Source organism: Nothobranchius furzeri, chromosome 5 (assembly GCF_043380555.1).
Source record: "Nothobranchius furzeri strain GRZ-AD chromosome 5, NfurGRZ-RIMD1, whole genome shotgun sequence".
NCBI classification, from domain to species: domain Eukaryota; kingdom Metazoa; phylum Chordata; class Actinopteri; order Cyprinodontiformes; family Nothobranchiidae; genus Nothobranchius; species Nothobranchius furzeri.
In genome coordinates this window covers 7925345-8213702 of record NC_091745.1, presented here as the reverse complement: position 1 = coordinate 8213702, position 288358 = coordinate 7925345, and the positions used below count along the sequence as shown (strand labels likewise).

The 288358-nt window shown below is 43.5% G+C and overlaps 7 protein-coding genes, 2 long non-coding RNA genes and 3 other non-coding genes across 20 annotated transcripts; 4 read left to right on the top strand and 8 right to left on the bottom strand.

Annotated features, from left to right (window-relative positions):
- The first annotated feature begins 8170 nt into the window (after positions 1-8170).
- lrrc4ba (leucine rich repeat containing 4Ba) lies at positions 8171-22083 on the top strand. Its single transcript, XM_070551379.1, has 2 exons — positions 8171-8566; positions 20004-22083. Exons 1-2 carry the CDS (start codon positions 8321-8323, stop codon positions 21945-21947), a joined length of 2190 nt encoding a protein of 729 aa, XP_070407480.1. The 5' UTR covers positions 8171-8320; the 3' UTR covers positions 21948-22083.
- Positions 22084-58638: 36555 nt separating this feature from the next.
- On the bottom strand, positions 58639-211289 carry mybpc2a (myosin binding protein Ca). The gene is made up of 28 exons (XM_070551377.1): positions 211189-211289; positions 124938-124973; positions 112164-112232; positions 111910-112058; positions 106665-106782; positions 106381-106429; positions 88634-88690; positions 88382-88551; positions 88000-88132; positions 84749-84873; positions 82093-82198; positions 80757-80926; positions 79686-79851; positions 78486-78592; positions 78371-78400; positions 74175-74314; positions 73811-73970; positions 73480-73584; positions 73142-73330; positions 72867-73001; positions 71405-71572; positions 69878-69966; positions 68653-68848; positions 66989-67128; positions 63612-63771; positions 59954-60090; positions 59092-59278; positions 58639-58957 (listed from the first exon to the last, which is right to left on the bottom strand). Exons 1-28 carry the CDS (start codon positions 211208-211210, stop codon positions 58923-58925), a joined length of 3348 nt encoding a protein of 1115 aa, XP_070407478.1. The 5' UTR covers positions 211211-211289; the 3' UTR covers positions 58639-58922.
- LOC139069951 (uncharacterized) lies at positions 166174-167636 on the top strand. The gene is made up of 3 exons (XR_011520618.1): positions 166174-166393; positions 167303-167363; positions 167451-167636. It is a non-coding gene; the product is annotated as an uncharacterized lncRNA (long non-coding RNA).
- Positions 168166-175894, bottom strand: LOC139069948 (spectrin alpha chain, non-erythrocytic 1-like). 8 transcript variants are annotated; one of them, XM_070551395.1, is made up of 9 exons: positions 175748-175894; positions 170968-171090; positions 170680-170897; positions 170491-170567; positions 170302-170406; positions 170194-170226; positions 169214-169261; positions 169033-169101; positions 168720-168952 (listed from the first exon to the last, which is right to left on the bottom strand). In XM_070551395.1, exons 2-5 carry the CDS (start codon positions 170975-170977, stop codon positions 170400-170402), a joined length of 312 nt encoding a protein of 103 aa, XP_070407496.1. In that variant the 5' UTR covers positions 170978-171090; positions 175748-175894; the 3' UTR covers positions 168720-168952; positions 169033-169101; positions 169214-169261; positions 170194-170226; positions 170302-170399. The 8 variants fall into 8 exon arrangements, with proteins under 8 accessions (XP_070407493.1, XP_070407492.1, XP_070407497.1 ...); XM_070551393.1 differs by having other exon boundaries at positions 170302-170567; XM_070551392.1 differs by lacking the exons at positions 170194-170226; positions 170302-170406; positions 170491-170567; ... (1 more) ...; positions 170968-171090; positions 175748-175894 and adding exons at positions 168166-168251; positions 168334-168546; positions 169470-169538 and having other exon boundaries at positions 168641-168952.
- Positions 211290-226845: 15556 nt separating the features above from the next.
- Positions 226846-235189, top strand: emc10 (ER membrane protein complex subunit 10). Of its 2 annotated transcripts, XM_015948721.3 has the most exons (8): positions 226846-226993; positions 227126-227192; positions 232075-232187; positions 232567-232680; positions 232867-233051; positions 233663-233756; positions 234399-234496; positions 234905-235189. In XM_015948721.3, exons 1-7 carry the CDS (start codon positions 226901-226903, stop codon positions 234483-234485), a joined length of 753 nt encoding a protein of 250 aa, XP_015804207.3. In that variant the 5' UTR covers positions 226846-226900; the 3' UTR covers positions 234486-234496; positions 234905-235189. The 2 variants fall into 2 exon arrangements, with proteins under 2 accessions (XP_015804207.3, XP_015804206.3); XM_015948720.3 differs by lacking the exon at positions 234399-234496.
- A 3237-nt stretch (positions 235190-238426) lies between these two features.
- On the top strand, positions 238427-252062 carry zgc:195001 (tripartite motif-containing protein 16). The gene is made up of 6 exons (XM_070551390.1): positions 238427-238495; positions 238594-238805; positions 242918-242944; positions 243037-243099; positions 249770-249909; positions 251326-252062. The coding sequence occupies exons 2-6, from the start codon at positions 238751-238753 to the stop codon at positions 251725-251727; spliced, it is 687 nt and encodes a 228-aa protein (XP_070407491.1). The 5' UTR covers positions 238427-238495; positions 238594-238750; the 3' UTR covers positions 251728-252062.
- Positions 252063-254142: 2080 nt separating this feature from the next.
- akt1s1 (AKT1 substrate 1 (proline-rich)) lies at positions 254143-257414 on the bottom strand. The gene is made up of 5 exons (XM_015948718.3): positions 256789-257414; positions 256427-256700; positions 256183-256266; positions 255921-256096; positions 254143-254431 (listed from the first exon to the last, which is right to left on the bottom strand). Exons 1-5 carry the CDS (start codon positions 257179-257181, stop codon positions 254294-254296), a joined length of 1065 nt encoding a protein of 354 aa, XP_015804204.3. The 5' UTR covers positions 257182-257414; the 3' UTR covers positions 254143-254293.
- A 6021-nt stretch (positions 257415-263435) lies between these two features.
- On the bottom strand, positions 263436-265408 carry rps11 (ribosomal protein S11). Its single transcript, XM_015948717.3, has 5 exons — positions 265305-265408; positions 264730-264870; positions 264451-264526; positions 263974-264103; positions 263436-263629 (listed from the first exon to the last, which is right to left on the bottom strand). Exons 1-5 carry the CDS (start codon positions 265317-265319, stop codon positions 263506-263508), a joined length of 486 nt encoding a protein of 161 aa, XP_015804203.1. The 5' UTR covers positions 265320-265408; the 3' UTR covers positions 263436-263505.
- Positions 263726-263808, bottom strand: LOC129163527 (small nucleolar RNA SNORD35). Its single transcript, XR_008563389.1, has one exon. It is a non-coding gene; the product is annotated as a small nucleolar RNA SNORD35 (small nucleolar RNA).
- LOC129163526 (small nucleolar RNA SNORD35) lies at positions 264187-264270 on the bottom strand. Its single transcript, XR_008563388.1, has one exon. It is a non-coding gene; the product is annotated as a small nucleolar RNA SNORD35 (small nucleolar RNA).
- Positions 264600-264684, bottom strand: LOC129163539 (small nucleolar RNA SNORD35). Its single transcript, XR_008563400.1, has one exon. It is a non-coding gene; the product is annotated as a small nucleolar RNA SNORD35 (small nucleolar RNA).
- An 18789-nt stretch (positions 265409-284197) lies between the features above and the next one.
- LOC139069954 (uncharacterized) lies at positions 284198-284708 on the bottom strand. Its single transcript, XR_011520621.1, has 3 exons — positions 284678-284708; positions 284375-284399; positions 284198-284263 (listed from the first exon to the last, which is right to left on the bottom strand). It is a non-coding gene; the product is annotated as an uncharacterized lncRNA (long non-coding RNA).
- Positions 284709-288358: the final 3650 nt, after the last annotated feature.

Genomic DNA, 288358 nt, shown 5'->3' with positions numbered 1-288358 from the left:
TTTATGTTTTCTGTCTTTTATTTGTGCGGCATCAGGCACAAATTATGCCTGATGCTTTTCGCTGCTGTGGAGCGGAGCGCATCACCTGTTTTGTCCTCCAGTGACGCACCTCACTGATGCAGCCCTCCGCTGTTTTTGCGGTCGGTAGATCTTTTAGAACTGCAGTTCAAAGGTAATTCATAAGGTGAATATATATGAACCCAGGTAGCAGTTTTTCCTTTAGAATTGAGAGGAGATGCAGGAAGATAATAAACAGAGACAGGACAGAAAAATAGTCAAACAAAAACAAGTTTGTTTTTGTACCTGGTGGTTGCAACAACCAGACACCATTGAAGGTAATCAGAAGTGAAGAACGGAAAATGAAATAATTATTTTAATGTTTAGAGCAGCAGGAACTCTGAGAGGCTGCAGGCGCATCAGTGAGTTTGCGGCCACTGCGCAGGGGGAGAGGGCTGAAGCAGGGGAACAGTAAAGATGCAGAAACTACCGTTGTTAAGAGAGATGTGATTAACTTGGAAAATGTGGCCGCAATTTTAATTGTCAAAAACTCCAGCGAACCAACCAATCCGGGTTCCAGATGTAGTCTTTACACTTTAGGCTTTCTTGACATTTTTTGCCCATGTGTATTTTCCCTGGCGATAGCGTCAGTAAATAGCTAAATCACTGCAAACAAGCTGCATTTTTGTGACCTTACCAACGGATGGTCATTAGGGTCAAAAACCTCCAGCAAAATAACGACCACATCAGACTCCCTTTCATCACTGGCAACAAGCAAAGAGGTAAATGTGTAAAACATTTATGAATGGAGAAGGTTTTGTAACCGTCTGCTACAAATCAGTAAATGATGTTTGTCCTCATGGGCTCCCGTAGAAGGAAACATGGCGATCAATATGGCGTCGCCCAGAGCCTAGAGGGTGCTTCTCAATGTCAAGGGCCTGGCCTTGCGAGGCAATATCTTGCAAGGCCAGGCGCCTTGCTTATGAGGACACGGTCCTTCCTTGGTCAAAGAAAACAGTTAAATGGAACAAACTTGCATCACATGACCACCGCGGTCATGTGACGTCACACGACACGGGAGATAACATTATATTTTATACGTATAAGTTTTAATATAAATATACAACGAGACTTTTACTTTTTAAACTGTGTATATATTTGTTAAATTAAAAATATAAGTGAGCTACTACCCGCTAGCCACCGAAGCTGCAACTACTAAGCAACTAACCAACCTTAGATAACTTCTTTGGATCTAAAAAAACATTTTAAATCAGCTGACTTCCTTTTAAACTGGAAAATTGTTCCCGAAGCTGCTGGCTTCTGAACCGCCGTTTTTTTTTTTAAAAAAATACAGCAGTGTATTGTGGGTAATTTTTGACCAAGGCTAGGTTACAAGACACCTCCCGTGTGTCCTTGCTCAGCTAGCTAAACGGCTAACAAACGGAGAACACAGGCCTCAGTAGAACATGAACATTGGAACCGACTGGAACACGTCTTGGCGGCTCCCGATGACATATCTCCTAGGCAACCGGGGCGGGGTCAAGACCTCAAGGCAAGGTTCCTTGGCATTGAGAAACACCCCGTGTTTCCTTGCTCAGCTAGCTAAACGGCTAACAAACGGAGAACACACGCCTCGGTAGAACATGAACATTGGAACACGTCTTGGCGGTTGCTGATAACGTAACTCCTAGGCAACTGGGGCGGGGCCAAGACATCAAGGTGAGGTTCCTTGGCATTGAGAAACACCCAACTCGCTCCCATGTATTTTAGACTTGATTTTCATGATTATATGTTACGAAACCAGTATTTTTCAACACCTGGGCAACATTTAATTTATTTTCAACATTTTCATGGATATTTCCAGAGATCAGTGGTAAAAACTACACATTGTCTCTGTTAGTGGCACACAAATTAGCAAAACATGTCTGTTTTGTTTTTGCAGGAGACAGTGTTGTGCATATCCGTCCTCAAGTTTAGTTTGAAGTGATACCATGAGCTTTTCACGACACATTTCATTCTGAACAGTGTTTAAAACCAGAACTGTGAAAGAAAACTGAGTGGGAACTAAATCAAGAACCAAACCTAGCTCAGATTCAGTTTCTGATCATGCAATCTGAACTAAGCATTGTTTAATTCATTAAACTATTGCATAATCAGGTGCAACGTTTCATCTTTGCCTCATTTACTTCACAAAAATGTATGACACACAAATAAATGTGGACTTTACCCATGTTAATATTCTGGTCTTGTTGGTTTGACAAGCAGCTAATAATGTTTTCATCATATGGAATAAATCCCGTTTCCCTCCCAATAACATTTATTTTATGTTGTTTTACATTTCATGTTTGAATTTGTTGTTTCTGAGACTGAAATTAGGACTTGCCAGCTTATTAACTCGTTTCTCAGGTTCTCACTTTACTCCAGGAACAACAGAGCATGCTAAAACACAAAATAACAATCAAAACAGATCATTGAAGGGATTTTTAAAGCATTTTTCTAAACTCTGCTGTGACTAAAACAGCAAAGTTAAAATTAGAAAAATCAGATTTTAGCCAATCTGTTTTTTTGTTTTTGTTTTTTTGTACTGCGTGTGCACATCAGATTTGATTGCTTGGACAGAAAAATAATCAAACAAGCCAAAAATCTTTGGTCTGGCTGACAGAGAAAAACACATTTGAAGCCCATGAGTAGGAAGCAGATAAAGAAAGCTGCCTGAAAAACTTAGACACACTCATGCATCGTGTGTAACTTTATAGGTTTCTCTTCGCCCCACATAGACGGTGTTTTGCACACATTTACTGCATCATCTTACAGAAAAACACAACATATTCTTTTGACCTTTGCACACGTAAGCTGTAGCTGCTTGACATTTGTGCGGACCGACTAAAGTGTGCAGCGTGTAAACGTTAACGTGGCCCGCTGTCACGCTGCCTCGTGGCGTTTGGAGCGTTGATGTCATTCACGTAGGTGCAGGCCGCTTGCACGAGCGTGTGTATAGGGTGCTAATGAGGGAGGACAGAGGAGAGGAGGGCTGGATGCGGAGTTGGTGGGATACAGCTGGACAGAGTGGGAGACTGTGGTGAATAGGTAACCATGGTAACTCCATTGGCTAAGATTTGAATGCAGAGAGAGGAATGAGAGAGCAAAAGAGGGGTGGGGGGGGAGAGGAAGGAAGCTGCAGTGTGATTGTGTTCATAAGAGAACGAGTGGGGGTGAGGGGTTAATGTGCATCACGGCTGCAGGTTAATCTTTCATCACGCTACAAAGTGCAGCATTTACCCCCCCCCCCCCCCCCCGCTACTGGACACTGCCCCACTCCATACATGTAGGGGGGGTTGGAGGTCAAGGAAATACAGAGGCAAGGAAGGATTGCTGAGAAATGACGGGAAGGGCGGATGCAGGCGGGTTTTCAGAGAGGATGCGGAGTATGAGTATTCGGCGTGGTAACGTGACTCTAACGTGCTGTCAGCACCAGCTAGTCTCATTCTCGCTGATGGACTATTCACTCTCTGAGCTCTCATCTTAACCTCTGCCACCACCAGCTCTCTCTCTCTCTCTCTCTCTCTCTCTCTTTTTTTTTTGCACCTCCCTGCTCTGCTCAGATGATGTGTACCTGAAATAGCTCCGGCACTTAGACCTCGTTGGTGAGAGCAAGGAAGAGAAAAAAAAAGATGGCTGGAAATTAAAATACGTGAAAATTGTGAGAGCTGCTCCAAAAATAACACAGATTAGCTGTTTCTCTGTCGGCGTCGGCAGGCATGGCTGCACGTCGAGCTCTCGCAGGTCTGCAGTGACTGTTGCATTGGCGGCGTTGCACCGCTGCCGTCCTCTTCCTCCTCGGCAGAGATGCTGTCGTCAGTATGATTTATCGGTGTCCTTGTGTGTGTTTTAATGTCATTGAACTTCAGCGTTATTGATCAGTTTCGCCCTTCCAAGCCCACCACTTCTCCCACTCCCCCTCCTGGCATTCCCCCTCCCCCCTTACACACACACCTGTATCATTCCTCTGTTTTGTCTTTCACATCCATCCCTTCTTTTCACAAGTATCTCTGTGTTGTCCCACCCTCCCTCCATCTCTGTCTGCTTTATATTCATCTCTCCATTGAGTCCCCCCCCCCTCTTCTTTCTCTCCTTCAGAGTGAAGAATTATTAATATTAATGCCTCTTCTTTTCTCTCTTTTTACACCTTTTAATCTTTTTTCTTTCTACAACTGATCTCCTTTCTGCGTTTCCCACTATTTATACCTCTCTGGGTCTTTATCCTTTTCACTCAGCCTTCTGTCCATCTGTCTCCATCTCCATCCCTCTCTTCCAGCTCATGCCTCTTTCTCTGGCCCTCTCTCTGCAGCTGTTCAGCATTCATCTATTACTGTAGTGCTGATAATTCCCTTCTCTGCCTTCAGCCATACAGTCATCTATCAGATTAATAATCCTTCTCTTCTTCTCTTTCTCTGCACCCCATCCTATCCCACCTCACATCTCCTTTCTCCCAGTGCCAGTAGAGGACTCTTGGCATGTCAAAGTCCCATCATTACACCCGCCATCAATAATATCTTTATCCAGATTACTGGATTCCCTCTTTTCTAAGGTTATTCAGGTCCTAAATAACCTGCAGAAGGAAACGCAGGCTCCTGCAGTCTGCCTTGACCAGCCATCTAATAGTGCTAATGTAGACCGCACTATTCACCGCCATCCTCCAGCCCCCTCCGGAGCCCACAGCACTACACTCACACCAGAATGAAATTAGCATTTCAGTCCCACCTCTGTGTCCGCTGCAGAAAATGCCACAGGATCTGGTTGCTTATTGTTTTCAGGGTTCGGACCTTTCATAAGTGTGAGCGTAATTACAGCCGATAAGTGTAGCATGTCCAGACATCAATCCATCATTGTCGCATTAATTGTTATACCTTGGTATAATTAGTGTTAACAAATGAGTGTGCAGCAGAGAAGACTGGTAGCCTTTACCTCACACTAGTCTGTTATTAACGGCTCTCAGAATTAAGACCAAATGTCCCAGAAACCCCGACGCTCCCTGTCACAGAGCAGCCCCTGCTTTTGCTTTTCGTTTTTACAGAGAGGATATTGATGGAGGTTTTTCATTTTGTTCACTCCATCAATTTTTATTGCTTCTCTCTCTGTGTAAGAACAGCAGATTTCCTGTAAAATCCAACGTTGGGAAAAAATACTTTTGATTGATTTGGGGGATTGTGTTTGGCCGGTACATCATCACTTCTCTTCCACTTTTGTTATTAAATTACAGTTAATAGCAAATCTTTACCTTCAAATGTTTATTGACTGTTTTTATATTGATTGCAGAGATAAATTATTATACCGCAGCCGTTGTGGTAGTTTTCAGCTCCATGCTTTACTTTGACCACAGTTTTGCGTCAGTGTGGTTTGTTTTAGTAGCAAAGATACTTTTCGAGGTTCAGAAAAGGCTGGAGATTTGTCTCAAAATGCCTTTTTATTTAGATGCTGTGGTCACATTCAGAATTAAAAGGAAACACATGCAAGAGGTGGGAAGAATCAATGTGTTATTTGTAAGGGAAAGTTTAAAGTCTAAATAATACAATTAAAGTTTTTTTTTTCTGTGTTTTAGGGAGAACTATTTAATTGTTTGATCAATAATGATAAAAAATAACCATAAATATAAAGAAGGGGTAAAAATCATGTAATTAACATTATTATTATTATTATTGACATGGTTGCTGTTGTTATAATAATAATAATATTATAAATTATTATACCGCAGCCGTTGTGGTAGTTTTCAGCTCCATGCTTTACTTTGACCACAGTTTTGCGTCAGTGTGGTTTGTTTTAGTAGCAAAGATACTTTTCGAGGTTCAGAAAAGGCTGGAGATTTGTCTCAAAATGCCTTTTTATTTAGATGCTGTGGTCACATTCAGAATTAAAAGGAAACACATGCAAGAGGTGGGAAGAATCAATGTGTTATTTGTAAGGGAAAGTTTAAAGTCTAAATAATACAATTAAAGTTTTTTTTTTCTGTGTTTTAGGGAGAACTATTTAATTGTTTGATCAATAATGATAAAAAATAACCATAAATATAAAGAAGGGGTAAAAATCATGTAATTAACATTATTATTATTATTATTGACATGGTTGCTGTTGTTATAATAATAATAATATTATAAATTATTATACCGCAGCCGTTGTGGTAGTTTTCAGCTCCATGCTTTACTTTGACCACAGTTTTGCGTCAGTGTGGTTTGTTTTAGTAGCAAAGATACTTTTCGAGGTTCAGAAAAGGCTGGAGATTTGTCTCAAAATGCCTTTTTATTTAGATGCTGTGGTCACATTCAGAATTAAAAGGAAACACATGCAAGAGGTGGGAAGAATCAATGTGTTATTTGTAAGGGAAAGTTTAAAGTCTAAATAATACAATTAAAGTTTTTTTTTCTGTGTTTTAGGGAGAACTATTTAATTGTTTGATCAATAATGATAAAAAATAACCATAAATATAAAGAAGGGGTAAAAATCATGTAATTAACATTATTATTATTATTATTGACATGATTGCTGTTGTTATAATAATAATAATATTAATAATATTGATGATGATGATGATGATGATGATGATTTTTTTATGCATCAAAAGAATACGATAATATTGATGGTCATTTAAAAACATTTCTTGGGATTTGGTTTTATTGTTCTATCCTATAAACCCAAAGGCAGACGTGACTCTGAAAGCATTGTGCAAAGACCTAGTTTGGACGTCCTACAGACGTGGTTTGGACCGATGGACTCAATATAGACATGATCTGCACGTCCATGCGGCATTGACTGTTTGCAGGGTTCCAACTTCCTGGTGGAATGCCAAATGTCTCTCATGAATGTAGCAAACAACTTATTTTGTGCGCAGCAGTAGCTCAGGAGGTAGAGCAGGTTGTCCAGCACTTTGAGGGTTGTAGGTTTGATTCCGGCTCCCACCAGAGAATACTGCTGTTGTGTCCTTGGGCAAGACACCTAACCCACCTTGCACAATGATCATGGTCAGAGGTACTGATGGCGCCTGTGCTTGGCAGAGTCGCCTCTGTCAGTGCGCTCCAGGGCCGCTGTAGCTACAAAGTAGCTCATCACCATCAGCGTGTGAATGTGTGTGTTAATGGGTGAATGATTCACTAGCGTAAAGCTCTCGGGAGTCCTCTGACTCTAAAAAACGCAGCACAAGCGCGGGTGATTTACCATTAACATTCATTTGTAGTCACGGCAGACGTGGCTGGGCTTTACCACAGAGTTCTGGTTTGGATTAGTACTGGGTCTGGTCAAAAGGACTGGGTTACTCACACTCGTGTTTAGTTTGTCAGAAAACAGAAAACAATGTGTATCTGTAAGCGAGTCACAATCAGACCTGTATATTTATCTATTTATTGGACGATCAGTTCCACTGCACACAAACAATGACGCATCATTTCCTTCTAGACCACGTTTGGCAGCTAAAAAAGCAAAACTGGGATTTGCTCACTAAAACTTTAACAGCATGAGAAAAACAAAACATTGATTTATTGATTGAATTCCTGTAAAGATGCAATGAAACCGTGATGGAAGAGGAGAGAAGGCTCATGGATGCATGTTTTCTGACCACAGATTTGGTTCAGCCCTGCTCAGTTTAAGGACTGCTTGTCTGCTTTTATCTTGCTCTGCCCCTCTGTTTGGAGCCTTGCCATAATTCTTTGCCACTAAAGTCAAAAAGCTACAAGTCTTCGTTTTGTCTTTGCACATTTCAGCACTTAAACCTTTTACGAATTATCTGGAAGAATTAGCTTCCACCTTCCCCGAGCGTGTGGATTTGATTAGTGACAAAATATCTGCTCAGGGATTACGTGGGATTTGATACAAACAGTGGGACTGAACTTGTGATGCTAGTGACAGATTTCTTCTGACAGTCTCTCCCATGATAAGCTGCACTGTAGATGTCTACCCATTGTTTGTTTTATTCGCTGTGTGTTGGTGCAGACACAAAGTGTTCTGTTTCTAATATCTGTTCTCTCTCTCTCTTTCTTTTGTTCGTCACAGTAACTCCTGGGTTCTTCTCCCTTCACAAAACGCCGAACTCAAATCTCCTGACAACCCGGGAATAAAAGAGGAATAACATCTGTTTATCTGCATCTTTCTATGTTCAAAAAGCAAGAGGAGGAAACGCGGGGATCAACGGAGGACAAAGACATCTCTGAGGATGTGGAATTAGGAGGAACAACCCGCCACCAGAGGACCAGCAGGAACCCATCCCTCACAAATCCACCGTGTGGAGCCAGCTCACCTGTACCTTCGGATTACAGAGCAGGGTCATGTCCCAGTTGCCATGCGCATCGCCACGCTGACCTGCCTTCCCGGCCCTTCCCCCCTCCTCATTTTATTGGCCCATTTGCTGCTGCGGCTCCTCCTCGCTGGGCCGGAGTTAGTGGGAGCCGCCTCGCCCTGCCCGTCGCTCTGCACGTGCTCCAACCAGGCCAGCCGAGTCATCTGCACCAGGCAAAGCCTGGACGAGGTGCCCGAAAGCATTTCGGTCAACACGCGATACCTCAACCTGCAGGAGAACTCCATACAGGTAAATCCGGTCCCCTCAACATCCAACGGGTTCAGACATATCTCACAAACGTGCATATGATGAGTAAAAGTGTCTAGACTCAATAAAATCCATCTTTTATGAGTTTTTTTAAATCCACATTTTTATTTTAGTATGTAAAGAAATGATGATAGCCATCCTTCTTGAGCTCTGTAGATAAAGATAAAACATATCTGTGATTGGTGAGGAGCCAGTTTGAATTATTTATTTATTTTGAGAAGTCTGTGAACGCACCGTTGCCAAGTGGCAATAAAAATAGCCAACATTTTCTTTTGTTTGTGAACTCACCGTGGCTCGTCCGTCGCCTGTTCTGCCTAGCAATAACAGATTGTCCATTAGGACACTTTTCCTCCAGAATCATTATTTTGTGTTTTACCACAGCAACAAATATTCCACCGCTGCTTTTTGCAACTTAAATAAATATTATGAGGACAAATTCCAATCCGTATCAGAAGACGGAGATCTAGAAGATATTCATGCAGACGTGCGCCATGTTTGTCTCTTAGTGTACAAGAAAAGCACCAAGTTTTTATTTAAAATGTCAAAGCAGCAATAACTCAAACCTCAGCTGAACTGAGGGAATATGTTATTAAATAGCACGTTTCTACAACTCAGTGCTGCCTTTTTTGGGATGCATAACCTATTTATTTAGTGCTAGAACAGCATTTGTGGTTTTAAAACTGCAAGAGAAGATTGTTTAATCTCAGACCAAAGACAAAGACAGGGAATGTTTACATTTTTCATCTGAGTGGGTTGATTTTAACATAACTGGATCTATCCTCATGCTGCTGACGCATCCTTCTTCTATGGTTTTAAAATCGTTCCCGCATTATTTTGACTCTTTTAATGAAAAGCAGCTCATATCCTGTTGAAAATGTTCCAATGCATTCTGTTTAATGTGCTCTGCAGGACGGACGCTGCAGCAGCCTAAACTCCGTGGCGGGGACGTCTTATTACACATCATGTGATGTTAATAGAGCATAGATAGAAAATCATGCCTCATGGTTTAGTGTGTGAATTTGACAGAGATGTTGTTAACGTGGGGGGAAACAGAAAATATAGAACTAATAATGATATTTGCTGCAATTCAGCCTAAAAGATGAGATTTGGTTTGTTGTTTCCTGCAGCTCCACTTAAAATGATTAAAAATCTAAAAATGTTTTAACACCTGAAGGCATCCTAGATTCTGTGGCTTATTTTTTCCTCCACTGAGTACCCTGAGAGTAAAGCCTTGACAGCTTCCACCCCCTCTTAACATCCTCCCCCCTCCCCTGCTCTACATAAAGCGAATGCAGTGGCCTGACTCCAGGAGTTCCTGAGTGGCTTACAGACCAAACGTCTCTCAGTCAGAGGTTTTAGGGACTTTTAGCCGCGCCAACTTACAGTGTCTTTGACCTCTCGTCAAAAAAGATCCAATTGGACCCTGCAAATGCTGAAAAGAGCTGTCAGAATCATGTCAGAACTGGTGCTACGGTCGCACCAGTCCACTAGACAGGATTTTAGCCGTGCTTTAGCCTTCATTTAGCCCTAAATGCATCCAGCAAAAGTTAGACCACATTTTGTGTGGGTAGATTTGCCCTTTTTACTTCATTTATAAAATGCAATCAACTGAACAATGTAGTCTGTAAGGCATGCTATGATGTCAGACATAAATACCAGGGTTTTGATTTAAAACACTGAACTATCTGAATGTAGAAAGGATAATATTGGTATTTAAATTTCACTTCCATCACTGTAAAACAATCACTTTGTTCAGCTCAAAGTTGTGGACAATATGATGAAATTACATCATAACAAGCTTTGTGTGCAAATTTACAAGGTGTTCAAGTTTTAACAGCAGATATATCAGCTGATATGTTTACGCTCTCGGTTGCTCTGATGCTAAATGACATCAAACCACTTCTGCCTTACAGGCACACTAAGCAACCTTTTAATTCTTTAACCAGTATGTGCTACAATGACCCTCTACAAGGTGAATGAAAAGTCTGTCAGCCTCCTCCGCCTCTTGTTTGGCAGGATACCCGGTTTGCAGCTTCAGCCTCTCCGGACTGCTGCCCTGAAGTGCCACAATCCATGTTTACACCTGAGAACAGACTAGCTATTCTTGGTTAGCATTTATTGTAACGTGTTCATCGTGGTGGAGCCTCAGAAAAAAACTAAGAAAACTTTTTTCTGATGAAGCCAAAAAACTACAAAGAACGTCCGAACACAATATGAGCCAAGCAAGAGTCAACATCGGGGCTCTTCTGAATTGTGAGAGCTGAGAGAAATGATTCCTGCATGTGTTAGATCAGAACACAGCTGATTTGTTTGATTTAGTGATGAACCGCTCCTGTAGAAACTAATGAAGGCTGAGGAGACATTTAAAGCTGCTTTCCGGAGTTTTCCCCTTTCAGAAATGATGTATGATTTTTCAGAAATCCGTAAAAGTGATGATCTCATCATGTACTGTGATTAAATGCAAGCAATACGTCTTTGTTGTTATTTATTTTTTTTGCTAAGCACACCCCCTGCCCCGCAGAGCTCCATTCAATAGGGAACTGAGCGCCGACCAGAACTAACCAATAGCGTTAGACTACCGCTTATTTGCTTCAAATTTAAGGAATACCTCGGTCGATGCAGAGTTGATGAACTTTTCACGGGCAAGTGAGTCTCTAAAATATAAATATATGAAAACACAAAATGACATGAGAATAATACTCATAAAACAGCGTGTTTTAGCTCCGTTTGCCGGCTAAGAAGCACATTTATGAACAGAAATGTGAAGTCGCCATCTTGAACAAACAGAGGAATAGACTTTTGTGTGATATGCTTGTCAGCCACTATGGTGCCATCAGATAAGACAACTACTCCGGAAAGAAACTTTAGTTAGATTAAGGTGTTAAAAACACAACAAACAGGAGTTTTTCAGTTTTGTTTTTCAAAAGTGAATTAAGACAGTAGGGGGTGCTAAAAGCGAGCCAAAACGTGAAAGTTTCTATTTAAAACAGACAAAAGGGGTGTCAGTATGCAGTAGCGGTTTTAGGCACGGGCAGACAGGGCAGTTGCCCGGGGCGGCATTTTTTCATGACACAAAAGGGGCGCACAAGCGCTGAGTAAAAAAAAAAAAAAAAGGAAATCTGCGCCGCACCGAGGTTTTCTATTATCTGTCATATGACAGTGTCTGGATTGGAAACTGCAAGTTGGCGCCCCCTGCAGCTGCAGGCGCTCCTGCTGACTGAGAACGTTCACGTGCACCGTGTGTCTATGAAGAACAGGAAGGGGAGGGGTGCGGCGGGGGAATTCACCTCTGCGTCTTTCCCAAATGAAATGAGCGTGCAGGGGCTGAATCAACTGTATTAACATGGCTAAAGTCAATCACATCTTAACGTTCTTCCATATTTCATTCATAATATCATAAACACAGGCCTATCATTCTTTCAGGTTTCTCTGAATTGTGTGAAATGGCCGAATAAAAAAAGGAAAAACAAAACAATTTTGTGGTCACCCCCCCATCAAGGTCAAATAGTTTAGTCCTGACTAAAGGAAACTTATTGAGTTAAGAGCCAAACAGAAGAGATGAAAATAAAAAGGCTAAAACCACCAGGTGCCCCATTCAGGGGGAAAAAGGAAAAAAGAGGAGAAAGATAAAGGTATGTAGCTCTCATGATGCATGTTTTCAATTTTTTGAACCAGTTAACTGGGATTTTAACGGTTAAATGCGGTCAACTAATTGCTAACAGAGCTAATAGGGCTGAAATATTGAAACGAATATTGAAATGGTTCGAAAAAAGTCCTTGAATCGTTTTTTACTGATTCAAGATTTGTTAAATGCTCACTGCAGCCTGTGGCCTGCCTGAACAACAACAAACACATGTTGATCATGTTCACATAGTAATAAATAAAACAACTGTACAAGCAGAAGAAAACTCCCCAGTCACCACTAACTATCCTGTTTATTTATTGCAGATGGCTGCACTGATTATTTTTACATGATTTGTTCTGTAAAAGTTGGCATTTTTGGTAGTCTACAGTTTTTTATGTCAGTTTAAATTACAATTTCAGAGGCAATTCTAAAATATTATGGATCATGAGATCTATTGGAGATCTACCCCAACTTTTGGACTGCTCTGCCAGTCACTGTGGCTCAAGCTGAGAGGAGCTTTTCAAAACTTGATCAAGTCATACCTGAGGTCACCTATGTTTCAGGGGCGGCTCACTAACCTGGCTCTGATTAGTATCAATATACACTCAGTAGGGGAGCAGATTTCATATGATGACATTATTGATGACGTTGCATCAAGTTTAGGTTTTAATTTTAGTTTGTGTTTTCTATTCTAAGTGCAATGCTGTAGTGATTATCTTTAGTTTGTTATGTGTGAAATATTTTTGCTATTTAGAATATTTATTATCTATTATTATCTATTATGTTCATATATTCTTAATATTTAGTTATTGTTTGTTTTTGTATATTTGATTCTATATATTTTGATACAGTATATAATGTATAGTGCTTTACATTCTGACAACTTCATAGTAATTAATGTAAATATGTGCAACTTAGAAAAATGAATTTTCAATAGTCGTTCCAATAAAACATGCCTGTTTGTAGAAAACATGTGTGTGTTCGTGCAGGTGGTGTGGTGTGGTGGTGGGGGGGCGGTTGGGGGGGGGGCACTCAAAGGGGGCCTCGCCCGGGGAGTAATTCGATGTAGAACCGCCACTGTCAGTATGAGTATTTTCATCAAAAACCTGCTGACCCAGCACTATTAATGTCTACTGCCCTCTGGTGGAGGATCAACAGGTGGAAACTTCCAGTTATATTCATTTATAGCTGCTATTGCTGTTGTTATTTATTACATAACACCATGAAACAGATTATCTTATTGGCATTATAAATAGTTTTTAAAACAATTTCTTTCTTTATGTTGTTATCATTTCATATGAGAGGCTTTAAAGGGTTAACGTGATTTGTACGTTTATCAAAAACCTGCTTTACAGAGTCTTACACAGATACTCTCTCCTCTAGTGGAATATCTAAGTACTACTGCTGAAAAGTGCCATTTTTATTTCCATTTATGGTATTGTGATATTAAACATAAAGTATAAATAATAATGTAGTTGTTGTATTAAAATTTGCAAATAAAGTAACTGTCAAATTTTCTGACCTCTGGCTTTATGAGCCTCAAATCTATTAAGTAAAATGAAGTATGAATAATTTTATCCCATTTAAACCAAAATTTAAAAAGATTTGTGTCTTTTAAAGTGATAATTAAATTATAACAAAATACATTTTCTAAAATAAATGCAACAATATAAACCAAAGGATTTCACATTTATTTGTTTTAGTCATAAATGGGAATAAAGTACCTTTACTCTCCTTCCATAGAACTTTTTTTTAATCTGTGAATCTCGTCGGTTTCACAGGTTTGCCTAAGTATGCTGATGGTGATTGTTCCTCAGGCGAAGCCTTGTGAGCTTTATCCATGATGGCGTAGTTGCTGTGTGAGCACTGAGCAATGCGTGGCCTTTTGCACATGCACTACACAAAGGTCAAGTGTGTGTGTGGTGGGGACTGCCTGACGAATGCATCGCCCGGCTGGGCATGGCTTCGCAGCAGTCAGGATAAAAACGGTCAGCAGGGGTTCAATTACAGTGGAGAGGCACTTATGAAAGAGGAGGAAAATAAAATTATTCCTCTTCCTTTAGAGCACAAAGCTTTATTGTGGTTTATGAGAACAAAAAATAAAGTATCAAAAATGCAAGTTTTGAGTTAAATTTAGTTTACAGCCTAAAACACTTAATCAGTGATTCATGTGTGTGTTTTCTGGAAATCTGAGCGATGGTGTCACATCATTATTTTCTTTACTGGCTTTTTCTTCTCTGCATTTAAGAAGAAAAGACATTAATTATAATTGCTCTTCAGTTTGAAGCTTTTTGTTCACTGTGGTGGTTCAAAAATCAAACTCAACTTACTGTAATCAAAAGACTTAATTTATTTTTTTCTTAAATGAACTTTCATTTTACAGAACATTTCATAGCAACATCTGAAAGGGTTTTAATTAGATTTTTTTGGTTTTACAGAGTTTGTGTTAGCTGGACGACGGCCTACCTGAGGTTTCTAGATAAGGGAAGCTGCAGCACAGCTCACATTCTGCACAACTAACCCAAAACATCAGTAGTGATAATAAAAGATTACATGGTAAAATCAACTTGCTAGGCTTGGGCAGAACATAGAGTAGAACAAGGTCCGGTTCGGCTCAGAATTGGTTCTGGGACTCTACAAGGTGTTATATCAAATACAGGCCATTTACCAATTTTAAACGACGGGTTCCTTATCCCGGAGATTGTAGGTGAGAGAGGGACAGAGAGAGTGGTTCTCCGGCCTACTGCGGGACTGTATTTATCATTATAATACTATGTAGACTTAAAAACGCTACTTTCATAAACGGTTTGAGTTTTTCTGATGGAACAAATCGTTCAGGAATTACAGTAATTCCAACAAGCATGTAAGACGTGAGTTGGTGTTGGGGCGTTGTTTTAGTGAGTCACAAACTATCAACACCCCAGCACCCTGGACACAGTCTCTTTGACCCACTCCCATCTGGCAGGAGGCTCCGACCCATTCGGACCAGAACCTCTCTCACTATAAAACAGTCTCTTCCCCTCTGCAGTCAGACTCACGAATGTCTCCCGTTGCTTTGTTCCAGTCACATGACTCTAGTGTTGTGTTTGCACCTGAACTGACCCGCTCTGACCAGTACACTGACTTGTACATAGTAGCAAGTCATTTCAGTGTGGTTATTTTTTAATTCTAATTTTTGTTTAGCATGTATCTTTTCTTGCACCAAGCACCGCAGCAATTTCCTAATGTTGTGATTCTCGCACATATGGCAATAAACCCTTCTGATTGTGATCAGGCGGCCCACAAGACCTCCAGGTAAGGAGGTGAAATGATGCAAGGAAAACATTGTATGCTGATTGTTTGGTTATTAAAGGGATTCTTTACTTTTTTCATATTTTAAATCATTTTCTTTAGCCAGTATGTGCTAAACAAACCTTTACAGGGTTAACGAAAGGCCACCCAGCCCCTATGGGGCCAGAATATCGCACTTGCAACATCACAGTTGCTGGTGTCGGTACAGGATCTGCTCGGGGTCCTTCAACTGCTGATGACATCACATTACTGCAAATCTACTCGGCTTTCACACATACGTTTTGGAAGGACATCAGTAGTTTTGTTAATAAATTCTTGTTTGTTAACACCTAAATGTTTTCTTTATAATTGTATTTTGTTAATAAAACACCATATTATCTTTGTTTTGTAAAGAATGTGAAACTGCATAAAACCAACATCGGTCTGACAACAAACAGAACAGTTCTTATATGTGAAGCCATTTCCGTTTGTATGAATGTGGAGTTCGTCTGTATATTTCCTTACTTGTTATCTAAATACATTCCATGACTCAAAATACCATAAATCCTCTAATACAGGCCTGGGCCTGTATTTAACTCAAGCTCATCAAGCTCCAGGCCTTTATTGGAAGGAGGACCAGAATTAGAGGCAGGCCTCAATTTCTATTTGAGCAAAATGAACTAATGGTTCGCTGGAGTTTTTGACAATTAAAATTGCGCCCACATTTTCAAAGTTAAACACATTTCTTTTAACAACGGTAGTTTCTGCTTCAGCCCTCTCCCCCCTCCCCCTGCTTCAGCCCCCTCCCCCTGCGTAGCGGCCGCAAACTCACTGATGCACCTGCAGCCTCTCAGAGTTCCTGCTGCTCTAAACATTAAAATAATCATTTCATTTTCTGTTCCTCACTTCCGATTACCTTCAATGGTGTCTGTTTGTTGCAACCACCAGGTACAAAAACTAACTTGTTTTTATTTGACTATTTTTCTGTCCTGCCTCTGTTTATTATCTTCCTGCATCTCCTCTCAGTCCTATAGAAAAACTGCTGCCTGGGTTCATATATATTCACCTCATGAGTTACCTTTGAACTGCAGTTCTAAAAGATCTACCGACCGCAAAAACAGTGGAGTGCGAGCTGCTCGCCGGCCGCATCAGTTAGGTGCGTCACCGGAGGACAAGGTGATGCGCCCCGATCCACAGCAGCGAAACGCATCAGGCACAAATAAAAGACAGAAAACATAAAAGTAAATGAGCCGACATGAACGATCGCGTGTTAAATTAGTTTTTGAGGTGGCGACACCTGATTTGATAATGTTACTGTGGCCGTGCTCAGGACGCAGTTGACCCTAACCCGCGTCAACAATCAGAGCTTTGCATGCACAAACTGGTTAAGGTTAGGATGGGGGTGAGGGGAAGGTTAAATTGCAAGAGGGTAAACGTCACAATTTGGTTAAATGTCCGTTTTACGGTGGGTGTCAGTACCGACGCTCTGGCACAGCGCGTTGCCTCCCGACGCGCAGGAGCTTGTCACCTGCTGACAGCAGGCTGCTGTCTTTTCCGTGGACTGCATCTTGCCGGTCATTATCACGTGACAGCGACTAGTCGATGACAGGCATAAAAAGTCACTATAGAGCGGTGAAGTCGACTAGTGACTAGTTCATACAACCCCTACTGCTCCCCAGAGTGTTCTGCAGCATAATCAGCACGTTTTCTTTGAACTTGATATCAAATTTTCGCCTCCTCTTCGTCTCCGCACGGTTAAAGTTACCCTTGCGGTCTATCACTGGCAAATCAAAAGTGAGACGGATGACACAACTGCCCCCCGTACTTGCTTGTTACCACATTCCACCCGGCCACAATAAAATACCGGCCATTATTCACCTCCGCCGACTCCGACCAAAATATGATACCCGGCAGTTAATTAAATACAGGCTAATATTAGAGGATTTACAGTATTGCTTGTTGTCTTTCAATAAAGTTCTTATATTTTATTTTGGCCCATTTCATCAACATCAAGAGCTTTTGAGGGTCACCGTTTATCATTTGCTTACATTTTACATTTCCTTTAGAAATGCAAACATATTTTCTCCAAAAAGTGTTGATTTATGGACTACAGGACTACAACCACTAAGACTACGACCGCAAATTTGTTCTGACCAATCAAAATCATAACGTGATAAGGTAACTTCCGTAAACTTCATGTTTAGCCAATCGACTACTTTGACGTCATCGGCAGTCGAAGGACCCCGAGCTGATCCTGCACCCGATCAGATCCTGTACCGACACCGGTCCGGTCTGTTGGGACTTAGAAAAAATTGAGCTGTCCTACCTGGCCCTGCAGTCTGCTTCCAGCACATCTCCTGCATGTTTTAGATCAGGAACACAGCTGGTTTATTTAAGTTAGTGATGAATCACTCCTGTAGACACTTAGGAACACTGGGAGATGTTTCAGCTGTTAGATGTAGGTGTTAAAAAGAAAAACGCACAAGAACATAGGTTTTGGTTTTGCTTCTATAAACGGAAACTAGGGGGTGATAAAAGCAAGCAAAACTGCCCAGTATACCTTTAAATAAATACATGTGAAAGCAATTCACACTTTCAGTGTTCCTTTTGCCTTATTAGAGAACGAGAAGAACACGTTTTTAGATAGCGCCTCTCTACATAAAAATCACCAGGCACTTCGCAGGCATATGATAAATAAAAAAAAGGGTCAAGAAAGGTAATAAAAGCTTTAATAAATTAAATAATAGCTGTCAAAGTTTTGATGGTATGATGTAATTTCCTGTCAGGTTTGTAACTTTTTCTATACATTGTGAATAATTTGAAGAAAGTTGTAGAATAATCGCATATCAATATTTTGATAACATTGTTCAGCACTAGTCAGGGGACAGTTTGATGGATGGATCATTAAGTACGAAACATTCACATTTGTTGGATGAGGTATTTTCGGGACTAAACGTTCGAGAAGCGATTACAATTATTGCTAATTTTTTAAATATTTTACTGATTGCATTGGTATATGAACAGCGTCTAACACAATTAGACAAACAAAGCTCCAGAAAACCATCTCCTAAGCTGCTCTGCAGAGTTTGCAGAGGGTGCTGTATTGAGTGCACCATGTGGCCATTAGAGGAACTGCAGTCAGTAAAATGTACACTTGTGTAACATTTAAACCTATTTATAATTATTTACAAAACTATTTACCTATTTATTATTATTATTTACTATATCCTCAAAACTCAAACAACAATAAAAGCTGTATCGGGGGAAGCGTTGGAAGGAGAAACCAATGAGTCGGCAGGATAGGGGAGACCATTGGAGAACCACGGAAATTTGGCGGACAATCTCAACAAGGTATCCCAAAGTCAAAATCAGATCGTTATAATGGTAAATGGCCTGTATTTATATAGCACCTTCTAGGGTTCTACAACCCCCCAAGGTGCTTTACAATTAACCAGTCATTTACTTTTTCACACACCTATTCACATGCTGGTGACAATACCAGCTACAACGTAGCCACAGCTGCCCGTTCTGGCTGTTGTACACTGGTGCCACCGGTCCCTCCGACCACCACCAGTAGGCATGCAGGGCAAGAAGTGCCAAGAATACAACAACTACGGTAGATGGCACCCAAACCTGCAACTCTCTGGTTACAGGGTGGGCACTTAACTCCTTTGCTACCTTCGCCCTGGAAGGTTTTCCTGCTCCCCGCTCTGGTTGTCAAATGTTTTCAAAATCCTGGAGCTTTGTACCAGGCATGGTATGCAGCAATGTAGGCCATCTGTGATGCACAACTCTGGGTAGAACCAGGGGAACATGGCACCTCACAATTAGAGATCCAGTCTGGAATTATCAATCTGTAGGGTGGCCTCTGAACCTCCAAACTTAGCCAGAACGTTGAGGAGGAGTGGCCTGAGACAAATGTGGAGATGCAAGGATGAACTACTGGCACGATTCAACTTCAAATGTATCATTTCCAGCTGCTACCTTAGCTTATTCTGTGGCTCACTGAAGGAGAACACGACCTCCTCGTGAACGTGCATACATCACGGCACGCTCTCTCACAAGCGCTGCCTAAAGTAGTAGAGGCCCGAACCCCTTCAAAATAAATAGAGCTGCTACCCCTGCCTGCAGACATGGCAGTAATAGGGTCAGATTTTAAAACATGGTTTTATTTTAACTAAAATATCAGGTGATGCAGCTTTAACATCTTATATCAAAAAAGCACTGTACTGAAGACAGAAGCTGTTTGATAGGTTAGGTTCCAATTTGATTGTTTTACTACCAAGATAATCCATGGTGTAACAACTCCTTTGATCTTCTAACAAACGTTATTCCTGGACTAAAAAGAGACTAGCTTAATCACTAAATATAACTTCAGATAAAAGTTAAAAAAAAGAAAGAAAACAATATAAAATTACATGGTTAACTTGTTTGGTAATTCACTTCATTGATTGTATCCATGTAAAGTACTTAAATCACACACAGACCTTGTCCAGTAACAGTGTTGTTTTTGTTTTTCTGCAGGTCATCAAGTCAGACACTTTCAAGCAATTGAGGCACCTTGAAATCCTCCAGCTTTCCAAGAATCAGATACGGCAGATTGAGGTTGGAGCATTCAATGGCCTCCCCAACCTTAACACGCTGGAGCTCTTTGATAACCGCCTCACACTGGTGCCATCACATGCCTTTGAGTACCTCAGCAAGCTGCGAGAGCTGTGGCTGCGCAACAACCCCATTGAGACACTTCCAGGCTATGCCTTCATCCGCGTGTCCTCGTTACGGCGCTTGGACCTGGGGGAGCTCAAGAAGTTGCATTTCATCTCCGATGCAGCCTTCGCGGGCCTCATCAATCTGCGGTACCTGAACCTGGGCATGTGTGGGCTGAAAGACATTCCCAAACTTACGCCTCTTGAGCGTTTGGAGGAGCTAGAGTTATCTGGAAATCGTTTGGAGATTATTCGCCCCGGATCCTTCCAAGGATTGGTAGCTCTACGGAAGCTATGGCTGATGCACTCACAGGTGTCTGTCATAGAACGGAATGCTTTTGACGACTTAAAAAGCCTGGAGGAGCTCAATTTGTCCCATAATTCCCTGCACTCCCTGCCCCATGATCTTTTCACACCTCTCCACCAGCTGGAGAGGGTACACCTTAACCACAATCCCTGGGTTTGCAACTGTGATGTGCTTTGGCTTAGTTGGTGGTTGAAGGAGACCGTTCCCAGCAACACCACCTGCTGCGCCCGCTGTCATGCTCCTCCTGTATTGAAGGGCAAGTACATTGGAGAACTTGACCAAAGCCACTTTACCTGCTTTGCGCCTGTCATTGTGGAGCCACCTACAGATTTGAATGTCACAGAAGGTATGGCTGCTGAGCTGAAATGTCGCACCAGCACATCAACAACTTCTGTCAACTGGATCACCCCAAATGGCACATTAATGACCCACGGGTCTTACCGTGTGCGGATATCCGTCCTGCACGATGGCACGCTAAACTTCACAAATGTCACCCTGCGAGATACGGGTCAGTACACCTGCATGGTTACTAATGCTGCTGGAAATACCACTGCTACAGCTGTTCTCAATGTCACTGCTGCTGATCCCAGCAGTATCAGTTTCTTTACAACAGTTACCGTGGAAACAGAGGGGGGTGGAGGTCATGATTATGCACAGTTTCCCATTAACGAGACCTTCATTCATGTTCAGCCTGGCTCCACCCCTTCTGTCCAGTGGCGTGCAGGCCTTTCGACCACAGACTCTTCTCTGTCCACCGGCTGGTCCTCCTCCTCTTCCCATACAACTCGACCCACTTTCACTGTGCCAATCACTGTGCCATCATCACCAGGCTTCTCAGGCCTGGATGATGTGATGAAGACCACCAAGATTATCATTGGTTGCTTTGTAGCCATTACGTTTATGGCAGCGGTGATGCTGGTGGTGTTCTACAAGCTGAGGAAGCAGCACCAGCTGCACAAACATCACGGTCCTGCTCGTGCTATTGAGATCATCAATGTGGAGGATGAGCTGGGTGCTGGGGCCAGTGGTCGGGGCAGTGGGATCTCTGGAGGCTCCACTGTGACGCAAAGTGGAGGCAGTGGAATAGGTGGAGGTCAGAGCCTCAGGCTGCACCACCCAGAGATAGTCAACTTACCCAACCTGGCTCGATCGGAGCACCTTAACCACTACTACAAATCACATCACTTCAACAACAACATGATGGGCCTGGGAATGGGCACGGGCCTCAACAACAACAACAACCCCTCACCGTGCTCTCAATCACAGAACATGTCTTGCTCCCAGGTTTCAACCACCGGTGGGGTGACGCCGATATGTGGCACCCTGCCCTCCCCCATCCCCCTGCCCCAGTTGGGCCTTCACAGTTCTCTGAAAGGCCTAATGGGGAAAGGCCAGAATGAGCCGCTACTTTTTAAGAACGGCTCAAAGGAAAATGTGCAAGAGACTCAGATCTAAGTCAGTTTTGATGGTTACAGGTATGAGGTAAAAAGAAGCTTTTGATGGGAAAACCTTGTGAAGCTGAGACTGACTGTAGCCCACCATCCTTTTGGATAGATTTCACTAAAGTTGAGGCTTCACATGACCCTTGTTCTGTGGCTGATAGATAGGAAGACAAAAGAGACAGTACACTAGTACTGTGCATTTGCACATAGCTGTTGTTCAAACCACAAACATTAAAATCCCTCATTGTGCTCAACCTGCTTTGGTCTTTGCCAAAGCTGAGAATCAAGCCAAGCCTTTTCCCTTCAGAGGACAATGCACATGTTCAATGAGCCCCATGAGGTTGTATACAGATTGCTTCATATATTTCCAGATGCATTCAGTGTATATATTTGGAGGGAGACATAATATTGGCCACTGAACGTGTTGTCAGATCAGTGTTATTGGCAGAGGCAGTGAATAACAAACAGTGATTTGTGAGAGCAGTCTGTTCCTGGGGTTTCCAGGACGCACTAAAACACAGAGGAAACACATTTAGAGCAGGGCAACAGAATATTCGAGCAGCAAAACGTGTTTTTGGGGAGGGGTCTGACTCTCACCAGAGCACCCCCTCCTACCCCCGCTTCAACCTTTACCACTTTACTGGGTACTGTCTTTTTTTGAAAGAAGAAGAACGCATTATCATGGGAAAATAAGTACTGAGAGTGAACGGACGAACGAGATATAAAATGAACTGAATATACATATTATATATACGTAAATATATTTTCATCAAAGAAATAAATTATAAAAAATCTTTATCAAGCTTCGGACTGAAAATCACAACGTCTGAAGAATATATATATATTAAAAAAATAAAAACCACGTGCAGCTGTATTGCAGGCCTGCCCTCTTACAACGTTTCTGAACTGGGAACAGAACGGCCACCCTGACTGCTCTTCCTGAGGACGTGCGTGGAAGAGTGGCAGCTGTGGCGCTGAAACACAAACATGGCAACGTGTTGGGTCCGTTTATTTTGGTCTTGACTTTTTTGTAGCCACAAACAGCCGTATTCCCTCTCATTCACAGAAACAGGGTCCCTTGAGAGCTCCGCTGCGAAAACATGGAATTTGACAAAAGCTTTTCTTCTTTAGGTACACAGAGGCACCACGGCATCAATAATAATAATCACAATGGTAATAATGATAACAAGCTTAGCTGTATTTGTTGTGATTGACACTTAATGATCAGCACATGAAATGACCAGCATTCTTTCATGATAATTTACATTTTTATTGGCGTTGCTAATTCAGCATGCTCCCTAAAAGTGAACTCCCAGGTTCGGTAAATGATTTAAGAACCTTAAGATGAGATGAAAAAATAACACTCCCGTGCTATTGTTGTTGTTATTATTATTATTATTCATGTGACTATTATTATTGATACTAGTGCCTACAGATAAGTGGGAAGTATTTTTTTCATTTGTAATTGAGCCCGAGGTTGTGATCAATCCCGTTGAACTAACTAATGGCAGCGGGATGGACTCGATGTGCCACCGAACGGACTTCACAAGCATCAGCAGGAAATGACCCGGCCCTGAAAATGGCTTCCTCGCGTCCAGCCCTCATCGACTCCTCTGATGTCTGAAGTAGTCAGGGACCCTCGTGTTATCAGGCGTTAAAGGCAGGGCATGAACCTTTGATGAAGACTGCACCTTTGCAGAGGATTATTTCACAACTGTATCTCAGTGCTATCGCGCGTGAGTGGCAGGGAGCTAATGGACAACAGGCACCGCTGAGCATTTTTTAAAGGTAAGAGATGCTTGTTCTGTGAAGGAGAAGGTGGCATCCGGTTCGGTAAACCGTTGAAGGATGGATTTTTCTATAGAAAAGAGACAATTAAATGAAAAAATATAGAATCTTATAGATCTCTTTTGAAAAAAAAAACTATTAAGATGAGTGTTTTTCATTTTTGTTTTTATCTAGTTTGATTATTTTTTTTAAATCACGTGCTATCTTTATTGTAATACTGTTATTGTTATTATTATTAGCTGATTACACCTGTTATAATTATGATGAGAGATGTTCTGTTAGCAGAGGTCACTTTGAAAATTAAAAAAAACTGGCACATAAAAAGGCAGTCTGTGAAATCTGGTGGCTATTTTTATTTCCGTTTATGTTTTGATCAACTTTAATTGTAGTATCACTTCTTGTAACCCTCTGGCTCCTCCTGAGATGAGTCACAGTGAATGTGAAACCATCGGTTCTGGGTTCCTTTTATTTTTATTACTTTTTTCCTGCACAGAGGGACAGGAAAGGCCGCGCTCTGGTTTACAAGCTGGCTCACACTCGCTGTGTACTTTTGTGAATGTCATCGCCAACACAGTGCTCAGAGTGCGAATGTGCTATGTCAACGCCTCGTTGCCAAGGCAACGCGCTCAGACTAATGCGCCAAGCGGCATCACCATCAGCGCCTCACGAGGCACCCCTCTGCCCCCTGTCAGTTGCGTTCCTCTGAGGTGCCGCATCTCGAGGAGTCAGTTGCTTCAGTGGTAGCAAATCAACCTGAGCATTATAACCATGTCCTCACAGACACCCCCCCCCCCCCAACACACACACACCTCCCTTCTGCCTCCTCTACACCCCCAGCATCCTGCCATCAGGTTACCCTGGCAACTGTTGCTGCTGCGACAGCTCTTATCACAGCGTCTTGATTTGAGGTTTGAATGCTAAACAGACGAGAGCAGACAGGGTAGAACTTCAGCTGATTTGGCCCCATGATGTTCCCCATTGCATCTGTCTTTATTTTACACCAGAAACTACATTTTTCACACAGCATTTCTGCAAGCGAGTCATGCCGTTTATGTCATTTTTGTGTTTGATTTGCCTCGATCCTGAACCAAGGCTAAACCAATTAATGCGACTTAAGCCTCATTCATGCTTCTCCGTCAGCTCCGCAAGGGACGGACACGCACGGATTGACGGAAGCATTTTGCTCTCATACTTCTCCGTCTCCTGGGGAGTTTTGCAAAGCACATCCCCGGCAGGACAACAGAGGGCGTAGCGCTGTTCTGTGGTATCCTGTCATGTATCCAGTCCAAAATAGTGTGTTTATATTGTGTTTTTTGTATATGAGACACTTTTTAACATGGACAAATTTGTCTCTCATCCTCCTCCACCTCTTCATGCACTCGCCACCTCTAAACCCGTGTTTCCTGTCATTTCCGTCCACAAATAAAACGCTTGCTGCGTATAGCTAGTTATCCTCGGCTCTCTTTATGCTTTTGAGGGCGCAATGGCAGCGGTGTAGACAACAGCGGCATCCTGACCAATCACAAGCTTGCGTTCTCCGTCTCGACGGACGGATGTTTAAAAAAGTGGGCTCGACTCCGTATGTACTTGCATGCCTGCCGGTGTCGGTACAAGATCTGCTCGGGTGCAAGATCGGCTCGGGGTCCGTCGACTGCCGATGACGTCAAAGTAGTTGATTGGCTGAACATGAACCTTACGGAATTACGTAATCACGTTACGTTGTTATCACGTTACGTTGGTCCAGGCAAATCTTTCTGTTGGAAAGATGGACAACTTTTACAAAGAAATCCATCATTTCCTCTTTGAAAATACACTTTTAGCATAGAGCTGCATGTATATTAGGGCTGAACGATTAACTGCATGTGCAATTAAATTGCGATGTGACAAAAGGAGATTTTCTAATCGCAAAGGCTGCAATTTGGCAGCGAGTGGTTAGTGCAATGCTAATATACGTGGAAAAACCCATAGGAATGCTAATGCATTACACATTATGAATTAGAAACGTGCCAAATGATTACATTTGGAGTCTAATAGAAAGTAAAACTACCATCAATCAAATAAGTACAGACAGGTATTTTAGTAAAGCCAGAAAACTTTTTAACTCCAGAGTTTTGGCTAGCAGCTATGAGCGTAACTGAACTACGCATGGACAAGACGTCAAAAACTCTAAACACAAAATATTTCAATAAACGGGACACACTTCTTTCCTGCAAATACAATTTCACAGGTGTTGCTAATACCTATGATTCTTCAAGGGATGTGCTCAAAGAGGAGTTCAACATTATGAATAAAATAGTGTTTTATTTTACAAATACCATTATAAACACAAACTTACGTCTTAAGAAACATTATTTTAATAACGAAACTGCTAAATTCTTTCCAACAGTACAGATGTGTAGTGTATTTTGTCCGAGTGGGTTTGCCGTACTTTGACGTCATCGGCAGTCGAAGGACCCCGAGCCGATCTTGCACCCGAGCAGATCTTGTACCGACACCGGGGCCCTACGCAAGGACGGATAATGGCGTTGCGTGTCTCTGCACTGACGCAGACGGAGAAGCATGACTCAGGCTTTAGACTTGTGATTAACACTCATTCCCTGCATCAGCCATTAACATATCCCCCCCCCAGCACAAGGGATCCACATTCCCCCTCAAAGTTATTTCCATATTCATCTGCCTCTGTGTGTGCAAATACCAGAAATTATCATGCAGGCATGCTGGTGGGTAAGAGTACAACGTGTGTGTAGTGCCATGTTACTTATGTGTACACGACCAGCTAAAAGCATGGACCGTTGCAAAGGCTATTTACCCCTAATTCCTCAGATACCACGCAGCCTGCCTTTCACCCGTAGTTGCTCATCACTTCTGAAAGCGCCGGGTAGCCCCATAGGCACCTTTGAAGTGGCACAAACCAGAGGCCATATTGAGGCTCGGTGTTAGCGAGACTCGCAGCCACGCTGCTGCAGTGTCTGAGTCACAGAGCGGTGAACACGCTCCCCACAATCTAATGGAAATGCGGTGTTTACCGTGCAGGAAGGAGCCCACTCATTCACTCATTCAGGAAATAGGTGAAGAATCACCAGATTATGGATGTGAGAGGGAGGGAGAGAGAGAGAGAACGTGCATGTGTGTATGTTGTAGCTCTTGGGTGAAACAGCAAATGTGCCGTCGCTCAGCTGTAGGAGATGAAGGAATAGGCGTGTTTGAAGCTGCTTGGATGTTTTACTGATGTTGAGGTATTCCGGCTTACTGTTGGTGAGTTCTCAGGTGGATTTCTGCTTGTCTGGTTGTGTAAGGAGAGGAAGGAGGGGCGGTCAGACCTCCATTTTAAGTCCCCGGTTTAAACCAGCTCTGTTGGTCTCCTGCTTCAGGCTACTTTTATGATCCTCTCACTGACACTTTTAAGTAAAAATAGGATTTTTTTTCCCCTCTTAAGCGGCTCGCTTCTTTCTACTCTCTTCATTGCATATTTTGAGGAGTAAGTGGTCTTCTCAATCCAGCCAAACCCTGAACAAGCCAAAGGGACATAGGTGAAGTTGCGTATAAACTTCTTATTACTCCACTCGCAATTTATTAGCATCATTTTAAACCATAGAAGATTGACGTTTAAGTCGTTTTAATGCAATTTAAAGCTTGTCACCGTGACTGAGGTGTGACTTTTTACTCTAAATCGCACAAAATAAATCTGTGTAAGCTCTGATGTGAGAGCTCTCTCGGTTCATTCTGCAACATGCTGTGGCCAGTCCCACTTGTGCCAGTCCCAGAGGGCTGCGCTGCACACACGTTAACCTCGGCTCTACAAGCCCCGTGTGAGCTCTCCACAACTTAATTTCCTTTCCGTCACCCCCATCCTTAAAAATAGCAGCGAAGCGATCGCACGGCGTAATGCATTATTGATACATATGGTGTCAATGATGCATGTGCTGAGGCACCAGTGCTAATTTTCTCCACATTGCAGGGGCCAAGAGCATCAAACCGGTGGTGATTTATAGGCCTCGTTATTGCTATTATTTTTTACCCGGCCGTCAGGACGCTCTATGGGAGCCAAATGTTGCAGCTTGTCTTCTCACATGACGGCTGCTGTGATTTGTGCAGCAGTGTTTTCTGTGCCACTGTGTCACCGCCTCCCCCTCCCAGCAGCCCTGCGTCGCTGTGCTTCGTTGAAGCCTCGGATGTGCGACGTTTGGCAGGCAGAGGCCGCTTTTGTCACCATCACGCTGCTTTAACGCTGACTTGTTCTTTTTGCGTGCCCTGGTCATCCTGCTCAAGCACATTAGGAGAAGCTGTTTGTTTGTCCGAGTGTTTGCGTGTCATTGCTGTGAATGTGACGACTCTGAGGCTGGCTCAGACATGTAGCAGCTACACACACACACACACACACACACACACACACACGCTCTGTGACAGCGAGTGATGGTGGGATTTATTGATTGAGGAGTAACTTTCTTTACCAATTTGCAGCAGTGCAGCGGAGGTTAATGCAAACATCTCAGCTGCTACCATTGTGCTTCAGTTCACGCGTGTGTGCTTTATACCCTGTGAAGGTGTCCTTAATTTGCGAATAGCCAGGACATTAGAGCATGGCTTATTCCCCTGTTGCCTTGGAAACCAGGTCTCTGGCTACAAGATGTCCATTTTGGTCTCTTTATGAGCTTTGAGCGTCGTGGAGTCAGGGAGGGGGTCGTGATGAGTGGTGCTTCGTCCCTCTGCTGTGGGTCTGAGGGCCTCGGAGCTGCAGTCCAGACAGAAATGAGGAAGAATCCACAGTTACTGCAAGAGTGGACCTTACTGCTTATTAAAAACTTTCACGAATGCTTATGTTGGCATGTAAGAAACTTAGAAATCCACTTTTTTCCAGCTTTTACGGCATCTCTGCAGCTCCTTCCCGCTGAAAACACTTTCAGAATTCCATAGGGTGAAAAAAAAATCTTAACATGTCAACTTCTAAAGAAGTCGGGTTTCATAGATCCTGAATGTTGACATTTGGAGCTGTGCAGCACTTTTTTTATCCAAAAAACTCGAACCGTGTCACGTTTTAAAATGCAGATTTGTGTTTGGAAAACAGTCTGGCATCTTGCAGCTCCGGTTGGGATGCAGAAACATGAGCATCTGCTTGGTTTTGGGATTTTTCAGATGTCCCGAGCCAGCCTTAACTCTTAACGATGCTCTGATCTGATGGTTATGATCCTCACGCTGGTTGGATTAAAGGTTTCTGAGTTTTGCCTCATAATGATTATGGTTAATGCTGATTAGCAGCTTGGCTTGAGTTACATGGTTTGTAGTTTTTTATGTGGAAACTCAGGTCTAACTGCAGGACTTTAACCCTCCCACTGTCCTAAAGCGTTACCCCGTGAGGAAAGTTGACCATTGAGCAGGGTTGATGGTTCATCCCTTGAGGTCCACGTGGCAGGGGTGAGGAGTGAGCACCACCTCACCCCTGCCACATGGACCTCAAGGAATAAACCATCAATGGTCAACTTTCCTCGCAGGGTAACCCATTAGGACAGTGGGAGGGTTAAAGACAAAGTTGAGGAAATATTGATTCACCCACTGGGTGCTTCATTAGATACATCAGCTCAAATGCCTTGACGCAGGTAGAGAAGATGTCCAGCTGCCAATTTAAAAACTCTTATACTAAAAGGCCCAACGCACGGCAGCAGCTCAGTGCTGTAGGTCTCTACAGGTGCCGAGGAAGACTTGCTGAAGGTCTAACCCTTCATCAGAGAGAAGAAGAAAGAAGATTCAAGTGACTTTCGATGTGACATGGTTGTTTAAACCAGATAAGCTTATCTGGGTATTTAGGAACCTGCTGAGGGATTTTCACCCACAACCCTCTCTAGTTTCTACGCTACTGTCCCCCTTTGGGATGTGCTGCTTAGAATGGGCAAGGGCATAGAAAGCCTAAGTCACACCCATCTACTTCCGGACCACGGGTCCCCGGAAGAACGACAAAATGAAAGCAAGTCAACGGGGCTAAAAACGCTATTTTCTAATTCTGCTTGTTATGTGCCATGAATTTCACATATGATGTCAGTAGATTTTAAAAAACCCATTTTGATACCAATAAAGTGCTTATTTTTGAATGGAGGGAAGCACTATTTTAGGCTTTGTGTGAAAATGAGTCCAGGACTACAAATGCGGTGATGTCATCGAACCAGACACGGAGAAAAGCAGAGGGAAAAGGGTTGTGAGTTCAGCAAACTTCAAACCCTTCCTTCAGGAGAAAAGAACCACTATAACTCTGGCCATGTGGTAAGGAGCAGCTGTAGAGAAGAGGAGATTCTGTGGTGACGTCACGTGTGCGACGTACCAAGTAGTCATGCTAACAGCTAACTTTTACAAGCTGATTAATCTCAGTGCGTGGCTGACGTGGTCAAAACACCCATCATTACTTTTCATTTAACTATAAGTTCAACATATGTGTGATCCAGCGCTTAAGGCAAAGCGGATTAGAAAATAACTCTTTTAGCCCCGTTGACTTGCATTCATTTTTTCGTTCTTCCGGGGACCCGCGAGCCGACCGGAAAGAGAGGAGCCTTAGGCTCCCCATTGAATTTAAGATTCAGTCCAGTTGTTACGCCCCCTCTCTGCAGGTCTAGGATGATGAGGGGACTAACACAAGAAAATAGGTGTAAAGGTGTGTGTGAGGATAAAGGACGAGGAGGTTAGAGTAAAAACAAAAGGATTTATTAACATAAGGTGTCCGTGGGTAAACGGCATAAAATCCGGCTTAGTAATAATAAACTAAAACATAAGCAGTCTCACTGCTTATGAAAAAGGCTTTCTGCCAAAACGCAAAATATCCCCGGCTCAAAAGTCCTATGGGGATAAAAAGAAAAACACCACGAAGGTTTAACCCTTAACAAGGCATGTGAAAACACACTCAGAAGGTACCCAGGCTAATCCTGGATCCTTAGTAGAAAACCTAAACACAAATGAGCGAGGGAGAATCTCAGGCTACTCCTGGATCTCTATCAACAACCTTAAACCCAGCAGGAACGGTGTAAACAGCCTTAAACCCGACTGGTAACGGTCGCTAAAGTGTCCGTGAGCTAAAGGAGAATCTCCGGCTAATCCAGGATCTCCTCGATGTCTGCTGCGTTCCTCCTTTTAAAGAGCTGGGAGCTGCTTGATCGCTGATGAAGATCAGCTGCTGTCTCTGCTGGCGTGCCCTCTCCGAGGTCCTGAAAGGGCGCTGGAGCACTGGAGAGTGTGAGCTGGCCGCTCCTGGCGCTGTCCCTGGGGCTGGATCCCGTGCAGCGGGGACAAAAGGCTCAGGCTAGGATGAGAGGACGGACCGAGGGGACGAGGGTCGTCACACCAGTTATCCGGCAGCTTTATGTGCAGTTTAACTAGTTGGTATTTTTTAAACCAGTGAATTTCATTTCATTTGAACTAAATTTAATGTAGTGCATGAACTGGTTTAAATCTGGACCTGAAGGGAATCAGACATGCTGCTGCTTGCTGTGAACTTGTGTTTAATACATAAACACAGCTGAAATGAAGTTGAAATAACCACTGGTTCCCACCAAGGCCTGCAGCTCTGAACCACGACTCGTTGAACCCTGAAGCAGATGGACTCCAGCAGCAGAAGACCGCACCAGGGGTCTCTCCTGTCAGCTAAGAACAGGAAACTGATGCTCTAATTCACACAGGGTCACCAGAACTGGACCACAAGAGACTGGATAACATTTCCCAGTCTGATGAGTCTGGATTTCAGCTGCAACATTCAGATGGTTGGCTCAGAATCTGGCGTCACCAACATGAAAGCATGGATCCATCCTGCCTTGTATCAATACTTCAGGCTGCTGCCGGTGTCATGATGTGGTGGTAGTGATGTTCTTGTCCCACTATGGACCCAATAGTTCCACCTGAGCCTGGTTTAAACACCACAGCCTGCCTGAGTATTGTTGCTGACCATGTCCATCCCATCTTCTGGTGGCCACTTCCAGCAGGATAATGCACCATGACACAAAGGTCAGATCATCTCTTGCTCTGAAGGCAAAAGTAGAGTGAACTTAGTAAAGAGGTGGTTAAAAGCTGGTGGACTGGTGATGATCTTAGGAGGCAGAGGCCTCAGAGGACTCGAGGTCAAACCTCCCCTCGCTCACTCTGCTTTATGGATCAGAAGCTGTTCAGTCTCTAAAAGGTGAAACTGGAGCAGAAGTCCTCCCTGCCCCAGAAAACCCTCCCCAGCTGAGCTCCGGAGCAGAGCTGCAGTGAAACAAGTTTTAGAAGAAGCAGAAACAAAGAGTTGTAAACAGTCATCCATGTGAAATAAACTTTTACTGGCAGTATTGATTTTCCTTTACCCTTTTTTGTCTCCACCCCCACATTCCAACCAGTGAGGCCAGTGAGCTTTCTTCATTGGTGCTGATTTATTTATCCCGTCTGGGCCTCAATATCCTCCTCTCACACTTATTCTCTCTTCAGTCTACATGACACAGACCTCGCTGGATGTGTTCTTGCTCTGTGCGCTCGTGAATTAAAGCAGCGGCCGCTACTGAGCCGAGCTGCTGTGTTTACATGAAGGCCCCCCCCCCCCCCCCCCCAAACACACACACACACACTCTGAGCCCAGAGGAAGAAGAGTGCAAGAGAAGACTGGTCAGGCAGAAATAGAGAAGGAGGAAAGATAGACTGAGACGAGACAGGGATGACAGGAGGAATGAAGGATGACACTGAGAGACATCCTGTCACTGCATATCTTCATAAATTGTAGTCTCTCTGTGTGTGTGTGTGTGTGTGTGTGTGTGCGTGTGTGTGCGTGTGTGCGTGCGTGCGTGCGTGCGTGTGTGTGTGTGTGTGTGTGTTTGTGTGTGTGTGTGTGTGTGTGTGTGTGATATGAAGACACAGAGGAGGAAGAAGGGCTACCGTGGTGCTTATATGTCACCCAGCGCCAGAAGGGAAATTACTCCTCTCCGTCCCCAACCCAGGGGAGACAGAGAAGGAGCACGGCTGACTACTCGTGCTTCTCTGCTCCCCTCAAAAATGTAGCTGAAGTTTCCGTCACAGCCTCTCTGTCTCGGTTTTAGTTTCAGACACACACCCGTGCTCTCAGGAGTTTCACATTATCGGTCTTTTCTTCTGCGCACCTGTTTTCGTCCTCTACTCTTCTCTATCTACCTCATACTTCATGGTTAACCCCTCCTACCTCCTTCTTCTGCCACCCCCGCAGCTAGATGTCAAGTTATGATTTCCATCCACAATCCACATGAACACACACCCTCTTGTGCTCCTGCTGGCCCGCTGCACCACTGCGATCCTCTCTCAGGAAAATAGCAAACAAATCCACAACAAACCAAGGCCTCTGATATTTCCTTCCCTCTGTTCAATTAAACATGGCTTCCATCTGCTTCTTTGTTTCGCTTTGGCTTTTCTTCTGCAATACTGACTGTTGTTGTTTTTGTGATTGTTTCTTTAAGGCTGTGTTTTAACCTGTTATTACCACAGATGTGCATATTAACACAGGAGGAGCGTGTTACAGGGCTGTATATCTGTGTGTGTGTGTGTGTGTGTGTGTGTGTGTGTGTGTGTGTGTGTGTGTGTGTGTGTGTGTGTGTGTGTGTGTGTGTGTGTGTGTGTGTGTGTGTGTGTGTGTGTGTGTTTGGAGGTAAGGATTGGGGGGTGGGGTTGTTCTGCTTTAAGGTTCTGTGCCAAAACTTTTTTCAGAACATTCAATCTCTGTTCATGTGCCATAATGAGAAATTTATTAAATAAAATAATGTTTTTCATAAATTGTCAAGTGGGATTGTCTTATTGGTCTCTTAAATTTTACTTCAGGTTGTTTGTGTTTAATTGTGGTGTTTGTGTTTGTGCATGTGTGTGTGTGTGTGTGTGTGTGTGTGTGTGTGTGTGTGTGTGTGTGTGTGTGTGTGTGTGTGTGTGTGTGTGTGTGTGTGTGTGTGTGTGTGTGCACTTATGTATGTGTGTGCATGTGTGCATGCGCACATGTTTGTGTGTGTGTGTGTGTGTGTGTGTGTGCATGTGCATGCATGTGTATGTTGTATGTGGGTGTGTGAGTGTGTGTGTGTGTGTGTGCGCGCACACACATGCATGTGTGTGTGCACTTATGTATGTGTGTGCGTGCGCACATGTGTGTGTGCATGCATGCATACGTGTGTGTGTGTGTGTGTGTGTGTGTGTGCTGTAGGAACTGTGTCAGTGTGTTACACTCTGCTTTGACACTGAGGGTGGAGACCGGCTTGCAGCCATTTATGTCGATGCTTGCAGCAGGATTTGATTGTGACCCGAGCTGCTGACCTCCGCCTGCACCCTGCGTCTGCCTGTGTGAGTCTGTGTGTTCACGTGGGTGTGCATCTCTGTGTGTGTTGTTTTGTAAGATGTTGCTTAGCCTGCGGTGAACACTTAGCTTGTGCAGGCTGGGGCTTTGCCAAGAGGTCAGCTTGTGCGTGCTTCTGACTCAGGGTTACAATTGTTCACTTGCATTATGTGTGTTGTGTCGATGAAGGATAATCAAACCTGCTGAAGTTGTTGTCATTTGAACACTAATCTGAGACCTAGGTACTAAATAATACACAAAAGAAGTGTAAGCAGACCAAGCAGACTGAGGATCACAGAGACAAGATTTTCTAGATCAGATACCGAAAGTAGAGAAAGCTCCTTCTGGTTTTTTGTTTTGTTTTTTTATGTTTGTTTTCTGTCCAACTGCAAGGTTTGGCTGAGGAAGGAGGATTTTTAGAGTCTTCTCAGAACAAAGCAGAGTTCACTTGAAGGAGAACACCTCTGGCTGGTGAGGTTAAAGGTGTGGATCACTGAAAAAAAACATATTTTAAATGTTTTTCATGCAGACTGAACATAAAAATAGTCTCCTACACCTATCTCCTTTATTAGCTTCTGACAGAAAATAAACAGTGAAACTCTACGTAGACAAATCTACATCAACCTGTCACTGAACATTCATGGACCCACTGATCCTGTCTCACAATGAGGAAGCTGTTGCTGGTTTAATGTTTGGTAATCAGCAGAGAACGTCTCAGCTAGTTTAAGCTACCTGTTAGCATTAGCAACTTCACCACATGGCAGAACTCCTCCACGCTTGTGTTATTTGTGGAGATGAAACATCCACGTTGCAAGTCAGTGGTAGAGTTGCATAGCTGTAATCTAAGGCGAAATGTCCAAGTATCAGGAAACAAGACTCCAGAACCTGAAGCTCAGCTGTGATGCGGGCAACTTTTAGGTCAGAGAAATGGTGCACAGGTATATCTTTTCCCCTCCAGAACAACTTACCAGGCATGAATTATAGAGACCACTGCACATGTATTGATTAAAGGATTCAACCACTCTTTAGTGCCACTGCAATATTTAATTTAGGACAAAGACTCATTCTCAAACTATGGCCTCAGATTGGGAGGAACTCAAATCTGAGCTGTGAACCTCCTCACTGCACATTTAAGGTCTTAAGCTTGGTTTATGCTTGACGCATTCACTTTCCGCGCGGTGATGTGGCTCACGGATGGAACACGCTTCACAACTCGCAGTGTTTATGGTTCGTGCGGCTCGTCTCTGCGGTGAGCCAATATTCTCCCAAACTGTAGGGGGCAGCATGGAGCTCTACAGCATGCATCCAACACTACACCATAGTAGAAGTAGAAATTACTGTTTACAACATGGCATTCCAGCATTTTTTAACAGCGTCCTCGTCTTTTCCGACAGTGCGAGCTATTTCTCTCCAAGAATTATTAACAACATGTTGATCACGGTGATCTCTGAGAGCTGAATCATACAAATGTCTGTATTTACGAACCTCTGCCATACTAGTTCTTGCCGATCCGCCATGTTTTTCCGCATCCGACCGTCTGCGTGGTTAAAATTTCCTAGGTGTGCGTTACGGAAATTTTTGGGCCGTGCGGAGACGCGGTGGAGGGGCGTGGTTGTTAAAATGACACAATTTCGCCGCACGGAGCCGTGCGAACCTCGCGGACGCGTCAAGCATAAACCAACCTTCAGACTGAAGGAACCAACAGAATTACACGTCTGCAAAAAGCAGAGATAAAATAATTTAATTAAAGTTTTTTATTACAGACATTGCTTAGATAAATTAATTATGTGGTTTGTTCATAAAAATGTCATTTTGTTTTGATCACGCATTGGCCTTAAATCTATCCAACACACATATTACCTCATTGGTAAAGCTATTTAAAATCTCCCAAAATGTTGAGTTTTACGGCCCTGACCACCCTGTTCTCCTCAAACTGCTTTAATGTAAACTATAAGGATTCCCAAAGCTGGTAATCTCACATTTTAGCTTTTTCTGCTCTTTTCTTTTTTCAAAAAATGTGCAAATTCCATAATCAGATTATTGTAATCCAGTTACAAATTATGTTTTACTCCTCAAGGCTTTGTGTGGGTGTGTGCAAAAGCAACAGCAAAAAAGTGAAAATGCAAACAAGCCCTGTCCCATTTTGCATAATGTCTGTGCAGAGTCCACGGCGACGCACACAGATTTAAACTGCACATAAACATCATGCGGCACTAGAGTTTTAGTAGAAGGTTATCTGTAAATGCAAGTGCACTTTTTACAGAAGTGATCTGTTGGAAATGCTGATGCGACACCACCCCCGTTGCATACGTGAAACCAAGAGTGCAGTCCACAGTCTCGCTGAATAGATTATGCAAAACCTCCTTACAATTCTCATTTTCACCTCACCGACACCAGTTTCTGCATGACTCGAGGCTAGAGAGGCACGCGCATATAAGATAAGAACTGACTTCATGAAATCCAGGGCAATTTAAAAGTGGCAAAACAGTGAGGCTAAAGCAAGCAACTCAGTCAGCGGGTTCTGGGTCTCTCACAGCTCTTGTTGAGTTGAAATAGTTGTGATGGGAGGGAGAGGGAACTGGGGGGAGGGGTTAAATCTAATGGAATGACAGAGATGGAGATTTGATCAAAAACGGGGGGAAGTAAGGAGGGGAGCCCTAACGAGAAGGGCCGGGGAACTTTTCTGCCTCACTTTTTATGAGAAAACTTCTCATCAAAAGGCCGTTTCTGGCAGTAAGCTGAGATGTAAGCAACACCCCCCTCCCCCAACACACACACACACTCCCCTCGGGGTATTTTTCACGTCACTCTCGTCCTCACTGCCATTCATCTCTGGTTTTCTGCTCTGGTGTGCATGCTGCATTGGCGTCTGATGGCATGGCTACTTTATGTCTGGAGGTCAAGGCAGCCGTTAGTCCTGGATGTGAAGGTCAGAGGCAGGAATGGGTGTTTCTGTCTTCTATATTTCAGTCTCAGGTGATGAAGCGTTCATGTCGTCCTCCCTCTACCACCACTGCTGTCCCGCTCTGCACTGATACAGCTGTAAAGTGTGACCTTGGAGACAGGGGTTAATCATCCCTCCCACTGCTACCATTCTAATCCGTCTACCTCCACCTCTCTGATGCCTTGCTTCGACTCCTTGCATTTCACCTTAGCCCAACTCTACACTGTAACAGGCTCTTTATGCATTTTTTACAGTATTTCTTGTCTTTCTTTTTCCTTCGCACTGTCCTCCATCCTTTTTGTTTGTCCCGTGGAAGGACATTTGTTTTCCTGTGGGGGTAGAGGGGGATCGACATCGAGAGATGAGTTATTGATTGGGAAGCAGATTGCAGGAGTGAGCTAATGCAACTCAGAGAGAGTATGAAGACGAGATGACACGCACAACCTATGACATGTCCCGCATACGGGCAAAGCTGCTACACCAGCCACACAGGAAGAGGTATCTACGCATATATGCATAATTAACAGCTTGTGCTTTTTGTGTAAAAATATGACTGTTTACCAAATTAAGGGATGTGCAGGCGTTTGTGAGGGAACTTGTCTACTCTGTGAGGTCCTAAAATGACAATTATTGAGTTGAAATTGAACTGATTTACAGCATCTACTCTGGGAATATTCAGGCACATGTTTATCTAAGTTTTGTAAAGCTGTGCTGGCTAGGGGACGATGTAACTCAGGTCAGAGTAAAGATTTACATATGTCCCCTAATGGCCACACATGTGCAGCAAAGGCAGATACCACCATTTACATATGTTCCCTAGACAGTTGTGTGTGTGTGTGTGTGTGTGTGTGTGTGTGTGTGTGTGTGTGTGTGTGTGTGTGTGTGTGTTGTGTGTGTGTGTGTGTGTGTGTGTGTGTGTGTGTGTGTGTGTGTGTGTGTGTGTGTGTGTGTGTGTGTGTGTGTGTGTGTGTGTGCGTAAAAGACACAAGTGCACGGATAGTTGTAGCATCTAATCTGATTTTCCGTAATTTGCTGATGTTTTTCATTAAATGAAACTACAAAGGATGACCAGAGGAGTGAGTCACTGCATTAAAAAACAAAACATCTGATGTGTGCAAGAGGAGCGTCGCTAATGCTAACTCAAGTGGGTGCTTGAGAGCGAAACAGAAACTCTCGCTTTAAATGTTTGCCTTTTTAAAAATAATCTCTCCGAGCTGAGGTGTAATAACGCAGCTAGAGTTGGTCAGACGATGACTGTAAAAAATGACGACTATAAATTCTAAAACATTTTAATTTGTCACCCAAAACTCTAGAATGTAGAATTTATGGCCAACGATTGTGTCAAAACAAAATACTCCCACATATCTTTTATTTGTTATTTTTTTGCCAGTTTACTTGGTTTATGTAAAATTTCAAATGCAACAAAACACCTTTATTAGTAGGTTCAATTGGAATGTTTGCTTTGTAAAGTGTTTTGAAACTACTCTCGCTGTGATTTGACGCTACATAAATAAGCTGAGTTGAGTTGTGGTTTTATGCAAACATTATGTAAAAAATAAAACCAGACATTCCTCTCCAGATCCTTCTGGGAATCTCACGGTGTTTCCAAGTCAAAGAGGATATAAAATCCCTTCAGTGCAGAGGTCCCAGTAGGGTGTGCTCAAAAAACCACCAAAAGGATGGTAAGCAGGTGATATCTTAGTCCAATGCCCAAACCTTCTAATCTGACTTTTTGATGTAGAGGAGCTCTACTCCGAGCTCCTAGAGCTCTCCACCTCATCTTTAAATGCCCCAATGAAGAAAAAAATAAAACATTTGATTCTTTTGGGCTCTGAAATAGTCATGTTGGCCAAGCTCAACACCGGGCAAATTGTGTTTTGTGTTGTTGAGCACAAACCGCAGAAAACATCCTCGTCACACTTGTATGCATCCTAAATTCCATGTGAAACCCTCTACCACAAGTACAATCATTGACAGTTTGGTCCATGTCACTCATATGGCAGAGCAGGTATGACGGCAAACTGCAGTTTGTGTTTAGACAGAGCAGAGAATATGTTATCCCAGGAGCAGGTCAAAAAAATCAGCGACGAACACAAGATGTAATTTATATCAAGGATTCACCGAGGGACCGTATTTCATGCACAGCTATCCATGAAGAGATGTTTTTCTCCCCCGGAGAGCAAGCATATGTTCTGTCAGACACCGGCGGAAGCATCAAGTCTGCCAGCCGCCGTGTGTGACTGCGTGTGCATAAAAACGGCTCTGTGAAGAGGTGGTAAACCCGCCTCTGTGGCGAGCCGCGTCTGTAGCACGTTGACATGTGATACAGGCTCCCGTTTGGGCTCATGACCACACTTTAAGTGCAAACACAACAGGAAGAAGACAGAGTTCCAGAGTTGCATCAATGTTTTCGTCAGATTCAGAATTCCCGAATGAAGCGGAAAATGTGTGAGACCATCTAAACATGATGTAATTAAGAATGCATTACTATCCAGCAGATATGCCTTGTGGCTCAATTCTAGAAAGTTAGAAGCCTTCTTGGGATATTTGCTCATTGGAGATGATTGACAGGCGTGCAGCAGAGATAAGCATGCATCGCTACAGCTACAAGTTCTTTGTGATTAGGATAGTTACATAACAGTGCTGCATTTGGTTTTTTCTGTAGACCTAGTGTCTTCATGGGGCACCCTGATGTGCACTTGCTTTAAAAATTGCATGATCCACTTTGCTTCACATCAGCAGCAGTGATTTTAAGCAAGGAGGCTACATTTGAGTTGAATTTGTTTATTTTTTTATACGTCTCATCAGCAATCCTGAATCAGAAAGAGTCCTGACAGGCAGCAGCCACTGCAGTCCTGCAGGATCACCTGACGAAAGTGCAAACGGACATCGGACTTGATGGCGGAGCCTGCAGATGTGACACCTATGCGAAGGAGTGCACCAGCTTTATTTACTCTCTGCTTTATGAAGTCAGCCCCCTCCGTCAGGCTCTGGTGCACCTGTCTGCCCCATTGGTTCATCTGTCTCAAAGTCACCAGGCTTTTCTTTTGTTTTTTACCCCAAAGGTAAAACACTTGTGCTGATTTAAAGACTATTGGCCAAGCAAGGGCGCACCATTTCTGTTCTTTCACTGCACTCACCGGACCTGTTTACGCATGGAACGGCAGCCGTGCTGCCTAATGAGACAGCATTATTTATAGTCTGGTGTGACAGCAACGGCCTCACCATTAGACTGATAATGAGTCACTAGGATATTGATGGATGCTTGTCTATATTGGTATTCACCAAGGAACCAGCCCTGCCTGTTAAATGACCCAATAATAATAACGACAACAATGACGGCACTATGTGGAGATTGAGTTTTAAAACTGCGAGGGAAAGGACGCAGCGTAATGAGGAAGGAACAGGAGTGTTACGGCTGAGAACAAGGGAATAAATGTGAGAGGGAATGTGTGTGTGTGTGTGTGTTAGAGGTTTGGATCGGGGGGGGTTCAATGATCAGTGCTAGTAGCATTAGCATTGTTCACACATCCCCAGCCTAACCCCCTTCACCCACACACCTCTTCACCACCACTTTCCTCTTGCGCCTTCTCTGTCTGTCTTGCTGCAGCGTTGCCATGGTGACTGAGAATTGTGGGAATACCTCTGTCCTTCAAAGGGAGACAGACAGAGTCAAAGAAAAAAGCTAAAGATGGAATGAAACAAAGGGTAAGAGGAAGGATGGGGGACAGAAGATGCGGGGGCGTGAGGGGGAAGAGGAGCAGACGCCGCTCACAGGCCGAGTGAGCATCAAAACTCATTGTTCAGACCTTGGAGGAGCAGCTGAAGTCTGAAACATGGTGGTCTTCCTCACACATGAACAAATGCGTGTCATAGACCATTAAAGCATTGTCGACTCCGGTTCCCTGAAAGAGCGTTAGGGGAAAGTGTATTCAGTGAGTTAGCGGGCACTTTCTCAAACGCATGCTCTCCACGTGATTGTGAGCACACACACATTAATCAGTGGCAAGTCAGGCTCGCATGTTTTTACCTGCTCGCTGTTTTCCGATGCCATGGTTACTATGACAACACTTCCAGACTGAAATTGTGTTCGTAGTGCCTTTTGCATGTTTCCTCCACCTTGTTTACCTGAAATTCTCACCATAACCCTCTTACCTGAGCTCCTGCTGCAGCAGGATTACACAGAGAAGGGTCCTCTCCGTTTCCATTCCTCTCCCTTTCCTCCTCCCCCACTGCCGTCACCCCCTTCTCCCACATCGCTTACCTTCCTGCCAACCTGCCGCTCAGATCCTCCTCGAATTTGTTTTATTGGCAGCTAGCATTTCCATGGAAACATCTCGAAACCATGGCAACTATTTCAACCGAGCCAAACGCTTTCAGAGCGGCTGCAACTCGTCCGCTCTCTCTGCTTCTTCTCTCCGTCATGCTATTTTACCCCATCCCTTTTCTCCACTTCCATATACCTGCTCTCTTAAGTTCGAGTACAGTTTAAAGGTGTGTTTACATGTATGTGTGTGTGTGTGTGTGTGTGTGTGTGTGTGTGTGTGTTATGTCCAGCTCCGGTGCAGCTCAACATGCTGTAGCTCACCTGCCTGGGCATTGATGGGCTTGAGATGTGTGACTGCTATAGCTGACTGCCGTGTGTGTGTGTGTGTGTGTGTGTGTGTGTGTGTGTGTGTGTGTGTGTGTGTGTGTGTGTGTGTGTGTGTGTGTGTGTGTGTGTGTGTGTGTGTGTGTGTGTGTGTGTGTGTGTGTGTGTGTGTGTGTGTGTGTGTGTGTGTGTGTGTGTGTGTGTGTGTGTGTGTGTGTGTGTGTGTGTGTGTGTGTGTGTGTGTGTGTGTCCTTGTTTAAAACAACCTAACATGATTATAGACCTGGTGCCTGGACCTCCTCTTGTCCTCCTTCTCTTACCTTGAGCTCGTCCTCTGAACAGCATGTCTGCCTGTCAAACTTCTGACTCCTCCTCTGGGATGCAGCCTGATGATGTGAACTGTTGTAAGGCTGAACTGACAGGTGTCCAGTCACAGCGGTCCTCACAGGACAAACGTGACAGACACCACAGAAAACCTGACTAAAATAATCTGTTTATGTTTTGAAGCGGCTGAGATGGAATTTAACAACAAGCTGGTCCTAAAAGAAGTTAAATCAAGTGCATTCGTGAAAACAGATTGATTTTTGGTGTTACCAAGAAATAAAGGCATGTCAAAAATGAACCAACACAGCAGTTGTTTAGTTGATTTGGGTCAAATTAGAAGAAATGAGAGTTGTGGATGGGGGGTTAGGGTTGTGTGCTGTTGTGTTATTTTTTTTGGAGACAAAGTCAAATAACTGATTACAGCTAAAATTATTCAAAATAACATTTGAAGAGGTTGCGTGGTGGCACAGTTGGTGGCACAACTGCCTCACAGTGAGAAGGTCGCAGGTCACAGCTGCCACCTTTCAGTGTGCAGCATGTTTCCTGACGCTCGTGTGGGTTCTCCCCAAGAACAAAAACAGTAAGTTAAAGCTACAATAGCAAATCTGCAAAATTAAATTAAAAGCTTGCATTAAATACTTTTGTCATGCCTCTTTATGTTCCAACATAGTTCACCTACAACAACAGAACAGAACAGTGCTCAATAATACCAGAGAAGGAGAAACAGCCACGAACAATAGAAGACTTTTTACCTAGAAAACTGTGACTCTGTTTGGCACTATTTTGTTTACTATGGCAACACGCGTTTCCATGTCAGGAGGGCATTGCCAAGGGATAATAGTTGTGATTGTGTTTGAGTTTAAAGCCACCTTGTTTCTTAGATTTGCCATTGCGGATTTAATGAGCGACTCTAAATTGCCCATAGGTGTGAGTGAGTGAGTGAGTGAGTGAGTGAGTGAGTGGGTGGTTGTCTCTGTGCAGTGACTGACCGATGACCAGAGGCGGAGCTGGCCTAAATGGCGCCCTGTGCGAGATCCCCCTGTTGGTTGATGCTAAAAATAAAAAAATGTTTTAGAAAAAAAATCAAATAAAAGGAAATTAAATGCCGCCCCCTGCAGACTGCCGCCCTGCTCGGCCGCACATGTTGCACATATCAAGCTCCGCCACTGCCGATGACCTGTCCAGAGTGTCCTCCTTCACTTACCCAATGACAGCTGGACCCTATGGTCACAAGGTCTGGAGACACCAACTCCCTGGGTGTTACTCAATGTCAAGGCACCTGGAGGCCAGGCACCTTGCTTACGAGGACACTGTCCTTCCTTGGTTAAAGAAAACCGCTAAATGGAACAGACTTACATCACGTGACCGCGGTTTCCACGGCGGTCATGTAACGTCACGTGACACGGGAGATAATGTTATATTTTATACGTATAAGCAGTGGCGGCTGGTGAAAAATATTTTTGGTGGGGCTGTGCTATTTTTTATTTTCAAACAAACTTGTGCTTTCTGAGCTTTGTGCACAACTTCACTATTTCCTGAATTAAGCACAGCTCTTTTATTTCCTGTCTTACATCATTGGACAAACTGATTAATCCAGGTGTGTCTGACTATTTCCACGCTGTCTTGCAGACCAAGGTTGAAAAATACTGCATTAAATTGCACATTAAATAACACGACCATAAATGGTAAATATGCAATGCAAGAGGCAAGTAACAAAAACATTTTTGTTTAATTTCAACATTTGGGTGAACACAAAAAATTATGAGCAGGTCACTGTTACAGTAATGGTAGTAAACACTACTTAGACAAAATGCCAGAAATTTACACTGCTAAATATTTCTGGAGTGTTGTGCCAAGGTCAACTTTATACAAAGATCAAGTGGATGCATTTGTGTGTGTGTGTGTGTGTGTGTGTGTGTGTGTGTGTGTGTGTGTGTGTGTGTGTGTGTGTGTGTGTGTGCGTGTGTGTTACCTCATTTGTACAGAAATTTTGCCCTTCTGTCCTTCTGAGTGGCAAAGCTCTCGATGAGCTTTTTATTGAAGTCAGGAATGTTTGTGACAAGCTTTTTTTCCATGGAAAGCATGGCAAGAGCATTCAGCCCATCCTGTGTCATGGTGTTCCTCAAGGAAAGTCTTAATCCTCTTTAAAGTAGATCAATAAAAAAACAACAGATAAGTACATAGGAAACACTTTCATAGGAAATAATGTCATCAGTATCCTCTTACAAATGTCATATTTCCCAGTTTTTGGGACAATAAAACATTTCTGATTCTCAATTAGATGTTTTTACATTTGAGGTAAAAACATCTAATTGAGAATCAGAAATTTTTTATTGTCCCAAAAGCTGGGAAATTTGTTTGCTGTAGCAGAAGTGTAACAAGTAAAATAGAATCAGATTGATGTATGTACAAATTTACATGAAATACACATTTACGTGATTAAATATGTATAATAAGTATGCATGTTGAAATGAGTTTTTACAGTTATTGCACATTAAACATGTTATTAAACAAATGTCCCGGTTTGTGGGACAACCAAGGATTTCTGATTCTGATTGTCTTGTTCACAGAAATGTAATGTACAGCTGACCTCTGCACCCAGCTGCTGTTGTTCTCCCTGTCCAAACGTCCTCTGTTTCTTCCGTTTCCCTCGTCAAGCTGCATGGCAATGTTAGCTCTGCCTAGCATGGCTAGCTTCACCGTGTTGTTGTCCATGTGTGTTTCCAAACACAAATGTTTCATGTCCTTAACTCCTGACTCAATCCATGCCTTATCTGTCCCAGCCGTTTTGAATAACAAACACGGAAAGCAAAATAACGCATTAGCGTGATTGCATCCAGCTAGCCAAGCCTTCCTGGTGTACCAATGTCGGGAGAAGCCTCGTGTGTACAGTTTACCTCTCTCCTTGTCCTGCTGGCTTATCTTTACGTCTGGCTGATCTGGTCCAAGCTCTTTGACATTAAGTTTTTCCACCATAGTTCTCCTCTCGAACGGATACTGGAGAAGAGACCGAACTGAATTCAGTGGCTGCTGAGATCCGGTATCTCACTGGCGGCGTCCATGTTACATCTGCGTCACGACCAAAAATGACTCTGCCGAGTTCTACCGAACCAACAAAAGCCTTTGGCGGTAGCTCTATCGCCCATCATGCTTCTGAAACAACGTCGACGCTGATTGGATACATTCCCATTCCTACCGTTTGATTTTCTTGTCAGCAATTGGTCGGCGGGTTCCATGCAGTTTGGGCGATTCAAAAACAGCCTACAGCCTTTCTGTTACCTCCACCGCTCGGCAGAGAGCTTCTCATCAATATAGATATATAAATATATGATGTTTCAAAACACACAATTAACTTAGAATATGTGATTATTGTTAATTTTATTTATTTATTTTTTAAAATAAAAATTAAAAACACTGGGGAAAACTGGGAGGGTGGCGCCCTATCGCCCTCTACTGGCCGTCCGCCACTGCGTATAAGTTTCAATATAACTATATAATGAGCCTTTTACTTTTTAAGTTGTGTACATGTTTATTAAATTAAATATATAAGTATGTTACTACCAGCTAGCCACCGAAGCTGCAACTAATAAACAACTAGCCAACCATAGATAACTTCTTTGGATCTTAAAAAAAACATTTTAAATTAGCTGACTTACTTTTAAACTTGAAATTTGTCCCCGAAGTAGCTGCTGGCTTCTGATCTACCATCCTTCTGAAAATACAGCAGTGTATTCTGGGTAATTTTTGACCAAGGCTAGGCTACAAGACACCTCCCATGTATCCTTGCTCAGCTAGCTAAAAGGCTAACAAATGGAGAACGCACGCCTCGGTAGAACATGAACATTGGAACACGTCTTGGTGGTTCCTGATTACGTATCTCCTAGACAACCTGGGCGGGGCCAAGATATCAAGGCAGGTTCCTTGGCATTGAGAAACACCCACTATTATATAAAGAGAGACTTTCAACTTATATTGCAGGCAACCACCAGGGGGTGTTTTGTTTTGGTCTCAACTTAAACTTTGTTGCAAACCTTTGTTTGGCCCAACCCATCACACTAGCTTACAGATTACTCTTTTACTACTTCACGTTTGCAGACTTTTTACAGACATTGTTCATTAGTGTCATGAAATTGGAGGTTGTAGTAGGACCCAAAATGAAGGTAAATCCAGGAAGCAGACAGGTAGGATTAAAATCTAAAAGTTTATTATGAAGTAGGGCTGGGACTTGATTAAACATTTTAATCTAATTAATTACAGGCTTTGTAATTAATTAATCTAAATTAATCGCATTTTAATCGTTCAGGAAAATGTGCTCTCAAAGTAAAACTTTTAATTAAAATTATGAGAGAGAGAATCAAACATTAGACATGGTTATTACTGTAAACTAAAGCTTTTAATTAAAAAATGCATTTTAATTATTCAAATGTCACTGTGTGATATGAAACAAAACCCAAATCAACTAAAATTTATAATTACAAATAGAAAACACCTGCAAAGGATTCCTGAGCCTTTAAATAGTGTCTCTGTCTAGTTGAATGACTGAAATAAATTTAACTTTGCACCACATTCTAATTTTTCCAGTTTCACTTGTTTGTATAATTGGGAGATTTTATTAGCATTTCTGCTCATAATGTAGTAAAAACACATAAATAATAATCCTTCAAAATGACAGTAGAACAGGCACAAATATGGTCTAGGACTTAAATGTACTAACTTTTAACACCAGAGCAGGCATAGCATATTCTGAGAATGATCAGGAACACTAACTGGTTCCAGTTGGATGACTGGAGGATGATGGGATGATAAAAGATCATGGCGAAGAAATAATCATCTGACGAACAGGTGAGCGGACCTTCCTTACATGGGAAGTCCTGATGTCATGTTAAGAAGGGGATGCTGCAGACCCGCAGATTCACGCCTGCAGCAGCGGATCTGGTGTGATCTCCAGCCTGATCACAACTTCCTCGTTCCTCACTGCCCCTGATGCACTTAAGCATCCGCCCCTTAGCTGATGACAGCTTCAACACACCTCGTTGCTTAATGATAGTAATGCATGTGATGTTTAGACAGTGACTCGTCTCAAAAACACATAATTCCCCGAAAGAATTGTTTAGAAAATCATCAGAAAAGTTTCAGAGTGTTTCTGTTTTAACTTAAACTTCTGTTTTCAACTTTGACACGTTGTCTGTGATTGTTTACAGAGTATTGAGTACATGGAGCGTTCTCCCAGTGGCAGCCAGGTGCCTGTTTGTCTGACTACTTTCATAAACTACTGTTTGGGCACAGAATTATTCTGTCTGGTGCTTTCAGCGCTGCACAGATGTTACGTAAATGTTAAAAAAATATAGCTTACCGCAACTTTTGTAAAGTTTCCGGTGCCACCGGGCAGCCACAGCAGAGACGATCTCTGAAAAATGTCCGTGACACGGACTCCGCTGTTGTCTGGAAGTTTTTTTTTCCAAGTTAAAAAAGAGGCGGACGTGTTTCCTAAATCCTCCACCAGTCCAAGCAAGGCAACTTCTTTCTGTTTTTATTCCGTTTTAGTAGCCATTAGCGCTGTGCATTGTTGTGTGCGTCAGTGATATTCAGTCTACGAGAAAATCGTGCAATGACAAAGGTTTCGCCGTGCTTGAAATGCAAGCTGCGATTAAATGCGTTAATATTTTTTTACGCGTTATTTTTTTCTAATTAATTAATCGTAATTAACGCGTTAAAGTCCCGGCCCTATTATGAAGTTTTAGTGTGATGCAGAAGAAGGACTAAGCAGACAAAAACATGAGGAGCATACAGACACAAGGAACCAACAAAAAGCAATGAGCAGAGCTGGGGTTAAATAGTCTGAGGAGGTGAGTGGCGACAGGGTGTGGTGATTACTGATTACAATGATGACCAGGTGTGACTAGTTAACTGAGTAGAGAGGATAAAACACAGACTAGCTCTAACAGGATAAAATAGAACACAGTAAACTAAGAGGCAGCTAGAACTAAAAGGCTGAATGAAGTAAATGATAAGAATAATCTAAACAGAACATAACAACACAAAGAGCCACAGAGTGAGGGCGGGGCAAGCAAAAAGCTAAATTACTGGGTAATAAAACCAAACTGGGGAACACAGGGAGAACATGGATGCAGCGGGAAAAAAATGGAAAAGAACAAGGGGCTAAATGTAAACAGAAGGTAATTGGGGAATAACCATAGAAAAATAAAAAACTATAAGAAAAAAACTGCTAAGAAGCACGGGCCAAAGGTGAAGGATGCACGAGGAGCAGAAATTACAGCAGAGACATGGGAGAGGGGTATGAAAGGGAAAGGGAGGACATGGACAGGACAGGACAACTAGTTTTAGAACCATAAAAACACTATTTTATGCTGTAATTTTCCACCAAATATTCTGGATCATGAATTTCTCTTTAAATGATCATTTTTGAGTCAAATAAGTGTTTTCTTTGCCAGATAGTTGAGTTTTCTCTACTTCTGAATATGTAAACATCATTTGCCATAAGGATAAATACACAAGCAAATACATAAATCCTAAACTAGCTTTCTCACAATATAACTCAGTGTGTGTCCTCTGCAGCCTGACTGACAGCAATGGTGGCAGAGGAGTTAAGTGCCTGCCCCATAACTGGAGGGTTGCAGGTTAGAGCGCTGCTCAGTCTGTTGTGGTTGTTGTGTCTTTGAGCAAGACATGTTACACTTCTTACCTGCTGGTGGTGGTCGGAGGGACCGGGGGTGCATGTATACGGCAGCCTCACCTCTGTCCGTGTGTCCCAGGACAGCTGTGGGTACACTGAAGCTCTTCATCACTAGTGTGTGAATGTGTGTGTGAATGGATGACTGACTGGCTATGTTTAAAAGCACCTTTTGGGGGTTGTAGAACCTTTATCATGTCCCATTTATTTTACTGCAATTAAAATGTTTTTGTTTCCAATCTTATTGCAAAATCCACATTCTCAACACCATAACATGTGTGTCCTGTTTGTATTTGCCAGCTATAAAAGAAGTTTTACACACCTGAATTATCTCATTTTAAGGCGTTTGTAGAAAAACGTCTCATGATTCCTGTAAACTAGAGCTGTCTGGACAGTTTTCATTTAGATGAACAATTAAACATCAAACATGTGTTTATTTCTCTCACTTTGTCCTGTGGTTACTACAGCAACTACGAGTGCTTTCATTTTATTTTTCTTAATATAGAATGGTAACATAAAAAATTTCATAAAATCCCTCCAGGAACTTTTGTTTCTACACCTTTTGTTTAAAGAAGTGTCCTGGTTCTTATGACTACTGCTGAATTCAGTTGAGATGGGGGAAAAAATAAGAAATACAACAACAGCAGAAATATGACAAATACAAAAAGCAATATCCTAAAAGAATGATAATAATACTAAACGCAATGAAGATCAAAGCACAGTTGTAAGCACACGTCTTTTCCCCGAAGACCTCAGAATTTGCTCAATGAACAAAAAAAAAAAAAGATCAAAACATTTACAAAGCCATGAAATGAGTAAAACGTATATTCAGTTATCTGAGTCCTTTGAAAACGGCTGAGGACGAGTAAGCAAATCTAACTCAACAACGAGTTTATTCTGTAGCACAGGAGAGGAAAAAACTCCAGAAGTCTAGAGATTAGCAGCATCTCTGCCAGCTTCTTCTTCTTCTGGAGAGCGCTGTGTGTGTGTGTGTGTGTGTGTGTGTGTGTGTGTGTGTGTGTGTGTGTGTGTGTGTGTGTGTGTGTGTGTGTGTGTGTGTGTGTGTGTGTGTGTCAGACTGCAGCAAACCAGTCTGCACTGTGACAATTAGCGGAGAAGGGCCGCCGTGTTTGCAGGACTTCCAAGGAGCTGACGAAGTAAGCAAGTACGTACGGAGTTGAGCCCACTTTTTTAAACATCCTGGTCAGGACGCTGCTGTCGTCTACACCGCCGCCATTGCGCCCTCAAAAACATGAAGAGAGCCGAGGTTAACTAGCGGCAGACACAGAGAAGCTTGAAGAATACCTCGTGAAAAAACTCTAAAATATGAACGTTTAACGTGACTGGAGGTGTGAAAAGATGCGCAGCAAGCGTTTTATTTGTGGACGGAAATGACAGGAAATGTGGGTTTAGAGGTGGCGAGCGCATGAAGAGGTGGAGGAGGATGAGAGACAAATTTGTCAGTGTTAAAAAGTCTCTTATATACAAAAAACACAATATAAACACACTATCTTGGACCGGATACATACAGGATACCACAGAACAGCACAACGCCCTCTGTTGTCCTGCCGGGGAATTGCTTTGCAACACTCCCCAGGAGACGGAGAAGTATGAGAGCAAAATGCTTCCGTCAATCCGTGCGTGTCTGTCCCTTGCGGAGCTGACGGAGAAGCATGAATCAGGCTTTAGTCGAGAAGCCCAGACTTCCTTCTCCCCAGCCACTGGGGCTAGCTCCAAGTGACTGGGGAGCTGCCCCAGGGTGTCCCCTGGCTAGGCGAGAGACATAGTCCCTCCATCGTGTCCTGGGTCTCCTTTTAGGTCTAATCCTGGATGGATGCACCTAGAAAACCTCACCAGGGAGGTCTCAAGGAGGCATCCTAATCAGATGCCCAAGCCACCTTAACTGGCTCCTCTCGATTTGGAGGAGCAGCAGATCTACTCTGAGCCTCTCCCAGATGACCGAGCTTCTCACCCTATCTCTAAGGGAGAGCACAGCCACCCCAAAAATTAATTTTCTCTTTTCACCAGGACAGACCGGGCCGCCAAGCAATCTTGTGCTCCATCTTTCCCTCACTCGTGAACAAGACCCCTAGATATTTAAACTCCTCCACTTGGGGCAGGACCTCATCCCTCACCCAGAGAAGGAATTCTGCCCTTTTCAAACTCAGTAGAGGATCACCTCTCTAATGAGATTAGTGGAGCATAAAAAACCTGTTACTGGAGCATTCTCTTGCCTGGAAGTGCAACTGACAGCAAACAAGTTACTATGGGTGGTAAGGCACTTTCAAAAGATCTGAGAAACAGTCTGTGGGCAGAAAAGTATTTTTTACTTTTTAATGGTTAAAAAAAGGCTTTTTATCAATCCCAAGGAGAAATGTAATGTCTATAATAAAGAAGTGGCATACATTTGGTACTAGGACAATAGCTGGGTGACCTTTCATTAACCTGTAAAAGGTTATTTTATACTGGCTCAAGAAAATCCATCCATCCATTTTCATCCGCTTATCCCTAGTCGGGTCGCGGGGGCAGTAGCCTAAGTTGAGAAGTCCAGACTTCCCTCTCCCCAGCCACTTGGGCCAGCTCCTCCGGGGTAATCCCAAGGCATTCCCTGGCCAGGTGAGAGACATAGTCCCTCCACCGTGTCCTGGATCTACCTTTAGGTCTCCTCCCGGTTGGACGTGCCCAGAAAACCTCACCAGGGAGAAGTCCAGGAGGCATCCTGACCAGATGCCCGAGACACCTCAACTGGCTCTTTTCTGGTCGCAGTCTCCCTGGAGTTCCTGTGCTCTGGGGCAGCTCCTGGATCTCTGCGACTTGTGGCTCCCTCAGTCTCCTGCACATCTTTAAGGGGCAGAGCTGTGGCCCCTCACACTCTCTATTGGACACTCCTTTAGAGAAACCTTAAATAAACAAGTGTGTGTACACGCACAGGTGCTCACATGGTGCTCTCATAGGTATGAACTTGGGCACGTTCAACACAGGTCTTAGGCTATAGTGGGCACTTAATGCACTGTGATTGATGATCGTGTGATTGTTCAGTTAAACAATGTTGATTTTATATTTCTTCATCAAGTTGATGCAGTGATAGCTTGATCTTGTTGTATTATAATAGTATCTTATTGTTTATTTTTGTAGAACCCCCCCCCCCCCCCCCCCCACCCACCACCCACCACCTATTTTCCTTTCTCTTTCACCTCTGTCTCCGTGTCTGGTCGGAATTAAAAAGCATTCAAAAACAATAACAATAAAGTTTTAAGTATCAGGCGTGATATTAAAAGCAGACGCTTTGATGCTCCACCTGAGAGTAAATCTGTAAAGCTTGTCACCAGCATTCAGACATCAATTATGTTTGCTTCACAGCCAGGCAGGACACGGGGGGGGGGGGGGGGGGGGGGGGGGGGTGGAATCCTAATCCTTCAGCTCCCATATTCGTCCTCAGTTTTAATTTATTTTTTTCATTGTGTCTCTGAAATCTGAACAAAACATCTAAAACAGCAGTGAGGTTCAGTAAAGCGACAGCAATCCATCTGTGCGGGAAGGTTTTGATAGCAGGCTGCAAACCGATGAACTGGAACGGCGAGTCAGCTGGTGAGGAGCAGTCACCAGCATGTCAGTTTATTTTAACGTCTTTCAGTAGAATTATTTGTCTTCTTCTGGTGGATTTGGGTTGGTTTGTCCTCGTGTTAAACACGAAGCACTTCTGCAGTGGCAGCTTGGGTTTGGAACAAAATTTGAAAAAGTGAAACCAAATGAACCAGAAGCGTCTGGGGGAGGCAATCTCTCCTGGAAAATAAATGCATTTAAGAATTAGAGAAAACAGATTGTTGGAACAGAATATTTGATCAATAATTTTCAGAGTCAAACGATCAGGCTTAAAATTTCTGTTTAATTATGGTTGCACTCTTCATTTTTATATTTATCTGGCAGCTTTACTCATGGGGTGATTCGACAAATGACATAAGGGAATGTGTGTATGTGTTATTTTCTTTTTTTTACACATAAAAGTGGGTGTACAGGTGCAAATTGGTGACTCGTGGACCCAGGACACAAGACATTATGGATTGGTTGTCTTAACAGGGAGAAGACGCTGCTGCAGACGACCTGTCATTCATCCTCTGCTTTGCTCATCCCAACCAGACACACCTGTTAACATCTTTGTGATCAAAGCTGAATAAAGGAGTCTGTAGGGGTGGGTTGCTTTTATCTGGATATCAGTTTTCTGTTTAGTTAGGGTCAGTTATTGCTGTTTATTTTAAGTTTGGTTAATATTCAGATCGCTCATGTTTGTTTGCTCCCAGAAATTACCCTCAGCTTCCCTTCTAGTACTAAAATATTAATAAAAGGAAACATTTTGTAAATCAATCATTATAAATAATGGGTCATAGTCATGTTATGGTCTGGATGCCCCTAGAAAAGTCTGAACATGATTGAGATGCTTTCAGTGCTTAATGTGATGCAGAAACACCTTCAACTTTAGCTTGGTGCACATGTCTACTTTCTTCCAGATATTTGGGAATGTTTTTGTTTGCTAAACTTATAAAAAAACATTTTTAAACAATTAATAGCTGAATAAAAACTAGCGTTTCACTCATCTTTAATATAAAAGCAAAGTCTCCCTGAGCAGTAATGGCTGGTTTTAAGCAATATTTCGATCCCAGAGATTAACGTTAATCTCTGGAATCGAAATATTGTTTAAAATGGATTAAATGATACCCAGTGTTTGAAAAACATTGGCGGCTTCGTATGTCCATAAAAATCTGGTCTAAAATTCTTGGGAGCAGGTCTAAGTCTCTGGGCAATGCCCTGTTAGACCCCATGCTTCCTTCTACGGGAGACCGGGAGGACAAAACACATTTGCTGATTTGTAACAGTCACAAAACTTTGGCCATTCATAAACATTGTTTGACACATTAACTTCTTTACTTGCCAGTGATGAAAGGAAATCTCATGTGCTTGTTGTTTTGTTGGTGGTTGCTCTCCCAGGGATTTTTGACTGTAATGGCCATCCGTTGGTAAGACCTTACTCGAACACAAAAATATTGCTTGCTTGCAATATTTTAATATATATAATATATTTTAATATACCGCGAGGGAAAATACACACCCTCACTTTAAGGTCAAGGTCAAATTTAGTTCTATAGCACATGTACAGCAAATTCTGCCCAAAGTGCTGCAGACTTTAAGGCACAATGATAAAAACATGCACTAAGGTTACATCAAAGATAAAAGATTAAAGTGGCATGGAACTAAAATACCGTAAATCCTCTAATACAGGCCCGGGCCTGTATTTGACTCAAGCTCATCAAGCTCCAGGCCTTTATTGGAAGGAGGACCAGAATTAGAGGCAGGCCTCTATTTCTATTTGAGCAAAATGAACTAATGGTTCGCTGGAGTTTTTGACATTTAAAATTGCGCCCACATTTTCAAAGTTAAACACATTTCTTTTAACAACGGTAGTTTCTGCTTCAGCCCTCTCCCCCCTCCCCTTGCGCAGCGGCCGCAAACTCACTGATGCGCCTGCAGCCTCTCAGAGTTCCTGCTGCTCTAAACATTAAAATAATTATTTCATTTTCTGTTCCTCACTTCTGATGACCTTCAATGGTGTCTGTTTGTTGCAACCACCAGGTACAAAAACTAACTTGTTTTTATTTGACTATTTTTCTGTCCTGTCTGTTAATTATCTTCCTGCATCTCCTCTCAATCCTAAAGAAAAGCTGTTACCTGGGTTCATATATATTCACCTCATGAGTTACCTTTGAACTGCAGTTCTGAAAGATCCACCGACCGCAAAAACAGCGGAGTGTGCGCTGCTTGCCGGCCACGGGAGGCAACGCGCTGTGCCAGAGCGTCAGTACTGACACCCGCCGTAAAACGGACATTTAACCAAATTGTGACGTTTACCCTCTTGCAGTTTAACATTCCCCTCACCCCCATCCTAACCTTAACCAGCTTGTGCATGCAAAGCTCTGATTGTTGACGCGCTCCAGACATCTGCGTCCTGAGCACGGCCACAGTAACATTATCAAATCAGGTGTCACCACTCAAAAACTAATTTAACACATGATCGTTCATGTCGGCTCATTTCCTTTTATGTTTTTTGTTTTTTTATTCTTTTATATGCGTCTGATGCGTTTCGCTGCTGTGGATCGGGGCGCATCACCTGTCACCTGCTGACAGCAGGCTGCTGTCTTTTCCGAGGACTGCATCTTGCCGGTCATTATCAGGTGACAGCGACTAGTCGATGACAGGCATAACAAGTCACTACAGAGCGGTGAAGTCGACTAGTGACTAGTTCATACAACCCCTACTGCTCCCTAGTGTTCTGCAGCATAATCAGCATGTTCTCTTTGAACTTGATATCAAATTTTCGCCTCCTCTTCGTCTCCGCACGGTTAAAGTCACCCTCGCGGTCTATCACTGGCAAATCAAAAGAGAGACGGATGACACAACCGCCCCCCGTACTTGCTTGTTACCACATTCCACCCGACCACAATAAAAAAACGGCCATTATTCACCTCCGCCGACTCCGACACCGGCCAAAATATGAAACCCGGCAGTTAATTAAATACAGGCTAATATTAGAGGATTTACGGTATACTAAAAGTGACAAACAAGAATAAAAAGTGTTTATAAAAGCCAGTTCTCATTAGAAAGTCTTCAGCAGTGTTTTAAATGTTGCTGAACAGACCTAACATTTAACAGCAGACTGCTCAGATAAAGCTGTGTCCCCTCGGGTTTGAAGCCTTGTCCTAGGAGCCGCAGCAAGCTACAGCTCTGGCTGCATTATGAAGCACCACCAGCTCAGACAGGTAAAAAGGGGCAAGGCCGAAACAAACAATAAAAGTCAAAATTAGATCCTGTGTAAAGCAGGGAGCCAGTGCAGCGACTTTAACACAGGAGTTAAAAGCTCATTCCACTTTGTACCTGTCAGCAGACGAGACACAGCATTTTAGGCCAGTTGGAGGCGAGAGACAGACGACCACGATCCAAGTGAAAACACAAGGAGTCTCGGTTAAAGCCATCTGTGTAATGTAATACCGTATAATTGAAAATCAAGGCTATTTTCACTTTAGAGTCCTGAATAACATCTTCATGGGTTTGGTCGGCTGGGCCACAGCACAGAACAGTGCTAATGGATGTGATGAACACACAACCTCAGAGTGGATGGTTTCTGTATGAGCCGTAGTTGCCTTTTATATTAGGGCACAAATGTTGTGTAAGTTTTTAGCTCTGTTCTACGATGGAAGGACCAACACACAGTAGAGTTTATAAATGCACAGCCCCTCAGGAACACAAGGACCTGAGGATGAGGAGAGAGACGTCTTGGTTTGTCTGCTTCTCCGGTGACCTGGTCCAAGCCTGAGTGCTGGAAAATGGATGATGGCACTAAAATAAAGGAGCTCCCAAAGTGATAAAGGCATTCATGAAATAGCAGAGGCTGTGCTGTGGTTCTGGTACCACGTCGAACCACAGACTTAGTATTGTTTTTGCTGTGATTGTATGTCATCTTTGGCTAAAATCTACACAACTTCTCAGGTCTGGTTTTTTATTTCTAGCCAGCAAAACTATGACAGATTAACCTGCACCTGACCCTCGGGTATGAAGTTCCCATTCTTCACTTCCACTGGAAATGAGCCACATCTAAAAAAAAAAGCATTTGTTCTGCAGTGTACACTTTAAAAACACTGTCAGTGAAAATGTGGACATTGTGTTAATTCGAGGAGCGTAAGTGCAGTTGGGTCTCCGCGCAGAGGGACGATGCGTCGCCTGAGCGCAGGTCGTTTCTAGAAACAAATTTCCTTTTACCGAGAAACACCAATTTTCCAGTTAGCGCAGACAAAGCAGTCGTGAAGCTGTCATTGTGAAATGTGAGGGCAGCTCTCTTCTTTAAGACCTCCACCAGCCCTCTGATACATTGAGCTCATTATGTGGGTCATGAGCCCTGGGAGGGTTTAAGCCCTTTAAACAATGAGGATGATAAAACAGGGTATAACTCTCACTGGCTTTCAGCGGAGAAACCGGGAGAAACCCAAAAAAAGGGATTAAAATTAAATTATTCATGTGTGTGTGTGTGTGTGTGTGTGTGTGTGTGTGTGTGTGTGTGTGTGTGTGTGTGTGTGTGTGTAACCGTACAGTGCGTACAGTGGTCTGGATTAAAAGCAACTGCAGGTTTATTTGATGAAAACAGGTGAATTCTCCTCCTTGATGCTTGCTCATCTGTCTGGTTTGGTTTCTATACTGTAATTACCCAGATGAGACCGACTGTGAGGCTCTTTCCCTCCAGTGCTCTCTTTTTCACTCCAAGTCTGTGATTTCATGTATAATTACTTGCATAATTATAGTTCCCTCAATCCCACTGTTTCAGGAGGTCTGTTTCTGGTTTCTCTTGTCTCTGTATTTTCCCACTCTGCTGAGAAACGGACCCCTCCTTTTTGCTTTTCTCCTCGCCTGCTGGTGGGACTTGCCACTTTTGTTCGTCTGAGATAGGCCCGTTCTAATATTGGGAAAACAGCACAGCAGATACAGTGGCAGTTTACTCCTGAGCTGCCATGTTTCCTTTTTAATTATTCAGGTAAACATCAAAAACGTTAAGCGCCTTGAAGTGTGTCAAGTGTGGAATAAGAGGAACACCAAATGCTCCGTTCATTTGTTTTCTGGCGTATATTTTAGGGACTTTAAGCTGTGTGAGGGGGGAAAAGTGCACCGAATGTTGTAACCCTACACCGTCTCATGTTATAGTTTGTGAAGGCTTGTGGATGATGCCCGTAGATACGCTTATTGTGATTGCTTAGCAACTGAGCATCACTTCTGAGAGTCGAGGTGGAATATCGAGGTTACTTGCCACCTTTCTGGAGGATCCGTTTTTCCCAAAACTTCCTTGCAAAGCAGCGCATGATGCATCCTCACTGCTGCTTTCATGTGTCAGTCAGCAGAGGAGCATGCCACGCGGTGTCTCGGTTTAACTGACAAAAATATTATATCAACATCCTCACTCACTAAACACGCTTGCAGAGTCACTTATTGCTCAAACGGGTTCACATTTTTGGGCTTTGTTCTGCACTGCAGGTTCACTGTGTAGCCACTCGTGGCCTACTTTCAGGTATCTGGAGGATTTCCCTGCTGTAGCTGGCCATGCATGCCCTCAGCCTTTTCTTAACTCGTCCTTAAAAAGCTGCAGCAAAAAGGGAAAAGAGTGTGGGAGAGCTGGTGCGTTTTGGAGAGCTTCAAGTCCAAAGTTCTAGTGAGTAATGTGGATGAGCTGCCACTCAGTGCTGGTCAGCTGTGGTCTTGCCACTGTGCTGGCACCCCCTCTGCTGGAGAGACCTGATGCAGAGGTGGGACGCGTCATGCAGGTCACCTCACGGGTTTAGTCGCAACTTCTCAGTTTGTTTTATTGTCTTTATCAGTCAGGATGCCACTTGCTGCAGCTCACCGGTGAGGCTTTAATTTGGTGTGCGAGCCACGGTGGACTCTCCCAGCAGAGACGGTGCTGTGTTTGTTTTGCGGGTGTGTAAATGAGTGGTAATTCGTTTGCTCAGTAATGACGTGGGAAAGCTAATTAGGGCAGTGTTGATGGGTGCATTAATTAGTCTCTAGTGTGTGATGCTAATGAGACCCTGATTTGGAGTGTGTGTTTGTGTTCGCATGAGTGTGAGCCATGTTTCTGTAAAGGCCCACCACTATGGGTCATGCCATGAGGAACGTAACATTAGAGCATGGGGGGGCTGTAACATGAGGAGAGATTCAGTGTGTGAGAGAGAGCGTGTGTAGATGACGGATGCAGCAGGGCCATATCTGTGTGTAAGAACCTCTTTAATCCCTGTTATTCCACGATGTCTTCCATGCCTGGCTGAATATTGATCCCTCCACTGAACCATCGCAGACGGGCTCCCCGGCTCACACATCACACTTGTAACACCACGTTGAGGAAGCGGAGGTGTGTACAGCGGGTCAGTCACACTGCGGTGGTTTCAGCGCTACAGCTGCACCACAATCATAAATTCACACCGAGCCATAAAACCGCCCTGGACACACACACTCACACAGACACGCACACACATACACAAAAACAGACAACACGGGGTGTCGTAATGGATGAGAGGCTGCTTTATAAGTGTGTTCGGTGACAGGTCCACTTCACAGGTAAGACGGATCCATCTCTGTGTGGTCGCAGCAGGGGAGTCTTACTACATGCAGTAAGGATGTGACAGGGTGGCAGCTTGCTCTAAAAATTTATGGCACATTACTGATTCGTCAAGCATATGTGGAGCCTCAGCAGTGATCTATTCTGATCATATTTATTCATGACTGTCCCGTTATCCATAATCCATTACTATTCCTGTTCAACTGTGTCCTCTGCTGCTTCACTCATTTCTTCGCCTCTTCTCCTTTCTCTTGTAGGACTGTGGAGGAAAAAATAAATAAAATTATCAGGAGGGGTCAGCAAAGCATTCAAGTTAAAGCTTTACCTGACACGTTATGGGATTTAGATTTAGTGCGAGCTGCATTTTCAAGACTTTCATGAAGACCTGCGTACCTCGAACCTCCAGCTTGCACTCCACCTGATCTTCCCCGAGGTCGTTGACAGCCCTGCAGGAGTATCTGCCTCCATCGAACAGGCCTGGCTTACGGATGTTCAGAGTCAACACGCCCTGGTTGTTCTGCATCAGGAACTTGGGGTCACCTTCGATTGTTATATTGTTCTTCATCCAAATGATCTTCGGCTGAGGTGGAGTGTGATGGAGGTAAAATTGGCGGGATGGGAGGAACAGAGGCAAGAGGGGAGGAGTACGGAGGAGGCGGGAGTATAAAAACAGAGCAAGGCATGAGGGAGGGGAGTGGAGGAGGGAGGAGAGAGAGGTGAAATTGGGTCAACATTTGGGTTTAGACAAATCTTTGCTGATTTGATGAGAAATACACAAGTGCACACATCTTCCTAGGTTCAGGCAGAGAGGAAACGCCATCATCTCACGGTTCTACGCTCACACTTGATTCTCAAATCTGGTGCGCTCACTTGAAAAACACAACAGCGTGAAATCGGATGTGTAACACTGCAGTACGGCGATCAGTGGCCAGGGCGGCTAAAGGCATGCAGGTTGTTTTACTGCGGCAGCCAAAGCAACCTCCTTTAGGACAGGATTTATGCATTTGTTCCTGTCAGTTCAACAGGTTTCAAGATAAATGTGGATTGTGCAATTAGTTAGAACGTTAAATTTACCTTCATTTTTTTTAGTTCAAAACTGAAATCTGAATCAAACGTTTACATTTTTGTCAACACATCTGATTGAATGTAGAAAAGTAAGGATGCAGCTGGTCATTTGTAAAAATGTAAGACTAGAACATTATTAAATGTGAAACATAAACATCTTTAATTACACAAAAACAAATAAGTTGTTCACCTTTGGGTAGCCACGAACAGCACAGCTGATAGCTGTGTTGTATCCTGCAATCACGCTCCTGTCCAGCAGAGGAGCTATGAATTTGGGTGAATGGTTCATGCCCACCTCTTTGAAAAGTTTTGGGTTGTACATCAAACCTAAAACAAAAAAAATAATTTAACATATGAGAAACGTGTGCAGATGCATTGGAATCCAACATTTTGCACAACTTTTAAGCCAGACAATAGCTTATTTCCTCTTCTTCAATCTGTCTGTAGCATCCCGGAGGTTTCCCAGTCTCTTACGTCCGATCTCTCAAAAAGGACGAAGACGAGAGAATGTTTCAAGAGAAACACGAGTTTATTCTCCTTGACATGCTTCTCTTTCTGCATCCTCACATCTGTTCTCACATCTTTGCTCCTCACATCCTCAGTGGGCAGGCCAAAGATGTGAAGAAGTAAATACGGTGAAGAAAGCACCAAGATACAACAGCATAATGAGATGTGATGAACGTAAGAGGGGAAGAATACAGAGTGTGTTTATCTGATTCACTCATTCGTGGCTCAGGGGAAAATCTATGTATTTGCAGGAAAATATTCTGAATAAAACAGTAAATAATAAATGAATTATTGTATAGAAAGAATGAATGTTGTTCCTGTTTAAGTTTAGGAGAAGATGAGGATTTTTATTCTAATCTTCAATAGAGCCAGAGATGTTTTAAAGCCTGCTCACAGAGGCTGCAGGTGGTTTAAACTTTCTAATTTCATCCAAGTGTTTTTCTGAGTGAGGTTTTTTACACGTTCGCTGTCTGACCCGCTGCAGATGACTTCATGGAGTGGCTCTGTTCTGACTGGGTCTGCCACCTGCAGCTCTGAAGCCACACGGGGCTTCTCAGTCCTTCTGAAAGGAGACGTTGTGACTTTGACCAAGAATGACATGACTTCAGCCGTGTTTCTATTTAGCAGCACATTAAGACTTTCAGCACCAGAGTGAGTTAAAAACAGACAAAGGTTATTTATTTATTTATTTATTTATTTATTTATTTTAAATGCATTCAAGAATTCTACCGTAATGGTGGGATGCTATTTTTGGCATTGAATCGGCACAGCTTTGCAAAGCTTTTGACTAAAATTTACAACTTCCTTCAATAAACTGCTGTTCAACAATCATGCAACACCAGCATTTCAATAAAAAACCATCCCACCCATCCTCTTCCGGTTCTCCAGGGTCAGGTCACAGAGGCAGCAGCCTAAAGGTTGGTTTACGCTTGACGCGTCCGCGAGGTCCGCACGGCGAAATTGCATCATTTTAACAACCACACCCCTCCACCGCGCCTCCGCACGACCAAAACTTTCCGCACCGCGCATCTAGGAAATTTTCTAACCACGCGGACGGTCGGACACGGAAAAACATGGCGGACCGGCAAGAACTAGTATGGCAGAGGTTCGTAAATACAGACATTTGTATGATTCAGCTCTCAGAGATCATCGTGATCAACATGTTGTGAATAATTCTTGGAGAGAAATAGCTCGCACTGTCGGAAAAGGTGAGGACGCCGTTAAAAAATGCTGGAATGCCATGTTGTAAACAACAGTAATTTTTACTTCTACTATGGTGTAGTGATGGATGCATGCCGTAGAGCTCCATGCTGCCCCCTACAGTTTGGGAGAATATTGGCTCACCGCAGAGACGAGCTGCACGAACCATAAACGCTGCGAGTTGTGAAGCGCATTCCATCCACGAGCCGCATCACCAAGCGGACAGTGAATGCATCAAGCATAAACCAAGCTTAAGCTCCTCCAGGGGAATCCCAAAGCATTCCCTGGCCAGACAAGAAACATAGTCCCTCTAGCGTGTCCTGTGTCTTCCTGTAGGTTGTCTCTCAGTTGGACGTGCCTGGAAAACCTCACCAGGGAGGCGTACAGGAGGCATCCTACCTAGATGCCCAAGCCACCTCAACTGGCTCCTCTTGACGTGGAGGAGCAGCAGATCTACCCCAAGCCCCTCCCGGATCACTGAGCTTCTCACCCTATCTCTAAGCGAGTGCCCAGACACTTTGCGGAGAAACCCGTTTGGCCGCTTGTACCCACTATCTCATTCTTTGGTCACTACCCAAAGCTCGTGGTCATAGGTGAGGGTAGGAGCACAGACCGACCAGTAAATGGAGAGAATTGCAGCCAAAATAATGTCAAAATACCATTTAAATATTTTATGAATACAATAACAACACTGTGTGGAATTTTTTTCTTAATTTTAAGAGTTGAGTATTTTGTTGCTGTCCACTGGTCATCTATGAGAGACCTCTTAGGGAGAATTCTAGCCTATGTCCAGCCAAGACCAAAGTGTTCTGCTATCATCATAATATAAAAGCAAACTTAACCTCCAGGCCCCAAAAATGTCACATGAACCATCTTTAGTTGTAAACCAAATAATATGTTTACAAAGGTATCATTTTTAGATACTTATCAGAACTTTTAATATCCAATTAGTAGTTGCATTTGTTTTTCTAATTGACCTAGTGGTAATAATCTGCTGCCTAAAGTCTTCCTGAGATCTTACAGATGATTAAAGAACTGATCCACGAGTGAAACGGGTATCTACATGAACATGTTATGTTAATCCTGGTCCTATTAAATCACTAACATGTATCAAACTTTAACGTTAGGCAATTGTTTGGTGTAAAATAACTTGTCAGTAGATACATGTTGTTACGCCCCCTCTGAGGGTCTAGGAGGATGAGGGGACTAACACAAGAAAACAGGTGTAGGTGTGTAAAGGACGAGGAGGTTTGAGTAAAAACAAAAGGATTTATTAACAAAAGGTGTCCGCTGTCTGAACGGCAAAGAAGGCTTAATAATAATGGTGCAAAATAAGGTGGAAACTGAAAACATAAGCAGCAAATGGCTTATGAAAAGGCTTTCTGCCAAACTAAGATGACAACCACCTAAACGATAAATATCCCCGGCTCAGAAGTCCAACAGGGATAAAAACCACCAAAACCAGAAAACTGACCCTAGGTCAGTTAAATCCTACTAAAAAGGATAATTAAGCCCAACCCCTATGGAAAACAACCCGTAGCCAGCAACACAAACGGTTTATCCTTAGCAAGGCATGTGAAACACACTCAGAAGGAACCCAGGCTAATCCTGGATCCTTAGTAGAAAACTTTAACCAAATAAGGAGCAAAGAGCGTCGAAGAGCGAGGGAGAATCGCAGGCTAGTCCTGGATCTCCCGCAGCAACCTTAAACCCAAACAGTAACTGTGTAAACCTTGAACCCGATTGGTAACGGTAGCCAAAGTGTCCGTGAGCTAAGGAGAATCACCGGCTAATCCAGGATCTCCCCGACTGTCTGTAGTGCTCCTCTTTGAAGGAGCTGGGAGCTGCTTGATCACTGATTCAGGTCAGCTGTGATCTTCGCTGGTGTGCCTCTCTCCGAGGTCCTGAACTGGCACTGTGCGCTGGAGAGTGAGCAGGCCGCTCCTGGCGCTGTCCCTGGTGCTGGACCCTTGCAGCGGGGACAAAAGGCTCAGGGGAAGATGGGATGACGGACCGAAGGGACGAGATGCGTCACACATGTTGATCGCTGCTGTGCTTTTCTGCTGAGAAGCTCTCATCTATTGGGTGGTTTAAATTTAGACACTGTGCTATGTTACAGTGTTCTGCAGGGATTTCCTCACCTGTTTTTGTAATGACAGCAGAGTTCTTGCTGATGCCGGGATCGTTGCTGAGGCCACAGATGTTTTCGCTGAACACTCGAAAGGAATACTCGTTCCCCATGATCAGGTCGGACACGGTGCAGCTGGGCCTGCGGTTGTGCTCGTAGACCGTGAACCACTCCTGATGTCAGAGAGACAAAGAGCAGAATGACAGGTTCACAACTCAAAATGAGACCTAACACTATAATCACTACTGTTGATTTATCCAGTCCTCAGTGACTTCACTGACGTGTCATCAGATATTCGGAAGCTAATGTCATTACTGGAGAAAAATACCCCTTCTTTAATTTCTTTACACGTTATTCCCAACGATTCAGTAATCCCATAAAAACTGAGTTACTCAACTGATGATTACCGAAAAATCATTTAAAGCTCTCCAAAAATCCACAGATAAAGACCACTTCATAAGATTACTAGAAGGTTCTGCTGCTTGAAAGGAAAATTTAATGAAATGAAAGGTGGTTTAAATGCTTCTGAAGCCAGCGTGGTGATGACACGAACCCTCAGAGTGAAACCAAACAGCCAAAGACAGAAAAGTTAAATCAGCAAAATGAAAATGAATGTGGTCATTAGTTAGCAGTGCTTTGTTAGGTAACAGTTTGTGTAACCGTTTCAGTCTTTTCATCAAAACTAAAGGACAGCACTTTGCAGTAAAAACAGCTACGCCATCCATCCATTTTCGGTCGCCTATCCGGGGTTGGGTTGCGTGGGTAGTAGTCTGCGTCAAGAGGCCCAGACTTCCTTCCCCCCAGCCACTTGGGCCAGTTCCTTTGAGGGAATTCCAAGGAGCTCCCTGACCATTCGTGAGACATAGGCCTAGTCCACACGTAGCCGGGGTTTTTTGAAAACGAATATCCGCCCCTCCAAAAACTTGCATCCACACCACCGCGTTTTAAAAACAAACTCTGTCCACACGTACCCGGATAAATACGTTGTTAAGGACATGCCAGACCTGTAGGCGGCAGTACTTCCCCCGTTCTTAACCTCGTCCTTCGTCCGTGGTCTTCCGCAAGGAGCAGTAATTCCGCTTACAAAAACAAACAAGCAGAAAGCGCTTGGACAATTGATGGATCGGGTAGTGACAGAGCGCAGCTCTGAAGGCTTCCATGATGCCGGCTAGTGTAAACACAGGTCGCACACATGATGTCAGCTTTTTTTGTCGCGGAAAGTGACGTTGCGGACCTAAAAACTCCGGTTTTGTCTGTCCGCACGCAGACACCAAAAACGGAGAAAACGCAGATCTTCACTGTGGTCGGAGTTTTTAAAAAGATCCGTTTTCGTGTGAAAAAACTCCGTTTTCGTGTGGATGACAGGCCAAAACGTAGAAAAATATCTACATTTTGGCAGATCCCCGGCTAAGTGTGGACAGGGCCATAGTCTCTCCAGCATGTCCTGGGTCTTCCTTTAGGCTTTCTCCTGGTTGGACGTGCCTGGAAAACCTCAGCGGAGAGGCATCCTTACCAGATGCCCGAGCCACCTCAACTGGCTCCTCTCGATGTGGAAGAGCAGCGGGTCTACTCTGAGCCCCTCCCAGATGACTGAGCCTCTCACCCTATCTCTAAGGGAGAGCCCAGCCACTCTGCGGAGAAAACTCATTTCGGCCACTTGTATCCGTGATCTCGTTCTTTCGGTCACTACCCAAAGCCTGTGACCATAGGTGAGGGTAGGAACGAAGATCGATGGGTAAATCGAGAACTTTGCCTTCTGGCTCAGCTCTCTCTTCACCACGACAGACCGGTACAACGCCTGGATCACTGCAGCAGCACCAATCTGCCTATTGATCTCACGCTCCAGTTTTCCCTCACTCGTGAACAAGACCCAGAGATACTTAAACTCCTCCACTTGGGGCAGTACCTCATCCCTGACCCGGAGATTCTCATCCCAGCTGCTTCACACTCGGCTGCAAACTGCTCCAATGAGAGTCAGAGATCACGTTCTGATGAAGCCAAAAAGACCACATCATCTGCAAAAAAGCAGAGACTCAATCCTCAGGCCACCAGGACAGATCACCTCAACACCTTGGCTGCACCCAGAAATCCTGTCCATAAAAGTTACTTTAAAGTACTACTGATCTTAAAATATTCTAATACATAGAGCACTTACTCATTTTTTATGGATTAGAGTCTCACAAAACACAACAGCAGGTCTGATCACGTATAAACAAAAGAGTCACTTTCCACTTCCTGTTCTCAAGTCCCGTGTGATGTTGTGACTATCGCACGACGTTCCAAGAAGTGAGTCGGCGGCGCAGCGATTCCTGTGTGACCCCATATTGAAACCCCTCTACAGAGCTGTGATTGGCCAGCCAGAATACTGCTAGGGGTTGCGGAGGTTCCAATGGAGCGTTCCTAGACCAAACTTTGCAAAGCAAGAATTTGGTCTAGTTCACTAGGCTAACATAAATATAAAGGACAAAAATAGAAAAAGGCAGGAAGCCAGGACAACGTGAGATCCATCAAACTAAAGCCATTACATACAAAAAAAATGAAAACTGTTAAAATGATTTCCTTGGAAGTTCTAGTGTTATGAACACAAGCTGTAGCTGGCCACGCCCACCCACCCCCCACTCAGGACGCTATAAGCTGAGAAGCTCCAATATCCTCCAGCAGCACCTCTCCCGCATGGGAGAGGGGGCTCCATGCTAATATCCCTTTTTGAAATGACTTGTTTTAGGCACATAATTCTTAAAACCAAGCACCAAGACAGAAAATAGATGGATGGGTAATTTTCAAGTTTGAAGTGCTTATATAAGCAGTCGAGACCCACATGGCAGCACAAAAGGAAGCAAAAGGTCAGTTTTGTATAATATTTCCCCTTGAAGTAAAAAAGGTAAGTAAAGCACGTTGTACGTAAGTGAATAGGTTGACCGAGACTGAGTGTTTCTGTATTTTCAAGATGAAGCTCTGGAATGGTAAATTATCTGCATTTGTTTAGCATCCTTTTAGGGTTCTGCAACCTTCCAAGGTGCTTCACAACACAATCAGACATCCACTAATGCACGCACACATTCACACGCTGGTGATGAGGAGTTACATCATAGCCACAGCTACCCTGGGGTGCGCTGACGGAAGCAAGACTGCCGAACACAGGTGCCACCGGTCCCTCCAACCACCACCAGCAGGCAAGGTGAGTTGTCTCTTGCCCAAGGACACAACAGCAGCATCCTCTGGTGGGAGCTGGGATTGAACCTACAAACGTCTGATTACTGGGCAACCCGCTCTACCTCCAGAGCTACTACTGTCCCAACTAAATAACATTTGAAAAGAAGTTGCATAAACCTACGCCCCTGAGTGCACCTGTTGATTTACCTGACCTTTCAAACCCCGCCCACCACATACCGTTGACTTCTTGTCACATTTCTGGATGGTGTAGCCTATAATTTCACAGTTGCCATCGTCTTTGGGAGGCTTCCACTCCAGCGAAGCATTGAAACCCCAGACGTCTGTGACGTGCACGTTGATGGGCGGACCTGGTCTTTCTGCAAGTGTCATGAAAGGAGATGGAGTTGGGATGGAGCTGGTGGATTCTGGGTAAACTTACATAAGTCGGTGGAAATGCTCTGCTCATGCAGAGCTGCGATAACTATTTCTTTCCAGGTTAACATTCAAGGAAAGAGGAAGCTAGTGGAAAACAGCTCTGTTGTAGGGAAATCCCTTCTAAAGAAGGAGATAAAAATTTGCATCAGAAGACATTTGACAGAATAGACAGATTAGAGAGATTGACAGATTAGCAGAGCAAAAGACAAAGGATCCAGGGAATACAGCAATGGCTGAATACATCACTAGGAAGTGGCGCCGCGCTGACAAAGCAACAGCATGTTTAGCATCATAAAGAAGAAGAACACAGTCTGTTTATCATTCATAGTTGTGTGGTCTGCAGGAAAACTGCACACCACGAATGAGAGTTTGTCATCTCTTACAGGGAGCAGCACAACTGCTGTTTTATTCCCGGTGCTCAAACAGCATGGTGACGGATCAGCGGAGGGAGGGGGCGCCATCAGAGCCTCTCATTAGCTCAACCTTCTCAGCAGGGTAAGTGACAGAGTAGCCCTTAAAATCCAAAAGTAATCCAAGTCTACATGCAAATAATCTCAGTGAAGCCCCGCCAAATAATCCACCCAGAACCCCGGCCCGTGGAGACAAGCCCTGAGACAAGGAAGGCGCTGGAGGCAGCGTGGAAGCCGGGATTAAACGAAGGAGAGGAATGAGCTCTTTGATGATTTGCTACTTTGAGTCACAGATTTCCTGGGATCATGAAATGAGGAATTATCGTCAAATTTCAAAAAGAAATCTTGGCACGTCTCAAAGATTTGGGCTCAAATCATCATCCCTTCAAAACAGGTCATTAATCATGCACCTTGTGAAGTTTGCACATGTGGGATATTTTAATGAGACAACATGCGACTTTCAGAGGGGCTGAGAGGCCAGTTTGTGCCGCCGAAGCTGAAATGGATGAAGTCATATTTTTCTGGTGGTGTTTAGGAAAGAAAACCAACAACTTAACAAAAACGTGTTCTCCCTAGTGGAAATGGAGACAACAAAAGTGAAAATAAAATAAAAATAGAACCTTTTGCTACATTCAGTGAGGAAGACAAAGATTATCGGTTGTGTTTAGTTCAAACTTTTCTTTACATAAGACTTTATTTTACTAATATTAAACCATTTAGCCCCCAAAATAGATTAATACTTAATTATTTCATGCTTTTTAAACAAATAAATAACTGAAAATATATGTTTGGAGTTTCCTAAAACTTAGTTTCCTTAATTGTTTGTCATCATTAATCTGATTTCATCACAACTTTATGAAATCAGTCCCTTAGTTTCATTAAAAGCTCTAAAACAGACGATAAAATGTTCTAAATAATTTTTAAGATTTCTTAACAAGAACTCTGAGACATCTTTTGAGTTCCAGTCCCACAGGCACAAAAATTATTTGTTGTTTCACTTTTTACTTTAGCTGGATATTTATTGAGTTTTTTTCTGCCAGGAAATGAGAAACGTACCAACGACCTGGATGTGAATGTCTGCACATTCAGACATGTCCTCAACCTGAACAGACAGGGTGAACTTCCCAGAGTGTCTTCTCTCTGCAGAGCGGATGAAGAGGATGGTGTCCACCTCACTGGTGCGGGTCCCCACACTTTTGTCCTCCATGAGAACGTTGTCTTTAAACCAGGTGACAACAGGCCGAGGCTTGCCCTGCATGTACCGCGACGGAAGGAAGAGACAAAACACACGGGACAGAGAAAATGTGCTGATTTATTACCCCTTTCAAAGTACTCTTGATCACCACTTCTGCGGTTCTGAAGGTCTTTGGGCATTTGTTAAATTTTTTTAACTGCAACAGTCAAAGAAAATGAGTTTTATAAAGATGCAAAATAATGCAAATACATCAGGTGTGAAATATTCAACAGTGGAATAGTCGGGTTGAATGTATCTTCATGTTAAACGTAACAGATATCTCACTGGAGTGCAAACAGCTGCAGGACTGAAATGTCCAGCTCTTATATAAGACGACAGCAGTGTTGACGCTCTTTTTAAAAAATGAACTCATCGTGCAGCTCGCTCTCTCTCTCTCTCTCTCTCTCTCTCTCTCTCTCTCTCTCTCTCTCTCTCTCTCTCTCAGAGAAAGGTTTTAATCCTGCTCTTCATAATCAAGCAGGGCTATGGCCTTACTTTATTTTTGCCTATTTTAATTCACAACAAGGGGGTTCCCTTCACTACTCATGCCTCTGTTTTCTTTTTTTAACCAGTGTCATCATTTACAAGTTGTCAGATGCTGTAGTTCTCCCGGCAGCCTTTAAGCATCCACTCTCTCTGTTGTGAGCAATATTTATTTGCATTCCAGCAAAAGAAGAAAAAAAAGATCTGTCAGAATGTTTCCACTGGGGGATTTTTAGTTTGTGGCTGTCTCGGTATTCAAAGCACACAGAGAAAATTAATCTGGATGTGCTGCGCCAACATGAGCAGAAAAGGAAAACATTTTTTAAATGGGATCTCTCTTTTGTTTTCTGGTCACTTGAACTTTAAATGCATTGCTTGAAACCCTCTGCAGTAATTTGTTTTCTGTAGTACTCTACATGCTCCTGTGGATTTTTGATAACTGGCATAATTAACCACTACAAGGTCGGAGTGAGCAGCTCTACAGAAGAACTGAGTTCTCTCTGTAATCTGTACGTGAATAAACAATAATCACACATTTCATCATAAATAAAAGGCCAAACTAACCTGGAAGGGGATGACCAAGTTCACCTTCTCTCCCACTAGTTTGATGAGCTTGGATCTCAGGTTGCGAGGCAGACGGATCTTTGGGTTCTCTGGATGGTGGACGAATAAAGATGCATCACATGTGTGAAGGTGTGGGTTGATGTGGCAGAGTATAAATAAAAATACATACACTCCTGGGACACTTTATTAGGTATACTTGGTTAATTGCTCTGTGACACAAATACTTAATCAGCCAGTCACATGGGAACAGCTCAATGCATCATGATTTGCTGAAGTTCAAAATGAACATTAGAATGAAGAATAAAAGAAGATTTAGGTGATTTTGAATGTGGTATGGTTGGTCAGAGTTTTTTCAGAATACACCAATTTACAGGGATTTGCACCCACAGCCATCTCAGAGAATGGTGCGAAAAAGAGAAAATATCCAGTGAGCAGCTGTGTGAAGGAAAATGCTTTGTAGATTGAGAGGGAACGGACAGACTGGTTTTAATAATCAGTGGTTATTAGACTGGTTCATCTACATCATCTCTAACTGGTTTCTAGAACAAGACCACGAGTTCACTGAACTCCAACAACCCCCACAGTCACCAGATCTGGGTCCAGTCTAGAACCTTTGTGATGTGGTGGAACAGGAGATTGTCATCATGGATGTGACTGTATGATGGTGGTCGATATGAACCAGAAACTCTGACAAACGTTTCCAACACCTTGTTTTTTGGGGGAGTTTTTTCCGTGTCCTGTCTGGCTGTGAAGCAAACAGAATTAATGTCTGAATGCTGGTGACAAGCCTTAAGGCTTTCCAACACCTTGTTGAGTGTATGACACGAAGGAATGAAGGCAGTACAATGGAGTATCCCTAGTGAAGTGGCCCTTGAGTGTGTACACAGTAAAAGGTTGTTTGGTAATGGTAAATGGCCTCTATTAATATAGCGCCTTTTAAAGTCCTAGAACCCCCAAGGCACTTTTACAGCACAACAGCCATGCACCCATTCACACACACACATTCACACACTGGTGGTGATGAGCTACATGTAACCACAGCTGCCCTGGGACGCACTGACGAAAGCAAAGCTGTCAAACTGGCGTCATCTGTCTCTCCAACAGCAGGCAAGGTGGGTTAAGTGTCTTGCCTAAGGGCACAACAACTGCAATAGACTGAGTGGGGTGCACACCTGAAACACTCCAGTTACCGGGTGGGCAATTAACTCCTCTGCCGCCATCGCCCCAATAAATGAGCGGTCTGTTCTGTTTGCAACAACTCGAATCAATATCATGATGGGTTGAGACAGTTTTGAAGGCAAAAAGGCGCTATCAAGGCATGCCTAATAAAGTGGCCCGTAAGAGTTAAAAAAAATAACTGCAGTTATTGACTGTGTGTGTGCTCTCTCTTAATAAAAACTTATACTAAAATTCATTTAGACCCAAATAAGTTCCTTAACTGAGCATTATTTCTTCCACTAAAGTTTAGCCAAAAGTAAGATTTAAACATTTGACTTCAAGCCTTTGTGGGTAAAGTTCGTCTCTGACCCACGATATCCCTGATGGTGATGGCCTGAGACAGAGTGGCGGGAGGGCTGCGTCCTGCAATGTTGATGGCAGTCACTCTGAAGAGCATCTTCTCCCCCACTGGGAGACCTTTGACCCTGTAATCATTCTCCTCCACCAATTCCTTGTTAGCCTGCACCCACTGGTCATCTAGGATAGGAGAACAGACAATGATCTCTGGATTTAATCACTAACTGCAACAATCATTGTCCTTGCACAAACCTACCATCATGTCTTTTTGTATAGAGCTCCGGGAGTTGATCTCACATCTCCCAGCATGCAACAGTTCAAATCGAAACGGCGCCATATTGGCAGGTAGAAGCCGGCAGCTGGACTATTTGTTATTGTCAGAAAACTCAATCAAACGGGAAATATGGTAGATTCCTGTTGTGCCCCAGGATGCAGAACAGACGTGGACGACATAAGGAATGAGCCATCTACAGGATTCCCCAAGATCCGGAGCGCCGCAAACGTTGGATCATTGTAATAAAACGCACTAGTGACCGGGCTAAAATGAAGCTGTGGGATCCCGAGAGTAAAGGTTTTCACTTATGCAGCGACCGCTTCATATCAGGTACTTAAACCAACGTTTCCTCAACTGTATATGGTGTTTATTTTAAATGCTTTTATTACGATTCTTAGTGGGCTTCCTAAACTTATTTTGGCGTGGCTTTTTCTGTCTTATTACTCACAACAACAAGTAAACATCACGTAAAACGTTGCCTCGTGAGTTCTGCGTGCTGCTGTTTACGTGTCTTATGATCACAGCAATTAACCGGCTAAGCTGTATTTAATTTTTAAGCAACGGTTGATCAATTGTGAGATCACACATAAAAAGCACTTTGGATTGCTATTATCTGTCTCACCGAGACAGATCTCAGACAGATCCTGAGACGCTCCTGCCTGACATATTTATTTTATTCACGGAAAAAAATCAAACTAGTGATTTCTCTTGGTGTTCAGTTTATACATTCAAGCAGCACAGCACTCTATTTAAATTACTTACGTGTAAATCTGTTATTTGTCCATCCATCCATCCATTTTCAGCCGCGTATCCGGAGTCAGGTTGCGGGGGAAGTAGCGTCAAGAGGCCCAGACTCCCCTCTCCCCAGCCGCCTGAGCCAGCTCCTCCGGGTAAATCCCAAGGCGTTCCCCGGCCAGGTCCGGTAAGAAGTCCGCTCCGACAACTTCTGGCATTTTTAAAAAGTATCCCAGGGGCACGGTAAGGGTCGGAGATGTTTAGTCTATTTAATTTCTGACTATATAAAACGATTTCTTCGGTTTTAAAGTGTGAAGTAAACTCCGACGAATTAAAATCCAAGCCGATCCCGTTCATGTTCATGTTTACGATCTGTGTTTGTTTAGCTTCTTTTACCTGCCAATATGGCGTCTACTAACTGAGAGTCACGTGGGGTCCCGAGCTCTATAGTAGGTTTTTCTTTACCTCCTTCTTTGCAATACTCAATGATGTAACCATCAATGCCGCCCGCCCCGATTCTTTCTGGTGGTCGCCACTTGAGTGCACAGGTAGTGTCTGTCACATCTTCCACCACGAGACGAGTGGGCTCGCTTGTGGGGGCTGAGAGAGACAAGAGCTAATTAATACCTTAATACCCAGCGTAAATGGGATGGGAAGGCAGGTGAAGCTGCATCAAAATGACTATAGTGTGAAAAGCCTCTGTTAATTAACCCTTCTGCTAATGACATGTGGCAACGCACCAATGGGCATGAAGGGCTTTGAGTCGCTGCTGGGCTGAGAGACGCCGATGCTGTTGACTGCAAACACTCTCATCTCATAAAGCACACCTTCAATCATCTTCTTAGCCTCGTATGTGTTGGACTCGTAAACATCAAAGTTCAGTTTTGTCCACCTAGCTGTACCAACCTTCTTCCTCTCCATCAGATACCCTGCAGGAAGCAGTAAATTCATCTCACTCTTCTTTGGAATAAAACAAAACACAAACAGCATAGTAAACAGAGTAGACTCTGAACTGCTGTTTCCCCCCGGGAGGAAAACATCAGACGTGAACATTAGTTGATGCCTGTTTCGGCGGTACCTTTAATGGGAACGCCGCCGTCAAACGAGGGAGGATCCCATGTGATCGTGGCAGAGTCCTCGCCGACTGATGTGCATTTGACATTCTCTGGAGAGTTGGGCACATCTGGAGAGTCGGGTTACAGTCGGAAATGAAAAGCGAGGAAAGATGAAACGGAGAGAGGAATAGGAGGAGGTGTGAGGGAGCCAGCAGATTGGATCCAAAGAGTCAGCACAACGTAACTGAGTTCTGTTTGAATACACAACTTGTGGTGGTTGCAAACATTCAATTACACCTCAGATTAGGCAGTTTAATCTATGTCTGAATAGAGAAGAAAGAAAAGACCACAGACCTACGACCTTGATATAGATTTCAGCCTTGTCCTCGCCTACAGGGTTAGTCACAGTGATGGTATAGAAACCCTCGTCTTCCATCTCCGCCCCCTCTATCACAAAGCTGCTCAGGGTCTGCTCCTTCTCCACACGAACCCGTCCCTCAGCCTCAGATATAACCTGACGTAAAGGAGAAGAGATAGCAGAAGTGGATTTCAAAAGAATCCACAATAACAGGTGATTCAGCTCTCCCACTCTGCAGTTTCGTTTTTCCTTTGTGCTGATCAGTGACTAACGTCTGGATTCTCTCACTGACGCACAAATATGGACAGTATCTGACGCGTGTTTGCGAGTGTGAGAGGTGACAGATGACAAGCTCCTCACCTGGTCTCCCTTGGTCCAGCATGTGACGGGAGCCGGCTCTCCTGTGATCTCAACGTCAACGCGAAGCTTGTTTCCAGCCACCACCGTGATGGTGTTCTGGTTGCCACAACCGCTGGTGTCAATGTGGATCTTAGGAGGCTCTTTCATGTGATCAAAGAGGAAAAGTGGAGAAGGAAGAGATCGTTTAGGTTTGAACTTTCGTTTTTGATTCGCAGCATCTGAATGGTGTTTACTTTCTTTTGTTGTGTTTGTGTAAGTGTTTGGAGTTTGAAACATCAAATACTGAGTGTGTTTGAACATTGGTACTTTTTTTATAGAAGCCTAACAAAAAGCATGTTAGTTGTCTATATCCATCCATCCATTGTCTGAACCCGCTTGTCCATGTAGGGTCACGGGGGGGGGGGGGGGGGGGGGGGGGGTGTATCTTCAGCGGCCAATGGGCAATCAGGAGGGGTACACACTGGCCAGAGTGCCAGTCCATCACAGGGCAACACAGAGGCACACAGAACAAACAATCATGCACACACACACACACACACACACACACACACACACACACACACACACACACACACACCTAAGGACAACTTAGACAGACCAATTAACCTAACAGTCAAGTTTTTGGACTGTGGGAGGAAGCTGGAGTACCCGGAGAGAACCCAAGCATGCACAGGGAGAACATGCAGAAAGATCCCAGGCTGGCAAGCGAAGCCAGGACCTTCTTGCTGCAAGGCAACAGCTCTAACCACTGCGCAGCCTAAGTTGTCTACATGAATGTTTTACTAGTAGAGCTATGGGAGGCATGTTTGTGTTGTTGAAAAGAATGAAAATATTGTAAATAAAAAGTATTTCATTATAGAAATACATTTTGTAGGTTAATAAACACTATTAAAACTGTAAGAAAAATAGAATTGGAACTTATGTACTGCAGTATTTAAATCTCCCACAGGAGCAGAAGGTTGAGGAATGTACTAATCATGTTGAAGTGACAGAGGTCTGAGAAACGCTGGGTATAGAAAGTATTCAGACCCGTAATTTTTTTCACTCTGTTATATTGCAGCTATTTACAAAAATCAATCAAATTAATATTTTCCTCATTGTTTAACACAGTACCCCATATTTATATATCCAGAGATTCTCAATTGGGTTTTAGTCAATGTCACGTTGAGAGAGCAGGAGGATTGGACCCAAAATGCAGAACACCAGAACTACTCAGGCAGGAGCGGTTGCATAAATAAAATTCCTTTTATTTAGGATGATGAGCAAAATCCAAAAGTGCAGGACTCTAAGCCTAAAATCTAAAACACTGAATGACCAAAAACAAAAGCTCACTTATGAGCAAGAACCTGGAGTTTCTGGAGGGGAACAAAACAACGCTGACAAAGACAATGGACCAACCAACACTGGGAGACAAGACGGGGTTATATACACACATGGACTGGGTGATTAGGGAATTGTGCACAAGACAGACTAATAAACTGAGAGGAGGAGCAGAACGGGGCAGGGGAGGAAACCAGACCTAAATGGGGAAGGAAACAAAATGAACTAAAGGGCGATACAACCTAGATAATCTAAACATACAGAAAACTAAAGAAAGGTGAAAGGTTAAACCTGAAACTAGAAACAATCTGGGTTAGAAATAGGAACTTAAAGAGATCAGAACCAAAAGAAGAGGAGATATAATACAGGGGATCTTAATACTGAAAATGGGTGAACTAAATAAGTAGTGAGTGCCTAGGGGGAACACGAGGGAAACCTGGAGGGGGCTGGGGACCACAGGGACACAGAACATGACAGCCAAGGCCATTCAAGAACAGTCACAGAGGTCATTGTCATGTTGGAAAGTAAACCGTCGGCCCAGTCTGAGGTCCTATGACCCGCACTTGTATAGCGCCTCTCAGAGTAAGGACTCCAAAGCGCTTTACACTACAGTGTATCATTCACCCATGCACACACATTCACACACTGGTGGTGATGAGCTACAATGTAGCCACAGCTGCCCTGGGGCGCACTGACAGAGGCGAGGCTGCCGAGCACAGGCGCCACCGGTCCCTCCGACCACCATCAGCAGGCAAGGGGGTTCAGTATCTTGCCCAAGGACACAACAACAGTGACAAACTGAGTGGGGCTCGAACCTGTAACCTTCTGATTACAGGGCAAGCACTTAACTCCTGTGCCACCGTCACCCTGCGCATGATTCAGGATGACAACAGGATAACTTGCAATAATTGCACAGTGGACATTTCATCAAGGGAGGAAGCATTATGAATATACAAAAGCCTTTGGGCACAAAATAAGCGATAACGTAGAGTTAATGACGTGTTTTGACTCGCTCCAGACTAGCAAATTTCAACGCATCAGCAGCGGTGACGTTCGCAGGTCCTCTCCTGTTAATACTGCAGGTAACTAATCAACTAACACTGCCTATCATGTTAGCGTCATTAGCCTTATATACACACCTTTACACTAGCAGACTCCAGGGACAAAGGTCTGACCTGTAGTGAGATTTTTGCCACTCTACTAGCAACACTGCACAAAAAGATGACTTTGTCTTCACAGGGAGCATAATTGAGAACATTTGGAGAGATATTTCCAACCAATGCAGGTACAACTGATTATTTATCATACAGAAACTGACGGTTATTGCAGGAGCCATGCACAGTTAGTTTTTGCCACCTGTTTAACTACTGTGGAATTGATAAGGAACTGGATCGATAGACAGAATTGACAATGCCATTGTTATTGATAATAACGTATCAGTTCTCGCCCCTAATTGTGAGCTGTAAGGTCTTAGACAGGTGTGTGGCTTTCCTAATCAAGTCCAGTCAGTATAATCAAACACAGCTGGACTCTAATGAAGGTGTAGGACCATCTCAAGGATCATCAGACAAACGAGTGTCACAGCAAGGGGTCTGAATACTTAAGACCATGTGACGTTTCAGTTTGTCTTTTTTTAATAAATCTGTGGAAATTTTTTCAAAGTTTGTGTTTTCCTGTCATTATGGGCTGTTGTGTGCATATTAATTAGGAAACAAATGTCATGTACCTGGGCAGAGGTGAGTCACATCACCTCCTCTCATCAGAATTGAGTTTATTCTCCACAGGTGAGGAGCAGAGGGAGCGGCAGCTGCAGGAGATTTCCCAATCAGGGACGCGGGTTCAAAAGGAGGATGGAGACGCCTCACTGTGCCGGATGATTGCACCAGCTTGGGTAGCACCAGCCACTTGTTCTTGTTCAAGTTTGTTCATGTTAAGACTCGTTTTTGCCTCTTGGATTTATGACCTCGGACGGTGTTTTGGATTACGGTTTTGGATTACCCCTTACGTCTGGTATTTGTTTTCCCTTCCCCTCAGGATTCTCTCACCACCTGCTCCACCCTTGCTGCCTACGAACTCTGGATCTCATACACCACGTCCCATCCTCCTCCGGTGTTCCTATTTGGATTCCCTCTGCTACCTCACCCCTCCCGGAGCGCTCACCCTCTGCCCAGCGCTCACCCCGGCTTCCCCTCCTCTCTCGTTCGTCCCGAACGCTACATGGACAAGAGCTACACCGCTCACTCTCACAGGACTTCCCTGTGCTGTTTCTCTTGCCGTTTATGTAATAAAGAACTTTACTTTACCCATTCTGCCCCACGAGTAATGACTCTGCATGTCTTGGGTTAGGCACTTACCTCGAGTCATGACAGCAAATCAATGTAACTTATTTTAGCAATTGGCTGCAATTTAACAAAGAGTGAATCCTAGGCCTGCCCACTCCAGGCGCTTGGTTTCAGTCACATGACCCTGTGTTATGTTTGAACCAGAACTGGTCCGCTTTTATATAGCAATCGGTGTATGTGTGTGTGTATGTATATATGCACTGTCTTGTGTATATAGTAGCTGTTTCTCTGATTATTGCTACTTTATGGTATTATTCTATCATGATTATATTAATACTTCCTATATTAGCTTTTCTCTTATTTTTATTTTTCTTTCTTGCATTAAGTACCGCAGCAATTTCCTAACTTTTGTGATTTCTCACACATATGGCAATAACACCCTTCTGATTCTGAAACATCGATGGGGGAACTGAATACTTTTCGTACCCACTGTAGAAGCGTCATCGTGTGCGCTGAGCCTTGTTTTGGAACACTAAACCTGTTAATCACATGTCAGTGATGCTAAATAATCAGAAATGTAAATTAAACAGTTACCTTCAATGGGAACATATTCAATCTTTATCTCTGAGGAGAAAAACAAACAAATCAGTCTAATTCAATGTCGTGATGTTCTGAGTGCACAGTGCTTTGTGTGTCTGAGTGTTCTTACCAAGGAAGTTGAGTTTTGCAGAGAGGGTGAGTGCATAGCCATCTGGGACAAAAGTATAATCTCCAGCATCTGAAGCGACAACCTCATCAATCGTCAGTTTATGGTTCCTGCAGACATGAACTCAGATGTCACTGATGAAACCACACTTGCTATGACAATTCTGAAAGTAACAGTAGCCCTGGTAACAAGAGACAATATTGCAAGGTAAGAAACAACTGTCGCCTTGTTTGACCACAGTCATCTTGTATAATCTCCTCTGACGGTGAGATTATCAAGAGAAACCCTGAACCCTGGAGATGTGTGTGTTGTTATTGAGTATGTTGTGTGTTTAGAGGTTAGAGGCTTGCAGATTGCAGCCCATCTGAAAAATAGGTCAAATGACTAAGAAAACCCTCTGGTAATAGTTTGCCAAGCCTTTTGGCTGAGAGAGCTTCTGCAAATCTGTGTGTGTGTGTGTGTGTACGCGCGCGTGTGCGTGTGTGTGCACATGTGTGTGTGTGTGTGTGTGTGTGTGTGTGTGTGTGTGTGTGCATGCATGTGTGCGTTTGTGTGTGTGCGTGCATGCATGCATGCATGCAAGTGTGCATTTGTGTGTGTGTGTGTGTGTGTGTGTGTGTGTGTGTGTGCGTGCGTGCGTGCGTGTGTGTCTGTGTTTAAGTGTGCGTGCGTGCGTGTGTGTCTGTGTTTAAGTGTATAAAACTGCTAGCGAAGCATGGATGAGTTCAAACAACCACTTTTCTAAACCCAAATCATCACCAACATCAGTCTGCATGCATGTGTGCATTTGTGTGTGCGTGCGTGCATGCATGCATGTGTGCGTGTGTGCGTGCGTGCATGCATGCATGCATGCATGTGTGCGTTTGTGTGTGTGCGTGCATGCATGAAAGCATGTGTACGTGTGTGTGTGTGTGTGTGTGTGTGTGCATGCATGAATGCATGTGTACATTTGTGTGTGTGCATTTGTGTGTGTGTGTGTGTGTGTGTGTGTGTGTGTGTGTGTGTGTGTGTGTGTGTGTGTGTGTGTGTGTGTGTGTGTGTGTGTGTGTGTGTGTGTGTGTGCGCGCGTTTGTATGTGTGCGTGCGTGCGTGTCTGTGTTTAAGTGTATAAAACTGCTAGCGAAGCATGGATGAGTTCAAACAACCACTTTTCTAAACCCAAATCATCACCAACATCAGTCTGGTCTGGTGTTCTGTTGATACCTTCCGATGTGTGATATTCTGATCCGTTCGCTGGCCTGGACTTCAACTCCATCCTTGAACCATTTCCCAGTCACATTCTCATCAGACACCTCACACTTAAACACAGCCTGCTCAGATGCTTTCACTGTCAGGTCTGCAATGCTCTGCAGAATCTCAAGTTCCTTATCTAGAGTGCAAGAAACAATAATAATTAAGGTTCACAAAATAAATGTTGTAACATTTACTAATAAAGCTAACCAACTGTTGGGTTTACCATAAAGGCAAAATATGTTGTGTTTTTTGTTTCTTCTTGCAACTTCCACCCCAATTTGGCCCATGTTTAGTTATAATGAATTGTGTCCTTTTAATAAAAACTGAATATATTAGTTTTATAAAATATATCAAATGTAGTCATTGATTGAGACTCATTTCCAATGTTGCATAAAAGTTTGGGAATCATTACCAGTATTTTTTATAACAAAAGAGACAAAGTGGCACTAAAACCTTCTTACAGTTTCAGACCTGCATTTATCTCGGCTAAAGTGATCGCAGATTCAACCGTCTGGTTCGTTCTCTGTAATCTTATCAGTTAACCAAGAGGACAGACAGACGTTCCCTCGCGCTATAATCAATTACAAGCAGCAACTCAGAAGGCTGGATGGCTGAAGTCAGTTATCAGTGTTGAAGGTGTAACAGAAAATCAGCATGACGAATAGTGTGAACCACTGATACAAGGGATTAATGTAGGGATCTTAATTATGACATAAGTAATGAGGAATTTGCTGCTTTTCATGCTTGTCAGAACGCAAAACATTAACACGTTCTGACTGGATTTTTTCTTTAACTGGAGGGAATCTGAATTCTGCAACAATAAACTTTAAATAGCAGCCTCTCCGGCTGTTGGATTTCACTGTGGCAGCTTGATTTCTATTTTATTCTTCAGATCACTTTCCAGTACTCTTAGGGTGCATTTAAAGTATAACATTGACATAATCTCCACATGCTTTTGATTCTTGCTTTGTTTACTCCCCAGCATATTTTTATGATAAAGCTGGTCCTGATGAAAGTGGGTCATTCCTAAGGGCAAAGTACCTTCAACCTCTAGCTCTGCCTGCGACTCTCCTCCGTTAGTGAAAGCGTAGTACGTTCCAATGTCCTCTTTAGTTGCTTCATTTATGATCAAAATGTGTCTCCTCCCATCCTTTTTGAACCTGTACCTCGATCCTGCCGTGTCTCTATTCAGCTCGACTCCGTCTTTCATCCTGCGGAGATAAACACACTCGTCAGAGCCCTAAGTCAAACCTGTAATTCACCGGGAAGTGGCTCTCTTTTAAACTTAACCAAATCAACATGCTGCACACATGACCCAGTCTAAAAGGTGTCATGTTCTGACTTTACACTGTTCATGCTTTCAGAAATTCTTCCCTAAAGGCACATGAGCAGTACAGTTGATGCGCATTGATCAGCAGCCAGGTTATGTTTAAAGATTATTGATGAGACCAGTAATTATCACAGATCAGTTAGGGGGAATGTAAATAACTTTATTCCCACACAGCCTCCGTTACAGTGCAGAGCCGGACTTTATGACCGTGTCATTCTAAAAGTTCAAGAGCTCTAATGTGCTGATTATAAATAAATTACAAATAAAAGGCAGAATGTCAGACAACAAATAAACAGACTTACCGTTTTGTCTAATTAATCTTCTATTGTTTTTATGCTTTTTGTGCAGCTATGAAATCGAGTTTTGAATCTGTAACATTTTTTATTTTCCTTTCTCTAGAACTGGATCAATGTAGTTTGTGCAAAAGTAAATGTAAGAAGCAGTGTGTGTAAATAAACAAAATGTTTATTCTTGTTTTCTTTTTTATATTTACCCGAACAGTTGATGTAAAAATCAGAGCGTATGCAGTGATTTTAACACTTGATTCAGTACTGTGGACGGATTTTTCCTCATTTGTATTCTACATAAAACATATTGTTGTAAACAAGATCTCTGACAGAGATTTTAGTTCTTGTAAGACAAACAAGTACTGGTTAATCATCCCTGAGGAATCTGAGAGAAGTTTTACGGACAATAAGTGTAAGAGGATTTCTGCATTCACAATAAGCACAAACATCAATCAGTCCAGATAAACTAAAGGAAAAGAACCAGAGTTTAAAATTGCATGAGTGTTGTCCACGTCCAAGCAGGTCAAATTAAGTGTTTAAATAAAGTAACATGAAACATAATCTTTGCACATTTGTTGAATAAAGGAATGTTTCCGGCCACCCAAAGTTCAGACAGGGATTCGTTTCTTGCAGGTTTTCATTTTTCATTTTTAAAGAAATTCAAAAACTGTTTTTTTTTAAGAGTTGCGTTTGAAACAGGCGTGACCTCAGAAATGTGGAAGACCAGTATTTTTATATTCAGATCTTTGGGTTTGCTCACCATTTAACGTTTGCTCCTTCCTCTGACACTTCCACTTCAAACTCCACCTTCTCACCCACAACAGTGTGAACGTCCTCCAGCTGCTTGGTGATGGTGACTGGGGGCTCTGAGGACAAATCGACAGCCCCCAGTTATTTATGCAAGATGTGAAGAGGCTGAAGCCGGATCCATCACTTAACCATAATCTTTGCATCTGTCCTGTTAAGACTCAACACTTACATATTTGTGTTTGTTTTTGTTTTATGTAAAAGTACAAATCTGGGAAGAAAAAAAAACTGAAAATGACATTTAAACTTGAATAACATCACAATATGCTCCTGGCCCCAAACACATCTGTCTTGTAGAGGTGGGAAGGTATCTGGGGTCTCCTGAGGAGGTGGAAGTCGCATTGTGTAACCACATGGCGTGATGCTTGATGCTCTGCCAGCCTCGGCTATTTGTCATCGTCAGCATCCAGTCCCCCTCCAGACATTTCTATTCTCTCAGCTGGTGAGGCCACAGACTGTCTGAGCCACAGTTAGTGTGCAACCAAAACATGAACAATTTTTACTGCAGGCATCACAAAAGTTTCACTAAATGTGTCTTCAGCTCAAGTTCTCATTTGCCCTCAAAAAAACTGAACCAAAGTATATTTCCCTCTAGGATACAGACAGAGACAGCCAGGAAGGACGGGAACATTTTAGTGGTACAGTGATGTGGTCAGAACTCTGTTCAGGCTTTGTGTTCATTAGGTTTGCTGTTTTAGTCCACAGCTTTTTCAGTCCATCCCTAAAACAATGTATTCATGACAAAGAAATGGACTTGATAGAATGGTAAACATGCATCAACGTCTTAATATAATACCCTGCAAACCAGTCTCAGGGAACAGGTTATTAGCTAGCTCATTGTCTTTGAGCTCCTCGATTTGTTGGATGGAAACTAGATACTAGTTAACATCAGAGGTTATCACAGAAACAATGTGCATTTTTACCACGAATCTCTGGGAATATCCATCAAAATGAATAAAACAATGCCCCGTTGTAAAATATTGGTGGCTTCATGACATGCAACCATAAAAATTGGGACTAAAGTACATAGGGTGCTGGTCACAGCGATATGGTGTAAAACTACCATGAAATGTGTGTACTGCCCCCTAAAGCCAAGAAACTACACACTAACTTTAGTATTTTATGTGTAAGTCCAAGTCAAATATCAGACCTTCATGGAGTTAGTCCACTTCAGATTTAGTGGGGGCAGAAACATACTAATGTGGGAGGGGGTGGGAAAAAGGGGTGAAATAGAGACGTTTTCCAGCCGAATCAGGTGACTTGACAAGTATGCTGTGGTGTGCAGCAACACAGCATAAAATACACGCAAGGGCACGCCCTGCTCAAATGGGAAATCTCCCAAGATTGAGCATGACTTCGGAGTAAACAAACATGGCGGTGGAGGAGTGTGCTGCACGTAGGGTTGCAGGGATTAACCAGTGTGACTATTAACCCTGCTAACCCCCGTAAAGACATCTCTGATATCACCCATAAAAAATAATGTTTCGATATATTAGATGTATTCCCACACAAGACACTTCAGCCGCTTTCTAGGTGGACATGCAACAGTCCTGGTTCTGCTGGACGTGCGCGTTCTTTTGTCAGTGCAGGTCACGCTATTTTCTTTTTGTTTTTCATAGGTGGTGTTGGAGACATCTTTACAGAGAATTAACTGGGGTTAATAGTCAAACTGTTTAATCCCTGCAACCCCTACTTGCTTTAGCTCACTTTCTGACTGGCTATTCAACAGCCAGCTCGTTCATTTGGCCCCAAAAATCAGACGATCCAACATGTTTCAAGTGAGAAATAGGGATTCATGATTGGAGCAGTCCTGATGGCACTTCCAAGCTAATCGGGGCAGTTATAACATACACCACACACAGTAGGATTATCTGATAGGATTATCTTTAGAACAGTTACAATAACTGTGCACAACTTTAAAAATGTTGGAAGGAGTGGGGCTGGTCACAAATCAGCACGACTATCCTGCTGTGTGACGTGGGTTTAAGATGCAAGTCCAAGTCTCAGGTCATTAAGAACTTGAGCTGGTCTTTATTGTGCAAGTCTGAATCAAGTCTCAAGTTTCTGAGGTGCTGTCCCAAGACAAAAGTTTATTTTTGCAACCTTAGTGCAAACAGAGAACGACTAGAGTCCACGTCGTGTCAAACTCGACTTTTCATGTCTGACTGCCAAACTAATAAAATAAAACATGTTTACATTGTTTGTGACCAATGAATTGTTTCCAAGAAATTTCACAAACAGAAGAACCAGTTCTATTTCTATGAAAGCCTTTGAGTTGAGTAGGTAAACAAACATGTAAGCAAACATTAAATATAGATCCTTTCCTAAAGAAAACATACCAGACTCTGATGAACACATTAATACACGCACTACAGTAAACAAAGCATGAAACTGCCACTCACCAGGCAGCCGTTTAAAATGAGTGAGCAGACAACAAAAGGCTGCATGTGTGACATAAAGCACTGAGGTAAACAAATGACAACACAGACACATAAAGCAAGCACAGCTGACAAGCCTCTCCACACACAAGCGACTGCATTAGCTCAACAGAGCAGAAAAACTTCTCCCGTCTCAGAGACGAGTCCCTCCACAAACAGTGACTCATCTACCTTTGACAAAAACCTCCGTGAAGCACTTCTCCTCCTCGACCTGACACTCGTAGGCTGCGTCATCCGACAGGCTGCACTTGTTGATAGTGAGTGACCGCTTGTTGCCCACGCTCTCAAACACATACCTGCAATGATGATGGGGGAGATCACACAAAGAGGATAAAGGAAGACAGAGTACTGAATGACTGCCTTCAACAAATCAGGGACAATTAGATGCTGCAGAGTTTGATGACAACAGAATGACTCAGTTCTCAACAATAAACACATTCTTCTACAGACCTTCACAGCTTTGTACACACACACACACACACACACACACACATGCGCGCGCATTCAGATTACTGTAAAACTGTTGTGTCAAACATCAGAGGGCTACAGGATCTTCTCCTGTAATAAGGGAGAGAAAAAATATCACCATGGTTACAAGCTGCCTGCTCGCATCATCAGATAACTCTGAGTCAGTTTCTGCTGTAGTAAATATAACTTTAATAAATAGTTAACAAGTTGTGTCTTGAAGGTCAAAAAATATATATAAGTTTTGCTTATTTAAATGTTTCAAATAATAAATGGTCTGTACTTATAAGGCAACTTTTAGGGTTCTCTAATGTGCTTTAAAACACAACAACTCACACACCCACGCACACACCCACCCACCCACCCACACACACACACACACACAAACACACACACACAGAAAGAGAGAGAGAATCAGTCAAACATGCCAACATATAAAACATGTGCTTCAGTATCCCAGTAGGATTCAAATCATTGACATATAAATATTGGACAATGGGTTTCTACAGGCTCCAATAACACATTTTTGAAGAAAAATGGGAGGTGGCCACCACCGCCATTTTGATTTTGTCACAGGTTCCGTCAAGCCCAGACAATTCCACAAAAGGGAAGAGAGGTGGAGCTGTAAGGTAGGATCAACTGACGACACCCGGTTGAACTAGCTACAAGCTAACCTGAAGCTAACCCAAAGCTAACGCGGAGGTGGGAGCTAAGCTAACGGAGGTAGCGACCTAGTTAACCGGAGTTAACTGTGCACAACACCAGAGCTTCTGAGTCAGAGGTACGCCGGGCTGACCGCTGGGTAAAACTGGGTGGAACACAGAGGTCTCCCGAGAGCTCCACAAGCCGGCAGCCGCACAGCAGACAGAAGCCGTGATCAGACAGAGATGGGTCCAAAAAAGAATACACAAACGGCACAACTAATGGTCTATGTTGAGAGACTGAAACTGACCGAACAGTTTCCAAGCCAGACCGAGGCTCAGACTGAGGCCTTTCCACGGAGCTAGCTCTGTGGTCACGTGGGTCTGATGCTCATTAATTATTCAGACTTTTAGGCTTTTAATACACTTAAACAAAAGAGTGAGAAAAAATTCACCCCCCTCAGAGTTGTCATGAGTGTAAACTAGATCATTTAAACAAAAAACATGTTTTGGTACCAGGCTGTAAACATGTTTATTTCTGCTGTGAAATTGGTATTTTTAACATGGGAGTCAATGAGGATTTGCTCGCTTCTGACACCAGCCCCCAGCGGACGAGGGTGGAACTGCAATTTATTTCACTTTCGCATTGGACTCAATTTCTGTCCCGCATTGTGGGAGCTTGATTCAAACACACACACACACACACACACACACACACACACACACACACACACACACACACACACACACTTTTTTTTTGTTTGTTTTGTGAAGCGCCTCGTGATTTTTATCTTGAGAGGTGCTATAAAGATATTTTCTTCTTCTTCTTCTTCTTCTTCTTCTTCTTCTTCTTCTTCTTCTTCTTCTTCTTCTTCTTCTTCTTCACACAAACACATTGGTGGTGATGAGCTACACGTTGCCAACGCTGCCTTGGGCTGCACTGAAAGAGGCGAGGCTGCCAAGCACAGGCACCACTGGAGAGATAGTTGAGGTGTCTTGCCCAAGGACAAAACAACTGCAACAGATGAGGCTCAGACTTTTGATCTCTTGTTTAACATGATGTAAAGAGGACCAGGTTGGATCAAGGGATCTTGTAATCCCAGTCTTTCTGGAGCTTCATGGCTGCAGCACACAGCCTGTAAAAGCCTCAAGGGAGGCTCAGTTAAAGCCAAAATAACTCCTGTTCCCTACTCATGCTCTTGATCACGACAGGAAAAGGGGCTTCCTCACTTTCCACGAACAGTGTGAAGATCTCAAAATAGCAGATGGTGGTACGACATTGAAGAAATACCACTTGCAACAGCTGCACCCTCTTCAATAAAACACCAAAAGACGCCTTTGAAGGAGGAAGGGAAAAGAACACAGCAGAAGGTGACACAGATGCTGAATAAGGCCCAGTGGACAAAACGGGCGGAAAACTAACATGCATACTGAGTGTTTACTGTAAACCATGTCCCAAAGTCCGATAAAATCAACATTTTACAAAGATATCGTTGAACAAATGCACAAAAAAAGTGTTGCTCTCTGGGTTGGGGATGAGTTTCTGTCTCAGGTGGAGGAGTTCAAGTGTCTTGTCTACAAGTGATGGTGGAATGAAGCAGGACATGGACCAAAATCCTGAATCCAAAGTCAGAAAAGATCTTCCTCCAGAGGGGCTGGGCTCAGCTTGAAACAGGAGCCCAGAACAGAAGCACCGCTCTGCATCAAAAAAGGGTCAGCTGAGGTGGCCCAGGCATCCAACTAAAATGATGCTTCTTTCTGATTATTTCATAAAATACAATGATGTGAATTTCTTCTCAGTAACACATTTCATTTGTACCAAATGAAAAACACAGAAATAAATATTTGTGAATTTTTTTGCCAAAAATTGAAATACCTCAACATTTAATGCTTTAGATTTGGGAAGTAACCATCTGGTTTTCATTGGTGTCAACAAGGAGGAAGAAGGTAGACATGGGTAGTTTGTCTGGGATTTGCCATCATGCTCAGGGCCACCCGACAACTCTCTTCACAGGAAGGATTCAATTTTATAATGTGACAGGGTGAGTGCCACTGTATCCCGATTGATCATGCTACTTGGCCAAGGGGATTGGCTGACTGGTTAGTGTGCATGACTCTCACCCGGGAGTCTGGGGATCGAATCTGGCCCGGGCCCTTTTTTCTCCACCTTGCCACAGTAATATAAAAACAGACTCCCTCAACAAACATCAACACTATTTATGCACACACACACACACACACACACACACACACACACACACACACACACACACACACACACACACACACACACACACAGATAACCCAACAGCTCACTTGGCCGATGGTTTGATTTCTTGTCCGTTTTTGAGCCACTTGACTGTAGCCGTGGGATCCGCCAGCTCCACGCTGAGGTGGATCGTCTTGCCCTTGTCTGCAGAGTAGGCTGCGTCCAGCTTCTTCAGGAAAGCTGACAAGAAAGTATAATGTTATTATAGTTCTACGACCATTTTAACAGCCATTTAATCCACCTGACGCAGGCGTATGCTAACACACATTCCACCTGTCGGCCAAACTTTACTCGTCTCCTGAGGCCTTTAAATGTTAACCAGTTTTTACAGCCTTGTGCATTAAAGAGGTCTCGTTTCCTCCCTGCTGCCTCACTCCTTGTTCTCAGTCTGCTTTTGCCTTGTAAAATCTCCCCTGACTCTGCTCCTACCGTCACTCTTTTTGGACTCCGCCTTCATCTTCTTCAGCCTCGTCAGCATGCCCCTCAGGTCCGTGATGCCATACTGAAAAGCAATCTTCTCGTAGTCGCAGGGTTTGGCTGCCTTTAGGATTTCCCACACATCCACTTCTTCCTTTGGTCCCTCCAATTTCTTCTTATTCCTAAATAGAAGAGTCAGAGCTCACAGAAAACCCAGCCTGACACAGATGAAATGACGAGATGCACCTCTGGAAGTGATCTTACCTTTTTTTGAGAAGCACACTGAAGTCTAACTCACCAGCATCCTCATCTGCATCACCGCTGGAGGAGACAGAGACATGTCTGGTTCACTGAGATGCATTCAGTCTGCTTTACTGTATTTATCATTAAAATAAAAGATGAAGAAAGCAGCATGAAATAATTCTACATTAAACGTCACAAGCTACATATAAACACATATAATGAATTATTGACTTAAAGCTTACCCTTATTCCATCTTGTGCTCAAAATAAAAAAAATAGGACAATAGCAAACATACTATAGAGCAGAACCATTAAAAAGAGTACAAGATATCATCAGTTTACCTGGCAGAGAGAAATAATGATGATCAAATAACAAATAGTCATCACACGTGACAGAAATCAGCAAAAGGCTCGAGGAGTGAAGACGACATAGAAACAAGAGGAAGGCAACAAATAAACATGGGCAAATAAACAAATATTATTTTATTATTTTATGTAACTTTCCACTGCCAGGAGAGTCTTTTTAATTATTTCATGTTCAGGAGAGGATTTTAGAAATGTAAAACTGTTTAAAACTCTGTAGTATAACCGAGAAACCATTTACCATATTTTCTGGACTATAAGCTGCTACTTTTTTCCCACGCTTTGAACCGTGCGGCTTATAATGAGGTGCGGCTTTATTGAAGATTTTCCTTCACCTGCCAGGGGGTGCTTTAGCAGAAAGTGAAACAGGTAGAAGTGTCACGATGGTCGACTGGGTACGGGAGTTGATCTTGGTAAGGATGTTTGATGTCTGGATTATTTGGTAGAGAACTCAGATCATGGGTTTCAATGAAACGATGACTGAGTGAAGAGCCGGTGCGGCGTCTTCCATATATAGGCTTGGCTGTGACTGGGAGAATGCCGGGAGTTCCCGCAAGGAGTATGCTGGGAAATGTGGTCCAAGATGGAGGCCGGTTAGCTGGGAGAGCCCGGTCCGGGGGCTTGGGTTCTGACAGGACCCCCCCGGTCCAGGGACGGCTCCAGAAGTCCCAGGGCGACCACGGCGATCCCAGAAGTCAGAGATAAGGGCAGGGTCCAAGATGGAGCGGGCCGGCTCCCAGGAGCGTTCCTCGGGGCCGTAGTCCGCCCAATCGACCAGATACTGCCAGCCCCGCCCCCTGCGGCGAGCGTCCAGGATGCGCCGGACGGTGTAGATGGGCTCACCGTCGAGGAAGCGGGCAAACGGAGGTGCGGGAGCCAGAGGCGGAAGGAGGGAGGATTCCACGTAGGGCTTGAGCCAGGAGATATGGAAGGTGAGATGGATGCGGAGACTCGCAGGCAGCTGCAGCCGATACGTGACCGGGTTGATTACCCTTTGCACGGGGTAAGGCCCAAGGAACCGGGGAGTGAGCTTCCTGGACCCGGCACGGACACGGAGGTCTGCCGTGGACACCCAGACCTTATCCCCTGGAGCATAGGAGGGACCAGGACGGTGTCGGCGGAGGTGTTGGTGAGAGTAACGGGCGTTAGCTTGGGTTATGGGGGCCCGCGCCTTGATCCAGGCGTTCCTGCAGCGCCTCACCAGGGATTGAGCGGCCGGCACCGCAACTTCGGGTTCCTGGTGGGCAAAGACTGGGGGCTGGTAGCCATAGCAGACTTCGAACGGGGGCATCAGAGTGGCCGAGGAGGTGTGGAGATTGTGGGATAACTCAGCCCAGAGGAGGTACTTAGGCCACTTCGAGGGTTGGGCCGAGACAAAGCAGCGGAGGTACTGACCCAGTTGTTGGTTTGCCCACTCCATTTGGCCGTTGGTCTGCGGGTGATAGCCCGAAGATAGGCTGACTGACGCTCACAACAGATGACAAAAAGCCCTCCAGAACCGGGCCGTGAACTGGGGACCACGGTCTGAGACCACGTCGACAGGAAACCCATGGAGACGCACCACATTCTCCAGGAACAACTCAGCTGTGCATCGGGCCGAGGGGAGGCCCGGAGGGACGATGAAGTGAACAGCCTTAGAAAACTGGTCAGTAACCGTCATGATGGTATTAAGGTCGTTGACTGGTGGGAGTCCTGTGACGAAGTCCAAACCCACATGGGACCAGGGGCAGCTGGGTACCGGAAGAGGTCTGAGGGTACCAACCGAGGCCTGGTTGGATGTCTTGGAGCGGGCGCAGACGTCACAGGCGCTCGTATAGTCCTTTACATCCCTCTCCATACGTGGCCACCAGAGAGCTCGTTTGAGGAACCTAAGAGATCGTGAGAAGCCCGCGTGGCCAGACAGCCGTGATGAGTGGGCCCAGGACAATGCCTCGCTGCGACAGGCCGTGGGGACGTAGAGCCGACCCGCGGGGGGTCTCTGGAGGTGCGGGATCGTCTCGGAGGGCGTTTTGGATAGACTCCTCCAGTGGCCACCTCAGGTGGGCCAAGAAACGGTGCTTGGGGAGGATAGGTGTCGGTTCGGGCGTGGGCGTTGGATGTGTGAACTGGCGGGAAAGGGCGTCCACCTTCTGGTTCTTTGTCCCTGGGCGGTAGGCGAGATGGAACTCATAGGGCTCGAAGAAGAGGGCCCAGCGGGCCTGGCGAGGATTGAGCTGCTTGGCTGATCTGATGTGAGTCAGGTTCTGGTGGTCCGTCCAGATGGTGAATGGCTGAGTGGTGCCCAGAAGCCACTATCTCCATTCCTCCAATGCCCATTTTATGGCCAGCAGCTCGCGATCCCCTACGCCGTACTTCTGCTGGGTGGTGGAAAACTTCCTGGAGAAGTAGGCGCAGGGATGAAGCCTGTCGTCGGGCCCGGCTTGGGACAAGATGGCACCGGCGCCGACATCTGAGGCGTCGACCTCGACCACAAAGGGGACTGCATGATCCGGATGGCGGAGGATAGGAGCCGACGTGACATGGGCGACTAGGTATTGGAAGGCCCGAACGGTATCTGGAGTCAGCCGGAACGGTTGGCCGGGAGGGCTTGGTCGGGTGAGAGAAGTGAGAGGTGCCACAATGGTGCTTAAGTCCTTAATAAAACGGCAGTAAAAGTTGTAGAAACCCAGAAAACTCTGCAGTTGTTTCAGGCTTGTTGGGAGGGGCCAGTCTCTCACCGCCTGGACTTTCCGAGGGTCCATGGTTAGTCCTTTATCCGAAATCATGTAGCCCAGGAAAGATGCGCACCGCTGGTGGAAGGAGCACTTCTCGGGCTTACAGAACAGGTTATTGTGCAGGAGCCGGGTTAGAACCGCACGAACATGGTGGAGGTGTTCGGCCTTGGACTTGGAGTAGATCAGGATGTTGTCCAGGTAGGCAAACACCCACCGTCCCAACATGTCGCGGAGGACATAGTTTATGAGGCGTTGAAAAACGGCGGGGCTATTGCACAGCCCGAAGGGCATGACCTGATACTCCCAATGACCGGTGGGTGTGATGAACGCGGTCTTCCACTCATCTCCAGCTTTAATACGGACCAGATTGTAGGCGCTCCGGAGGTCCAGTTTGGTGAAGATCCGTGCCTGGGAGATGGCGTCCAGGGCAGACGTGAGGAGCGGCAGAGGATGACGGTCTTTGACTGTGATCTTGTTCAGACCTCGGTAATTGATACAGGGGCGGAGATCACCCTCCTTTTTCCTGACAAAGAAGAAGCCTGCGGCACCCGGGGAGGAGGAAGGTCGGATGAAACCCTGCTGGAGGGCCTGGTCGATATAATCCTCCATGGCTCTGGACTCGGTGGGAGAGAGAGAAAAAAGGCGCCCCCGGGGTGGACTGGTTTCTGGTTGCAGCTTGATTTCCATGTCGTACGAGCAGTGAGGAGGCAGTGTGGTGGCGCACCGCTTGTCGAACACCACAGCCAGGTCCCGGTAGGGCAGTGGCAGATTGGGCGGTGTTGGGCCAGGGTCACTGTCCGGGCGGTCTGGCATGGATGGAGGAGGAGAGAGGTGGGCCTGGCACTGGGTACCCCATTCCAAAAGGCGGCCCTGGGACCAGGAAATCCGGGGGTCGTGGAGACGGAGCCAGGGAAATCCCTGGATTAGAGGAGAGGAGGGAGCACATATGATCAGGAACTGGAGGGTCTCTCGGTGGCCTTGGACGATCATCTGGAGTGGCTGGGTTCGGATTTGGACTGGATAGGGTTGGAGGGGCCTACCGTCCACCGAGGTCACTGGCACAACTCTCTCCAAGGGGGTCATGGGGATCCGTAGGCGCTTAGCCAGATCCATGTCCATAAAATTGTCAGCGGCCCCCGAGTCCACCAGCACGTGAATCTGGAGTGAGGTCTCACCATGAAGGAGGGTGACATGAAGAAGGAGTCGATTTAAAGAGGCAGGGGCTGAAGGTGACCCAGGCTGAGCGACCCCGGTACTCAGTGGGTTCCTTCGTTTCCCAAACGTAATGGACAGTTCAGGCGTCTGTGGTGGGAGGAGCCACAATAGGCACAGAGACCCTCGCGCCACCGTCGCTGTCTCTCCTCTGGAGGAAGGTGGCCTAATTGCATGGGCTCATCAGTAGAAGCGGGTCCGGGAGCAGGCGTGGGGGAACGAGGAAGAGGTCCAAGCGCCCTGAATGGGCGAGTGAAGGGCTTGGGCCGAACCAGAACCTGCTGATCGATGTGCAGCACCAGATCGACCACTTCATCCAGGGTCTGGGGCAGTTCCTTTCCCGCCATCTCGTCACGGATGTAGGCCGCCAGTCCCTCCATAAAGACGGCTCGGAGGGCAGAGTCATCCCACCGCAGCTTGGCGGGGATGGTGCGGAACTCCGACGCATCAGCGCACACCGCGAGACAGAGGTGAAAGAGAAAGGAAGAGACCGGGGGGGGGGTCCACAAAGATAAACTATCAATGATGAACCAGAGTCTTCTTCTAGACCTGCAGAAAAGGGACACAGAACAATACAATCTTCTTCCGGCTCTTGGAGAGTACAGACGCTTTTTTTTTCACCTCTCCTCCCTCCTCATCCCAAGGCTCTTTGTCTGTCTTGAGATGGAGGGAGCTCCAAGTGTCAGAGATCCAGAAGCTGCCCCAGAGCACAGGGACCCCAAGGAGGCCACGACCAGAAATGCCCCTGCCCCCCTCAAGAGGCGCAAAGGATCGCCCCGGGGGGGAGGGGGGAGGGGGGGGGGCTGGGGGGGGCACAACCAGCAGCCGGCAGAGTCCCGGGAGATATCAGCTGCAAGCCCACAGGCCCGCCCGCAGCCTCCCATTCCCCAGCCGGCCAAGCCCAGGACCCAGGAAGTCCCAGGAAAAGGGAGGAGTCAAAGGCCCCACCTGGCATATGCAGTCATACACGGACACAGTCACACACTCCCTCCCTCATGCTCACACATACACATACAACCAAAGACTTACAAAAATGCACACCGGACACCCACTCATGCTCCCCTTACACACCCTATTCACTCTGGTCCCGGTACTGCTGCACATGGGGTACAACCATTACCAGTTCCCAGAGTTTGATCATTTCTGCTGGGGTGCTGATGAGCAGGCTCCCCCACCCAACGCTGAGCAAAGCAACCCACCACTCCAGACCCCAACCAGATGGCCAGATCTCCCTCCTAGCCTCCAGCCCCAGGAAGCCAAGTGACAACAGAGGTGTGCTAAGACCCCTAGTCTCCCTCCGCCTGCTTCAAAGTAGTGTTAGTGCGTGTTGATGAGGTGTTTTCTATGGCTCTGGTGAGCGGGCAGTGTGGGCATCGTCTGGCCTATGCCAGCTGATGCCACCACACTACCCCACTTCCCCCCACAGCCCTCAGTGTCTAAGTGCAGTTTAAAAGTGGAAGTTGGCACCGGCACTCAGGATGAGGCTGAAAAATCCCCCTGCCAAATGCCGTTGAATGTGCTCACTCCCAAGGCCCTAAGTGTGTGCTTGAGTGGAATGTTGTTGGCGGAAGTGTTTGAAGTTCAAATAAAATTGGGGGGCAGGTTGCCACAGGAATGCGTAAATAGGATCCATGCCCGCACCCTCTGTCTTGTCCACCCCCCAAGGCCCTATGTGCATGATTGTGTGATGATGTGAGGAAGCAGGAGGAGAAAAATGTGTGGGGATGGGGAGGAATGGCTGGTTGGACTTAAGCCCTCCAGGGAACCAACTTCCCCACTGGCCCCAATAGGCATCTCTGTTGACAAAATGCCACCCAGGGCATGGAGACTCCAGCCCATCTTGCCAGGTCCCAAAGCAGCAGCATCACAGATACTCACGGATTCCGAGGGCACTAACCCAGCCCCACCCCAGCAGAATATCTACTCCCATCCCTGCATTTGCACAACTTCCAGAATATATGAAATAGGACATCCAGGTAAGGTTGGGTCCTCCTCCTCCTGGACATCCCCCTCCCCTGTGATGGAACAGCAGAGGAGCCAAGATCTACCCGAGGACCCTGACCCCCAAGGCCCCGCCCAGATCCCCACATGGGGCCGGCCACCCCCACACCCCTAGCCCCCACCCAGACCCAGTCTGGGGCAATGCAGCTGCCAGGCAGCGACCCATGGCCACTGCCAAAACCCCCAAGGGGCCCCACTCACAACCGCCAGTAGTCCACCCCCGAGGCAACCCAAGCACCTCCAGAGGACGCAGCAAAGCCCCCCCCCCCCCCCCCCCCCTCCATCCAGTCCCAGACACCCCCCAGTGAACCTACCTCCAGGGAATGTCTGGATAATCCAAACTCAGACCCTCCACCCCATCACCCACATCATCCCACAGGACAATATCAATGATCTCCCATCCTCGCTATGTGATGGAACCGATCAAAGGTGTCCAGAGAGATTGATTTGAAGTGGAAGCAGAGGCTGTATCAAGTGTAATATGATCTAACAAATGATATATATACTGGTTGATGGATGGCTCATCATTTTGTTATTTTGCAAAATATCAGGATTATTCCAGATAGGTGTGCGTCTGCATGGTATTATTGAAGACTAGTGAAGTCACTTTTAGATACTCCCACCATGCTGTCAGAGAAGTAATGATACTAATACTTTTGAAGCCTTCATGTTTTCTTATGCTTGAGATGATAAATGGTAAGCCTGACAGCTCTATCGCATTGCAAAGTGTCTGTTCTATATCTAACCAGGACTCATCTAGTGGGTTATTTTGCAACCATCTTGGTATATTGCAGCCCGTTGGCTAAGAAATAATAATAAAAGTTGGGTAGATCCAGTCCTCCTCTGTCTTTGGTCTTCTGAAGCGTTTTTAAGCTAATTCGTGGAGGTTTATCCTGCCAAAGGAATTTAATGATTGAGGAGTCCAGAGATCTAAACCAGTCAGCTGGTGGCTTGTTTGGGATCATTGAAAATAAGTAATTTATTCTTGGTAAGACCATCATTTTAATTGTAGCAACCCTCCACATGAGTGATATCGGTAAGGATTTTCATCTTGCAAGATCATCTTCCACTTTCTTTAAAAGTGGGATGTAGTTTAGTTTGGTTAGATCTGCCAACTTGGGAGAGACATTAATTCCCAAGTATGTGATATTCCCTGACTCTAATTGTGTATTAAGCAATTTGATAAAAGAGAAATTAATTGGTAGAACTGTGGATTTTAACCAATTTATAGAGTAATCTGAAACTCTTGAAAAATAGTTTATTGGATCTATTGAATGGGAGAGAGAGGATTGAGAATTTCGGAGAAAGAGTAAAACATCATCTGCATAAAGACTGATCTTATGTTCTATTTTCTTACATTTAATGCCTTTAATACCTGTTGTTTGCCTAATTGCAGCTGCTAGTGGTTTGATAAAGATAGCAAACAGTGAGGGGGAGAGTGGGCATCCCTACCTGGTCCCCCTCTGAAGACAGAAGCTTGCTGATATTTGGTCATTTGTCCTGAAACGTGCTGTTGGTGAACTGTATAATGTTTGTAGCCAGTTTATGAAAAAGTTCCCAAAACCAAATTTATGTAAAGTTGCAAATAAGAACTTCCAGTTAACTCTATCAAAAGCCTTTTCTGCATCTAGAGATAATATACTAGTTTCCATAAGAGAAATCTATCAAATTAAGTAATCTACGTGAGTTTGTGGATGACTGTCTACCCTTAATGAAACCAGTTTGGTCAGGGTGTATTATGAAGGGGTTACCTTCTCTAATCTTTTTGCCAGGGCTTTGCAAATTATTTTGAGATCAACATTAATAAGAGAAATTGGGCTATAGCTGGTAGAAAATGCAGGGTCTTTGCCTGGTTTTAATAAAAGACTAATATTGGCTGAATTCATGTTTGGCTGTAATCTGCCACTTTCTTAGATTTCCCTCGCCGTTCTGAAGAATGTTGGAGCCAGAATGATCCAGAATTCTTTGTAGAACTCTGCTGGAAACCCGTCTGGACCTGGAGCTTTCCTATTAGGCATGGATTTAAGGGCTTCCTGGAGCTCAGCTGATGTTAGTGGTGAGTCCAGGATTGTAGCTTAGCTGTCTGATAATTTAGAAAGTGTTATCCTGACCAAGAACTCATTGATCTTGTTATCTGATGAGTTTATCTGTGGTGAGTACAAAGTTTGGTAAAAGTCTCTGAAAGTGTTGTTTATTCTTTCAGGATCATAAACTATATTCCCGGTTGAGTCTTCAACAGCAGATATGGTAGTTTTCTCTTTATTTATTTTTAACTGGTTAAGTAAAAATTTACCTAATTTATTACTATGTTCAAAGTTTTCTATTCATAGTCTTTGTGCTAAAAATTGTGTCTTTTTGACAATAATTCCATGAAGTTGTAATTTAGCTTTACATAATTTGTTCAGTAACTCTTCTTCTGTGGATGCCTCTAAAGACTTCATGATTTCTTCTAACTCCTGAATACATTTGTTTTCTGTTTTTTTTTTTTTCTTATGTGATGGGAAAGAGATTATTTTACCTCTAATCACTGCCTTTCCTGCCTCCCAGAGAACAGATGCTGATGTTCCAGGCAGGTCATTATGTTCTATAAAGCCCACTTCTTTTTGAAAAATTCTATTAAACCTTCATCTTTACCTTCTATCTCTGAACTATTTCTGTTGAGAGTTTTAATGTTTAAAATCTGTTAGATTGTTACTGACAGCAGCTACATTTAAGTTTCACTTTCTGTTCTGACTGAATGCTGCTGCAGCTTGGAGGTGTAGTTCTCAGTCATCCTGGACATGATCATCCTGAGAGTTTTAGCTGAAAACAGCTGGACGTTTCTGGATATGTTGGTGACATTTAGCCTCTCATCCCAGAGGCTTCTTCCAGACTTTGTTTGTAGTCAGAAACCAACACACTGGTTGTGCTGCAAGTCTTTTTCTTTTTTTCCACAAAACATGTTTTTATCAAAATGAAGGTGATGCTGTTGTTCCTAGAATTAAAATTCATGTTGAAGTTAAGATTATTTCATCACGTAGGACCTGTGGCTAGCTAGCTCATTTAAAACGTAATGTCTTGAAAGAATCGGAATCAGGAATCGATAGGAACCGGAATCGAAACGAGGAATGTTTATTATGCAAAGTGCCTTGGGATGACGCTTGTCGTGATTTGGCGCTATATAAATAAACTTGAATTGATTTGAAATTGAACTGAATCGGAATCGTTCAAAATCAAACAATGCCCAACCCTATCTCTTGCTGAGCTATAATGACTCATTTCATGTCCGCAGCAACAGAAGTGAATGATGACTGACCAGCAAGTTGGTCGCCAGATGGAAATTAGAAAAAAATAAAAGAATTGTGCAAAAATGAAGTAAAGCTATCCAAAGAGTTCTGAAAAGCAAAAGAAGCAAGATGAGAGTGAAGAGTCTGTAGCAACACATCTAAAGCTACAGATTGTTTACGGTGCTGCAGAGCAATAGTTTGGCAACGCTCCATTGGTGGTTCTTGGTCATGGGGCGGGTTCTACCGTTCACTTTCAAATGATCTCCGCATGCAACTGGACAATGAACAACAGGACTTACTCATCGCATAAGGCGTTGGTCAACAAGGCAGTCCGCTGTTGAAGAAGACATCTTTCTGCTCCTGATTCTAATAAAGCCCAAGTCCAAAGAATCCAAAACGCATGTAAAAGCCATTTCAAACGAGCTATCGCCATCTTGTTCCACTCCGTTGCATCATCCTGCCCACCAAACCAATTGAGCGAATTTGGATAAAGGAGAAATTGTGGAAGCATGAAAAATGGAATAAAGAGGCAGGAGGGGAAACATGGAGTGGACTGGGAGCACAGGATGCGACATATTTATGTCTATATATAAAAAATACTGTTAGTTTCAGTTTTATTCGGTTTTGTTTTATTTTCTGATGACCTGAAATGACTACCCCTTAAAATAAAACAAATTTACACTTAATGTTTTGTGGTGATAATGTGACGCAATCGTGTCCTTTTAAAAAAAAAAGTTTGGGCGATGGGGGCATAAAGGATGTATGGGGGAGGTTTCTGTGATGCCGCAGACTTTCGTTTATCCTGGACTTAACTTGATTTTATTACGAATGAAGCTGCAATCCTTTTTTGCATTACTTTTTATAAGTCATTTTTAATAAGTCGCTCCTAAAGGTGTCTGTCCCCATCAATCCCTTTGCAGTCTCTGATGATCTGAGCTTCAGCTCCAAGAGACACTCGTGGAGCGCTGTAGCGCTCCAGTTTGCCTTCTCAGCTGAGTTTGTTCAAAAAGCTAAACTTACAGCCTGTGTTTACTTTCAATTTTTCTATATATTTGCTAGCCGCAGCTCAGCATTAACGCCCCACATCATCATGACGCCTCCCTCTGTTGTGCCATGGCACAATAGCCATTTATAAGACACACCATTACGGCAATAATAATACCAAGGGCAGAATGAATGCCGCAAAATTTGCACAACGTCATGCCAGCATGGTGCATTTATAAGACACACCGTTGCAGCAATATTACGCTGATTTGCCAGCATGGTGTGTCTTGTAAAAAGGGCTTATGTGAGGATTGAAAAATGTTCAGAACAAGAGGGACCCCTGCCTTTCCCTTGAGCCCCCCAAACTGCTGAATCAACCACAGTTGCTCCTGTTTTACAATCAAAAAAGCATCTCACAGAGCAAGTCGGGGAGCTACTGCTCCATGTCAAAGTCCAGTATTACCCTTCACATACGCAGGTATGAAAGGATGGGAAAATGTCACATACTGTTGACTCATCAGTCACTCAACTGGACTGGACTGGACAAGTACTATCCGTAACACGCATCGATAAGCATCTACACAGTTCAGTGCTCGTTGTTTTCCACTGTGAGTGATTTTGGCAGATCTTTTACAGCAGAGTGTGTTTTCCTTGAATGGTCGAGGTTCATTTAACTCATCTGAGGCCAAGATAAATGCCCATAAATTCAGCCATATCCTGGGCGATCATGCTCATTCTATGGATGAGGAGTTCATCCAAGGATAGCATTCATCCTCTTTTTCCTTGCTGTCCTGATGGGAGTAAATTCTCTCAGGGCAATATTGCCCTCATTCACATGGTACACACAACAAATGGCTGGATGAGCATTAATGCTGTTAGCTGCTTCAGCCTAGTTTAGCACTTTTAAGACATTCTGGAGCCCTTTGACAGGCAACTACCATCATTAGACATGGGATGATGGAAGTAGGGCAAATATTTGAATAGAGATATTATCCAGAATAAAATCAAAAGTTCATTCACATGAGGACATCTCCCCAATAGTTCCCTCTTAAAACGAGAGTAAGGTCATCACTGAGAAGGATTTGTACAATAAAGCACAAAGTCCAGTGGAAAACTTGAAAATCCAGTCTTGTGAGAATGCGTTGTGACAGATGAATAAATAAATGATAGAGATGTATTTTAACTTTGAAGGCTAAACTCTTTGAAGCATTTCTCTTTGAAAAAGCTATTCTGAGGATGTTTGTAATTTATGTTTCTTCCCTGATTTAGTTCACATGTCATTATCAATCCTAATATTTGGAGAGTTATATATATATATTTCAACAAACACATTGAAAAATACTCTGAAACAAGATTCAACAAACTGTCTGCTAATGATGTCAAAGGCTGTAATCTTTGGTGTGAAGTTTTTAGCTCAGCATGAGCCGACTAGCACACTCTGCTGACGGTGTGGCTTCACTCTGCGCATTGTCTTTGCTCTTTCCTAATGAACTCACAGTGTGTGTGTGTGTGTGTGTGTGTGTGTGTGTGTGTGTGTGTGTGTGTGTGTGTGTGTGTGTGTGTGTGTGTGTGTGTGTGTGTGTGTGTGTGTGTGTGTGTGTGTGTGCTTTCCCCTGTAACACATGCAGAACTGCGACCTGGGAACTTTGGCTGTCGACACACAACTCAAAGTGTCACAGCACCAGTGGCCACTGGCGTGTCCAGATCTTTTTCAATTCAATTCAATTTATTTATATAGCGCCAAATCACGACAAGAGTCATCTCAAGGCACTTCACATAATAAACATTCCAATTCAGGTCAGTTCATTAAGCCAATCAGAAAAAATGTTTCCTATACAAGGAACCCAGCTAATTGCATCAAGTCACTGACTAGTGTCAGTGACTTTACAGCAATCCTCATACTAAGCAAGCATGTAGCGACAGTGGAGAGGAAAACTCCCTTTTAACAGGAAGAAACCTCCAGAGGATCCTGGCTCAGTATAAGCAGCCATCCACCACGACTCACTGGGGATCGAGAAGACAGAGCACACACACACACACACACACACACACACACACACACACACACACACACACACACACACACACCAAGCAATGTGTCCATGGTTACACCGTGATTGCTTAGTAAATATTCTATTTGGCGAGAGATAAACTTTATTGTATTCAGAATACAAATCCAGGCTCTGTCACGCTTGATTGTTGTAATTAAAATTTGTAGGTGGGGAAGGTCAGAAAAGGATCCGATCAATTTGTTTTTCCCTCATTTACAGTGACGGAGATAAAGGCACAGTGCGCCTGGCTCCGGTGTTAATCGAATTAAATTATATCTCTTTGCAACAATTTTCACAAGAAAACAGAACAGTTAAAAGCAGGGCTTGTGTTGACCGGACGGATCATGTATTTGACCGTTTATTTTGACGGAGAAAGAATAGAAAGAATTACCCCGACGCATGCAGACGAACTGACATTTTATTCATTATGCACATTGAAGATGTAGCTAAATCACTCAAGAAAAGATTCCCATCTGAACATCTGAGCTGGACACTGCTCAGCGCAGCTCACTGTCAGCGCGTACATAAGGTGCACAGCGAGCTGAAGATGTGGAGAGGGGCTTGGAGCGCGTCGCAGAACCAGAGCGCATGCGGGAAGATTCCTCCCACTGATACGAGCGTTTTCCAAACCCTGTCTCTCAGAGAGACTTGTCACTTAGAAAATGTTCCCTGATTATGAAACTTTGGCTGAATAGTGATTGTTCCTGTCTCCAATGTGGCGTCGCATCCAGGAGCCGTCTGAGGAGAATCCCAGAATCTCACATCCTCTTCAGCTCAGAATGCGCCTACGATAATGCACAAGCGTGACTCATCAACCCGGTCTCATAGTAAGACTAGGATAGAACTGTTCAGGTTTACGCAGACAATCTTTACATTTAGAATTGGCCTACAGATGTAAAATTAATGCAGTAAAATATAAAGCATTTTATTTAAATATCCATTCATTATTTTACAAGCACAGAGAGCCACATCAGATGGATGGAAGAGCCGCATGCGGCTCCAGAGCCGCGGGTTGTCGACCCCTGGCATAGGTGGAACCTATGGTTATGCTTTTTTTTTTTTTTCCCAAGCCTTTTGTGTACAATGAAAAGCCTACCGTATGACCTTCTGGTCGTGGTGGGGGTTTGCTTACTTTATCCAAGTCCTTTCTCCCTCTGAAACCACTCTCTGGTTTTGAGACTCTCTCCAGTTTTGAGCTGTCAGTGTTTGAATTAGACTGCTGCCCACCTGTACTCTGTGCTCTCTGTTATCATCCACCTACATATAACTCAGTCTTTCTAAATGAATTTTCAGACTTTTTAGCTGAAATCCTCCCAAAATATGAAAGAGGGATTGTCCTTGGTGATTTTAAAATTCATATCTGCTGTCCCACAAAGCCCTTGGTAAAGGAGTTTTTGGACATTTTAGATTCGTTTGATCTACAGCAACTGGTCAAAGATCCTACCCATGAACGCTCCCATACGCTGGACTTAGTTTTATCTTTTGGACTCTGTGTTTCTGATTTATTTGTAGATCATGTGTGTATCTCTGATCATTTTCCAATCATTTTTAATATCTCAAACCTAGCATCTCTCCCTACAAGACATCAGGCTAAACGTTATGCTCGGTATATTGCTCCCTCGTCCTCTGTTATGCTGTCATCTAGCCTGGAGGCTGGCCTATTAACATCTTTCTCCTCATCTACATCTGTGGGAGTAGATGGTTTGGTGGACTCCTTCAATATGGCTTGTTCTGTTACCCTTGACACTGTTGCACCGCTTAAACTCAGGCAAAAAAAAGACCATCTCTGATCCCTGGTTAAACGACAACACTCGTGCTCTCAGACGCCAGTGTAGGACACTTGAATGTAGATGGAAAAAGGACAAGTTACAAATTTCCCTCCAAATGCTGAAAGACCCCCTGGCAGCTTACCAAAAAGCTGTCAGATCAGATAAAAATAATTATTTTGCCAACATCATTGAGAGGCATTGTGGTGATCAACGCAAGCTTTTCAGTACAATTAACTCTGTTCTTTCACTAAAGGAATCCACCGCCCCCTCCACACCAACTATAGCACTATGCACTGATTTTCAGAATTTTTTTCTGGAAAAAATCTGTACTATTAGACATAATCTGTTGGGACCTGTTACCCAGAAAGAGTCACTCTGTTCTCCTCCGTTCTCTGATTTTGATCATGTCTCCCTTCAAGATCTTGATAAATTAATTAGGTCTATGAAACCCTCAGGTTCCCCACTGGATGTTTTCCCCCAATGTTGCTACTTGGGGTTCTACCAGTAGTGGGTCCTTTTATTCTGAATATTTTAAATTACAGTTTGTCATCTGGAGTGTTTCCAGAATCCTTTAAGAAGGCGGTCGTCCAACCGCTATTGAAAAAACCTGGCCTGGATCAAAATGATTATGCAAGTTTCCGTCCAATCTCCAAGCTTCCTTTTTTATCTAAGGCTATTGAAAAAGTGGTACATGCTCAACTCTCACACCAATTACTGGAACATTCACTACTTGACCATTTTCAGTCTGCTTTTAGGCAAAATCATAGAACTGAGTCTGCACATATTCGTGTGTTAAATGACATTCTGACAGAAACTGATGCTGGTTCCTTTGTTCTGTTACTACATCTAGACCTATCAGCGGCATTCGATACAGTTGACCATAACATTCTGCTAACCAGGCTGGAATCTTTTGTTGGAGTCACAGGGACCGCGCTAAACTGGTTTCACTCTTTATCTGTCTGATAGAAGTTTCAGCATTCACATAGGCGATTGCTCTTCTCCTTTTGTCCTGCTCCCCTGGGGAGTTCCCCAGGGCTCTATTCTAGATCCACTCCTCTTTTATATATATATTCTTCCACTGGAAACATCATTGCTAAACGGGGCTTACATTATCACATTTAAGCTGATGACTGTCAAATTTATATGCTTTAAATCAGTCAAGTTCCATTACTCAGCTCTCAGAATGTCTCTCAGAAATTCAAACATGGCTAGCTTCCAATTTCCTGAAGTTCAATGAAAATAAGACCGAGGCCATTCTTTTCAAACCAAAACATAATCTGCATACTTCTGCTGCCTTTGATCTCTCCCCCCTCAACCTTAATTCCTGTGTGACCAGCCTTGGGGTTAAACTGGATGTGGACTTGTCAATGAGTGCACGTGTTAATGCCACTGTTCGATCCTGCTACTTCCAACTTCGTCGCCTTACCCGACTAAAGCCCATTCTTATGAGGCCGCACTTAGAATCTGTTATTCATGCATTTATCACTTCCAGACTTGACTTTTCCAACTCAGTTCTTATCGGTGCAAATGTAGCTGTCCTAAATCGTCTGCAGAAAGTCCAGAATGCCACAGCAAGATTTCTTTCCAGTACAAATAGACGCTGTCATATCACTCCCATTCTGGCTGATCTATACTGGATTCCTGTGCACTTTCGAATACAATACAAAGTTCTAACTTTTGCCTACAAAGCCCTGAATGGTCTAGCCCCCTTATACTTGTCAGAGCTGCTCACCCCCTACACACACACACACACACACACACACACACACATATATATATATATATATATATATATATATATATATATATATATATATATATATACATGTAGGGTGTGAGCAGCTATATATATATATATATATATATATACTGTATATATACATATATATGTGTGTGTGTGTGTGTGTGTGTGTGTGTGTGTGTGTGTGTGTGTGTGTGTGTGTGTGTGTGTGTGTGTGTGTGTGTGTGTGTGTGTGTGTGTGTCGGCCTTAATAATCGGCTTTAGATATCGGCCATCTGCAACGAAGTTCTTTAAAAATCGGTATCTGCCTTAAAAAAACGTATTGGTCGGCCTCTAGTTCCAACCCTCACCTATGGTCACAAGCTTTGGGTAGTGACCGAAAGAACGAGATCACGGATACAAGTTGCCGAAATGAGTTTTCTCTGCAGGGTGGCTGGGCTCTCCTTTAGGGATAGGGTGAGAAGTTCGGTCATCCGGGAGGGGCTCAGAGAAGATCCGGTGCTCCTCCACGTTGAGAGGAGCCAGTTGAGGTGGCTAGAGCATTTGATTAGGATGCCTCCTGGACGTCTCCCTGGTGAGGTTTTCGGTGCACGTCCAACCAGGAGGAGGCCTAAAGAGAGACCCAGGACACGCTGGAGGGACTAGGTCTCTCAGCTGGCCAGAGAACTTCTTAGGATTCCCCTGGAGGAGCTGGCCCATGTGGCTGAGGAGAAGAACGTCTGGGCCTCTTGACTTTGGCTGCTGCCCCCACAACCTGACCCCGGATATGTGGAAGAAAATGAATGGATGGAATAACAAAACATTGAAACATTTAAAGTGTTTGAAAACATTTTTGATACAGTCAGAGAGATAGATATAGAGAACTAATGCATCTTCTGTCTCATGAGAAATAAGATCCTCCATACTTACCCTCTGGGGGCAAGCCTGCATGACCTCCAGACAACCATACATTATCTCTCCAACAACCCAGTCAGCTCTTAATGAACATCTCACATTTTATTTATCACACCAGCCTCCCTCCTGCTCTCTATCGCACCCTCAGATCACCACACTGCAAATGAGCATGCTGACATCCCATCTAAAGCACAATACCAAGGTGTTGTTTTGCATGTTGACTTTCTCATCTTACCTGTACCTTTCTGCTCGAGCTCTAACGAAGGAAGGGAATTATATCTTCAAACACAGAATACAAATATGGTGCTCCACGTGTCAGCGCCGAGGAAGGTGTCGGCTGACTTACAACCACACAGCACACACGCTTAAAAGGTGTAGCTATGGGATGAGCTAAATGCAAAATCAGACTTCACACAGGCAGAAGCTGAGACAGAAATAGACAGCAAGAGAAACCGTTACATTTTTAAAAAGTCTCCTCACAGGCTGTTGCTGAAACGTGTGACGGACTGCATGAGATGCTAACCATGAGGGACTGCAGGTGATGCAAAACAGCCAAGCAGAAGAGAAGCGCTGAGACGTGACAGAAAGAGAGAGAAGGTGAACAGACTGACTGGAACAGAGTCTGTTGCCAGCGAAAGGGATTGACACACACACGGGCAGAGACACTCGTGGAGACTGACAGATGCCCAGAGGCAGCGTTCCACTGAGGAACACAGAGGGAGACACGCTGACAGGTGACATGTTGAGTCGACACTCGCCGACACTGACACTCACGATCTCTTAAAAGCCTCCAAGATGTTGTCCTGCTGGTCCTCTTGTGCAGCTGAAACCAGATAGAAGATGGGAGGCTGGTGAGTGCCCAGCTAGGTTAATTCATTAAACAGTGGGCTGAAACGCCAGTGGAATAATGGACTGATGACCTCTCTGGGCCACTAAATGATGGGACCTAATGTGTATCACACAGAGTTATTGGCTGTCGCAGTCGCTTATATAGTAGTGGGGGACATGCTGAATGGAAGATGACAATAATGTGATTAAGTGTCTGCGTCCAGACCTACCCTGCACGGAGACTTCAAACGTGCAGCTGTAGCTCTTGTCTTTGGAGGTGACCTCGCAGCGGTAGCCACCTGCGTCTGCATCCACCACTTTGATGAGGCTCATCTCATAGGTGTAGATCTGATGGAGAGACAAGATGATATGCTAAGAACACACGAAATTAAACCAATGTCCACACACGTACAGGCATGCCGTATGTGCTCACAAGCACACACTCAGTGTGCCATGGGTTAGAGCGCTGGTTTCATACAGAGTTACTCAGTTGTGGTTTGGGGGAGCTTTTGACTATTTAAACTGTGGGCTGAATTTCAATGTGAGCAAGTTCATAAACACTTTTTCAGCTTCATATTCTGGCCCATCTTTGCATACGTTTACACCTGAGTCTGGGCTTAGTTCTGCAGGATTTCATTTGATTGAGAGGTCACTTGGTTTACATTTTCATGGACTTCTCCCTGACATTCGCCATTCTAACAATTGCTTCCTATTCCAGTAAGATAGCCCGTCTTGTACAAGCTGCAAAACGCAACAATACGACAGGCAATGGTGTCTCAGGGGTTAGGAGTTTGCCCTGTAACTGGTGGGTTGCAGACAGAAGTGGACTGGCATATCTGGCATTCTGAGACACCAGGAGTAGGAGGTGGCGGGTGAAACTCACGGGCAACTCTCCGTGATGCCGGCTGTCGGAGCAGGGGGTGACCAGAGCGGCCCAACTTGGGCAAGGGCCCACCGGGAAGTGCAACATGGCCAATCACGGCACTTGGTCGGTTTGGTGGGCCAATCACAGTGCTCTGTTTGTTGGTGGGCCAATGACAGCCCTCTGTCAGATTGATGAGTGGGATGTTACGGTGACTGAGTAAAAAAACTAAGATGGCGACAGCTTGTTTGAAACAGCTTTGGCATCAACTTTGGACTATTTAGACTTGTGTTTTTCCTTGAGTCAAGAGCAGCTATAGGTACTTAATTTAGAAAACGCATCATTTGTGTCTTCTTCAACAATACATTCATTCATTCATTCAAACTTTATTTCAGACAAGGGATACTGTATGTCCATAACAAGAATAAAATAAAAGTAAAAACACATTCTAATTACAAACCATATAGGCTGTTGTTCCAATGTTTAAAAAGGACTGAGGAGTACCTCGTGTCACTGTAACTTAAAGATGACAGTGCTCTAACAACAGCGTTAGCTGACAAACTCAGTCGGCAGATGGATTTATACATGAAGAGCCTCAGAAGCGCATGAAAAGTAGGGATGTTCCTCACAACAAACATATGACTTGCAGAGGTCCATCTAGGGAGCTTCGTGAGGATTCTAAAAGCATCCTGATAAGCCACTTGAAGCTTCTTCATTACTACCTCACTATAGTTGCACCACAAGTGGGCTGTATAGAGAGGAGTACAAAAGGAACGAAAGAGGGACACTTTAACAGGATCTGAGCACATACCAAAGTTACGTGCCAGCATGTACAGCTTACCGCATTGCCTCTTAATGTCCTCGTCATCACAGAGGTCACTTCTGAAAATGTGCCCCAAATATTTTACTTTGCTTACCACTTCGAGGACCTGATTTGTTAAGTTAAAAGATGGAAAATTAAGCTTCAGGTCCCCTTTAGTAGCAGCAATCATAACCACACTCTTTTTAGGGTTAAACAGGATGTCAAATTGCTCACCATACTTAGCACATGCCCTGAGCAGCTGCTGCAGGCCTGCGCTATAGGGAGACATGAGGACTAGGTCATCTGCATATATTAAATGATTTACCAGTCGGTCACCCACCAAGCATCCGGTCTTACTATCATTCAGAGTAACAGAGAACTCGTCAAGGTACAGGTTAAATAGGACAGGAGACAGAATCCCGCCTTGTCCGACTCCATTCGATACGGAGAAAGGATCCGACACTTCTGTCCCCCACTTTACCTGCATCAGTTGATGAGAGTACCAGAAGTGCAAAATCCTAACTAGGTGTGAAGGGACCCCTCTGTTTTGTAGCTTGATGAATAATTTCTGATGATTGACTCTGTCAAAGGCCTTAGAGGCGTCTAAAAAACACATAAAAACAGAAGTATTATGCCTCATGTATTTGCTTACAGTTTCTTTTAAAGCATAAATACACAAGTCAGTACTAAGTTTACCTTTAAAACCAAACTGATTCTCTGTCGTAGTTATAAAATTCTGCAGTCTTTCCAGCAAAATATGCTCAAACACCTTGGACAACACACTTGCCATAGCAATAGGCTTGTAGTTATCAATACAGGAGATTTTTCCAGTTTTCTCTTTGACTATAGGGACTAAGAGAACAGATAACATATGGTCAGGCAAGATTCCATGCTTCAAAAAGCCGGTAAAGCACAATGGAAGTAACACCTGAGCTCTACAGCTAGCGTACTTCATGTGCTCTGCTGATAGTTGATCCGGGCCGCAAGCTTTGTTTAAAGACATTTTCTCTATAGCGAGACTGACTTCATCAGCTCTGACAATCATACCATGATTGTAGTCAATGTTGCCAAGATTGAACCTTTCACTATTTACACAGTTAAAAATTCTGCTAAAGTGATTCCTCCAGGCTTCTACAATATTCTTATCTCCTGATACCCCATTTATAGATGCGGGTAGCAGCTGCTTACTGATACAGGAGCGTTTTAACTCCTTCCAGAACTCCGAAACATCATTATTCTTTAGTTTGTTCGCTAAGGAGTTTGCCCGCATTGTTTGCTCATTTCTTTTAATATAGCGAACAGTATTCTTGAACTTAACGTTCGCGGCTTTCTTAGACTCCAATATTGAACCAGATTTTGGTTTACCAGCAGCTGCCCAGGCTTTATAGGCTGCTCTGGACTCCGCATGTAACGCATAAGCGTGCTCACTCCATCCTGGAAGCGGTTTAAATTTTGTTGCTCCTTTTTGGCAGAGGAACTCGCTGGCAATAATCAAGCTGTCCACAATATTTTGATACAAATTGCATAAGTGCAGCCTGTGCTTCATATGTTCACAGTTAACATCTTTACACTGTAACGTTTCTTTGTGGACACTAACAGATCTCAGACTACAATCTGATAGTAGGTAATATTTCCTAATATCCTCGACTGACACTTTAGTCCAAGTAAGCTTCTGTGTGTGTGTGTGTGTGTGTGTGTGGGTGTGGGGGGGGGGACTCTGGTGTTGGAGCAGCACAGGCAAAGATTCACAGTTTACCACTATGGAAACAGGGAAGTGATCAGTTGTTGCCAGGGAGTATAAGATTTCCACCCTGGATATGCATTCATGTGCATCCTCAGTGCATATACAGTGATCAAGCCAGGAAGTTGAGTGCCACGCCTCACTGACATACGTGTGGCAGTATATCTTTGCTAGTTAAAACCAAGTTATTATTTACACAAAACTGAATCAGATGTTGCCCAAAGGTGGAGCGAGTGTCTGAAATATCAGCATTCGTATCACCAATGATAAAAACACAATTAAACTCACACTGACTGATAAATGAGCTTAAAAAACCAAGTTTTGCCAGATATTCATCTTCATTCTGCTGACTCTCATATGGCATATAAATATTTAAGATCATGAATACCTTGTCATCCATAACAATCTTTACTGCTATGCACCAGTCCACATTTAGCCTGACAACAGAAATAAAAGGATCATAATCCTTGTGCCATAGGATGGCCACGCCTCCAGGTATCCTTCCTTGAATAATTCCAGATGACAGATCAGTAGTGGACTCCCCAGCACCAAAAAAATTGCAGTGAAAAGAGTAACCGATCCAGGTTCTGTTTGGGCAGCATTGTCTCTTGCAGACATAAAATGTCAACATCTTCCAAAAGTTTATCGACAACAATACGACGTGCCCTATCCCCAGCCCCGTTACCAAGGCGCAGGCCACGGGACTTATATCACACAATTCTCATGCTTTACTGGATGCTTCCTGAGTAAGTGGCTCCCCACTGGGCCCACCCGCAGCCCCATCTGCAGCCACAGCTCTGCGCTTCTCATAGAAACGCCTCACGAAGGTTCCTTCAGGCCACAGTTGAGGATCATACAGTTCAGATACCTCCTCACATTCGGCCGAAACTTTAAAGGAACTACATCGGACTGTTGACTGACATCCATAGTGTTGAGTATGTCATGTTGTTTGTTGTCCAATAGCATGCAGAAACTGTTTAAAAGACAACTGTAGATACCGCCCCACAACTGAGCTCTGTCTATGGATCGTGGCCATCCTATATTTGCCTGCAAGGCTATCAGAAAGGCGGTATACAAGCGCAGGTCATTTATCATTCGTCATCATTTGCTTATTCCCTGCAGTCATAAAAAAGGATGAGTAGCTTACACAAAGTCCAGACCGAGAGCATGTGAACTGTTGTGAGTGGAATTCCCCAAGTGAGATCATGTTTGAAAGTCAAACAAGAAAAAAGATAACCGAGTAGGAACTGGAAGCAAAAACCAAAGAGAGATGACTGAAATCCATCCTCACAGAGATACAAACCTCAACTGGGTGATGGAAAAAAGGTCTCAGAGATAATTACTAGCGAAATTGGGCCCAGCTGACCACTTATTCCAGTGAAGTCAGACAGTACAAAATCCAGGCAGCTTCTCACAGCTGTGGGAAGTGAACATTTTGACTTAATGATGGTCTTTAAGGTAAGTTCAGAGGATTTTCAGACTCATTAAATATCATCCTCTTAGAGATATTTTATCAGCACTTCATCCACCTGTTAACACTTTTTATGTTAACACTCAAAAGTCCAACCCACTTCCTCTCTCAAAAGTCAAACAGACTGTTCCTTGGGCCTCATCATCTGGAACAGCTTGCTCTTACTCTGACAGCTTCAAAAACTGCTGTTTTGTTTGCAAATTTCTCAGAAAACGCAACATATTTAGCGAGATATTCAGTACCATATTTCTCTAAGTCCTGAATTTCCTTCATCTCACTTCATGTTATCTAACTCAACCGTCCAGAATAATGTTTGCTGCTTTCGATCTTGCCATCTAATTATGCAGGAGTCGCAGTGCACCGATGCCAAAGGACGCCTCTCGGGTGTCTCAGAAAAGCCACGAACTTTGATAAAATGGCAGTATGATGTGATGTGAATGACAACTGGTTGTTGGGCTCTATCAGTGCCACAAATTATCAGCAAACTACATTCAGAGCACACCTTTGCAAGTTTAAATCTGGATTCAAAGATACGGGATTATCCCCAGGGCCTCGCTAACTTCATAAAAGTTCAAATAAACAGAAAAGTAGACATGTACCTTGGTGTTTCTGTCATAAGACTCTTTAAACTGGATGTGTTTCCCAGCTTTGCTTGCCAGATCGAGCCACTTCCCCTTCAGCCACTTCAAAGCCGGCTTCCTGCTCAGCTGAGAAGAATCAACTTTGGCCACAAATGTAACATCCTTCCCTGCAAAAAACAAAGAGAGAATAAGTAGTTAATGAACAGTACTTCTGCCCAAACTGGCCAGATTTTTCACAACATTTGTAACTCAGAGCTTTAATGACGGATCACCTTTTGTAGCTGTAACGCTCTCTGGCTTCTGCACAAACAGACTGGACATCTCAGAATCTCCGCCTGGTTCTGTGAGTCACATAGGACAAATTAAAAACAAAGGAACATCATCCTACAGTCACAACGGCGAAGGAACAGATGACAGCAACAGGTGACAAAGGGACCAAGCAAACCACCAAAGTGTCTTCTTCAAAGCAGTTCTCTCATTTGGGAAAAATCTGTAAGGCTAATTTAGGAGAGAAGAAATGTCAGACCGTTAAATAGCCCACGCTGAGCTCATGGTTTCTTTTCCCATTAAATGTTATCATTCCCTACTGGGATTACAGGAACATTTCATAACACCTGTAAAGAAATTAGACTTCATATCTGCAAACATCTGCCACCTGACCCTATATCAGCTGCTTCTCTGTTAGCTACCTGTTTCTGTTTAAAGCTAAGTGATGTAACATTCATAAAGCGTTCACCCGCCCACCATGGTGTGTCACGGGCAAGCAAACATACTCATTTATCTTACAATGGACAGGCAACTCTGCACCACAGGAGGGGAAAGAAAGAGGGCACACATCTGGGTTTACAGAAATGTGTAGAACTCTGGTGTTTAGCATTAAATAAATAAATAACTATGAAATATGTATCTGAATAAATAAATATTAGATCATTGTTAATCTGACAATGAAAGAATAAAATAACATGTAAATGTGAAAATCTAAGCTCAATATTATGAAATTATATTATGTTTAATATTATGATATGAAACATTATTTTAGAGGAAATTTTCCCCAACAATGCAAATTATATATATATATATATATATATATATATATATATATATGTGTGTGTGTGTGTGTGTGTGTGTGTGTGTGTGTGTGTGTGTGTGTGTGTGTGTGTGTGTGTGTGTGTGTGTGTATATATATATATATATACATACACATATATAATATTATAATTAAGCACAGGAAGTTGGCTCCCTGGTTTCATTCTCATTTACGAACTTTAAAACAAAACTCTAGAAAATTGGAGAGAACATGGTGCTCTACACACCAGGAGGAGTCCTACTTATCCTGGAAAAATTGTCTTGCTCTTTATAAAACTAAGCTTCGACAAGCTAGAACTGCTTATTTTTCGTTGCTAATTGAGGAGAATAAGAATGATCCTAAATTTATTTTCAGTACAGTTGCCAAACTTACACAGAATCATAGCTCTGAACCATCTATTCCAATGGTTCCCAAACTTGTTTAGCCGCGCACCCCCTTCTCCGTCCATGTCGACACACCCCCCAGCCCCACATCAGGGCATGGCTATATGATAATTTAGTTTTTCATCTGATAACATGTCAGTGATGTCTGAGGGGCTTTTACAAACACTGTATAACTAATACTCCTGGAGAGGGTATGAATTACACAGAGGCTTCTGGGGAGCCCAGTTATGAGGGGGTGGGTGGGGTCATTTTGCCTTGGCCCCCAAAATGCCTTGAAAAAGTCCTGGGTGTGTGACTGAGTTTTGAAGGTGATCTGAATTGTATCAGATGTATAAATATGACATGTGAGTAACTTATTGTTTTATGCAGGTAAAACGTGTAGTGGAGATAAATCTACCTACATTTTACTTTTCAACACTTTGTTTTGTTTTCTTGTTTTTATTTAACTATTTTCCTGTCCTGTCTGTCTCTGATCTTCCTGCATCTCCTCTAAACTCTCCAGAAAAACAGATGCCTGGATTCTTACTTTTTCACCTCATCAGTTACTTTTGAGCAGATCAAAGGGATCTCCTGACCACAAAGCAGAGAGGCGTGTCGATGCTGCATCAGTGAGGTGAAATCACTGCAGCACAGGTGATGAGCTCCGCAGTGGCAGAGCGCTTCAGGTACAAATAAGACAGAAAATAGAGAACATGCGCGGACATGAACGATAGTGTGCTAATTATAGATTTTTGGTTGCGCCACTTTGAGAATGGACCGTGAGCTGGAAGCAGTTTCCTGGATCGCTGCGCAACAATGCAGCTCTGTGCCGCTCGCTGTGCTCTCTGCTCAGAAGAGTCCATAAATGATGTAATATAGGTAGAAAACTTTTTTCCAGCTCCCCTGGATGTGTAGGATATCCAGCTCCCCCATAATTCGATCCCTGCTCCTGGATGAAAAGCCGGACATTTTCATCAATACAAGAACCCCCAGTCCGGACGCCCCGGACAGAGAAACCCGGACGTGCGGTCACCCTAGTTTAATATAAAGCGGGAGATTACAGATAGGCCTACAGTATTTTGCTCATGCCCTTGCTGCCCTGGGCCCTTTAGAGTTGCAATTGCCCAGTTGCCCATATGGTTAATCCGGTCATGGAGACAGGGTGTTTTTTACAATCTGCCAGAATGACTCACCACTTTCAGATTTCTCCAACATGTTAAAAATGATCAAATACGGAACATATCTTGCTATTGACAGCGTCCGCAGGTCAGAGTGCTGAAGCTCGGAGCGCATCATTATTATGAAGCTAGGGCACATGGAGGGGACACACACACAAGCAAAATATACTCGTTTTCAATTGCCTTTATTGGGCCCACTTATTTTTCTTAGGCCCACCTACAAATGAGTTTTTGGCTACGCTAATGGTGACTTTTGACAGACTTCTCTGAGCTCCGCAGCCATTACACTTTTCACCTCGCGCACCCCCTAGCGGCAGCTCCCGCACCCCTGGGGGGGGCACCACACTTAGGGAATCCCTGATCTATTCCCTTAGCCCTCAGCAGCAACGACTTTATGGGATTTTTCATGAGTAAAATTAATTCTATTAGAAACAACATTATTAGCATCCTCCCTAATAAGATATCTTCTTCCTCAGTAAGTGAGGCAGCATCAGAGGTAACTGTAGAACCTCATCTGTGTTTGAACGGTTTTGACCCACTTGGGCTTTCAGACTCGCTCTTTAAGAAACCTTCTCTGGATCCAGATGACCTAAATGAATTATAGACCAATATCTAACCTTCCATTTTTATCCAAAGTCCTGGAGAAAATAGTGGCCATCCAAGTATGTGAGCATTTAAACATGAATGATCTGTTTGAGGAATTTCAGTCTGGTTTTAGAGAGTATCACAGCACTGAAACTGCATTAGTGAAAGTTACAAATCATATTCTCATGACCTCAGATAAGAATCTGAGGCCATGGTTCTAGGCTTGTTAGATCTCAGTGCTGCTTTTGACACAGTAGATCACAATGTTCTTTTAGAAAGGCTTGAACATGTTGTAGGGATCAAAGGAACAGTGCTAGGCTGGTTTAAATCCTACCTGTCAGATAGATATCATTTTGTAAAAGTACATGACAAATCTTCTTCATACTCCAGGGTTACTTGTGGTGTACCACAGGGTTCAGTGCTTGGACCAATTCTTTTTACTATATATATGCTTCCAATTCGTAATGTCATTAGACAGCATGGGATAAACTTCCACTGTTATGCTGACGATACTCAGTTATGTATATATCCATTAACCCTGATGAACCTAATTGGTTAGTGTTGAGGGTCTGCCCTCATGAGAAAATTACTATGCAGTAATTTCTCCAAAAGACTGTGCCAAAAACGCCCTGGAGCATGAATAAATAAGGCATATTGAGATCAGCGCCAAACAGAGACTTCATTTCCCATGATTCTCTGCAGCCGGAAGCAACGTGATGACGTCACCAAAGTGACGCCGAACCCCGGAACCTACACAGCTTCCTCCCGACCGCTGGAAATCTATAAGAGCCGGAGCGCGGAGGAAAACTTTCTCTTTTGTCCCAGTTTCATCTGGTGTTGAAAAGACTTCTGCTACGGCTCCGGACGCACAAGCGGAGGCCTGATGGCTGAAAGGCTACGGAAAACGTCATTTGACGATCGAGCAACGAGGGACGCTTGGAGTTCGTTCAGCCAAGAGTTTTCTTTTTTCTCTTTCACTTTTTCTCCCGCTTCTCTTAATAGTCCGAATAAGCGATCAACCGCGCGACCGCTTCAAAATTAACAGACGGTTTTTCTCTATCTTCCGTACCAAAACACGCCATCGGACCATCTTAAAAGTAAGCCGTTTTGTTTTTGTCATTGGTTAATATCTAGGTTTTATGCTGTGGCCAGGCTGACAAACTATTAGATATTTTCATTTGCCTTCGATTGATCTTTTATTGTGTTTATTGATCTTTGTGAAGTGGTTTGAAGTGTTTTTGATTGAGTTACTGTGAAAAGCTAAGCCCACTGTGTGTCTGTACTTGAGAAGACAAGCTAAGCTCACACACACACACCCACACACAAACACCCACGAGATCCTCTGTGGTCAGCCAGACAAAGGGTCACCATTTTGGTTTTCAAACTACATCCATTTTGATACCCCACCTATCAGATTGTCACGTCACATTATTATTTCATAATTACTTGTTATTTGTTTGATAAAATAAGTTTGTTGATGTTGATTGCCTAAACACTTTGGGAGAAGCTGAAGTGGGTATATTAGTTAATAAATGTTATTGCCAATTAAGCATTTGTCTCAAGTGAGTTTGTTTGTGTTGATATAAAATACAATTGCGGCTCGTTAAGGATTTTACGGACCTTAGACAGATTGATAGAGGTGTGGATTCATTTTTCCCCTGTAAATAGGGGATGGTGCCCCGAGGATATTCCCGGATGTCCTAATTACGTAATAAATCGGTAAATATTTCCATATTTATGAATTTATTGATGAATCCAAAAAAGTAAGTAAAGCTTACAAATTATTTGTTGGCTAATAATCACAACATTAGTTAGATTACAGGCTTGTCTTGAAGTCATAAAAAATAGGATGACTCAAAACTTTCTGCCTTTAAATCAAGACAAGACTGAAGTTCTCATCTTCTGTTAATTGGCTCAAATAAAACCCACACTTGAGTCCACTCCCAATCCCAATAAGCACTTTTCCATTTCTGAAATAATGAATGCAAATTTTAAGGCATTTCTGCTGAGTTGAATACTTCGGGGTTAACTACATTTTCTTCACAGACTGGTCTGTTTTTACCACAATCTGACCCAAACTGTGAAGAAAAACTAGAAAAACACTAGCACATGGGACCGCCCGTTAAAGAGAGTCGGTAAGGCCCTGTGTGAGCATCCATTGGACAAAACCAGCTGCTGACAGAATGGATCAGGGTCATATAAGGTCATGCATCTCCATAAATTCAGAGAGCCACACTGTCGGCGCCTCTTTGCCCCCCTGCTTTTATGGGCTCAGTTAATTTGATCTTTTAATCAAAAGTACCCCTGAGGACAGATCCAAGTTCAGATGTTCGGGATGATTTAAAGGGTTTCACTTAGAATGCTAAGTAGGAAAAGCTGATCTCGGAATGGAACCCAGGGGACACTTTTGAATGTTTACACTCAGACTCTTACACTGGATACTTACTGCACTGGATGGCGTTTCTCTGTGAAATTAACTCCAGATACTGTCGCTGGCATCAAAAACTGGGGATTTAAATTTGGACAAAAGCCTGCAGGGACTTTATAGACTATATATAGTCAAGAGCAGTTCATGAGACACCTAAACATCCTGGAATTATGCTTTACACTTTCCAAATAAATTCTTGTAGATGCAGTTTCATTCTAAGTTAAAAACTATTAATAATTGTTTCAAAATGCATTGATTTCGCATAAACAAATCAGTTTTCAACATTAAATCCCCAAAAGTTTGCAGAAACAGAGAACGTCTGGTTTGGGGTTGCAGAGATCTGAAGATGGAGCCTAAACACGCAACATCTGAATTTACTTTTTACACTTTTTATCACTCGTGAATGTGTGTTGATAGTGAAATATCTCATGAAATTTAAGCGACCCAAAAGGAACCATAAGATGTACGGCAAAGGCATCCACCGTGAATCTAACCCATGAAGGGTCACCACAGTCAGGTAATCCTGGAAAACCAACAGAAATGGGTCATTTTTACAGATTTTAAGATGAGATTTGGTGTTAGCTGAAGGTATTGACATGTACTGTAAATGCACCTTAAAACTTAAATGTTGGGGTGTTTCTTTGTTAGCTTTTTTAACAAAACATATATGTAAAACTGGATGACTGGATGTACAATAACGGATTCACATTTAATTAACTTGATTCAAGATAGCTGCAAATCAAAGAAAATGGCTAAATCTTTGTGAATAAGCAGATATTGAGCTGCTTCACACAGTAATCTACTTGCTTGCATTAATGAAGCTCACTACTCTATAGGTTTCATCAGTTTCCTCATTTTAACAAAAATGTCATTTATATGATATATAGACCTCATTTTAACTACTTTCTGTTTTATGACTTGACTCAAACATCAATCCTCAAAAAAAGATGAAAAGAGTTTAACTTTACTTCAGTAGGATTTTGTTTTTCTGGTTGCTTTGTCTTTGGTTTCTATTTGCATTGGCTTAAATATGTTAGCATTCATGTAAAATTTGACTACTTTGTGTTTATGTGTCAGTTCTACGTTCTACGTAATGCTGCTTCCTGATTTGTGTCATAAAGATCTGCTACCTTTGCATATTTCATTGGGTTTGGTTCATTCCGTTCATCATCATCATTCCTGCCAGAAGGCAGGTTCCTGTGCTTTCTTTACTGTCGGATCATTCTGTGCACAATTAATTATTGTTCTTGTTTGTTAGTTTACCAAACCGGCACAAAATCGGAAGCAAAAATAAAAAGTAGAGTGTATTGTTTAAATCGTTTTATGTCCTTTCTTTACCATGAGCTTAGCTAACACGACACATTTCATCAGAGGTCATTAGTGATGATGGAGAAGAAAATAGTTAAAATCATTCCTACAATACATCCCTGCTCTCCTCACTGGAGAGAGAGAGAGAGAGAGAGAGAGAGAGAGAGAGAGAGAGAGAGAGAGAGTGTGTGTGTGTGTGTGTGTGTGTGTGTGTGTGTGTGTGTGTGTGTGTGTGTGTGTGTGTGTGTGTGTGTGTGTGTGTGTGTGTGTGTGTGTGTGTGTGTGTGTGTGTGTGTGTGTGTGAATGAAGGTGCTGTGAAGCACAGATGAGATCAAAGACAATGTACTGTTTAATCCCATTTACTGAGACAACCAGAATACCTTCAGTCAGGCTGCAGCATTCACACACACACACACACACACACACACACACACACACACACACATTCATAATGAGCAAATCAAAACAAGTTGGACGCTTGTTAATGAAGACTGAGCGCAGGTAGAGCACATGAACAGGACCGAATGAGGCAGAAATAACGAGTTGTAAGCGTTTTTCTCTGAACACACACAGAAACTAACGAGTAAGTTGTAAGCCCTACAAGCCCACCTCTGTGGATTATCAGTATTATCCAGCTTCATTCTAGTACCAAGTAAATAAAATTTTAGACTTTTACATCATTACATCATTTCTAAATATTCCAAGATCACTGGACTCGAAGGAGGAACACCATTTAAATGTTGCTTCTGCTTCACCAGAGCTAATGACGTTTACCAAAAAAATGCATACCACCTAAAGAACGGTGGTCTTAGATTGGTTTTAATTTCTTATCTTACAGAGCCTCATATTGTTTCAGATCCGCCTTTTAAACCCCCCAGTCATCACAATTTATCAATATCCTCTCCTGACTGGGGGCTACTTGAGCTGAACATCTTCAGATAAAACATGGCAACGCTGCCAGCTGCAGCCACAACCCATCACCTGTAGCATGACCCAAGCTCACCGACCCAGTGGCTCTTATCATCCGAAGCCAACGCTGATATTACATCATAAGTGTTGAAGTCACGTTCTTTGATCTACGCTGCGCTGGCAGCAGAACCTATATCGGTCCAGATATGAGGGGGAGCAATTCTGAAAACATGATGGACACGATTGAGGTTATGGAAGAGCACACTATCTGTGCAACTATTTTATGAATGTCATTTAGAAAAACATCTTTCCAGCTTTGATTTGGCCAGACGTCCCCTCCGAAGACTGAGACTAAGCAGAAATGAGCTGTGGGGTTTGTTTGAATTGATGTTCTATTTTATCATTGTTTAATCACTCTGCATGAGCTGCAGTAATTGTATAGAGATAATTCATCTTGAAATGGCTGCGCACGCACACACACACACACACACACACACACACACACACATACAGATGCAGAGAAACATCTTTCTTCCTCTTGCTCCAAACGTTGCACCATTAAATCCACCAAAGTGAACAAACTGTGCAAATTCAACACTCATGAGTCTACATGTTCAATAAAGACTCACAAGAGACTTATTATTTATTAACCATGATGTGCTTCTGGCAGAGGAAATCGCTTTAAACACAAAATGTTACAGCTCATTACATGTTTTCCATCTGATGCATGCACTTGTGCAAACATTAACTGCAGCTTTCATGTGTATAGTAGCTGTTCTGCTGTGGGCCGATCCACCTACACGGCACCATTTCACACTTTTGGCTAAACACATTATCCACAGCCATGAATTACATTTGAAAGGTTGCTATATTTTTAGGAAACCGTGGAGCTAAATTGAGAGTAATAATCATCTGTTCTCAATCTGTCTCCTGTTTCTTAAAACGGCATCATTTTGAAATCTGCAGCATGTTGAGAAGCATGCTGACACTCAGAGACAACTGATCTCAGCAGGTAGGAAATCAGACACAACATCCAGGCTCACAAAATGTAAGTTTGGTGGTTTAATCCTGACAATAAGGGATGCAGGATCATCAAAGCTGCTTTGTGTTTTCCTGCCGCTCCGGGGAATTCTACACAGAGGGAGAGCTGTTCTATTGAATTAAACTACTAGAAAATGAAATTGGGCTGATCTTCATTTAGATTAAATATTGATTTATGGATCATAAATTATTGAAGACTTTATGCAGCTGTACAGTAATGTCATATTTTTATCTGCATACACATCTCAGACTCTTGCCTGATATCTAAAGACTCTTATAGCTGCATTAAAATTAACTGAATAATTTAATGAGTGCCAATTAAATGTTGAGTTTGGTAAGTTCACAGTGGTATTGATTTGTAAAAGATTCAATTTATCATGTATTTTATTTGATAATACTAGGGACTCGGTTTATGTGAGGTCCAGGGGCCTTATTTATCAAGCTTGCTTACGCACAAAACGGGGTCGGAAAACTGCGTAAGCAACTTTCCACACAAACTTTGGGATTTATGAAAGAAAACTCAGCAGAAAAATGTGCGCAACTTTAAGTTGGATAAGGACCTGGCTTACACACATGTTGGACATGGAGAGCACCTGCAGTGCTGCTGCTGAGAAGATAAAATTATGAAATCCTGCAGCATTATCACTTGTACTGCTTCGTTTTCACACAGAACAAGACCCCCCACACTCACACACATGCGCGCACACACACACATCCGCGCACACTCACACACACACACGCACACACACGCACGCGCGCGCACACACACACACATCCGCGCACACTCACACACATGCACACTCACACACACGCACACACACATGCGCAGACACACACCCACACGCACGCACACTCACACACACACACACACACGCAGACACACACACACGCACACTCACACACACCCACACACATGCGCACACACTCACACACATGCACACTGACACACACGCACACACACACACGCGCAGACACACACCCACACGCACGCACACTCACACACACACACACACACACACACACACACACACACACACACGCAGACACACACACACGCACACTTACACACACCCACACACATGCGCACACACTCACACACACACACTCACGCACACTCACACACACACACACGCATGCACGCACACACACACATACACACACACATACACACACACACACACACACAGCCTGAAGCGCAGAATATGGAATGCAGAATATCAGCAAGGGGACAGATTGAGACAGAATGTCATGCGTCTGTGACAGTGTGTGTGTGTCCTGTCACTGTGACCCGATTGATGATGCGCCCTGGCTACTTGGACAAAGGAGATCTCTGTTTGGCTGACTGGTTAGCGTGCGTAAATGTCACCTGGGAGTCTGGGGATCGAATCCCGATTCGACCATTTTTTATATCTGCCACAGATCTCTATGAAGAACTCACAACATTGACGGCTTCAGCAACGCTGTGCCACTCCGTGGATTTTCCCTTATTTGTTTTGCAAAAGCGCTTCCTTTCATTTCTCCACCTCGCCCACAGGTACCTCAATTTCTGCTTCTGTGAAATTGCGCTTCCTTGATCTGCCTTGATCTACAGTCGCCATCGTAATTGGCGGAGCGCTGCAACAGCCAGCTTATGTATATGCATGAGATCCACAAGGCACTTTGCATTACTTCACGTTTACATTACTTATTCTCTTGAATTTATAAATATGAACCAAAAGAAGATGGGTGGGATTGGTTGCCATTTGAGGCTCAACATAAAGTACCATTGTTCCAGAAATTCCAGGAATTTCATCCAACTAAGAAGATGGGGCAACCTTTTTGCCTTTTAGGTCTTCCATAGAAACATACTTAACCCTCTTAGGCTCAAAATAAGTTTTGATAAAAGGACGAACAACTAAGTCCTTCAGGGGTACTTCTGAGTTAAAAAATGCTCATGAAATACGTATGTGGAGTAACCAGGTAGGCCTGCCTCCAGAGGGTCCAGAGGAAGCTCTTACTACCCTTAGCCACATAGTTTGCATTATTTCTGGTTTCTACTTCCACCGCAATAAATGACATAACAATGTCCAAAACAGCTAAATGTCAAATTCCAAGTCACTGGTGATTATTATGTTAAAGAGGAAACACTCTGACTCCTGTAATAATGGTTCCTAAAACATAATACCTAAAAATACCAAACATGTTCATGATGTGCTATGAACTAAGTCCCTAAAGGGATTTCAGCAGTTTAATTCTCGGCATTTTCAACACCCTCCAGAATGAGCCATTTCAGGTTTCAGGAAAACAAGCTGGAGCTGAGAAGCTCTGATATCTGGGAGGGGCTGAGCAGCAGCTCGCTCTTGCACGTGAAAGGTGTTTTTATTCTACTTTCCTTGTTTCTGTTATCACAAATGGGAACTTTTTGATTAGGCTGACAGAAAACAGATGGGCAGGATTTGTTTTTTGTTTTTTTCACATTTGGAGTGTTTAGAGATGCAGTACAGATCCACATGGCAGCACAAGAATGCTGCAAAAAGGTGATATTTCCTCTTTAAATTACAAAATTAAGGCAAAAATGTAATGAAATTTCAATTTTTGGTTTATAATTAACTCTGGTATGAAATCTAGTTGGAAAGATTGGTCAGCTTAAATAAATATGTGATTAAATCACTTCCCTGAACTTGATTCTACCTACTTGTTTACAAGATAAACACATTTTGGTTTCTGCCTTTTATTAGGTCTCCAGCTGTTTTCTGCACGATTAAACATCCTTATGAGAAACTTTTACAATGACAGTTGAAGGACAAAAGTGATAGATTAATTTACATTCACCCTGTGCATTATCAGAATAAAGCACGGCATGACTAAAATAGTTCTCTAAGTTCATATATGCACACGTACAAGCAGAGGCTTACCCATAAATTAAATACATTGTGCTTTGCTCCTGGTTTTTAACAGCTGGTTTAAATTAGGATGCTGCAAATGAATATTTAGTGAGGATAAAAGACTAAGGAAGAACAAACGGCAACAGTCTAACTCAAAGACACGTTGGAGATCATGCAGGTCCACACTCAGCCCCATCACCATAGAAGTTGCTTCTGTGTTGGACTTGCTCGGTCAGTCTTACCCTCATCCTCGGCTGGTTCCTCTGGAGGGTTAGGGGGAAGCGGAAATAAGAATGATGAAAAGAATAATGAGGGTGTCTGGTGTGGGGCTTTTTTCCTTTCTTTTGTTAAAATGATACAAATTAGAAAATGCATCAGAAACTAAGCTGTTTGTCTCATAGATGTTAATATGGTCATAATTTGGCTTTGGTTGGCTGCCTTTAAAAGCTAGGCGACAATTTCATTGGTTGATGTTTTTGTTTAAGTGCATTTATTTTGATTTTCCACTTTGTCTGAAAACCCTTTTGGTTCCCATTGATTCCTTGTATTCTACCCGTTTAGCTACTTTTCCATCATTTGTTATTCCTCGTTTTAAAAAGGAGGTGGGTAGACTCGCCTTTTGTGTTGAAGCTCCTCAGGACTGGAATAAATCACCCACTGATTTAAAATCTATCTCATCAATTCGCCAATTTTCCCGCCCTGTTTATGCTTATGTAAAGCCGAGCTGTAGTTGCATTGTTTAATCTTCGTTATTATGATTTTGTGCATTCACTGGCTAACACGCTGTATTTTGTTGCCAATCTTTGTATTCAATTGGGATATTACTTCACTTTAGGTTTAAATACGATGTAATTTTTTGCCCTTATTTCTCTTCGAGTGCCTCACAGCAGTTTTATTTAATTTAATTGTGTATATAGGTATGTATGTACGTATGTACATGTGTGGGAATCTATGTATCCATGCGTATGTGTATATATTTGTGTGTGCATACTCATATATTTACGTGTGTACATATATATTTATACATATCGTTATTTTTACTACTGTTATTTATTTACTTTCCTTCTTTTCTCTTTTTTAAGTCTGTTATAACTTTCTAACTCTGCCACCGTATTTGTTATCGGTTGTGTTGTAGGAGGACCTGCTCGAAAACGAGATGTTACATCTCAAGCAGTTTATCCTCCTGAAAAACATAAGTTAAATAAATAAATAAATAATGTTGATGAATATCATCAGAAACCACACGAACCAGAGCTGAAATGAGGTGTTATAAAGACACTTACCAGCAGGGGCTGCTGCAACCTTATCGCCTTTGGCTTCTGCAATTAAACAACAATTATGCAAATTAATTTGCACATCCTCATTATTTCATATCGCATAGCTCCAGCAGCACAGTGCTTGCACAGTTACAGATTTAAAAAGCTGGGACTCAGTAAACTACCAACAACCCCGCATCTTGTGATCGGTTCCTCAAGAGACACAAACAATTATTAACATTAATAACCATGAATGCACATATCTCAGGGCAGCTGTTTGTCAGAGCAGGGTAACTTGGGTCAAAAATCTTCATGAATTAAAATGACTGAGCTGTACAAATAAATTATTGTTTGAAATGATTAGTTTAATTTGTGTGAGATAAATACACATTTATGAGACTGCACACAGAAGACTCCCGTCAGGCACGCTGCCTGGTGCACCTCTTCCTGGTTTCTGCAGGGACCGCCTCTGGCTAAAGGGAACACTGCAGTTTTAACAAGGGAAATAGTGCAAATGGGTCAAGTTTACACAGACAGTCAGGCTGTGATGCATATGAGTGAGTTTTTCAGCGATCGTGAGCTTTAAATTGTCTGAACGAAGCAGCCCGAAGACAAATGTGCATTTAATAGGTTAAGAACATCAAAGATCCAGGATTCCAAATCTAGGTCACTTTGGGAGCTGGAGGCTGTCTGAGGAGATACCAGATTAGGCAGAAATATGTCTGCCAGACCAGCGAAAGCATGCAGATGCACGCTAATAATTTTATTTTGGCTGGGTATTTTCACAGGTCTGTGCTCTCACTGGGATACGTTTAACTTCTTTCTGAAGCTAAAGCGGCTCAGAGGGACAGAAATGGACGTGGACAGTCGACTTGCCTGCTCTCCACTCCAACAAACTCAAGCCACAACTGGAACTGTGGCGCCCCAGGGGTCTACTCAACGGTGAGTCTAAGATATCAGAGCTGGGCCCTCTTCTCACGGACCACGCCGGTGCGCTGGTGTCTGGCATGCTGGTGAGGAGGCAGTGCTTCTATTTTGGAAAGTTTGTTTTTTCAAGCCTCAATCTCTTAATGCCCCTGTCAGCAGTTCGATCCTGCAGCAGATCTGTGACTCGTGGAGCAGTAAAACCTTTTTTAAGGTTCCTGCTGAGCCATCGTTTCCATCTCTTACTGTACATGAGAAGAAGATCGGCTCTGCATTTCTGATACAGTTTTTTAGGGATGTTGACTGCTGGCGGGATTTGATCTCCTCAACATGACTGAGCAGACGACAGACAGGATTTGTTTTTGAGCAAACAGTCTTCACCCCACGAGACAACGGGGATGTTAAATACATGTCATGAAATCACCATGGAAACGAACTACCATTGCTTTTAGATGTTTTATTAATACCATTCCACAAAAGACATCTAAAACACAAAAGTGCCTGCTACCCAGTTGTCCCGCTGGTGTCTCTCAGCACCAAAGTTAACTGTCTGACTGGAAGATGACACATTAAAGCTCCTGCATTAATAAAACTCTTAGTTATACTACAAAATTTCTGCTCAAACATTAGTTTTATGTGCTTGATTGAACTTTCTCACATTTTCATTTTATTCATGTTTTAAACCATTGTGGAAAGGTGTGAGGACAATTTGATCTCACTAAGCAGATCCTCTCTTTCCCTGTCACAAATGCTTTAATGACACTAATGAAACCAGGAGAAGAAGGAGAAATGATGTTTCCGTTGTCGTAAAACTTTTCAGAGCCGTTATGTGCAGCGGGCCACACTTTAAATAAGATTTCTGATTTTAATTTCAGTCCACGTGGAGTCACGTTAGGAAAGAAGATACTGGTGTTTAGAAACTAAACTAAATCAAATCTAATTTTATTTTCAAAGCACTTCTACAAATCTTAGCAGCAGCCCAAAGAGCTGAACATCACATCAGAAAATGTCACAATAAAAACATTTAAAAAGTTAAAAACATTCTCAGATAAAAGTCCTAAAGGATAAAAAAGTATAAACAAAATGCATCAGGTAATATCATGATCCAGCGAAGATGATTGAGTCTTCAGGTGATTCTTCAACAGCTGAGGCATCGGGGCCCATTCATCGGCTAAGCCCAAAATACTGGTATATTGACCACAGTCGATTTAAAGTCAGGCACATCTGTGGGCAGCCTGGTACTGAGATGAAATTTCATTTAAATGTTCATTGTTAACATTAGCTTAAAGCTGCAACTGTAAATCAGCTAAACAAGCTAGCGCCATGTATGTCAGCTTCATCAGACCAGACTGGCACTCTGAAGTTGCAAATGTGGTTTTCCGGCCACAGAGGGTGGTGTGAGTCTGAGTGACATTTTATTAACTCTGTAAAGGGTTGTTTTAGCACATACTGGCTCAAAAAATGATTTAAAGATGTGAAAAAGTTGCATAGTATCCCTTTAAAGCTCTATGTTAGAAAACAAGTTAAAGTCCCATTAGTTGTCACACACAATGATGTGTGCGCGAAATTTGTTCTCCGCATTTGACCCAGCCCCTGGGGGAGCGGTGAGCTGCAGACACAGCCGCACTCGGGAACTATTTAGTGGTTTTACCCCCCAATCCAACCCCCTAATGCTGAGTGTCAAGCAGGGCGGCATGACCCGACCAGGAATCGAACCCTGAGTCTTAAAGCAAGTGTTGCTTGTTTTGCAGATTTATTATTGTAGCTTTAATAAATGCTCTGAAACATTATTGTCATATAGGGATTTCTTTTAATTTACCTGTTTTGTATTCAATACTTGGTCATTTTATTGATATGTTTGATTAACTTTGGTTACATGTTTAATTTTAATTCTGAGCAGAGCACAAAGTACAATTCAACAGTTGGTTAAATTCAGAATCCAAAAACTGATTAGGGTCAGAAATGCTGTGCATCTGCTGTTGTTATCAGTGACATTTTTTCATGCAGATAAGATCAAACACATCTAAAAATAGATCTAATCTGCGGCACATTTTATTGGCCATTGGCTGACCATGACCTCCGCGTACGGGCATTGGTATCGGCAATAGAAAAACCCATATTGGTCTATCTCTACTGGTGAGTTCTTCCTGAGTCAAACAAATTCAGAGGTTAGAACAAAAACTGTAAATAACGAGGAGCCAAAAACATCGAGTTGAAAGACTGGCAACAAAATGACTGAACTGTTACTAAAATCCTACACACGTTTTTAGACGTTGTCTGATAAGAGTTGCCCAAAGTCTGTTCGACGGCAGGCTTTCTTTAGTCCTCCGGATGATTCAACAATGGTAGAACATTGGCCCTTTGAAGCAGATAGTCTAAAACATATAGATCAATTAAAAACGCTTCAAAATAGAAGATTTTAAATATTTGCCACTTATTAGCCATTATTTTTGTTTTTACTTTCTTTCATGATAAACAGAACCACCAAACCCTCAAGGACGTTTACTAAAATCTGACTTGTGAGCATCAATCATGAAACTTGGCTGAATAAAGAAAATCCAGGGAATGTGATGCTTTTCTTTTACTGACGATGGGTATTTTCCCTGGCGACAGGGGGCAGTACATACCTAAATCATTGCAAGCAAGTAGTATTTTTGTGTTTGAGTAGGACCTTACCAACGGAAGGCCATTAGGGTCAAAAATCCCTGAGAGCACAACCTCCAGCAAGATGACAAACACATCAGACTCCCTTTCATCAGTGGTAATGAGTGAAGAGGTAAACGTGTAAAACAACGTTTATGAATGCCAAATTCTTGTAACTGCTTGTCACAAATCACAAATCAGTAAATGTGTTTTGTCCTCACGGGCTCCCGTAGGAGGAAATATGGCATCTAAAATAGCGTCGCCCATAGACTTAGACCTGCTCCCGAGTATTTTAGACCAGATTTTTATGATTTTGTTACAAAGCCACCAACATTTTTCAACAATTCAGCATCATTTTATTAATTTTCAACAACATTTTGATGGAAATTTCTAGAGAATAAACAGTAAAAACTACACATTGTCTCTTTAAGGAAACATAGCCCCTTTTTATAACTCTGATCTAGAAAGATCTACAGATCATGGCCAATGCACTGTTCAGAAAGTAGGGGTAGAATCACTATTACATCTTTACTTTTTGTTTGTTTTCATCTTTGTCTCTGCAAATTTGCCTGTGTTAACTGACCACTGGAGGGTCAACATCATGGTAAAACGTTGTATTAAAACCCCAGATCCTCCCACCAAACGGCTGAGTGCCGTCTAACAGCACACAGGTTCTGTTGGGGGACTCAGACCAATCAGTATGTGTTTTCCTTCGTTACTTCCTGCAGCATTCTTTGTGCAGGAAATTGAGTTTCTGCCAAATAAATTTTAGACTGTCAAGGTCACAGCTACCTTCTCCATGCATGATTACACAGAGATTTTATACATGTTATCAGGATCACCCTTCATATCTAATTTATAAGGTGTTCTCTGCTCGCCATCGCCTGTTTGCTCCCATTTAGGTAGCCTACTGTGAGGATGAGTAAAATGAACTCTGCCTATTTCTGCTTTTAATAAAGTGCATTTCGTTGTATTTACTTAATAAACTTGGTTTTGGTAAGATTGGTAATGTGCTTGAGCAATTGTAATGTAATACAGTTAATTTCTGTTTCTACACAGAACCATTGAGCTATGTCAACACAACATTGTTGAATAAATTCAAAGAGTTTTGTCCCTCTGCTGATAATGCAATGCCCAACGTGATGAGCTGCCTGCCCGAACAAAGGCCAATGTGCATGTTCACTATCCATGGGCGAGGTGCATTGTGGGTAGCCGGTTTTCAGTTGATTATTTCTGTTTTGGTGAGTTTTCATGTGTTTAGTTGGGGGGTTTACTACTAGGGTTGGGTTTTGTTGGATGTTAGTTGTTAGGTGTTATTGTCTGGGATAAAATTAAAGACCTGAGGGGGAAAACTAATGTTAAAATCTCACATCTGAATGTTAATGGGAGTCTTATTAATGACCCGGCTGAAATTGCTGAAGCATTCAGTAAGCACTTTGCTTCCTCCCCTCTCCCTGCCTCTGCAGAACATCAAGGGTCTTACACCTTGCCTCACTGTTGCTCCAGTGGATTTTCTTTTTCTGAAATTCGTTCTGAGGAAGTGCGTAAAGTTATACTGTCTCTCTCTAGTGGGAATGCTGCAGGTCCAGATGGCATTGAGAGTCGCTTTGTTAGGATAGCTGCTGATGTTCTAGCCTTACCATTATCTATTCTTTTTAATCATTCAATTAACTCATGTTCTGTTCCAAAAGCTTGGAAATGTACTAAAATAATACCACTGCATAAAGGAAATGATACATCTGAACCTAATAACTATAGACCCATTGCTATAATTAATACAGTTGTTAAAGTATTTGAAAAACTGGTTTTTATCCAACTATCTAAATACTTAGAGGATAACAACCTACTATCACAGTACCAATCGGGGTTCAGAAAAAACTTCTCGACAACTACTGCACTGCTCAAATTTTCTAATGACATCTATTCTGGTTTTGACAATAATTTATTTGGTGGTGCGATTTTTCTTGATTTAACAAAAGCCTTTGACCTCGTCAATCACTATCTACTTTTAGATAAATTATATGCTTTTGGTCTGTCAAGGCCGTCTCTACTGTGGTTTAGTTCTTTTCTTCATCATCGTTCTCAATTTGTTTCCTTTAATGGTTCTGAATCAAACATGCGTGGTGTCATCAGAGGTGTTCCCCAAGGCTCCTCACTTGGGCCATTATTATTTTCAATTTTTATTAATGATTTACCACAGTGCTGCAGATCCTGTTCTGTTCAGTTATATGCAGATGACACAGTCTTATACTGTTCTAAGTCGAGTAAATCCGAATTACAAGAAGCTATTCAGCCTAATTTTGACAAGGTGCAGCTCTGGCTAACGCAGAACAAACTTCTTTTAAATAAATCTAAGACTTACTCCATGCTGTTTCACAGAAGTAGAACTCTATCTGACAGTGACAGGACTCTTAATCTTTATTTTTTGGATTCCTCCCCGGTTCAACCGTCTGTTAAAATGAAATATTTAGGAGTTTGGCTAGAGCCAGAGCTGTCTTTTAAATTTCACATTCACACAACATGTCTTAAGGTCACACGGTGTTTACGTATCCTTTATAACTCAATAAATTGCTTTGAACCTATTGTTCGAAAGTGCATCGTCACTCAGCTTCTGTTACCGATCATTGATTATTCTGATATTTTATACCAAAACTCAACAGTTTCTAGCCTGCGGTCTCTTGATGTCGTCTATAACAGTTTGTGTCGTTTTATTTTGCGGTGTTCATTTAACACTCATCATTGTTATATGTATGATCTTCTTGGTTGGCTTCCTTTAAAAGCTAGACGACAATTTCATTGGTTGATATTTATGTTTAAGTGCATTTATTTTGATTTTCCACTTTATCTAAAAACACTTTTGGTTCCCATTGATTCCTTGTATTCAACCCGCTTAACTACTCTTCCATCATTTGTTGTTCCTCGTTTTAAAAAGGAGGTGGGTAGACTCGCCTTTTGTGTTAAAGCTCCTCAGGACTGGAATAAATTACCCGCTGAATTAAGATCCATCTCAACAATTCGTAAATTTTCCCGCACTGTTTATGCTTATGTAAAGCCAAGCTGTAGTTGCTTTGTTTAATCTTTACTATGATGATTTTGTGCATTCAATGGCTAACATGCTGTATTTCGTTGCCAAACTTTGTATTCAATTGGGATACTACTTCACTTTAGGTTTATTTACAATGTAATTTCTTGCCCTTATTTCTCTTTGAGTGCCTCACAGCAGTTTTATTTAATTTAATTTGGTATATAGGTATGTATGTACGTATGTACACTTGTTGGTATCTATGTATCCTTGCTTATGTGTTTATATTTACGTGTGTATATATATACATTTATACATATCGTTGATTTTACTATTATTTACTTTCCCCTTTTTTTTTTTTATTTCTGTTACAACTTTCTAACTCTGCCACCTTATTTGTTATTGGTTGTGTTGTAGGAGGACCTGCTCGAAAACGAGATGTTACATCTCAAGCAGTTTATCCTCCTGAAAAAAACATAAGTTAAATAAATAAATAAATAAATAAATTTTTGGTTGGTGTTAATTTAGCACCGTGAGTAAGGGTTCCATTCCGAGTAATGGGACCATAGTGCCATTCAGCTGTTTCATAGAGTAGTCAGTGACTTCCTCAGGTGTGCTGCACTACGGCTGAAATTTCAGCACCACACGTACAAAAAGGACGTAACCCTGTGGTGATTTACTGCTCTGGGTTTTGATTGAAGAGACGACAACAAATAAGACCCTTTTTCTCCAAATTACGATGTGTTACACAAAGCATTTGTATCTATTTTCTTCCCATTTTTTGGCCCACAGCTCTACCTCAGCATCCTGACAAGTGAGGGGCTTTTAACGGACCTACAAGTTAAGCCAATTGGACGGTTTGGAGACGGTATAATTTAAATTAATTCATGTTTTTCACAAACTGAGAATCTTACTGTATTGTTGAGAGGGTTAAGGACCTTAAAGAGTTAAACTGGAGATTTGTGCTTTAAAATGTGACACCAGGTTGTTGCTGTGAGAGCAGCTTTGGTGATTAATGTAGCATGTTAGCTAGTTGCAGTGCAGTTTAATGAGAGGAAAGCAGCAGGTGTGACCACAGTGTGCAAGTGGAAGAGCTTGACATGCCACGCGTGATTATATAAAGTTTCTGGGATTCACTAATGGCCTCTAAACACCTCATGTTTCATGACTGTAGCACACTTAGATTTATTTCCTGAGCAAATTAATCTTGGAGCAGATTTGAAGACGTGAAAATGAGCTGTTTGTGTCTGCTTTTCAATTGATTCTGAGTCTGGCATTCATTTCTGCAGCCGTGTTTGAGGAAAATCCCAGGAAGCAGCAAAGCCAGTATTCCTGCTGAGTTCCTGTCAGAATTCCAGTCTCACTGTTCCTGCCAGGAGTTTATCCCATCGCTCTCCACTTTGCTCATGCCCTACATCCCTAACATCTTCTCTTCAGCTCATTGGGGATTTGAGGACTTATTTTGGGCTTTGAAAAGCTCAGTCAGACTCTCCATTGTGTAAACAGTTCTCTCAGTTACTCTGTAAAACAGAAGTTAGAAATACCAGCAGAAATGAGTCAGGCAGCACACCATCCTACAACAGAATTTGGACATACTTAAAAAAATATTCTGCATTTCTTTAAAATATATTTAAAGAGAACGTCACCCCAAATCAACTTTTTTTCTGATAAACTACATAAATGTGAGACAGAGGGGACATGTTTCAGAGAAAACTAAGTGGCTAATGGGTTTTAAATTAACACTCATCTATGACTTTTATTTGCTTGTTTAGATGTTGTTTTTTATTATTGTTACAGCACTTTTCTCTAAAGAGACCAAGCGGAAATAACTAAATAAAGCACAATAAAAGTCCAGGCTTTATTATGTTGTACACTCAAGTGTGTACCTAATAAACTAAATAAACCCCCTAAATCATTCAGCATGGTGAATTTTTACTGTTTCCTAATGCACATAAATAAAAGTGAATCACAATTCAGTCATTGAAGGTTCAGTGTGTAAGAATTGAGTAATAGTGACATCCTGTGGTCAACTTTGGTTACTGCAATCACTTTCTCTTTCGTGTTGCCAGTTAAGCCGGGCGTACACTGTGCGACTTTTTCACTTTTTTGAGCCGATTTTCCACTCGTGTGAGAATCCTCAAGATCGGTGCGAGTTTTGCGCTGAGAGTCGTGTAGTAGACAGGGGCTTACGAGAGGCAATTAACATCACGTGACCAACTACTGATCAGCAATCGTGAGTTTGCACGGACTTCTGGAGTGTTTGATATTTTGCTCATTCCTCATGAGGGGTGAAGCGGTGCTGCGAGCGGCTGCGACCCAAAAAGTACCAGAACCGCTGACGGCGCACGCGCAATCATGCATCAACACCGCTCACCTGCAATTTCCCCAATAACACACGTTGTTCGTTTTTATTTCTAAACATTTTTTTTACGCAGTGACAAGGATTGTCAAGAAAGCGTGTTTGTCGTGTTCATGTCAAATTAAACTGATCACAAAACACAGATTTACTTTCTTTATTTCGTTTTCCTCATCCAACCCCCATAAATCCCTGTGTGTCCTCCTGCTGCACTCTCGAAGGACAACAGGCAAGACGAGACAAAAAAGTCTGACATGTTGAGTAAAAACTGCTATTTTTAGCATATTTTTAGGGCCGACGTGTTGCTACCAGACGTACAGTGTGAGCAGTCAGGTCGCATCCGAGAACTGGGTCGTACAGTGTGAGCACATGGCTCGTGAGATCTGCCCTGCGAGGAAGTCGTACAGTTTGAGCTAAAGCTGAACGCTGCGAGTGAAAAAGTCGCACAGTGTACGCCCGGCTTTAGGGATGGGAAAATAAAGTTTGTATATGTTTCAACAAACAGGAAATAGTGTTTTTACAATTATGAGCTACTTTTAAAAACGATTGTGGAGAAAAATTAGGGCAACATTAGAATCACAAATATATATATTATAATATATAATATAATTTCCAGTATTACATTGTAATGCCAATATCATCTGATAAGATCAGACATGTAGATTTTATGAGCACAACATTAGAAACTTTCTTTGATAATTTATGTTTAATGTTTAATCTCGAGTATAGAAGTTTAAAGACAATAATGCCACAGACTTAGAATAAAAACACCTACAAACTTCCTGAATTAAACATGTATTTCACTTGCAAATTGTAAACTTTAAATTCCTCTTAATCCCATTAAAACTGCATCTCCCCTATGGGCTTAAATGCTTTTAATTGGCTGATGCTTCCCTTTTCAATATGGCTGCGCTCTTTGATGCGTCACAGCACCGAGTCGAGACGATTGATGCAGAGTTTAAAGATTTATGTTTGTTTTAAATCTGCACTGCTGCTAAAGTATCCTTGTCTGGTTGGCAAGTCAATTCTTAAAAGATCTTGTGAAAATTCTGATTTAGTGACTCAGGATGGAGACACACGTTCTGTACAAGAATCTGTTAAATAACCCGAAGGTTGAGGTAACTGGTGTAGCGGGTGGTTTTCCTCCCAGCGGCCCCAGCAGCCACCAGTAGAGCCAGACTCTAGCTCTGATGTAAACCGTAAATAAAACAGGATCTGCTTTTATCCAACATTCATGCTCAGGTTGGACAGAGTGAGCAAATCTGCAGCATCTAAATTAGTGAGTTCTCTTTCTTAATATTCGTTTCGATGTCTCACTATGGGATACGCCCCTCCGCGGATTCCTCAGAAGCACTTATCTCAATACGCCAATCCTGATTGGCCAGTGACCGTGACGTACGCGTCCCCCTGCTACTATAAGTAGCAAGCGTCCCAACGCACGCACTATTCAATCACCTCTTCTCGCTTCGGTGGTCGCTTATCTCTGAGGTAAGTTAGCTCAACTGTTCACAGACGGAGCCAGCTAATATTTTCTCCGTCGCCGAACGTTAACTTACCGTCCTTCTGTCCTGACCTTCACCATAGGTTCGGGGCATAACGAGCAGCTTCACACTCCAGTGCACCTGTTCGTTCTCTGCTAACACACCAGTTAGCCCACATGGAAGCCGCTCCTCCCACCAGAGGAGTCGATGGCGCAGGAGCTCGCCTCTGTACCTGTGGGAACAAAATCTCGAGCAAAGACCCGCACAAGGTCTGCTCGAGCTGCCTCGGGCTGGAACACGCCCAGCTGGCATTGGAAGTCCCCGGGTCATGTGAGAACTGTGCCTGCTTCACTCTGAAGAGCCTTCGCCGGCGGCTAGCGCGCCAAGCTAGCCTGTCGGGGAAGGACCCTTGCCTGCCGGCCCCTGGGCCACCGCCTGGGGACGCCAGCGAACATGCCCTCCCGGAGCCGGAACCGCGTGCTGGACTCAGCTGGGGCTCACAGCTCGAACTGGCCGGTCCGAGCCACCCCGTCGAGGACGTGTTGGAGTTGGACTACGGAGACGACGAAGACACCTCGGAACTCCTCATTTCAGAGGAGGACTAGGATGGCGACGTTTTTCTCCCCATCGCTCAGGCCTCCATGCCTAGCTTTCCGTCCTCTCCCAGGGATGGAGCGGCTTCTCCGGCCGCCCACCTGGACATGCAGTCAGTCTGCCAACGCGCTGCGACCAGGCTCAACATCCCTTGGCCCACCGTGGTCACTGAGGCTGTCAGGTCCCGCTACGAGGGTAAGAAGCTGCCTCAGGCCACAAGGGCGGCAAAGCCCCTCCTTCCCGCCTTCCCGGAGCTTCTCCAAGAAGTGAGGTCCTCCTGGGACAAACACCCTTTCAGCTCAAGGTCTCCTGTCCAAGGAGCCTCCTCGCTGGACTTCGAGGGGATGGAGAGGGCTGGCATGCTTCGCATGCCGCCGATGGAACCGCTGGTTGCAGCCCACCTGCACCCACGACTCTCGGCAACTTCCTCCAGGCCTCCCGCTCTCCCTGCAAAGGCGGACCGCTTCCAGTCGGCGCTGAACGAGAGGGCGTACAAGGCTGCCGCCATCTCGGTCCGAGCTTTGAATGTCTCCTCCATGCTCTCAGCGTACCAAGCCGAGCTCTGTGAGGACATGAATACGAAGCCGGACCCGGAGGTGTGGGAGGAAATCACCGTACTGACCGACATCTGCCTGCGGGTGCAGCGCTGCGCGGTCCAGGCTACGGCGAAAGCTATGGGCATGATGGTGCTTCAGGAACGTGCACGATGGCTGAACCTCACCAACCTCTCTGACAGAGAGAAGGAGGACATTTTGGACATGCCAATCGTGCCTGAAGGCATTTTCGGCTCTGCCCTGGCATCGATGCAACAACGGTGTGAGGCCAAAAAGAAAGAGTATGAAGCCCTTCATCTCTGCCTTCCCCGTAAGCCTTCACCGGCACTGCCGGCTCGGCCGAACCTTCCTCAGGCAATACCCCGAGCCCAGCCTCAGTTCCGGATCCCAAAGCGCCCGAAGCTTCAAGCTGTCCAACCAGCTCCCTCGGGCTCAGCTCCTCGACCAGTGTGGCCTCAGCGATCCGGCAACCAAGCTGCTCCGCCACCGGGACAACCCACCCGACCCGGCGGTCAGCAGGTGAGGAAGAAGAAGAGGGCAACCTGACGGAGTTCTTTCCCTCCCGACGCTGCAGCTGGCAGTTCCCCGTTCGCCAGCTCCTCCTGTTCGACGTTGCCATGGTGCTTTCCTGGTGTCCCAAGCGGGAGGCTCGATCTTCCACCCTCATCCAGAACGGCTGGCCCTGTGGGCCTGGCCCCTGAGGGGTGCGGGCTAGTGTCAGCAGAGCTGCCCCAGGCGGTCATTCGAACCATTCAGAATGCTAGGGCCCCCTCCACTAGGTCCCTATATGACTGTAAATGGAGGGTGTTTGAAGCCTGGTGTCAGGGTAGGGAGGTCTCACCCCTCCAATGCCCGGTGAACGTCATTCTGTCTTTCCTGCAAGACTTGTTGGATGGGAAGAAGGCTTTCTCCACCATTAAAGTGTACCTAGCAGCCATTTCCGCCCGACACTTGGGTTTTGGGAAGAAATTGGCAGGTCAACACCCCCTGGTGTGTAGCTTCATGAAGGGCGCGCGCAGGCTTCTCCCTGTGTCTCGACCCCTGGTGCCCTCATGGGATCTGTCCTTGGTGCTGTCGGCCCTCTCCGGGCCTCCATTTGAGCCTATGGACGGCCTGGACCTTACGATCCTGTCTCTTAAGGTGGTGCTACTCCTGGCTTTGGTATCTGCAAAGCGAGTTAGTGACTTACAGGCTCTCTCTGTGCACCCATCCTGCACCCAGTTTGCACCGGGTGACATGAAGGTGTCCTTGAAGCCCAACCCTGCCTTTGTGCCTAAGGTGGTGGGCTCCTTTTCCCCTATTATCCTCACAGCTTTCTACCCACCACCCTTCTCCTCTCCTGAGGAGGAGCGGTGGCACAAGCTGTGTCCGATTCGCGCGCTCAAGGAGTATGTGAATCGGACGAAGAACCTTCGCAGGGGGGACCAGCTTTTTGTGTCATGGGGTGGGCCTCGTAAGGGGAAACCCGTCACAAAGCAGCGGCTTTCCCACTGGATTGTGGAGGCTATTTCTATGGCTTACTCCTGTCAGGGCATTCAGGCACCTGTTGGGCTCAGGGCCCATTCTACTAGGAGCCTGTCTGCTTCTTGGGCCCTTTTTCGGGGGCTGTCAATCCAGGAGATTTGTGCTGCAGCAAGTTGGGCTTCTCCACTTGCATTTGCACGCTTCTATAAGCTTGATGTTTCGGTCCCTGCAATGACTCACACAATTCTGAGTGTGGGGTCTTTGGCGGGCCAAGGCGTATCCCTGTAGGTTGGTGATTGCTGGATAAGCTGTCTGGCAATACAGGAGTCTCCATATCCCATAGTGAGACATCGAAACGAATGTTAAGAAAGAGAACTTTAGGTTACTGTCGTAACCCCGGTTCTCTGAGTAACATGAGTGAGATGTCTCACCAGACAACCCTTCTTGCTGGGCGAAGCGAGAAGAGGTGTTTATCTTGAATAGTGCGTGCGTTGGGACGCTTGCTACTTATAGTAGCAGGGGGACGCGTACGTCACGGTCACTGGCCAATCAGGATTGGCGTATTGAGATAAATGCTTCTGAGGAATCCGCGGAGGGGCGTATCCCATAGTGAGACATCTCACTCATGTTACTCAGAGAACCGGGGTTACGACAGTAACCTAAAGTTTTGCTGCTACAGCTACTCTCTCAGATCAAAGCTGTTGAAGTGAAATTTCACAGAAAAGGAGTCGTGTCTAGTCCAGCTGTTAGACAATGATTTTATCCACCAGTGACCTGTTTCTCCTTTAGCTCAGGTTTTTACATATTCTCTTGGGTTTCTCCCTCACAGATCTGTCCGTCGTGCTGTGAGAGCCCAAAGCCATCTGTTAACATCAAACCATCGGTGACCTTTGAACCCTTAGTGCTAATGACAAAGCCGATGATTTCTTCAGTGAGGATCCATCTACGTTCTCGTTGCTGTCCACGCTTCGCTGAGGCTCCTCTCTGGCCTAAATAACTTAACTCTGCTGTCTGCTTCCTTCTCTTCCAGGTATCTCTTAAATGGATAACGTCTCTTCCTTTCCACTTAATGCAAATCCTCACTCTCAGCAGTTTTCACGTCGCCATTTCTTTGTCCTACTTTAATCAGATCCCATGCTCCCCTGAAGAAAGAACTGGGCTAAATCAAGAGTTAACAGGAAAGAACAGTGAGGCCGATCAGGTCAAGATCAAGAAGCTGCAGGTTTCTATTTTTTTGTGAAGGAGATGGAATGTAAGTTAACTAATGTGAGAGTTTGCTTTTTATTTCATTTATATTCACAGTTTATTTAATATTATTTAGATTGGTTGTAGCGGTATAAACTTTCCCTCACAGGCTCCCTCAGTGGGGAAACGAAACCTTCACCCCTGCCATATTTTAGGGATCGTAATGTGTCTCCAGCAGCAGACATGCAGTAATAATCCTGGAGTGGAGATGTGATTTAGTCTTGTTTAGCAAAGAGGAGCAGCTGGGATTTGTTTCCCACCACTGGTACCAAAATATGAATGCATATACATATAAATCTTTAGGAGACCATAAGAGTTTAAAGGTGATGTAATGTATTTGGCAAGTTGCACATAATTTGTTTACAGTTTTGCACTTAAAAGTAGCGTGTATTCAGGGGCGCCTCCAGAAATTGTTGATAAGGGTGGCCAGGCAGGGCCAAAGAAAGTTTGGGGTGGCACACCAAATTGGTCCTTGTGGTAACTCTGGGAGAGTTCAGCCTGTGACGATGCATTGCGTTGCTCCTTTATTCGTTTTTATTTAAAAAGCAGTTTGTATCCAAAACATTTAACTCAAATTTTACGAACACAAATATTTCAGAAAAATACATTTCAGTTATTTCAAATGTTATTTCAAATTTACTTAAAATTTTTTTGTTTAATTCACAAAATTTATGGGAATAAAACCTTTTTTTTAATGGTGAGAAGCAAAAACATGTGGGGGTGGGGGGTGGGGGGGTTCTGATTATTTCTTTACTCATTAATTGTATCATTTTTCTGGTGTTTTACATTTAATCCCTTGAATAAATGAGATTAATTTATCATTTGAGTGAACATTAACATAATTTATTAACGCTGGCTTTTCCTGGGGGGGCAGCAATTTTCTAGCCATTGTGTGGATTATTAAATGATATCATCCTGCTGTCATTTAATGTTCTTTATTTTTAACAAAATTCTCTTCAAAGATGTTTTGTTTCCTCCAGTGGTGAGTTAACAGCCCCACGGACCTTTTGAAGAAATCCTGTTTTTTAGCTTTGAGGAGAATGGCCTGTATTTGTATAGCATCTTCTATATACAACCCCCCCAAGGTGCTTCACAACACAATCAGACCTTTCCCCATGCGCGCACACACTCACATGCTGGTGATGTGATTCTCATTGTTCTCCAGCTATAGGACCAGGACCGGTAGATTTAGAAAAAGCTTTTATCCTCCAACCATCAACATGCTGAGCTGGTCAGTCGAGTCAAAAGCTTGGTTTATGCTTGACGCATTTACTTTCCACTTGGTGATGCGGCTCGCGGATGGAACGCACTTCACAACTTGCAGCGTTTAAGGTTGGTTTATGCTTGACGCGTCCGCGAGGTTCGCACGGCTCAGCACGGCGAAATTGCGTCATTTTAACAACCACGCCCCTCCACCGCGCCTCCGCACGACCCAAAATTTCCACACCGTGCACCTAGGAATTTTTCTAACCACGCGGACGGTCGGACGTGGAAAAACATGGTGGACCGGCAAGAACTAGTATGGCAGAGGTTCGTAAATACAGACATTTGTATGATTCAGCTCTCAGAGATCACCGTGATCAACATGTTGTTAATAATTCTTGGAGAGAAATAGCTCGCACTGTCGGAAAAGACGAGGACGCTGTTAAAAATGCTGGAATGCCATGTTGTAAACAACAGTAATTTTACTTATACTGTGGCGTAGCGTTGGATGCATGCCGTAGAGCTCCATGCTGCCCCCTACAGTTTGGGAGAATATTGGCTCACCGCAGAGACAAGCCGCATGAACCATGAACGCTGCATGTTGTGAAGCGCGTTCCATCCACGAGCCGCATCACAAAGCGGAAAGTGAATGCGTCAAGCATAAACCAAGCTTTATGGTTCATGCGGCTTGTCTCTGCGGTGAGCCAATATTCTCCCAAACTGTAGGGGGCAGCATGGAGCTCTACGGCATGCATCCAACACTACACCACAGTAGAAGTAAAAATTACTGTTGTTTACAACATGGCATTCCAGCATTTTTTAACAGCGTCCTCGTCTTTTCCGACAGTGCGAGCTATTTCTGACCAAGATGATACAGCTGAAGAGCAGGTTGTGTCATTTCTGAAAAGTAAAGACATTTCAATTGATAACATAAACATTGAGGCATGCCATTCATTACCTTTCAAGAAAAATCAGGATAAATCTGTGATACCAGCTATTATGATACGCTTTAATAGTAGGAAGCACAAAGTGGATCTGCTCAAACAGGGGAGGAAATTAAAGGGAACAAATGTGTACTTGAATGAAAATCTGACGAAGAAAAATGCAGACATTGCTCGTAGAGCGAGACAAATGAAAAAGCAGGGATACGTAGAGTCTACCTGGACTATGAATTGTAAGGTGTTCATCAAACAGAAAGGTGCTCCGGAAAATAGTCGTGGGTTCTGGATCAGAGATATCAAGCAACTGGAAAATATTAAGTGATATGGTTACAGTTATGTTGGTCATTCTTTAATTTAGTTTTTTACTTAGTTTGTGGGTGTTGTTGTTTTATTTACTTAAATTTTTTTTCTATATGTAAATTATTTTTTCTTCATGGGTGATTTTGAACAGGACATTGATCCAGAACAAAATTTCCATAGTAGCACACATTCATTAAGTGGTTATTTTACTGACCAACAGTTTAATGCAACTATTAAATATGAGCAAGGCTTATCTATCATTCATTTTAATAGCAGAAGTCTTTATGCTCATTTTCAGAATATTAAAGATTATATTGATAATTTTGTGAGGCCGTTTAACATCATTGCAATATCAGAAACATGGATAGATTCAGAGCACGGTGAGGATTTTTTCTTGCAAGGTTACAATTTCCATTGTATCAATAGGAATGGAAAGGGTGGAGGGGTGGCGTTTTTCATTGATCAATCCCTTTCATATAAATTTACTGAAAACTTGTCTATGGTTATTGATGAAGTTATGGAATGTATATCCATTGAAGTGAGTATTAAGCAAACAAAAAACATAGTGATTCATTGTGTATACAGGAAACCAGGAAGTGACATTGACACATTTATTGTTACAATGGAAAGTATTTTAATGTTAAACAAAAGTAAGATAACATATGTGTGTGGAGACTTTAATATAGATCTACTGAAAGCTACAGCACATAAGAAAACTGATGAATTTCTTGAGTTAATGTACAGTATGAGCATGGTTCCCCTCATTGCGAAACCAAGTAGAATAACTGCTGATAGTGCCACTCTTATTGATAATATATTTACTAATAATGTAGAAAGTATTATACATAGTGGACTATTGATAACAGGCCTAACAGATCATCTCCCTGTATTTGCTATCCACGACTGCCATCCAAAGAAAGTAAAACCAGCTAAAACTTTAATGTATAAAAGGAGAAGAAAGGAAGAAGATTTACAAAATTTAAAAACGGAACTACGTAGTGTTAACTGGAGTAATATATATAGTGAACATGATGTGAGTATTGCGTATAGCTTATTTCTGGATATTTACAAAAGTATATATGATAAGCATTGTCCGATGATAAGACATAGTTGTAGAAATCGAACCGTCACCTTATCGTGGTGGAGGAGTTTGAGTGCCCTAATGATCCTAGGAGCTATGTTGTCTGGGGCACTTAGTGCCCCTGGTAGGGTCTCCAATGACAAATTGGTCTTAGGTGAAGGGTGAGACAAAGAACGGTTCGAAGGATCTTTCATGGCGGTTAAAACGAAGAGTCGGAGTACCCGGCCCGGAGGGTTACCGGGGTCCCACCCTGGAGCCAGGCCTGGGGTTGGGGCCCATGAGCGAGCACCTGGTGGCCGGACTTTCGCCCATGGGGCCCGGCCGGGCCCAGCCCGAACCGGATACATGGGCTCGTCCAACTGTGGACCCACCACCCGCAGGAGGAACATGAAGGGTCCGGTGCAATGCGAATCGGGTGGCAGACCAAGGCGGGAGCCTTGGCGGTCCAATCCCCGGACAAGAAAACTAGTTTTTGGGACATGGAACGTCACCTCGCTGGCGGGGAAGGAGCCGGAGCTTGTGGCAGAGGTTGAGCGGTACCGGCTAGATATAGTCGGACTCACCTCGACACATTGCATTGGCTCTGGAACCCGAGACCTGGAGAGGGGTTGGACACTCTACTTTGCTGGAGTTGCTCCGGGTGAGAGGCGGAGGGCTGGGGTTGGCTTTTTGTTAGCCCCGAGACTCTCTGCCTGTGTGTTGGGGTTTACCCCGGGGTACAAGAGGGTAGCTTCCTTGCGCCTTCGGGTCGGGGAACGGGTCCTGACTGTTGTTTGTGCTTATGGGCCAAATATCAGTTCAGAGTACCCACCCTTTTTGGAGTCCCTGGGACGAGTGCTAGATAGTGCTCCATCAGGGGACTCCATTGTCCTGCTGGGGGACTTCAATGCTCGCGTGGGCAATGACAGCTTGACCTGGAGGGGTGTGATTGGGAGGAACGGCCCACCTAATCTGAACTCGAGCGGTGTTTTGTTATTGGACTTCTGTGCAAGCCGCAGTTTGGCCATAACGAACACCATGTTCGAACATAAGGATGCCCACCGGTACACTTGGTACCAGGGCAGCCTAGGTCACAGGTCGATGATAGATTTTGTAGTCGTATCATCTGACCTGCGGCCGTATGTTTTGGACACCCGAGTGAAGAGAGGGGCGGAGCTGTCAACTGATCACCACCTGGTGGTGAGTTGGATCAGATGGCAAGGGAACATGCCGCGTAGACCTGGCAGACCCAAACGCATAGTGAGGGTCTGCTGAGAACGCCTGGCAGAAGAACCTGTCAAGACGGTCTTCAACTCCCACCTCCGGCAGAGCTTTGACCACGTCCGGAGAGCAGTGGGGGACATTGAGTCCGAGTGGGCCTTGTTCCACTCTGCGATTGTCGAGGCGGCTGTTGCTAGCTGTGGTCGTAAGGTGGCCGGTGCCAGTCGTGGTGGCAACCCCCGTACCCGCTGGTGGACACCAGAGGTTCGGGGAGCCGTCAGGCTGAAGAAGGAGGCCTACAGGGCGTGGCTGGTCTGTGGGTCTCCGGAGGCAGCAGACAGGTACCGGATAGCCAAGCGGGGTGCAGCAGTGGCAGTTGCCGAGGCAAAATCTCGGGCGTGGGAGGAGTTTGGTGAGGCCATGGAGAAAGACTATCGATCGGCTCCAAAGAGGTTCTGGCAAACTGTCCGGCGCCTCAGGAGAGGAAGGCAGCAACTCGCTCACACTGTTTACAGTGGTGATGGGGGGCTGCTGACGTCAACTGAGGCTATAGTCGGACGGTGGAAGGAATACTTTGAGGAGCTCCTCAATCCCACCAATGCGCATTCCGAGGAGGAACCAGAGCTGGGAGGCCTGGGGATGGACTGTCCGATCTCGGGGGCAGAAGTTGCTGAGGTAGTCAAACAACTACACAGCGGCGGAGCCCCGGGGGCGGATGAGGTTCGTCCTGGGTATCTCAAGGCTATGGATGTTGTAGGGCTGTCATGGTTGACACGTCTCTACAACATTGCGTGGTCATCGGGGGCAGTTCCTAGGGAGTGGCAGACCGGGGTGGTGGTCCCCATCTTTAAGAAGGGTGACCTGAGGGAGTGTTCCACCTATAGGGGGATCACACTCCTCAGCCTCCCTGGAAAGGCCTACGCCAAGGTACTGGAGAGGAGGGTCCGATCGATAGTTGAATCTCAGATAGAGGAGGAGCAATGTGGTTTTCGTCCTGGCCGTGGAACTGTGGACCAGCTCTATACCCTTGCAAGGGTGATGGAGGGGGCATGGGAGTTTGCCCAACCAATCCACATGTGCTTTGTGGATTTGGAGAAGGCTTATGACCGTGTCCCCAGGGGCACCCTGTGGGGGACGCTCCAGGAGTATGGGGTGGGTGGCTTTCTGTTAAGGGCCATTCAGTCCCTTTACCAGAGGAGCGTGAGTTTGGTCCGCATAGCCGGTAGTAAGTCGGACCTGTTCCCAGTGAGGGTTGGACTCCGCCAGGGCTGCCCTTTGTCACCGGTTCTGTTCATCACTTTTATGGACAGAATTTCTAGACGCAGCCGTGGTGTGGAGTGTGTCGAGTTTGGTGGCAGGAGAATCTCGTCTCTGCTTTTTGCGGATGATGTGGTCCTCCTAGCTTCATCCAGCTCCGACCTTCAGCTCTTGCTGGGTAGGTTCGCGGCCGAATGTGAAGCGGCTGGGATGAGGATCAGCACCTCCAAATCTGAGACCATGGTTCTCGACCAGAAAAGGGTGGCTTGCCACCTCCGGGTCGGGGGAGAGGTCCTACCTCAAGTGGAGGAGTTTAAGTATCTCGGGGTCTTGTTCACGAGTGAGGGTAGGAGGGATCGGGAGATCGACAGGCGGATTGGTTCGGCGTCTGCAGTGATGCGGACGCTGAGCCGATCTGTCGTGGGGAAGAGGGAGCTGAGCCAGAAAGCCAGGCTCTCGATTTACCGGTCGATCTACGTCCCAATCCTCACCTATGGTCATGAGCTTTGGGTAATGACCGAAAGAACGAGATCGCGGATACAAGCGGCCGAAATGAGTTTCCTCCGTAGGGTGGCCGGGCTCAGCCTTAGAGATAGGGTGAGGAGCTCGGACATTCGGGAGGGACTCGGAGTAGAACCGCTGCTCCTCCGGATCGAAAGGAGCCAGTTGAGGTGGTTTGGGCATCTGGTCAGGATGCCTCCTGGACGCCTCCCCGGGGAGGTGTTTCGGGCATGTCCTGCCGGCAGAAGGCCCCCGGGTCGACCCAGGACACGTTGGAGAGGTTACATCTCCAATCTGGTCCGGGAATGCCTTGGGGTCCTGCCGGAGGAGCTGGTGGACAAGGCCGGGGAGAGGACGGCCTGGAGCTCCCTAATTGGGATGCTGCCCCCGCGACCCGGACCTGGATAAGCGGAGGAAGACGAAGACGAAGATATTTAGAGAAGCCGTGGATGACAAAGGGGATCCAAAATGCTTGTAAAAAAAAAGAACACATTATATAAGCTATTTATATCACACAGAACTAAAGAAGCGGAGCAAAAATATAAAACATATAAAAATTAATTAATTAATATAATGAGGATGTGTAAAAGGAATTATTATAGTAATTTGATTGAAAGGAATAAAAGTAACATCAAAGGAATATGGAACGTGTTAAATACAATAATCAAGAAGCGTTGTGACGGTCTAAACCATCCAGATTATTTTGTCAGTAATAACAGAGATATTTATGATAGACAGTTGACAGTAGAACACTTCAATGAATTTTTTGTTGGGGTTGGTCCAAAGTTGGCTGACAAAATAAATAGTGATGTGGACTCTGAATCCAATGGTTATGGTGACGGAGACATTGTGGCGGATTCATTATTACTTGAAGAAGTGACTCAAAAGGATATTCTTAAAATTGTCAGAGCATGTAAAAGAAAATTTTCATTAGATGGAGATGACATAGATATGTTTTTAGTTAAACAAACTATTGATTGTATTGTCGAACCACTCACGTATATATGTAATTTATCATTTAAAACAGGAATATTCCCAAATAAAATGAAGGTGGCTAAGGTGGTTCCTCTTTACAAGTCTGGCAATAGGCATCAATTTACAAACTACAGACCGGTCTCCTTGTTACCTCAGTTTTCAAAGATATTGGAAAAAATTTACAATGATAAACTGGAAAAATTTGTAGAAAAAAATGGCATTTTATTAGACAGTCAGTATGGTTTCAGATCAGGTAGATCTACTGCACAAGCTCTAATGGAATTGGTTGAAGACATATCCACATCGCTTGATCAGAAAAAATATGTTCTGGGAATTTTTATTGATTTGAAGAAAGCCTTTGATACAGTCGATCACAAAATGCTTTTATCAAAAATGGAGAAGTATGGTATAAGGGAGACAGCTCTCAATTGGCTAAAAAGTTATTTGAGTAACAGAGCTCAGTAGGTCCAGTTGGGCTATCACAAGTCTAGCTGTCTCGAAGTTCACTGTGGAGTTCCGCAAGGGTCGGTACTTGGCCCAAAGTTATTTCTGTTATATATAAATGATATTTACACAACTTCAAAATTATTTAAATTTATTATGTTTGCTGATGATACAAATATTTTGTGTTCAGCAGAAGATATACAGCAACTTATACTAAAGGTCCAGAATGAATTGAGTGAGCTTAAGAATTGGTTTGATAAAAACAAACTGTCATTAAATGTCAGCAAAACAAAGTTTATGTTATTTGGAAATAAAAGAAGTAGTAAAGAAATCTATTTGACTGTTAATGAAATAGCCATTGAAAGAGTGTATGAAATTAAGTTTTTGGGGATATTGATTGATCATAAGCTCTGTTGGAAGCCATACATACAATATGTATGTTCTAAATTAGCCAGAAGCATTGGGATAATAAATAAAACAAGATATTCTCTACCACAGAAAGCACTACACACACTTTATTGTACTATGATTCTACCATACTTATCATATTGTGTCGAAGTATGGGGCAATACTTATAAATCTAATTTATTAAAGATTTGTGTTCTCCAAAAAAGAGTGGTAAGGATAATTATAAATTCTGGATATAGAGATCATACAACTCCATTATTCTATAATTCCAGATTACTCAAATTTTTTGACTTAATTCAATTTAAAACTGTCCTTGTACCGTATAGGGCCATGATGGGTGTACTGCCGTGTAATTTGCAAAGGATGTTTAAAACTCATGAAGAGGGTTATGAATTGAGAGGCGTTAAAAACTTCATTTTTCCATTATACCGAACAACTATGAAAAGTATGTGTGTATCTGTATGTGGTATCAAACTGTGGAACAAACTTGATGTGACTTTAAAATTATGTAAAAACATTAGATCATTTAAAATGTTGTATAAACAACTTATAATTGACTCATACATAAATAGCAAGTGATAAAAATGGTAATTGGCTTCAAATGGAATATTTTGTTTTTGTTGTTTATTGGTTTTGTTTTCTTTTTCTGTAGATTCATGTGAACAATTGTTTTGTAACTGTCTTTTTATGTAGCAACTAGCAAGGTGAAGATAGAACGACCTGCATAAAGAAAAGTTTTTTTCTTTCAAATTTGTTAATGTGAGCAAATGTGATTTATTAACTGAATTGGGGCTGGACTAGATAAGCTTTTGCTTCTTCCAGTTCCCTCTCAAATAGTTTTATGTTATTGTATGTTTTGTATTGTTTCATTCAACAGCATATGTTTATCGTGTTCCTCATTTAAAAAAAAAAAATTTGTATGCACCAGGAATATGGGGGAGTGCATATGCAATTTCATGTTTTCGATGGTTTGAGATAAATAAATAAATAAATAAAAATAATAATAAAAAATAAATTTCTCTCCAAGAATTATTAACATGTTGATCACAGTGATCTTTGAGAGCTGAATCATACAAATGTCTGTATTTACGAACCTCTGCCATACTAGTTCTTGCCGGTCCGCCATGTTTTTCCGCGTCCGACCGTCCGCATGGCAAAAATTTCCAAGGTGCGCGTTGCGGAAAGTTTGGGCCGTGCGGAGGCGCGGTGGAGGCGCGTAGTTGTTAAAATGACGCAATTTTGCCATGCGGAGCCGCGCGAACCTCGCAAACGCGCCAAGCATAAATCAAGCTTTAAGCAACTCTATTCTGTGTCAACACCATCTAATGAAAAGCAACATGTAGCTTACATGAATGAGGAACAGTGTTTGGGTTTTTATCATGTCATTTATGCAGTGAGATGCAAATGTTTGGGCAGCCTTGTTAATTAAGTACAATTTATTTATATGGCACTCATCACAGAAAGAGAATTAAACAGTGCTTCACAGAGATTGAAACAGTAAAATAAATATAAAATAAGTTAAAATTAGTAAACTAAGTCATGAAGTTATCAAATAATCATAAATGTCATAAAACAAATTAAAGATGATTATAAATTGTCTTTAATCTTCATGATTTTGCTGTGTAAAATGTTTTTTAGTTAAATATTTCATATAGGAGACACACAGTGATGTTTGAGAAGCGAAACAAAGTTCATAGGATTTACAGAAAGTGTGCAATAATTGTTTAAATTACGCAGGTGCATAAACGTGGGCACTGTTGTCATTTTATCTATTCAAAAACCTTTAGAACTGATTATTGGAATTGAGAATTGTTTCGGTAGCTCGGTGACCCTTGACCTCCATACACAGTTATGAGAAAGAGTATTTAAGGGGGCCAATTGTAAGTTTCCTCAATGGAAATTATCTGAAGAGTAGCAACATTTTCTATACATGTAGGGTCATAACCCAACATCATTTAATAACGATGTAAAACAAAGAATTAAGTTAATTATAATGTGAGGTGGTAATTATTGACTATTTCATTTGTATTTCATTCATTTTAGTAGTTTATAGGTTTAGATTATATGATATTGTAAGCAAAAATGATCGTGTTTTTATTCCTTTCAGACGATTACTTTCTTAGTACCAGGGACCTGCAGACTTTTTCCTCTCCTGTTTTTGCAGCAGATTTGAAACAAATAACAATTCAGAGAAACCAGCTGATTAACATTGCAGTGTGCTCATGCTGTCTGCCTCTCTCGTTCTCTCCTGCTGACTTTCCTTTGAAGGGTAACCTCTGTGGAATCTGCTGTGTTAATCTCTTTTGACATTTCCCGTCTTCCTCTGCTGCGCACGTCTTCTGCTTGTTCAGGCAGTTAAGCCGAAGGAGTCGGACCAAACCAAACATTTGAATCTCGCTAAATCTTCCATTTTCATCAGTCAGCAGAACAGACCCAGCAAAGGCACAAATTCCTTTATGTGCATTTGTCCGGACGTTTGTTTTGATGCTTGATTCTGAATCACTTTCGCCTTAACTTCAGAGAAGGCTTCGTCCAAAACCCTCTGCAGGAGAAGAAAGCTTTTAATTAGGCCCGAGCAGCGAAGCGCTGCGAAGGCCTATTGTATCTGCTCCGTTTCTTTTTTTAGGCCCGAGCAGCGAAAGCGCTGCGAAGGCCTCTTGTTTTTGCTCTGTTTATTATTTTTCTTTATTATTATTTTTTGTTATTCTCGTGCCCCTTTGAACGGCTTTTTGGGGACCTTAGCATACCCCAAAACTCACAATATTTTGCAAACTTGTCAGGCCTGGTGAAAAATTTGATATTTTAAAGGTCCCAAAAAAATCGCACAGAAAATGACTGAACAGCGCCCCCTAGAAAGTGAAAAAACCCCCTCTCCATAAAGCTTAGTTTATCGTACAGTTATGAAATTTGGTACACTTGTAGTACTCAATAGTCCGCACAGAAAAGTCTCTTGCAAGCATGGTCAATATCAAACAGGAAGTCGGCCATTTTGGGTTGAAATGGCGATTTTTTGCCGTTTTTGCCGTTTTTAGGGTCCGTTGCTGATTGGATTGCTCGATCATTTTTCGCACGATCGTCTCAAAAATTGTGTAAAATTGCTAAGAAGGGATGGGCGAACAAAATGAGATGAGAATTCTGAGTTTTCGTATATGTTGAAGGGGCGGGGCCAGGCCTCGAAGTTTGACTACTCGCCAAAAATATTTAAATTGCTATAACTTCATAACTGAATAGAATAGAGTTACCAAACTTTCTGTGGTCATTCGTCATCCACCCACAAAGTTAATTGAATGGTCAGATGATGACATCACACAAGCCCCGCCCCCTCAGGACCAAAAAGATCAAGTTTTACTGTGAAAGGTCCCAAATTGCCCCATTTCACTTAATCACCACAAATTTGTAGCTGGTAACTCAAGACAAGTGGGGGTTGCTTGGCGTCACTTTATGGGAGTTTTCGGCAGAGGGCGGGGCTGTGGCGGCGCGGCGAATTCAGGCGTACCGCCGTGGCCTTACGTTTGCCTCCCATTTCGTCATTTCCAAAGATATCGTCACGAAACTTCTTGTGAGTGATCCTAGTCCGGCCCCCCAAAAGATCTAATGTGAACATCTGGTGGGCGTGGCCTATTTTCTGAAATAGCGCCCCCTAGGACCATTAAAACTGTCAGCCCCAAGCCATGCTTTGACTGAGGATTACGAAATTTGGTACACTAATGTGGTGTCTCAGGACCTACAAAAAAGTCTCTTGGAGCCAGTGCAAAGTCGCACAGGAAGTCGGCCATTTTGGTCCAAGTGCGCGATTTAGTGGTTTTCACACACGTTGTTTGGAGAGTGATACTCCGTTGCCCTTTTCACCAATCACTTTCAAACTTCTGCTATATAGTCTTAAGACATAGAGGAAAAAATTCAACCGTCGGATTTTAAATAAGTATAAAGGTGTGGGCGTGGCTAAGCCTCAAACTTTGACCTTTCGCCACGCCACTCTTTTTTTCACAGCTCCTTATTGGACTCCTTTTACCCAATCACCAGGAATCTCTGGTAAATAGCAGCAGGCAAGTTGAGGTCACTTGGTCTCCAGTACTGGAAGGTTTTGAAAAAAGGCGGGGCTTTGGGAGCATGGCGAAATTCGCCATCACGCCATGGAAATACGTTTGCCTCTCATTTCTTCATTTATCGTGATATCACCTCGACCATTGTTGTGAGTGATCCTAGTCTGACCCCCAATAGAAAAGGTCAGCTTAAGTTTGTGGGCGTGGCCTATTTTCTGTATTAGCGCCCCCTAGGACCATTAAAACTGTCAGCCCCAAGCCATGCTTTGACTGAGGATTACGAAATTTGGTACACTAATGTGGTGTCTCAGGACCTACAAAAAAGTCTCTTGGAGCCAAGTGCAAAGTCGCACAGGAAGTCGGCCATTTTGGTCCAAGTGCGCGATTTAGTGGTTTTCACACACGTTGTTTGGAGAGTGATGCTCCGTCGCCCTTTTCACCAATCGCCTTCGAGCTTCTGCTTTATACTCTTAAGACATAGAGGAAAAAATTCAACCGTCGGATTTTAAATAAGTATAAAGGTGTGGGCGTGGCTAAGCCTCAAACTTTGACCTTTCGCCACGCCACTCTTTTTTTCACAGCTCCCTATTGGACTCCTTTTACCCAATCACCTGGAATCTCTGGTAAATAGCAGCTGACAAGTTGAGGTCACTTGGTCTACAGTACTGGCAGGTTTTGAAAAAAGGCGGGGCTTTGGGAGCATGGCGAAATTCGCCATCACGCCATGGCAATACGTTTGCCTCTCATTTCTTCAATTATCGTGACATCGCCACAAAATGTCTGGTGAGTGATCCTAGTCTGACCCCCAATAGAAATGGGCATCTGAGATTTGTGGGCGTGGCCTATATTCTGAAATAGCGCCCCCTAGGACCATTAAAACTGTCAGCCCCAAGACAAGGTTTGACTGAGGATTACGAAAATTGGTACACTCATGTAGGGTCTCTGGCCCTACAAAAAAGTCTCTTGGAGCCAAGCGCAATTTCGCACAGGAGGTCGGCCATTTTGGTCCAAGTACTCGATTTAGTGGTTTTCGCACACGTTGTTTGGACATTGATGGGCTGTTGCCCTTTACACCGATCACCTTCAAACTTATGCTATGTACTTTTAAGTCAAAGGGGAAAAAATTCAACCGTCGGATTTTAAATAAGTATAAAGGTGTGGGCGTGGCTAAGCCTCAAACTTTGACCTTTCGCCATGACATTACTTGACTTAATAACTCCCATGTGCATGATCAGATCTAATTCAAACTTTGTCTGTGTGATCACTGACCACATCTCAAGACAACGACAATGTGGACAGCTGACATCACCTAAGCCCCGCCCCCTGACAACAGGAAGTCTATTGTTTTATGGTGAAATGCCCATATTTGTCCCCTCTAATTTAATGAAAATGACACTCAGGTCATACAGTGTCTTCATGATGTTTTAAAGACCATTCAGATCTGATAGCTTTCCAGAAAGGGAGGGGCTTTGATGCCATGGTGAATGCTGGCGTGACGCCATGACCTTACATTTGACTGTAACTTCCACAAACGGCCTCCGATTTGCCCGAAACTGAATATGGCAATGAACAATCATGCCCTTTAGCCAATGAGGCACAAACGGTTGGTGAATGTTAGATAATGTCACCAAAGCTGACCTCAATGGGACTTTTCTGTAGTTGGTCACAGCGCCACCTAGATAACGTTATCCTTCGATAACTTTAAAAAACATGGTCAGAATAGCATTAAAGTTGGTCACTGTCATCACACCACCAGTGTGGTAAAGATAGAGGATTCCCTAGTGGTGAGACATAAAATATAATGGTGGGCTCAAAGGGGATGCTGAGTCAGGGTGAGTTGCGGACAAGGTGGCCGTTAGCAGTTTCTGGTGTTGGGGTGGTCGACGTTTGTGTTCTGCGGACGTGCCCTGGTGCCCCGGGCTGCCGGCCAGGCCGGAGCGGCGCGGAGCTGCGAGGGCCGAACGACGCTGCTTGCAGCTTTAATTAGGCCCGAGCAGTGAAGCTGCGAAGGCCTATTGTATCTGCTCCGTTTATTATTATTATTTATTATTATTATTATTATTTTTTTTTTTCTTCCGCGTCTTTGGGTGGCCTTTAGGGGGTCTTAGCATATCCAAAAACTCACCAAATTCTGGCCCAATATAGAAAGTGCGTGAAATTTACGTATTTCAGTGGCAATGTGAAAGTTCATAAAAAAGTGGCTGAACAGCGCCCTCTAGAAAGTGAAAAATACCCCTCTCCATTAAGCTTAATTTATCGTACAGTTATGAAATTTGGTTTACTTGTAGTACTCAACAGTCCGCACAGAAAAGTCTCTTGCAACCATGGTCAATATCAAACAGGAAGTCGGCCATTTTGGGTTGAAATGGCGATTTTTAGACGTTTTGGCCATTTCTAGGGTCTATATTTGGTTGAACAGTTTGGTCATTTTTCGCACGATCGTCTCAAAAATAGTGTGCTATCGAACAGAAGCGATGGACAATTAAAATGAGACAATAAAATTGACTTTTCGTAAATAATGAAGGGGCGGGGCCAGGCCTCAAAGTTCGAGCACTCGCCAAAAAAATTCCAATTGCTATAATTTCATAAATGAAAGAATTACAGTTAAAGTAACTTTCTATAGACAATCGGCATCGCCCCCCGAAGACAAATGAATGTTCGATTGATGATGTCACATAAGCCCCGCCCCCTCAGGACTTAAAAGGTCAAGTTTTACTGGGAAATTTTCAAAAAATCGCCCTTTCAAATAATCATCCCAAATTTGTAGCAGGTAACTGAAGACAAGTTGGGGTTTCTTGGCGTCACTTTATGGGAGTTTTCTGCAGAAGGCGGGGCTGTGGCGGCGCGGCGAAGTCAGGCGTACCGACGTGGCCTTACGTTTGCCTCCCATTTCGTCATTTCTAGAGATATCGCCACGACACTTCTTGGGAGTGATCCTAGTCCGGCCCCCAAAAGAATCTGATGTGAACATCTGGTGGGCGTGGCCTATTTTCTGAAATAGCGCCCCCTAGGACCATTAAAACTGTCAGCCCCAAGCCATGCTTTGACTGAGGAGTACGAGATTTGGTACACTAATGTGGTGTCTCAGGACCTACAAAAAAGTCTCTTGGAGCCAAGTGCAAAGTCGCACAGGAAGTCGGCCATTTTGGTCCAAGTACTCGATTTAGTGGTTTTCGCACACGTAGTTTGGAGAGTGATGCTCCATCACCCTTTTCACCAATCACCTTCAAACATCTGCTATACACTCTTAAGACATAGAAGAAAAAATTCAACCATCGGATTTTAAATAAGTATAAAGGTGTGGGCTTGGCTAAGCCTCAAACTTTGACTTGTCGCCACGCCACTCTTTTTTTCACAGCTCCCTATTGGACTCCTTTTACTCAATCACCAGCAATCACTGGCAAATAGCAGCAGACAAGTTGAGGTCACTTGGTCTATAGTACTGGCAGGTTTCGAATAAAGGCGGGGCTTTGGGAGTATGGCGAAGTTTGCCATCATGCCATGGAAATACGTTTGTCTCTCATTTCTTCAATCATGTGACATCGCCACACAATTTCTAATGAGTGATCCTACTCTGACCCCTAATAGAAATGGACAGCTGAAGTTTGTGGGCGTGGCCTATTTTCTGAAATAACGCCCCCTAGGACCATTAAAACTGTCAGCCCCAAGCCATGCTTTCACTGAGGAACACGAAATTTGGCACACTAATGTGGTGTCTCAGGACCTACAAAAAAGTCTCTTGGAGCAAAGTGCAAAGTCGCACAGGAAGTCGGCCATTTTGGTCCAAGTACTCGATTTAGTGGTTTTCGCACACGTTGTTTGGAGAGTGTTGCACCATCGCCCTTTTCACCAATCGCCTTCAAACTTCTGCTACATACTCTTAAGACAAAGGGGGAAAAATTCAACCATCGGATTTCAAATAAGTATAAAGGTATGGGCGTGGCTAAGCCTCAAACTTTGACCTTTCGCCATTACATTCCTTGACTTAACAACTCCCATGTGCATGATCAGATCTATATCAAACTGTGTCTGTGTGATCATTGACCACATCTCAAGACAATGACAATGTGGACAGCTGACATCACCTAAGCCCCGCCCCCTGACTACAGGAAGTCGATTTTTTCATGGTGAAATGCCCATATTTGTCCCCTCTAATTTAGTGTACATGACACTAAGGTCATGCACTGTCTTCATGATGTTGTAATGACAATTCAGATCTGCTAGCTTTTCAGGAAGGGAGGGGATTTGATACAATGGCGAATTCTGGCGTGACGCTGTGACCTTACGTTTGACTGTAACTTCCACAAACAGCCTCCGATTTGCCCGAGACTGAACATCACATCACCAGTGTGGTAAAGATAGAGTATCTCCTAGTGGTGAGACGTGTAATGGTGGGCTCAGAGGGGATGCTGAGTCAGGGTGAGGTGTGGACGAGGAGGCCGTTCACGGTTTCTGGTGTCGGGGTGGTTGACTTTCTGTTCTGCCAGACGTGCCCTGGTGCCCCCGGCTGCCGGACAGGATGGAGAAGCGCGGAGCTGGGTTTGGAGAGGGTCGGGGATGGAGCGGAGGGGGTGCGGAAGGAGGGCGAGCAGCTTCGCTGCGAGGGCCGAACGACGCTGCTTGCAGCTTTAATTATTATTACGCTTTCTTTTTTCTTCCGCGTCTTTGGGTGGCCTTTAGGGGGTCTTAGCATATCCAAAAAGTCACCAAATTCTGGCCCAATATAGAAAGTGCGTGAAATTTACGTATTTCACTGGCGATGTGAAAGTTGATAAAAAAGTGGCTCGACAGCGCCCCCTAAAGAGTGAAAAATACCCCTCTCCATAAAGCTTAGTTTATCGTACAGTTATGAAATTTGGTATACTGGTACTACTCAACAGTCCGCACAAAAAAGCCTCTTGCAACCATGGTCAATATAAAACAGGAAGTCGGCCATTTTGGGTTGAAATGGCGATTTTTAGCCGTTTTGGCCATTTCTAGGGTCTATATTTGGTTGAACAGTTTCGTCATTTTTCGTACCATAGTCTCAAAAATAGTGTGCCATCGAACAGAAGCGATGGACGCTTCAAATGAGAAAATAAAATTGACTTTTCGTAAATACTGAAGGGGCGGGGCCAGGCCTCAAAGTTCGAGCACTCGCCAAAAAAATTCAAATTGCTATAATTTCACAAATGAAAGAATTACAGTTAAAGTAACTTTCTATGGATAATCGTCATCGCCCCCCGAAGACAAATGAATGGTCGCTGGATGATGTCACACAAGCCCCGCCCCCTCAGGACTTAAAACGTCAAGTTTTACTGGGAAATTTTCCAAAATTCGCCCTGTCGAATAATCAGCCCGAATTTGTAGCAGGTAACTGAAGAGAAGTTGGCGTTGCTTGACGTCACTTTATGGGTGTTTTCTGCAGAAGGCGGGGCTGTGGCGACGCGGCGAAGTCAGGCGTACCGCCGTGACCATACATGTGCCTCCCATGTCGTCATTTCTATAGATACAGTCACGAAACGTCTTGTGAGTGATCCTAGTCCGGCCCCCCAAAAGATCTCATGTGAACATCAAATGGGCGTGGCCTATTTTCTGAAATAGCGCCCCCTAGGTCCATTAAAACTGTCAGCCCCAAGCCATGCTTTGACTGAGGAGTACGAAATTTGGTACACTAATGTGGGGTCTCAGGACCTACAAAAAAGTCTCTTTGAGCCAAGTGCAAAGTCGCACAGGAAGTCGGCCATTTTGGTCCAATTACTCGATTTAGTGGTTTTCACACACGTTATTAGGAGAATGATGTCTCGTCGTCCTTTCCACCTATCACCTTCAAACTCCTGCTATATAATCTTAAGACATAGAGGAAAAAATTCAACCGTCGGATTTTATACAAGTATAAAGGTGTGGGCGTGGCTAAGCCTCAAACTTTGACCTTTCGCCATTACATTACTTGACTTAACAACTCCCATGTGCATGATCAGATCTATATCAAACTCCGTCTGTGTGATCATTGACCACATCTCAAGACAATGACAATGTGGACAGCTGACATCACCTATGCCCCGCCCCCTGACTACAGGAAGTCTATTTTTAATGGTGAAATGCCCATATTTGTCCCCTCTACTTTAGTCAACATGACACTAAGGTCATGCACTGTCTTCATGATGTTGTAATGACCATTCAGATCTGATAGCTTTTCAGAAAGGGAAGGGCTTTGATGCCACGGCGAATTCTGGCGTGACGCCGTGACCTTACGTTTGACTGTAACTTCCACTAACAACCTCCGATCTGCCCGAGACTGAACATGGCAATCAACAATCATGCCCTTTATTCAACGAGGCACACACCGTTGGTGAAAGTTGTGTAATGTCACCACAGCGCCCCCTACACACCATTAAAACTGTAATAACTCCTACAGACGAGGTCGTAACTGCACCAAACTTGCTATGTGTACTCACACAATGGCACCCACCACAGTCCTGTGGTAAGTTGTTGATATTGCTTTAGCTCCGCCCCCTGACAGATATTAGGCCCTTAATAACACATGCATGATGCAATTCACACCAAACTGCACACAAATGACTGTCATCAACCTACAAACTTCTTCATGGAATAATTCTTAAATTTGGGACAGCGCCCCCTAGATACAAAAAACCTTTGTAACTTCTGCAAAAAAGTTCCAAACTACATCAAACATTGTGGGAGTCATCACACATCTGCAATCAACACATGTATGTGATCACTTGTTCAATTCACTTTAACTCCACCCACTTACAGCTTTTTGTCTCTAGATGACCCATGCAACGTTTGATTGATTCCAAATTAACAGAAAACCATCTTTGATGACCAAAGATGACCTCTATGGCATTTACTTGTAAATGGTCACAACGCCCCCTAGATGGGTTCAAACTTTATTAACTTCTAAAGTCAAAGTCAGAATGGCATTATACTTGGCTTGTGACATCACGTGACTGCACCAAACACATTGATGTGGTTGTTGATTCAAATCCCTGTAGCTCCGCCCCTTTCAGCTCACTGGCTTTAGATAACACACACAACGTCCGTTTGATGCCAAAATAACAGAAAACTGTCCTTGTCAACCAAAGCTGACCTCAATGGGATTTTTCTGTAATTGATGACAGCGCCCCCTAGATAACTTTAACTTTCGAAAACTTTAATAAATATGGGCAAAAAAGCACTAAAGTTGGTCTGTGTCATCACACCAACAGTGTGCTAAAGATAAAGTATGCCCTAGTGGTGAGACATGTAATATAATGGTAGGCTCGGAGGGGATGCTGATTCAGGGTGAGGTGTGGATGAGGTGACTGTTAGCTTTTCTTGGTGTCAGGGTGGTGGACGTTTCAGTCCGTGGACGTGCCCTGGTGCCCCGTGCTGCCGGCCAGGACGGAGCGGCGGGGAGTTGGGTTTGGAGAGCATCGGGGATGGAGCGGAGGGGGTGCGGAAGGAGGGTGAGCATCTTCGCTGCGAGGGCCGAACGACGCTGCTTGCAGCTTTAATTTTCTTTCTTTCTTCTTTTTTTTTCTTTTTTTTTCTTCCGCGTCTTTGGACGGCCTTTAGGGGGTCTTAGCATATCCAAAAACTCACCAAATTCTGGCCCAATATAGAAAGTGCGTGAAATTTACGTATTTCACTGGCAATGTGAAAGTTGGTATAAAAGTGTTTCAACAGCGCCCCCTGGAAAATTAAAAATACCCCTCCGCATTGACCTTTTTTCATAGTAGAGTGATAAAATTTGGTACACCTGTAGAATTCAACAATACGCACAGAAAAGCCTCTTGCACCCATGGTCAATATCAAACAGGAAGTTGGCCATTTTGGACTAAAGTGGCCATTTTTACCCCATTTTGGCCATTTCTAGGCTCTATATTTGGTTAAACAGTTTGGTCATTTTTCGCACGATTGTCTCAAAAATAATGTGCGATCGAACAGAAGCGATGGACGAATCAAATGAGAAAATAAAACTGACTTTTCGTAAATACTGAAGAGGCGGGGCCAGGCCTCAAAGTTCGAGCACTCGCCAAAAAAATTCAAATTGCTATAATTTCATAAATGAAAGAATTACAGTTAAAGTAATTTTCTATGGACAATCGTCATCGCCCCCCGAAGACAAATGAATGGTTGATTGATGATGTCACATAAGCCCCGCCCCCTCACGCCTTAAAAGGTCAAGTTTTACTGGGAAATTGTCCAAAATTCGCCCTTTCAACTAATCACCCCATATTTCTAGCAGGAAACTGAAGACAAGTTGGGGTTGCTTGGCGTCACTTTATGGGAGTTTTCTCCAGAAGGCGGGGCTGTGGCGGCGCGGCGAAGTCAGGCGTACCGACGTGGCCTTACGTTTGCCTACCATTTCGTCATTTCTAGAGATATCGCCACAAAACCTCTTGTGAGTGATCCTAGTCCAGCCTCCAAAAAAATTTGATGTGAACATCCGGTGGGCGTGGCCTATTTTCTGAAATAGCGCCCCCTAGGACCATTAAAACTGTCAGCCCCAAGCCATGCTTTGACTGAGGATTTCGAAATTTGGTACACTAATGTGGTGTCTCAGGACCTACAAAAAAGTCTCTTGGAGCCAAGTGCAAAGTTGCACAGGAAGTCAGCCATTTTGGTCCAAGTACTCGATTTACTGGTTTTCGCACACGTTGTTTGGAGAGTGATGCTCCATCGCCCTTTTCACCAATCGCCTTCAAGCTTCTGCTATATACTCTTAAGACATAAAGGAAAATTTTCAACCGTCGGATTTTAAATAAGTATAAAGGTGTGGGCGTGGCTAAGCCTCAAACTTTGACCTGTCGCCACGCCACTCTTTTTTTCACAGCTCCCTATTGGATTCCTTTTACCCAATCAACAGCAATCTCTGGCAAATAGCAGCTGACAAGTTGAGGTCACTTGGTCTGCAGTACTGGCAGGTTTCGAAAAAAGGCAGGGCTTTGGGAGCATGGCGAAATTTGCCATCACGCCATGGCAATACGTTTGCCTCTCATTTCTTCAATTATCGTAACATCGCCACAAAATGTCTGGTGAGTGATCTGAGTCTGACCCCCAATAGAACTGGACAGCTGAAGTTTGTGGGCGTGGCCTATTTTCTGAAATAGCGCCCCCTAGGACCATTAAAACTGTCAGCCCCAAGCCAAGCTTTGACTGAGGATCACGAAATTTGGTACACTAATGTAGTGTCTCAGGACCTACAAAAAAGTCTCTTGGAGCCAAGTGCAAAGTCGCACAGGAGGTCGGCCATTTTGGTCCAAGTACTTGATTTAGTGGTTTTCGCACATGTTGTTTGGACCTTGATGCCCCGTCGCCCTTTTCACCGATCACCTTCAAACATCTGCTATGTGCTCTTAAGACAAAGGGGAAAAAATTCAACCGTCGGATTTTAAATAAGTATCAAGGTGTGGGCGTGGCTAAGCCTCAAACTTTGACCTTTCGCCATTACATTACTTGACTTAACTCCCATGTGCATGATCAGATCGTATATCAAACGTTGTCTGTGTGATCACTGACCACATCTGAAGACAATGATAATGTGGACAGCTGACATCACCTATGCCCCGCCCCCTGACTATTGGAAGTCTAGTTTTATGGTGAAATGCCCATATTTGTCCCCTCTAATTTAGTCAACATGACACTAAGGTCATGCACTGTCTTCATGATGTTGTAATGACCATTCAGATCTGCTAGCTTTTCAGAAAGGGAGGGGCTTTGATGCCATGGCGAATTCTGGCATGACGCCGTGACCTTACAATTCAATTTAATGGTGAGCTCAGAGGGGATGCTGAGTCAGGGTGAGGTGCGGACTAGGAGGCCATTTGCGGTTTCTGGTGTCGGGGTGGTTGACGTTTCTGTTCTGCCAGACGTGCCCTGGTGCCCCGGGCTGCCGGCCAGGCCGGAGCGGCGCGGAGCTGCGAGGGCCGAACGACGCTGCTTGCAGCTTTAATTGGTTTTCCTTTTGTTGGAGCTTGATGCTGAAGGGCTGCAGAGCAGATCAACTCGCTAAAGCATGTCTACTACTGTAAACTATGGCAACAGCAGATGTGTTAGCTGTCTGCTGCAGATGTCAGAACCAGTGCAGCCTCCTCTCTGGATCAGCACAACAATTAGTATTAACATATTCCCACAGCTCATGCTTTGTGATCACATTCTTCTGCCTTTTACACAGCAGCCCAGTCCTACCAGTACATGTGTGACAGCTGGGCAAGTGAATCTGTAAATTCATGTAAGCCTGTTAGTCCACCGAGCAGCAACCTTCTCCAGCAGAAATCAAACAATTTCAGAAACAGAGAATATTAAAACCTGTCTGGGTTATTCTGCAGTTCATAATGATCTCTACTTTTCTCTTTTTCTAATGTGAGACACTTTTAGCGTAATTGTTTAGGCTTCAGTTTATATTAAACAAAAATGTGAAAATGCATCTGAAAGTGGAAACGGGAAAAAATACATATCAAGCTTGTAAAATATAAACACACACTTGCACAAATCCTAATATAATCCACTCATGGACATTATTTTTACTTTTAATCAGCGTTCAATTATTTTGACTTAAAAACTTTTAAAAGCAGGGTTCAAATTGCAGGGAGGGCTAAAGGGGGCCCGGCTCCCCTGAAAGGGTGATGAGCTGCAGTTGAATAAATAATAAAGAGATCCTGTGTCCACCTGTATTACGTTATGTATATGCACTCTCAGCGTACCAGGGCTTCTTTTGAGTGGAGAGGATGAAGAGCTGCAGAACGCTGAAAGCTGCATCCTGCACACGGTCACAGTAACATTCTCAAAATGGTGCCACCAAAAGCATATAATTAACACACGATCACTCATGTTCTCTGGTACTTTCAGTCTTTTATTCATGCCTGATGCGCTCCTCTGCTGCAGAGCTCAACACTCGTGCTCCGTGACCTCACCTCACTGCCATGGCTGCGCTTGCGCAGCACACACTATGCTGTTTTTGTGGTGGTAGATCCCTTTGATCTGCTTAGTTAAAAAGTAACTCATGAGGTGAAAAAGTAGGAAGAAAGGAGGATTGAGAGGAAAGGCAGGAAGATGAGAGACAGACAGGACAGGAAAATAAGTCTAATAAAAAACTAGAAATCTAAACAAAGTGTTTGAAAAGGAAAAGGAAGGCAGATTTATCCCATTACACGTTTTTACCTGTATAAAGAAATACACAAGTAATACTTATATATCTGATACAATTGAGATCCCTTTCAAATCTCAGAGCCACATCCAGGGCCGTCGCTGTTTTATTTTTATTTGTTTCTGCTTAGTCTGTGGGCGAAAATTACACAAATTATAACTGAAACATTTTCTTAAGTCATTGTGTTTGATTGTAGGTGTGTGCATGCGTTTGTGTGTTTATTGTTTCATTGTTTTATTTGGATCCCCATAAGCTTCCACGGCAATGGTTGCTAATCGTCCTGGGGTCCATTTTCAAAACACATTTAACAATATATTTGATTAAAACATCATAAATTATTACCTCCTCCTTGAACCGTCACCTTATCGTGGTGGAGGAGTTTGAGTGCCCTAATGATCCTAGGAGCTATGTTGTCTGAGGCACTTTGTGCCCCTGGTAGGGTCTCCCATGATGAATTGGTCTTAGGTGAAGGGTGAGACAAAGAACGGATCAGAAGATCTTTCATGGACGTAAAAACAAAGAGTCGGAGTACCCGGCCCGGAAGGTTACCGGGGTCCCACCCTGGAGCCAGGCCTGGGGTTGGGGCCCGTGAGCAAGCGCCTGGTGGCCGGGCTTTAGCCCATGGGGCCCGGCCGGGCCCAGCCCGAACCGGATACATGGGCTCATCCAACTGTGGACCCACCACCCGCAGGAGGAACATGAAGGGTCCGGTGCAGTGTGGATTGGGTGGCAGACCGAGGCGGGAGCCTTGGCGGTCCGATGCCCGGACAAGGAAACTTGTTTTTGGGACATGGAACGTCACCTCGCTGGTGGGGAAGGAGCAGGAGCTTGTGGCAGAGTTTGAGCGGTACCGGCTATATAGTCGGACTCACCTCGACACATAGCATTGGCTCTGGAACCCAAGTCCTTGAGAGGGGTTGGACACTCTCCTTTGCTGGAGTTGCTCCGGGTGAGAGGCGGAGAGCTGGGGTTGACTTTTTGTTAGCCCCAAGACTCTCTGCCTGTGTGTTGGGGTTTACCCCGGGGGACGAGAGGGTAGCTTCCCTGCGCCTTCGGGTCGGGGAACGGGTCCTACTGTTGTTTGCGGTTATGGGCCAAATATCAGTTCAGATTACCCACCCTTTTTGGAGTCCCTGGGACAAGTGCTAGATAGTGCTCCATCAGGGGACTCCATTGTGCTCACGTGGGCAATGACAGCATGACCTGGAGGGGTGTGATTGGGAGGAACGGCCTGCCTGATCTGAACTCGAGTGGTCGACCCAGGACACGTTGGAGAGGTTACATCTCCAATCTGGTCCGGGAATGCCTTGGGGTCCTGCCGGAGGAGCTGGTGGAGGTGGCTGGGGAGAGGACTGTCTGGAGCTCCCTAGTTGGGATGCTGCTCCCGCGACCCGGACCCGGATAAGCGGAGGAAGACGACGACGGCGATAAATTATTACATTAGGGTTGTAAAAGCTGGCCTACCAATACCCTCAACTAGATCCCCCTTAACTATCAGTGCTGTCTAAAAATACATGTATTCTTGTACTGCCACAACTGTGAGAACAAAACAATAACTTTTAATACAATAGCCTTTTTTATGGTCTTCTTTAAAGTGCTCTGATTTAGGATTTCCCTTACACCACCTGGGAGTGGATTCCACTCGACTGTCCCTCTATACAGAATGGTTTTCTTCATAAAATTACTTCTAGGTCTTAGAAATATAACCACGTTATTGCTTACCAGGTGTGTTACGTGCTCATGGAAATAATAATAATAATAACAATAATGCACTGAACTTATATAGCGCTTTTCAAGACCCCCAAAGACGCTTTCACACACTCTCACATTCACACACTGCTAGTGATGGTAAGCTGCTTGTAGCCACAGCCGCCCTGGGGAGGTCTGACAGAGGCGAGGTTGCCATTTGGCACCGTCGGCCCCTCTGACCACCACTAACACAGGCAAGTTGGGTGAAGTGTCTTGCCCAAGGACACAACAGCAGGATACCCCTGGCGGGAGCTGGAGTCGAGCCCATGACCCTCCGATCATGAGGCAACCCGCTCTACCACCTGAGCTGCTGCTGCCCCTAATAATAATGAGTAACATTAATATGTAATATTCTTTCTTTCAAATGATGGTGAGTAATATTAGTCATAACTTTTGGCATAAACATCAGAAGGCTATATTTTATTTTTGCCTCCACAGTTAAAGCCGCTTTCCGGAGTTTACCCCTTTCTGAAATTATGTATGATTTATCAGAAATCCGTAAAAGTGATTATCTTATCACGTACTGTGATGTAATTTAAGAAATACGACTTTTTTTCGGCCCCGCAAAGCTCCGTAAAATAGGAAACTGATCGCCGATCAGAACAAACCAGTAGCGTTAGACCACCGCTTACTTGCTTCAAATTTAAGGAATACCTCAGCTGATGCAGAGCTGATGAACTTTTCACGGACAGGTCTCTAAAATATAAATATATGAGAACACAACATGACATGAGAATAATACTTGTAAAACTTGTAAAGTCGCCATCTTAAAAAAAAAACAGAGCAACAGAGTTTTTGTGTGATATGCGTGTCAGCCACTAGTTGGTGCCATCGGATGAGAGAAATACTCCGGAAAGAAGCTTTAACCACGACAACTTGAGATGCATCTCGTGCACATTGGTTCAAAGAGGACAGTTCAAAACTACTCTGGCTGCTCTGTTCTGAGCTATTTGCAGTTTTCTTAGATGTTTCTGGGCTGCGCTGGACCAAACTACTGTACTGTACTGTAAATGAGATAAACAACATTTTTCAATACAGTGGTTGTACAATATGGAGAGCTCTTTCTCGACACAAAGATTCCACGGCCCGTCATACTGACTGTGGTCAATGTGATCCGACCAGGATAATAAGTTGTCTATTCTAATGCCCAACCGTTTCAGTTTGGTGACCTGCTCCACCTTGGTATCCTCAAATTGCTGATTTAGTGAGGTAGTCTTTGGTAACATGTGGCTGCTGCAAATTGTCATACAATTAGATTTGGAAATGTTTAATACCAATTTATTCTTCTTCACCCAGTCCACTACTGTGTTTACCTCTTGCTGTAAACGCTCATTCAGTTCAGGTATTATCTGTGCGGCAGTAAAGAGAGTGACGTCATCAGCATACATTACCACACTAGTGTTTTCAACAGCATATGGAAGATCATTTATATATGTTGAAAATAAAAGTGGGCCCAAACACCTACTTTGTGACAGACCACATGATATTGCAATACTATCAGACAGGCTGCCATTGCAAAGAACCCGCTGAGACCTATCTGAGAGATAACTATCCATCCAGACCATAGACTGTACATATACTGGACAATTCGATTCCATAGGCTTCAATAACACGTTATCTGTCCATAATGGGAGGTGTCCACCACCGCCATTTTGACCGTGTCACAGGTTCCGTCCAGCCCAGACAATTCCATAAAAGGGAAGAGAGGAGGCGCTGAGGGTGTGGCTGTAAGGCTGGGCTCGAGTGACGACACCCAGGCGAACTAGCTACGAGCTAACCTGAAGCTAACCCTGGCTAACCCAAAGCTAAAGCGGAGGTGGGAGCCGAGCTAACGGATGTAGCCACCTAGCTTCAACCCAACCGGAGCTAACTGGAACACCCATCGACCTGAACCTTACACGGAGTTTAGGTGGAGGTTTTCTGCGCCTGTTCGTGAGAAGTACCAGTATTAAAAAAGTTTTAAATCGGTAAGTTTATAATTTATTTCCGTAATGAAAACATTTTGCTTTGAGCAAGTTTTCAGTACAGTTTTTTTCGGCGCTATCACTCCTGAGTCGCACCAGCCATTAAATGTATCATGAATAAGAGAAAATATATTTAAGTCGTATTTTGGGGGGACATTTTATTATCTTTCTTACAAAATCTGAGACCAAGCGTTTCACATAGCAACACAAGCACCGGTAACCATAACAGAATGAACAACAGCCATTAGAGGAGAGGATGGCGGTGTTTCAAACCCTCCCGGCCGGCGAGGACAGCTCATTCCTGGGCTGGAGCCGGCCCTCAGCACCCCGCCACAGGCTCTAACAGATGCTGGCGGTGTTTGAAACCCTCCCAGCGGGACAGGGGAACTCATTCTTGTGTGGGTCGGAGTCGGCCCGCAGCAGCGCGGTGTAGCCTACATATTTTGTTATATAAGTTGCTCTGGAGTATAAGTAGCAGGACCAGCCAGAATATGTAAAAAAGTGCGAGTTATAGTCCGGAAAATATGGCAGTTATTAGTATTCGAGCTAAATTAGCAGCCTAAATACATTTCATATATTTCCAAAATGTGATACTTGTTTGTATCTTGTACAGCCAACTAGTCTTTATTCTGGACTCAGTACAATTTACCAAAAGTAAAGAGACATTCTACAGATGACGTAAGCACAAGATAACTTACTGGAAGACACGGAATTATCATCAGAACCAGAACAAGAGAGCCTGATAACAGTCGTGAAAATAACAGTTAAAAAGTATGTATGTATAATAGAAATAAAAACATATTAGAATTAGTGTAACTCACTGTGATCCAAACAATAAATCAGCCATAGCTGATTAGTAAATATGACATGAGGTCTGGGAGTTTTTAATTTTCATTTTTATTTTTTTGTTAGATCTGTTTAAATGTCACCATGGCAGCCTGTGTGTCTCCAACATCAGCTACACAAAGCAAGTGTAAGTTCCACATACCTGTCTCACCACTTCATGTATGGTTTTGTACTTTAAACAATTATGACAAACCTGTTATTTTTTTCTCCATAGCCATTTGGATCATTGGAGACAGCTATGTGAGGCGTGGTGCCCAGAGAGCTGCAGAGACAACCTTGGCCTCCCTGACGTCTGTGTCTCCTGGTTCGGTTGGGGTGGACCATCGACATACATACATGTGCCGACACTTTGCGCCCTGTTTTATAAAATGTAGTGTTAAAAATAAATGTTTTTGCTCAATTACTGGAATTTCTTTGGTTAAGACAAAAGTGAGGAATAATCATTTACAAGTTATTTGTACAACAGGCCCATTTTAAATCCCAACAGTTTCTTAGCAGCCAATAGAAATGTGTTCTTAACTAACTTTACTTGGTTTAAAAATCTTACTAAAATAAACTTGAGTGCCGTATTGCAAAACCCAATCATACTTGTTATGTAAACATTAGCTTTGTAGATATTTTTTACAGATATATATTTGTGTGCAACAAAAACCAAACTTAAATAGTTTGTCATTCTTTATTGAAAAACAACAAAATACAGTTATACAGAAGTGTGGGAAAATGATAATGTGAAAGTATTGCTATTTAAATGTAATCCTATTTATCTTTAAAAAGGAAAACTCTAAAAATGTCCTGTACAGCATCATGACAGAAGAATGGTGGTCTGTCTGTCAGAATGTGCTGAACAGATTTGCTCTTTGAGGAGGAGTGTCATGTTTGGAGGAAGGTACTTAACCCAAGACATGCAGAATACAACACTGACCAAAAACTGATGGAAAAAAATGATTTATTTATAAGGAGGAACTTAAGGTGCACAGATAAGTCTGTGGTTGGAACTGCAACAACAGCTCAGCATCTGGAGGAGGGAGAACACAGGTGAGCTTAGGTTCTGGTTTCAAAATCCATTGTAGGCAGGCAGAGGTGTTCAGCAGACTTACTGTGGTGGGTGTACGTGTTGGCTGGAGGAGAGAGAGGTAGAGAGCCGGGGGAAGCGCAGGAGAGGGAGCAGAGGTGGAGAGAAGCGGGGCGTCCTGGTGGATGGGGCACTGGGTGAGATGAGAGGTGGGTTATGGAGGGTGGTGATAAGGTCCGTGTGTTGAATATCCAAATCCTGGAGTAGAGGTCAGTATCCAATGAGGTCGACAGGAATCCTGAAGAATGGTAAATCCAATATAAGAGCAAAAACACTACGAAATAACATTAATCCTAGGAACACTAGAGGTAACACGAGTGGCTGGTTACTACCAAAACTGAGGCAATCTTCTGGCGTCAAATTGTGTCCTCCATCCACCTTAAATAGGAAAGCACCCCGCTGATCGCTGATCAGGAACGGCTGGGGTGGAGTCACCAGAACCATGAAGAACGTGTCTCCAGAGACAACTCGGGTCCTGGTACCGATCAGGAATGCGGACCTTATCACCCAGAGCTGCCAGGTCACGCTCAAAGCCTTCATGTTCACGCTGCAGAGCCTGAACGCTGGCCAGGTGGTGGCCGTAGTTGTCTGTGTTCAGGGCCTGGTTCTTCTCCTCGATCCACTCTTTGGTCTCATCAGCGTCTCTGAGAAGACATCAGAACTCCGTCTGAGTGTGGGTCCAAACTCTACTGACCCGTAAGCGGCGCATAAGTGTGCGGGGTACCTGTGGAAGCGCTGCACCTCATGGGCGCTGCCCAGCATGTTGCAGCGAGCGCCAGCGGTTGTTCAGCTCCTGGAGAGAAACCAAACCCAGTGAGATGAAGGTGGACGCCAGCGGGCTGGACGCCGGACGAGGAAATCTGGAGACGGATCGCTCAGACAGGAAGGGAAGAGCTTCCTCTTACCTTGATGGAATTAAAGTTAGCCGTCGTCTGAACGCCCAACCGTACGGTCTGAGGTCAAAGGTCACAGGAAACACACACCAGTCAGCAGTCATACAGATGCATAAAGATAACTGTAGCCATGGCAACCAGCTGACATGTCCCCACTTTCACCAGCACCTGGTGCCTGCCGGGTCACCTGAATTCCTATGTGATGTCAGCACGGTCGGCCGTGACTGCGGCCATCAGAGGTGACCTCTGATCAGCTGAATGAACTCACCTTCTAGGGTGACGCCGTGTTACCCCGGGTTTCCACGGGAGCCGTCAGCAGCACATTACTGCAGCAGCACGTCTTGCTCGCGTAAGCTGCTGCTTGGCCCTTCCCACGAGACGCGAAGCAGCACGGGAGCAGCTGCCACCGACCGAGCACGAAGTCACTCGAGTGACTTCATCAGTAAACACAACAACAAGCAGGAGAAAACTACAACATGGTTTGTGTTTTATGTTCTGTCCGTTTTATAATCGCCAATACGGACCTGAAAAACAAAGGAGACCGCTAGCTAGGTGATAACTTCTCACGGGGCCGCTCAGTTAGTAACCTTTTTTAAAAGTAAAGCAACCGGAAGGCAGTACGTTCTTTATTCTGAAAATCTCGGTAGCTTCTCTCAATTTCCGCGTCCGATTTCCTGTCTTTCCTTCCCCAAAAATGTCGAACTTGACCCGTTTCAGAGGCGTCGCGCGTAGAAAATAGAACCGGCGCGTAAAGGCCGCGACATGCTGCTCCTGAGACGCGGCCGACTCGCGCTGCTGACGGCTCCGGTGGAAAAGGTTCTGTTGACCACAGCGGTTCCTATCAGCAGCTATGACGTGCTGCTGCAGTAACGTGCTGCTGACGGCTCCCGTGGAAAGCCGGGGTTAGAGTCGGCTTCATCCTGTAAACAAACAAATGAGTGGTAACAAAAACACCACGTCTGGTTCTGGTGGAGGCGGAGGACAACACGCACCTTTCCAGGAGCAGAACCCAGATGTTCTTGTTGCTACAAACAGAGACGAGCAGAGTTAACAAACCACGAAGTGAGAGGGACCAGCTGCTGCAGACAGGTGACGCTCACCTGAGCCTGAACCATAGGAGCCTCCTCAGCCATCAGACCTTCTGACTTCAGTTCAGATGCCACCTTGTTGATGTCCCTCAGGCGGGACTCGTTGGCCTTCAGGTCCTGCAGGACAAAAGCACCTGCTGATTATCACCTGAGCTGATCTGACAGCTGCTGCTGGAAGACAGAGAGGAGGAAAAGTCCGACCTTCTGGAAGTCGTCAAACTTCTTCTGCAAGACCTCGACCTGCTCCAGGTCCGACCCGTCTCTCCATCCTCATTCAGCTAAAGACGCGAGTTCAAGTAAAACAACCTAAAGTCACACAAACACAAAGCAGGTGTGGAGATGTTCGCTCTGAGCTGGAGGTCGTTCCTCGGCTGTGAAGGGCACACGAACCTTGTTGGTGCTGTTGAGCAGCGTGAGGATGTCGCCCTTCTTCATGGTGACCTCTCCAGGACTCTTCTCCTGGTAGTCGTACAGAGCCAGAACCAGCTCCTTCCCGGTCTCATCGTCAGTTGGAGCCACTTGTTGCTGTCGGGTTAACAGGTCTGGTGTTAGAACGTGGTGGATAAGAATGTTCTGACGGGCCGAGGGTTCTGAACCAGCGAAGTGACCTGGACCCAAACAAAGTGAGCCAGAACCTGCAGACACCTCAGAAACATGTCAGGACCAGACCTGCTCTACCTTCCTCCATTATGGTCTCTCCTTTCTGGGTGACAGCCTTGATGCGAGGTTCATGACCTGTGATCTCAGCCTGCAGAGCCTCGTGCTTCTTCAGCAGGTTCTGGACACCAATCAGGTCCTTCCCTGAGGACACATGTTAGAGTTCAGCATTATGCAGTAGACAGACCAGTTTAACCCAGGGGTTTCTTTCTTCTACAATCTGCTCTTTAACTGTATTATTTCCTGCTATTTCAGCTGTTAACTTTATTTTTTCTGTAAGTGTTTTTCTCCCCAGAAGAAGCAACAATGATGCTTTGCTGAGCTGTGGTGGCCTCATGGAGGGGGCCATCGTCTAGCACACTGCTGCTAACCACTTAATCATTCTCCCTCTCCTGATAATAACATTTTACTTTCTTTGATGTTGGATGTACTACTGCTAGTTTACCCGTTTAATTATAGATTCACTAGGATAAATACAATAAAGTTTATCTCTCGCCAAATAGAATATTTACTAAGAAATCACAATGTAACGTGTGTGTGTGTGTGTGTAAAAGCCATGCGTAGTGTTTATTTATAAAGCATATGTTGTTGGATTTTATCCAGAATCTAGACTTTGAAAATATATAGTTTAATTACAGTTTGATTTATTTGACATCTGTATAATGTTTATTATTTTGTTTTTTCCCCCTAAATACCTAACGTTTTAGTTAACATGAATATTAGTCATTCATCCCAATACATGAAGTTACACATTTTAAATTTTAATAGGGGAAGACTGCAGGAGGGAGCAGTAAAATACAGGGGGTCCCCTGCAAAAACTAACTTTATGAGTCTGATGAAAGTTGCTGGTATTCCCGCTGCTTCTTCGGTAAACAGCGCCAACAAAAACAAAGAAACTTGGGATCTTGTCGGCGTGGCAGTGGGATTTAAGGGAAACGCTGTATGCCCTATAGACTTCTCAACGAGCTGCAGTATTTCTCCGGTCAGATCTGTCTCCGAGTTCCACGAGCGGTCAGCCCGCAGCAGCGAGGCGCCGCATCTATGGCGTTTAAAGCGTGCCACAACCCGTGCACGCGCATTGGGTCCACAGCGCGCGTGTGAACGGGACTCGCGAGCGGAAATATACATGGCGAGAGGTCATTTGTGCACTGAGAGGGAGCAAACTGTGTCTGTGAGCGCACAAGGATGTGCACAAGTGACAAACCTGCGTGCGCGCGTTGTCAACGAGCACACGGCAGAGGAAAACGTGCGCGCGCGGCAGCCTCTGTGCGCGCTCGGCAGCCTCTCTGCGCGCTCGGTTTCTGACTCCTGCTCGCTCGGCTGTAAGGGTTTTGGCACTCTGGAGGCGTGGCCTGTGGCAGATCTTCTCTGTCCTCTGATTGGTTAGTGTACCCCGCACTTTACCCTCTACCTATCTATATAAAAAAGTCTGCTACTCAAGCAGTTGCTGGCATAGCTCAGTTGGGAGAGCGGGTGACTCTCGCCCCGGAGGATCCGGGTTCGAGGCCGGGCAAGGAAAATGCAGTAGATGTCACGTTAACTTTTCTTAATTTCAGGTATTTTACAGTTGTGACCGTTCAACTGTCATTAAACGTCCGAATGTTTGCTGGGCAGTGTTTTAAAAAGTGCACATAAGCTAGATGGTTTTAACCATAGAAAATTACATTTTTTGTGATACTGGAAAAATACATACTGAAATAAAACTACTGATTGAAAACTTTATGACTGTGGTTGTACAATATATGACTCACTAATACACTGCAAACTCCCTTAGAGTGGGGCTTCCAGAGAGAGAGAGAGAGAGAGAGAGAGAGAGAGAAAAGTTCTTGCCTCATTAATGAATTGTTTATTTTTTTCAGTATTTAATTGACAAATTATCCTTTCAAATAATTAATTGATGAGTTACATAATTGTCCATTTAGAATTGTTGAATGGACTGAGTCAAGTTTGGTGCACTTTATATATTTCAAAACATGTTTTTTTTTAATGATGCATATAAATAATTTAAATGTTAATTTAATGAAATATTTCTATTTTTTCATTACCTCACCCTTGTTTTGACAAAAACGGGACCTTGCTGGATAATATCATGGAGAAACTATTTGTTCACAGTACATGGCTCAGTGAGGATCTGTGTACCAAAGGAGGAGATACTCAGAAATCTGTCTGCAGATTGTTACAACCCAGACTGGAAGTGGTGGGCTGTAATAAGAAAGGAGACCAAACAGAGGAGTGGGGGTTCAACAACTGATTTATTTAACAAAAGTAAGGATTTACTAAAGCAAGTTAGTGAACAGAAAATGGCCAGTGAGGACTCTCCACCACACAGGAGAGACCCAGTGAAAGCAGAAAAACAGTAGGCTTTGTAGGCAGCACCACACCCTGAGCCCAGGTGCCTCCAAGGCTGCTTAACCAGCTGCCTACAACAGAAGAAAAACACAATTAAACACAAATGAAAACCCAATGAGACGGTGGGGGCATCACAACACGTTCAGGACTACCCAAACACCAGTAATTCTTGACTGCACTGATCTGAGGTGTCAATGGCCATATTCCCCTCTCTTCCAGAGTCATATATTTTCCTCAAGTTCAACTGCACTCTGAAGAGGCTCATTTGGATTGTGCCACATAGGCCAGTGACCTTTGTCTCAGCACTGTATGCTGGAACTATCAGCGACCAACCTGGGAATCTGGTGTGATGAAAATGCTACAACTAGAGATGGTCATCTTGGTAGACAGGGGTTTCTTCATTGATGACATTGTGCCCTGCAAAGTGTACAGGCCAGCTTTCCTTTCTGGCAAACCTCAAATGTCTGCATGTAAAGTTATAGAAACAGAAGCCATAACATCTCTGAGTGCATGTGGAGCGCTCCATTCATCTGGTCCAAGAACACAAGCATTTTGATTGTTATTCCCCTCCTTGCATTTGTAAACAATCAGCTATATGCTGTGGTTTTTCTCCTTACCAACTTTTAAAATAGCCCACTAGTGAAGGCCTGGGCAAAGAAGCCTGATGTCTGAGAACCTCAACATATGTACGGCAACCACACTGTATATTTACACACTTTCATAAAGAAACTGCATATCAAGCTTTCATTCAGATGACCTTCAACAGTGCTGCACCCTGCTGAGGGACATCCAAGTAAAACCTTGAGATGGCCATTTTCTGTTCACTAACTTGCTTTAGTAAATCCTTACTTTTGTTAAATAAATCAGTTGTTGAACCCCCACTGCTCTGTTTGGTCTCCTTTCTTATTACAGCCCGCCACTTCCAGTCTGGGTTGTAACAATCTGCAGACAGATTTCTGAGTATCTCCTCCTTTGGTACACAGATCCTTACGGAGCCATGTACTGTGAACAAATAGTTTCTCCATGATATTATCCAGCAAGGTCCCGTTTTTGTCAAAACAAGGGTGAGGTAATGAAAAAATAGAAATATTTCATTAAATTAACATTTAAATTATTTATATGCATCATTAAAATAAAAAAAAACATGTTTTGAAATATATAAAGTGCACCAAACTTGACTCAGTCCATTCAACAATTCTAAATGGACAATTATGTAACTCATCAATTAATTATTTGAAAGGATAATTTGTCAATTAAATACTGAAAAAAATAAACAATTCATTAATGAGGCAAGAACTTTTCTCTCTCTCTCTCTCTCTCTCTCTCTCTCTCTCTCTCTCTCTCTCTCTCTCTATCTCGAAGCCCCACTCTAAGGGAGTTTGCAGTGTATTAGTGAGTCATATATTGTACAACCACAGTCATAAAGTTTTCAATCAGTAGTTTTATTTCAGTATGTATTTTTCCAGTATCACAAAAAATGTAATTTTCTATGGTTAAAACCATCTAGCTTATGTGCACTTTTTAAAACACTGCCCAGCAAACATTCGGACGTTTAATGACAGTTGAACGGTCACAACTGTAAAATACCTGAAATTAAGAAAAATTAACATGACATCTACTGCATTTTCCTTGCCCGGCCTCGAACCTGGATCCTCTGGGGCGAAAGTCACCCGCTCTTCCAACTGAGCTATGCCAGCAACTACTTTACCAGCAGACTTTTTTATATAGATAGGGAGAGGGTAAAGTGCGGGGTACACTAACCAATCAGAGGACAGAGAAGATCTGCCACAGGCCACGCCTCCAGAGTGCCAAAACCCTTACAGCCGAGCGAGCAGGAGTCAGAAACCGAGCGCGCAGAGAGGCTGCCGAGCGCGCACAGAGGCTGCCGCGCGCGCACGTTTTCCTCTGCCGTGTGCTCGTTGACAACGCGCGCACGCAGGTTTGTCACTTGTGCACATCCTTGTGCGCTCACAGACACAGTTTGCTCCCTCTCAGTGCACAAATGACCTCTCGCCATGTATATTTCCGCTCGCGAGTCCCGTTCACACGCGCGCTGCCATGTATATTTTCGCTCGCGAGTCCCGTTCACACGCGCGCTGTGGACCCAATGCGCGTGCACGGGTTTTGACAGGGGTATGACGCGATACGCATCGATCAGCCTGCCCGGCCTGACCGCTGGGGATTACCGGATGAAAGAATAGAGCACAGAAGTGTCCCCCCAAGCGGCGCGCCCCGTCATATTTCAACCCATTTTTATCTTAAATGCACTGGGTTTTACCCTATTACCCATTTAAATATGCCCTATTAATTATTTTACCGTATTTTACATTTAAATTTCATGGTTAAACAGTACATGCTACATGTTAAACTGATAGTTAGCTAGCTACTTCGGTAAACTCAGCTAGTTTAAAGGCAGCAGTGACATAAAATACAAATATAGATTTTAACTTACCGAAAAAAATGAAGTGGAGACTCCTTGGACGCTCTATTAGTGCAATTAATACCACTGCAAGTCATTTTGTCCAACAATTGCACCAATATTATCCAAAACAGAATTCACAAGCACAGAGACTCAAAATCCCGACACAGTTTCCAGGAGAGACCGAGGCTGTACTGAGGCCTTTCCACGGAGCTAGCTCTGTGGTCACGTGGGTCTGAGGCGGCGGTCACGTGTGTTGGATGCTCATTAATTATACAGAATTTTAGGCTTTCAATACACTTAAACAGAAGAGTGAGAAAAAAATTCACCCCCCTCAGAGTTGTCATGAGTATAAACTAGATAATTTAGACAAAAAACCATTTTTTGAACCAGGCTGTAAACATGTTTATTTCTGCTGTGAAAATGGCATTTTTAACATGGGAGTCAATGAGGATTTGCTCGCTTCTGGTACCAGCCCCCAGCGGATGAGGGTGGAACTGCAATTTTTCTTACTTCCGGGTTGGGACCATTTTCTGAGCGGCATTGTGGGGGCTTGATCCAGACCAATGCAGCTTGTGAAAAGCCATATGCTTTATATGTTTGGCAATAAGCAGGTCGTGGTCTGTTACATCAAAAGCTGCAGTGAAGTCCAAAACACAGGTCCTACTGATTTCTTATCATCCAGACATGTTGACCATTCCTCATTTATGTGAGCTATTGCAGTAGTAGTTGAAGGGCCCTGTCTGTATGCATGTTGGAATTATATTAGCAATTCATTTGCACTAAAGTAATCCATTATTTGATTAAAAAAAATTCTTTCTCTAAAATGTTGCTCAACACTGGCAGTAAACTGACTGGTCTACTATTAGATCCAGTGAAGCCTGCCTTTGCATCTTTGAGCAGAGGTGTAGTTTTTGACCGTTTCCAGAGAACATGTAAGTTTTGAGAGCTGAATGGCAGCCATTTAAAGTATTTTTCCATCAAGATTGTCTATGCCTGAAGAAGTTACTTCAGAAAGACTCAGAACCATTTTCTCAAGAGCTTTCTGAGTTACTGTTTTAAAGTTAAATTGACAGTTTTCCCACAACTGATTTACACGGGTCACTGTCAGTAATTTCCATGTTGGATCTTAAAATGTTGACTTTTTTTGTGAAAAAATATTAAAATAACTAGCAATATTGTGTGGTCTAGTAATAAATTGCCCCTCGTGTTCCACAAATTTTGAAAGATGATTTAGCCTTTTTTGCACATTATTACATTCAATATGTTCCACAGTTTTTCACTGTCATTATTAGAGTTATGGATTTCCTATTTAAAATAATCTCTCTTTTTACTGTGATTTCATTTTGTGACCTTATTTCTCAATGAACAGTAAGTGTTCTTGTCTACAGAATACCCTAAGTTTTGAGCTATTGCTTTGGCTTTATACCTTAGAGCAGGGGCGGGGAACCCTGGTCCATCGAGGGCCGCTATCCAGCATATTTTAGTTTCAACCCTGCATCATTACACCTGATTTCAATCATCATCATCATCATCATCATCATCATCATCATCATCCTTTATTTATAAAGCACATTTAAACAGCGACTACGCCAACCAAAGTGCTGTACAAGACGATAGGACACCAAACTAGAAGACAGCAGCATAAAATAGATAAAAACACTTAAAGACTAAAGTAACAGATCACCAAACTAGAAAAAAATGGCGTTAGTGGATAAAATAAGTAAAAAACTAAAATAACAGACAAACTTAAGGGTTAAACAATCTCAGCTGGATAAGCCAGGGAATAAAAATATGTCTTCAGACGTACTTTAAAAGTTGGAAGGGAGGGGGCAAGTCGGACCGTCAGGGGGAGTTGGTTCCAAAGCTTAGGCGCACAAACTGAAAAAGCCTGTTCGCCACATGCCCTATAGCGAGCTGGAGGGACCTCAAGGTGTAACGGGGTGACTTGAGCTGGGCGAGAGTTTGGATGTGGCGTGGCTTTTAACCCAAGCGCGGAGTGACGCCGGGTTGAATGGACACGCTGTTTAATCTGGGAGCCGGGTGCGCAGCTGTATGGTGACACAGCTGAACACGGCGACTCCTGGTCTGAGGCTGGTCTCTAAGAACAGGCAGGATTCTTACCCCGGGTTTCCACGGGAGCCGTCAGCAGCACGTTACTGCAGCAGCACGTCTTGCTCGCGTAAGTTGCTGCTTGGCCCTTCCCACGAGACGCGAAGCAGCAGGGGAGCAGCTGTCACCGACCGAGCACGAAGTCACACGAGTGACTTTGTCAGTAAACACAACAACAAGCAGGAGAAAACTACAACATGGTTTGTGTTTTATGTTCTGTCCATTTTATAATCGCCAAAACGGACCTGAAAAACAAAGGAGACCGCTAGCTAGGTGATAACTTCTCACGGGGCCGCACAGTTAGTAACGTTTTTTAAAAGTAAAGCAACCGGAAGGCAGTACGTTCTTTATTCTGAAAATCTCGGGAGCTTCTCTCCATTTCCGCGTCCGATTTCCTGTCTTTCCTTCCCCAAAAATGTCGAACTTGACCCGTTTCAGAGGCGACGCGTAGAAAATAGAACCGGCGCGTAAAGGCCGCGACATGCTGCTCCTGAGACGCGGCCGACTCGCGCTGCTGACGGCTGCCGACGGCTCCAGTGGAAAAGGTTCTGTTGACCACAGCGGTTCCTATCAGCAGCTATGACGTGCTGCTGCAGTAACGTGCTGCTGACGGCTCCTGTGGAAAGCCGGGGTTAGATCTGGCTGGTCTGATCTGAACAGGCTTCGTGATCTGAGACAATCTGGTTTGGACTCTAGGTAAGGTTCGGTTCGAACAATGACTGAGTGAGTCGGCGTTGTGCGGCACTTCCTTAAATAAATTTGGAGGGTGACGTGAACCGGAAGCCTGGCGATGGGGATGTTGGGTAATGGAGTCGGGGCGGCTCTGCGGTGCCTCCCTAGAGGAGGTTGACGGCTGAGAGGGAGGTTGAGTGACACAAGGTTCGCACCGGAACATAGGGGCTTGAAAGCTGCGCCAAATAAAAGGGTGCCATTTCATGCAAAGATTTATATACCAGCAGTAGAATTTTAAACTTAATCCGAAACTGAACAGGAAGCCAGTGCAAATTTGTCAAAACAGGTGAGATGTGTTGCCATCGGTCTGTGTTTGTTAGACATCTCGCTGCAGCATTCTGTACCAATTGGAGGCGTACCATTGAAGAGGAGGGAACCCCATATAACAGCATGGTCCAAACGTGCCGTTACAAAAGCATGAACAACTGAGTGGAGATCTCTCTTGTTAGGGACCGATTTTAATTTGGTCAGCTGCGAATATGAAAGAAACACGAACTGACTGACTGGTTTATCTGTATATCCATTTTAAAATTGGCGTCCAGTATGACCCCCAATCAGCAGGTGATTAACAAGCTTATGCAGAGCATGATGAGCTGCAGAACAGGTGAATCAACCACTGAATCAGAAGTGTTGGAGCAGACATGCAGGATACCGGCCCTCTGCCTTAGAAGCATCAGAGCTCTCAACTCACTATCCAACCAAGGTGCACTGTTTCGTTTTATAGACCTTTTCTATGAGGAGCATGCTTATCATCTATTTCATTAGTTTATCTATAAAAATGTTAAGAGAAACATTTACATTTTGTTCCTCACAAACATCTGACCATTGTATATTATTGATATGAATAAATCAGGATTAAATGTCTTAAAAGACCTACGAAGGACAACCCATCCTCCTGCTTGTGTGTGTCATTCACCCACTCCTGCGCTAATTCTCACACTGACTGATGTTTTATTGTTTGTTTTTATAACATAGGTTTAAATTTTCCTTGCAGACCTACAATCAATGTTTGAATCTTAGAAATATTTAGATTTTACGTTGTGTTTTTCTTTTACCATCATTCTTTAAACAGGTCAAATTCTAAAAGACAAAATAAATATGAGAGACTCCCACGAAATGTGTAATTAGAGCATTATTTCACCACATTTATTTAGAAAATATTTTGTCAAAATACTCAAAACTGTATACAATTATCATTAAAAGCAATATTACAAAAGAAAATATGAAAATCCAATTGTATCTATTCAAAATGAAATTTAAGGTATATGGACCTACAGTAAATATCTAAGTATCTTTGTCTTGCATTCATTTAAAAGGCAACCTATTTGCTAAATCCATCCATCCATTTTCATCCGCTTATCCGGAGTCGGGTCGCGGGGGCAGTAGCCTAAGGCGAGAGGCCCAGACTTCCCTCTCCCCAGCCACTTGGGCCAGCTCCTCCTGGGGAAATCCCAAGGCGTTCCCTGGCCAGGTGAGAGACAGTCCCACCACCGTGTCCTGGGTCTAACTTTAGGTCTCCTCCTGGTTGGACGTGCCCAGAAAACCTCACCAGGGAGGCGTCCAGGAGGCATCCTGACCAGATGCCCGAGACACCTCAACTGGCTCCTCTCAATGTGGAGGAGCAGCGGGTCTACTCCGAGCCCCTCCCGAATCCTATCTCTAAGGGAGAGCCCAGCCACTCTTCGGAGAAAACTCATTTCAGCCGCTTGTATCCGCAATCTCGTTCTTTCGGTCACTACCCAAAGCTCATGACCATAGGTGAGGGTAGGAACGTAGATCGACCGGTAAATCGAGAGCTTCGCCTTCTGACTCAGCTCTCTCTTCACCAAAACAGACCGGTACAAAGCCCGCATCACTGCAGACGCAGCACCAATCCGCCTATCGATCTCACGCTCCAGTTTTCCCTCACTCGTGAACAAGACCCCGAGATACTTAAACTCCTCCACTTGGGGCAGGACCTCATCCCTGACCCGGAGAAGGCATTCTACCCTTTTCCGACTCAAGGCCATGGTCTCAGATTTAGAGGAGCTGATTTTTGCTAAATATTTAGCTTAAATCAACTACATTTACATTTAGCTTTCAGCATTTAGATATAACTTCATTTACTTAGATTTGATTCACAATATTTTGGTGTAACTTTAAATGTATTTCAACTTCAGTGGGCATGTTTATTTTTATCAGTATTATTAGTTTTATGCTAAATGATTTTAAATATAGTTTTTAATTTTTTAATTTTCATTTTAAAATCAGCATTTTCGAGTTTTCAAGGGCTGCTTTATGAAAGCTGGTGGCTGTCTGCAGTGCCAGCGCCACCCAAACAATAACTTTACTGTGACACCATGGACGTAATTTTGGGGGGGGACAGGGGGGACATGTCCCCCCCCCCCACTTTTTCTAAAGTCAAGGTTTGACCCCTGCACTTTTTACCATCCAAAAACAATATTACGCTATATTAAATTGACACTAGTTGAGCTCTAGGACCAAGCAGAAAACAACTGTTTGTGTTGAAGCCTGTTTCCCATTAAAGCATACTGTAAAGATTCACCCCCCCAAACCCCCACCCCCACCCCTCCGTGTCCCCCCCACTTCTAAAGTGAAAATTACGTCCATGTGTGACACTGATGAGGTTTTCCTCCTTAGACAAGAAACGATTTAAGCAAACGAAATAAGAAAATGGTTCAATTTAAAAATGAGTTTGAACTTTTAGAGTCCAGACAGGAGATGAGTGATGGAGCTCGAGCAGCTCGCTTTGTTATTAAACACCCTAATAAATCCAAGCTGCAGCTGATCATGTGTGTTTTTGTGTTTGCAGCTGATTCAGGCAAGCAGGATATTTGTGGATGAAAGCATATTAAAATAAAAGCATTCAGAGGGGCTATTTATAAAACTGCATGAATATGGTTGGTATTATTGGCTCTTGGCGGGGTCCGTGCTGGGGCAGAGTGTGACTGATGAAGTTTCAGTATTTTACGATGAGGACAGAGAGCGATGTTGGCAGCAGCATCAGGGAACACGTAAGCCTCCATCCTGGTTATCCCTCAACCATCAGCCAAGTAATGGTGGCAGGATTTATGGTCTTAGCTACATTAATGAGCTAAGCCCAGTGTCACTTCTCGTAAAAGAGCTAAGTGGGTGAATGTAGAGCAGATGGCATGCTGATAGACTTAGAAAGACAGCAAAGAATAAATATTCTAATTTTTCCTAAAAAGCTGTAGAATTCCATTGAATCTGTTTTGTGTTATAAATATTAAGCTTATGAACATTCAGTCTTGATTATTTCATTACTTGGGTAATACTTTACAATACAGATTCCTTTATTAACGCTACTTAGTGCATTGTTTAGCATCAAAAACGATTGAATAAAGTATTAACAACTGCTTAACCATATTATGTAATGCATTACAAAGCAGACACACACTCACGCACAGTGTTGTGCCCGAATGAGTTCATTGAAGTCAGAGACTCTCTTGGTCAGCTTGCTTCTCACACCAAACCCTTTGTCAGGAATCTTGGCGTGACCTTTGACCCAGCTCTCACCCTGGATTCTCGTGTCAGTTCTCTTGTTCGCTCTTCCTTCTTCCATCTCAGGAACATTGCTTAGCTGAGTCCCATTCTGTCCTGCTCTGAACTTGAGACAGTTCTCCACACCTTCATCTCCTCACGCTTAGACTACTGTAACTCTCTTTTCACGTGTCTGAGCAGAACCTCCCTGAACCGTCTGCAAGTGGTTCAGAATGCCTGTGCTCGGCTTCTGACCAAGTCCTCCAAACACACCCACATCACCCCGCTTCTCCTCCAGCTTCACTGGCTGCCAGTCAACTTCAGGGTTCATTTCAAGATCCTGGTTCAGGGGCCTCATTTATCAAGCTTGCTTACGCACAAAACAGGGTCGGAAAACTGCGTAAGCAAATTTCCACTCAAACTTTGGGATTTATGATAAAAAACTTAGCAGAAAAATGTGCGCAACTTTAAGTTGGATAAGGACCTGGCTTACACACATGTTGGACATGGAGAGCACCTGCAGAGCTGCTGCTGAGAATGATAAAATTATGAAATCCTGCAGCATTATCACTTGTACTGCTTCGTTTTCACAGAGAACAAGAACCCCCCACACCCCCCACTCACACACACACACGCGCGTGCATACACACATGCGCGCACACTCACACACACATGCTCGCACACACACAAACATGCACGCACACTCACACACACGCGCGCACACACACACCGCCTGAAACGCAGAATACGGAATGTAGAATATCAGCAGGGGGACAGATTGAGACAGAATGGCATGCGTCTGTGACAGTGTGTGTGTTCTGTCACTGTGACCCGATTGATTATCCGCCCTGGCTACTTAGACAAGGGAGATCTCTGTTTGGGTGACTGGTTAGCGCGTGTGACTTTCACTCGAGAGTCTGGTATGGCGTTTGAAGCGTGCCACAACCCGTGCACGCGCATTGGGTCCACAGCGCGCGTGTGAACGGGACTCGCGAGCGAAAATATACATGGCAGCACGCGCGTGAACGGGACTCGCGAGCGAAAATATACATGGTGAAAGGTCATTTGTGCCCTGAGAGGGAGCAAACTGTGTCTGTGAGCGCACAAGGATGTGCACAAGTGACAAACCTGCTTGCGCGCGTTGTCAACGAGCACACGGCAGAGGAAAACGTGCGCGCGGCAGCCTCTGCGCGCGCTCGGCAGCCTCTCTGCGCGCTCGGTTTCTGACTCCTGCTCGCTCGGCTGTAAGGGCTTTTGGCACTCTGGAGGCATGGCCTGTGGCAGATCTTCTCTGTCCTCTGATTAGTTAGTTTACACCGCACTTTACCCTCTACCTATCTATATAAAAAAGTCTGATAGTCAGTAGTTGCTGGCATAGCTCAGCTGGTAGAGTGGGTGACTCTCGCCCCGGAGGATCCAGGTTCGAGTCCGGGCAAGAAAAATGCAGTAGATGTTCTGTTAATTTTTCTTAATTCCAGGTATTTTACAGTTGTGACCGTTCAACTGTCATTAAACGTCCGAATGTTTGCTGGGCAGTGGTTTAAAAAGTGCACATAAGCTAGATGCTTTTAACCATATAAAATTACATTTTTTGTGATACTGGAAAAATACATACTGAAATAAAACTACAGATTGAAAACTTTATGACTGTGGTTGTACAATATATGACTCACTAATACACTGCAAACTCCCTTAGAGTGGGGCTGAGAGAGAGAGAGAGAGAGAGAGAGAGAGAGAGAGAGAGAGAGAGAGAGAGAGAGAGAGAGAGAGAGAGAGAGAGAGAGAGAGAGAGAGAGAGAGAGAGAGAGAGAGAGAGAGAGAGAGAGAGAGAGAAGTTCTTGCCTCATTAATGTATTGTTAATTTTTTTCAGTATTTATTTGACAAATTATCCTTTCAAATAATTAATTGATGAGTTACATAATTGTCCATTTAGAATTGTTGAATGGACTGAGTAAAGTTTGGTGCACTTTATTTATTTCAAAACATGTTTTTTTTTTAATGATGCATATAAATAATTTAAACGTTAATTTAATGAAATATTTCTATTTTTTCATTACCTCACCCTTGTTTTGACAAAAACGGAACCTTGCTGGATAATATCATGGAGAAACTATTTGTTCACAGTACTTGGCTCAGTGAGGATCTGTATACCAAAGGAGGAGATACTCAGAAATCTGTCTGCAGATTGTTACAACCCAGACTGGAAGTGGTGGGCTGTAATAAGAAAGGAGACCAAACAGAGGAGTGGGGGTTCAACAACTGATTTATTTAACCAAAGTAAGAATTTACTAAAGCAAGTTAGTGAACAGAAAATGGCCATCTCAAGGTTTTACTCGGATGTCCCTCAGCAGGGTGCAGCACTGTTGAAGGTCATCTGAATGAAAGCTTGATATGCAGCTTCTTTATGAAAGTGTGTAAATATACAGTGTGGTTGCCGTACATATGTTGAGGTTCTCAGACATCAGGCTTCTTTGCCCAGGCCTTCACTAGTGGGCTATTTTAAAAGTTGGTAAGGAGAAAAACCACAGCATATAGCTATTGTTTACAAATGCAAGGAGGGGAATAACAATCAAAAATTGTGTTCTTGGACCAGATGAATGGAGCGCTCCACATGCACTCAGAGATGTTATGGCTTCTGTTTCTATAACTTTACATGCAGACATTTGAGGTTTGCCAGAAAGAAAAGCTGGCCTGTACACTTTGCAGGGCACAATGTCATCAATGAAGAAACCCCTGTCTACCATGATGACCGTCTCTAGTTGTAGCATTTTCAACACACCAGATTCCCAGGTTGGTCGCTGATAGTTCCAGCATACAGTGCTGAGACAAAGGTCACTGGCCTATGTGGCACAATCCAAATGAGCCTCTTCAGAGTGCAGTTGAACTTGAGGAAAATATATGACTCTGGAAGAGAGGGGAATATGGCCATTGACACCTCAGATCAGTGCAGTCAAGAATTACTGGTGTTTGGGTAGTCCTGAACGTGTTGTGATGCCCCCACCGTCTCATTGGGTTTTCATTTGTGTTTAATTGTGTTTTTCTTCTGTTGTAGGCAGCTCGTTAAGCAGCCTTGGGGGCACCTGGGCTCAGGGTGTGGTGCTGCCTACAAAGCCTACTGTTTTTCTGCTTTCACTGGGTCTCTCCTGTGTGGTGGAGAGTCCTCACTGGCCATTTTCTGTTCACTAACTTGCTTTAGTAAATCCTTACTTTTGTTAAATAAATCAGTTGTTGAACCCCCACTCCTCTGTTTGGTCTCCTTTCTTATTACAGCCCACCACTTCCAGTCTGGGTTGTAACAATCTGCAGACAGATTTCTGAGTATCTCCTCCTTTGGTACACAGATCCTCACTGAGCCATGTACTGTGAACAAATAGTTTCTCCATGATATTATCCAGCAAGGTCCCGTTTTTGTCAAAACAAGGGTGAGGTAATGAAAAAATAGAAATATTTCATTAAATTAACATTTAAATTAGTTATATGCATCATTAAAATAAAAAAAAACATGTTTTGAAATATATAAAGTGCACCAAACTTGACTCAGTCCATTCAACAATTCTAAATGGACAATTATGTAACTCATCAATTAATTATTTGAAAGGATAATTTGTCAATTAAATACTGAAAAAAATTAACAATTCATTAATGAGGCAAGAACTTCTCTCTCTCTCTCTCTCTCTCTCTCTCTCTCTCTCTCTCTCTCTCTATCTCTCTCTCTCTCTCTCTCTCTCTCTCTCTCTCTCTCTCTCTCTCTCTCTCTCTCTCTCTCTCTCTCTCTCTCTCTCTCTCTCTCTCTCTCTCTCTCTGGAAGCCCCACTCTAAGGGAGTTTGCAGTGTATTAGTGAGTCATATATTGTACAACCACAGTCATAAAGTTTTCAATCAGTAGTTTTATTTCAGTATGTATTTTTCCAGTATCACAAAAAATGTAATTTTATATGGTTAAAAGCATCTAGCTTATGTGCACTTTTTAAACCACTGCCCAGCAAACATTCGGACGTTTAATGACAGTTGAACGGTCACAACTGTAAAATACCTGGAATTAAGAAAAAATAACATGACATCTACTGCATTTTCCTTGCCCGGACTCGAACCTGGATCCTCCGGGGCGAGAGTCACCCGCTCTACCAGCTGAGCTATGCCAGCAACTAATGACTATCATACTTTTTTATATAGATAGGTAGAGGGTAAAGTGCGGTGTAAACTAACCAATCAGAGGACAGAGAAGATCTGCCACAGGCCACGCCTCCAGAGTGCCAAAAGCCCTTACAGCCGAGCGAGCAGGAGTCAGAAACCGAGCGCGCAGAGAGGCTGCCGCGCGCGCACGTTTTCCTCTGCCGTGTGCTCGTTGACAACGCGCGCACGCAGGTTTGTCACTTGTACACATCCTTGTGCGCTCACAGACACAGTTTGCTCCCTCTCAGTGCACAAATGACCTCTCGCCATGTATATTTTCGCTCGCGAGTCCCGTTCACGCGCGCGCTGCCATGTATATTTTCGCTCGCGAGTCCCGTTCACACGCGCGCTGTGGACCCAATGCGCGTGCACGGGTTGTGGCACGGGTCTGACGCGATAGTCTGGGGATTGAATCCTGATTAGACCATTTTTTTATATCTGCCACAGATCTCCCTGAAGAGCTCACAGCATTGACAGCTTCAGCAACGCTGTGCCACTCCGTGGATTTCCTCTTATTTGTTTTGCAAAAGCACTTCCTTTCATTTCTCCACTTTACCCACAGGTACAGTAATCCCTCGCTACTTTGCGGTTCGTTCATCGCGGATTTGCGGATTTTTTTTGGAGCATTTTTCAGGGGGAATTCGCAGATTCGTGGTATTTTTCACTGATTCGCAGTATTTTTATATGCGAAATATCAAGAAATTCTTGTTTTTTTTTCATCAATTTCATCATAAAATGCACTTTTTGTAATAAAACTAAAAAAAAACAAGTAAAAAAATTTTTTCTTGAGTTTTACCCACAAAAAGAGAATGTGATCATACGATAATTCAATATAGTACTGTATGTCAGACTGGTCGACTGGATTCGGGAGTTGAGCTTGTAGGGAGCGTGGTTTCACAGACGCGGAAGTGATAGCGTCGGTGAAACGCCGGCTGATCTAGGAAACCCCGAGCGTTCGAGCGTCAACGAAGTGACACGGAAATGCCGGGCTTTCCAGAAGTAAGTAAGATAACTTACTATGAGCTGATAGTTCGTTGGATTGATCGGTAGGTTGGAAACTCTGATCATGAATCTGAAGAAATGATGACTGAGTGGTGAGCTGGAAAGGCGACTTCCGTTTATAGCCGCGGTTTGTGACGTAGGTGCGACGTGGAGGGAATCCCCGCGAGGGGCATGCTGGGAGTCCCTACTTCGCAGATTTTCACCTATCGCGGCCAGGTCTGGAACGCATCTACCGCGATAAACGAGGGATTACTGTACCTGAATTTCTGCTTCTGTGAAATAGCGCTTCCTTGATCTGCCTTGATCTACGGTCGCCATCGTCCTTGGCGGAGCGCTGCAACCAGCCGGCTTATGTATATGCATGAGATCCACAAGGCACTTTGTATTGACTATTTATGGCAGTAAGTGGGCGTGGTGAGGGTGGGATGTGACTAAAATGCAGCTGAGAAACATTCTCGTTAGTCTCCGATTTATGAAGTGGAGATTGCGTGCAGCTGTGCGTACTCCATGTTTGATAGATCACAAACCTCCTTGGCGTAAGTACATTTTTTTGCTGAGCTTAAGTACGGTTTTAGTAAGGATTCTACGCAATGTTTGATAAATGAGACACCTGGTCTATAGGGCCTTACATGGACAAGCACCATCTTACATTGGTGATCTTCTTGGTCCCTACACCCCCAGCAGGTCCCTGAGGTCCAGTGATCAAAGCCTACTGGTTGTGCAGCACCAGGCTAAAGACCAAAGGTGACAGATCATTTGCTGCTGTGGCCCCCAGACTCTGGACCTCTCTCCCCCAGAGCTTGAGATCAGTGGACTCAGTGATCTCCTTTAAAAAGAAGCTGAAAACTCACCTGTTCAGGCTGGTTTTGGTGTGACCTTCATCACCCTCTCCTTGTTCTGCTCTCCCCACCTATTCCGCCTTTACTGAGATTTTTTTTTTAATTGTTTTTGTGAAGCACCTTGTGATTTTTATCTTGAGAGGCGCTATATAAAAGACTGTTTTCTTTCTTTCTTTCTTTCTCTTTCTATTTATTTCTACTTGGAAGATGAAATTTCCAACTATGTAACTAACTGAAATGAACCAAGGAAAAAAACCAAACCTGAAAACAATCAACTATTCATTTATTAATTTATTCATTTGCTTTGTTTTCTACTAAATTTTTTTCTTTTTCTTTGGGCAAACAAGTTAGAAAGTTCACAGAATTTGAGAATTTCCTTAATTTAAAGATAATTAAATGTTTGGATTATTGCAATTTGAGGTACATCCTTGTTTTCTATCTCAGCCTAGTTCTTCCCTCTGGTTGATTACAGTAACAATTCACCTTTTTATGAAAACCATTCAAACAGTTCCTCATGTATTTTGTCATGTCACGTCTTTATGTAAATATATATATATATATATATATATATATATATATATATATATATATATATACATATATATATATATATTTTAAGATAGCTTTGCTTTTATTTCTTTATTAATATTTTAGTTATTTCTACAAAAAGCTGCTAAGTTGCATGCTTTCACCGTTTCATTATTTATTCCCCTAAAAAAGGTAAATTGGTCTGTTTTTATGCAAAAGAATTAAAGGCAGAGTGGTTTCTGTTTTTGGTGTAATGATCGTGCATTTAACCTGTTGTAGGCGAGGACATGAGGAATTAGACGTGTGGAGAGATGGAACAGATGCATTTAACACCGACATGGAGACGATAAGAATTATGACTTGTATAGATTCCTCTGCTGATGTCTTTTCCGCTCTGCGGCACATGAGGGTGAGGATTTATGTTGGAACGAGGGGGGAGAAGGGAAAGAGTTCAATAATGGGGTTAAAAGTGGATTAAAGAAGGAGTAAAACTCAAGGTCAGATTTTATTGTGACGTTGTAAACTTTTCTGAGTGTTTGAGTAAATGGTCATTGTGGAAATAAATATATTTGCTGGTTGAGAAAACAATTTCTAAATGCACTTCAAGCTCAGAGATGAGGAATCAGCAGTGCTCAGTTAAGGCAGCTTTTAATTTAAATCTGCAATCTGGAGTTTTCCCCCTTTCAGGAATTATGTAGGATGTTTTAGAAATCTGTAAAAGTGATAGCTATACCTTACTGTGATGTAATGTAGGCACTACGTTCATTTCTTGATATATATATTATAAACATATATTCTTGATATTTTACATCATACATTTTAGATATTTTCCATAGTAGCTCTTGTTATTTTACATGTCACATATTTTAATCCTTCCCGTGTTTCCTCTGTGGAGCCCTCTGCCTCGGGACCAGTGGTCGGTGGTGGCGGCTAGGGCACTCCTAGGGTAGTGCCTAGGTAGTGGTGGGGGTTGCCACCCTCCCTCCCAGGGCGCCCTGGATTGGTGTCTTGGCTGCTGCCATGGATCTGCTGCTTGTTGAGGCGGATGGCTCCCTTGATGGCGTGTCTTTCATTACCTGTCCAATCTGAGCTAAGCCTAGTGTTTACTGTGGTCTTTTAATGTGTTATGTGTACGTGTGTGTGTGTGTGCGTGCGTGCGTGCGTGCGTGTGTGCGCGCTCCGGAAAAGCTCCAGATCTAGAGATCTGGAGCTAGAACAGTGAAAGAACCCATTCATAAACCCGTTCACGCACGCCAGCACGAACGCACTCACTTTTACGTTCGTCAGGCAAAATCAGGGCAAAATACGAACGAGTTCAGTTCACGTTCACAAAAAAAAAAAGAACTAATTCACGAACAATCGTTCAATGAACGCATTCGGGCACAACACTGCGTACAGAGGTGAATCACTGAGCGTTTGAGGATGTACCTAGACAGATGCAGAGTTGAGGACATTTCTTGTGGACAAGTAAGTATAAGCATGCAGTATAAATACAAGTATATATATACACATATATATATATATTTTTTTCCTCGTGGATTGACCACCACAGGGTCCAGATCTTAATATCTTATCCAAATCTTAATCTTTGGAAAGGGCTGGAGAAGGCTTTGTGCAGCGGTCAGACTCTACCATCATCAGTGCAAGATCTTGGTACAAAATTGATGCAACACTGGATGGAAATAAATCTGGTGTAATTGCAGAAGCTTATCAAAACAAATGTGTGCCGTAATCAAACAACAAAATATTACAGTGTGGGACCTTTTGTTTTTGTTTGGTTTTTTTTTTTTTTTTTTTTTTTTTTTGGTGGCAACTTCTTTTGGGGCCAGACAGTGTATGTATGAAAAAACAGCATAATGTCCAAATAATAATTGTAAAACAGTGTTTTAGATCTGTTGGCCACACAGATGTGCACATTCACAAACAAGAGCTTTGCTTTTGGACGTAAATACAGAAGTGATGATGGCTTAAGGTGTGTTACATATGACAGCCTCTAGGTGGTGCTGTTGTATGAAAAAAACTGTAGCTTTACGCTGTCAAATATTTAACTTTCTAGTCTATTCCTTTTGTCTTCCAGCATTGATAAAATCTGAAGTTGATGGTCACTGGCTGCAAACTCCCCTCTATACAGGTCCTGTACATCTCCAGGACAATGAGACGTGCAGCTCGGATCACAGCTGACCCGTCTCACCCTGGACACAGTCTCTTTGACTCGCTCCCATCTGGCAGGAGGCTCCATTTCATTTGGACCAGAACCTCCCGCTACTAAAACCGTTTCTTCCCCTCTGCAGACCCTGTGTTGTCTTTGCACCTGAACTGATCCGCTCTGACCGGTCCCAACACTGACTTACATAGTATCCCTTTAAATAACTTCTAAATATCCAACACTAAGAAGAGTGCAACAAAACTCATTTTAAATAACAAAAGTAAACTCTGTCTGTAAAATATTTTACAGGTAAATAACTTAGAAAAGCTAAGATTATCACACAGGAACATTTGTAGAGCCTGCTTGAAATATTTTTTTGCTTTACATAGTCCACACTTTTCCTTTGAATTGTCAATAATAGTAGAATGTGTCCAAATCTGGATTTATCATCTGGATAAATGAAGGTTAAATAAATAGTAGCCGCTTCTCTAATTATTGCCTCCCCATATTATTATCATTTCATTGTGTTTATTTCTTAATTTTAATTTTGCTTATCGTTTCTTCACCTTGCACCAAGTACCACAGCAATTTCCTACTGTTGTGATTTTCACTTATATGTCAATAAAACCCTTCTGATTCTGATTCCCATTCGGATTCTGCTCTCCAATTACACCAAGGGCTCTCACAAACTCTCAGAAGTCAGAAAAATAAATCAGTTTTCGATGCGCATCCCCTGATCAGGCTGTGTTTAAACTCCTTCTCAATAATAAATCAGGTCACTTTGTGTTTTCTCTTTGTGGAACTTCATGGCTCAGCAGTCTGACTCTGCATCTGTCTGTAATCCATCACACAGTGGGTGCATACCTGTGGGAACTTGATGATGGCCTTGGTATGAGGTAATGCTACACTGAGCCTGTTGAAATACAGGCAGTTTTTGGGGTCTGAGGGAGTTCGGCACGGGGGGAGTGATGTTAGCTTCCTCCATCCACCCAGCCTAAATGAGGGGGTTTAACCTTTCACTCAACAACTGTCCTGCAGAAAGCAAGAAGATGGTCTTTTGATCACCAGATTTCTTCAGAACACTGTGTGACATCTAAATGTCACACTAAATCTAAATTAAGCACATCTATGTGAATCTATCAGCATTAGACTCATTTGCTCTCAGTTGTTTGGCTTGTGACAAATAATTAACAATGAATCTCTGCAAATGAGCATGCTGGTAAAAATATTTGTAATGTCTTATTTATGCAACAGCATGTTTTGCCTAAATTAGGGAAACTACTCAGCTTTAAAGAAGAAATCTGGAGTTTTATCCCAGACATTACAGTCTAGAAGTGGAAAAATGTAGTGCACCTTAAATGCTTACGGCTGGAAGCAATGCCTCTTGGTTGTGAACACGCACCTCTAGCCAGTCAACAGAGCTAAAACCCAGTTTTACAATCATTTTCTCATCTTATGTTGATTTTTCATACATATACATATTAAAGATCAAGTTCAATCACATTTTTAAACATTTGCGGTGGTCTCTAGGTATGAATGCCTTGTGTGTCGTTCTCTGGGGGAAAAAAGTTCAGGTGCACGTACTCAGTGTTGGGAGTAACACGGTACAAAAGTAATTAACTACTGTAATGCATTGCTTTTTGCTGTAATGTGGTAATGTAAGTGTAACCCAGAAGCTAGAACCTTAATGAGGTATTAACTAATTGGCTTACTAATATGATCCATCCTCAATTTAGATAAAATATAAAATATAAATTAAGGAAATTAACAATACTAATTAATAGATATCTAATTAACTAATAGATAATTTCATAATGAATTATTGGAAGGGTGAATAACTAAAATAACGAGTTTAATATTAAACATCGGTTAAAACAAGAATCTTGAACATCACTAACAGAAACAGAAGAGGAAAGCTGTATACTATTGGTCCAGGTGGGAATCTGAAATTTCATTGGCTGAGAGAAATAAGTCCCGCCTCCGCGAAATAAAACCGTGCGACGCAGCTGAGCGAGAGGAGAGACAAACGGCTGTGCAGCACGCAGATACAGAAAACAAAGACTGAGCGGTTAGAGAGAGAGAGAGAGAGAAAAAAAAACAACGGTCGAGGCCGTGAAGAACCCTGATTTGGGTGCCGCATAGATAGAGGGAGAGGCGGACTTGACTCCTTCTAATAAGAGCTAGGAACTTGGAACCAACGCGGTGAGTAAAGAAAAAAGAAGAGAAAAAGCTAACGATGCAACTTAAAAAAAAAAAGGAAACTTAAATAGCTTATCAAATTAATTCCATTCTTATAGATTTGTGTGGAGACGACAGAGTGAACCAATCCTCTGTAGGAGGGAACCGTTGGAGCGCGTTGGTGAGTGAATGAGATTAAATTCAGTAAATTATTAAATTCAAAAAGCTAATTACAGCAACCGAGGTGACAGCAGTGGGCTGCTAGACGTTAGATCCCAGGAGTTAACATCTCAAACTACCAGTTAACGGTGGTAGGGCATATAGGAGTTAACGGCTCAAACCGCCAGTTAACGGCGGTAGGGCATATGGGATTCCCAGGAGTTAACGGCTCAAACCGCCAGTTAATGGTGGTACGGCCTAGATGTACAAGGTCCTCAGGGGCGTTATAGCTAACGCCATAGAATTAGCAATGCGTCCCTTAACCAAACATTTAATAATAAAAAAAAAAATAGATAAATAAAAATAAATAAAAGCTAACTGATTAGGGAGGAATTATTTTACAAAGGTGGACCAAAGGACCAGAATTTATATTTTGTTGAATTTTGTTATAGAACATTTTATTTATTTATTTATTTATTTATTTATTTATTGTGTTACAGATATACAAGGTGTCACAATGCTGTATAGAAACACAACTAAATGTATCCTTGTTGTCATGAATGTATTTCTTGTTGAATAGTGTAGAGTAATAGAATCTAACTGAGCCTATTGAGCTGAACAATTGTTGTCATACGTAATTATATTTCCAGAGCTACTGAGAATTATTTTAATAGACAATCAAATTGATGTTATGTTAGTTGAACTGTGAACCCAAACATGATTGGCTATGCCAATAGAGTGAAGCATTTGTTTAAGTCTGTAAGACTTTATGCTGTGATGTGACGAGAAGGGTCGATGCCAACTCGCTAACAGTCCTGTTGTTTACAGGCTGGGTTTTTTTTTTTCCTTGGGTTTGATCCCGACTCCTATGATCACTCACTTGGAACGAGAACTGGATTTCTTCCTGACGAGGGAGATGGCGAGCCTTAACCACTGAACGAACCAGGACATCTCAAGTAACTGAAGAGCAGACTGCTCTCTTCTGTGAACAATCTCAACGGTGTGGTAGGAAAAAATCGCACCACCGGACTCTGACTTTCACCCCAAGCGTGGGGATTTGACTTGACGCCGGCTGACTTGTGACTCATATGATCAAATCTCATACCGACCATTTTACTATTGTCGATTGTTTTCATCTGTTTTTGTGTGTTATCTTTATGTGTTATATTTCCCATTTTTATTAAAATTTAGTATATAAACCGTTTCATGCTATACCCGTGACTCCAGTCATTCTTAAACAACCTCCAATTCTCCCCGAACCTAATTATTGGCCCATTTGTTTATTTTTTCTTTTAATTATCTTATTGTATCCTGTAATCCGGTTACATAAAACTTGGCGAGCCAGCCAGGAGAATTGTAGAGTTGTTACCTTAGCTAACCATTGACTGACATCATAAGAGTGCCTGGAGGTCACAGTGGTTTGCCATTTTGGCATTATTGGTACTTTTGAGTGTTTTAAAATGGAAGTTGTGAAAACAGAAAAGGTCAAAGTTTCAAATGCTGTTTTAATCAGTGGGTTAACTGATACAGACCTTGATAACGAAGTCTTTGGGTTTATGGAAGGATTCGGACTAGTTAACAGGCGCATTAAGTTACCAAACTGTGATCAGATTATTGTGGAGTTTCAACATGAAGCCACTGTTAAGGAATTAAAGAAACAATGTTTACCCTATGACAAACCTTGTACTAGGAACCCAGATGTTTTCTTTCATATTCAAGACCTAGCCAGCGCGTACAGTCTAGAAACTAGCACATCTGCCACTGATGCCTATCTGTCAGAGCTCAGGGACATAGCTGCGCGTAGCAATCAATCATTTAAAGACCTTCTAATGGAGGAACTGGCAAAAATTGGGGAATCTTTAGGAAGGGATACCCATGCATCTGAACCAGTCACTGAACCAGAGCCAATGCTCCATAGTGACCAAGTTACATATTCCCTGCCTTTAACACCAGAAGTTAACTATATGAACAACTCAAAGGACAATTGTCCACCTACAGAGACTGGAAAACAAAACCCTTGCATTCCACCAAATCTTTTAAACACACCTGAGGTTCAGCGAGTTATTGTGGAACACATTGTTAAAAGCAGTGAGGTTATCCCTCCGCCTACTTCACAATACAGACTAAAACCGTTCTCAGGGCGAGTTCCACACCCTTCTTTTGAAACTGACTATGATACTTGGCGTAGTAGTGTAGTGTTATGCATAAATGATCCTTCACTCACCAAGTCCCAAATTGTACGAAGAATCGTGGAGAGTCTGTCAGCCCCAGCAGCGAGCATCGTTAAAGCTCTTAGTCCAAAATCCGACCCGGAAACGTACCTTGAACATCTCGATTCAGCTTACGCAGCTGTCGAAGACGGCGACGAGCTCTTTGCTCGCTTCTTAAACACAAACCAGGACAGTGGTGAAAAACCTTCCGATTACTTTCAGAGGTTATACACCTTGTTAAACCTAGTTATTCAGAGGAATGGAATTTCCTCCAGTGACGCCGACCAGCAGCTGCTCAAGCAGTTTTGCAGAGGCTGTTGGGACAGCTCGCTGATTTCAAACCTGCAACTCGAACAAAAGAAAGACAACCCGCCTCATTTTACAGCACTTCTCCTCAAACTGCGCACTGAAGAAGACAAACAGGCTACTAAAGCAGCACGCATGAAACAACACTTAGGGGCACAACGAACTAGAGTGTATTCAAATGTGCAAACAACATGCTCTCAGAGTAAAAACACTTGTGAACTGGAAATAGATGATAACTGTGATGACTTACGCAAACAAATCGCTGAGCTCAGGAGCCAAATTGCACAGCTTAAGGTTAACAACACAGATAAAAAGGCAAAGAAAACTCAAAAAGAGTCAAAACCCCGTGTGGGGACTAAAATTCCAGATGAGCCCAAACAGATTCAGCAGATAACAGCAGTGGTGCCTAGACCAAAGCCTGGATACTGTTTTAAGTGCGGAGAAGATGGGCACATAGCTTCTAGCTGTAGCAACGAGCCAAATCCAGCACTAGTTGCAACTAAAAGACTTGCTCTTAGACAGAAGCAGCGCGAGTGGGAGATGTCAAAGCCAATTGCTCAGTCTCCTCCTTTAAACCGGTAGAAGCTCCTATCGTGGGACAGATAGGTGCTAAAGTAGAACCAAGTCCCTCTAAGGAAAGGACAGAGAGACTTTTTTGCAAGCCAGTTCATGCTCATTCAGTGCCAAAACTTCCCAAAAGATTAGTGGGTGGGCGATGCACAGCTACAGTCTCAGTTAACAGTGTTGAATGTAATTGTTTACTGGATTCAGGGTCCCAGGTAACCACCATTGCCAATTCTTTTTACCAAGAACACTTACCTGACCTCTCAATTAAACCCATCAGTAATCTGTTAGAAGTCGAGGGCGCAAACGGTCAAGCAGTTCCTTATTTAGGATACATAGAGATAAGTGTCACATTTCCAAAAGAGCTCGATCAGTCTGGACTTGAGTTACCTACCCTTGCGTTAGTGGTTCCGGATATAAGCTCAAACTCTGATACACCACTACTCATTGGCACAAACACACTCGATCCTTTGTATGAGCAATTGTCTGCCAATAACTTACCTGATTCCAAGGCACTCTCTTATGGGTACCAACACGTGCTAAAAGCCTTAGCAGTCAGAAAAAAACAAAGCAAAGATGGACGAGTTGGTGTGGTGAAGCTTCGAGGGAGAACCCAAGAAGTTCTCCCTGCAAATAAAAAACTGTTACTAGAAGGGTTTATGCAACCCAGCCAAAACAAGCATGAGCCTTATGCACTCATTGAACAACCCACCAATGGTTCTCTACCAGGGGGTATAATTGTAGACTGTTGCCTCATTTCCTTACCTTCACATGGTCCATACAAAGTACCTGTTGTACTAAGAAACGAAACTAACCATGACATCACATTACCCACTAACTGTGTGATCGCTGAGTTAGTTAAAGCCGATCGTGTTATGCCATATCCAGAACCTGACAAAAGTGATCAGAAAGTACTTGCGGCGTGTAGTTCGCAGCAACAGACTTCACCTTCAAACCCTCCTCTCAGTTTTGACTTCGGTACTTCGCCCTTGTCCGAAGAATGGAAAGGGAGGATCACCAACAAACTTAACACTTACTCCGATGTGTTTTCGCACCACGATCTTGATTTTGGTCATACACAACAGATAAGACATCACATCAACTTAAAAGACGAGACCCCATTCAAACAGAAATCTCGGCCGATCCATCCACATGATTATGAAGCTGTGAGAAAACATTTGGAAGCCCTCTTGGAAACCGGTATAATAAGAGAGTCGGAGTCTCCATTTGCCTCACCAATAGTGGTAGTTCGGAAAAAGAATGGTGAGGTACGTCTATGTATAGACTATAGAAAGCTTAATCTGCAAACCATTCGCGACGCATATGCCCTGCCTAACTTGGAGGAGTCCTTTTCTGCTCTCGCTGGATCACAGTGGTTTTCTGTGATGGACCTCAAGTCAGGTTACTATCAAATAGAGATGTGTGAAAAGGATAAACCTAAAACTGCTTTTGTTTGCCCGTTTGGGTTTTATGAATTTAACCGTATGCCACAAGGAATAACAAATGCTCCAAGCACTTTCCAACGGGTTATGGAAAAGTGTATGAAGGACATTAATCTGAAGGAAGTGTTAGTTTTCCTAGACGACTTGATCGTCTTTTCCAACTCCTTGGAAGAACACGAAACCAGACTTTCTCACGTTCTTGAACGGCTTAGAGAATACGGACTCAAGCTATCACCAGATAAGTGTCGTTTTTTCCAGACATCTGTGCGTTATCTTGGACATATAGTATCTCGAGATGGCATAAAAACCGATCCAGATAAGGTGGAAGCACTCAAAACATGGCCGAAGCCTCAGACTTTGAAGGAACTCCAATCTTTCTTAGGATTTACCGGTTATTACCGACGCTTCGTTAAAGATTACTCAAATATTGTCAAGCCACTAACATCTCTCACGGCTGGTTATCCACCCAAACGGAAAAACTTTAAAACACCACCATGTAGATCAAAGTACTTGAACCCCAAAGAACCCTTTGGGAATCGTTGGAGCCAAGACTGTGAGAAGTCCTTTCAAACTATTATTGAAAAACTTACCACTTCGCCAGTTCTTGGCTACGCTGACGCAAAACTCCCATATCTAGTACACACAGATGCTAGTACGACCGGACTCGGTGCAGCGCTATACCAAGTGCAAAACGGTGTCACACAGGTAATCGCTTATGCAAGTCGCGGTTTAAGCTCTAGTGAAACTAGGTACCCTGCGCACAAGTTGGAGTTTCTAGCCTTAAAGTGGGCCATAACAGATAAGTTTCATGACTATTTGTATGGGAACACATTCACTGTCATTACTGATAATAATCCGTTAACTTACCTCTTAACAACGGCAAAACTCGATGCAACGAGCTATCGTTGGCTAGCTGTGTTGTCCACCTATAATTTTGACATCAGATACCGTGCAGGTACACAGAACGTTGACGCGGATGGCCTGTCTAGGAGGCTGCATGATAAACCTGAAGACAACTCAAAATTCACTGAGGAATGCCAACGACTAGATGAGTTCCGATCTCATCTTTTATCCTCTGTCAAAGAAGTCGAGCTTCAACTTCAAGCCGAAGCAGTGAAGGCAACATGCCAAAAGCACATGGTCTTGGATGAGACTGATTCTCCTTGTGGTTTAGTTCAGTCACTTGCCATGTCTGCAGCGGCCATTCCAGACCTATTCCAGTTGGAAGACAATAGTGACAGTTTCTTTGCTGTGCCCAAGTATAACCATGCTGACCTTGTCTCCTTGCAGAGGAAAGATCCAACCATTGGCCGAGTCATTCAGCTGCTTATGACTGACAATAAACCGCCAACTGATACTATTGCAGAACCCCCGGTGGTTCTTAACCTTTTGAGAGAGTGGAAACGGTTTGAGTTTCAAAATGATTTACTGTACCGGAGACGCCAATTAGGACCAGAGACATCATTGCAGTTAGTCTTGCCTGATTCATTACGTTCAACAGTCATGCAAAGCCTACATGATGATATGGGGCATCTTGGGGTTGAACGTACGACAGATCTCATTCGGTCCCGTTTTTACTGGCCAAGAATGGCTAGTGATATCGAAATCAAAGTTAAAACTTGCGAAAGATGTATCCGTCGGAAGGCCCTCCCTGACAAAGCTGCTCCAATGGTGAGTATTACCACCACCAGACCTATGGAGTTAGTTTGCATGGATTTTCTCTCCATAGAACCAGACAGTAAGAACACTAAAGATGTCTTAGTGATTACAGACCATTTTACAAAGTATGCAGTGTCCATCCCAACCAAAGATCAGAAAGCCACCACCGTCGCGAAGAACCTGTGGGAACATTTTTTAGTCCACTACGGGTTTCCTGAGCGTCTTCATAGTGATCAGGGACGGGATTTCGAATCACGTACAATCAAGGAACTTTGTTCTTTACTTGGTATCCGTAAAGTCAGAACGAGCCCTTATCACCCTCGTGGCAACCCCGTTGAACGGTACAATCGTACATTACTCAGCATGTTGGGAACTTTACAAGCCACTGAGAAACATCACTGGCGCGATTTTGTAAAACCACTTACTCACTCGTACAATTGTACAAAAAATGACGTGACGGGATACTCTCCCTACGAGCTAATGTTCGGTAGGCAGCCTCGGTTGCCTATAGATATTGCCTTTGGGTTACCGCATTTGAACAAGCCCTCTATAACTCATTCTCAGTATGTTAAAGAACTGAAGAGTCATCTGGAACAGAGTTATGACATTGTCATAAAAAACTCTCAAAAAACAGCGAGGAAGAACAAAGAACGGTTCGACAGAAACATTCGTGAGTCCACACTAGGTGTGGGAGATCGTGTTTTAGTCCGAAATCTTCGCTTAAGAGAAAAGCATAAATTAGCAGACAAATGGGAGCAAACAGTGTATATAGTTCTCAAACAGATGGAAAACTTGCCAGTATACACTGTAAAACCAGAGAACGGAGAAGGACCCAACAGAACACTCCACAGAGATCTTTTACTGCCTTGTGGTTTTCTCTCTTCATTAGAAAATGAAACAGAACGCGTTACGAAACCTAGCAGACCTCATACAAGACAGAGTTCAGCCTTAGAACCTGACCCAGATGAGCCACTTGACGAAGAGGTAGATGAGTTTTATTACTCTGATCTTCCACAAGTGCTAAACCGACCATCCTATCAAATAGCGGTCACCTTGCCAAATAGGGAACTCATAGCAGATTCAGGACCGGTAAATAATATTCAACAACAAAACACACTATCCTTACACACAGGGGATCGCAAGGAACCAACCTTAGCTGGTAATGAAAATGCTGAATTGTCCTTACTTGACAAAGGCATCAACACCGAAACATTCTTACCTGACAGAATGAGTGAAACTGCGACATTCTTACCTGAAAGAGTGAAAGAAGCAGCAACATACTTACCTGAAAAAACGAAAAAAAACGAAGTATACTTACCTGACGTAGAAACGGGGGATGAAACTAACACAAACCTACCTCAATTGGATGGTGTCCTAAAGTCGCAGCAACGTGATGTAAGTTTTGAACCCATCATACACGATCAGACACATACATCTGAAAAGACCAAAGTCTTAGAGAATAGCTCATCAGCTCTGTCGGAAACAGAGAGCTCACTTCGTCCTGTCTCAGTTGAGAATCAAACCGAAACGGATGAGCATGATACTGTGCAACCAGAGATGTATGTCAGGAGATCTGAACGAAGTAGTCAGCCTCCTCAAAGACTAACTTACTCTCAATTGGGCAATCCACTAGTGACCGTAGTTAGGTCCCTTTTCCAAGGACTTAATAAAGCTTTTATTGACTCTCTTACTCAAGAAGTTGTGTACCCCGTAGAAACAATGCACAGGGACGTGCATGATATTTAATGGGGGAGGATGTAACCCAGAAGCTAGAACCTTAATGAGGTATTAACTAATTGGCTTACTAATATGATCCATCCTCAATTTAGATAAAATATAAAATATAAATTAAGGAAATTAACAATACTAATTAATAGATATCTAATTAACTAATAGATAATTTCATAATGAATTATTGGAAGGGTGAATAACTAAAATAACGAGTTTAATATTAAACATCGGTTAAAACAAGAATCTTGAACATCACTAACAGAAACAGAAGAGGAAAGCTGTATACTATTGGTCCAGGTGGGAATCTGAAATTTCATTGGCTGAGAGAAATAAGTCCCGCCTCCGCGAAATAAAACCCTGCGACGCAGCTGAGCGAGAGGAGAGACAAACGGCTGTGCAGCACGCAGATACAGAAAACAAAGACTGAGCGGTTAGAGAGAGAGAGAGAGAGAAAAAAAAACAACGGTCGAGGCCGTGAAGAACCCTGATTTGGGTGCCGCATAGATAGAGGGAGAGGCGGACTTGACTCCTTCTAATAAGAGCTAGGAACTTGGAACCAACGCGGTGAGTAAAGAAAAAAGAAGAGAAAAAGCTAACGATGCAACTTAAAAAAAAAAAGGAAACTTAAATAGCTTATCAAATTAATTCCATTCTTATAGATTTGTGTGGAGACGACAGAGTGAACCAATCCTCTGTAGGAGGGAACCGTTGGAGCGCGTTGGTGAGTGAATGAGATTAAATTCAGTAAATTATTAAATTCAAAAAGCTAATTACAGCAACCGAGGTGACAGCAGTGGGCTGCTAGACGTTAGATCCCAGGAGTTAACATCTCAAACTACCAGTTAACGGTGGTAGGGCATATAGGAGTTAACGGCTCAAACCGCCAGTTAACGGCGGTAGGGCATATGGGATTCCCAGGAGTTAACGGCTCAAACCGCCAGTTAATGGTGGTACGGCCTAGATGTACAAGGTCCTCAGGGGCGTTATAGCTAACGCCATAGAATTAGCAATGCGTCCCTTAACCAAACATTTAATAATAAAAAAAAAATAGATAAATAAAAATAAATAAAAGCTAACTGATTAGGGAGGAATTATTTTACAAAGGTGGACCAAAGGACCAGAATTTATATTTTGTTGAATTTTGTTATAGAACATTTTATTTATTTATTTATTTATTTATTTATTTATTTATTTATTTATTGTGTTACAGATATACAAGGTGTCACAATGCTGTATAGAAACACAACTAAATGTATCCTTGTTGTCATGAATGTATTTCTTGTTGAATAGTGTAGAGTAATAGAATCTAACTGAGCCTATTGAGCTGAACAATTGTTGTCATACGTAATTATATTTCCAGAGCTACTGAGAATTATTTTAATAGACAATCAAATTGATGTTATGTTAGTTGAACTGTGAACCCAAACATGATTGGCTATGCCAATAGAGTGAAGCATTTGTTTAAGTCTGTAAGACTTTATGCTGTGATGTGACGAGAAGGGTCGATGCCAACTCGCTAACAGTCCTGTTGTTTACAGGCTGGGTTTTTTTTTTTCCTTGGGTTTGATCCCGACTCCTATGATCACTCACTTGGAACGAGAACTGGATTTCTTCCTGACGAGGGAGATGGCGAGCCTTAACCACTGAACGAACCAGGACATCTCAAGTAACTGAAGAGCAGACTGCTCTCTTCTGTGAACAATCTCAACGGTGTGGTAGGAAAAAATCGCACCACCGGACTCTGACTTTCACCCCAAGCGTGGGGATTTGACTTGACGCCGGCTGACTTGTGACTCATATGATCAAATCTCATACCGACCATTTTACTATTGTCGATTGTTTTCATCTGTTTTTGTGTGTTATCTTTATGTGTTATATTTCCCATTTTTATTAAAATTTAGTATATAAACCGTTTCATGCTATACCCGTGACTCCAGTCATTCTTAAACAACCTCCAATTCTCCCCGAACCTAATTATTGGCCCATTTGTTTATTTTTTCTTTTAATTATCTTATTGTATCCTGTAATCCGGTTACATAAGGCATTACAGGGACAGAAAATGGTAATATTTACTCGGTACAATTGTCAGTAACGTGGTAATTACAATGCATTTTTAAACCCAGAATCAAGATGCGGGTTTCCTAAAAATTCAAATTGCGGGAAGCCTGAAAAAAGATCCAGTATCCACATATATGACGTCATTTATGGACTCAGCTTTGCGGGCATTCTATGAGCAGAGAGGACGCAGCGGTAATGGCTCAAATACTCCAGCTGCGTCCTGCGTGCGGCCGCTGTTATATTCACAAAATCGCTCCACCAAAACAAAGTAATTCGTTTGCGATCGTTTATATCGGCCCATATTCTCTGGTACTTCATGTAATTTTTAGCTGAGTTCGTAATCTGTGCGCCGGTGATTTCAACTCATTGCTGCTGGAGCGCAGCGCGAAGCTTTTATTTATTTATTTTTGTGTTCGGTAGATCCCTTTGGCTGATTAGTTAGAAACTAGGAAATCTAGTTTACAGTTTTTCTAGAAGACGGAGAAAACATGCAGCATGCAGGAAGGTTAGAGAGAAAGGGCAGGATATTATTCACATAAAATCAAGAAAGCAAAACAAAGTTCTTGAAAAGAAAAAAGTAGGTAGATTTATCCCCAATACACATTTTTACCAGTGAAAAGCAATAACATACATAAGCATTTAATATTTATACTAGTGATAGAATCAGATCACCCCAGAAGTCAGTCCCACATCCAGGGCCGTACAAGGCATTTGGGGACCAAGGCAAATATAGGCTTGGAGCCCCCACCACCTCACTCCCTGCTCAGTTAATATAAGATGGCAGCGTGCTGAGAGTACAGATTGTTGTTGCTTTTATTTAATAAACAATCATTTTAAAGCACTGTTATTATATCCGACTGTTTTTAACAGCAATCCTAGCTCAGACACCACATCACTTTCCACATATATGTCATGAGCTCACTGAGCGTCAGATTACCAGATTCATATTGAAGTTGTTTTGGTGAAAGTAACTTAAAGTAATGCAAAAGTGGTGTAATGCCTTACATTTCGAAATCAGTAATATTGTAATGTAATTAATTACTTTAAAATGAGGGTAACAAGTAATAAATAATGCATTACAGTTTTGAAGTAACTTGCCCAACACTGCACGTACTTGAGGATGTAGAATACAGCTGGAGGAGAAAGTGTGTGGGGTTTAACTCCTGATATTCAGACATCTCACCTGATTGGCTAAAAGCAACACGGCACTGACTCTGCTCTGCAATGTTGATGTTTTATCTCCACTAATAACACAAGCCTGAAGGAGTTCTGCTGTGTGGTGGAGTTGCTAATGCTAACGTTAGCTTCTACTAGCTGAGACGTTTTCTGCTGTTTCCTGGAACCACCAATAGCCTTCCCTGTCAAGAGTCAAGGTAGGTGAGTCCATGAATGTTAAGTGACTGTGTGACGTAGATCTGTCAGGCTTTCCTAATCTGAGCATTTTTTGTCTATTTTCCATCAGACGCTAATGCAGGAAATAGGGGTAGAATACTATTTTCACGTTCATCCTGCATGTTAAGGTTGGTTTATGCTTGACGCGTCCGCGAGGTCTGCACGGCTCCGCGTGGAAAAGTTGCGTCATTTTGCGTCATTTTAACAACCACGCCTCTCCACCTCCGCACGGCCCAAGATTTCCGCAACACTCACCTCGGAAAATTTCTAACCACGCGGACGGACGGACGCGGAAAAACATGGCGGACTGACAAGAACTAGTATGGCAGAGGTTCGAAAATACAGACATTTGTATGATTCAGCTCTCAGAGATCACCGTGATCAACATGTTGTTAATAATCCTTGGAGAGAAATAGCTCGCACTGTCGGAAAAGACGAGGACGCCGTTAAAAAATGCTTGAATGCCATGTTGTAAACAGTAATTTCTACTTCTGCTATGGTGTAGTGTTGAATGCATGCCGTAGAGCTCCATGCTGTCCCGTTCAGTTTGGGAGAATATTGGCTCACCGCAGAGACGAGCCGCACGAACCATAAACGCTGCGAGTTGTGAAGCACGTTCCATCCGCGAGCCGCATCACCGCGCGGAAAGTGAATGCGTCAAGCATAAACCAAGCTTAAAACTCAGAGTGAACAATCACTTTCAAAAATAATAAGTAAAAAATGGTTTCTCAGTTAACCTACTCTTTAAAGGTAATGGGTACGAGAAATTTCACCAACTCTGCATCTGGCTAGTTACTCCCACAAACACCTGCTCTGGGACTGACATCTGTATGGCAACATTATGAGCATTAATGGTACACTTGGGGTTAGGTTAGTGTAACAGAATGCAAAGCTTTCATCTTCAAATCATTTTGTTTGAAGAGTAAACAGAAGTCGTATTTAAGAGTATTTAGGAGTTGGAGTTTGCTGCTTGTTCTGTATGGTCTCCCTACACGTATGTTGTGTTAACTGGTACCACTAACCCTAGTTGCTAATGTGTGGTTGATATTGCACTTTCTAGGTTTCTACAATCCCCCAAGGTGCTTTACAACACATCTACCCACACAAAGTCATCCATACACTGGTGGTGATAAACTACAATGTTGCCACAGCTGCCCTGGGACTCACTGACAGGGGCAAGGCTGCAGAGCACAGGTGCCCCCAGAGGGTTAAGTGTCTTGCCCAAGGACACGACTCCCAAACACTAGGGGTTGCATGACTTAATTTTTTTTAAAGTCGACAGTCAAGTAATGAAAATCGAGTCGACTTTGACTAGTCGTTGATGACGTCATACACCTGAAGAGGCACGGAGGGGGGGGGGGGGGGGGGTCGGTAGGTTCGCTGGAGTTTTTGACAATTAAAATTGCGCCCACATTTTCAAAGTTAAGCACATTTCTTTTAACAACAGTAGTTTCTGCATCCTACTTCAGCCCTCTCCCCCCTCCCCCTGCGCAGCGGCCGTAAACTCACTGATGCGCCTGCAGCCTCTCAGAGTTCCTGCTGCTCTAAACATTAAAATAATTATTTCATTTTCTGTTCCTCACTTCTGATTTCCTTCAATGGTGTCTGTTTGTTGCAACCAGCAGGTACAAAAACTAACTTGTTTTTATTTGACTATTTTTCTGTCCTGTCTGTTTATTATCTTCCTGCATCTCCTCTCAGTCCTATAGAAAAACTGCTACCTGGGTTCATTTATATTCACCTCATGAGTTACCTTTGAACTGCAGTTCTAAAAGATCCACCGACCGCAAAAACAGCGGAGTGCTCGCTGCTCGCCGGCCAACTACAACAGGACCGTTTTTGCTGCGGAGTTCGTGCTGGAGCGGAGCGGAGATAGTGGAATTCTGGGGGGGGGGGTCACCGGAGAACAAAACAGATGATGTGCCTCGCTCCGCAGCAGCGAAACGCATCAGGCACAAATGACAGACAGAAAACATGAAAGGAAATGAGCCGACATGAACGATTGCATGTTTAATTTGTTTTTGAGGTGGTGACACCTGATTTGGCGGTGCTCAGGACGCAGATGTCTGGAGAACGCGTCAACAATCAGAGCTTTGCATGCGCAAACTGGTTAAGATTAGGATGGGGGTGAGGGGAAGGTAAAATTGCAAGAGGGAAAAGGTCACAGTTTGGTTAAATGTCCGTTTTACCGCCGGTGTCAGTACCGACGCTCTGGCACAGCGCGTCGCCTCCGCCTCCCGACGCAGGGGCTCATCACCTGCTGTCTTTTCCGAGGACTGCATCTTGTCAGTCATTATCACGTGACAGCGACTAGTCGATGACGGGCATAAAAAGTCACTACAGAGCCGTGAAGTCGACTAGTGACTAGTTCATATAACCCCAACCAAACACACGGCTTGAACCTGCAAGCCTCTGGTTATGGGGCAGGCACTTACCTCCTCTGCCACAGTTGTAGATTTAAATTTTGAATATGTGGTTATAAAGTGTCAAAAGGTCATATTTTCCTAAAAGGACAAGAAAACGTCTACAAGCTTGTACTTTGAAACACCTTGTACTCATGTAAGGCTTTTTCTGTGTTTGGAGATTCAATCCTCCACGACACCTCCCGTGTTGCTGCTGGTTTCACTCAGATGTTTTGTCGTCCTTCAGGCAACTTTTTTCTGCAGCTTTTTTTTTTGACCTGCTTTAAGTGACTGGGTTAGGTAATCAGTTCTATCGTCTTCTGAAACTCTTGTCTTACTTTGCATGAAAGCTTTGGATCATAATCAAGTTGAATTAATCCTCCTCTGCCAAACCTGCTGAGACTGCGAGTCATCGTGTCAGCCTTTTTTAGTCGTTCATCTATAAATGTCAAATTCCACTGCACAGTTTGCACTCATGCATTGCCTTAGCATCACCTCTCCACTTTCTTTGAGCTAGACTTCTTCCACAGCGGCTGAGTTTACATAAAGTCCCTGCTCCGTGTGAAGAGTCACAGAAACCCTCGTTTCTATTGTGATCCCTGTCCACAGTCTGGAGCACTTGTCCTTCTGCCTCTGAGAGCCAGATTGTGCAAACTGTCTCCAGCCACTTCAGACATTTTAGAGTTCTGACCTCAATGGTACTGTTTTGCACTATCTTTGATTTCTAGGTGGTCACTGATCTGCTTGTTTAATTTTCCGTCTTGGGAAAGTCATATGAAGACGGGCTTCAGAATATAACATCTCACAGATCATTTAATGTTGATTAGTTTTGATATTTTATGTGAGAAAATATGATCTTTCATCCTCGCTGGTTAAATCTTAGGTAAAGTCTGACTGAAAGTGGATCCAGATCTGTCTCATTCTAAAACACTGAGGGGTGTTCGGTGTATCCTGCAGACCTTGCCAAAGGTATTACTATTTTTGCAGTGAAATATCTCAGTTTTTGAACAAAATAAGGATCCATTTTTTGCAGATTTTTCTGCATGTATCCTTCCTTCTTTTGGTCCAGCCAAGCATCCCATCCTCCTCCTCCTCTTTCTTGGATCCTCAGGGCCATCTCTCTCACACTTAGAACTATTTTTGTGGCTGTTTATTGGAATTCGTGCTCCAGTCGTTCTCTGACAGCCTTTACTGTAAGAATACAAGACGCCACTGCCACCATGAGGGGTCACATGAGCTGTAACCAGCTGACGGACAGGGCCAGAGGGGCTTCAAGGCTAAGACAGTGTGATCAAGTTCAAGACGGGGGCAGCAATTTGGGATGAGTGGATGCGGAGGAAAAGAAGAGCCTGATAATGTGGTGTTAGGAATCTAATATGTGTGATGTCAGGAGGCTGCATTGGGAAGATATAATAAAAGGGAGAGATGGAGTTACTGTGTGATGGAGGAATAAAAATGGAAAGGCTCTAAGCTCCTCTGAAAGAAGGACATATCAAATCTACCGCATTTCATCACGTCTCAATAACATTCATTTCTAAACATAGACTGCTGGTTTGCAGGAAAATACCTTTTTTGGTTTTGTGAAGGAAATCAAACTCAAGAACTTGGAAATTCACAAAAGATTAGAGATTTAGCTTTGTCAAATGCTACAAGGGGTTTGGTGAACATCCTTCAGATTGTCAGGGTGAGGTCATCAGGGTCAGACAGGTTATGTGTCCGAGGTGCAGAGATGTGATCCTGACTAGACAGAGGTGCTCGCCAACAAATCATCTTTCTGCTTTCATCTGCCACCTCCTCCTGCCCTTCTTTTCCCGCTTCGCTCATTCATGTTTTCATTTCTCGTGCCTTAAGCCGTCAGATGATTTATATTTTGAGGTTGCTGTTGACAAAGGCAGCAGAGCACAGTTCAGTGTCTCTGATTGATAGAAACATTACAGCCTGTACAGCTTAATGTGACGAAGCGCCACGTTGTGGTCGGTTAATGTCTCGGTAAAGAGGCTGTTGAATGTCGGGGCTCGTGCATTTAAAGGATTGCATTACAGGAATCATGCGCGTGCAGTTTGTGGTGCAAGGGAATCAGTGCTGAGGGAAGTGCTTCTTTTTAGATTACTTCCAATGAGCATAGATTTACTCAGCTACGTTTCTTCCTGCACCGTCTGATGAAAATGAATAGAATAATCATTTTAAAAAATTTATATAAAAATTAATAAATATTCCTTTTATTGGGAAACCTCACAGATTTTTGCCCAGTCACCATTCCCACTTCATTCTCAGTTGAGTTAAATTCAATTCAAGTTTATTTATATAGCGCCAGATCATGACAAGAGTCATCTCAAGGCACTTCACACAATAAACATTCCAATACAGATCAGTTCATTAAGCCAATCAGTAAAGTTTCCTATATGAGGAACCCAGCAGACTGCATCAAGTCACTGACTGGTGTCAGTGACTTTATAGCAATCCTCATACTAGGCAAGCATGTAGCGACAGTGGAGAAGAAAACTCCCTTTTAACAGGAAGAAACCTCCAGAGGATCCTGGCTCAGTATAAGCAGTCATCCTCCACGACTCACTGGGGATCGAGAAGACAGAGCAGACACACACACACACACACACACACACACACACACTTGCATTTATATCCTTGTGTGGACCTCAATTAACTTCCATTCATTTTTAGTGACTCCACTTTGCCTTACCCATACTCTAACCCATGGACGCAATTTTCACTTTAGAAGTGTGTGTGAGTGTGTGTGTGTGTGGGGGGGGCGGGTATCTTTACAGTATGCTCTAATGGGAAACAGGCTTCAACCAGTTTCAATTTCATATAGCGTGTTTTTGGATGGTAAAAAGTGCAGGGGTCAAAACTTGACTTTGGAAAAAGTGTGTGTGTGTGTGGGGGGGGGGGGGGGGGGGGGGACACATGTCCCCCCTGTCGTCCACCCCCCACCCACCCCCCACCCCCCACCACCCACCCCAAATGACGTCCATGCTCTAACCCTAACCTTAACAAATGTGGTTCTATTCCTTACCCTAACCTAAACTAAAAGCTGATTCACACCATTTCTCTAAACCGAAGTTTTAGGGTGATTACTCTGCAAACAGTCAACATCACATGGATCATGTCTATGTTGAGTCTGTCAGTCCGGACCACTTCTGTAGGACGTCCAAACTAGGTGTTAGCACAGTTGGTAACATTGTGTGGACCAGCAAAATGTCCCCTCAATGTGACAATGTCCACACATCACAGGTTCAAAGTCAAAATTTGTCCACTTAAACACACACACACACACACGTTGTACAATTGCAATTTCTTATACTCTATTTTGTAACAGATAAACTTTGTCTTTATCTGAGTGAATCTATAAATAATTCCACAGATGAACTAGTAGTAGCACATTCTATGTTAAGGAAAGTAAAAAGTTAATATTCTCAGGTTCATCGAGTCCCTCTCCAACAAACATTAGTTCTGTAAAACCCATCACATCTACTACTAAACTCATAAAACATCACAATAAATATTTGCATTTTGTGATTTTGCCATGTTTTTAGTAAGTCTAACTACATTAATTTATTTATTTATTTTGTTTAACCTTAATTTAACCAGATGTGTCGACTGAGAACTCATTCTCATTTACAACGACGATCTGAAGAGGCAGCAGCAGCAACAGACACATAGTTAGCTTTACCTCAAAGAAAAACAGATAAGATAAAAACATACAAGATAAAAATAGAATAAAACTATTGGAAATGAAGACAACGGACTGTTCTCATATTAAACATGTACAAACAATCAAAACAGATTTAAAACAGTCTTTAAGAACTCAGAAGCACATTGATCAGAAACTATTGATAGCAATTAATTATTGAAGGTTAATAATGGAATGTAGGTGGCGAGCGTCAGTGGTTTTGCAGCTCATTCCAATCGTTGGGAGCAGCAAACTGGAATGAGGAGCGGCTAAAGGAGGTGCGAGTTAAAAGCTGCACTAAGTCAAAAATACAACTGAAATCACCCAATTTCATTGTATGTGTAATATATATATATATATATATATATATATATATATATATATATATATATATATGCATAGAATGATTCCCTTCCACTATGTAACCTGTGTAACTTTCCTTTTCTCTGGTGTTTCCGACTAATTAACAAAAAGTACCATTTGGTAAAGATGTTTTGTCTTCAGAAAGAATAATAACGTCTTTTATCCCACAGTACAAACATTTTAGGGCTGCTTTTATTTCCCATATTTTAACATTTACACTGAAGCAGCAGCTTCCTCCTTCTGATGATTGACTCTGTTGCTCTATTCCTTCAGAACGGGCCATCTTACCTGGCTTCTGGGGCTCAGGCATGTCTGTTTACAGGGATTCCTCTGAAAGCGTCTTCCTCTCTGCTTCCCGGTGGAACTGCCTGCATGTCTCTTCATCCCTTTTTATCAGCTCTCTCTACCCCTCCTCCTGCCAGCACCATCCTCCCCTGAGTAGAACAAGAAAGGAGGAGAGCGACAGAATGGTTGTCACTTGAAACCTTGGCAGGAGCTAAGGGGCTTTAAGGAGGACGAGGAAGACACCATGAGGGGTAAAAGTGGTTCAGAGCCATAAAAAAATGTCCATGTCTCTGGAAAAGGTGCCAGCTTATTAACTCGTTAGACTCTGGAGATGTAACAGTAACGAACCAACCGCTGCTCGTGAGCTCTTGACGGTTTGAGTGAAGGCTGATGTGGAGACCTGACTGCAGAGATATGTTAGTGCCACAGGGAGGTGCTCAAATAAAATCAGGCCCAAGTCAGTCGTTAGTTCATTCCTTTATTTGATCAGACACATGAAAATGGCACGATTTAACTTCAGAACAAACAAGTGCCTTACTGTAAATGTTCAACAAGGAACCTGGCAGCAGTTTGACTCATTTCATCTTTAATTTGGACTCTGTGCTCCATTAACATTTGAAATCTGGGTCGCATTAAAAAATTAAGCTTTCCAACATTTTTCTGTGTCATTGTGCGACTCCAACTTGCTAATTACAAACCCTTGGGAGGATGTTTTACTCCTAAAAGTTCAACTATCCTTCTTTAAGTAGCCAGCCTCGTTTAACGATTCGAGGAAGATAATAGGAGGAAGAGGAGGAGGAGGCAGAGGGAAGAGGGAAATGAGATAAAAGTCATTCCCAGCCTCAGCTGTTGTGAGGCTGCTCCTGTTAACAAGACAAATACCTGAAGCGAGATCTTAGGGGGGACGTTAGAGGGACGGTGCCTGACCTTTTGACCTCCAGAAGAGGCACAAATTTCCCCAAGGCTTGTGGAAACTGCAAATATTAAAAAAGGAAAGAAAGAAAATACTGGATATTTTAAGTTATTATGGCTGGTTTGATCCATCTAAACTCCAAGAATCTCTGTGGTTGGCTCACATGTTGCACTTTTATGATCGTTTGATGATTTTCCTGCACAGGACCTACCACCTTATTCCTTAAAAGCAGCTTATTGGTTGAATTTAGAATGAAAGTTGCTGCAGTTGCAAAAAGTTGATTTTAAAAAATGACAATTAAGAAATTTACTGAATCAAAGTTTGCGCAATAGTTTGCTCTTAATCCTACACTGTTTCAAAATAAAAACGTGGATTTCAACAGAATCAAAACATTTAGGCTAAAATAAGTGATGTAACTAACACCATGTCTCCCAGCTGTCTTTTGCACACCTATGTCTTTGTCATCTGAGCTTTAAATGTGAGAAATTGTTTCCAATTTCTCCACAAATTGGATAAAAGTGGGTAATGAGAAGTTTTTATCCTCCTTCCACTCATTTAAAACGGAAGGGTCGACTAAATATGGAAATTCCAGACATCAGTGTTAAATTATGCATTTAATAATCTTTTCAATTTCCTTTTTTTGTCCATCTCTGCATCCTGTTTTGTATTCAGCTCTCACCGTCTAGCTGCCAAAATTACCCTGGCAGCCATAACTTTGGCAATAACAATAAACATTCTTTGAGACTTTAATTTCGAGAAGGAACTTAAGTCAAAATGAGAGGCGGAGATGGAGGACCGGCTATTTAAGACAAGTGCAACTTTAGATGCTGATTTTTAAGGGGAGTAAAATGCCCTTGAGGACGATTACAGAGAGCTGTTTGAACAGCAAACATAAAAGGTCCTTCAGTCTGTTACACTTACTGTCTTCTATGGCGTCATGCTTCTAAAATGAATTACTTTTTATAAATGCTGCAGATGCATCCACAGCTGCTCACTTGTGATTTAACTGAGGTCTTTAAATCAATAGGAATTATTCACTTATCGTAGATTTGAAATGGAGACACTGGAATAACTGGGGATGTCCTACATGATCCAGTGGTCCGCTGGAGATGATGACACCGAAGTTATTTAACGTTTTCATTAGTCAGGCCTCACTGACGAGACCATTACGCCAGCTGAAGCAGGTCCCCTCCGCCATCACGCAGTTTCCTCCCCATGACAGTTTGGAAATTAACGGTCGATGGGCGGTGTGGAGCATCAATATTTAAAGCTGCGTAATTATTTATGAATGGTGTGTGTTATGAATTGATTTAATCATCACTTTTAGAAGATTTTATGGATCGTTGTAGGGAAAACACCAGGGATCCCAGACAGCGCACCAATATGATTCAACAAAAGAGACTGTTTTAAACAACTGGGCCTGACTCGGGACTGCTGAACACACTTTGCACTCTGCTTCTCGAGTGGCATTGAAACGTACAAAAAATATTTCAAAATGTTTTTTGCTTCAAAATGAAGTAAACAGGAGCAGTCACGTGTGTCCAGTTACACTTAATGTTAATTTAAGAAGGAAAACTGATGTGATCTCTTATCAAATATACTTTATGTAACTTTGAACTCTGTGCACCTTCTTAGCGGTCTAGTGGTAGAGTGTCTGCCCTGGGACTGGGAGACCGGGGTTCAAATCCCAGTTGGGTCATACCAAAGACTAAAAAGGGGGCCCAAAACGTCCCTGCTTGGCACTCAGCTGTAAGGGTTGGATTGGGGGATTAAACCTCCAAATTGTTCCCGAGCGCAGCCACAGCTGCAGCTCACCAGTCCCCACAAGGATGGGTCAAATACAGAGATGTAATTTTACCAGTGTGTGATGACTAATGGGACTTTAAATTTATAAGCATGTTTATTAAATGTTGCGTGTAAAAATACTATAAATTGCCACAGAGTCACAAGAACTCGTGTGATGAACAAATAAAGGAGTTTTACATAACTTATTTTACTTTCATGTTACTGGTGCATCTATATTCACTCTGTGGTGGCGTCAGCCATTTTTGGGTGTGGTCTGTTGGGGCGGCAGCTTATCTGCTGCTGAGAGGGAGAGATTAGATAAGCTCATTAAGAAGGCCAGCTCTGTCCCACGATGTCCCCTTGTGCCAGTCAAGCCCCCACAATGCGGGTCAAAAATTGAAGCAAACCCGGAAATGAAATAAGTTGCAGTTCCACCCTCATCCAGTAGGGGCTGGTGTCAGAAGCGAGAAAATTCTCATTGACTCCCATGTTAAAAATACCAATTTCACAGCAGAAATAAACATGTTTACAGCCTGGTTCCAAAACATGTTTTTTGTTTAAATGATCTAGTTTACACTCATGACAACTCTGAGGGGGGTGAATTTTTTTCTCACTCTTCTGTTTAAGTGTATTAAAAGCCTAAAAGTCTGTATAATTAATGAGCATCAGACCCAAGTGACGGCCGCCTCAGACCCACGTGACCACAGAGCTAGCTCTGGGGAAAGGCCTCAGTAGAGCCTCGGCCTCACCTGAAAACTGTTAGGTCATTTTCAGTCTCTCAACTTAGACCATTAGTTGTGCCATTTGTGTATTATTTGTTGGATATTTTTTGTGCAATTGTTGGACAAAATGACTTGCTGTGGCATTAATTGCACTAATAGAGCGTCCAAGGAGTCTCCACTTCCTTTTCTTCGGTAAGTAAAATTGTATTTATGTATTTTAGGTCACTGCCGCTCTTGCACTAGCTGAGCTTAGATTTTAACATGTAGTGTTTAACCATGAAATTTAAATGTAATAGGGAAAAACCCAGTGCATTTAGCATAATGCTGCACTTTAGAAAATGGGTTGAAATATAACATGTTGGTGGAGCTGGGTTCAGACTATCGGCTTGTGGAGCTCTCGGGAGACCGATGTTTTCCACCCGGTTCTCCCCTCCCCGCAGCTCGGCGCATCTCTGTCTGATCGCGGCTCCTGACTGCTGCGAAGGCTGCCGGCTTGTGGAGCTCTGGGATGGAAACCTTTCCACCTGGTTCTCCCCAGCAGCAGCTCTGCACATCTCAGATCGCAGTGGCGCTTGTCTGCTGTGCGGCTGCCGGCTTGTGGAGCTCTGGGATGGAAACCTTTACCACCCGGTTCTCCCCAGCGGCAGCTCTGCGCATCTCAGATCGCAGCAGCGCTTATCTGCTGTGCGGCTGCCGGCTTGTGGAGGTCTCGGAGACCTCTGTGTTCCACCCGGTTTTACCCAGCGGTCAGCCCGGCGTATCTCTGATTCAGAAGCTCTGGTGTTGTGCACAGTTAACTCCGGTTTTAGCTAGGTTGCTACCTCCATTAGCTTAGCTCCCACCTCCGCGTTGGCTTTGGGTTAGCTTCAGGTTAGCTTGTAGCTTGTTCTACCGGGTGTCGTCAGTTGATCCCAGCCTTACAGCCCCACCCTCAGCTCCACCTCTCTTCCCTTTTGTGGAATTGTCTGGGCTTGACGGAACCTGTGACACGGTCAAAATGGCGGTGGTGGCCACCTCCCATTGATCTTCAAAAACGTGTTATTGGAGTCTATGGAAACCCATTGTCCAATATTTATACGTCGATGGTGCCAGGGCAGGAGGTGGGAGACAGAAGGTCTCTAGCAAAAAATAGCATCTCTGTTAAGTGGATGAGTTTAGCCTTCAGCTTTTCAAAGTAGAGTTGCTTCTCCCAATCAAAAGCAGTTAGCGAAGGTGGTTTTGGCAGGATGTTCAGTAATGCGCAAAAGTATAGGCATGTCTGAAAAAATGCTGTAAACAAAGCTTGCTTTCAAAAAGGGAAGTGTTAACGCGGCCATATCATGGAAAATCCACTTTTTGGAGCTTTTTACTATGTGATATTATTTCCTCATCAAAATTAAAAATACAAACTAAACCCATTTCTGGCTGCATTCATGCATTTTTCTGTTTCAGCTGCAAGTTTTACATTGAAAATCTTGTAAAGCATCAGTGGAAACTAATCTGTTCACCAGGTCCTGCTCCTCTCCTGTAAGCTAGTCTCTGGTCTGAAACCCATCTGCCCTGACCAGCTCAGGATACGTGTCTTAAGCCTAATTTATACTTCTCCGTCTGTTTCAGGACAGATGCACGCAACTCCATTATCCGTCCTTTCGAGGGCTCTCCGACAGGCTCGCAAGGACGGACGGAGCTCTCTTTTCTAAACATCCATCCATCGAGACAAAGAATGCAAGCTTGTGATTGGTCAGGACGCCGCTGTCGTCTACAGCGCCGCCACTGCGCCCTCAAAAACCTAAAGAGAGCTGAGTATATCTAGCAGCAGACACGGAGCAGCTTGAAGAATCCATCACAGAAAAACTCTAAAAACATGAACGTTTAATTCCCCCGTGACTAGAGGAGTGAAAAGATACGCAGCAAGCGTTTCATTTGTGGACGGAAATGACAGGAAACGTGGGTTTAGAGGTGGCGAGAGCATGAGGAGGTGGAGGAGAATTAGAGACAAATTTTTCCGTGTTAAAAAGTCTCTTATATACAAAAAACACATTAAAGGACCTTTAATAATGTATTTCCGTCAACAAACAAAAGAGAAATCTAAATCAAATCCATCAGACTCTGCCTTCGAAACAGCTACAGTTGTTGAAGGAACTGGGCTGGTGGGTTGTTCCAGACATGTTGGAGAACTAACCTCTGATCTTCTGTGGATGTAGGTTTCCTCACATCCTTCTGTCTCTTCTTGTGATCCCAGACGCACTCCATGATGCTGAGACCAGGGCTCTGTCGGTGTCATGTTCCTGGGAAGGTGTTTAACCCACGACATGAAGAACCATCACAGGACAAAGGCAGAAAGTTCAAACAATGATTTATTAACCGTAACTAAAAGTGTCCTGGAGATATCCAAGTGTGAAGTAGTCGGCAAGAGTCCAAAGCCAGCAGGGAGGGCAAACGGTGTGACGGGGTACGTCCAGGAGAGGGAGCCAGATGATGGCGGCAGAGGGCAAGTGAAGCTGGAGGAGAGGTGAACCTTGAGTGTGTAATCCAGGCGGGTTATGGTGACTTCCAGGTAGGTACATCCATCTGTGGTTCAGCGATTCCAAGTATCCTGAAGATGAAACAGACTTGAGTCCAAACACCAAAAAATCCAAGCACAAAAAACCAGATAAATCCAAAAACTGTGACAGCACAAATGTCTGAGCAGAGACCAAGTAAAACCTAGTACTGAGTGGCAAGATTCTACCGTGAGTAGTTAATCATCCAGCGATGTGAAGTGGTTCCCTCTCCTCTTAAATAGACCTCTGCTGCGGTTGATTAGAGGATCTGCAGCTGCCGCTGATCGGTAATGCCCCACAGCTGGTGAGTGCCCTCTCCTGGAATGACAGTCTTACAAAGATGTTGTGGAGAAGAGGGAGTACTCACCCCGTCACACAACAATGCCCCCCCCTCAACGGACGCCACCTGGCGTCCTAGCAACCGACTCCTCGTAGTCCCGAATGAGGGAATGGTCCACGATGAAGGAGCGCGGGACCCAGGAGCGTTCCTCTGGGCCGTACCCCTCCCAGTCGACCAGGTACTGGACCCCACGACCACGGGTTCGGGAGTCGAGGATCCGCCGGACTGAGTAGACCAGTCCCCCCTTGTAGAGCCGGGCCGGCGGCAGAGGCGCAGGAGCAGGGCAAAGAGGACTGGAACCAACGGGTTTAACCAAGGAAATGTGAAATACAGGGTGTACCTTCATATTCCTGGGGAGGTCCAGCCGAACCGTGGTGGGAGTAGGCGTGTCCAGGACCCTGAAGGGGCCGATGAACCTAGGAGTGAGCTTCCTAGAGGAGGCCTTTAGCGGGATGTCCCGGGAAGACAGCCAAACATTCTGACCAGGAGAGTACAGCGGGGCGGGGCGCCGGTGTCAGTCTGCCAGCTGCTTGTTCCTGGCGGCAGTGTGCTCCAAAGCCGCCCGGGTAGAGGCCCATGCCCGTCTGGCCCCCCTGAGAAACTGCGGGATGGAGACTGAAGCCGAGGACTGCTGTGGAAACAGTGAGGGTTGGTAACCCAGAGACGCCTCAAATGGTGACTGACCGGTGGAGGTGGATACATGGCAGTTGTGAGCATACTCGATCCATGCTAAATGTGTGCTCCAGGTGTTGGGCTGGGAGGAGCAGACACAACGCAGCATGGCACCCAGCTCTTGGTTTAACCGCTCACACTGCCCATTAGTCTGAGGATGGTGGCCGGAGGTGAGGGCGACCTTGGCGCCCAGAGCTTCTGCGAACTCCTTCCAGACCCGAGCCACGAATTGGGGACCCCGGTCAGACAGAATCTCTGTGGGAATACCATGCAGCCTAAAAACATGCTTCACAAGGAGTTTGGCAGTAACAGTGGAGGAGGGAAAGCCTTTAAGAGGCACCAAATGACATGCTTTAGAAAACCTGTCGACCACAGACATGATACATGTGAAGCCCTGAGATTCTGGAAGACCTACAACAAAATCAAGCGCTATATGCGACCAGGGACGTGACGGATTAGGAAGGGGACAGAGGAGCCCAGCTGGGGCTCGGTGGTCTCCCTTTTGCTGAGCGCACACAGGACAAGCTGAAATATAGTTCTTAATGTCTATATACATGGAGGGCCACCAGAAGGTCCGTCGTATCAGAGCTATAGTGCGTCCCACACCTAGATGAATGGAAAACCTTCCTGTGTGTGCCCAATGTATAACCTGCCCCCTAAGCGCCTGAGGAACGAATAGCCTCCCTGGGGGTCCCCCTGGTCCGGGCTCGGTTTTGAGTGCCTCCAAAACCTTGTCCCGGATCTCCCAGGTGATCCCACCTACCACACACGACGAAGGAAGGATGGGTTCGGGCTCGGGTTCTTGGTCTGGTGCATACAGTCTGGATAAGGCATCGGGTTTAGTGTTCTTTGATCCAGGGCGATAAGAAATCTGAAAATTTAAGCGTGAGAAAAACAACGACCACCTGTATTGGCGGGGGTTAAGACGTTTGGCTTCTTTCAGATAGATTAAGTTCTTGTGGTCTGTCCATATTAGGAACGGCTGTTCCGCTCCTTCCAGCCAATGCCTCCATTCCTCGATGGCGAGTTTCACCGCGAGCAGCTCCCGGTCTCCCACGTCGTAACGGCTTTCCGTCGGGGACAGCCGCCTGGAGAAAAAGGCACACGGGTGCAGTTTATTGTCCTCGGGCGCTACCTGTGAGAGGACCGCCCCCACCCCGGTCTCAGATGCATCCGCCTCTAGCACGAACTGCCTCTGGGGATCGGGTCTGTGGAGGACTGGAGCGGCGGTGAAGCGCCTCTTAAGTTCCTGGAAAGCAGCCTCGGCTTCTAGGGACCAGACAAATGGGCGTTTCACAGACGTTAAGTTAGTTAGCGGTGCGGCTACCTGGCTGTATCCCTTAATGAAGCGCCGGTAAAAGTTCGCAAATCCCAGGAAGCGCTGCAGCTGTTTCCTGGATGAGGGGGTGGGCCACTCCGTGACCCCGCGGACCTTCTCCGGATCCGCTCTGAGCCTCCCGTGTTCCACGATGAACCCGAGGAACTTGACCTGTGGGACATGAAACAAACACTTCTCTGCTTTGACATATAAGCGATACTCCAACAACCGCTGGAGAACCGCTCTAACATGTTCCACATGCTGTGCAGAGTCCACTGAAAAAATCAAAATGTTGTCTAAATAAACTGTTACAAACTTATTCAGGAAATCGCCCAACACAGAGTTCACAAGCGCCTGGAATACAGCAGGGGCGTTAGTCAACCCAAAAGGCATAACCAAATACTCATAATGTCCAATAGGAGTCTTAAAAGCCGTCTTCCACTCATCCCCTTGTCTGATGCGCACCAGGTGGTACGCGTTCCTAAGATCCAGACGGCTAAACACCCGTGCGTTCTGCACAGGTTCGAAGGTCGAGCTGAGTAGAGGCAATGGGTATTTATTCTTTACAGTGATCTGGTTTAGTCCTCTATAGTCTATGCAAGGTCTGAGGGTACCTTCCTTCTTTGGGACGAAGAAAAACCCCGCGCCCAGGGGAGAGGAAGAGGGTCGAATGAGTCCAGCGGCCAGGGATTCCTGTATGTAGGTCTCCATGCTCTCCTGCTCAGGTCTGGAGAGGTGGTACAGACGACTGCTGGGAAGAGGAGCCCCAGGCAGCAGCTCTATGCTACAGTCAAAAGGCCTGTGTGGAGGAAGAGAAGTAGCTCTGTCCTTACTAAATACCTGTGCGAGGTCGTGATACTCCTGGGGTACATTAGACAGGTCAATCTTCTCGGCTGATGGCGGTCTAAAAGCGCTGATGTTAGGAGGGGCTGCTCCGAGGCAGGACTGGGAGCATCTCGGGCTCCACCCCTCCACTCTTCCCGTCTCCCAGTTCACCTGGGGATTGTGGCGGAGGAGCCAAGGGTCACCGAGCACTACTGCAGTCTGTAGGGAGGGAAAAACAAAAAACTCTATTTCCTCCACATGATTTCCCGACACCCTGAGTTTTACCGGGACAGTCCGATGCGTGATGGTGGTTAAGCTGCATCCATCCAGAGCCGCCACCGCGAGTGGAGAGCCGGGTCGTGGGAATTCCCCACTGACGTACTCGTTCTGTGTCAATCAAAGATTGTTCACAACCTGAATCCAACAAAGCATCAACCGGAAACTGTTTAGCATTAGCATACAACATACAAGGTAACACACTGCGGGACCCCTTAGAGTTCTGACTGCCCACCAGTAGTCCCGACATTACCGGTGGGCACGCCCCTTTTACCAGAACCGGGCAGGCTTTGGCAAAATGCCCAGACCCCCCACAGTACATGCAAAGACCTGACTTCATGCGATGTTCACGTTCCTCCTTGCTGAGTTTGGTCTTTCCTAATTGCATGGGTTCCTCCGGGGGAAGACTCTCCGAGGAATGACTTACTGACCCAGTTGCCAGTGTGGGTGTGGGAACGTGAAGCTCCCGGTGCCTCTTGTCGAGGGAGATGGCCAGCTTGATCAGCCCCTCCAGGGACTGAGGTTCCGGGCACATGGCGAGCTGGTTCCTGATGCGGCTGTTTAGAGCCTCCGTAAAGGCGGCGATGAGGGCCTCCTCGTTCCAGGCGGATCGAGCCGCCAGGGTACGAAAATCCAGGGTCATCTCTGCCACCGTCCTCTGCCCCTGTGACAGCGTCCACAGCCTCCTGCTTATGTCCATAGGGGATATGTCAGAGCCAAAAGTCAACTTAAATTCGGCCAGGAACATCCAAGGGGCCTGCCAAAAAGGCAGGGTTGTGGCTCTTAGCTTCTGCCCACCTTAATGCTTTTCCTCGTAGCAGTCCAACAATATAAGAAATGCGACTTACATCAGTGTGGAAGGCTCCAGGAGACCGTGCAAACGCCAACTGACACTGGAGGAGAAAACTGTGGCACTCCTCGAACTCTCCACTGTACGTCTGAGCAGGAGACGCAGGGGCGGTGTGGTAATAGGCGGGTTCCGCGGCCGCGGCCCCTTCAGTATTGAGCTCAGGAACGACGAGGTTTCCTTGGGAGGTGGTGGCTCTCTCCTGAGAGGGGTCCTGTTTCTGGAGCTGGGTCAAGCCCTGTTGAAGTTGACGGATCATGGCCTCCAGCTGTTGAGATCGTTGGTTAACAATCTGGAGGTGTTCCAATAAGACCGGCAGGGCCTGTTCCTGCTGAGTTAACCTAGAACTGAAATCGGTGAGTGATGATTCCGTGGGGTTAGCGTTTTGGCTGGATGATTCTGTCATGTTCCTGGGAAGGTGTTTAACCCACGACATGAAGAACCATCACAGGACAAAGGCAGAAAGTTCAAACAATGATTTATTAACCCTAACTAAAAGTGTCCTGGAGATATCCAAGTGTGAAGTAGTCGGCAAGAGTCCAAAGCCAGCAGGGAGGGCAAACGGTGTGACGGGGTACGTCCAGGAGAGGGAGCCAGATGATGGCGGCAGAGGGCAAGTGAAGCTGGAGGAGAGGTGAACCTTCAGTGTGTAATCCAGGCGGGTTATGGTGACTTCCAGGTAGGTACATCCATCTGTGGTTCAGCGATTCCAAGTATCCTGAAGATGAAACAGACTTGAGTCCAAACACCAAAAAATCCAAGCACAAAAAAACCAGATAAATCCAAAAACTGTGACAGCACAAATGTCTGAGCAGAGACCAAGTAAAACCTAGTACTGAGTGGCAAGATTCTACCGTGAGTAGTTAATCATCCAGCGATGTGAAGTGGTTCCCTCTCCTCTTAAATAGAGCTCTGCTGCGGTTGATTAGAGGATCTGCAGCTGCCGCTGATCGGTAATGCCCCACAGCTGGTGAGTGCCCTCTCCTGGAATGACAGTCTTACAAAGATGTTGTGGAGAAGAGGGAGTACTCACCCCGTCACACAACAGTCGGGACCAGACCATCACGTCCAGGATTTCTTGTTCTTTATGCTGAAGATGGTTCTGAATGACAGGTTAGATGTTTGGAGGCACTCATTTTGCATTTTGTACATTGATAAAAACAAAAAAACTCATTTATATTTTTGAAAGCAGTCTTTGTTGACACCAGTTTTTCAGACCAGCCTAAAACTTTTGCACAGTGCTGTGTTGCGATACTCTGGAGGTTTTCCAGGCTCTGAAAATAGACTCACAATAATCCAAGATTTGCTGGAAGGGATTATTTATCCTTTCTGGCCTACGAACCATTAATGACTCCCGGTAGCAGCTGGAGAGTGACTGGAGAGATTCCCTCCCATAGCTCTTACCTCCAGTTCAGAAGTTTCCTTGGAATCAGAAGCTCGAACACAAAATGGTTAAGTAATAAATCCCAGAAGACAACAAAATAAAACAAATAAAAGAGATTAAAAACACACAAGACAATATTAAAATGATGAAAAGATGTTAACTCTTGTGCAAAGCCAGTGAACGTTAATGTGCTTTAACGTGAAATATAAAAACGGTAAGTGGTGGAGTCTGTCAGAGATGTAGAGGTGGCTCAGGGGTAGTCGGGGGTTGTCGGTTACATTTATAATTAACATTTAACTGCTAAATTAGGATCTGAAAGTAACAGAACGCATTATTGGCTGTTCACTGTGTAAATCTTCCATCTGATAATCATGTTTCCAACAAGTGAAAATACATCCTCTTTGCTACTGGAGTAATAAAACATAAATTAGGTAGGTTTTGTTGCTGATGAGAGTGGTGACTTTCTCTTCATTTACAATGTTTACATCAATGTAACAAAGACAAAATGTTAAAGCTGCAAAGGCAAATCTGCAGAACAAGCTAGGTTTTGAATGCAAACACGGGTCACAGAACGCTCACTCCTCCCACACAAGTGTGTAATGAATGAAAGACCCAGCGGAGTGCAGCAGTTCGGCAAGACCGATAAACCAGATGGTCTATGGTTGCTTTTTGTTCTAAACGTGTTATTAGTAGGGTTAAGGTTAGGGTTAGGGCTAATGCAGTGACAGAAGCAAGCTGTGATCTCCAGGAGAGGCAGTGCAGAGCTAGAGAGACGTTTTAGCTGACTGTGATCACCAATTGAGCCCAGGTTCTATGGCTGCCATTTTGTATTTTTTTGTTAAGTTACCACCTCTTTGTTAATTAAACCTTTTTGAACTGCCTTTGAACCGCCATCAGAGAGCCTTTTCCTTCCATTTATCATCACCTTATGCAGACACCATACCTCATTTACGTTCCTTTTTTTATATTATTTTTATTGAACTGTGTTCTCCCCTAACCACTCCTAGACAGCCAGAGGGGATGTGACATAATGGGGGCTCGTCTGGGATTTTACACAAATGCGAAAGAATCATGTTTTTTTTTTGTTTGTTTGTTTTTTTATCTCCACAATATATACACGGCTATGCTATGTCAGAACATTGTTAAGAAACATGAAAAGAAAATTTGTGCACATGTGTTTTCTAAATTTGCTATAGCAGCTTTAAGTAAACAACAAACATGCTTATTTTAGACGAACTTCTTGAAGTGTAGTCCTCTGATTTAAAATAAACATGAGTCGAAACAAATGGAAATGTTCCTTTAACCCTTCCACTGTCCTATCAGATGACCCCACCACGACAGGGGGTGATTGAACAGGGCTTAAAGTGCATTTCTTGGCAGGGGTAAAGTGATACACCCCCTAAAATATTAAAATAAAAATACACCAGAAGTCCATCTGACCCGATCAACAATGCAGGAGGGATAATCGGTTTAGAGGTCTATTATAATCTATTTACATGTTTTAATTTTCAGATAAAGCAGTATTTTACTTATCTATGTATGAAAGCTTCACCTCAGGTCACAGTCTTCCCCTTTAAGGGCTCTTCCTCTGAGGCCTGATGGTCTCTGTTGGATGATTGGCCAAAAAATAAGGATAAGGCAGCAGCTCATTGTTTTAATTTATGGTGGGCCAAAATGGACTCAATGTGCTATACAATGTGACATCATTACCTACAGAAGCAAAAATAAATAAATAAACACAAATTAAAGGGATTCAAGGATGTTAGGAACAAATTCTGTTATTTGGGATTGTGTGCTGCATGTACTCCCTTAAATTACACATAAACCACCTTAATCAAGACACATTATTGTAGTTTGTTTTTATATCTAGTCAAAAAGATCAAATAAACAAAGATCATAGCATCTTTGATGCAGAAGCTAAAAATAAAGTATTTTTCAGTGATTGACTTCACACCACATCACATATTTAAAACGTGTGACATGCTTTTGAATATTTGATTGGCTTTCCTTCTCATTTTTTATGAGGTCCCACTTTCAATGACAGGATGTGACATCTTCCTTCAAACTTGTGTCATTTTTTACATAAACAAGCACTGTTGCATTTGACTAATAATAGTGAGGCGGCACCATTGTTTAGGACAATGACAGAGAGTAATGGCGTGTCCCAGTAAGAGGAGACAGATATACCATACAGGCCTGCAGTTTCAGAGGCAGAGCCCGGGGGAATCGCATGCCTCAGTCACCATATGCTCCACACGAAGATCTGCTACCTTTAAACACAGATCATACCGCCGTCAGCAGCATCTTAATGAAAATGTTTAACATCTTTCTCATTTATGGGGGGTTGTTTTTGAGGGGGAGGCGCCAAATTCCAAAAGACCAAATTCACATAACTCACGTCAAGCTCCAAAAGAGCAATTTTGACATTTTTTTATTTTAAAAAAAGAGATTAGATGCCAAAAGCAGTATTGACGTCCCAAGTTTCTAAACTTAAAAAAATATATATCACTGGATTCAAAACTCCTTTTCAGCACTTTGATACTAAAATGTTGATTTTGAAATGATGGACGCCATTCACTTCTATCCACAGTTTATCCCATGTCAGCAGAACTCTTCAGCCAAGAATAAGCATTGAGAAATAATTCACATCAATCACATTCACCAGAGAGCTGCAGATGATTCCTCTTCTCTCTGGTTTGATGCTTTGAAGTTTGGAGCACCTCTGGCATCAACCCCTCATCAGGGATGCTTCTGTAATTTTGCCCTGTGGCTGACCCAAACTCTTTTGCAGCATTTTGCCTCTTCCAGACCCTGTTAAATAACAGCTAGACCTAGAATCGGATCCCTGCAGGCCAGCAGAGGAACAATAATCCACAAACTGCATCTTGGAGGTGCGACATATTGTATTCAGTACTCATTTAACCTGGAGTGCTGCTAATAAACCAGAGCAGAAGCCATTGGAATAAAAGTAGCAAACTGAACTACAGATTATATAAATGTATTTAATTATACAATTAAAATAGTTCGCTCTAAGATGAAAATGTTTTAGCAGCCCTACATGTCAATGTGACTGATCCTAGAAATCCTATGAAGCACTCCATTAACCAAATACTGAATTACACTTTTCACAAATCATGATTCTTCCTTAAGAGAGATTAGCCATGAACAACGTGATTCTGCAGAGTCCCAACATTCTGCTTGTTTGCTCTTTAATGAGAAAACCCAGGACCTGTTTGGAACAACAGTTATGACCACAATATGTTCAACATGAGTGGGATTAGTGAGGCAGACACGGAGCTTCAAATATCCGATGCTAATCTAGACTCCAGGAAATAAACAGGAACTGTTACCCATAAATTGAAATTTTGACTTTCTAGCAGAGTAATAACACTGATCACAAATAGTCACTTGAGACTGGTGTGAACAGCTGTTCATTGCAGCTTAACACCATCTAATCGCTAGTTCAGGGTTTATATAAATACCTGTTAAGGTTTTCTGAGAGTTGTGCAGTTGAAACAGCTGAACTAGTGTTCTGAATGCTGACTAAAGAAATTTAGATCTCTCTCCCTCTCTCTCTCTCTCTCTCTGTCTCTCTCTCTCTCTCTCTCTCTCTCTCTCTCTCTCTCTCTCTCTCTCTCTCTCTCTCTCTCTCTCGTCTCTGGACATAAATATTTAGTTCTACTTGTAAAAACGGCTCATGGAACAGTGTGGGGGTGAGAGAGAGGTGACGGGGTCTTTTCTGATTTGTTAGTGACCTCTGCTGGTCCTGCATGCGCCATTGCAAGGGGGTTTAAACAGGAACACATGACGATCAGAAAATGAATGCGCATGCTACAAATGGGACGTTTCGTGTTACCAGCTTCAGTCATATAAATGACAGAAATAAAACTCTGTGGTCAAAACTCAGTGGTATGGATAAAATATATATATCATCTTTCTGACAAAATGTTAAATGTTTATCGAGTATTTTAATTGTATATTAATAAATGTATGATACATTAAATTTACAGACAGAAACATTGAATGAGAAGGTCATAATGATTTTATTTTGAAAATTTACGGATGAGCGTTGAAACACATCTTGCCGTCTTCCGGTGTCCGCTTCTCCAAAATGGCTCGTGATCTGTCATTTAGAGTAGCTGTTCTTTTCTCTTTTTTGTTCTTCGGATTCATTAATTTCGTGTGCTGTAATAACGAACGAAGGGTAAGAGGGGAATACTAGTTCTCATCCTGTTTTAAAATAAAAGAAGCGGGTGTTTTTCGTCTTATCTGTGCTAAAGTGTTAGCAGTAGCCATAACTGACTCGCCAGAGACTAATGTTAATTTTTTTTTCTAGGTCGGTGATGCGTTGGAGACCGATTTTAGTGGTTTATCTGTGCCTCTGGAACACTCATTTGAACTCGGTGAGAAATGCTAGTTTATTGTTGCATTATGTGAGTTGTTGTATATGCTAGCTTGTAGCTTTAACACCATAGGTTAGCACTGACCCCATTAAAAGTTCTCCTTAGATAATTTTATTTCATGGATCTGTTCGTTTGACAGGTTAAACAGAAGGGAAGTTATTATAATTGTTCTGACAGTTTGATGGGTATGGTTTAATCCCACATTATTTATACTGAATACAAATGCTAAATAGGGCTGCACGATATTAGGAAAACCTACGATATTCGATAACAGTGCTTAATATTGCGATATCGATATTACTCATGATAAATGAACAAATACTGAAGTATGCAGTGTTGATGTCGTCTGGCGTGTGACGTCTGCTCTGGGTTCAAAGAAAACAAAACTAATGCATGAATTCCATTACAACATAATATTGTATTGCAAAAATATGCAGCTGCACCTGCTACTGTATTAGCAGCAAAACAACAACCTGCATGCATGCAGTTTCTCAGTGACTTTAAAACATCACCACCACCATAAAACTTTTTCTGATGCTCCAAATACAGAAAAACATCCCTTACCAGGGTTTTCTGAATAAATAAAAATATCTGAAAATAAGTTTAAATGTTAAACAATAGTTAACATCACTTACATGCAACAGCAAATTCTCTCATTGCTACTGAGCATTTTCTCTACTTATGTGGTTATGATATAAGGCTGTTGCTGTAATTAGGAAGTGATCTGTGCTGGGCTAAACTAGGAGAATATTAAGATTTTCTGAGGGAAAGAGAAAAACAATTTTCTACCTTTCAGAAGAGGAACTGGCAAAAAAACTACATGGAAAATATGTGAAAACGTTTGTTTTTAACCCCAAATTGAACAAGTTTACCTAGATCTTAAAAAGCTGCTCAGATGATGAAACTATGAATCTGATAACAAGCTAACAAATTGAACTAGCTCCTCTTAAGATAACCGGCTAGCAGAGCTTCTGACTGAGTTTATGTACAGCAGCAAATCAACTATCTTGATTAACAAGGTTATAAAAGCTCATAAATGAAAAATCACTTTGATGTGTGGGGGAACTTTTCCAGGCCCTCTTTAGCAGCTCAGGGTGGGACTAGTGGGCCATTCCCATCTGTACCGGGTCGGCCCGGGCCGGGTAGCGTAGGTTGTTTATCTGGGTGGCCTGGTATTTTTCCGGGCCAACCAAGGCTCATTCTCAGCCCTCTTCTCGAGGGGGTCTGCTTCAGGCCGACCAGGGCCAACACACCCACTGCTGACAGCAAATTCACACCTTCCATTAGAGCAAGCCTCTGATTGGTGGGTAGAATCAGCCCACACGGGCTTAAGGCAAGGATGTGTGGAATCAACCGGGCCAGGCTGGGGCCGACTGGGGCTACCCGGCCCGGGCCGACCCGGTACAGATGGGGATGGCCCATAGGAGAAGAGTGCTGCTGTAGCCTTTTAGCTGGAAGCTAACCGGAGCCAGAAACCTCAGCACAAAGTGTGTTCGTTAATCTGAGCCAGCATGACGAATAAGGGAAGCGAGCGGCAGCGGAAAGCGGGGGCGGAGCGGAGATAGTGGAATTTTGGGGATACAGTCTGTGCTGGAGCGGGTGAACCGGGCGGCGGCACGGCGGCCCAAAGTAAGCGCAGCCCAGGGAGCTCCGCTCGGCAGCACCGTCTCCGATGCTCCGGTGTCGGCGCGCGGAGGAAGTGGTGGTGCCGAAAACAAGAGCGGTTATGTAAGGCTGGCAAACATCTCAACCTTCGGATGGAGACAGCCGAGCAGCGCGGGGCAGCTCGTAGGGGGCGGGCGTATTACGTGAACGGACCCATCTGATTGGCCGCATATTAGAAGGGCTACATTTGATTGGTCAAATAACACTTCCGCGTAAAAAACAGAGCTGGTTTACAAAAAGTTGATGTATGACACGGATGGAAATGTTTGAACCAAACATTTATCGCCGTTTTTGACGTGCTTTACGATGGGCCTATCGCATGTCCTGTTATCGCGATGACTATAATTTTTCGATAAATTGTGCAGCCCTGATGCTAAATTATAATGATTGTTGTCAGGGGCGGATTTAGGACTGAAGAAGATCCGCGCGCACACACACGTGACACGCACTAGTCAACATCATATATATTTGTCTTGTACCACATAATTTTTAATCTGAAGCTACATATTAAGCACATTCAGGGCAGAGTATAGTTCCTGTTAGTGTTTAGTGTGAGATGATAGTAAATATTCCCTTTCTTTCTCCAACAACGTTACCTGATAGTAAGCTAACTTTAGGCAAACCAGCAGTACAACAAATATTTTTAAATAAGACTCACAAACCTGAGTCAACACCAGTCTCATCAAAGCTGGGGTTCTGTCGCCGTACTTTTGGTCTAAAAACGTCCTTATGTCCATCTTCACTCATGCGTTTCAGACAGAGAGTGTAGAAGAAGCCGGCTGCTGAAGGGCTTCTTCTTCAGTGGTGGAGGCTCAGGCAGGCTGTATACAAACTACTGCTAGCTGCTCGCTCTCTGTTGGACTTTGGTACTGCATGTTACTTCCACGATTTAGATCCGGGGTTTTTCATAAAACATCCGGGGCTTGATTCCAAGTAGCCAGGCCTAACGCCGCCCCTGATTGTTGTTAAGTTATGATTTTTTTCTTATTACATTTTTTGCTTAAAACTGGACCACTTAAAACATTTCTTTTTTTTTTGTTTGTTTGTTTGTTTTTAATTCTGTTTTTTTCAGCACAATATTATCTAAAACCAGTTTCTGTTGCTTTGACTTTTTCAGTAGTTTTCATTTTGTTTTAAATGGTCTGTATTTGATATAGCGCCTTCTAGAGTCCTGGTACCCCCCAAGGTGCATTACAACACAATCAGTCATTCACACACACATTCACACACTGGTGGGGATGAGCTACGATGTAGCCACAGCTGCCTTGGGGCGCACTGACAGAGGCGAGGCTGCCGAGCACAGGCGCCACCGGTCCCTCCGACCACCACCAGCAGGCAACGTGGGTTAAGTGTCTTGCCCAAGGACACAACGACCGCAACCTTCCGATAACTCCTGTGCCACTGTCGCCCCATCGTAGTTTTAATAATAGAGTGCCCCCCCCCCCACACACACACACACACACACGTGTAGTTTGATTACTTCATTTCAACGACTGTACTAAGTATAAAAGTACAGATAGCTAACAAGTCATTTTTATTGTTTTTGTTTGTTTTGTTGTTCTGTCTCTCATTTGCCATTCTAATCAGAGAATTTTGATCCCCAGGCACAGGCTGTTGATTCAAATAGTATTACCTTAAACTTTTTATATATATTCTGACTATAATCAGTCACTCTGAGTTTTTCATGCAGGCTGAACATGAAAATAGTCTCCTACACTGCTGCAGTAGCTTCTGATAGAAAATAGACAGTGAAACTCTAGGATTAGAAAAGCCTGACAGATCTGCGTCACATTTTCACTTAACATTTATGGACTCACCCATTTTGATTCACGACAGGAAAGGCTGTTGTTGGTTCAGCGTCCAGGAAACGGCAGAGAACGTCTCGACAAGTAGAAGCTAACATTTACCATTAGCAACTCCACCAAACTGCAGAACTCCTCCAGGCTTGAGTTATTTGTGGTGATAAAACATCCACATTGCAAAGCAAACAGTCAGTGGCACACTTCTACTTCCTGAAACTGATGCACAAGAGCTTTGTTTCCCCAGAGTATGATTTGCAAGGCGTTCATTCCCACTAGAGACCTCTGCACAAGTGTTGAATAAACAAGTGAACCGCACCTTTAAGATTTTTACAAATGTGAGGCCTAAGAAAAAAATTCAGATAACTTTATAATTTTCTATTTCTACAGTGGAAAATACAAAATGTTGTTGTCTCATACTAAGCATGTTTTAAACTTTATTTATTTGTATTTGATTGGATGATTAAAAGGACCACTAACTCTCACTGGCTTTTACTATAAAGCAGACTCACAAGGACCCTTCGTAAAACCGATTTCAAAACTGCATAACAGTGACCCTTATGCTGATAAGAAAATAATTTAATACTTTGTTGTTTATGTTAAAACATTTTGTGTTTTATGTATTGCTTGAATCATTTTTAGTTTAATAAAATCAAACTTTTGTGGTGCATGAGTACTCTCAGCTTGATTATTTGAGCTAAGTTGAAGTGTTGTTCCTAGTTCCCAAATCAAGACATAAATGATTTTACACCATGCTGTCTACTTATTGTCAAAGAAAAGAGACCTGTTCCTCCACAGGGAAAAGGTTGAGGAATATGTAACTCCGATTAGATCTTTGCATCGCAAATTGGTTTATTTGAAAGGAAGAAGGTGCAAGAAAATCCTTTTTACTTTGTGTCTGGTATGTGGCAGTAGTACAAAAGTAGAAATCTTCCAGACCTTAAAAAGTTGCAAGCTGTTGCAGGAAGATTAGGGATGCAACAATACCCCTTTTTTTCCAAACCGATACGATACCAATACTTGAATCTGAGTACTCGCCGATACTGATTACCAATACCGATACGTCTACCACACAAAAAAATGCAATGATTTGGAATACAGATTTTGTTTTCTTCTCTGCTTTCAACAGGAAAAGACTGTGAGGTAGATAAAAAGTAAAATATATGAATGGAAATCATCACAAAACTAAAATATTAGGTGAACAGAAATGACAAATTACAGTCAAGCCATTTTCAAGCAACTGCATTGGTATCGGTTAACTTTTACCGATACTGGTATTGGTATCGGTGCTGATACCAATACCAGTATCGGTGCATCCCTAAGGAAGATACTGGTCATGTCTCAACAAGTGTGACTGAAGTGCTTGCACTTTATTTTTTTACTCTTTGTTCACTCGGTTCTGTTGTTTCTTTTTCCAGATGATACAGCAAAGTTTGTGGTACGAGGCACTTTGCTGTTGAAAACTGGCAGGGAGCCGAGTGTCGCGCTTAGTCAGAACCCACTTTCAGAGGAGGACAGAGTGAAGCTGAAGGTAAAGTAAGATTATCAGGGCCAAAAAGTGAAGGTTGGATTCCACACCAGTCAAATTTTAAATGAGTGTCCACATGTTCAGCCAGCCATTACAAAGCTTTTTCACCAAGTGCTTTTTATGTGTGTGTCTATTGTTGTTTGTCTAATTGGGAAGCCTTGACAGCTGTGTGTGCATGTGCGTGTGTGTGTGTGTTTTCCCCCTTCATTCAACACTGAGATATTAGCTTGTATCTGGCAGAATTCTGGTCCAGACGTGCACATTTACAGGAGTGGAACATAAATCAAAAGTGAAGGTTGCACAGAGGTGTGTGTGTGGGTGTGTGAGAAACGGAGATTACCATACAACCTTTGCAGTAAAATGTTAGGTTTGGTCTCCTCAGGAAGTGGCAGAAGTCGACGGTCTCTACAGAATCCGAGTGCCTCGCGTTTCTCTGCAAGCGGACAGACAGACGGAGTGGCAGGTGGACGGTTACCTCACAGCTTTTGTCAGAGCTGTACGTAGTTCACTCCTCGATCAAAATCAACTTTATTGGTGAAAGTTTAGAAATAAGTAGTGCTTTCAGGTTAAATTTCAATCTGCTACAAATCCAGAATGTTTGTAAAAGCATAAAGAATGACTCTTTTTAGTTACTCGTGTAACTTAAGATGTAGAGTATAAAGTTGTCCTCTGTGACTTTCAGTGTGCGATGGTTGAGTCCCACCTGAGCGACGTGATCACACTCCACACAGATGTCTCTGGATACCTCATCGGCGTCTCCATAGTAACGATACCGGGTGCCTGCAGAGGCACCAAGGTTGAGGATGAGGTTGATCTTGAGGTTTTCAACACCACGCTCAGCATCATGGCTCCTGTCAATGCTCCCGGGTCAGTGGAGTTTCTTCATTTTGATCAGTTTTAAAAAATTTTATGGTTTTCATTCTGGGGTCACCATGCTCTGATCAGCCGGCACTGGATTCCTTGTCAGATTTTATTTTGTTTGTATTTAACATGCAAATACACCTTGCAGCCAGACCGGTTGCTGTGGTGCATTACATATTCTCCGCTAGATGAAATAACTTTTCAGATGGTAGTAGTGAACTACCCCTCCGTGACAGTTCCAGACATGTTTTGCTTTCTGGAAACGGCAACAGCAAAGTTAGAAAGCACCACACGGATCTGGGATCAAGACTATCAAGCAGCCGTTACTTATCTGTTGTTAGCAGAGTTTTTATTTCATACCACTCAAACAGCAACCACTTATGTTTGAAACATGAAATTAAGATAACATCCAATTGACTCAGATTAAAAGTTTTTTTTAAATCAGATTTTAACCCTTTAAATATTTGCAGGTTTACAGCATCGAGTCGCTTCCATTTCATTCATGCCTGCGGCTGTTTGTTGATGTGTCAAGTCCTCTAGCGTGTTTTGCTTTGAAGAACTTTGTTAGGTTTCACCACCTCCAGTAGATTCTCATCTGTGCTGCTCCTTTCGTCCAGGCCTGAGACCTCTCTGTTCCTCGAGCGAATGGAACAAGAAACAGAGAAGAAGGGGAAGAATCCACAGGAGCAGAAATCATTTTTCGCTAAATATGTAAGTGTGCATGCAGAAAACCGCTAAAGGAATGGGAACATGTGCCCAAATGTTGGTGATAGCTTTTATTTAGCTGGTCAGAGATGTCTTGTGATTTTCTGCATCTGCAGCTTGTGACAGTATTTGTTGCTAAATGTTAAGAATGTTTTATTTAAATTCATTGTACCATCAGTGTCTGTGTTTTGTTGTCTCTGTAACAGCTTTATTACTATTTACACATGCTTTTTACATCTGTAGTCCAGTTTGTTTGGCTTCCTATCGAGCAGAAAAAAAAGACGTCTGTTCTTGTCTGTCTTCTCGTTCACGTTCTGAAATCCAGAGTTGGCTTTAACTCAACCTGAGATTAAAGAGGCTTTCTTCTAGGTGGTGGTTTCAGATTCCAGCTCTAATCTGCCGTGCATCCCTCTCTGGTGTCTCCTTTACTGAAATATTTTAAAAGAACAGAGACAGGATGACTCAAACTCTCTTTGCCCATTGACATGTATGGCATTAGAAGGAAAATTCTCCCGTTATTTCCGGGAGGTTTTCACCTGTACGCCAGCCTGTCTTTTAGGCATTATTTTAATGACTGTTCTGTCTTGTTGTGTGTCCCTTGCTGTGCTCAGTGACAGTGTGTTGACTCAGTGCTGTGCTGTGTTCCAGTGGTATTTGATTCTGGGAGGTGCAATCTTCCTCATGGTCAGCAATTCGGCACAGCCCCCAGCAGGGGGCGGCAGAGAGCAGAGCTGATTCCCACTGAAGTACAGTCTTCTTACTTGTAGCTCCTTCCGTCCCTCCCTCTCCTCCCTGCTTGTTTTTATCTAACTGAAACGCACCCCCTAGTGGCGCCCTCTCACAGGTCCAACACCAAACACAGTGCAACTAATAACTAGAGAATAGACGCTCCTCTTAAAATAAAACCTGTTTTTGTTTTGAGTATATTCAGCTTGTGTTTGGTGTTTGGCCCTAAAATCTTAAGTCTCTTCTTAAAGTCCTTCACATCACTTTTTTTTACTTTCCTTCTGTTGAGAAATACGTTTGACCTAATCTGGGTTTTAAAATCTGGAGCCTTTCTGAAAATTAATGTGATAATTGTTAATATTTTTTTCCTTAAAACTGTCATTTTATTTTAATGACTTCCTCTCCCGTGTCTCCTTTTTCTCCCTCAGTGGATGTACATCGTGCCTCTCGTTCTCTTCCTGATGATGTCCGGTGCCCAGGACCAATCAGGAGGAGGCGCCAGTGGCAGAGCTGCAGCTGCCTGACGATTAACGCGCTGAGCGTTTTCCTGCTGAGCAACACAGTTGTCACAGTTTAACTGCTGTACATAATGTTATTTAAGAATGATAAATATTTGCCGCGTGCACCTGAAACCTGTACCGTATAAAAGTTTGTGTCCTGCATATGACTGCAGTTTTATTACTAATATAAAAATAAAGGATTTATTACTTTAATTGTCGTTATTTAATGGAAGTTACTAGATGTGTTTAGTTTTTACGCAGACACAGCTGTATGCTGATTTATTTGACTGGTGGAGTTGGTTTGCACAAAGAAATAATGAAATTCTTTAAAGCAGCACCGGGTTTATTCTGTAATCCAATGAGAGCTGGAAACATGTCGCTCATGCTTTTTCTTTTAACTCCACTGATAAGTGAAGTGAAGCTCCGGTGTAGTTGGTGTGAATGATTATATAAAATGAGTCCGGTATCCAAACGGCTACTGGACTACGGTTTCAACGAGTCATTTCTGTATGTTGAGTATGAGTCGGGGTCATCGGATCAGTCTCGTCGCAGCATGACGCAGAAACTGAATAGCTGTGTCAACATCGCCTTTCCTCGTCCTCCTGTTGGTCATGAGTCTGGCTGTTTTTAGTCGACAACTCTGACTGTGAGGAACATCCTTTTATTTTGGGAGGCTCAGTGGTGAGCTCTAACAGCGTCTCGTCTAATGACCAGAAGGGCTTTTCTCAGAATGACGCACCCCGTTGTGCTCTGACAGTTTTCACTCATCGCTTCTGCCGTCCGGAGGAAAAACAAGTGAGATAAGATGATAACAGCTGAGAGAAAGGAGAGCTGGGCTGATGGAGGCCATTAGACTAACGTCATCTGCTAAATCAGATTTGTATTTATATAGCTAAACAATAAACTGATCACAGTTATTTCCAATCACTGAAATACTTATTAACAATGGCTGACTCAGTGATTGCAGGGTGCACAGATCATCAACCCTCCACCACCATGCTGACTGAAATACTTAACAATGGCTGACTCAGTGATTGCAGGGTGCACAGATCAGCAGCCCTCCACCACCATGCTGACTGAAATACTTAACAATGGCTGACTCAGTGATTGCAGGGTGCACAGATCAGCAGGCCTCCACCACCATGCTGACAGCCTTGCAAATATGTCCAGTTGGGGCCCATGATATTTGGGGGTCATGAGCGATGAGCCCACATGCTTATTGTTTCTGTTAAATGCAGAGATGTATAACTTGTTTTTTTTCGGGGGGGGGGGGGGGGGGGGGGGGGGGGACTAGTAAATAGACTTGGTGTTGAATGCTGGACTTTATCATTTGAAATTGGTCTTTCAACCCATCACATCTGGCTGCTTGGGGGTGGTTTTATAGCCTTTAGCATGCCTGTCTACCATTTCCTTTCTAATCTACTGAGACAGCTACTTCCATTGCTGTCTCTGGTCCATGTTGAGTGTGGTACACACCATGTCACCAAACAACACAGTGACTACCTGGAGCCATCCATATTTATTGTTGATGAAGTAATAAGTCTGACCTGCCACCAAATGACTTCAACTCTGAATTTAGCCTCCAAATTCTCTAGGACGATCCAACTTCCTACTGAGAGCTAAACTAATGTGGTGAAGAACAAAACAAGCAGCTGCCAAAATCAACCAGTGAAGGAAAAGTAAACTATAACATGACATCATCCTGACAGATCTGAAAAGCCTCCCAGCAGGCTTTCACAGTGTCCCCCCCCCCCCCCCCCCAAGTCCAGCTGTGCCGTATCTTTAGCCTGATAGGGCTTTTACCAGCCAGGCTCAGTGGTAATGGTCACTGCAATATTACACAGTAGTCGCTGAGTGAATAATATAGCAGCCCCTAAACACATCCAGAGGTCATCATGGTACAGTATGGTCAGCGACAGCAGCAGGAGGCAGGTGTTGACATTTGTTTTCATGTCTCACACAGAGGGAGTCTGGTAAACTGGTGCAAGTTAGGTGCTCACGCTTTATTAAAATCCTCCCTCTGACAACAGTCAGGCGCTTTCTCATGACAGCCACTTATTTCCGTAAGAATCAGTTGAGCTGAGAAAAAAAGTCACATTTTATCCTGAAACCAAAAACGAACTTACTCATGTAATAAAGATGGGTTTTGCATCAGATTAGCATTTTTAGTTCTGAGGGCATTTTTTAAGTGATGACAGTTAAATATGCTGTGTGTAGCTGGACACAGTTTCAGTTCAGAACATGAATTATTCATTTTTAAATGACTTTTGGATTTCAAAAAACTACCTAAAGTTTGATTTTATCACAACCTTTTCACTTTTGCAGATGGCAAATCCAAACATCTAACAAAAGTGTTAATCCGTTCCTTTCAGTCAGTCTTTCCCTTTTAGTCCTGACTTTGTTTTTATCTCTTTTTCAGTCTACTTCATTTAATTGCAATCTCTCAGGAAGAAAAATACATGAGCTTGTTTTGTGTTGACACACATCAGACAAGAACCAAGTTAAAGGAGCAATGTGTAAGAATTCTACGGTGAAATCATCACAAAACAGTCTAATGTCTAATAACCGAGGTTACAATGAAACCATGCCTGTTGCAGGTTTGATCCTGGCTCTGACCAGAGAATGCTGTCGTTGTGTTCTTGGGCAAGGCACTTAACCCACCTTGCCTGCTGGTGGTGGTCGGAGGGCCCGGTGGCACCTGTCTTCTTCTGGTGATGATCCAAAATGGGCAACAGCCACAAAACCCACAGAACAGGGGTGACAAAGTATCTATTTGTTTATAAAAATGTACTGCTGTACCCAGATTTGACCATTGAACGTCATTCTTACATATTGCACCTTAAAAATGATCTTTAGGTGCTAAAAAACAAGATTTGCAAACTTGTATTTTAGCACCAAGGTGCTTGTTAGAGACATAAGCTGAAAATCTGTCATAGAATAGATGTTCAGCTGAAAATTTCTCTTTGGGATTTGGGTGGGCTTTTATTCTCTTAAATTTAAAGACCTGGTTTTTGACACACTTCATGCTTTTCGTGTTCATGTTACCAAGCAGCCAAAGTTCAAAGAGTACTTTGAGGAAGAATAAAGAACGTCACGCTTTTTAGCAAGATATACATTCATTATAATGTCTAAGAAATGTTTCATACAGATAACTACATTTAAAACTGAATTTAATGCGTTCATACTAAAAATATGTTTATGCTATGAGCAGTTTGGTACACATTACCCTCAGTCTCTTACACGAACATGCCTGCATGCTACTGACTGATGGGATCTCAGATTGATGACAGCTCCATGGTGAGAAACTGGCTTCTGTCTCACATACTGACGCCTCAGACTCTCCACACAGACGATGAATCCGGGCCAACAGCTTGTGTCATCATTGCTTTAAGAGTTAGCACCTATTCATTCCAAGTTCGGAGAGCCGTAAAGAGCACAAGCCTGCAGTTTGGTTTGTTCAAACTCAAAATTCTGTCGTCATTTCACATCATCTGGGGAGTGTCCTGGTGCACGTGCTTGGTATGTGAATATGTGTGCGTAGTTGGGATATACTCAGTGCTTACCTTTCTCCTCCAGTTTGATTCCAAGTAGAAAGGCTCATAAGTTTCATGTAACAGGACCATCCTTTTGGGTGTCTGTTCAACCCGATCCGACCAGAACCCGTACGTGTTCCCTCCTACCCCATCCTTTATCCCCCTCCCCACTCATTTGGAAGTTCATAAAAGTGACCCTCCGATTAACCACAGTGCACTTTCACCACAACTCTTCCCTTTGATGCCAAACAACACCAGGAGCACCGAGAGAACCATGCCGGTTCCCAAGAAAGCAGGTAAGGAAGCTTATCCACCTGTGAAGCCCATTAACCCATCAGAAATCAGGGGTGTTGCTGCATCAGATTAGGCTCGTTCACACAGCAACATGGTGCAGTTTCCACCAAAAACACGATTTTAACATTCATATATCCTGTGCTCATTGATTACATCTATAATTTCTGCATTTGCTGCATCTCTTGACTTGACTTCAGAAGATTGCATATCACCTAAACGTTTATTCTACTCAACCTTTTTGCAGCGGATCGTTTCATTAACACATCGACACACATCACATCTTTTGTTCATTATGTTTTAGCCATAATTTCAGAGCTATGTGCTGTGATTTATTGCTTGTCAACGTGTTTTATACCCAGTTTATTACATGTTTCCAATAGTGTGCATTTGATATTAAATGTCCATTTGCTGACCATCCCTGCTGCTCAGCCATGAGCCAAACATCCATCCTCACGTTGGATTCTGCCAGTGTCCTCTGGTCTATTAATCATGTCAACAAAACAAAAATCTATCCTGCCAGTGATGGTTCCAGTGTCACAGCCCAGGTTTCAGAGCTCATATTTTTATCTGGTCTCATGTTCCCACCCCCACCCCCACCACTACTAACCACACACACACACCTGTCTCAGCACTCATACCCGTCCTCTAACAGGTAGAATTTTTATTTGATGGTCTTTTGACTCCCGATTGTTGTTTTAGGATATCCTTTAATCCATGCATAACAGCTACCGTAACCCAAGCCACCATCATTACCAGTGGTTACTAAACCCTCCACTGGCCGCCACCGTAATTAAGTGTGAAATGCTGCACAGTAATCCTAGTACCAAAATGCAAAAGCTCATATTGGGGTTATTTATGGCTGCTTGATTGAGACGTTTTGTAACACAGGATGCTCGTCACATTTTGAAATATCAAGTAATTTATTGCGTCAGAAGTTTACTTTGTTAAATGGCTGTACAAGAAATGTGGCAAATCAAATAAACCAATAAGACCATCTGATTAGTGAAGCATAAAAACTCTCTGAACATGACTGGAAAATTCAATTTGGATGCTTCCTGTTGAAGCCAACGGGATTCCCTCTGCTTGTATTAACTCCTTAAAAGGTTTAATATGATAATCATACAAATCTTTTCCAAGAATCCTTCATCCATCCTCCGTGCAGTTTATAGCTGTCCCATCACAACTGGCTCCCAGCCAGGAGATCATGACACTTGACAGGAACCACAGGGATGGGTCTTGGCTACACCTCCCTCATTTTCCTAATCTCACTATCCTCTGATCTTGCTGTCTCTGTGAGATGTTTTGAACCTGATCTGTGCAGATAATGTCACTCTGTCCAACTGAGATGGGAATCTGGGAGAGGAAAGTCTACTTCATGGCTGTCCAACACAAACAGCTCCCATGAATCATCTGGAGATTCACTGCTGACCTTTCAGCTGGACTGTGCTGAGCTGTTAATTCTTTTGAACATGTGCTCAAACAGATCGGCACCGGTGTGGATCTAAATCAAAACACGCATCACAGAAACATTATTCATCTCGGACCTTGTGAAGCTGCTACCTCAAACGTCTTCCGAGAAATAGCTTTGCATAAATGTTATCACTTTTTTATTTTTTATTTTTATGGCCTGGTGCCCTTGAATATTTTCCTGCCTCGCATCGCTCGCAGTCTGTTCTGTGTCCTCTATGTCTCTATAGCTGGGAAGTCAACTCATCAATCCCATAGAGTATCTGTTGATCTCCACGAGGCTGTCCTGCTGATCCCCCTGAGTATAAACAGCCATCCACAAGGGATCTGACACAAATCTGGCATATTCTGTCATCCAACTGGTCTTGAGTTGGATATCGCTTACTGAATTTACCTGAATTTACCCAAAATTACCTGAAGTGTTCGCTTCAACCATGCCGGGATGCTGGTCACTGTGATACTTCTTTCAAAAACCTTTATTAACAACTTTTAAACAAACAGCCAAACAGTTATTTGAAATAAATTTACATGTATTGCTGCTTTGTCTAAACGTTTTGGAGCATCAACTAATCGTCCTAAAATTAACTACTTTTACTGGAAAATACATATTTTCAGAAAAAGGAACTTGACTCTTTTCTCCTGCAGCAATGACTTGTGAGTGATACCCTTGCCCGAGGTCTACATCGCTGTGGACTTGGGTGAAGTGCAGATTAAGGGTGCAATGGGGGCGTGGTCAAATTTGCAACTTGAGAATCAGGACACCCTTCTCACTTGCACCCCTGGCTAGGAACGCACAATTGAAGGGCACAAGGGTGCAAGTGCGAGTATGGGGATTGAGCCTAAGTCTCTAGGCGACGCCATATTGGATGCCATGTTTCCTTCTATGGAAGCCCGTGAGGACAGAATGCATTTACTGATTTGTAACAAATGGTTACAAAACTTTCAGCATTCATAAACATTGTTCTTTTACATATTTACCTCTTCACTCATTGCAAGTGATGAAAGGTAATATGATGTTCTTGTTATTTTGCTGGAGGTTGCACTCCCAAGGATTTTTGACACTAATGGCCATCCGTTGGTAAAGTCTTACTTGAACAAGGAAGAGTTCATGATCAGCCCAGGGACTGTATGCCTAAATCATTCCCCTTGCACTGTATAAAAGCTTCTATAGACCCCTTGAAACATGGGGGGTGGAGGGCTGCGCGCAGGGTTTGGGGGCCACAAAGAGGGGGCCCGCGGGGCTGGCCTGCGGGCTGTCTATTGAGGACCACTGGTCTAGTTGAACTGCCACACTTTTCTGAGTCCTCCACTCATCACACACTCACATATTTAGCAACAGAACACCACTGGTGTGAGGAGTTCTCTGCTCAATAATATCAGAGAAGGAGAAACAGTCGGTTGCTACCACTTCAACTTTAGAACAAACAAACAAAGTCCCAAAAAGAAAAACAGCAATTGAAATCAAAAGACTTCTGGAAGTAGAAAATGGCAACTGGTGTTTAGCATTATCTCGTTTCATCCAGCCTCGATAGTTTCCGGTTCCAGCAGAAGCGTCTCGGGGAAGATACCGGGTGGGGGTGTTTCGGTCAGTTTGCGTTCAAAACCTAGCATGTTGGCAGATTCGCTATAGTAGCTGTAGCTGCTTGGATGAGCTGATAGTGTGGATGTGTTGGGTTTAGGTTTTTTTTTTTTTTTTTTTTTTTTGCCTAAATGTGCTTCACCAACCACATGCCAAATATACCTTCAGATGTGCTTGGGTACCTCAACTTACAAAAAATATAAAGGGTTAGGGTTCACTGGGTGTCACATCATGCAGGCTGAATGTAAAAATTTTGTTAAACCCATATTTCCTGCAATAGCTGCCAAAAGGAAATAGACTGGAAAAAGATTGGGTCAGAAAATTGGGTCAGTATCATCTATGTCACAAAGAAAATTTGTATACATGGCCTCGCACCTTAGCTTGCAACTGCAACTCAGCTAGCAGAGAAGCTAACCATTAGCATTAGCAACTCTTGGTGGAACATGCTCTGACCTGTGTTGCTTGAGTTTATTCCATTCTTTACCCAAGAGAGAGCAGCTGAGGAAGGAATTGATGGAAATGCAATAAATTTGCATATCATGAATATCAATGAGCAAGGCTTGAAATCCTGTTTAACGGCTCCCACTCCTTGGACAAACTTCTACTCCTGAAACAGCACAAGAGCTTTTTTTTACACAGAAATTGACTCATGGCAAATTTACTGAAATAATGAGTGAGTGTGGCCATAAAAGTGAAACTAACACCGTCTGTTCTTAACAAATAGACTCATGGCTCTGTGTTATTTATGTAGATAACTTAAGCTTTGGAAGGTGTTTCATGAATCAGTACGGAGATGACATTGCACACAAGTACACATCTGTGATCTGCAGAAAGTTGGGAGCGGCAGGTGATTTACTGCAGATGAGTGTCTCTGGCAGCAGCTTTGATGAATGAGAAGCTCACAGAAAGATGAAAAGGTTTAAAGTAACCAGCGATAGCACCCCGAGTGTTTTACATTTCAGTCCTTTGTTATATAAGCCCAAGTGAGAAGAATCTCAAGTAGCTGTATTGTAATTCTACTCGTGCACTCTTGGGCTGATGTTACAACTTCTTCTTTTTACGATTCAGGAAGAAAAGGAAGCAGTGCTGCAGAAGGTAAAGAATAACATAACTAAAGATCATCTATGCATGTTATTTTTTTCATCTGAACTCCTGCATTTTAATCAACTTCTTCCATTCCTCCTCAGAAAAGGTACCACCTTATGAGCCAAATATTCCTGAACCAACAACCAGGGCTGACTTTATGAAACGTAAGGCCACTCAATGCCCTTAATGCTTCTAATTAATCACAAAATTATTGAATGAAGTATAAAAAAATGCTATGATGATTAAAGAATTATAAATGTTTGTGAATAATTAGGGACATTTTACTATTAATCTTTCTCACATCATTTATATTATATGTCTTATTTGTTCCTGGAAACTGTTTTAATGAACAGTGTACAATAAAAAATCTTTCTGGAGAGGTGAAAGTTAAAATCAAGAAAGTTTATTTCAGAAACGACTGTGGAACGTTTTGTGTAACAATACCAAGGATCTATGAACTTAAGGAAAAGCTACAGAATGATGCACAGATCTGCATTAATAAATTATATACACTATTGTTATCATCAATAAAGTTTAAAAAATGATGCCAGTCGGGGGATTATTGTTTTACAAAATGTAGGTCAGCTGATATTGTGTCCCATTGCCATAAAATACATGACATTGGTTTGATCCAAAGGGTTCTAATGACGGCAACTGGACTTCTTTGGTTTCTTGAAGATGTTTCACTTCTCATCCGAGGAGCTTTGTCAATTCTAACTGGAATATGGGAGAGTCAAGCTTATAAGATGTGGTTGTCAGTTGTTATTTAATGAGCCAAAACTTCTCTGGGTACCCTGCCTCTCCATCCCCTGATGAGTCATTGGCCTCTATTGAGAGGGAGTTGTTGTGTTTCCTCGGATGCAGTTGCCTTCATTTGAACACTTTGGATTACCATGACCTGGATGACTGAGAAACTTCACCAACAGATGTTGGTATAAAACTCACTCCAGTAGCTCAGACGTGTCTGACCTATAAAATCATTTGTTAGAGAATAATACTCTGTTTCATGTTTTGTACAATTAAAACCAAAAATGTAGACTAAAACCTTTTCGAGATTTAGTCGACTAAAACTGGCTAAGACTAAAATGCATTTTTGTCATCAAGACTAAGACTAAATCTAAGATGCCCGCCAAAAACAACACTGCCTGAAACGCCCTAAAAACATCTCCCCTGAATTGGCCATACCATTAGTAGAGTGCGCTCTGACCCCTTGGGGCAGCTGAGAGCCATTAACACTGTAACACAGGGAAATGGCCTCCACAGTCCAATGAGAAAGTCTTTGCCTTGACAAAGCTTAACTCTTGGAGGGTTTGGCGAAACACACAAACAGCTGGCTTGATAGTCGGAAAACTGGAGTCCACATAAGCCTGTACAAAGCGAGCACATGCAATGCAACCTCCTCTTCTCCTGGAATCGTAGGTCAGTGGGATGACCTTGGGCATATGTGCAGTATTTGGACACAGAGCAACCCTAGACTCGTCTGTTGAAATTTGCAGACAGGAAGAGTAAAACAAAAGAGCATGAAGATCCCCAACCCGCTTAGCCGATGCCAGGGCAAAGAGCAGGGCTGTTTTATAAGATAGGAACTTCGTGTCAACCAACTTAATTGGCTCAAATGGAGGACCACAGAGGGCCCCTAGAACCAAAATGAGATCCTAGGAAGAGACAGAAAGTCTAACAGCAGGCCTCAGCTTGTGAAATCCCTTCAAGAACCATAAAGTAAAAGGGTGAAACCACAGGAAAGCCCTGTTAAAAGACTCTTGCCAAGCAGAAATGGCCACCAGGTAGAGCTTCAAAGTGGAGAATGATAAGCCCTTGTCCAGTTGCTGTTTCCAGTTGGAGTTCTGCGAAGGAACCATGGACCTGCTCAGACACAACTCCCAAAAACTTTCCACCTACAGGCATATAGACCCTTAGTGGTGCATTCTCTCGAGCTCTGAACAGTATCCACCACAACCAGGGGAAGACTTTCATGCCTGTAGTTTCCACAAGTGTGGATGAGGGTGCAGCATCTCTCCCTGGGCTTGAGACAGACGTTTCTGCCAGATGTTGCCCTTGAGGCTAAAAATAACAATAACAACAACTTGACATCAATCATGGAGAGGAGGGAACAAAGGAGTGGACAGTAGAGAGGGGGGGACGGGTGCAGGGAAGGTGCTAGTTAAGAAGATGCTTTCTGAAGAGCAGGGTCTTCAGAAGTTTCTTGAAAATTGAAAAGGAAGCCGCTGTTCTGGTAGTGCTTGGAAGGTCATTCCACATTTGTAGAACGATGCATGAGAAGAGTCTGGATTGTCCTAAGCGTGGTGTAGGCACTGCTGGCCGACGATCCTGTGATGACTGGAGCGGCCGGGCCGAGACGTAAGCCTTTGCAAGAGGATTCAGGTAGATGGGAGCCGTACCATCCCGGACTTTGTATGCTAGTGTTAGCAATTTGAATTTGATGCGTGCTGCTAGCGGTAGCCAGTGGAGCTCAATGAACAGAAGGGTGATGTGTGCTCTTTTTGGCTGATTGAAGACCACACGTGCCGCTGCGTTCTGGACCATTTGAAGAGGTCTCACAGTACAGGCTGGAAGGCCAGTTAGAAGGGCATTGCAGTAATCGAGGCGGAAGATGACAGTAGATTGCACCAGGAGCTGGGTGGCATGTTGTGTTAGGTATGGTCTGATCTTTCGTATGTGTGTGTTTGCAAGTGACCCAAACAGATCAACCACCACCATCCTGCCAAGCCATGTCCAGATCTGGGACACCACAAGTCGGTGAACCCTCCATTACCTTGCCAGAGGTCCATCACTGGAGAGCAGGTCTATCCCATGGGTCATGCAACAGGGGACATAAGCTGCTCTGAGACAGGAAATTCTGATTGCACTAATATAGCGATGCGTGGGTCAGATTTTTCAGAGGAAGAGAGAGTTCTAGCACATGCTGGCCTCTCAGGTAATGACTGAAAAGTATTAGGGCCAGACACATGGCTGACAGGTCTAGATAGTTTATACGGAACCCCAATTGTGTTGGGGACCATATGTCCCTTACTGCTATAACCTCATACAGAGCCCCCCAGTCTTTCACAGAAGCATCTGTGGCCACCACCACATGCTTGGACACCCTTCCAATTGGAGAACCCTGGTGGAGCAACCTGGTTCTCTATGAGAGAACAGCCACTATGTAGGCCCTGGGGATGGTCAACTTCCGGTAAAGATGACACGAGGGACAGAGACTGTGAAAGCGTATCCAATGCTGGAAGTGTCGCACCCCACCTATAACCAACCGAGAGGCACCATGGCTATAGTGGAAGCTATCATGCCCACCAGCTGTAAAGCTGTGAGGAGTGTTAGTTTGGCTCCCAGTTGGAAGTGGGTCATGTGGCTGTGAAACGCGGCTATCCAGTGACCCGAGAGTCTTACCAACCAAGAACATATTTCTAGTCTGAGGAAGGAAACACTCTGGCTCGGTTCTAGGGACCTCATCTTATAATCTACGGAGGAAAGCCTAGGGCTCAAACATGAGAAAGAAACTGGGAAACATGAGCCTCCGCACGCAACCGAGAACCCGCTACCAGAACCCAATTGTCCAAGTAGGGAAGAAAGCGGATGCCGCTCTCTCTGACCTTTACTGAACACTGGAAGCAAAAGCGGCGCAGAATGGCAGTGGAATGGCACTGCTTCAAATAGAATCCATTATAATCTATGGAGTTTAACAAACCAGCTGCGACGCAGCAATTTTCAGAAGTGGCACGCCGCATCGCTAAAGAAAGGATCGGATTCTATTTTTTTCCTCGAGCCGCTTCTAGGATGCTTCAATTACTGCAATCAACACAGGGCTAGACAGTAAATCACACACAGTTTCAGTGTAAAATCCCCAGTAATTTTCTTAATAAAAGTATTGCAGCGAGACCTAATGGCTTATTAACTCACAACATCCTTCCAGAAGTGCAGTGGTGTGTTTTCATGGCTTTGTAGAAGAACAACATCATATATGACATCAAACAGAGATATCAAACGGGATTTGTTCATTTTGGTTTAATGGCAGATTGCATAAACAAAACGTGACCTGAAGTCTTGTGGGATTGCACGATCACACAAGTTGAATGAGGAGCACGGCAGAGAAGCCGCTTCGCTGGTGAGGGTCTCCCGGTGTGCACTTCAGTGCAGTGGTTGTTGCGAGTAAACCATTCCACTGCCGTTCCGCGCCACTTTTGCTTCCAGTGTGCAGTAGGCATGAGAGGTGCTAAAGCAGCTTCCAGGCATTTGGAAAAGGTGCAGGGAGCTAGGGCTGATCCGAGTTGGAGAACCAAATATTCGTAGGCTTGCCCTTCAAATGTGAAGCACAGGAACTGCCTATGATTGGCATGAATCTCCACATTAAAATATGCATCCATGAGATTGATTGGAACAAACCAATCTCCATGGCTGATGGCCTTTGGCTGCTGCTTGAGCATTAGCATTTTAAAAAACTGTACCTGCACAAATAGTTGTTTAGTATACACCAATCCAGAATTGGACGATGCTCTCCACCTCTTTTCGGGACAACAAAGTAATGGTTGTATCAACCCTTTGTGACAAGGTGAGCATCCTGACACTGTATCCAGATTGATTATGCGCCCTAGCTACTTAGCCACAGTGTGGCAAGGTGAAGAAACGAGGGTCCGGGTGGGATTCGATCCCTAGACTCCCGGGTAAGAGTCATGCGTGCTAACCAGTTAGCCAAAGGGGCATCCCCATGGCCAAGTAGCCAGGGCGCATGATCAATCGGGATACAGTGACAGGACGCTCACACTGTCACAACAGGGATATCCCTTTGGCTGACTGGTTAGCGCACATGACTCTCACCCGGGAGTTTGGCGATTGGATCCTGCCCAGGCCCTCGTTTCTCCACCTTGCCACATCTTGTTTGTTTACTTGAGGGGAACTGCTCGAACAGCTCTTTTTGTTAACAGCCTAAATTTCCTCTCTCAACATGACCACTGCACCTGCATTCATAATATTGTGCACAACCGCAGTGAACACAGGTGGTCCGACCCGGGATTGTAATCGGCGGTAACTGTGCACTCGACCCAGCGGGACACAGCGCATGCATGCCAGAGAAAGGTTCTCAGTAACCTGGCTGCTCAACACTGTTGTGATGGCACCATTGCATTCTAGTGGAGCGGAATGGCTCCGCACCTTGTTTATGACAGGCGTTCTGAGCTCCATGTCCAGGTGACCTGGACCCGCTAAAACCTCTCCAGCTGTACAGCGGAAAACCTGCACTGCACAGACGGTAAATAGCAGGTCCACTCTTCATGTCTTCAAGAAACAAAAGAAGTCCAGTTGCCTTCATTTAAACACTTTTGGATTACCATAACCTGTATGACTGAAAACCTTCACCAGCCTTGCAAGACCGCTAGCGTCTGAGCTGTACAAAGCCGCAGGAGCCGACTCGGAGAGCATAGGGCCCTGCTGCAAACCCGCAGCGTCCCCCAGGACACATTGGAGGAAGTTCATGTGCTGATCGAGTGTGGGACAATGGAGCTAGCGACAGAACTTGCACGTCTCTGGGTCTGTGAGCACTCTCTTGGCATGAAGAATCCACAGGCAGACAGGACAGGTGTCGTGCAGGTGCTTCTTGTGGAGAAAAAACCCACAGCCCTGAAGAAAAAGACGCGAAGCAGACTTTCACCTAGCGGAATCTAACACAGTGCTCATGGTGCAACACAAAGACGAGTGGCAGAAGCGAACGAGCACAGTGGCAGAAAGCTTAAAGAGCCATGAAAAGGTAGCCCTTGGTGGATGAGCACTGACCAGAGGGCTGCAGAATCAACTCCAGTGAGCAATTTTCAATAGCATAGCTAACAATAGTTTCTTTGTACTTACGTGTTATCAGCGAGGTGAAGAGCGTGAGAACTGAAAAATGCCAGTGACACGGGGGGCTTGTAGGTAGAAGGCGAGGCCACCACCCAGCGTCACTGGCATGTCTTTACAGGCGTGATTAGATGTGTCTTCAGCCAGGCCACACAAGGGTGTGATGTCCCACAGTACCTTGGTTGTACCAAGTGAATGGACTGAAAGTATGTTTAGAAGATGAACGTTTTACTATGTGTGGCAAGGTGGAGAAACGAGGGCTCGGGCGGGATTCAATTCCCAGACTCCCGGGTGAGAGTCATACACTCTAACCAATCAGCCAAAGGGACAGCCCCTTGGCCAAGTAGCCAGGGCGCATGATCAATCGGGACATTGTGACAGGACGCTCACACTGTCACATCTTCCCCCCTCTTTCCACAAGCACGTCCTCGTGCTCCCGCACAGGCTGCCACAAACTTCACATCCATGGACCTACTTGACAGTACTACATGGATCCTGCCAACAACGCCAAATGTGGCAAGGTGGAGAAACGAGGGCCCGGGCCGGATTCGATCCCCAGACTCCCGGGTGAGAGTCATACGCTCTAACCAGTCAGCCAAAGGGACAGCCCCTTGGCCAAGTAGCCAGGGCGCGTGATCAATCGGGACATTGTGACAGGACGCTCACACTGTCACATATGGGTTTGACTGCAAAAATGTGCTTTAGTTTCAAAATGTTAATTCTAAAAACAAACAAAAGAAATAAGGCACCTCTGTTTTTATTCCAAGATTTTCTCGTTAAACATGTATTAGTCTGGGAAAAAGTCTAAAATCAGCAAACAAAGTTTTTAATTCAGATTCAGCAGCCTCTCTACATCCAGTTGAGCTTCCAGAAAGTCATTTAGCTCAATGCACAACTATCTTGATGACATTTTTTTGGAGCTAACACAATTTGTTTAAATCACTGCCCTCATGCTTCCATTCTCTGCCTTCATTTTTACCCCTACAATCTGCTCAGACTGGCTCCCTGTTTCTCTGGATGATAAAACCGCACAGAAGCTTCTGTGGATTTCTGAGGGTGGCTCTAAGGTGGCTCGTACAGCTGATGCAGTCTGTCCGTATCCCAACAGGCCTGAGAGATTTGACCACTCACCACAGGTAAGGCCTGGAGATGGATGGGGAAACACTTTCATTAGAAGCTTAAAATGCTAAAGTCCTGAGTTGTTTCAGGCATAAAGTTTTATTACAAGCTCACAAACCTATTTCAAGTACCATAATATTACTAACAAGGAGCCATTGCATTCACATTTTGATTATTCGTATTTTTGAAAAATAACCAAGGCTTAATGCTCACAAAACATGATCATCAGCATATATGCAAACCTTCAAAAGTGCACTAAGAATGCTGTTAGATGGTAGTGAAGCACAGTGGTCAAAAAAACTATTCTACCAATTCTCAAACTCATCTGAATTAAAGTTCCCGCCTACACAGATCTTACTATGCTCTGAATTTTTTTATTTTGAAAAACAAATTCAGGCATTTTGCACATTCAGTAACTGCACTGCTGCAAACTATCAGTTTTACAGTAGCAAAACTCCAAAGTATTGGTGACTGGCAGTAAAATGAGCACAAATAATGTGGGATGTCCAAAATTATCAGCATTGGCATTAAAATATAATATAGAAAATTATCGGTATAGGTCCTACTTGACACAACCTTTGCATACCATGCACATATTATACATCAAACTCTTCAGCTACTGCTACTCCCATACAAAATTTACAGAATATGACAGATCCTATGTGTAGTTTTTGAGATATGTCAGTAGAAAAAAAATTGTGAAATTTGCTCTGTGTAGTGGACGTTTGTCAGGATTATCTCAGGGAGAATGCAATTCAGCTGCTGTTGGAGACTATTACTATGGCACTTTTTTCCATTACCTAAATTAAAGTAGAAATCTGGAGTTCTCCCCTTCCAGGAATTGTTTTTTTTTAATCAGTAGATAGTATTACCATGTACTATGATGTAATACATCCTGTTTATGCTAAGCCCATCCCATAGCGCTGCTTGCAATTTGAATTGAGTGCTGCTCATTACCAGTTAATAGCGTTGGACATCTGTTTACATACAGATGTCAGTAACAGTGTGTGTACACATTTGCACAGGTACCTAGACTGATGCTGAGTTGGCGACATTTCTTATGAACAAGTCTTAAAAAAATACATATATACATATGTATTAGGATAAAGTACATAACATGAGAATAATAATTGTTAAACAATGTGTTTTAGCTCTGTTGGCCAGCTAGAGGGCCGTGTTCATGCACATCATGCATTGTGCGTAATGCACCAAGCGGCCGGGGGGGGGGGGGGGGGGGGGGGGACTAGCAAATCAGGCGATCCATAATTTCCAACAATTATAGTACAAATATGAACGAATGATCACCTAAAAGGTACATTGAGTGGTTGTCCTGGGATTGGATACCTTCCTTTAGTATTCCCTTTCACTTCAAACTCGAGGCCTCGTCTTTCATTCTAATGTTCACACTAGCTTTGCCATTTCTTATCTTTCAGGTACTTTGTAAGGAAGGGCTGCAGGGCTATCGAGGGTACTGGGAGGTGGACTATGACGGTTGGGTGGTGATCGGAGTGGTCTCTGAGAGTGCTCCCCGGAAGAGCCAGGAGGGGCCCTGCGGCCTTGGTGAGAACAGCAGCTCTTGGGGCGTTGGCTGGTCAGGTTCCTGCTACCAAGCCTGGCACAATGGTGACAACATTGACATCCAGCTCCCCCAGTCCATCACCATAGGTGTTTATGTCGACCAGCCGGCCGGCATCATTAAGTTCCTCTCAGTGGGGGGAGAGGCTGAGGAGGTCCAACTAATCCACAAGTTCAAGGCCAAGTTGACAGAGAAGGCTTTCCCAGGGTTCTGGATTGGCACAAATTCTTCCTGCCTTCTCCGAAAACAGGGGCAGTGAGTGACTGGTCAGTGAAATTAGTGTTTGTGGTTGGCAAACATATTTTTAGAAAAATGCCAGGGGATTAAAATCAAATATTGTGATGCTTGGGGAACAAGAGTAGAAGCTTGGAAAGGAGTAGATTGTTTGTGCTGTATGGGAATGCATGAAAACAGCTTACAGAGTTCAGATCACATCCAAACATGCATAAATGCTTCATTTCATATTGTTTCTGTGCTTTTCTTATCTGTAGAATGGTAAAACTGTGTGTTTTCATTACACTTACCTTGACAGTTGTGTCTGTATTTTTTTATTTGCTGAATGTAGCCAATAAACTCTACTTCTGTGTAATTATACCCACATCTGTGTGTGTGCATTGCTTCAACTCATGCAGCTCACCAACACCCCCTACAGGACAAGAAAATTAACACAACTGTCTATAGAAAGAAGTCTTTCCTCTTGGTGTTGCTCCTTTATTTGAAACATAAAAGTACTTAACGGAACATTTAACCATTTTTGAAATATCAAACAGGTAGACTTTTAAACCATCTCTCCCTCTCTCTCTCTCTCTCTTTCAGGCATTTCAACAACACATTCAAGCAAATGAAACAAAAATGAATACCATCACCTATAAAGCAGAATTGGTTTACAATCATTCTGACAGTCAGTCATTCACTGGAGAAATTAAAAAGTAGGCATGTAATGAGAAGGTGCTGGTGTCTTCTGCTCACATTTACAAAAGCCATAAGTTTCATGTTAAACCCGCCATCTTTCTGCTCCGTAGAAGAAAACACACAGAGCCTGTTGGTCACCTGAGCTGATACTGACTGGAGATGACAAAAATGACTAAATTGTTATTTTTGAGCAGGAACTGAAACACAAAGACAGAACTTATCTTTTTAAACAGAGAATTTTGGTAAAATTACTTTAAATCCAACAGACTGATGCAAACAAAAATACCCTTCAGCTCTGATATCTAAATAAACATGAAGCTGGACCCACGCAGGGTTCTGATTTCTATGACTAATCAATGTTTTTAAATTACAATTATGAGCAATTTCTTACTCTGCCGATAAATTAAAGTTTTTGGTGTTTTTCTGCTTGTCGAGGTCTCACATTGGTTACAGATTAATCTTTAATAAGTTTTTACTTCATGAACAATGTGAGAAAACATGTTATTAATAGACCTGATATATTTATCCTCCTTGTTCATTTGGCAGCAAAATCCCAAAGCTTGGCTTCATTTGCAACCTGCTAAGAGAAGGTATTTCATTATATCAGCCTCACTGATCTTCACAAAGGTTGTGTTTTTATTTTATTTTGGTTTAAGGAAAAGAAATCCACTCCCCTATATGCTGGCGTTAAATAAGGGGCAATATAAAATAGTTGGCTTTCAAAAATAGTTCATTTGAGATTTAAAAACTTCTGGTGTTTAAATTACAAACAAGGTTCTTACAGCTGCTCAAGCGTGTTTTTGCTCCAAGTATAACTCCATACCCAGTCAAATGATTCCAAGAATTTTTAAATTGGCAATCAGCACCAGTTTCACACATTTCCCAGCTCCATCACCTGGTTTATGTACCATAACTCAATAGAACTGACTTGTTCATTTCAGTCAGGCGTGTAAAAGCAGGAATCGTCTCAAACATGTCGGCAGATTACAAAAACCAGTCATGAATCTCAGGTTTTGTGTTCAAACGTCAACTAAAGTCCCGTTTAAAGCTCGCACAATAGGGGTTTCATGACTTAAATGTAACACACTGAAGCTGACATTTAAAGGTAAGGTTACAGCTGTTTTATATTTTTGAAGAAGTAACTTTTAAACCAGCCACTTCTTAAACCGTAGTCGAGTAATCAGCCATTTTTGGCAGCGAGAAAAACATAAAACGACATGAGCAGAATGACTCGCCTTTCTTAAATGTCTGCACGCATTTACCCACCAGTTACGGAGCTTTAAAGGCGACGATGTGTGATTTTAGTGGATTTAAATCCCAGATAGTTTGCATGTTTTTGATTCTAGCTTCCCAACATTTAGGTTTTTCTATCAATCTCTGAAAAATAGGAAGAAATACCGTTTTTCTTAACAAAAGAAATAACAATTATTTGCCACATTTCTCCGAAAGATTTCTGCGTTAGAGCTGAAATGATCTCCAAGTAGCTGCAGGAGCACCAGACCTGACCATGAAGCAGCCACAACGTCATCTTTTCTCTCAAAGACCTCATGACATCACAGGTAGTAAGAACATCCCAAGACTTGGTCACACCACTTCTCATCCAGTCCCAGAGTCCCAGCTGTGCTGTGGGCCACACAACCCGAGGCTCATTCCACATCTAGTGTTGCGGTTGGTAGAAGCCAGTATTGTGAAATGTTATGAGACAGTGGGGGTTGGTAGTGTTGCAAATGTTATTAGTGTTGATAACATTTTGTTTCTCCTGTAAAGCGTGTGCCATTTATTTTGGTTAGTGATCAATATAATAACTGGAGGTACTAGTTTTTACACTGTTTCACATACTGAACGTCACATTTTCCAGATTATTCAGGGTTTCTTTCTGTCCCTCTCTCTGTTTGCCTCACCCCTCTCCCTGCTCAGTGCTTGAGCGAAAAGTCGCCCATGTTGAGACGAGGCCGTGGCAGTGCACCAAACATCTCCGTCCCATCGGTGGCTCCAGGGACCAACAGGGCCTTCATACTCGCGGCGATGTGCTCCAGATCGGCACAGCCCACCTTAGAGACAGAGATAAAGACGTTAATAAAAACAATCTTTACACAAATTAATTCAACGTTCAGGATATGTCTGAAATGTTTCTAATGTGTTTAAAGGTGTGGAACAAAGAAAAAACACTTTTAATGATTGTTTCTGCAGTCAATCTGGGTTTTTCATGCAGGCTGAACATGAAAATAGTCTCCTACACCTATCTCCTGCATTAGCTTCTGATAGAAAATAGACAGTGAAACTCTAGGATTTGAAAAGCCTGACAGATCTACGTCACACCGTCACTCAGCATTTATGGACTCTCCTATTTTGATTCACGACAGGAAAGGCTGTTGTTGGTTTGGCGTCCAGGAAACGGCAGAGAACGCCTCGACTAGTAGCTAACTTTTACCATTAGCAACTCCACCACACTGCAGAACTCCTCCAGGCTTGAGTTATTTGTGGAGATAAAACATCCTGGCTTTTTCATTTCTAGCGCTGTCACTCTGAAACCAGCTCCCACAGTCAATTAGGCGGTCTACTTCTTTGCCTGTCTTTAAGAGTCGCCTGAAAACCCTTTTTTTCATTCAGCATTTCCTGAACATGCTTGAAGTTTGCTTACTTTTATGCAATTTGGATTTTTTTTTTGCTTTTAATTCTGTTGTTTCATGTTTAATGTTTTAATTTCTTTTATGACTGTATTTTGTTCTTCAGCGCCTTGACCTCCCGTAATGAAGGCGCTATATAAATAAAGCCTTGATTGACTGATTGATCCACAGAGTTTCCTCTACCGCTTTAAAAGCCTGGCGGGTCATCTGGCCTTGCTTGCTCCCCCGCCAGGCCAAGCGTCCACCCCCATGATCACGGAAGACGTAGCGAAATGAGCCACACGCCCCTCCTCTGCTGTCACGGATGGCAGCAGAACAAACCGTGCAACTTCCCCGCACGCATGGTCCGCCGGGCCAGCAGGTTTTCTGGAGGAAACCCTGATCCATGTCTCAGTGCAAACGGAGTCAGTGGGAGAATTTTGTTGTTGTTATCCAATCAGAGGTGAGATGTCCACAAATCAGTAAATAAGAGTCCAAATCCTGTCATCTGAAGCTCAGCTCTGATGTGACTCACTTCTACTTCCTGAAACTAGTACACTGGATCTTTGTTTCCCCAGATTACAACTTAAAAGGCATCAATTCCTACTAGAGACCACTGCTGACGTATTGACTGGACGAGTGAACCACACCTTTGACTGTTCGTGCTTTCCTGTAAAAATAAGTTTTTCTGGTCGTCACAAGTAGATAAATACAATATGTCAGGATCAAGTGACACCTAAAAGCATCATGAAGGTAATTTTTCTTTAGCACACATCTATTTTTCTATATAACCAACAGAAATGCATGATGTGTACGTAAAACCATTTTTCCAGCACTTTATCGATGTGAGATTTTGTTTTACACATTTAGTGGAGACCCAATTGAGATCTTTGCGATGCAGAAACCTAGCAGCTCTCTCCCTCTGCGTGCTCACCCGTTCACCACTGTTGCTGTCTCCCTGAGCAGCTCTGTTGCTTTTGCAGCCCCACACTGGAACAGACACAGGCAGGGAGCGAGCCAAAGCCATGTGGTGGGCGTGACGAGACGAGAACGCAGACTGACCCATGGCCATGCCCCGAGGTGGTGGAGGGGCGTCCTCACTCAGTGAGCCTGACCCAGGAGGAAAAGGAAACTCAAAGGATTATGTAATGTTGCATTAGAGAGAAAAATGACACAAGGTGTAACAAATGTCTCACCATCAGTGCTCTCCTCCTCCCCGTCAGATTCAAAGAAGGGCTCACAGTCCCGAGAAATAGAGTCCTCGTCCATAGAGAATACACCTAAAGTGGAATAAAAGTCAGCTTAGTGTCACTCGTAGGACGTGTGAGGTTACCAACAACAAACTCTAGATCAAACGGAGTTTGTTTACAGTGACATTCCCTGTGAAAACACACCATAACCTTCTGAATCACACCAACAGCTCAGTGTCTCATTCCTCACCGGCACTTTCATTCCCATAGGGTCGCCTCTCATCCATGTCCTCCTCCTCTTCCACCTCCTCACCCTCTTCTTCCAAATCCACTATCCCTGACGTTTGTCTCTCCTGCTCTATGTCCAGCACACTCCTCTCCCGACCCTTCTCTCGGTTACAGTTTTGCCCACCGCCATGCACGGCCGCTGTGTCTGAGCTGTAGATCGAAGGGTAGCTTTGAGGGTAAAGCCTGCCGTTTGGACTGACTCCGCCCACTCCCGCATCGCCTGTAAAGCTCTGCAACTTTGACACAGAATTAAACACAATATGCATGTGAACCTTTTTGAGTGAATGGCTTCAGTGAGACGTGCAGCACAAACAGCCCACTCACCCCTCTCTGTCCGGGGTCAGAGGTCAAGTCAACCATCAGCTTGGTTCCTCCATCCTCCCCAGCTTGGCGAGCATGCTTTTGGGCTGTTAGCATGGTCGTGGAATGCAGCACTCCGATGTCGTCCATGTAGCGGCGTGCCGATTCAGCCAGAAAGCCCTGACCCCACACATTATAGGAGAAATCACACTCCCTCGGAAAGGTGGTGCCGCTCTCCTGTTTTTTCACTCCTTCCCCTTCTCCAGCTGGTGGCCGGAACTTCTTGCAGGCTGTGAGTATGGCCAGGTCACAGCCAGATTTCTGGCTGTATATTTCTGCAGCAGAAAGTAAAGCCAGCCAACTCTCTTTGTGGTTGTCTGGGATGTCTGGCTCGGACGAATGCATCGTGGAGGCCATAATGGTGCAAAGTACTTATTTAAAACAAAAATCCTACTTGAATTGGCCTTGTGAGATAACTGAGTAGCACTATGAGAAGTTTTGAAAGTTAGTTTTTCAGAACAACTGATCTAAACTTGATGCAACACTGACTTTGGTAGCTGAGATGTACTTTATTAGTTTCTTCTTGCTGGCGTAGTTTGCAGATTATGTTTTGCACAGATGAAGAAGCAGGGTGACGTTATTAGGAAATGAGGCACTCTGTGACTTTTGAATGTGATGATTTATGCGATGTCCTTGCACAATGGAGAGCCAGGGGAGAGAAGAGATGTTGCCAAGTTGCTGGTGACCCCTGGAAACATAAAAAATATCATAAAATAAAGACAAATAACTTTTAATGATCGTTTCTCCGTTGAGTTTGTTATTGATCAAAAGGCTGATTGCACACGTTTAGACATGAAAAAGTAGTCTGTGTGTTGACTGGCGCAGTCATCATCATTTTGCACATTGACCAAAGCTAACAAGTGTAGCTACTACGTTAGCGCTTTGTAATGCCTCTCTTCCGTTTCCTTTAGCATCCGTCTTTGTAATCCCATCTATTTTATTTAAACTTGCAGGCTATTCGTTAATCAACACAAGTGCTACCGCTGCAGCAGCTGTTGTTGTTTATCTTGTTGTTCAGTGTTGTGTGCAGCCTCCTCATGATGAAACGTTTCACCACGCTCATATTTTCAGGCTTTAAAGAAGCTGAAATCCGGCAGTGGTGACGAAAATACCTAAAAAACACTTTCACTTACCTGCTCCGTTTCTTTCGTCTGCGTTGCCAGATGTTAACCCAGCTTAATCTTCTTTTACCCACCCGTATTCTGCCCTATCCCACAGTTCCTCTCCCCTAGCCAGGCTCGATACCAGTGGGAGCAAGCTAGCAACGTTATTCAAAGCGTTTCCGGTGAGGATAACAAAATAAAAGCGGCATTGCTTTGAAATATTTCATTGAATTGAGGACTTTGTGATATATTTACTATAAAAAATCTATTTATAAACATTGCATCCGACAACTAACAAGTCAATAACTTGACCATTTAAATTTTTATTTTAAAAAATCCGTATTTACTGTTTATAAACATTTAAGATCAAAAGGTCGGCAGAATTTTCTGAAAACGTGTACAACACATGCGTATGAAACTTAAAATTGACGATAAACAGTGATTTTAACGTGATCAGCGACAAAGACGACAAAAATAGAAAGTTACATGAATAGCCGCTCTCATCCGGTTTGGTCAGCGACTGCTCTCTGACGTAACCTGTTTACCAACTGACTGAAAGCACGTCGCACACGTGATTCATGTCTGCAGACGGGCTCGTTCTCGTCTAGTTCTCGTGCACGTGCGCCCAGAGTAGAGTGAAGTTCTGAAACACCAAATTTATACAGCTACTACTTCCAACGGCCCTTTTGTGGAAACTACCTTGATAAACAACCGTCTCAGTGCCAGTTATTGCTAAATATGCAAGTTTTCCTGGGTATAATAATGTTTTAGCTTCAAATCGTGAGTCTGTGCAAATAAATGACCATAAAATGTCCAATATTTACTTTTTCATTTACTGTCTTACTCCCATATTGTACAGCACATTTAAGTATAATTACACATAAGTAAAAAGATGAATTTACATATTCAAAACATCTTAATCCTTTCTATCAGCACCAATAGAATTACAGACCAGGGAGCAGAAAAAATACCATGCCATACCAAGCCTTAGAGCACATTTAAAACAGCATGTCAGCTGAACAAAGTGCTTGAACACAGAACGAGGGCAAATGTAACAAAGACAAAAGAGCAATAATCCTATGTTAAAATGAGCCATCACAATCAAAGATTGTACAACCGGCTGATAAAACATAAAATCAAGAATGCTAACCAAATTACAAAAACATAAACATTTGGTTGCAATAACAAGATAAAAAAAACATCAGGATAAGAGCAAAAAGTGAGAAAAACAGTAATAGAAAAAAAAATACAATTCGAGGAAAACGTCTGTTTGTTAAAATGTTACCGTCCAAAAGCCATTCTGAAGAGGTGTGACTCAAGGCTGGATTTACAATGTGCAGGTGATAGAGACTGTAGAGTGGAAGTGCATTCCAAAACTTAGGTAGCCTAGTGAACTAGACCAAATTCTTGCTTTGCAAAGAATGGTCTAGGCATGCTCCATTGGAACCTCAGCAGCTCCTACCAGTACTCTGGCTAGCCAATCACAGCTCTCTAGAGGGGTTTCAAACACATAAAGAACTGTGATTGGTCCATAATGGTGGGCCAATCATAGTGCTCTATCTGCTTAGTGAACAAATCACAGAGCTTTATCCGCTTTGTGGGCCAATCAGGGCACTCTATATGCCTGGTGGGTGGGATGATGCAACAGAGTGAAACAAAAGTATGTCACATTCTTTGTCCAGTGGAATGCGGAGATCATTTGAAAGACAATGGTAGAACCCGCCCCACAACCGAGAGCCGTCAATGGAGCGTGGCCAGACTAAATAATAGATTTATTTAGTCTGGCTTGCCAGGCTAAAACTTAGGAGCAGCAAATGCAAAAGCTCACTCTCCAAGGGATTTGTATTTCATTTTGGGAATGCACATAAGACTGGTTGAAGTCGGCTGACCTTTTGCTGCTGTGCACGCCGCGGAAGCGATTCAAATCGCGGGGTGAACGAGCATTTGTCCATGCTGCCCCAAAGCTATGGAACTCATTGACCATTGGAGTTCGGCAGGCTCCATCTCTGGCGGTTTTTAAATCTCGTTTAAAGACCCACTTTTATGCTTTGGCTTTTAGACAGTGACTCGTTTTAGTGTTTTATTGTATCATTGTTTTAATGTGTTCTTAGTATTCATCATGTTTTATCTGCTTTTGATTGGGATTTTTATCCTCTGTTTTAGTTCTTTCGAATTGTTGCGTTTTGTTTTAGCCTGTGCAGCACTTTGGGCAGCTCCCATGCTGTGTTTTAAATGTGCTATATAAATAAACTATGCTATGCTATGCTATAAAGTTGTGATCTGCAGAACGCAGTGAACGGGTGTGAGCATATTGTGTGAGTAGTTCAGACAGTTAGCGTTATTATGGACGGCTTTATATGCACACATGAGAACTTTGAATTGTATGTGATGTGCTACAGGGAGCCAATGTAAGGCATCCAGAACAGGAGTAATGTGGCACAGTCTGCTCGTGCCAGTGAGAAATCTGGCCGCCACATTTTGTACCCTTTGTAGACGGTTGAGGGAATTTGTGCTGACACCTATGAGAGCAGAGTTGGCATAGTTGAGTCACGAGGTAATAAATGCATCGATAACAGATTCTAAGTGTGGTCTTCTTAGAATGGGTTTCAAGCGTGTTATGTAACGAATTGGAAAAAAACAGGATCTCACTGTAGCATTTATCTGCTGGGTCATTGACAAGTCTGCATCAAGTTTAACACCAAGGCTAATCACACAGGAGCTAAAAGTCAGGGAGGGAAGAGTGAATGAGGCAGATGTGTTTTTATCAAATCGTGATTTAAAAATAATTGCCTCTGTCTTGTCCTCATTCAACTGTAGGGAAATTAGAAGCAAGCCACGCCTTAATGGCTGCAAGGCATTCTAGAAGATGGGTGGAGCCAGTCTGGTTCAGGGCAAAGTCAATCTGACCGTCGTCTGCGTACAGATGATAGTTAACCCCATATTTGGTAAAAATAGTAACTAGAGGGATAATGTAGATAGAAAAAAGGAGTGGACCAAGTATGGAACCTTGTGGATCACCTCAAGGGAGTGGAAGGTAGGGAGAGGAACAATCACCAACGTGGACTCTGAAGCATTTGTCTGTCCGACATACTGATTAAAAAATTATTCTCAATAACATAAATATGCGTTTAAAAAACGTAATTTCTTTCATTTATCTACCCAAAAAGAAATCTTTTGCAGGAGGAACATGGATAAGAAATGTGTTATTACAAATATCTCATCAAAAGTTTTTTAGCTTGAAAGGTTACTTCTATTCGTTTACTTACTCAACATGCGGCTGTATTGTGTGATGCTGGTTCCCATGCAATGACTGTAAAAAAAAAAAGTGGCAGGACACGTCAAGGCAGGCAAACTTTGACAAGCGTGCCCTTTTCTTTTCGATATACCTGCCGGTGTTGTGATGGTGTGAGAGGATACAGGAGCTTGGGTAGAGGCGAGAAAGTGTCAAAGACTGAGCGTTTACCCTGTGAAAAAAGAACGCTGTGGTTTGAAACATGAGTGTGTAATCACTGATGGACAGGTGTGTGTGTATGTGCGCTGGACGGTGGGGGCTCTCAGTCATCCAGGTCATGGTAATCCAAAAGGGTTCAAATAAAGGCAACTGGATGTTCCGCTTCTCATCTGATGAGCTTTGTCAATTCTGAATAGAATAGGGCCAAGCTTATAAACTGTAGCTGTCTGTTTCTAAATGAAACTACCTATGAGTACCCCCCATGAGTTGTGGATGTCATTAAGACCTATATTGTTAGAATGGTTGTGTGTACAATCAAAACATTTTAGAGTTGTACTTACAGCTTATGATCATGAGGTCTGTATCCAATTTGAACAGTGTATGTGTGTATTAGCATTTCTGTATAAACATGCAAACCTAACCTAGAGACAAGATCCATAAAATATAAAATCCCAGCCATTCTGAAGTTTAAAGTTATATTGTGTGATTTTAACATGTTGGAACAGCCCAGCTACAATCCTGCCTTGAACTTGATCTGAGAACCTGTGCAGGAAGTTTGAGGTCATTTTCTTGTGTTTGTTTTTTAAACACATTTAAGTAAAAGTTTTTGTTTTTTTTACCTGACATGTTTCAGCTAGTCTCTCTAGCCATCATCAGAGATGAGATCAGGATCTCTGATGGCTAGATACTAGCTGAAACAAGTCAGGTAAAATAAAACTTTTTTTTTTACTAAAGTGTGTAGAAAGAGAGGAAAATTGATAAACACTGAATAAACGTATACATGACTAGAGGTCACAGTGATGATAGGGATTAGCCTCGCAAGCCAGACTAAACAATGTCTTTGGTCTAGTACAGTAGGTCTAGATAGGGATTGCATCTAGCCATGACTCGCTGCTGGTCACCAAAGATACCAGAAGTTACCCATAAAAAGCTGTTCACAAGTTATAAAATACATTAGAACAATAAAGCACTTTGCATTATTGTTAAGAATGTAATACATTTTTTTTCTACACACCATTTTCTTTATGCAAACAAAACAATTTTACTAAATTTTCACGGTTCCCAAAAAGATACCTGGCTTGTTTAACAAGCCACTTCTTAGTTGAGTATGCTAAAATTACCATTTACAATTTCCGCCAAAATTCTGAATAATTTTGGGCTTAACTTTAATTTCATTACATATGGCTTTGTGATCTTTATGTTGCCCATTTATGTGGTCTATTTCTACAGAATTGTGTCTAAAATAAAGTAGGCTATTTCCATTTCCAGCACACCAAACTTTCTGGTGATGACCTGTTCTTTTTCAGAACATGTTTTTTTTTTTGTCACATAAGTTTAATGGATGGATTTTTCACAGATGTGATCCTGTATGAAAAACATTTGCTTTACGTAATCATATGAATCATGTTTTAACAAAAAATGTGCCATTTCCTAATGACATCCACAAATGAACATTCATCTTCCATTTTTTCATCATATTAAAACAATTGTCAGTTGGCTACAATCGAGGCCCAGTGGACTGGAAATGACATCAGGAGCATGCTGCTGAAGCAGGGGATATAAACTCTGCTGTATTAATTGCATTAGCACGACACCAGCACAGAGCATCACTGACTTGACATACGATGGCTGCATTTTGTTAATCAAATATTGTTTTTGATTATAGGAAGCTTAGCCAACGAGGAGTCAACCCATTACAAAATCATTTTATGTTGTTTTACCTGTTAAAGTTCTAACGCTGAACGCCAGACATCATCTTATACTATAAACTGACTACAAAAATGTACAATATTTTAGTTAATGAGTCAAGTGCCTTTTGTGTACAGCAATTAATTGGTTTAAGTCCTCGAACAACTTTAAAAACAGTCAATGTCTCATTCCACCATAAGTTACACTTTATGGAATTCGCCCTTTTCTGTCTGACTTCAAGGCTAGGAAAAAGAGCTGTAAATTTACAGAATGCTTAGATATTCATAACAAAAACAATGATTACACCATATTCATTATGTATGATCAGTAAAGTAACACCCACACACCAAAAAAAAAGGAAGAGAAAATTGAAACAAGATTTTTTATTTGACAGTGAGACATGATGACTAACAGTTGCCTTCCTGTTCCATGCCATGCCTAAAACTTCTGAAACTGCTTTTTGGCTCCAGCGGCCTTAGTCACCTTGAGGACGTTAAACCTCACGGTCTTGCTGAGGGGTCGGCACTCTCCAACAGTCACAATGTCTCCAACTGAGACGTCTCTGTAGAAAAAACACCAGAGCATGTTAATGAAGACCTAAATATTTGTGCAGAAATAAGCTTTTAACATCTTCAATTTACAAGCAGAGGAAATAAGACAAACTGCATCAGTGTTTGCCAATGGCAACGTCGTCAGAGCTTCTTGAGCTAGGAAGACCATCGTGAGAAAGCATCATTTGCAGTTACCCTGGACTGTCTGCAGTCTTAACCCGTGCAATCAGGAAAACATAATCATAACTACTAAAACACAGTTCTGATGAAATCACACTGAACAACCCAGGACTAAAGTCAAAATACACACAATCATCACATGCCCAATGTCAAAATGACAGAAGAGGTGTATTACCTGAAGCATGGTGACAGGTGGACAGAGAGGTTCTTGTGCCTCTTTTCAAAGCGGTTATACTTGCGGATGTAATGCAGGTAGTCGCGTCTGATGACGATGGTCCTCTGCATCTTCATTTTGGTCACCACACCTGCAGAACAGATTGAGTTTATAATAGCAAGTAGAGAAATTCTAAAGACAATGACCAAGACCAGGAATGTAAATTTGTCACTAGACCACATCAGTATTGCCATTAAGGCTTTGTCATCAGAGCCCACAGGGCTAGGAAGACCATCGTGAGAAAAAGCATCATTTGATGGACAGTGACAGATCTGCACAACCCTAACGTGGATATCAAGATGGCACTTATTAATACTCAGCATTGATTTGATTAACACAGAACACTAAACTACAGTTTTCTTATGGCTATAAAAATGTTCATAGCGTTGTATGAACATTGCCCAAAAGCACACATATAAGCTGGGTTTAAAACTTTACCAGAGAGGATGCGGCCACGGATAGAGACGTTTCCAGTAAAGGGACATTTCTTGTCAATGTAAGTGCCATCGATAGCCTGGAAAGAAGAGAATAAATGTCACCTAAGTCATTAGTAAAGGGGAAAAAAAACAACTCAAACTAGTACGTAAATGACTACATCAGTGTTGCCAAAAGGCGCTGTCGTCAGAACCCTACGGGTTTGGAAGACCATCGTGAGAAAAAACATCACTTGCAGAGAATATTTTAATAAATGTAATTATTGTTTTAATAGTTCCTAACCTCTCTTGGGGTTTTGAAGCCCAGCCCGACACTCTTGTGGTAGCGAGGGAGCTTCTCTTTGCCCTCCTTGGCACCTTCAACAGTCAGAACACGCTTCTTGTTCTGGAAGATTGTGGGCTGCTTCTGATAGGCCCTCTCGGTCTACAGAGGAACGGCAAAATAATTGACATCGCTGCATTCAACAAATACATGTACTTGCACACATTTCGTGGACCGCTACTGGTTTACTTCCTTTGGGTAAAACGAAAACGACCACAGCTGAAGCGAAATGGGCATTTCTTTCATAAATGTGTAACAAACCAAAATAATCGAAACACACAATTCAAAAAGGCGTGTCACAAATAACCGGACTAGTATAAGCTAACAAAGTTAGCATTACGGCTAGTTTTACATCACACGCGGGGGAAGGAACAGACCATAAACCTAACACATAAACGTGAGAAACCAATTTAAAATGGCTCGTTAAGTTGAGAGACCTCTCCCCAGTGGAGATTACTTCATATGTCTTATCTAACACGTGTAATAATACGATAATTCTTCGATTTAAATTCACCACGCCGAATCGGAGAACATACTTGTGCATCCGCCATCTTTGCCAGCCGAGTCGGAAAGAGGCCTGAGCATGCGCGCGAAGGACGGAAGTCAGCGAGAAGGAGGAAGTGACGTTTCCACAGGTAAAAAAAAATATAAAAATAAAAAAAATTGTTGAAAACATACTCTAAAAAACTTTTGACTCCACGTTAGTTATTTGCTGAGTAAACAAACATAAACTAATCTGTCCTTGCAACAAGCAGAGCTAGAATAGAATAGAATAGAATAGACTTTTTTGATTCCACAGTAGGGAAATTCACTTGTTACGGAACTGGAGCCACGATGACACCTTGTACAGACGTGTTAGAAACTCAGACAAACCAGCAGACCAATTTCAACATTTTGGGGAACTATTAACAACATAACGCATACCTACAACTTTTTAAAATACCAGTCAGCACTTGAAGTCTGGAAAAGTGACAATGAAAAGTGCAGAAAGAAGGAAACCGGACTCCGGTAAGCCATTACCCTCCAGCTCTACCAGCAATCTAGCAAGCTCAAATCGTGTTCAGTCAACGGGGTCGATAATGCCAAAGACTGTTAATTTGCACGACTATATTGCCTCAGACATTACTTAGAACATTGAAGCAGAGCTCTGCCCACTACCTGTAACACCTTCCAAACCCCCAGCAGAGAAGCAAAGGAAGACACACAATGCTGAAACAAGCATCCTCTCAAAGTTAGCATCGTTCACCTCCCTCATAAATACTAGATCAGATGCCCTGGAAAAGATGGTCAAGTAAAAACTCTGTTGTAATTTCTGAAGCTAAAGAGGCAATTAAAGAAAACTCCAAGCAGACTGAGAGCATAAAATAATCATTAGACTTCACCTGTACTGATCTAAGGGAGCTAAAAATTAAAGTTGATTGCTGTGAAAGTCAAGTGAGCATTTGCCAGAAATCCTGCAACTTGCATGAGAACCGTATCTTCCAACTTGAAAGTTACTCTCGTCGATGGAACTTACGACTTTTTGGATTGGAGGAAAAAGAAAATCAAGATCTGCGGAGAGAAGCCATCAGCATCTGCCAAGCTTTGCTACCAGAGGCAAAAAACGAGTTGGGAGTGATCGATGCGGTTCATCAAGTTGGAGTAAAGAAAAGCAGCGACACACGTCCAAGAGGGATCATCATTCGCTTTGGCCTTCGGTTTTATCTGGATGCTGTTTGGCGTTCTGCAAAACGCTTTTCCTTCCTACAAGAAAAAAAAGCTGAGGTTTGTTGAAGATCCATCTGCAGAAGAACAAGAACAAAGACAGAAATCATGGCCTGCAGTTGAAAAGGCGAGGAAAGAAAACAAAAGGGCCTACTTTGTAGGTGGTCGGGCTTTTGTGAACGGAACAGAAAATTTCCCTCAGTAAATTAGGCTCAGTTCCAGTTCCACCTTCTAATAAAACACTTAGTGACTTATGTTTATATCTAGTGGTATTTTGATGCACATTCTACCACAGATGATTGTTAATATACAGTAAGTTACTCTTACATTACCTTTGGGTTAGCGTTAAATGTGTAGTGTAGTGTAGATAGTTGCTGTACTCACTATTCAATCATAAAATATTTGTCTCATTACACTTAAACTTACCCCAGACCATACTGTTTAGAATGATTTAGGTCGGCAGGTTGTCTGATCTCACATTGTTTTGTTAGTCCATATCTCTACAAGTTAAATTTTTTTCTCACTCTTGTCTTTTATACTTTTTTTCTATTTTTATGTCTTTGTCTATCATTTTGTTGAATGCGAGAGGTCTCAGGAATCATTTGAAACGAAAAGCCATTTTACTTTACTGTAGACAACAGAATACAGACTTTTGTTTTCTTCAGGAATCCCATTCGGTTTCATCAGAAAGATTTGAAATTTCGAGCAGAGACTTAGTGTCTTAATGGCTGTGTTATTGTTCGAGGTGGAGATCGTTTTCAAATAAAGCTCGAGTTCTTTTTTCAAGACACAAAAAGAAGGTCTTATTTTTAACACTTTATATTTATGGATGTAAAACTTGGTCAGCAATATGATAAGATTAGATAGGAACAGTTAATTTTCCAAATCTCTCTGATAGTCTAGAAATCCAAACAGAACATTGTGAAAATGTAATACAAATGTCTCATGGATATGGTCCAATATAAATCTACAGACGCCTTGCCAAAGATTCCGAGTGTGTTCACAAGTCCAGAACAAGTGGAGATGACAGAGATTGCTGGAGATGCACTCATCTCAGCTGCTACGCCTGTAGGGGGCGCATCGCTCCTCCGAATGTCTCACCTTACCCATGAGTGTCTCTGGAGAGCTACTAAAAGGGAGAAGGAACCAACCCACGCGTTAGTAATGGTCACAAACGAAAACGGCAATAATCCACCTCAAAATAATTAGAAAAAAGAAAACAACGCAAGTGTTACCCGGACTAAAATATAACATTAAGGTTTTTTCAACAATTAAATTCCAACGAAGGTGTTTTGTAGTCATTGTAAAATCAAATGTAGTATTCTAATTGTTTACTTTTTCCTCAGAGATCGTTATAATAATAAGCCCACTATTTTATTTGTATTTATGAAAACTGCCTAATTTTTATTCTTTTTTTTTTTTCGGAAACTCTGAACGCCGTCTTCAACTGTTTCCATGACGACCTCTCCATTCATAATACAGCGGACACGTTGACGTGTTGATTTTACTGTGGAGCCAAGCACCTGGTGCTTGTATTATTTAATTAATCTCACAACGTCAGTCTGTTGCGTAACCACGTGACTTCCGGATTCTAACGCTTTGTGACGTCAGCTTGCAGGGCGTCAGCTTTTTCCATCATCTAAGCTAGTGTAGGCTGCAAACACTCAGTTGTTCCTCAGGCTTTCATCTGAACACATCTTGGATTTCAGCTCCAGCAGAAATGAGTTTAATTTCAGATTTTGAGTCCACCTCTGTGGAAAACCAAGAAACTGAAAGGAAAAAGTCTATAAGCTCGCTTATAAAAGTATTAATTAATGCAGCAGCTGAAAGATCTGATACGACGTACTCTTTGGACATCCAGCAAACAACGTATGACTTTTATTTTCTACTGATCTGGGAAAATGTTAAAGAAATTGATTTTTACATCGACCCAGATCATTTGCCCACATTTCAGAAGAGGATTTTCAGTACTATCTGTCAGAAACTGTCCTGTACGAGTGAAGAATGTTTCGCTTTGATGTTGTCAAAGGACCGACGCTTTCTCAAGGCAATGGTTTCCTTGATGAGAAAGCAAATTGTCAAGCTTCCCAAAACCTTTGTAGGAAATGTTTGTCAAAGGGAAAACGCTGCAGAGGACCCAAACATTTTGACAAGTGAAGATAGTTGTTCGACCGCCACAAATCAGTATTCGAATAACTGCCTGACTGAGAAGCGTTGTTATAATGTTCCAACAAAAGCTTTGGTTACTTCTCAGCCAGCTAGTAAAGGATTTATGATACCTCCGCAGTTGGAAAACATTCTCCATCAGTTAGCGGAGAAGAAATCTGTCTCTCGTCAGATGGTTAAAGCCAAATCAACCAGGAACGATGAGTTTCAGAAGCAGTCATCATATGTGCAAAAAAAAGTGAGTGATTCTGTTATTGAGCCTGTTAAACCAGTAACACATGACAATCCTCGTTCTTACACGTCTAAACCGATTCAAGAGATGTACAGGCCACGGCAAGAGAACTGTAAATCCGACCATGAAGGTTCATCGTCTGAATCCATCGTGGAAGACGAGCCACAACAGCTGATCTCTTCTCCAAACAGTTCGACCGTTGATTACTCAGCGGTCAGACATGCGGAGAACTTTCAGATGAAAGCCTTACTGAATCGGCTAGTAAATCTAATGATTGAGCGGGCTTTTAGAGAATCCGTTACGATTTATTCAAAAAAATTTCGGCAGACCTTACAGAAGTCAGTGTTTGAACTAGTCTGGAATGAACTTAAAGGAGAACTATTTGATATTGAACCAGAAATGGAGTCCAAATTTGTCAAGAAAGTTATCAGGGATGTCTGTAAGTTAAGTTGCTGTGGCACTGATTACTTGCTTAAGTTAATGAATCACGCAAAATCACAAACAGTTAATCACATCGTTTTCTCCATCAGAGAACGACACAAGAAGCTTCACAAAACTAATTTAGTCTCAAAGGTCTTCTCGTATGTCAAAAGTATCAAAATGTCATCAGTGAGAGGAAAAGAGACACCGCCTGCTCCATCAGTGGATGCAGGCGACAGAAGTGTTTCAGAGAATGACTGCATCCAGCAGATATCATACGAAGAAAACGAAGAAAAAGCAGCTATTGATAAACTCATCATTAAGTTAATGTCGCTGATAAAGCACAACGCAGAGAACGTCCTTTCAGCTAACGATTGTAATGAAATAACTGAGCGTTTATCATCAATGGTCTGGGCTGAAGTGATAGGTCGTGATATTGAACCAGAAAAGGTTCCTGGTCTTTATAAATCAATTTACAACGATCTGTATGTCAAGTGGAGCAATGCAAAAAGAATCCCTCTTTTCCTTGCTTTAAACAATCGAAATATTAACGAGACAGTGGTGTTAATCATTAAACGACGCCTGCTGAAGCCAAGTACCTCAAAATACATCAAAAGTTTAGCCAGTGTGTTTAGCAGTCATCGTTGAGATCATCAACAAGCTCATCTGTCAACACAAGGCACCTAAAATACCTAGGATGGGGACCTGCCCATCGTTCTCCATCGGAGAATTCGTTATCTTTAGAAATATTATTCCACAGACGTAAAATGCGATTCAAACGGCACCCCCACAAACTTTTCATCAAAATGATAGGCTTGGCCGTGGGAGGTGTGGTATATCATGATTTTGGGTTACTCACACCTACGTCACCCTGAGATTAGTAAAGTTATATGTTTATTTATTTATATGGCTAGATTGGAAGCGTGCACCCCACAAACGATACATGAAAATGAACTGTAGCTGCGCATCCCAACTTCACCTAAATATCAAGACTTTGGGTTAGGGTTAGATAATATATGGCCACCATTTAGTGCCAACGATAGGTCCCTTTTCAAAACTTCTTTAGGGAGTTTCTAGTTAGTTATTACTTAGATTTTATTGGAACATTTAACTTTATTCTGGCTGCTAAATGGCACAGTGGTTAGCACTGTCCCTTGCAGCAACGAGGTTCTGGATTCAGATCCCAGCCTGGGGTCTCTCTGCAAAAACGTAGCATCATGTGCACACGTGGGTTCTCTCTGGCTTCCTCCCACTGTCCACAAACATCAGGTTAATTGGTCTTTCTAAATCATCCTAGGGTCGTGTTGTTCTTAGTTATTACTTCATTCACTGTAAATGTGGCGTTACTTGATGTGACATGTTGGCACCATAAGTGAGGTCAGCCAGAGGAATGACACAACTGTGCCGCTCTGCTGTTTCATTTATAGGGGGTTCTCACTCAGACCTTAGGAAACACATAGAGTTAGCTTGTACTGTTCAATGTTGCTGCTTTAATATTATAGTTAGGTTATACGTAAGTTAATTAGTTAATGTCAACACAACCATATTAACCCTCTGGAGGCAGGCGCTGCAGATTAGCAACGTTAAAACCTACCTACCTGGTTACTCCACATACATATTTCATGAGCATTTTTTAACTCAGAAGTACCCCTGAAGGACTTAGTTGTTCGTCCTTTCATCAAAACTTATTTTGAGCCTGAGAGGGTTAAGTAGTGATGAGATTTATGGCTCTTTCACCAGAGCCGCTCATTAGTCAGTCGCTTACCTCAAAGGGCCATTCAAATCAAAAGACTGGCTCCTTTGAACGAAGGGAAGCCAAGAGAAGGGGGGGTGGGGTTTAGGAGTAACGTGTTGCCCCGGTGTCCGTGAGGGCGCACGTTGTTGGGTAGCGTTCTTCCTACGTCCGTCACAGCGGTGGGTGGGGTTTGCGCGGGTAAGCTTTGCCAACTTCCGGGGAGGTTTGTTACCGGAAGACGATTCGTTCGTGAATGTCACATCACTACTGGGTGTGCCCTTCCCCTATAACTGTTCTGTCTCGTGGAGGAGCTCATTTGTGTGCATCTGTGTGAAACACGCATAGGAAAAAAAAGAACGACAGAAAGAACGGCTCCCCTCAGCCGCGACTCGGCCCCATCGTTCATGTTTAGGAGCCGTTCAAAAGAATCGTTTCATTTGCGAACGTCACAACTCTAACGTTAATTCATGTTAATTTGGTTGAATGTAAATACAGTAGGTTGGTTTTGGGAAGCTAAAGCCCTTTTCAGATTGACATTCTGGAATATGTGCGGACAATTCAGTCCGGTTTTTAACCAGAACTGTGTTTTCAGACACACCACTTTTGTACCTGAACTTGTCCTTGGAAAATTATAGTAGTGACTTGGCAAAGAAAAGGAAAAAGGAAGAAAGTGAAATTGTGCAAAAAATTACTTTTTTATCTTCGAAACCTTCTGCTTCTTTAACCACAAGTGGAAAAAAACGGTGCTTGAGGAAATGCAATCTAAACTAGATGAGATGTATATAAAGAGAGCAGAAGGAGCATATATCCGATCACGTAAACAACGGATAGAAGAAGATGAACAAAACTCTGCCTATTTTTTTAGACTCAAAAGACAACATTCTAAAAATAACTCCATAAGAACTGAAAATATATGGTTTGGTTGTAGAACACCCCCCCAAAAAAAAGCTAATTACTGCTCTGAATTTTATAGTAATCTATTTACATCTAAGTTTTGCAGGCACTCAGCTAGTCAATTTTTCAACTCACTTCCTGGTAAAAGAAAACTGACAGCAAGTGATACTGGCTTCTGTGACAGCTCAATAACCTTAAGTGAAGTAAGTAAGGCCTTAAGCCAACTTAAAGCAAATAAATCGCCAGGATCTGATGGACTTACAAGTGAATTTTACAAAAGATTTTCTGAATGTTTAACTCCATTTTTACTGGCAGTTTATACGGAAAGCATTCAACAACAAATGCTTCCCTGTACGTTGCGTCAAGCAGTCATTACTCTTGTCCCTAAGCCAAATAAAGACTCTCTACTGTTAGACAACTGGCGTCCAATCTCCTTACTTAACAGTGATTACAAAATACTTGCTCTGGTCTTAGCTAACAGAATTAAAACAGTAATTGACTCAATTATTGACGAATGTCATCTGGTTTTATGAAAAGTCGTCACATTTCTAATAATCTTAGGCAGATTATAGATATACTAGATTACTCAGAATTTATAGAGGATAACAGTTTCATTCTCTTTTTGGACTTTCATAAAGCGTTTGATACTATAGAGCATGAATTTATATTCACTACTCTTAAAAAATTTGGCTTTGGTGATTTTTTTCTCGAATTGTTAGAACTTTATATGCAGGTGGAAATAGTTTAGTAAAACTCCCAACAGGTGCATCCCCTAGATTTAATCTTCAGCGAGGAGTTAGGCAGGTATGCCCACTTTCTGTATACCTTTTCTTATTAGCAGCTGAGTTTGTAAATATACAAATTAAGAACAGTACTGTGTAAGGAATCACCATTGCAAATCGAATAATTTCTATAAGTCAGTTGGCTGATGATACAGCTCTATTTTTAAAAAATATTTCACAAATCTCCCCTGCAATCACTATTGCATCTTTCACTAAAGCCTCAGGTATGCCTCTTATTATGAATAAATGTGAGTTGATGTCAATCAAAGAATGCCCCTACTCTTCAATCTGTGGCATCCCGGTCAAAGACTGTGTTAGATACCTTGGTATTAATATTTCTAAAAATGGTAAGAATAGAAGTATCGATAACTTTTCACCAATTATAAACACATCCAGAAAAATATTCAATAGTTGGTTACAAAGAGATCTTTCCTAGAAAGGTAGAGTATTGCTCACTAAAGCAGAAGGCTTGTCTATGTTAATTTATGCCTCCCAGTCCTTATATGTAGACAAATCTATAATCAAATCTGCAGATCAAATGTTATCGGATTTTATATGGAATAACAGAACTCATTATTTACGAAAATCTATTGTCTTAAATAAAGATAAGGAAGGTGGTCTAAACGCTATAGACTTTGACTCTCTCAATAATACATTTAAAATTAATTGGATTAGAGCCTATCTTAAAAATCCAAACTCTATATGGAATTTTATCTCAACCTATGTTTTCTCACACCTAGGTGGCCTACAATTCACCCTCCTATAAAAAAAAAAGTATAAAATTTTAGTAACCTTAAATGAATACAGCACTGTACTTCATGCAATTCCGACAGGCATACTTATGTTGTTTAAAGGAGTTGACTTTTCTCTATTTGGACCAGACAACCCTACAGACTGTAAGCAAACACCCGTAGGCAAGCTCTGCTTCATCACGCAGGGAAAATCAGTTAACTCCAAAATACGTTCTTTATTACAAAAATCTCTCGTTTCAGTTCCATCCTGTGTAAGCTACTGGAACACTTCCTTGCAAGATCTTAACTGGACAAGAATATGGACTTTACCGCAATTTTTTTTTATTACCAATAAAATGAAGGAAGTCTCTTTTAAAATAATTCATAGATTTTTCCCAACTAAGCATTTTCTTCATAAAAGATTTAAGCATAACATTAATATATATTGCTCCTTCTGTAACCTTTACCCTGAGACTACAGTACACTTGCTTTGGGAATGTTCTGTCACAAAAACTTTTGGAAAGGTATCACTACTTAAATTCCAAGAACTATTAAAGTGGACTTTCTGTTGAGTTTCAAAAATGTTTTATTTGGGACAACAGACTATGATGCAAGACCCTCTCCTGCTTTCTATTTCATCAATCTGATTCTGTTTCAAAGTTTTTTTATACACAAATGTAAACTAATGCATAAGAACCCTTTGTTTAATCATTTTGTTGTAGATTTAAAGACATATACATATACAATCTCTTCAAACAACAAAAAGGCGATTAAGACAAAATGTGTATTTGAAGCATTACACGTGCTTGGGTAATATATAATATTGCATTATGTTTTTATTATTTATTTATTTATTTTTCTTCTCCGTATTTTTATTTACATATTTTCCTTCTCTCTCTCTCTTTTGCTATATTGTTTGGTGTATACGTGCTGTTAGTCAATAACGTTGTATATTAATCCAAAATGTTCAGGAATGTTTTTGTAAGATCGTAAAAACAGAAAACATTTTTTTTAATTCACTTGTGACAGCGGCACAAACATAAATGATAAGATAAGATTTAGCCAGCGAGCCACCCAAAAATCAACTTTTTTTTTTGCTGATAAAATGTATAATTTAATGCTGTAGACATGTTTAGTCATTATTGTAGGATTTTAGTGCATCTTATTGAAAATGTATTACTGTATTGCACCCTTTCCAGGGTAAAACTTTGTCCTGATTTATTTATTTTTTTAACTATAGATGATGGCACTGGGCCTTTCCACTGAACGCATAAGCATTGGCTAACATCCAGGAAAACATAGTAAGCAGCCGCTGGCATAGTGGATGGGTACATCTCCACCGGCCTTGAAGCATAATGTTTTGGAAGCATCTCAGAATCATAGGGACGTTTTGCTTACACTACACTTCCAGAATGTGTTAAACTCCACAGTTTAGATCAGGCCAGACATAAAGTCAAGAACAAAAGCAGTGTAAAACATCCAGAAACTTTCTAAATAAAAGTCACGTGCAGATTTTTGGTTGCTTAACTTGTAAAAAATAAGTTTAGAATTTTCTGTGAAACCTGTATCCGAGATAAGCAGAACAGAAAAATAATCACAGACCTTTTTGAATACATGCCACAGTCTCTCTTCCATGCTTGTTATTGTGTGAACTACCAGAATCACTTGTGGATTTGCATTTCGCCAGTGATTTCTTGACTTTGCAGGATTCGCTTTGTGGCAGAATTTTGCTGTGGTTTCGCGTCTGAAATGCTCCAGGTGGGTAGAGAGCTTGTGGGTAAACATCTATTACGTTATGTGATGCTTACGCATCCAGTGGAAAGGCTGGATGAGAGGTGCCTATGTTGTTGGTACATGTATTGTATTGTGCACTGCAGACTGCAATCAAGTCTCAGCCACGCTTTCAACAACTCATACGCCAATACGAAATGATACGACTCAGAGATGCTTGCCTCTTTAAAAAAAAGTCCTCCTCCCTTTCCTAGTGAACTATCCTCCAGCGTGCTGCTGCTTCTCTGTTCGCTATACCGTTCTACAGCCTTATGAATGTCTAACTCCTTACATTTTGAGAAGCCTTTATGGTAACGTTTGTAACAGAAAGTTCAATTTTCTTTTCTTTTATTTTCAAAAATGACAGTTTGGTTGTGTTTAAACGTTCCCAATCCCAACAGCATTGAAGATCCAGCGTGAAATGTCTTGCCAATTATTTTTCAATGTTGCGTTTGTGTCTGCTTCGTATTTATGGTCAACAGAAGTAGTTCTCAGCAGGGGTCGGGACCCCAATTTGTCACCAAAATCTACAAAGGGTCTTGACATGACTTCCAGAAATAGGAAAAAAAATTGCTGAAGCTAAACTTCAAGCATAGCCTAATTATTACAAAGTTTGTGGAAAAACGCAGGGGGAGGGGGGAATTTTTTCTATTTTTATTTATGAAAATTACAACGTGCCTTTGTATGCCGATTGCAGTGTATTTTGTACATCGGTTTCCCCTTCTGAAAGTGACAGAGAAAAAAAACATAAAAAAGGAAATTTATGTTAACATCCTTTCTCATCTTTGTGCACATGCGCGAGTGGCTGGATGGCATAAACAAACTGCTGTCAATATGCGACGTACACTTTTAGGAAAGTTTACAGAAAAAGTCCCCGATATGACAGGAGGAGGTTTAGAGAGAAGCTTATTGAAGACTAGCTTGTTGGGCAAATGAGATCTGAGGCACACAGGAGATACAAAATTAAAAAGTCTTTATTGGTGCATGGCTTAAATAGTTAAAAACATAAGTGCCGATGAGTTTCAGCCCACAGGGTCTTCGTCAGGGCTCAAAATGTTTGTAGTTACTCTCTCTTCCTTGTTAAGAAGGCCAATCAGTGACACCTGCTGAAGTCAAGCAGGTAGACAGCATAGAGATTGGATGACCAATATCGCACAAAAAAAACTCTTTTAAATTCTAAACAATCCTATTGTAAGGAGAAATACTTGCAAATGTTAAATTACACTTAGAGAATTGAGAAAAAGAAAAAATTATGAGTAAATACAAGCTTTGAGACATATGGTACAAATATAGTAAGAAAACGTAGAATTACAATAAAGGAGCCAAATCCAATTTTCCATTAAGATCTGGAAAATGTGTAGCTTTCAATGTATAAATCAAAAATGATTCTCTTTGCAAGAGTTTTTTTTAAGCCTATCACCTCCTCTAATTGAATGTTTTATATGTTCAATCCCTGTGATTTTAAGAGTTACAGCTTCCATGATTTGTATCTTTATAATGCACTGCCATAGGATATAGAGGATTACCAGATCTGATTGCTCGTTTGTGTTCTGCAAGTCTTACTTTTAACTTACGTTTAGTTCTCCCAATATAAACGCAACCACATGAGCATTCTAGTCTGTAGACCACAGAAGAAGTATTGCAATTGATGAACGAATCAGTTTAAAAAGTACGTCCTGTGAAAATATCAGCAAAACAATTAGTATTAGTCATGTTGTCGCAATGAACAGTTTCCACATTTATGGTTGTCTTTTCGAGGACTAGCTTGATCAGTGGTGATTGTTTGGGTGAAATCTTGTAAGTCTAATAGTTTGTGAAAAGGCACACCAACATTATTTCTGATGTGAGTGGGAGTGTCTAAATATAAACGTTGGTCCTATTAAGGGTTATTCTTACTTAACAGAAATCCCTGGACCCTTCCCTCATGAAAGGCTTTCAAACATCTGGAGGTTTACGATTATTTAGTTTCCAGGGGGGATTTGAGGCCCTCTCCGTTGCAAAAATGACTTTATTATTGGGGTCATTTAGATTTACAACTTGGTAGGCACAGATTAAATGAGCCTCTTTCAACAATGGAAGAGGCCTTTTACAAACACATCTCCTTTTTCTAGATGCAAAGTCATCTATGAGGTCATCTGATGCTGCGTTACTCCTGAGCTGGGTATCAGATGGATCCCCCACCAAATCGGACCCTGTATATAAATGAACATGAGCTGAAGCGATTTACTTTATGCCCTGAAATATTTAGCTTTTGAAGCATCGTCAAATAAGATTTCTGGGGTCACCATGTATTGATAATTGCTATTTTGTGGGTCTGAAACTGAAAAATGAATAGTGAACCACTACAGCCACAGACAAATGGACGTCAAGAGGTTGTAGTAGTACAACTTTAGTGGATGCAAGCTGCTGTAAGAAGAAGAACGAGCCCAGACAATGGAAGTTACGTTGTAACTATGGTTCTGTTTCGTTCCCTCCTGACTGCCAGTGGCAGTAAACAGAGTGGATGTATCTCGCGCTCTGCGCAGGTCGAGTACTAATGTAAACAGAGTCACGCACGTGACGCGTAGCGCACCTGGTCGCGAGTCTATAAATTACGCGCCGCCAGGACCAGGGGAAGGTCCCAAGCAGGTGCCGGCCTGCACAAGGGAGGACACAACCTTCTCACGCCCCGCAGAAACTGGGTCACCAAATAGTGAGCCCCAACACTCCTGCCATCCACTAAGAGGTGGTTGGCCGAAATAGCCACCAGGTGTACCTTAAGGGTCGAGGCAGCCCGGCCCTTGTCAAACAGGTGCCGGAGGTACCGCAGAACCTCATGCAGGGAACAAGAACCAGGGTCCACCTCCCTGCCGGAACACCAGGTAGAGAACCGCTGCCAACAGCGAGCGTACGTGGCCCTTGTAGACGGAGCCCTGGCACTATCCAGCACCTGCTGGATGGAGGGTTCTAAGCCGACTGGGGGCTGCCTGCACCCCTCACTGGCCACACCGTGAGCCAAAGATGATCTGGGGATGGATGCCAAATCCTCCCCTCCATCTGAGACAGGAGGTCCCACCTCGCCGGCAACCGCCACCTCTCCCCGTTCAACAGACTGAGAAGCAACGGAAACCAGACCCTCATGGGCCAGTCTGGCGCCACCAGAAGGACCTCGTGTGACGGGTCCCTCGCCCGATGGAGGGTCGGTAAGATTAACGGGAAAGGCGGGAAAGCGTACAGCCGAACCAGCGGCCAGGCATTGGCGAAGGCGTCCATCCCCAGCGGGGCGTCGGCCTCTGCCAGGGAGAATCACAAGGAGCCATGCGTGCTGCTCCTCGAGGTGACCAGATCCACCTGGGCCTCTCTGAACTGACGCCACACCCTCTGCACCACCTGAGGGTGCAACCTCCATTCCCCAGGGGGAAGGCCCCGCCGAGACAGGCAATCCGCCATAGAGTTCCTCCACCCCGGAAGGTGCAGCGCCCTGATGGAGGCCAAGTGAGGGTAAGCCCAGGTCAACAGCGTCTGAGCCTCCCTCAATAATCGCAATGACCTGGTGCCCCCCTGATGGTTTATATGGAACACCGCCGAGGTGCTGTCCGTCCGGACGAGCACATGCTTGCCCCACAGAAAGGGCAAGAAGAGCCTCAGCGCCAAGTAGACGGTCTTCAATTCCAGGACATTGATGTGAAGCCGTTCCTGACGGGGGCTCCACAACCCCCGGACCGACCTGCACTTCCAATGACCCCCCCCCCCCCCCCCCCCCCGGGGTGACGCATCTGTCGTGACCACCTCCCGTCTGGCGGGGACCGCACCAAGCGGGACACCGAGACTCATGTAGGCGACATAGTCCCAACGACGCAAAGGAGCCACACAGCTGCTCGTGACCTCCAGCTCGACCCGTCGGTGACACCGGGGATCCAGGAGGAAGCCGATGAACCACTTCTGCAAGGGCCGAAGGTGGAGCAACCCGAGAGGCACCAGTGCAGAAGCCGAGACCAGCATCCCCAACAGTTGTAGCCACACCTGGACCGGGGTTGCTTCCCCAAGGCAAAAGGCCTGGAGCAAAGACCGAATCCGGACCCTCCTCTGCTCGGTCAGCCTCGCCTGCATGGCCACAGAATCTATGGCAATGCCAATAAAATCCACCCGCTGAGTCGGAGCCAGAGAACCCTTCTGCAAGTCCACCGTCAGTTCCAGCACCTTGACATGGGCAAGGACACTGGCCGTGACCAGACCCACTTCGTGACACAACGGCGCACAGACGAGCCAGTTGTCGAGATATGGCAGGACCTTCAACTCCACCCGACACAGGGGGCTCGGGGCTGCCTTCACGCACCGCGTGAAAACTCGGGGGGCGAGAGACAAGCCGAACGGCAGAACCAGAAACTGGTACACCCTCCCGAGGAAAGAAAACCACAGGTACTTCCTGTGCCCCGAATGGATCGGGACATGGAAGTATGCGTCCTTGAGATCTATCGTCGTGAACCATTCCCCTGCACAAACCACCTGAAGGACATTGCGAGTCCGAAGCATGCGGAAGGGCAGCACCTTCAGGAACCGACTGAGACCCCTGAGGTCTAGTAGCGGCCGCAGGGGCCCGTCCTTCTTTGGTACCAAGAAATACATTGAATAAAAGCCGTCCGCCTACAAATGCGGCGGAATGACCTCTATGGCCCGTTTGTCCAGGAGATCATCTATTTCTGCAACCTGTAGCCCTGGGACATGGTTCGAACCACCCAAGTGTCTCCGCATTGGGCCTCCCAGAGGGCCAGGTGCTGTGGTGAAAATCTGCCCGCCGCCGGCCCACGGCCTGAGGGCCGTGTCCCGATGCCTGTTTGGGGCCCTGGGGGGGTGGCGGCCCCTGTCCTGCCCCGAGGATCCCCAGGGCAGTGCCTGACCTGCCCCCGAGCGTTTCCAAGTCCCTGCCGCGGCCTGCTGGGTGACCTTCAAGGGGGCGGCCGGACGAAACCGGCGCAGAGGGTCCCGTGCCCCTTGTGGCCTGGACTGTGGCACGGGGAAGACCCCTGCCCCGCTACACCCACTCCAGGCCTCTGCGGCCTGCCTGGACTCCTGCCGACGTTCCAACGCCCTCTCAGCCTCGGGCCTTAACAACTGGCCCGGCACCACTGGCAGTCCACGCAGGCAGTCATCCGACACCGGGGCCTGCGCCAACCAGACCTGACGGCGAGCCACCACCAGTAGGGATCGGTACAGAATTCGGTACTTTTTAAGGTACTGACCGAATTCCATAGTACTGACCGAGCACCGATTCACGTCATTTCAAACAGTGCCTCGTTTCGGTACCCGTCCATCATAACAAGAACTTGCCAAGACAGCTGCGCATGCACAAGAGCGTTTTGTCATCTCTCGCTGCGAACCAGTTGTAAACAGAGCAGCATGGTAGAGAGAACGCACGCTAAAGCTTGGGTCTACTTCACTAAATGTGATGGGTAAATGGGTGATGATGAAACCAACGACAACTATCTAAGTGAGACATCCTCATCTTAATCTGCTCTGGTGGGTAAATATAATTAGCTTGATATGTTAGCTTCCATTTCACTAATGGTGCGTTCGCTTTCTCCTTGGAACTCCGAATTCTCGACTAGAAGAACATGAACGCACTCTAAAGTTTGGCTTCATTTTACTAAATGTGACGGGTGAAGACGAAACCAGTGACGATCTAAGTGTGAGGCATCATCGTTTTAATCTGCTCCAGCAGTTAAATAAACTGTTTAAGATAACGTTAGCTTGATATCTTAGCTTCCATTGCTACCATTGTTATCAGCTAATGGTGCGTTCCCTTTCTCCTCGGAAATTCTAACTTCCCAGTAGGAAAAATCAAATGAAAAAAGATGGCAAAAGGAATGAAGATACACAGTAAATTTAGTTCACAGTAAAGATGTTTGCTTCAGTTTAATTATCAGCTTATAAAATTACAAGGACAATGTTAAAATACAAACAGTTGTATGTTATTTATCATGATATTTATCAAATATTGTTATATATTGATAAAAATATATATGTAATTATAAAAGAGAATTAAAATAATAAACACTCAAAAGTATCGAAAATTGGCACCGTTAAGTACCGGTATCGATTCGTAGGTACCGGGAATTAGTACCGGATCGATTCAAATGTCAAAGGTACCCATCCCTAACCACCAGTGTGCCCAACAGCCGACCAAGCTCCCTGGACATTAGCCCAAACGCTTGCAGGGCTGCGTCGTTTGTATCGCCCAGTGCCATCCCCGCTGCGCCCGACTGCAGCATCTGGGACTGGGCTAGCAAAAGCACCGACAGCGAATTGCTGGTGCGCGCCATCCTTGCCCCGATGTCATAAGCCCGGCACAGTAAGCTGTCGGTCACCCGACACTGTGTGCTCGGACAGCTGACCCTTTCCCTCAATGCCTCATCCGGGGAGAGCACCAAAGAAGCAACGCAGTGGTCCACCGGGGGCATGCGGTCCAACCCGTAGGTTCCTGCCTCCCGCATCAATGCCAGGGTCCTGGCATCCCTACCGTAGTGGGAGAGCTGCCTCGGGTCCCCCCAGCACCGCTACAGCTCCTCCACAAAGGCCGGCGATGGTGGGACCTGAAACGGGGGCGCCGCCAGAGCCCGGCGGAAGGAGGGATTCCCCGCTGGACGGGCCACCGGCCCGTCGTCCAGTCCAATGCTGGCCAGTGCCGCTCGCAAAATCGCCTGCAACTGACAGGGGTCCTCCGCCAGCTCCGAGCTTGCTGAGCTATGGAGAGACATCCCCGAGTCCCCGTGACCTCCCAGGCCCGGGGGCTCCACTACCAGCCCCTGACTACGACCCGGAGAGGGGCCCTCCTCCCCGAGGGACTGAAAGTCGGAATTTGAGGCCCTCATAGAGATCAGGTCGTCCGAGCCCCCCTCGTTCGGGGCTCTGGTCAGCAGCGCTTTGTGCTGTTCCACCTCCGCCCGCAAAGTGTACACTTCCTGGCGAGAGGGGTGCACCACACACCGTTTCTTGCGCCTCGGGCGTTCCTCAGCCGGTCCATCCCTCCGTCTCTCGGAACACGGATGAGGGATACCAGAGGGCGGCAGGTCTGACTCAAACAGGAGGCACTCTACTTGATGTAGCTTGTCCTCCCGCACCACCAGCGGCAAAATGCTGCAGTTCATGCATGGGTCAGTCAGCGCCTCTCTGAGATGACCGACGCCCAGGCACTTTGGACACCAGTCGTGGCTCTCCTCCACCTGGAGGGGAGCCCCGCATGACGTACACGCCAACATCCCTACCGGTGTGGGAGATGCCAGTGACTACACAGGTACTGAGTGAGTACTTCCATGAAAACTGAAGAACGCGATACAGTCCTGGAGTTGTTAAAGAGCAAGTCACCCCCTACAAGAAACACTTCACTCCCTCCTCATGTTTGAAAAATGCAACAAATGCTGTTGCCTAGCAGACCGAGAGGGCGGAGCCACTAACAAATACACACACACACACACACACACACAGGCTCACAACGGCATTGTGACATCATAATGTACCAGTTTACATCATAGCATACCTCTTAGCCAATAGCGGTGGCAGATTTTAATTCAAATGCAGTGCAGAGTTTTTACCTGACAACGGCACAACACTGACAGTTTTAGGCAGAATATTTATATTTTAACTAAGATGCACTGAAGTACCAAATTATTGACGAAACGTGTCTGCAGCACGATTAGACACACATTTATATATGTAACCGGGTCACGTTAGTTCCCGGAAGTAATTCTGGTTGGACGTGTCATGCCGCTGACACAGGAGAGGCCAGGTGTGTAATTAGAGGGCTGCTATAATTAGGGCAGCTGGGGTCTAGCCGAAAAAGCCAAATGCCTCGCTTTGGGTGCAGACGTGGGTGCAGCTAAGTGTGTGAGCAGGACTGAGGGGTGAACAACCAGGAATTTACATTGGGAAGCGGTCGGCCGATGAGATCTTAGCCCGCTACTGTTTTTCCAGCTCTTTTTATTAAACCTTTTCTAGCTCTTTTTATGAAACCCTTTTTCCGGTTCTATTTTATCAATAGTCGTCTTCTCTAGAGGGGGGACGGAAGGAACACTTTTATAAGACTGGTGGTTAACATTGAGGACAGTGCTGTCTCTGGGAGGGTAGTAGTTTCTTTTAGAGTATCCACTGTAGGGGTTTATCGGGGGGTTTTACTCACTTCTGGGGGCGTGTGTATGAGCTTTAGTTAAAGGGAGCACTGGGTGTTTTTCTTTATATTATTGTCTTTTGTGTTGGTTCCCTACAGCGGCCTTGTGCTTTAAATAGTAGTTGGATGGCGTTGTGTGTGTAGTCCCAGGGCCATCCATCATTGTCGTCGCTCCTCCCTCTCGTGTTTAGAGTTTTTATCGTTTAGAGTTTTAGTCTATTTATTCCGACCTGGGTTGTTTTTAGTAAATCTTCTGTGCTGTGTCTTATAAATAAAATTATTAAACTTGTGAATAAGCCTCTGCTGTTTTCATCAAGGGTTATTATTACCTATAGGATCTAAGCATCCAATCCTCTAGGTTGGATTGGCGTTGTTGGCAACTTTCTGAAAATAGTAGATGTGCTATGGAGATACTTTAAAACAGCTGGTTTACTGAATAGATCGGGTGTAGGAGTAGTTTTTTTTTCTTTCTCCCCCCCCCCCCCCCTTTTTTTTTATTTCCCCTTCTTTAACTGGAACAGTAGCAGGTTTAGGGTGGAGCCACAAGCCTGACGGAAAGTGGTGTAGCGCTGAGCGACAGGACACGTGGATCAAGGCACAATGGACGCTGAACTACAGGAGCTACAGAGTAAGCTGCGGCAGCTGCAGGAGGAAAACCAACTTCTGCGAGAGACAAATGAGGATAAACAAGACTCACAACCCTCTACATCAGGTGGCACAGCAGGAAGGAAAGGCACAGCATGTCATGCAGAAAGGGAATCAGCCACAGAACGGATTCTCTACATTCCGAGGGAACGAAAGTGTCCCGTCTTCAGAGGTAATGTTGGGATTGGAGTGACTGATTGGATAGAGGAGGTCCGGGCAAGCCTGAGGGCAAGGTATTTATCTCCTTTGGATCAGGCTTACTTTGTGTATGATCACCTTGAAGGGGAAGCAAAGGAGGAGATTAGATATAGGCCCTGGGCTGAAAGAGAAGACCCTGAATGCATTTTGACTATATTCCAGGAACTTTATGGGTGTTCAAAATCTTACGTGACTCTGCAGGAAGATTTCTTTTCTAGAAAGCAAAAGGAGGGGGAATCATTACAGGAGTTTTCACATGCTCTTTTCTGTCTGATGGAGAAAATAACTGTAAATGCACCTGGTGTTGTGTCTGATGCTGCTGTGCTCTTACGAGATCAATTTACTGAACATGTACTTGAGCCTTCTTTAAGTAGAGAGTTAAAAAAGCTTGTTCGGGAAAACACGGATCTTACATTGCTGGACGTAAGGAAAGAGGCTATACAGTGGGAACAAGAGGGTCAGCCAGCTGATGTAAGAAGTAGAAATAACCACCTGACATCTTTTTGTGCTGTGCAGAACTCCCGAAGTAACAGATCTGGCTCAGTCTTTCCCAAGGGCCTCAGACGGTCTGTCAGAAATCAAGGAAATGTTGGTAAAACAGCAGGAACAGATTAACCTGTTGTCTCTAAGTTTGTCGCAGCTACAAAGACCTTCTGGGTCCCAACAACTAAACCGAGCAGCCCAGATTATCTGCCAACATTGCCAGAAGCCTGGTCACATAGCCAGGAACTGTCGCCAGAAAAGAGCTACTGCAGCACAGCCTGGTAGAGAGGAGACAGTGGCCTCCCACCTGCAGATGGGAAACTAGCCCCTTCTGCTTTGCAGGGCCTCAGTGCAGAAGGAGGGAGATTTGGTCCAAAGATTCCTAGTGTGACAAGTGCGTCAAACATTTAGGAGAATCCCACCTTAAAAGTATGAGGCAGTAAAAGCACACATCAGACAGCTGTTGGAGAGTCAGGTGATACGTGAGAGCATTAGCTCCTATGCCTCCCCCATTGCCGTGGTGAGGAAAAAGGATGGGAGTATTCGTCTATGTGTGGACTATAGACAACTCAACAGTAAAACACGTTGTGACGCTTTTCCTCTACCCAAGATTGAGGAGTCTCTGGATGCCCTATCAGGAGCAAAGTGGTTTTCCACCCACCACTTGGCAAGTGGCTACAATCAGGTACCAGTGGCTGTAGCAGATAAAATGAAAACTGCATTTTGCACTCCCTTTGGATTGTATGAGTTTAATCGCATGCCCTTTGGTCTGTGCAACACACCCAGCACATTCTATCGATTGATGGAACGGATGTTTGGGGCCCAGCACTGTCAATCCCTGTTGTTGTATCTAGATGACGTTGTGATCTTTTCCTCTTCAGTCGACGAGCATTTGCTGCGTTTGGAGGCGGTGCTGGATTGCCTGAGACAAGAAGGACTAAAGGTGAAACTCGACAAGTGTGCCTTCTTCAAGCAAGAAGTAAAATATCTGGGCTATGTCATCTCTAGGGAGGGGGTGTCCACGGATCCAGACAAGATCTCTGCTGTAAAGAGCTGGCCTCGTCCAAACAACCTTACAGAGCTACGATCGTTCCTGGGATTTGCCAGCTACTACAGACGGTTCGTAGAAGGGTTTGCAAAATTAGCAGCTCCACTTCACCAACTCGTAGCTCAGATACAGCAGTTACGAGGCCAGCAACGGCTAAAGCAAGTGGGGAATCATTGGTCCCAAGCATGTGAACAGGGTGTCGAGGAACTAAAAGCCAGACTGGTCAGTGCACCTGTTCTGACATATGCAAATTTCTCCCTGCCTTTTATTCTTGAGATTGATGCCAGTTATGGTGGCCTGGGAGCAGTTCTTTCCCAGGAGCAGGAAGGCAGGGTACACCCTGTTGCCTTTGCTAGCCGTGGATTAAGACCCACAGAGAGGAACATGTCTAATTACAGTTCCATGAAGCTGGAGTTTTTAGCTTTAAAATGGGCCATGACAGAGAAGTTCAGAGACTATTTGCTGGGTCAACAATGCATAGTGTGGACTGACAATAATCCTCTCAGCCATCTGAACACAGCTAAGCTGGGCGCAACTGAACAGCGCTGGGCAGCACAGCTAGCAGATTTTAACTTCACTATTCATTACAGATCAGGCCGAACCGATGTGAATGCAGATGCCCTTTCAAGGAAACCTGGGGCCCCCACGGAGGCTGACATTCCCCTTCCAGGAACTTCAGTGCCGGTGCTGAGATTGCCCAGGAGATTGCCCCTGTGCTGTGTCTTATAAATAAAATTGTCAAACTTGTGAATAAGCCTCTGCTGTTTTCATCAAGGGTTATTATTATTTACGGTTTTAGGATCTAAGCATCCAATCCTCTAGGTCACATATAGTTTATCAGCAAAAAAAAAGTTGATTTGGGGGTGACTTGCTCTTTAAACAACACACAATGTGTGTGTCGGCTGGGAAATCTGAGCATGACACCTCCACCATCAGAACGTCCAGCCCCACTTACCTGTAGCGCTCGCCGGTTGCACCCCCCTCCCCTTTCAACAGGGGAAAACAGCGACCGCCAACAATTCGGTAACAATTGACAGATAACCGCGTCAATCCACCGCCCCAGAGGGCTCCTTTGAGCACTCAGACCACCCGGTCTCGGGCAGGATGACGCCAAGTAATAAACGTACTCACCTCTAGACCGACAAGATCCGAATCACGGACTTACAGAGCGATTGACCAGCGAAGCACGCCAGGTCAACAGCGAGAAGATCAAAGAGACCCGAACGTAGCTATCGGCGCGTAATTTATAGACTCGCGACCAGGTGCGCTACGTGTCACGTGCGCAATGGCGGTTTTAAACGGGGGCCCACAGGGGCCTGGGCCCCTGTAGAACCGGTCCTGGCCCCTGTGCTGAAGAGATCGGAATTTTTTTCCCGCGCTGCCTCGGAGACGGGAACTAATGCGCTGCAGCGTTTCACACGGAGCCTTTAGAGCGCAGCACACTCTGTGGACAGAACTGTTTTACCCGGTGGATTTTTGAATAAAAGATTAAAAATAGTTTAAATGGGACCCGAAGAAATTCTTGAGCACGACTAATGGAAAATACGCTAAGAGATGAAGGTAAGCAATACAGTTTATTTTCCTGACATCAATGTTTTGATCGTAGTCGCACGTTTCTGTCATTTACTTTTAAGTTCCTAACTGAGTCTATCCACAGTTAACACTGATTTGTTTTTCCTTTGTAACATTAACTGTAAAATAAAAATGAAGTTGCTGCATTTTAAGCTTTAGACACGTTGAGATTAGACCACAGTATTCATTTATCTATGACTTTCTCGCAGCACTGACTGGAAGCATCAGCGGCCATGAAAAAAGGGACATTTTGTCCTTTTTTTTATCGCTGTTAATAAAGAACAGCATAGACAGAGAGAGGATGAAAGTCGCGAGGGAGCTGAAGCAGGATGAAAGAGAGGAGGAGTTGGTTGGAGAGGAACCAGAGAGGTCAGAGGCTATCCACCCTGAGAGTGAGGATGAATATGTAGGCTGTGAGGGAAAGAGTGAGGAGCAAAAAGAGGGACATCTTCTGTCATGTGCACCGTGTACACTACCGTCAGGTTTGTGGGTGTTGAACAACCCCTCTGTGATTGCAGCTCATATTGTGTGTAAAATGCATTTGAGGTATGCTGACTCTGGACCAAAATTTCTGTTGTTTATATTTAATAAATAGATAAAATAAGACTCTGAATTAACTAATTATGACTTTTATCCTCATGCTAACATTTATTTTCTTTCAGATATCAGCAAGTGCAAGGATGACCCACCTACTCAGCCTAGTTTGAGGACATTTCCAGTGACATTAATAGGAGACCGAAGACGCAGTTTTCAGCCAAGCTGGTATGAAAGTCATCCCTGGGTCGAATATTCGGTTTCAATGGACTCTGCTTATTGTCATGCATGCAGACATTTTAGCTCACCAAGTAGCACAGGAAGTGTGTTTGACTCTCAATTGTGGATTTAGGAACTGGAAAAAAGCAACTGAGAGAGGAGAGGGGTTTTCAGTACATGCAAAGTCTGAAAGGCATAAGGATTCAATGATAGCGTGGAGGGACTAACAGAGGGCTGTGAAAGCTAATACAACATTGGCTAATATACTCGACAAGGAACACAGTAAAAAGGTTAAAGAAAATCGTGAGTACGTCAAA

Bases quoted from the DNA above. Each gene is read 5' to 3' on its own strand.
- lrrc4ba (XM_070551379.1), top strand. From the start codon at position 8,321: ATGCGCATCGCCACGCTGACCTGCCTTCCCGGCCCTTCCCCCCTCCTC. The intron at 8,567-20,003 runs GTAAATCCGGTC...GTTTTTCTGCAG, and splicing joins TGCAGGAGAACTCCATACAG to GTCATCAAGTCAGACACTTT.
- LOC139069948 (XM_070551392.1), bottom strand. From the start codon at position 168,848: ATGAAGGCTTTGAGCGTGACCTGGCAGCTCTGGGTGATAAGGTCCGCA. The intron at 168,547-168,640 runs GTAGTAACCAGC...ACCATTCTTCAG, and splicing joins AGAAGATTGCCTCAGTTTTG to GATTCCTGTCGACCTCATTG. The intron at 168,252-168,333 runs GTAAGTCTGCTG...TCCCTCCTCCAG, and splicing joins CAACACGTACACCCACCACA to ATGCTGAGCTGTTGTTGCAG.
- mybpc2a (XM_070551377.1), bottom strand. From the start codon at position 211,210: ATGCCTGAGCCCCAGAAGCCAG. The intron at 124,974-211,188 runs GTAAGATGGCCC...GTTTAATTGCAG, and splicing joins GCCTGAGCCCCAGAAGCCAG to AAGCCAAAGGCGATAAGGTT. The intron at 79,852-80,756 runs GTACTTTGCCCT...CTTGCACTCTAG, and splicing joins GGCAGAGCTAGAGGTTGAAG to ATAAGGAACTTGAGATTCTG.
- emc10 (XM_015948720.3), top strand. From the start codon at position 226,901: ATGGCTCGTGATCTGTCATTTAGAGTAGCTGTTCTTTTCTCTTTTTTG. The intron at 232,188-232,566 runs GTAAAGTAAGAT...TGGTCTCCTCAG, and splicing joins AGGACAGAGTGAAGCTGAAG to GAAGTGGCAGAAGTCGACGG. The intron at 233,052-233,662 runs GTCAGTGGAGTT...CCTTTCGTCCAG, and splicing joins GCTCCTGTCAATGCTCCCGG to GCCTGAGACCTCTCTGTTCC.
- zgc:195001 (XM_070551390.1), top strand. From the start codon at position 238,751: ATGCCAAACAACACCAGGAGCACCGAGAGAACCATGCCGGTTCCCAAG. The intron at 242,945-243,036 runs GTAAAGAATAAC...ATTCCTCCTCAG, and splicing joins AGGAAGCAGTGCTGCAGAAG to AAAAGGTACCACCTTATGAG. The intron at 243,100-249,769 runs GTAAGGCCACTC...CAATCTGCTCAG, and splicing joins CAGGGCTGACTTTATGAAAC to ACTGGCTCCCTGTTTCTCTG.
- akt1s1 (XM_015948718.3), bottom strand. From the start codon at position 257,181: ATGGCCTCCACGATGCATTCGTCCGAGCCAGACATCCCAGACAACCAC. The intron at 256,097-256,182 runs GTGAGACATTTG...CTCCTGGGTCAG, and splicing joins GGAGGAGGAGAGCACTGATG to GCTCACTGAGTGAGGACGCC. The intron at 254,432-255,920 runs GTGAGCACGCAG...TCTGTCTCTAAG, and splicing joins ACAGCAACAGTGGTGAACGG to GTGGGCTGTGCCGATCTGGA.
- rps11 (XM_015948717.3), bottom strand. The intron at 264,527-264,729 runs GTTAGGAACTAT...TCTTCTTTCCAG, and splicing joins GCTTCAAAACCCCAAGAGAG to GCTATCGATGGCACTTACAT. The intron at 264,104-264,450 runs GTAAAGTTTTAA...TCTGTTCTGCAG, and splicing joins CCGTGGCCGCATCCTCTCTG to GTGTGGTGACCAAAATGAAG.